Below are 256,437 nucleotides of genomic sequence, written 5' to 3' on the forward strand. Positions count from 1 at the left end.
ACTTTTTTTTGTTCATTCTTGAGAGAGTGACTAACTCATAGTGTTGGAGTGAGCTATTAAAGGGTGTAAAGGTATCCACAGGATTTGTTTTGGTACGGCTGAACTAGCAGTCGTGTGAGTGAGTGCGTAAATGGGAAACGTGTGTCTTTAAATCAGGTCTGGCCCTCTAGTGTCAACAGTCTCTCACACTCACACACACAAACACCTGACCTACCTCAAATCCACTCAAAATAAAGAGAGACTAGCTACGAGGACAAAATAAATACAATAGATGTTCCATGTCTAAATTGAGTGCAGACTTCAGACTTCCTCTGTGGACAAATGAGGAGTTTTCTTTGTAGGCGTAATACTTGGTTAATTACCCAAGCTCTCTCTGTATTTGTTTGGAGTAGAGGTGTTTTTTTCCCTGATGTGTAATCATTGACTGATTAAAAGATATTGCCTCGCTAAAAGATTTCCACAGGATTGTTTTTCTTCCATCTCTGAGCCCCAGGCAAACACACACACACGCAACACACACACACACGCAACACACACACACGCAACACACACACACACGCAACACACGCTATAATGACTGTAGTTATATAGAAATCAGCACCTCTCAGTCATAGTCCTTTTGAACGCTTGATGAAAGTGCAGCCCAGATAAGTGGACCAAGAGGCCTCCACTAAGAGTGTGTGTGTGTGTGTGTGTGTGTGTGTGTGTGTGAGAGAGAGAGAGAGTTGATATGTGTTATCATTCAGTAGTTGAGTAGTGCAAATAGGTTTGGCTGACATGTTTGTCTATGGGTTCTTTGTTAATCAGTGATCAGGGGCCTATGAGATACTTTATAAGTGTGTGAGTGTTAACCAAAATAATAATATGTTTTATTGTCACATACACCGGATAGGTGCAGTGAAATGTGTTGTTTTACAGGGTCAGCCATAGAAGTTCGGCGCCACTGGAGCAATTATGGTTAAGTGACTTGCTGAAGGGCACATCGACAGACTTTTCACCTTGTCGGCTCGTGTGTGTGTTCTGTCTCCCAGTGAACAGTGTATAGAGGCCTATGAGCTGCTGTTGACGCTGGCGGAGAGTGAACAGAGTCTGGTACTGGGCCAGTTCAGAGCTGCCGGAGTGGGTGACGTAGGTGAGTAACACACACACACACTCACTCTTCATGCCTACACAGGCTCGTTTGTTCTTTGATCAGTGCAGATTTGTTTCTTCCTACACTCAGTGACCCACAGTTGAACTCCAACCAATCAAAGCAAAGAGGCCACCTCTCAAAAATACTCTTTTAATCTATTACTCATTATATACTCTCTTTTATAAATTGCTCCACTCTCATTTCATTCCTTTGCAAACCTCACCTCCATCACTCCTGTTTTCTCTTCACTTCACTTCATCCTCCCATCATAAACTTTAATCAAACTAAATAAATATAAAGATCCAGGCCATTTAAAAAATTGGAGGCCCCTTACACTTCAGTGTTGTGATGCAAAAATTCTAGCAAAGTGAATAGCGCTTAGAATTAAAAAGGTATTGTCAGATATTATTCATTCTAACCAGACAGGTTTTTTGCATCTGGGAAACCAGGCCTGGTATTCATAGCTGACTATGAAAAGGTTTTTGATAAAGTACGACAGGAATTTATCTATAAATGCCTCTCACTTTCGGTTATTTGAAAATGAAATAATCTCCAAAATATCTACCATTTTTAAACAAGCCATAGAAAGTTGGTTGCAGTTTCAGTTTAATCCACCAGAAAAGACAGAACAAATATTACGGTTAAACTGAAATATACAAATAATTGATATAAAATGTTTTTGGATAAAAAAAGGTATCTTTGTAAGTGATATCATAAATAGGACTGGTGGAATTATGTCAAATGCAGCTAACATAAATATATGGGAATATATTGGAAATATCAAAATTACAACCAACTAATTGCAGCAAAAGTAAGGAACTTGTCTGTCAACCCTGCATTGAAGACCAAAATTGGCAAAAGAAAATTGTGATGAGTAAAAAAAGTATACCAGTTTCATTTAAGGACCAAAACATGTACAGCTGTGCCATATAGATTGGGAAATAGTTGGGAAGAGATTTTCAATGTAACGCTTTTCTGTGAAGGGAGTAGTACACAGCGTCGTACGAGATCTTCAGTTTCTTGGCAATTTCTTGCATGAAATAGCCTTCATTTCCCAGAACAAGAATAGACTGGCGAGTTTCAGAAGAAAGTTATTTGTTTCTGGTCATTTTGAGCCTGTAATCGAACCCACAAATACTGACGCTCCAGATACTCAACTAGTGTAAAGAAGGCCAGTTTTATTGCTTCTTTAATCAGGACAACAGTTTTCAGCTGTGCTAACATAATTGCAAAAGGGTTATCTAATGATCAATTAGCCTTTTAAAATGATAAACTTGGATTAGCTAACACAACGTGCCATTGGAACACAGGAGTGATGGTTGCTGATTATGGGCCTCTGTACGCCTATGTAGATATTCCATAAAAGTCAGTCGTTTCCAGCTACAATAATCATTTACAACATTAACAATGTCTACACTGTATTTCTGATCTACTTGATGTTTTTTAATGGACAAAAAAATTGCTTTTCTTTCAAAAACAAGGACATTTCAAAGTGACCCCAAACTTTTGAACAGTTATGTGTGTGTATATAGACCCTTTGTATGTGTATACATACATACATACATACATACATACATACATACATACATACATACATACATACATACATACATACATACATACATACATACATACATACATACATACATACATACATACACACACACACACACACACACACACACACACACACACACACACACACACACACACACACACACACACACACACACACACACACACACACACACACACACACACACACACACTGCCTTCGGAAAGTATTCAGACCGCTTGACTTTTTCCATGTTTTGTTACGTTATAGTCTTATTCTAAATTGAATGAAATAGTATTTTCCCTCATCAATCTACACACAAGACCCCATAATGTCAAAGCAAAAATAGGTCTTCAGAAATGTTTTCTAATACAAAACAGATATCACATTTGCATAAGTATTCAGACCCTTTACTCAATACTTGAAGCACCTTTGACAGCGATTACAGAGTATTTTTGGGCATGACGCTAGAAGCTTGGCATACCTGTATTTGGGGGAGTTTCTCCCATTCTTCTCTGCAGATCATCTCAAGCTCTGTCAGGTTGGAGGAGGAGCGTTGCTGCACAGCTATTTTTAGGTCTCTCCAGAGATGTTCAATCTGGTTCAAGTCCGGGCTCTGGCTGGTTCTCTCAAGGACATTCAGAGACTTTTCCCGAAGGCAGTCCTGCGTTGTCTTGGCTGTGTGCTTAGGGTCATTGTCCTGTTGGAAGGTGAACCTTCGCCCCAGTCTGAGATCTTGAGCACTCTGGAGCAGGTTTTGATGAAGAATCTCTCTGTACTTTGCTCCATTCATCTTTCCCTCGATCCTGAATAGTCTCCCAGTCCCTGCCACTGAAAAACATCCCCACAGCATGATGCTGCCACCACCATGCTTCACCGTATGGATGGTGCCAGGTTTCCTCCAGACGTGATGATTTGCATTCAGGCCAAAGAGTTCAATCTTGGTTTAATCAGACCAGAGAATCTTGTTTCTCATGGTCTGAGAATCTTTAGGTGCCTTTTGGCAAACTCCAAGCGGGCTGTCATGTGCCTTTTACTGAGGAGTGGCTTCCGCCTGGCCTGATTGGTGGAGTGCTGCAGAGATGGTTGTCCATCTAGAATGTTCTCCCATCTCCACAGAGGCACTATAGAGCTCTGTCAGAGTGACCATCGGGTTCTTTGTCACCTCCCTGACCAAGTCCCTTCTCGCCCGATTGCTCAGTTTGGCCGGGCGGTTTGGCTTGGTGTTTCCAAACTTCTTCCATTCAATTATGGAGGCCACTGTGTTCTTGGGGACTTTCAATGTTGCAGACATTATTTTATGAATGGAAAATGTCAGAATAGTAGCAGAGAGAATTATTTATTTCACCTTTTATTTTTTTCATCACATCACAGTCATGTTTGTAGGCCTCCTTGCTCGCACATGCTTTTTCAGTTCTGCCCACAAATTGTCTATAGGATTGAGGTCAGGGCTTTGTGATGGCCACTCCAATACCTTTACTTTGTTGTCCTTAAGCAATTTTGCTACAACTTTGGAGGTATGCTTGGGGTCATTGTCCATTTGGAAGGCCCATTTGCGACCTAACATTAACTTCATGACTGATGTCTTGAGATGTTGCTTCAATATATCCACATCATTTTTCTGCCTCATGATGCCATCTATTTTGTGAAGTGCACCAGTCCCTCCTGCAGCAAAGCACCCCCACAACATGACGCCGTGCTTCACGGTTTGGATGGTGTTCTTCGGCTTCCAAGCCTCCCCCTTTTTCCTCCAAACATAACGATGGTCATTATAGACAAACAGTTCTATTTTTGTTTCATCAGACCAGAGGACATTTCTCCAAAAAGTACTATCTTTGTACCCATGTGCAGTTGCAAACTGTAATCTGACTTTTTTATGGCGGTTTTGTAACAATGGCTTCTTCGTTGCTGAGCGGCCTTTCATGTTATGTCGATATAGGACTCATTTTACTGTGGACTTAGATACTTTTGTACCTGTTTCCTCCAGCGTCTTCACAAGGTCCTTTGCTGTTGTTCTGGGATTGATTTGCACTTTTTGCACCAAAGTACATTCAAATCAAATCAAATCAAATTTATTTATATAGCCCTTCGTACATCAGCTGATATCTCAAAGTGCTGTACAGAAACCCAGCCTAAAACCCCAAACAGCAAGCAATGCAGGTGTAGAAGCACGGTGGCTAGGAAAAACTCCCTAGAAAGGCCAAAACCTAGGAAGAAACCTAGAGAGGAACCAGGCTATGTGGGGTGGCCAGTCCTCTTCTGGCTGTGCCGGGTGGAGATTATAACAGAACATGGCCAAGATGTTCAAATGTTCATAAATGACCAGCATGGTCGAATAATAATAAGGCAGAACAGTTGAAACTGGAGCAGCAGCACAGTCAGGTGGAAGTTGAAACTGGAGCAGCAGCATGGCCAGGTGGACTGGGGACAGCAAGGAGTCATCATGTCAGGTAGTCCTGGGGCATGGTCCTAGGGCTCAGGTCAGTTGAAACTGGAACAGCAGCATGGCCAGGTGGACTGGGGACAGCAAGGAGTCATCATGTCAGGTAGTCCTGGGGCATGGTCCTAGGGCTCAGGTCCTCCGAGAGAGAGAAAGAAAGAGAGAAGGAGAGAATTAGAGAACGCACACTTAGATTCACACAGGACACCGAATAGGACAGAAGAAGTACTCCAGATATAACAAACTGACCCCAGCCCCCGACACAAACTACTGCAGCATAAATACTGGAGGCTGAGACAGGAGGGGTCAGGAGACACTGTGGCCCCATCCGAGGACACCCCCGGACAGGGCCAAACAGGAAGGATATAACCCCACCCACTTTGCCAAAGCACAGCCCCCACACCACTAGAGGGATATCTTCAACCACCAACTTACCATCCTGAGACAAGACTGAGTATAGCCCACAAAGATCTCCGCCACGGCACAACCCAAGGGGGGGGCGCCAACCCAGACAGGATGACCACAACAGTGAATCAACCCACTCAGGTGACGCACCCCCTCCAGGGACGGCATGAGAGAGCCCCAGTAAGCCAGTGACCCAGCCCCTGTAATAGGGTTAGAGGCAGAGAATCCCAGTGGAAAGAGGGGAACCGGCCAGGCAGAGACAGTAAGGGCGGTTCGTTGCTCCAGAGCCTTTCCGTTCACCTTCCCACTCCTGGGCCAGACTACACTCAATCATATGACCCACTGAAGAGATGAGTCTTCAGTAAAGACTTAAAGGTTGAGACCGAGTTTGCGTCTCTGACATGGGTAGGCAGACCGTTCCATAAAAATGGAGCTCTATAGGAGAAAGCCCTGCCTCCAGCTGTTTGCTTAGAAATTCTAGGGACAATTAGGAGGCCTGCATCTTGTGACCGTAGCGTACGTGTAGGTATGTACGGCAGGACTAAATCAGAGAGATAGGTAGGAGCAAGCCCATGTAATGCTTTGTAGGTTAGCAGTAAAACCTTGAAATCAGCCCTTGCTTTGACAGGAAGCCAGTGTAGAGAGGCTAGCACTGGAGTAATATGATCAAATTTTTTGGTTCTAGTCAGGATTCTAGCAGCCGTATTTAGCACTAACTGAAGTTTATTTAGTGCTTTATCCGGGTAGCCGGAAAATAGAGCATTGCAGTAGTCTAACCTAGAAGTGACAAAAGCATGGATTAATTTTTCTGCATCATTTTTGGACAGAAAGTTTCTGAATTTGAATTCATCTCTAGGAGGCAGAATGCGTCTCCTTCCTGAGCGGTATGACTGCTGCGTGGTCCCATAGTGTTTATACTTGCGTACTATTGTTTGTACAGATGAATTTGGTACCTTCAGGTGTTTGGAAATTGCTCCCAAGGATGAACCAGACTTGTGGAGGTCTACAATTGTTATCTGAGGTCTTGGCTTGGCTTTCTGAGGTCTTGGCCTCACGACTCCCTTGTAACACATGCCTCCCTCCTAACCGTTTCCCCTTCAACACAAAACAGTATCTCAGACGAACATCCCTTTATTCATCTAATGCTGACTAACATTACATATAGTATTTGCAGCCTTGTATAGCCACGTGTACAGTACATTTTCATTTGGAATACTTCATTCAATCGTGGTTAATGTGGCATATATTTTTAGATGTAGTACATTCAAGACCAAATGTTGGCTTTGTGACAGCCGTGGCAATTACAATGACTCCAGCAAATAAAAGCTAATTGACATCTCTCTTTCTACTGTGTGTGTGTGTGTGTGTGTGTGTGTGTGTGTGTGTGTGTGTGTGTGTGTGTGTGTGTGTGTGTGTGTGTGTAGGCGAGAAGTTGGGAGAGGAGAGCATCACTCAAATCCTGAAGAGGGCCCATGACTGCAGGAAGACAGCAGAGAATGCAGCCAAGGATCTTCTGGGCAGGCTGGACGGTAGCTGTGGAGCCGCATTCGCTGTGACTGGCTGCAGTGTTCAACCGTGGGAGAGCCTGTCCTCCAATAGTCACACTAGGTATGTGTGTATATCAGTGGCAGTCGGTGCCGTTTAAGATGACAAAGGATATATATATTTTTTTTATGAGCATGGCCTTATTTCTATTACAGCATATTGGATGACTGTCATTCATATTCCATTCACCCAGCTCAATGTAACATTAATAGGTTCAGTCTACTACATAATATCCACATTCGCCCCCTGCCGACCCCTCGCGACCCCCACATTTTGTGAACCGCTGTAGTTTATGCTTTCAATCCATATTGAAACATAATTAAAGCCAGCCCTCTGCTCAAGTGCCCATGACAGTTCAAGCAAGGAAGCCGCTCCCTAAACAAAGCTTTCATCTACAGTCATTGCTCTGGGAGAGAAAATACATGACATTCAAATGCGGCTCACATTTAAGTCAGGGGCACAGCAGAAAATTGACAATTAGTGTAGGAGATGAGAGTCTACAGTGCTCTGCAGTGGCTGCACTAGAGCAGTGGTCTCCAACCTTTTCTAGCAAAAATTAAACATGTCGCAAGCTACTCTTACTTTTTTTTACAGCTTTCAAATAGGCATATTCTTCTCCTCTACCCTGCCACTCTTCCCTGGGTCCTTGGTGTAAAAGAGATGTGTTTTCTGTCAATATACCTGGTAAAATAATTAATGTTAATAAACATATCTAAGGGGCCCCATACAATTATTTTTTATATTTTCTGTAATTCTGTTTTATATCTACACTGCTCAAAAAAATCAAGGGAACACTTAAACAACACAATGTAACTCCAAGTCAATCACACTTCTGTGAAATCAAACTGTCCACTTAGGAAGCAACACTGATTGACAATACATTTCACATGCTGTTGTGCAAATGGAATAGACAACAGGTGGAAATTATAGGCAATTAGCAAGACACCCCCAATAAAGGAGTGGTTCTGCAGGTGGTGACCACACACCACTTCTCAGTTCCTATGCTTCCTGGCTGATGTTTTGGTCACTTTTGAATGCTGGCGGTGCTTTCACTCTAGTGGTAGCATGAGACGAAGTCTACAACCCACACAAGTGGCTCAGGTAGTGCAGCTCATCCAGGATGGCACATCAATGCGAGATGTGGCAAGAAGGTTTGCTGTGTCTGTCAGCATAGTGTCCAGAGCATGGAGGCGCTACCAGGAGACAGGCCAGTACATCAGGAGACGTGGAGGAGGCCGTAGGAGGGCAACAACACAGCAGCAGGACCGCTACCTCCGCCTTTGTGCAAGGAGGAGCAGGAGGAGCACTGCCAGAGCCCTGCAAAATGACCTCCAGCAGGCCACAAATGTGCATGTGTCTGCTCAAACGGTCAGAAACAGACTCCATGAGGGTGGTATGAGGGCCCGACATCCACAGGTGGGGGTTGTGCTTACAGCCCAACACCGTGCAGGACGTTTGGCATTTGCCAGAGAACACCAAGATTGGCAAATTCGCCACTGGCGCCCTGTGCTCTTCACAGATGAAAGCAGGTTCACACTGAGCACATGTGACAGACGTGACAGAGTCTGGAGACGCCGTGGAGAACGTTCTGCTGCCTGCAACATCCTCCAGCATGACCGGTTTGGCGGTGGGTCAGTCATGGTGGGTCAGTCATGGCCGCACAGCCCTCCATGTTCTCGCCAGAGGTAACCTGACTGCCATTAGGTACCGAGATGAGATCCTCAGACCCCTTGTGAGACCATATGCTGGTGCGGTTGGCCCTAGGTTCCTCCTAATGCAAGACAATGCTAGACCTCATGTGGCTGGAGTGTGTCAGCAGTTCCTGCAAGAGGAAGGCATTGATGCTATGGACTGGCCCGCCCGTTCCCCAGACCTGAATCCAATTGAGCACATCTGAAACATCATGTCTTGCTCCATCCACCAACGCCACGTTGCACCACAGACTGTCCAGGAGTTGGCGGATGCTGTAGTCCAGGTCTGGGAGGAGATCCCTCAGGAGACCATCCGCCACCTCATCAGGAGCATGCCCAGGCGTTGTAGGGAGGTCATACAGGCACGTGGAGGCCACACACACTACTGAGCCTCATTTTGACTTGTTTTAAGGGCATTACATCAAAGTTGGATCAGCCTGTAGTGTGATTTTCCACTTTAATTTTGAGTGTGACTCCAAATCCAGACCTCCATGGGTTGATAAATTAGATTTCCATTGATCATTTTTGTGTGATTTTGTTGTCAGCACATTCAACTATGTAAAGAAAACTTGCGCAATGTGACTACAAAATATCTCAAAAGTTACCTGTAAACTTTGACAAAACACAACAAACTACTTTTGTAATACAACTTGAGGTATTTTTTAACATAAATAATCGATCAAATTGAAGACGGGATGATCTGTGTTCAATACAGGAGGAAAACAAACTGTAGCTAGCTTTCTGGTCACTCGCCTCTATCTAACAGTACACTTCAAGTTACCCTCGTTCAACCTCAACCAATTTCTAAAGACTGTTGACATCCAGTGGAAGCGATAGGAACTGCAAGAAGGTCCCTTAGAAATCTGTATTCCCAATGAAAGCCCATTGAAAAGAGAGTGACCTCAAAAAAAAAAAGAAATCTGAATGGTTTGACCTCTGGGTTTCGTCTGCTAAATAAGTTCTGTTATACTCACAGACATGATTCAAACAGTTTTAGAAACGTCAGAGTTTTTTTATCCAAATATACTACTAATATGCATATCTTATCTTCTGGAGATGAGTAGCAGGCAGTTGAATTTGGGCATGCATTTCATCCGGACGTGAAAATACTGCCCCCTGTCACCAAGAAGTTAATCGGTCGACCTGTACTCTGTAGTACCTTGCCTCGTCTGAGGCCGAGCAGTTACCATACCAGGCAATGATGCAACCCGTCAGGATGCTCTCGATGGTGCAGCTGTAAAACATTTTGATGATCTGAGGACCCATGCCAAATCTTTTCAGTCTCCTAAGGGGGAATAGGCTTTGTCGTGCCCTCTTCACGACTGTCTTGGTGTGCTTGGACAATGTTAGTTTGTTGGTGAACTGGACGCCAAGGAACTTGAAGCTCTCAACCTGCTCCACTACAGCCCCATCGATAAGAATAGAAGCGTGCTCTTCCTTTTCCTGTAGTCCACAATCATCTCCTTTGTCTTAATCACGTTGAGGGAGAGGTTATTGTCCTTGCACCACGCGGTCAGGTCTCTGACCTCCCTATAGGCTGTCTCATTCTTGTCTGTGATCAGGTCTACCACTGTTGTGTCATCAGCAAACTTGATGATGGTGTTGGAGTCGTGCCCTGGCCATGCAGTCATGAGTGAACAGCGAGTACAGGAGGGGACTGAGCACCCACCCCTGAGGGGCCCCCGTGTTGAGGATTAGCATGGCGGATGTGTTGTTACCTACCCTTACCACCTGGGGCGGCCCATCAGGAAGTTCCGGATCCAGTTGCAGAGAGAGGTGTTTAGTCCCAGGGTCCGTAGCTTAGTGATGAGCTTTGAGGGCACTATGGTGTTGAACACTGAGCTGTTGTCAATGAATAACATTCTCACATGGGTGTTCCTTTTGTCCAGGTGGTAAAGGGTAGTGTGGAGTGCAATAGAGATTGCATCATCTTTTGATCTGTTGGGGCGGTATGCAAATTGGAGTGGGTCTAGTGTTTCTGGGATAATGGTATTGATGTGAGCCATGATCAGCCTTTCAAAGCATTTCATGGCAACAGACGTGAGTGCTATGGGTCGGCAGTCATTTAGACAGGTTACCTTAGCTTTCTTGGCCACATGGACTATGACGGTCTGCTTGAAACATGTAGGTATTACAGACTGGGCCAGGGACAGGTTGAAAATGTCAGTGAAGATGCTTTTGAAGTTGATTTCTTCAAACCAAGCTGCTTACCTATTGCAGATTCAGTCTTCCCAGCCTGGTTCAGGTCTACAATTTTGTTTCTGGTGTCCTTTGACAGCTCTTTGGTCTTGGCCATAGTGGAGATTGGAGTGTGACTGTTTGAGGTTGTGGACATGTGTCTTTTATACTGATAACAAGTTCAAACAGGTGCCATTAATACAGGTAACGAGTGGAGGACAGAGAGGAGCCTCTTAAAGAAGAAGTTACAGGTCTGTGAGAGACAGAAATCTTGCTTGTTTGTAGGTGACCAAATACTTATTTTCCACCATAATTTGCAAATAAATTCATAAAAAATCCTACAATGTGATTTTCTGGATTTTTTTTCTCATTTTGTCTGTCATAGTTGAGGTGTACCTATGATGCAAATTACAGGCCTTTCTCATCTTTTTAAGTGGGAGAACTTGCACAATTGGTGGCTGACTAAATACTTTTTTGCCCCACTGTACATAGGCATACAGAGGCCCATTATCAGCCACCATCACTCTGGTGTTCCAATGGCACATTGTGTTAGCTAATCCAAGTTTATCATTTAAAAGGCTAATTGATCATTAGAAAACCCTTTTGCAATCAACATTTTGCAATCATGTTAGTACAACTGAAAACTGTTGTTTTGATTAAAGAAGCAATAAAACTGGCCTTCTTTAGACTAATTGAGTATCTGGAGCATCAGCATTTGTGGGTTTGATTACAGGCTCAAAATGTCCAGAAACAAAGAACTTTCGTTTGAAACTCGTCAGTCTCTTTTTGTTCTGAGAAATTAAGCCTATTCCATGCGAGAAATTGCCAAGAAACTGAATATCTTGTACAACGCTGTGTAGTACTCTCTTCACAGAACAGCGCAAACTGTCTCTAACCAGAATAGAAGGAGGAGTGGGAGGCCCTGGAGAACAACTGAGCAAAAGGACAAGTACATTGGAGTGTCTAGCTTGAAAAACAAACTCCTCACATGTCCTCAACGGGCAGCTTCATTAAATAGAACCCGCAAAACACCAGTATCAACGTCAACAGTGAAGAGGCGACTCCGGGATGCTGGCCTTCTTGGCAGAGATGCAAAGAAAAAGCCATATCTCAGACTAGCCAATAAAAAGAAAGCTGCCGACCAGTCTTGACGATGCATGGAAAAGCCAACGAGATGTATTCTACTCCGTGAAACACCGAATATTACAGTTCTTTTGGTCCCGTTGATAGGATAGTCTCGATTGGAGCTCGTCCAGTTTGTTCTTTAGTGACTGTACGTTCACCAACAGAACGGAGGGTAGAGGTGGTATCCACTGCAGCGCAATTTTCATCATCGTCTCCCAAGGACACTGTGTACAGCAAAGAGTTAAAACAATCAAAGTGTCTATGTTGTCTATGTTACACACATAGACACTCAACCATGCAAATTGGCAGAGTAATTATTTATTTGGACACAAAACATTAGTCTTTCTCTTATACAGACATCGTACACACTCTCACTAAATCTCATCCAATATCATACACATCAACCTACTCAGATTTACTACACACATAATATCTTGTCTCAATTTTATAACATCTGTGGCATTGGCTCACAGGCAAATAGGCAACGGAGTAAAACAAATATTGCTAGAACCTATTTCTTGAATTCTAAATATCAGACATTTGAAAGCTCTAATTTTGACCATCATAATACCTCTGATGGCAGTAACTTTACAAGCACTAATTATGGTCAATGTAACGGCTGTTGGAAGGAGAGGACCAACATGCAGCGTGGTAAGTGTTCATATTCTTTAATGAAACAACTGAACACTGAAAAAACAACAAACGAACAGTCCTGTACGGTGAAGGAAAACACAGAACAGAAAATAATCACCCACACCACACAGGTGGGAAAAGGCTACCTAAGTATGATTCTCAATCAGAGACAACGAACGACACCTGCCTCTGATTGAGAACCATACCATACCAGGCCAAACACAAAACCACAACATAGAAAAAAGAACATAGACTACCCACCCAACTCACGCCCTGACCATACTAAAACAAAGACAAAAGAACTAAGGTCAGAACGTGACAGTCAATTTAGACTGAGAATAGTATCTAGTTATGGGAAGGGGTGAAATAAGTATAGCCAGTTATAATTGTAACGGTTTAGCAGATTATAAAAAAAGAGCAGCCTTTACATGGCTAAAAGAAAAGGAATATAACATACAACATATAACTGTTTACACGAAACTCACTCTACATCCTTAGATGAAGTTGCGTGGAAAAAGGAATGGGGTGGTGAAATAATTTTCTATCATGGACAAAGGAACTCAAAGGGTGTGATGATATTAATTAGCAAAAATGTTGATCTGAAGGTGCAAATAGTCAGGAATGATTCGCAAGGAAGATGGATCCAACATTCTTCCTGAATCTCCAATACAAGAATGCTAACAAAAAAGAATTTGCAGAAACTTGTTACTGAAGATGGAGTCATCTATGATTCTCTGAATGATATTTAAAAAGAGGAAGCTAATTATTTTAGGTAGATGTTCTCATTTCCGTCTCCTCCTCTCCCACTGAATAAAGATTACGGTTAGGAATTCTTTCCAAGTAATATAAATATAAATACGAAAATTAACAAATATGCAGAAATATCAGTGCGAAGGCCTAATTACAGAGGAATAACTTTTTGAGGCTATTAAATCCTTTCAGCCTGGAAAACCCCCAGGGCTTGATGGCATACCGGTAGAGGTATATCAAGTATTTTTTGAGATACTAAAAGCTCCATTGTTAGAAATGGTAGTCTGTCAGGTACTCAGCAGGAAGGTCTGATTGCTCTATTATTAAAACAAGACCCAGATGGCAAATATAAAGACCCAGTCGATCTAAAAAACTGGAGGCCCCTTACACTTCAATGTTGTGATGCAAAAATACTAGTGAAATGCATAGCACTCAGAATTAAAAGGGTTTTACCAGGTATTGTTCATCCTGATCAGACAGGTTTGTTACATTGACCCTGGATGCTTCTGTGTGTCGCTCTGAATGGGAGTCTGTTGGATGACTGGTATGATGTAGTTGTTGAGCAGCTTCACTGCAGTATATTGTCTGTTTTGGATATTCAATAAAAACAACAGGAAAAAGAGTATCTGGGACGATTTTTACACAGTATTTGGTGACTTAATTTCTTCCCGTGTCAGACTCGCAGGGCACAGATCTAGGAACAGTTTAGCTTCTCTAATTGTGATCTTAACTGTTCAAGGGGAAATGAAGACTACTTTCTAGATGCTAGCTATCATCCAACAGAGCAAAATTTTATGGTATCTTTGTGTGTGTGTGTGTGTGTGTATGTGTGTGTGTGTGTGTGTGTGTGTGTGTGTGTGTGTGTGTGTGTGTGTGTGTGTGCAGCACCACCAGTTCCACGACCAGCTCGTGCGACACAGACTTCTCCAAGGAGGACGAACAGCGACTAAAAGACTACGTGCAGCAGCTGAAGAATGACCGTGCGGCAGTCAAGCTGACCATGCTGGAGCTAGAGAGCGTTCACGTCGACCCCCTCAGCCTGGAGGTCAAGCCCCGGGGAGACACGCACCGTCTGGACCTGGAGAACGCTGTGCTGATGCAGGAGCTCATGGCCATGAAGGTGAGAGGGAGAGGGAGGGAGAAGGAGGGAGCGCGAGGAGAGTGGGAGGGAGAGCATACACACGGGCCTTTTCATTCAATTCTACTCATTTTGCCATGTAGTGGAGAGACATTTTTGCAGTTCTTAATATGATATCTGAGTGAGAGTGGGGTCCCCCCGGTTGTTAATACAACCACGATTACTACAAGTGCAGATAGCTGGCCGCTAGACTAACTTACCGATCTAAAAAAACAAACAGATATGGGCTAATTGAGTCACTGTCGGTTTCCATCAAACCTTTTTATGCGAGTAAAAGTACATGTCGGGTAAATAATGTCACAACAGACCTGTTGGAAACCGTGTCTGTATACTTTCCAAATGTCGACAAAACAAAATACACTACACGAGGTGGGATCTTTTTGTGTCAAGAAAATTAATTATGTGAGAAATATCGATACGATAACCATCATATGGAAGTAAACTTGGAGTCACGTGATGACATGCTGTGTGATCCTCCCACCATGACTTGGGAAAGCATGCAGTTTATTAGGCTACAGATGAAATAAGTTATGATGAACTTCACAGGGTGGTGAAAGTGCACGGTAATGAGCTTTGATGTTTGGTATACTCAGTGTCTATCCTTATTTCCTCCCTCCCTTTTTCCCTTTCTTCCATATGGTTACAATATGATAAGAATAACTTGATAAGAATAACTTGTAGCTTGTTTATATTAGCTTGTTAACCCTTCCTCCCCCCTCAGGAGGAGATGGCGGAGCTGAAGGCCCAGCTCTACCTGCTGGAAAAGGAGAAGAAGGCAGTGGAGCTGCGGCTGAGCACGCGGGAGGCCCAGGAGCAGGCCTACCTGGTGCACATCGAGCACCTCAAGGCCGAAGTGGAGGAGCAGCAGGAGCAGCGCAGGAGGTCCCTCAGCTCCACTGGGAGTAGTAGTATAGACAAGAGCCAAGCCGCTAAGGTGTGTGGACAACACACACGCATGCACACACACTTGGCCCAAACACCCCCTCCCCCCAACATTGGCCTCTAAGATGTATATCGACCGCATGGAAGGGGCAAGTGCCAGGGTGAGGGTGCACAAACATTTACGCCCTCTAAATTCTCCTACCCGAAAAGAGACCTCGTCCACCTATGGAAACACAAGCCCCAGACTCAACAGGTCTACCACAAAGCGGGGTTCAGGCTTAGATTGAGGCTTGTAGACAGTGTGTCTCTCTCCACTACGCAGCAGCATTCACTCTGAACCAGTCAGTCACATGAATCATTGAAGAGGCTGGAGGCTGAGTCACAGCTCTGTCCACTCCCTTCTCTCTCTCCTCTCTTTGGAGTCTCTCAAGATCTCCTCTCGTTGGAGTGTATCTCTCCCCCATTTCCCTCTCTCTCCCTCCTCTGTCTTGTTGCCCCCATTCTTCCTCCTCCATCTCCCTCACACCTTGTCAGCCTGTATATATTTGACTCGTGGAATGAGTGCTTCTTTTCTGAGCCCCCATACACAACAGTCCTAAAGCTGAGAGGGCCTGTCACTCTGAAAGGTTGGCAGTTGCACACTAGAAGTCTCTACTTCAGACTTTCTCAGTCTGTTGGGGTTCTCCTCTGGGGAGCTGTCTGTCTGTACTCTGAGATGTGGCCCTAGAGAAGGGGCCACTGTGTGTCTGTGAGAGTCCTACTGTATACACACAGTGACAGAGATAAAAAAAATAAACCTGGAGATGGGGAGAGTACAAGAATGGACTTAAGAGTATTGAGAGGGAGGAAAAGTGGAAGAAGGAGGAGAGAAAAGAGAATGGTGAGTACAAGAAAGGAAAAGAGAGGAGGAAGGAAGGCAAATGGGGGTGAAGTCTGAGAGTGAGATACTGTACTGCATAAGAGGAGAAGAAACTGAGAGGATGGGAAGAGAAAGTAGACAAATTAGGACTTCCAGAGTCCCAAGTGCAATTCTAAACTATCAAATACTTTTTTACCTGAACTCCAAGAGGTCTGGGAGATCAATTAGATATCAGAGCACTAAGCCCCTCACACCATCCATAGTCTTTTCTGACCATTTCTTTAATACATATAGACAGAGATCAGTTGTGTATTTGTGTGTGTGCCAGGATTAAGAAAGGGAATAGAATAGAGGTGTGCTTCTCTCTGATCACAGCCTTGAGCTTCCAATGCTTGTGACACTACATTAGCCTTGTAATCCACTGGATACGATAACAGTGCCCTTCCATGTCCCCCGGCTGGGACAGGGATTACGTGAACACACACATGCACTTCACATCTCTTGGCATGCACACAACATTCCAACACACACCCTTACAGCTTTACGTGCAGACACACTACCTTAAATCTCGATCCCCCCCTGCTCTCCCTGCTATCACCGTAGCTCTGTTTGTTCAATAAGGCTTACTCATCGGTTGCTAGGAGCAACCAGCGTTGAATGTGCCAATCAAAGGGCCATCTGTAAATGCAAGTGCTTTTCAGAGTGAAAGACAGAGCAGCCTCTATTATTGCCCCCCCCCCTGCTTTCAAACCAGCTACCTTTTATATCTACAGACCAATTCTTATTGTTAGGGTCTAGAAATGGCCTGTTTGATTGTATTTCACACACGGGGGTAGACTCTAATAGCCACACATACCTCCCACTGTGGGGGAGTGTATACTCATGCATGCTCTCTCTCACTCTCACTCACACACACTATGTTAGATCATTCCGCTCTGTCAGAGCCCATGATCAGAGCCATTCATCACCTGGAGCGGTGGATGTTTGTGACACACACACACAACACTGCAAGCCTAATCAAGCAAAATGCACACAGCACAAAGGCAATTACCCAACACGCGTGTGCGCGCTTGCGCTCACACACACACAACACTGACCGCGCGCTTGCGCTCACACACACACAACACTGACCAGCATCTCCCAGTATCTTCCCCTCCATTGTCTCTTCCTATATCCATTTCCCCACTACCTTAATGGAAGCCATGTTCCAATCTCCATCAACAGCCCTGTAATCAAATCAGGCTAGCAGGATAGCAGGCCCTGAATGTATGACAGCATACCTGTAACTCGATAAGTCATGTAGCATGCTCAATGAATACTCTCACATGCTTGTCCAGTGTGAGTCGAGCTGTATTGTTCTGTAGTCCAAGTGGCAATACAAAGGGATAAGTCGTTGAAGCATTAACTATATGAATGGACGAAGCCATTGAAGACGTCACACCATGTTTGAAGTCTCAAGGGGAGTTTTATGTAGACATAACATGCACAGTTCGAGCTAGTCCAGGAAGTGACATTGCAGGCTAGTTCAGTGCTGACCCCTCTTATTGAGTATCTCAAGTTGAAAGCTGGCCGGTATACTGCAGGCTGCCATTAGCTGTTAAATTATCCTTATTACTTTTGTGTGCTATTTTAAAGTAATAGTTTCAAGGACATACATCTGGTGTAATAGAAGCAAATATTGGTACCATGATTGTCTTCTAAAAATGTTTTTATTTACACTAATATTTACCACGAAGATTGCCATTTTCCTATTCATTATAGTGGGGGACCCTGCTTTCTGGAAACAACAGCCTGCAGTACACTGGAAGGCCTTGAACTTCATGGTTTCAATGAGAGGGGGCAGTCGTTCTCCCCTGGGTTGGTGGTAGTGCTGCCACCTATAAGACCAAGCTTTTTACTGCATGTGACAGCTTGAGATAAAAGTTGCCCCTAACCACAGATCTAGGATCAGATTAGCTTCTCCAAATCGCACAGTCACAGGAAGTAGAGGCGTTGAATGTGTTGCAGCACCCCCTGATAAATGTAAATAATATTTCCAAAATTGTATAATTACTCCTGTCTGAACACTACCTTAATGTGGGCAGTACACTTGCCAAATATTGAATGGCTTGTTGTGTTGTGGCAATAGAAATATTATCCATAGAACCCAGCTAGCACATAACGTTCTGACCGTGGTGTAAAGTACTGAAGTAAAAAATACTTTAAAGTACTACTTTAGTAGTATCTGTACATTACTTTACTATTCATATTTTTACAGCTTTTACTTTTACTTCACTACATTCCTGAAGAAAATATTGAAGATTTTACTCCATACATTTTCCCTGACAACCAAAAGTACTCGTTACATTTTGAATGCTTAGCAGGACAGAATAATTGTCAAATTCACTCACTTATCAAGCTAACACTTGGTCATCTCTACTGCCTCTGGGCTGGCAGACTCACTAAACACAAATGCATCTTTTGTAAATAATGTCATAGTGTTGGAGTGTTCCCCTGGCTATCTGTAAATTTAAAAAACAAGAAAATTGTTAATATTTTGCTTAATATAAGGAATTTTTTATATTTAAGTATATTTTAGCAATTACATTTAATATTGATACTGAAGTATATTTAAAACCAAATACTTTTAGACTTTTACTCAAGTAGTATTTTACTGGCTGACTTTTACTTGAGTAACTTTCTATTAAGGTATCTATACTTTTACTCAAGTATCACAATTGGGTACTTTTTCCACCACTGTGTTCTGAGAACCATATGTTTCTTAGAGCTTGCTAAAGGCGTGGTTGTCCTATGGCCATTTTGTATAAAACTTTCCCATAACATTTTATACAGGTTTCTCATGGTTATTTTTTAAAGTTCTCAGAACATTCAAAGAATGTTGAGAAACAACTTCTGTAGGAATTCCAGTACTTCAGCATTATGTTTCCTCATGGTTCAATTTCAAGTCCTGTTCTCAAACATTAAGAAAACTTTCCATAAAAAACACAGGAAACGGTCAAAGAACGTTCTAAGAATGTTATTTCAAAATGTATATATATTCTGTTCTCAGCGTCAACAAATCTCATGGGTATGCTCAAAATGGTTGTCAGTTCTGACTTGAATGGGCACTTTCGTTCTATGGATTCTATTTCTATAGATTTTATTTATCTTTGCGCTGTCAGTGAATGACTAAAGGCCTTTTGCAAATATCAGAATGCAATTGCTGGAAATACATTTGGAAAGCAAATTCCTACTGCTGAAAAGAGAAACTAATTTGGTTTAAAAAAAAAAAATTCTCACAACTCTGAAGAACAGCACTGTTTTCAAGTAACTCAGGCCTATCTTGAGACCATCACTGGTACGGTGAGAAGCCTAGGCTACGCATATTCATGCTGTCTTCATAATTGTGTGAGTCAGTGCCACTGGAAAGTTGCTTTTGTAGCCTATAATATTTATATATTTCCTCCTAATGTTGTACAATCTGTGTCTCCTTTATTTTTATTGGACCTGGGCCAGGTCAAGACCAAGGCCCGGTTTCCCAAAAGCATCTTAAGGCTAAGTTAATGACAATGAATGCTTTTTGGAAATCGGGCCGAGGTTGTTTTTTTAATCTGTTTGACAGTGTCAAGAGTAGCCACTCATTTAGGTACTTTGTGTAGTGTAAAAAATATTCTGATAATGTCTCCTCTCATGTAGGCCTAAATGACGTAGAATTGCATGAAATGCGTTTATAAAAGGACCCTCCCCCCGTGTGTAAATCGTAAAAACGCTTCTGCTGAACTGTATGCCATTAGGCAAATACAATGATGGAATGTGTTATTATAAAGGGATCTTTGTTAACTTAATCACTGTAAAGCGCTGATCAGAGTCCAAAATGTGTACGCACAACAGTGTTTTAGAATATTGTCCCGTTGGCTTTCATAATTTTGCTATAATAATTTTGCTATTCTCATTTTAGAACGTTTTGAAGATTGTTCAACAAATAAGGTGCAAAAAAACGTAAATCAGCTTCTAGTTATCTCAGTAGAGACCAAAGGAATTTCTAGAGTTAACCATCCCTGAGACCAGGTGTGATAACTTGTATGTCTAGTGATGATGTTTGATAAAGTGGGACTTTTTGTAAAAGGGCTATATAATTTAAAAGATAGCAATGTATCAACCTACGTGACATTGAAGAGGGCCAACCAACTTTCTGGTAGAGAATCCAGTAATGAGTACTAAAATTGGTGCCCGTCATAAAGCACAGTGCTCTTTGATAAACTGCATCTGATGGCTTTAATGTAGTGGCAGCTGCGAACATATAGATGTCGCTATAGTCTAGGACTGATAGGAATTTAAACTGAATAATCTGCTTTCTACTATTTAGCGAGAGGCAGGACATATTCCTATAGAAGAGACTCATCAATATGCTTTTTAAAAGACAGCTTTTCACCTATCCAGATGCCCAGATATTTGTTAGCAGGGACACGATCAATATGGACACCATCCAAAGTACACATGCTTATATCATCAGACTTATTTTGATGCGCTCTAGAGAACAACATAGTTTTATCTGCATTCAGTACTAATTCCAGGTCAAGAAAGTTTTTCTGTAATACAATGACGGCAGACTGTAGTTGAGATAGAGCCTGGTCAACCATGGGGGCAATAGTATACACAACAGTATCATCGGCATAAAAGTGCAGATTACAATTTTTTACAGACAAGTCGATATTGTTAATGTAAACAGTAAAAAGTGCAGGACCCAGAATCGACCCCGGCAGGACACCTTTTGTAATATCCAGGAAACCTGATTCAACACCATCAGTAGATATATAGTACTGTACATTGAGTTCTATCTGTCAAGTAAATTGTTTTACCTTTTACATACAGCCTGGTCTAGGCCAATTGAGGGAAGCTTCTGAATTAGCAGTGAGTGATCCGTATCGAAAGCCTTTGGCAGATCAATGAGGAGGGAAGCACAATGTTGTCTTTTATCCATACAATTAACCACATAATTTATAACTAGGGATGCAGCAGAGATAGTGCTAAGACCTGGTCTAAAACCTGACTGATGTACATTTCAAAGAAAATAAAGCTCTTAGCTGGGAATTAATCAAGGAATCTAATATTTTAGTTAGGCAAGAAAGTTTACAAGTAGGGTAGTATTTGTATTATTTAGATCAGGGCCTCCTGAGTGGTGCAGCTGTCAAAGGCACTGCAACACAGTGCTAACTGTGTCACTACAGATCCTGGTTTGATTCCAGGCTGTGTTGCAACTGCCCGCAACCGGGAGACCCATGAGGTGGCGCACAATTGGCCCAGCGCCGTCCGGGTTAGGGGAGGGTTTGGCCAGCCGGGATGTCCTTGTCCCATCGCTCTCTAGCAACTCCTGTGGCGGGTCAGGCGCATGCACGCTGACACGGTCGCCAGGTGTACTGTGTTTCCTCCGACATATTGGTGTGGCTGGCTTCCAGGTTAAGCGAGCAATGTGTCAAGAAGCAGTGCGGTTTGGCAGAGTCGTGTTTTGGAGGATGCAGGGCTCCCAACATTTGCCTATACCCGAGTCCATATGGGAGTTGCAGCGATGGACAAGACTGTAACTACCAATTGGATATCATGAAATTGGGGAGAAAAAGGGGGTAAACATTTTTTTTTTACGAAATTGGGGAGAAAAAGGGAAAAACATTTTGATATCCAATTGGTAGTTACAGTCTGCATATAGTTGCAGCGATATAACTGTATATATATATATATATACAGTTGAAGTCGGAAGTTTACATACAGTTAGGTTGTTGTCATAAAAAACTTGTTTTTCAACCACTCCACAAAAGTCTTGTTAACAAACTACTTTGGCAAGTCGTTTAGGACACAAGTAATTTTTCCAACAATTATTTACAGACAGATTATTTCACTTATAATTCAGTGGGTCAGAAGTTTACATACACTTAGTTGACTGTGCCTTTAAACAGCTTGGAGAATTGTGGAAAATGATGTCATGGCTTTAGAAGCTTCTGATAGGCTAATTGACATAATTTGAGTCAATTGGAGGTGTACCTGTGGATGTATTTCAAGGCCTACCTTCAAACTCAGTGCCTCTTTGCTTGACATCATGGGAAAATCAAAAGAAATCAGCCAAGACATCAGAAAAAAAGTGGGGTGCACGGGGTGGCAGCATCATGTTGTGGGGGTGCTTTGCTGCAGGAGGGACTGGTGCACTGGGAATATGATGAAAGTAATAAAAGCTGAAAGAAATAATTCTCTCTACTATTATTCTGACATTTCACATTCATAAAGTAAAGTGGTGATCCTAACTGACCTAAGACATGGGATTTTTACTAGTATTAAATGTCAGGAATTGAGTTCAAATGTATTTGGTTAAGTTGTATGTAAACCTCCGACTTCAACTGTGTGTGTGTGCGTGTATATATATATATATATATTTAGATCACAAGGGTCACCACCTTTGTTAAGCGGGAGTACATGGGCCGCCTTCCAAACCTTTGGAATAGTCCCAGATATAATCGTTACGTAAAATATATGAGTTAATGATTCATAAAACGGGAGCGAGAGCAGCAGCAAAAATGGATCAAGCATGTCAGCTCCAGCGGATTTTTGAAAATGAAAACAAAGACTTACTAGAAGTTGACTGGTTAAACGTTGAGTCAGCTAGAGGCTGGCAGAGGGAAGAGCAGTCGATTGACTACACCACCGTTAATTACGCTTAAGTGTTTGATCTGTAGGCAGCCTAATCACCTCAGCCCATCAGTTCACCAGGAGTAGTATGATAATGGTTAGTATTAGCACTGTATGGTTGTAGACCAGCTCTTCATGGTGTTGTTATGTTCCAGGATTGTGGAGACTCTCCGGCCATCAGCCTATCAGACCTGAGGACACTGAATGATAGCGACCTGGCAGCAGAGCTCACCAACGCACTGAGACGGTAAAAAACCCAACGCACTGTGTGTGCGTGTGTATCTCTGTGTGGATGTTTGTCTATCTGCTATGTGTGTGTGTGTGTGTTCCTGACTCATCCCGTGTGTGTGTCTCAGGGAGAAGAAGCTAAAGGGGCGTGTCCAGGAACTAGTGGCAGCGCTGGAAAGACTAACCAAGAGTAGCGAGGTCCGCCACCAGCAGAGTGCCGAGTTCGTCAACGATCTGAAACGGGCAAACAGGTAACCATTGAAACACTCACGGGAAATACGGGAAAACGGGTAACCATAGTAACACTCAGAGGAAATATTTTTTGTGATTAAAAGTGAAAACGTTTGTAGAAAATACATTTGGCTTTATTGTGTGTATGTGTGTGGGGGGGGGTGTATATGGCTACCCATATACAGTGGAGCAAAAAAGTATTTAGTCAGCCACCAATTGTGCAAGTTCTCCAACTTAAAAAGATGAGAGAGGCCTGTAATTTTCATCATAGGTACACTTCAACTATGACAGACAAAATTAGGAAAAAAATCCCGAAAATCACATTGTAGGATTTTTAATGAATTTATTTGCAAATTATGGTGGAAAATAAGTATTTGGTCAACTACAAACAAGCAAGGTTTCTGGCTCTCACAGACCTGTAACTTCTTTAAGAAGCTCCTCTGTCCTCCACTCGTTACCTGTATTAATGGCACCTGTTTGAACTTGTTATCAGTATAAAAGACACCTGTCCACAACCTCAAACAGTCATACTCCAAACTCCACTATGGCCAAGACCAAAGAGCTGTCAAAGGACACCAGAAACAAAATTGTAGACCTGCACCAGGCTGGGAAGACTGAATCTGCAATAGGTAAGCAGCTTGGTTTGAAGAAATCAACTGTGGGAGCAATTATTAGGAAGGAAGACATACAAGACCACTGATAATCTCCCTCGATCTGGGGCTCCACGCAAGATCTCACCCCGTGGGGTCAAAATGATCACAAGAACGGTGAGCAAAAATCCCAGAACCACACGGGGGGACCTAGTGAATGACCTGCAGAGAGCTGGGACCAAAGTAACAAAGCCTACCATCAGTAACACACTACGCCGCCAGGGACTCGAATCCTGCAGTGCCAGACGTGTCCCCCTGCTTAAGCCAGTACATGTCGAGGCCCGTCTGAAGTTTGCTAGAGAGCATTTGGATGATCCAGAAGAAGATTGGGAGAATGTCATATGGTCAGATATAACTTTTTGGTAAAAACTCAACTCGTCGTGTTCGGAGGACAAAGAATGCTGAGTTGCATCCAAAGAACACCATACCTACTGTGAAGCATGGGGGTGGAAACATCATGCTTTGGGGCTGTTTTTCTGCAAAGGGACCAGGATGACTGATCCGTGTAAAGGAAAGAATGAATGGGGCCATGTATCGTGAGATTTTGAGTGAAAACCTCCTTCCATCAGCAAGGGCATTGAAGATGAAACGTGGCTAGGTCTTTCAGCATGACAATGATCCCAAACACACCGCCCGGGCAATGAAGGAGTGGCTTCGTAAGAAGCATTTCAAGGTCCTGGAGTGGCCTAGCCAGTCTCCAGATCTCAACCACATAGAAAATCTTGAGGGAGTTGAAAGTACGTGTTGCCCAGCAACAGCCCCAAAACATCACTGCTCTAGAGGATATCTGCATGGAGGAATGGGCCAAAATACCAGCAACAGTGTGTGAAAACCTTGTGAAGACTTACAGAAAACGTTTGACGTCTGTCATTGCCAACAAAGGGTATATAACAAACTATTGAGAAACTTTTGTTATTGACCAAATACTTATTTTCCACCATAATTTGCAAATAAATTCATTAAAAATCCTACAATGTGATTTTCTCATTTTGTCTGTCATAGTTGAAGTGTACCTATGATGAAAATTGCAGGCCTCTCTCATCTTTTTAAGTGGGAGAACTTGCACAATTGGTGGCTGACTAAATACTTTTTTGCCCCACTGTATAAAGAAGATGTATTCATTCAACAATCCAATGAGTTTATTGGAGCTATTGTTAGGATTCTGATCTTTTATAACAGTGGTTGGCTTGCATTGTAATACAGGGGTTGCCATCTAGTGGGAAATGGGTGAATTAATGCACTATTCTTTATGGATAGCACAAACACAATTCTCCTCTTAAAACACATTGACGCTTAGTTGCTACATCTAACCATTTATATTTTACTTCAACCCCTTAGTACCTCTGTGACTTGACTCACCACATCAAACTGAAGTCAATTCATCTGTCTGCATTTTCCTGTCTAGCTATTTGACTCTGTCTCTCCTCTCTAACCTGTCTCTCTCTCTCTCTCTCTTCTCTCTTTCCTCTGTCCAGTAACCTGGTGGCTGCGTATGAGAAGGCCAAGAAAAAGCACCAGGGTAAGCTGAAAAAGCTGGAGGCTCAGATGATGGCCATGGTGGAGCGCCACGAGACACAGGTTCGCATGCTCAAACAACGCATCGCCCTGCTGGAGGAGGAAAACTCACGGCCACACACCAATGAGACCTCCCTATGAGAACTGATGAGACATCCCTATCAGAACTCACAAGGCATCACTAGGAGAACTCACCAGACGTCGCTTCAGAAACTCACCATACGTCGCTTCAGAAACTCACCAGACGTTGCTTCAGAAACTCACCAGACGTTGCTATGAGAACTCACCAGACGTCGCTATGAGAACTCACCAGACGTTGCTATGAGAACTCACCAGACGTCGCTTCAGAAACTCACCAGACGTCGCTTCAGAAACTCACCAGACGTCGCTATGAGAACTCACCAGACGTCGCTTCAGAAACTCACCAGACGTCGCTATGAGAACTCACGAGAACTCATCGCAATGAGAGATACATCACTGTGAGAACTTGCAGCCAAAACTCACAGCGCCACACCAACAGGACCTCCGGGTGAGCAACGCAAGGAGACTTCATGTCCACATTACTATATGAAACATCATTACGAGCATCGGTTAGAGGAGCGGACAAGGGAATGGCTGGTATGTGTGTGTGCTGAGAATGTAAGCTTTCCTTACCAACCCATAGACACCCTGCAGTCCTATTCGGCACATACACGTGGGGAGGACACTCTGCAGTGATAGCTGCAAGTTCATTGGCCAGCAGATGGACAGGTAAAACTGCCAGGACCAATTGGAGTTGACGCTACAAATGACAGCTTTCAATCATATCTGCAGAACGACACATTTTGTTTACCACAGAAACCGGTAGAGGAAAAGTGTCATTTTATATTTTTTGAGAGGATCACTATAAGTAATCAATAAGGCACCTCAGGGGTTTGGGGAATATGGTCAACATACCACGGCTAAAGGCTGTTCTTATGCACGACGCATCGTGGAGTGCCTGGATACAGCCCTTAGACGTGGCATATTGGCCATATACCACAAACCCCTGAGGTGCCTTATTGCTATTATAAACTGGTTACCAACGTAATTAGAGCTGTAAAAATATTTTTTTTATACATACCACAGCTGTCAGCCAATCAGCATTCAGGGCTCTAACCACCCAGTTTATAATATAAACTAACTATCCTTACTGGCAAATTATTAACTATTATCTCCCAGTTTATTTCAAATGTTAGCTTTGATTTGGTAGTCTTTTTGTTATTTCGAGGTTTGACTGCAAATTATTTTTGAAACTATTTTTTATCAATGTTGCCATTTAGAGTTATTCCATTTGTTGCCATTTAGAGTTATTCCATTTGTTGCCATTTAGAGTTATTCCATTTGTTGCCATTTAGAGTTATTCCATTTGTTGCCATTTAGAGTTATTCCATTTGTTGCCATTTAGAGTTATTCCATTTGTTGCCATTTAGAAATATTTCTGGTGATTCCCTTTTAAGGAATACCTTTCTTTCAGCTCTACTTAGCAACTTCCCAGTTTTCAGTCTACAAAGTACACTCTGCCATAGTGAAGACTTACTGAACACATGGGCTCTATTCACTCAAACCTGGGTTTGATGTCTGGATATCTTAAAAACATTATTATTCTTGCACTGTTAGAATGCTTCTTTTTTTTATTCAGTCAGTGTAAAATCAAAATAAATGCAAACGCATCTTACTTAACCCCGCACAGGTCAAATGTTTGTATTTCACGTAACCGGCAAACCTGCTTCCGAGGTTTGATTGGATAGGGCCCTAAGTCAATATCTCAAATTGCGCAAAATGTCCTTCCAATATGAGTGGCATTGTTTCAGGTTCAGCCTTCAACTATACAGCAGTGAATCGCAAGAGACTGTAGTAGGTGTGTGCACATGGAGGGGAGATGACAATAGGGGTGTGTGTGTGTGAGGAGAGAGAAAAGGGTAGAGTGTATAAGAATGTTTAAAGCAGAGATCCAGATGATTCATTTTGTCATCCCCTTCATGAACACAGATTTGTTGCACACACACAAACATCCTCTCCAGCCAAAGCACTTTTCACTTCCCGCTGGACAATAACACCACATTGCCTTGTTGAGGACTCTTTGTTTTTCTGCAAGACTTAAACCCGGACGGACCTCCAATGTTAACCAATGGCTGCTACTCTCTCTCTCTCTCTCTCTCTCTCTCTCTCTGTGTGTTTTGGGACGAGGGAAAAACATACTTACTATTCTATAGCAATCTGAGATGCTGCATTCTCACTCTACCTGACTGCTGTTCCGTTCAATATTACTACTGTTGCTAGCTACTATAAATCGGCTTAAACCGGGAGCCTAGCACCCAGGTGACACCCATGTTTCTAGATAACCATCAGTAGCTTGGTATACAGATGTTTTGATTAGGCAGGGGTGGATCAATTCCATCTAATTCATTTAATTTGGAAAATTGTCATTGGCAATATTTTGCTTTTATTCATTAACCAAATTTCCATTGAATTCCTGAGTTTGAATGTATTAACCCCAGTCCTGCTGTTTGGTAAGATTCACTGCTAAAGTAAGCACTGGTGTGTAGACAAGTATAGGAGTGATGTGATTTCCTCTCAATAAACTGTCATAGTTATGACTTATCTTGCAAATACAGTCAGTACCTGTATTTTGTTTCTGTTGTGCTTCTCAGGCATACAACGCAAGTGAATCTGGAGCTCCAGTGGAGTGGTTGGTCTCCTCTTCTGTTCTGTTCTGTGAATGAGACAAGACGGGTTAGGGGGAGGGCAAAGTTAGGGGGTTGGGGGTAAGGAAGGTGGGTGGGCAAAATTAGGGGTTGGGGGTAAGGAAGGTGGGTGGGCAAAATTAGGGGGTTGGGGGTAAGGAAGGTGGGTTGGCAAACAAATGACCTTATTTGCACAGATCTGTTTTGGAATCAAATCTTGGCAATTGTTGTTTTGTTGATTTTTAAGAGGTTGTATTTGTTTATATAATAAAGTAATAAACCAATTTAAATAAATGCCAACTGAGTGCTTGTCTGTTTTTCTTATGCTACAAAAAACAGCATTTATTCATTCAGAAGACTAAGTATAAAGTATAATTTAGAAAAGCATAAGATGTCTCTGTCTTCCGAGATTTTATTATTTATTTTACAATTTTACATTAATTTGCCTGCTCTGCCTCCCTGAAGGACAGTGTCACTCACACACCTATTCCCCGGGGCCTTCCTGACCTCCAGGTAGGCCCCCATTGACCTGGTGACCTCTGACTCCTGGCCTCTAGGCCTACATTCCCTGCCTGCCCTCTCTCTGGGCCTGAGAGTGTATAGCTTACTCCCTGGAACTACAGACCTCCATGCCTCCACACCTACTCTACCTACCCGGTCAACACCCCTCTCCCTTGGCCTTAGAGTATAGTTTACTCCCTGGAATTACTAAGACTTCCATAATCAAATCAAATTATAGTCCTGCTGTCAGGAACCACGTGCACCTGGTAACCCGAAACAGGCTCTGTTGCTACTGGTGACAGACCCAGTTTTTTCTGCTCACAGACTAAGTCCCCACTCCAACCAACATGGCCTGAGTGCTGCCCCCAGCCCCCGAGTCTGGCTGCCCCTGCTTGGACTCGGAGTGCCCCCTGCCTTGATGGAGGCCTCCCTGTGCACCTGGTGACCTTTTGACTTCCACAACGAGTCCCAACCTGACTCACAGTCCCACCAGAGGATGGGCTCGGGCAGATGGGTGACCACCACCTAGCCCCCTACCTATCCAGAAACCAATGTCTTATGCCTTCTACCCACCTGCCTGGGCTCTCTCAAACTCTGTGTCTGGCCCCTAGCCCTTCTCTATGCACCTGGTAACCCGTAAGTAAAGAAGGAAGAAGGTGGAGGAAGACACCTTCCGTCCTCGACAAAAGCTTGGATCGAGGGCCGACTTTCAATAGATCGCAGCGAATAAGGTCGTCTACGAGTGATTTAGCACCAGGTTCCCCACAAACATGCACAAACATCAGTTGAGGGGCGGCAACTCATCCGGCCACACCCCAACCCACACCTGGGCCGTACTCACTACCCTCTGTAGTGCCTTGTGGTCAGAGGCCGAGCAGTTGCCATACCAGGCAGTGATGCAACCAGTCAGGATAGTCTTTTGAAAATCTGAGGACCCATGCCAAATCTCTTCAGTCTACTGAGGGAGAATAAGCTTTGTCATGCCCTCTTCATGACTGTCTTAGTGTGTTTCGACGATGATAGTTTGTTGGTGATGTAGACACCAAAGAACTTGAAGTTCACAACCTGTTCCACTGCAGCCCGGTCGACTAGAATGGGGGTGTGCTTGGTACTCCTTTTCCTGTAGTCTATATTTCATCTTTGTCTTGATCACGTTGAGGGAGAGGTTGTTGTCCTGGCACCACACAGCCAGGTCTCTGACCTCCTCCCTATAGGCTGTCTCATTGTTGTTGGTGAACAGGCCTAACACTGTTGTGTCATTGGAAAACTTGATGATGGTGTTGGAGTCGTGCCCTGGCCATGCAGTCATGAGTGAACAGGGAGTACAGGAGGGGACTGAGCACCCACCCCTGAGGGGCCCCCGTGGTCAGGATCCGCTTAGCGAATGTGTTGTTTCCTACCCTTATCACCTGGGTGCGGCCCGTCAGGAAGTCCAGGATCCAGTTGCAAAGGGAGGTGTTTAGTCCAGGGTCCTTAGCTTAGTGTTGAGCTTTGAGGACACTATGGTGTTGAACGCTGAGCTGTTGTCAATGAATAGCATTCTCACATAGGTGTTCCTTTTGTCCAGATAGGAAAAGGCAGTGTTGAGTGCAATAGAGATTGCATCATCATCATCTTCTGTTGGGGCGGTATGCAAATTGGAGTGGGTCTAGAGTTTCTGGGATGATGGTGTTGATGTGAACCATGACCAGCCTTTCAAAGCACATCATGGCCACAGACTTGCTATGGGTCGGTAGTCATTTAGGCAGGTTACCTTAGTGTTCTTGGGCACAGGAACTATGGTGGTCTATTTGAAACATGTTGGTATGACAGACTCTGTCAGGGACAGGTTGAAAAGGTCAGTGAAGACACTTGCCAGTTGGTCAGTGCATGCTCAGAGTACACTTCCTGGTAATCTGTCTGGTCCTGCGGCCTTGTGAATGTAGACCTGTTTAAAGGTCTTACTCTCATCTGCTACGGAGAGCGTGATCACACAGTCATCCGGAACAGCTGATGCTCTCAGACATGCTTCAGTGTTACTTGCCTGTAAGCAATCATAGAAGTAATTTACCTCATCTGGTAAGCTCGTGTCACTGGGCAGCTCGCGGCTGTCCTTCCCTTTGTAGTCTGCAAGTTTGCAAGCCCTGCCACATCCGACGAGAGTCAGAGCCGGTGTAATACGTTTCAATCTTAGTCCTGTATTGACAATTTGCCTGTTTGATGGTTCGTCAGAGGGCATAGCGGGATTTCTTATAAGCTTCCGGGTTAGAGTCCCGCTCCTTGAAAGCGGCAGCTCTACCCTTTAGCTCATTGCGGATGTTGCCTGTAATCCATGGCTTCTGGTTGGGGTATGTACAAACAGTCATTGTGGTGACGACATCATCGATGCACTTATTGATGAAGCCAGTGACTGATGTGTTGTACTCCTCAATGCCATCGGATGAATCCTGGAACATATTCCAGTCTGTGCTAGCAAAACTGTCCTGTAGCTTAGCATCTGCTTCATCTGACCACTTTCTTATTGACCGAGTCACTGGTGCTTCCTGCTTTAGTTTTTGTTTGTAAGCAGCGAGCGTCTGCGTTGCCAAGCGCTAAAATAGAAGTTGATTCTATTTGTGATGCAGAACGCGCGGCAAGTCCTGCCTCTCCCATCTCCTCATTGGTTTTTAGGAACATATACCCATGGTTGTGGTAATGCACCTTACTTTAAAAGTTAGTTGACAATTGCCAAAGTCCAAAGAAGAAAAATAATAAGGAGGAGAGATGACTAGAAATGATTTGGTTGACCATTTAATGTGTTAATTAATTGTAGGAGTAGAGGACCTTGTCCATTTCAGGTAAAATAACGACTCAATGTTTATATCCCAGGCCAAATTATCAAGCAACAGCAAGCTAGCTTGCTAAATAGGACAAACTAGCTAGGAACTGCAAGCTAGCTAGCTAAATTGGCATACATTTTTAATGCTTTTCAACCTGTCCCCAAATGAATATAATTGGTTCAGAGTTTGTTTTGATATTTTATCCTGCGTTTCATAATTGTGTTTGGTGTGGGGGGGCCAAAATCAATTTGCAGATGCATACGCACGTCCGGTTTGAGCATTGTGTTAGTTTCAGCATCAGTTTGTGGTGGTATGAAGACAGTTACGAAGGTTACAGATGAAAACTCTCTTGGTAAATAGTGTGGTCTATAGCTTATGCGATACTCCACCTCAGGTGAGCAAAACCTTGAGACTTCCTTAGATTTTGTGCACCAGCTGTTGTTTACAAATATACATAGACCACCCTTGTTTTACCAGAGGCCGCTGTTCTATCCTGCCGAAAAAGCTTAAAACCTGCCAGCTGTATGTTATTCATGTTGTCCATCAGCCACGACTCGGTGAAACATAAGATTACAGTTTTTAATGTCCCTTTGGTAGGATATACGTGATCGTAGTTTGTCTATTTTATTATCGATTGATTGTACGTTGGCTAATAGAACCTATGGTAAAGGTAGATTACGCTCTCGGCGACGGATCCTGATAAGGCACCCGGATCTTCGTCCACGATACCTCTGTCTCTTTCTCCTGCGAATGACGGGGATGAGGGCCTTGTCGGGCGTCTGAAGTAATTCCTTCCCGTCCGACAATATGGGGTGAGTAATCATTGTCCTGATATCTAGAAGCACTTTTTTGGTCATAAGACAGTGGCAGAAACATTATGTAAAAATTAACTTGCAAATAACACAAAAACATTAGTTATGGGATTGGTTACGGGATTACGGGATCGTAAAATGGCAGCCATTTCCTTCAGCACCGTCCTCTTTCATTTTTTTGTTGCCAATCAGTTGTGTTCTGACAAGGTAGGAGTGGTATACAGAAGATAGCCCTATTTGGTAAAAGTCCAAGTCCATATTATGGCAAGAACAGCTCAAATAAGCAAAGAGAAACGTCAGTCCATCATTACTATTAGACTAGAAGGTCAGTCATTCAGAATATTTCAAGAACTTTGAAAGGTTCTTCAAGTGCAATCGCAAAAACCATCAAGTGCTATGATGAAACGGGTTCTCATGAGGACCGTCACAGGAAAGGAAGACCCAGGAAAGTAAGACCTCTGCTGCAGAGGATAAGTTCATTAAAGTTAACTGCACCTCAGATTGCAGCCCAAATAAATGGTAGCCAAAATAATGTGCAACTGGGCATTTTTATACATGAACCTAAGCATGATGGGATGTTAATTGCTTAATTAACTCAGAAACCACACCTCTGTGGAAGCACCTGCTTTCAATATACTTTGTATCCCTCATTTAATCAAGTGTTTCCTTTATTTTGTTACCTACAGTTACCTGTATCTCTCTCTTCAAAATCAACATTTCCCAAATGGTGGGCCAGGAAGCAGTTTCAGTGTGGAACAGTTTCAGTGTGTAATGGTGTCTTATGATCCCCAGGATGTCACTGTGTGATCTTCCAGTTTCCTGTGTGCATCATGTGAGCAGCACCAGATGCTATTGGACCCTGAGCTGGGCCATGGGTAGCAATAGATACAGTATTCTACCTGTTGTTTTTTTGCAGTCAACATTTTTAAAGCAACAAATTGACACTTAAACAGAGGTCCCCACCCTAAGAAATACAATTTAACAGGCAAGACTGAAGGACACCTATGCCCTGTCAGACAGTACAGGCAGAGCAAAGGACCCCTCAGCACTCACTGCCAGCACAAGAAAGGCTGTTTCATCATCATCATCATTCTGAGAAGGGTCATCTTTGAATTATCTTGACTGGAATCAACTTTAAACTCATAAGATCCACACACTTCTTAGTTTTTTTTCTACATTTGTCTGAGGTCTTTTCAAATAACTTTTATTGTATTGTGTACTTTATGTCCATAATATATACCATACAATCTTGAACACATACAGTGGAGTGGGCCTAAGATAAAAGGAAATAACATCATATATGAAATATCACTGTACCATCATTCTCATTGCTGGTCATAAAGACTGCTCTGTTGACGCCGTCATAATATTTAGGCCAACTTCTCTGACGTAGCTCTGTTATATTATCTTCACTGACTGTAAACTGATACCTGTTTTGGTTTATAGGCGAGAGGGAGACTGCTTTAACTCGATACTTGACTCCTAGTGGACTTCATCCAAATGCTTTTGTCCAATAGACTGTAGGCTACTGCCTGTATGGAGGCTTCATCACAGTAGTCTAAATTGGCTTCCTTTCATAGACTTCTGCACTTCATCTGCATTAATCTGAAAACAAAGGGTAAGACATAGCAGTTTGGGGGATTTCAGAAATGTGATATTAACTCTCAGGTTCTTTCATATCAGTGCAGACGAGGGGAAGCAGACAGAGAGAGGGATCCCCTTTAGACTATTGCGATGCACCCTAGGTGTCGGAGTCTAAATACAACATTGTTCAACAATCTTATGCACGTCTTAAAATTATACGATAAGTAAACATACAGTTGAAATCAGAAGTTTACATACACTTAGGTTGGAGTAATTAAAACTTGTTTTTCAACCACTCCACAAATTTCTTGTTAACAAACTATAGTTTTGGCAAGTCGGTTAGGACATCTACTTTCTGCATGACACAAGTCATTTTTCCAACAATTGTTTACAACAATTTATTTCACTTATAATCCACTGCATCACAATTCCAGTGGGTCAGAAGTTTACATACACTCAGTTGACTTTGCCTTTAAACAGCTTGGAAAATTCCAGAAAATTATGTCATGGCTTTAGAAGCTTCTGATAGGCTAATTGACATCATTTGAATCAATTGGAGGTGTACCTGTGGATGTATTTCAAGGCCTACCTCCAAACTCAGTGCCTCTTTGCTTGACATCATGGGGAAATCAAAAGAAATCCGCCAAGACCTCAGAAATAAAATTGTAGACCACAAGTCTAGTTCATCCTTGGGAGCAATTTCCAAACGCTTGAAGGTATCATGTTCATCTGTAGAAACAATGGGACCACGCAGCTGTCATACCGCTCAGGAAGGAGACGCGTTCTGTCTCCTAGAGATGAATGTACTTTGGTGCGAAGTGCAAATCAATCCCAGATCAACAGCAAAGGACCTTGTGAAGATGCTGGAGGAAACGGGTACAAAAGTTAAAGCTTGGTCACAAATGGGTCTTCCAAATGGACAATGACCCCAAGCATACTTCCAAAGTTGTGGCAAAATGGCTTAAGGACAACAAAGGCAGAGTATTGGAGTGGCCATCACAAAGTCCTAACCTCAATGCTATAGAACATTTGTGGGCAGAACTGAAAAAGCATGTGCGAGCAAGCAGGCCTATACAAACCTGACTCAGTTACGCCAGCTCTGCCAGGAGGAATGGGCCAAAATTCACCCAATTTATTGTGGGAAGCTTGTGGAAGGCTACCTGAAAAGTTTGACCCAAGTAAAACAATTTAAAGGCAATGCTACAAAATACTAATTGTGTGTATGTCAACTTCTGACCCACTGGGGATGTGATGAAAGAAATAAAAGCTGAAATAAATCAGTCTCTTCTATTATTCTGACATTTCACATTCTTAAAATAAAGCAGTGTTCCTAACTGACCTAAGACAGGGAATTTTTACTAGGATTAAATGTCAGGAATTGTGAAAAAATTAGTTTAAATGTATTTGGCTAAGGTGTATGTAAAGTTCCTACTTCAACTGTACGATAGCCCTAATAAACCGTTCGGATGTAGGGAGAATGAAAAATTGGAAAGTATATTTACTCACAGATGTGTTTTTGTTTGTTTGGTGCCATTTTTGGCTCAAGTTCAACCACATCTCAAATGTATGATAAATCATTTTAGTGTGGCCGTGGCTATAAATAAATCTACTTCAAATCCATTCTTATGAAATAGCATAAGGTGTCCTTATCCAATGAGTCAGGGCCATGGGTTAAATTGAGAATTTGGCCCTATTTAGAAGAGTTAGGGTAAGGGTTGACCCAGGAATTGAACATAAGGCTTAGGTTATGCCAAGATTAGATTAGGGTTGTGAATGAGGCTAGGATTAGGGTTGAACCGGGATGTGTCCAGGAAAGGGGGATACCTAGTAAATTGTCCAACAGAATGTATTCAACTGAAATGTGTCTTCCTCATTTAACCCAACCCCTCTGAATCAGAGAGTCTACGGCGCCCAGGGAACAGTGGGTTAACTGCTAGCTAAGGTTAGAGTTGTGGTTGAGGCCAGGGTTGAACCAGGATGTGGACACGAAGCTAGAGTAAACCTGCCCTTTTTATTTTTTACTTTTTGAAAATACTAATATTAATGGACCAAAATGCCCCAACATTTAAAAGTACCGGTAGATGCAAAAATATCATTTTAGCCTGTGGTGCCTGGTCTTAAACATTATAATAAAAACCCATACACCAATGCAACACTGTATAATTTACATAGTCATATGGTCTTCCTGTTTGTTAGATGTAGAATCAACAAAATGGCTGCCGTACAGCAGCCACTCTCCCTCCCCACCCTCTGTAGCAGCCTACCTGCAGCTGGGTAGAGCTTGTCAAACTTGGCAGAGCAGGGGGGTGTATGTATTCCCATTGTATGGTTAGGGTCAGTACTTTTATCCTACTTTCTATCCTGCTTTATGACCCTAGGTTCAGGAGCTCAGCTCTGGGTTGCTCCAGCTCAATGTAACCACTGCACAGGACTTTACATTTTGAAAATGGACAATATTTACTTGAAGATACAAGAAAGGTAACCATAAGGTCTTGTAGTTGGGGATAGGCTTCTTTATTTCTCAATTTCTGTTTGTGAAATGCTTGATTACTCAACTACAATAAAAACATGAACACTGGAAAAGTGTTGCCAAGATACTGCCAGTCATTTCCATATTTTATGACTGAAACCATGGGGTCTGTGACCGACAGCGAGACACTCCTAGGTAATAAAAACCTACTTGTTGATAAGGGGTCCAAAGGACGTTCCCTGCCTGTGGACAGAAGCTCATAGAACAGGATTTGAAAAGAAACTTGACATCTTCTGCTGGGGGAATCTATAGTCTTGGCCTACCAGCGTCAAAACGATGGCATATCCACTCTTACATGTCTTTTTACTTGGAGTTATGCTTCCTATAGCTTCGTCCATGAGTGAGTATATTCTGTTTCTTAACATCCTGCATTTTCTCTACGAACCCTTGTTAATCGCTTTGACTGCTTTAACTATAGTATGTGTGCTACTGTAACCAGGTCACTGAGCTCCTACTTTGTCATAATTCCTTTATGTCCAGTTATATCAAAGCAAAATCAAAGTAAGGCAAACACGGTTACTAAGTCTAGTATTGTAAATAATGTTGTATTTTTTTCTCTGAAATGAATGAATTATGAATGAATTATGTAACCCATCCAATGTAAGACTGAAGTTACATTTGTGAGTGAGATCATTTATCAATATGATTGTGATGAATATTGAGAAAATGTTGAGAGAAGTGTGAAGTTTATGCTAGGAATGGAAAACCTTGCTTTTCAAGCGCAGGTGTGTCAGACTCAGAAATTAAAAATAAATCAGACAGCTGAGATGGTTCAAAATAGATTTAGAATGCACTTGCAAATCATTAATAGAAACTGTATTTTTGCTGTTGAAGAACTCTGTCAAAACTGGCAAGAGAACATGAACTGTAACTACTCAGTGACTGACAAGTGGCCATCTTCTGTCAGATCCATTTTGCAGTAGTAAGATGGACGAGGGGAAGGCAGTGGAGGGAAAGGAAGACGACAAACAACTGCAGTATTACTACAATGAGGGAAAAGGCGCCTGTTTTCCTTTCTTCTACAAAGGACTGGAAGGGAATGAGAACCGCTTCAACACAGACAGGCAGTGTATGAATGCCTGCTCTGACAAGTTTGAAGAGCTCTACCCAGCTGCAGGTAGGCTGCTACAGAGGGTGGGGAGGGAGAGTGGCTGCTGTATGGCGGCCATTTTGTTAGGTGTAGATTCTAAGAGGATTCATGAACATAAAATATAAGATATTAACAAAACCACATAAAAAGCAAAGAGACAGCATACACAGCAATCCTATAATCTGATTATTATGCCACACTAACCTCTCAAAATGATCCATCCATTTAAGGAGGAATCGTTGAGCTGTTCATAGAAGTTTGTCAAACCAATTCATATTCCTCATCTATTCTCTCTGCTTTCTCAGATGGAGTGTGTGGCCTCCCAGTGGACCATGGTAGTTGTTTTGCTATGTTGCTGATGCACTACTACAACGCAGAAGAGGGGAACTGTCGTGTCTTCCACTACAGCGGCTGTCAGGGCAATGGCAACCGCTTCGAGACCCGAGAGCAGTGTCTGCAGACATGCATGGGTCAGTTCACTATTTATTGTTGTGATGCCACTATTTCTCATCTCTTCCTCTGAGGTCAAATCAAATCAAATTTTATTTGTCACATACACATGGTTAACAGATGTTAATGCGAGTGTAGCGAAATGCTTGTGCTTCTAGTTCCGACAATGCAGTAATAACCAACAAGTAATCTAACTAACAATTCCAAAACTACTGTCTTATACACAGTGTAAGGGGATAAAGAATATGTACATAAGGATATATGAATGAGTGATGGTACAGAGCAGCATAGGCAAGATACAGTAGATGGTATCGAGTACAGTATATACATATGAGATGAGTATGTAAACAAAGTGGCATAGTTAAAGTGGCCATTGATACATGTATTACATAAGGATGCAGTCGATGATATAGAGTACAGTATATACGTATGCATATGAGATGAATAATGTAGGGTAAGTAACATTATATAAGGAAGCATTGTTTAAAGTGGCTAGTGATATATTTACATCATTTCCCATCAATTCCCATTATTAAAGTGGCTGGAGTTGAGTCAGTGTCAGTGTGTTGGCAGCAGCCACTCAATGTTAGTGGTGGCTGTTTAACAGTCTGATGGCCTTGAGATAGAAGCTGTTTTTCAGTCTCTCGGTCCCAGCTTTGATGCACCTGTACTGACCTCGCCTTCTGGATGATAGCGGGGTGAACAGGCAGTGGCTCGGGTGGTTGTTGTCCTTGATGATCTTTATGGCCTTCCTGTAACATCTGGTGGTGGAGGTGTCCTGGAGGGCAGGTAGTTTGCCCCCGGTGATGCGTTGTGCAGACCTCACTACCCTCTGGAGAGCCTTACGGTTGAGGGCGGAGCAGTTGCCGTACCAGGCGGTGATACAGCCCGCCAGGATGCTCTCGATTGTGCATCTGTAGAAGTTTGTGAGTGCTTTTGGTGACAAGCCGAATTTCTTCAGCCTCCTGAGGTTGAAGAGGCGCTGCTGCGCCTTCTTCACGATGCTGTCTGTGTGAGTGGACCAATTCAGTTTGTCTGTGATGTGTATGCCGAGGAACTTAAAACTTGCTACCCTCTCCACTACTGTTCCATCGATGTGGATAGGGGGGTATTCCCTCTGCTGTTTCCTGAAGTCCACAATCATCTCCTTAGTTTTGTTGACGTTGAGGTAATGGCAATATACCTCAATATGCACTAAAAAAAATCAACAACCCATCATATTCAATATAATGAACCTACACAATTCTATATTTCACTCTACTGCCACGTGTAAAGGCTTGTTTATGTATGAAAATAGTTTGTAGACATTGAAGTGCATTTGAATCATTAAGGTGCAATTGTCATTTACAACAGACATTCACCTGGCTAACTGTTTGGACTGTTCTTCTTAGTCCATTAGAGGTCCTTCCTCCACAACGTTATTGCAACTCTGTCTCCATTATGCTTGTTCGTCCCGTTCATGTGAGATATTATTCTTCTGCAGCCAAAGCAGGAAGGTTTGGTGGTGCTATGGAACCAGGAACCAACCCAGATGAGAGTTCCACTAATGCAGGTACATCAATACCTTTGTGTACAGATAAGAAATGAGCTAATATCTTGATGATAATCTTTGTAATTGAGCTATATTGTGGTTATGAAAGAGTTGCTTTTGTATTTTTGGTTCTTAATCCTAACTGTCTTTGTTGTGTTTGTCTCAGGACTGATTGTGGGTATTTTAGGAGGAATTGTGTTCGCAGTGGCGGTGATCTCTGCTATTGTTCTTTTTGTTGTCCAAAGGTAAGCAAAGGTGCAGCAATGTACTCTTACAAAGTCAATACAGTAAAAATAAATGAAGGGGTGAGAATCCATCTTTGGATTTCATGGTAATATCAATAAATATGTTAACTCTGGAAATTATAGATTCAGATTTAAGATTTGATGACACTGAAATTTGTACATATTTTTTTTTACTTCACAGGAAGGAGAAATCAAGAAAAGGGAGTGAGCAGGTACCAACTCTTGAGATGAAGTAAAGATGCATCACCCTCAAGCCTTGTTTTGGATTTTGTTTAAATGTGTTATGTTTTAAATGTTGTACTCTGTTTTGGTTTAATAAAAAAGGAAAATGTATCCCATGCCTTATCTATATATTTTTTGGTTTACAAACTGTGGGATGTTGACAAAGTTAGCAGGTGATGAGCATTAACCAAACTGTAAATAATGCCTGCATATTGTATGTTGAATTTTGTAACAAGGACTGATCTGATCAACCCTCAAACTGGTCTCAGATGTATAAACTGATCAACTCTCTTTTTCAGAAACCTAAACACTTATTCATGTTCAAATTACAATACCATGTTTTAAGCAGTGGGGGCTGGTGGGATGGGCTATAGGAGGATGGGCTCATTGTAAGGACTGGAATTAAATAATTGGAACGGAGTCAAACGTGATTGCCATATGTTTGATACCGTTCCATTTATTTCTTTCCAGCCATTACAATGAGCCTGTCCTCCTATAGCTCCTCCCACCATCCTCCACTGGTTTTAAGTTAATTATTTTTCAAATAAGTCTATCTTATAAACAATTCAATAGATTGTTGAAAGGATTTATGTTTTTAAATTTGGATATGAATGTTTGCATTTGTTTTTTATTGTGCAAATGTGAAAATAAATGCATTTTCATAATTTGGTATGGTCTTTTTCTTTCAAGTTGTCCAAGCACATGGAAAAATAAACTGATATGAAAAAGTAAACTGTTTGTTCAGTGATTGTTTTGCTCTGTGAAATATATATATAAAAAATCCCACTTATGATTTTTGATCTCCCAAAAATCCCTGGCATATTTTAGATGGATTACATTTAAAATGTACTTTAGGTCTCTAAATATACAAACACTGACAATATTCCCCCGCTCAAAGGCTTTACAATTCCATCCATGCCTCAGTAGACAATTTCACTGCTTTGTCCTTAGTGACGTGCTCACAATGGCAATTAGTATGTACATATGTACAAAATGGAGGTGAAATTCAGTTATACTAGAGGGTAGAGATTTTATGTTGTTATACACTAAAGGGAACACTTAAACAACACAATGTAACTCCAAGTCAATCACACTTCTGTGAAATCAAACTGTCCACTTAGGAAGCAACACTGATTGACAATACATTTCACATGCTGTTGTGCAAATGGAATAGACAACAGGTGGAAATTATAGGCAATTAGCAAGACACCCCCAATAAAGGAGTGGTTCTGCAGGTGGTGACCACACACCACTTCTCAGTTCCTATGCTTCCTGGCTGATGTTTTGGTCACTGGTGCTTTCACACTAGTGGTAGCATGAGACAGAGTCTACAACCCACACAAGTGGCTCAGGTAGTGCAGCTCATCCAGGATGGCACATCAATGCGAGATGTGGCAAGAAGGTTTGCTGTGTCTGTCAGCGTAGTGTCCAGAGCATGGAGGTGCTACCAGGAGACAGGCCAGTACATCAGGAGACGTGGAGGAGGCCGTAGGAGGGCAACAACCCAGCAGCAGGACCGCTACCTCCGCCTTTGTGCAAGGAGGAGCAGGAGGAGCACTGCCAGAGCCCTGCAAAATGACCTCCAGCAGGCCACAAATGTGCATGTCTCTGCTCAAACGGTCAGAAACAGACTCCATGAGGGTGGTATGAGGGCCCGACGTCCACAGGTGGGGGTTGTGCTTACAGCCCAACACCGTGCAGGATGTTTGGCATTTGCCAGAGAACACCAAGATTGGCAAATTCGCCACTGGCGCCCTGTGCTCTTCACAGATGAAAGCAGGTTCACACTGAGCACATGTGACAGAGTCTGGAGACGCCGTGGAGAACGTTCTGCTGCCTGCAACATCCTCCAGCATGACCGGTTTGGCGGTGGGTCAGTCATGGTGTGGGGTGGCATTTCTTTGGGGGGACGCACAGCCCTCCATGTGCTCGCCAGAGGTAGCCTGACTGCCATTAGGTACCGAAATGAGATCCTCAGACCCCTTGTGAGACACTGGTGTGGTTGGCCCTGGGTTCCTCCTACTGCAAGACAATGCTAGACCTCATGTGGCTGGAGTGTCAGCAGTTCCTGCAAGAGGAAGGCATTGATGCTATGGACTGGCCCACCCGTTCCCCAGACCTGAATCCAATTGAGCACATCTGGGACATCATGTCTCGCTCCATCCACCAACGCCACGTTGCAGCACAGACTGTCCAGGAGTTGGCGGATGCTTTAGTCCAGGTCTGGGAGGAGATCCCTCAGGAGACCATCTGCCACCTCATCAGGAGCATGACCAGGCGTTGTAGGGAGGCCACACACACTACTGAGCCTCATTTTGACTTGTTTTAAGGACATTACATCAAAGTTGGATCAACCTGTAGTGTAGTTTTCCACTTTAGTTTTGAGTGTGACTCTAAATCCAGACCTCCATGGGTTGATAAATTTGATTTCCATTGATAATTTTTGTGTGATTTTGTTGTCAGCACATTCAACTATGTAAAGAAAAAAGTATTCCATAAGAATATTTCATTCATTCAGATCTAGGATGTGTTATTTTAGTGTTCCGTTGATTTTTTTGAGCAGTGTATAATGCACAGTGTAATAGCACTATAAAAACGTCTTTCTTCAGACACCCACATACAGGTCGAAAGATCCCTGTTAGGGGTATCATCTCATGCAAGACCAAGGGAGTAATCCATCTCATCACATGTTCATGTGGAAAAGCCTATGTCGAACAAACGAAAAGACAATTAAAACAACGCATAGCTGAACACCGCAGTTCAATCAGGTGTAAGAACATTGACTATCCGGAAGCAGCTCACTTTGTTGAAGCTAACCATCCCATCTCCTCCCTCAAATACACAGGCATTGAGCATGTTGCTCTACCAAGGAGAGGAGGTAACATTGAGATCCCACTACTACAAAGGGAGGCTTACTGGATATCCTATCTAAAAACATTGACCCCTGGTGGTCTGAATATTGACTTTGATCTCCCTTCTTATGAACACATTTTCCTTTATGAACAATCTTGTAAATGTAAAAAATCTTCTTTTTACAGCTTATTAGCGTACACCTAATGTGTTCCCTCTGTTGATGATGATCATTATAAATTAAGGTTGAACCAATATAACATGTAACAAAAATGAAATACGAAATTATGTGAAATTGAATGAAACAACAATGTATGTTCACGCTAATATGATGTACACTATTCCATGATGTTTCTATATGATAACAATAGCATCATATATTTAATATGCCATATACTATTTTTTAACAGTTTCACTCATTAATTTTAATGAACTTAATCATTATGACACACCCCTCACCACTGTCATTGGTTACACTAATTGCACTGTGTGTATACATAACTTGGTTCAAGTAGTCATGACATTACCCTGAGGAAGGCACAGTGATGCTGAAACCCATTAAATTGCTGGGAGATTATACATGGAGTGTGCGACATTCTTTATGTAGATTGACGAGGAAAATAAATAATATAATACCTTTTTTATTAAGGCTGTAACGTAACAAAATGTGGAAAAAGGCAAGGCTTCTGAATACTCTCCGAATGCACTGAGAGCCATCACCTTAACCGCAAATTAAAATAACCAAGTAGTTGTCTGCTAATTTAATATTTTTTTATAAAAATACACTTAAAATACAGCACATAAAACAATTAGCCATGTCAAATCAAATCCTTTTTTTTTTTTTGTCACATGCACCGAAAACAACTGGTGTAGATCTTACCCTGAAATAAGTGGAACGGTGTCAAATACATCAAACACATGGTTTCCAGATGCCATCCCATTTGCAGCAGCCTCCACTGATGCATGAAGGCAGGGCAAAGTGACTAGGTATATAGCACATGGGGATGTGTGAAACGTGCTCATCAGCCCGCATGCGTCGTCTCATTAGCAAGCTTTTGAGGTGGCGCAATAGGCTAAACCGCTTGAGGAGGGCGATCACGTGTATGGCAGAGTTCGCGCCAGGTATAGGCCGAAGTGGTACTCGGTAAGTAAGTAGCGTTTTATCCTTTACATAGGCATCGGGATAGATAATAATAATAGTAAAATAAAGAACAGAGTAGCAGCAGCAAATTATTATTGTGAAAGTGCGTGTGTCTTTGTGTTGGGTATGTAATGTACAAAGTCGGAAAGTTTACATACACCTTAGCCAAATATATTTAAACTCAGTTTTTCACAATTCCTGACATTTAATCCTAGTAAAAATGCCATGTCTTAGGTCAGTTAGGATCACCACTTTATTTTAAGAATAGGGAAATGTCAGAATAATAGTAGAGAATTATTTTTTTCAGCTTTTATTTCTTTCATCACATTCCCAGTGGGTCAGAGGTCAACATACACTCAATTAGTATTTGGTAGCTTTGCCTTTAAATTGTTTTACATGTGTCAAACCTTTCGGGTAGCCTTCCACAAGCTTCCCACAATAAGTTGGGTGAATTTTGGCCCATTCCTCTGACAGAGCTGGTGTAACTGAGTCAGGTTTGTAGGCCTCTTTGCTCGCACAAACTTTTTCAGTTCTGCCCACAAATTCTCCATAGGGTTGAGGTCAGGGCTTTGTGATGGCCACTCCAATACCTTGCCTTTGTTGTCCTTAAGCCATTTTGCCACAACTTTGGAAGTATGCTTGGGGTCATTGTCCATTTGGAAGACCCATTTTTGATCAAGCTTTAACTTCATGACTGATGTCTTGAGATGTTGCTTCAATATATCCACATAATTTTCCAGCCTCATGATGCCATCTATTTTGTGAAGTGCACCAGCCCCTCCTGCAGCAAAGCACCCCCACAACATGATTCCAGAAAATGATGTCATGGCTTTAGAAGCTTCTGATAGGCTAATTGACATAATTTGAGTCAGTTGGAGGTGTGCCAGTGGATGTATTTCAAGGCCTACCTTCAAACTCAGTGCCTCTTTGCTTGACATCCTGGGAAAATCAAAAGAAATTAGCCAAGACCTCAGAAAAGAATTGGAGACCTCCACAAGTCTGGTTCATCCTTGGGAGCAATTTCCATACGACTGAAGATACCATCTGTACAAACAATAGTACGCAAGTATAAACACCAACTTTTAGCCAAGAGCGGATAATGCTTGTAATCCATGTTTTTTGGTTTGGATACGTTGTGGGGACGACATCGTCTATGCACTTATTGATGAAGCGTGTGACTGTTGTGGTAAACTCCTCAATGCTATCGGATGAATCCCAGAACATATCCCAGTCTGTACTAGCAAAACAGTCTTGAAGCCTCTGGTCTGCTTCATCCGACCACTTCCGTATTGAGCACATTACTGGTACTTCCTGTTTGAGCTTTTGTTTGTAAACTGGAAGCAGGAGAATGGAGTCATGGTCAGATTTGCCGAAGGGAGGACCTTGTATGGATTTCTATGGGTAGAATAAATGTGGTCTAGTTTTAGAGCCGCTAGTGGCGCAGGAGATGTGTTGGTAGACGTGAGGTAGGGCGGTTTTAAGTCTCCCCACGTTAGCCTCCGACCACCAGAAATGCTGCCTCATTTAAACACCCCTATTGAAGAGCAAACCTGCTTAATAGCCTGATGAGCAGAAGTGTACCTGCTGCTCCTTGATTCCTCCCATAAACATATAGGCCTAATCATGTGTTATAAACATCACTATGTAAGATCAACATACTTAATAGCCTGATGAGCGGAAGTGTGCCAGCTGCTCCTTGACTCTCATGCAATCTTGTACTTTTTCATGGCAATCCTTGTAATGCAGTCCAGATGTGCATTGGTTAGTCTGTTCCTGTGTTTTCTCTTCACAGAGTTCATGGTTGAAAATGTTGATTCACAATTGTATGCGCTCACCTTTTGAACACACGGCTTCAGAGCTGGGCACTCTGTGTCAGGGACCATGTTCCAGAAGTGGGAAACACCTGTTATGAGCTCAGCTTTCAGGGTGTCATTTGCCTGCAGTTCAACAACTTCGCATTCCACTGCAGCATGGTCAGGGGAGAGGCCTGTGATGACTGCGGTCAGAGAAGTCCCTGGGACTTGGAAGAGGTTCTCAATGAAATGGAAAAACTCCTTGCACTCCTGTACATCTTGGAATCTTGATTCAAAATCCCTCCTCAGCTCCTCTAACACTTCCACAAATGCATCGTAGTTGAAATGTTGCAAAGGTTCTGGGTCATTTGTGGTGACTGCTATGAGTTTTGGGAAGTGCACAAATGTTCTGAGATATGAACAGGGTTGTGATTTTGTTTTGGAACGCTGTGATAACATGCAGCATGTTACTTGCAGGGATTACATTTCGAGTAAAAAGTTGCTCTGGGAACACACCAATGTAAAATCTTATATTCCACATTCTATTCTATTCTAAAACATATTTTAAAATGGTTTTATAATTTTGCTCGCTCTCCCAATTCCACCGCTAGTTACCTGACTTTTTTCTTCCCTTGGTGCTGGAGATTCAGAGTACTCAGATGGCAAGTGATGTCAGTCAACGTGGCCAAATATATTTTCCACTCAGGAATTTTCAAGTCCGGCTCGTCTTCTTATTTGAGAGGAATTTGTGTATTTGGGGGAGGAGACTCAAAAACCACTCAAGTACTCTGCCACAAGATAACCATCTCACCTCGTTGTGCATCACCAAGTTACTGTTAGGAGTGTGTATTGGAGGCGAAGTCAGGTGCAGGAGAGCAGAATGTAGTGAACAGGCACACTTTTTTATTCCGGTCAAAATGACAGCACAAAATACATAAAATGTGCTCAAAACCCGGAACATAGACAAAAAGTAAGGCGCGTAACAATATCAAAATACACAGTCACTGTATTTTGTCTCATACTCCTGCAGCAGTTCACGAAACTGCCCATGATTCAGTGCTCTTGAAACAATACAGTTGACCACTTGTACAAGCAGTTGCATCACATTCTTCAACTCACTGTTCTTGAGTTTTGCCACGAGTCCCTCCTGATGTATGATGCAATGAAACACAGCGAAGTTGGGGATCCCTTCTCTCTTCTCATTATCTCCTGACAAGTCCCTTCTCTTTCCCAGGCACATTTGGGGCTCCATCAGTGCACACACATGCGAGATTTGACCTGTTCAGATTGTTCTCATCCATAAAGGTCTGAAGTGCATTCAACACATCCTCTCCTCTCATTTGACTCTTGCAGTGGTAGTAAGCACAACATTTCTTACCAATTAGATTAATCTTTCGGGAACCAGTGCATATACATAACTGAGCGATGTCCCAAACATCTGTGCGTTCGTCCAATGCTATTCTGAAACACGGAGCCGCTGATATATCCTCGTTTAGATCCTTACCAATGTACTTTCCTATTTATTCAACCCTTCTTATTATGGTTGTGTCCGATAGTTGCAGTCCTTTAATTTGTTTTAGAATTGCATCTTTGTTACTGAAATAGGCATAAATTATTTATACTAGTTTGGTAGTTTGATTCGACCAAAGATGGGGAAAAATACTGACTTCGATGCAGCCCAAAACCTTCATTCTGCTCTCCACCTCCCGCCTCTGTATCTAGCCTTGTTGAGAGCATAGCAACAGTTTACTCAACTGCAGATGTTGATGCAGCAGCTCAACATCATATTATACTGCCACCTATTGGGCAAGCAAAATAGTGCAGTTTGTGTTTGTGTAATTTGACTGCTCAGAAACTATTTGAAATTGTGCTGTATTTGGTAGTCTGCAGGGTTGGGTAGGTTACTTTCTAAATGTAATCCGTTACCTGTCCAAAATAGTAATCAGTAATGTAACTTTTTGATTACCCAAACTCACTGCTCAAACTCTGATTACATTCAGTTACTTTTAGATTACTTTCCCCTTAAAATGCATTAGAAGAAGACAAAAATGTATGTTACCAATTGAACACATCTATTGCAGGATAAATCCATGTTAAAGTTTACATAGGTGGCCATATATGGATGTTACATTTTACATTATGGGATGGTTATGTAGGCTTCTTCTAACCCATCACTTTCTACTACACATGGGCTCCCGAGTGGCACAGCGGTCTAAGGCTTTGCATCTCAGTGCTAGAGGTGTCACTACAGACCCTGGTCCGATTCCAGGTTGTATCACAACCGTCTGTGATTGGGAGTCCCGTAGAGCGGTGCCCAATTGGCCCAGCATCGTTAGGGTTTGGCCAGGGTAGGCCGTTATTGTAAATAAGAATTTGTTCATAACTGACTTGCCTAGTAAAATAAAAATATATTAATACGAAAAAATTATATCTTTACATTAAAAACCAAAGTCTATCAGAATTCCAGTCATTCCAATGAATGCAATACCTCTTGAAGAATAGAACTTGGAAGTATAGATTAGCCAAAGTATTTTACCTGAGCATAACCCCAAAAGTAAGGACTTTATTAGCCAGCCCTGCTCTGTTGTTTATGATTTTGTTGTCATGGAGGACTGATTGGGCTCATTGATTCAAGTTGAAAAATAAATGCTGCGTTACATGGAATGGCATGCTTTGAGCACTACTGAATGGTGCTATATACATGTGAGAAATTAATGCCATATTCTGCATTTGCTATGGGTCTATTGTTTACCTTTTTGTTGGTGACACTGTGATATCTTGATAATAGTGAATCGACTCTATTGCACGAGCATGCTTTTGCGGCACGGTCGATAGCGCGCCGGACCTCGGGCTCGAAGGTCGAGGGTTCGAGACCTGCTCCCTGCTGTTTCATTACAATATGTTTAAAGGGAAAATCCACAGATGAAACAATAACAAAACGGAACGCCTCGCCTCTGTTTTGGTAAAAAACTGACCACTGCTGTCCTCCTTACTTCCAAGCGTTAATTCAAGTTGGATAATCTTTGGATGCTGACAGCAGTCGCACAATTGAAAAACAGCTTGGACTGTGGCCTACAAACGCCTATTCCTGCTCTTTTCCCGCGTTCCACCAAACACATATGGTGTCATCATAGTGGTCTCTGATTTATGGTCAGACTCGCTCACATTGAACAAATTTAATTTGCGCCTTTTTTCAATGCTGTTTTGAATTTCATTGAGAAAACAGAGAAGTGTCAAAGATTTTTTCCGCAAACATCCTTTCTGAATTTCAAAGTAATCCTCGAAGTATCTATAATCTGATTACAATATGTTTTGTTGGTAATTTAACAAATTACTGTTAGTTTTTTTGTAATCCCGTACGTGTAACACATTACATATAATCTGTTACTCCCCAACCCTGGTAGTCTGTACATTTAAAATATAAATATTACTGCGAGCCGCCAATCAAGGCAATATGACTGGACTATATCAACAATTGACGAATGAAACAAATACTAAAATATCGTTTGGGAGAGTTTTCCTTTAACCATTATAAATTTCAATTTCAACGGGGTGACGTCAGGGTTGGACGTCCCAAGGATACAGTATAGCAATGAAAGAGAGGGAACCCTTGCTTTGCACGCCTTTTAACTTCAATACTCCCCTGGGAGTAGAGTAAACTCAGTTCAGTTACGCTGTGTGCACTGCTGTCACAGTAGCCTTTTTACGACATAACACCGCTGTCGTTTCTAGGCGCATATGTTGGATTTTAATGTCAGAAAACCAAGGCAAATTAATTTGTTTTTATCAAGCTTCAGTATAGTCCAGTAACGTTACATATAATTACTGCATCCGAGTTTATCAAAATAAATACGATTTAGAAAGAAATGGAGGGGCTCTTCCACGAAGATTTGGCAGCCTTGTCAGATTTGGATGAACAAAGTTTGTTGGAATCCCTGAGTCAACGGTTCAAACAAGATCGCATCTATGTAAGTACATGTTCAGACTTGAAATGTGCATGTGACTGTTTTGGGAAAATCAACGTGGTTTCAGAGCATGTCCTATTGTTCTGTACGTAAATCCGATACATTAATTTAGTGTGATATGTTACGTTTTCGCATGGTATTAATTTGTGGATATCCATCATTCATTTCGTATGATATGTTACGAATTAGAATTTGTATGTTACGTTACGAATTGCAATTCGTACGATATGTTACGAATTTGAAAAAGGAAGTATGATGTTACAAATTCCAATTTCTAATTTGTTGTAGCTAACGTTAGCTAGGTGGCTAACACTAAGGTTAGCTAGCAGGGCTAACGTTAGTGCTAGGGGTTAGGGCAGGGTTTCGTAACTGATTCCCTCGGGAGTGGTTTTATTTGGCCCCCCCAAGTTTTCTGAGCAAACAAAAACTCAATAATGTTGAAGGGTTGGGATCTATGAACAACACAAATATTCAGTCATATATCAACATGTCATTTTAATTCATGCCATTGTTTGCTGCCAGAACAAAACCTTTGTCAAATAAATTGTAATTGTCAGATGGTTCGTCAACAAGTATAGACTAACAGTGAAATGCTTATTTAGGCCCTTCCCAACAATGCAGAATACAACAAATAAAAAAGAATAATAGTAACACAAGGAATAAATACACAATGAGATATGATAGCTTGGCTATATACGGTGCATTTGGAAAGCAGACCCCTTGACTTTTTACACATTTTGTTACGTTACAGCCTTATTCCGAAATGGATTAAATAAAAATTTTGCCTCATCAATCTACACACACTACCCTCATAATGGCAAAGCGAAAACAACAGTTTTTTTTAAGACATTTTTGCAAATGTATAAAAAACCAAAATACCTTATTTGCTGTGAGACTTGAAATTGAGCCCCGGTGCATCCTGTTTCCATTGATCATCCTTGAAATGATTCTACAACTTCATTGGAGTCCACCTGTGGTCAATTCAATTGATTGGACATAATTTGGAAAGGCATACACCTGTCTATATAAGGTCCCACAGTTGACAGTGTATGTCAGAACAAAAACCAAGCCATGAGGTCGAAGGAATTGTCCGTAGAGCTCTGACAGAGGATTGTGCCGAGGCACAGATCTGGAGAAGGGTACCAAAACATTTCTGCAGCACTGAAGGTCCCCAAGAACACAGTGGTCTCCTTCATTCTTAAATGGAAGAAGTTTGGAACCACCAAGACTCTTCCTAGAGCTGGCAGCCCGGCCAAACTGAGCAATTGGGGGAGAAGGGTCTTGGTCAGGGAGGTGACCAAGAACACGATGGTCACTCTGACAGAGCTCCTCTGTGGCGATGGGAGAACCTTCCGGAAGGACACCCATCTCTGCAGCACTCCACCAATCAGGCCTTTATGGTAGAGTGGTCAGACGGAAGCCACTCTTCATCAAAAGGCACGGCAGCGCACTTAAAGTTTGCCCAAAGGCACCGAAAGCGCTCAGACCATGAAAGACAAGGTTCTTTGGTCTGATGAAACCAAGATGGATGTCTTTGGCCTGAATGCCAAGCGTCACGTCTGGAGGAAACCTTGTACCATCCCTACGGTGAAGCATGGTGGTGGCAGCATCATGCTGTGGGGATGTTTTTCAGCGACAGGGACTGGAAGATGAGTCAGAATTGAGGGAAAGATGAATGGAGCACACAGCCAAGACCACACAGGAGTGGCTTCTGGGTCAGTCTCAATGTCCTTGAGTGGCCCAGCCAGAGCCCGGAATTGAACCTGATCGAACATCTCTGGAGAGACCTGAAAATACCTGTGCAGCGACGCTCCCCATCCAACCAGACAGAGCTTGAGAGGATCTGCAGAGAAGAATGGGGGAAATTCCCCAAATACAAGTGGGCCAAGCTATAGCGTCATACCCAAGAAGACTCGGTAATCGCTGCCAAAGGTGCTTCAACAAAGTACTGAGTAAAGGGTCTGAATATTTATGCAAATGTGATATTTATTTTTATAAATTTGCAAAAATGTAAACTGTTTTTGCTTTTTTATTATGGGGTATTGTGTGTAGATTTGATGGGGAAAACTATTTAATCAATTTTAGAATAAGGCAACAAAATGTGGACAAAGTCAAGGGTTCTGAGTACTTTCTGAATGCACTGTACATTGAGTACCAGTACCAAGTTGATGTGCAGGGGTACAACAAAATTGAGGTAGATATGTACATATACTGTAAGTACTGGTGAAGTGACTAGGCAACAGGATAGATAATAGACAGTAGCTGCAGCGTGTGTAGAAGTGTGTGTGTGCGTAGAGTCAGTGACATTGACTCTATGCAGTGACACTGGAGTGGTGTGTGTCTTTGAAAATACAGTACAGTACACATTAATTGGGCGGCAGGTAGCCTAGCGGTTAAAGTGTTGGGCCAGTAACCTAGTAAACTCTCTCTCTCTCTCTCTTTCCCTCCTACCACCTATCTCTACAAGACCTACATTGGGGACATCTTGGTGGCCATAAATCCATTTAAATACCTCCCTCTCTATGTGAAAGAGGTAAGTACTCCCACAAGACCATTAAGCTGTGCTGGCAGACTTTCTCCTAAAAGCTGCCCTAGTTATCTTGTGACTCACTATAACCTGGAAAACATTAAAGTTGGCATATGGCAATTAATAATGTCACTTCAACCCAGAAGATAACTTATTTTCTTGGAATAGGACTAGACACTGAACTTGCAATTGTTTTTGGGACTTTTGAATAGCTCCAACTAATATTGAGGCTTTAGCACTTATGCTTGCTTTTATTATCTTAGGTGACATAACTGACCAGGAATCTTTAAAAAAAAAAATCTACTAAACTATTTGTAGACAATGGCTGTAAAGATGTTCCTCCTTGTATCTGTGCAGGTGTCAGAGAGGTATAAGTACCATGAGAAGAGCAAGCTACCTCCTCATATATTTGCTGTGGCAGACAGAGCCTACCAGTCCATGATGGGAAGGTTAGCCACGGGACCCCGAAACCAATGTATTGTTATCAGGTGAATCCATTAACAGTCTAGTACTTATTTTACACAACTGAGCCAAGCTGTATTGGACTAGCCTGGTCACATATCCACTATAATAGTTGCTGGAAACATGTTGTAAAGGACAATGAATAGAAAGTATCCAAGCCAGCACTGTAACAACGGTTAATGTAATAACTTTTCAATTTTGTATGAAATAAAACCGGGTTATTGTAATAACTTGCTGGTTAACGTAATAAAATGTTCCGCTATTAACCTGTAATTATTACATTAACCGGTGAGTAACAACTTTGGATGAATAATGTAATAATTTCAACCAATCATGTAATAACATACCAAAATCAATGTTTTTATGTACTACTTTTCCCAATTTGATGCACATACAGTTGAAGTCGGATGTTTACATATACTTAGGTTGGAGTCATTAACTTGTTTTTCAACCACTCCACAAATTTCTTGTTAACAAACTATAGTTTTGGCAAGTTAGGACATCTACTTTGTGCATGACACAAGTAATTTTTCCAGCAATTGTTTAGACACCATGAATTATAAGTGAAATAATCTATCACAATTCCAGTCGGTCAGAAGTTTACATACACTAAGCTGACTGTGACTTTAAACAGCTTGAAAAATTCCAGAAAAGGATGGCATAGCTTTAGAAGCTTCTGACAGGCTAATTGACATCATTTGAGTCAATTGGAGGTGTACCTGTGGATGTATTTCAAGGCCTATCTTCAAACTCAGTGCCTCTTTGCTTGACGTCATGGGAAAATCAAAAGAAATCAGCCAAGACTTCAGAAAAAAATTGTAGACCTCCCCAAGTCTGGTTCATCCTTTGGAACAATTGCCAAACGCCTGAAGGTACCACGTTTATCTGTACAAACAATAGTACGCAAGTATAAACACCATGGGACCACGCAGCCATCATACTGCTCAGGAAGGAGACGTGTTCTGTCTCCTAGAGATGACTTCACAAAATAGATGGCATCATGAGGAAAGAAAATTATGTGGATATATTGAAGCAACATCTCAAGACATCAATCAGGAAGTTAAAGCTTGGTCGCAAATGGGTCTTCCAAATAGACAATGACCCCAAGCATGCGTCCAATGGTGTGGCAAAATGGCTTAAGGACAACAAAGTCAAGGTATTGGATTGGCCATGGGCAGAACTGAAAAAGTGTGTGCGAACAAGGAGGCCGACAAACCTGACTCAGTTACACCAGCTCTGTCAGAGGAATGGGCCAAAATTCACCCAACTTATTGTGGGAAGCTTGTGAAAGGCTTCCCAAAACGTTTGACCCATGTCAAACAATTTAAAGGCAATTCTACCAAATAGTAATTGACTGTGTGTAAACTTCTGACCCACTGGGAATGTGATGAAAGACATAAAAGCTGAAATAAATAATTCTCTCAATTCTGACATTTCACATTCTTAAAATAAAGTGATGATCCTAAGACAGGGAATTTTTACTAGGATTAAAAGTCAGGAATTGTGAAACTTGAGTTTAAATGTATTTGGCTAAACTTCCAACTTCAACTGTACTACCACCCACTGACAATTACAACTCAAACACATGCCCATCATACAGGAACACTCACAAGCACACGTTGAAATGTACACACATGCACAGTCGTAGACACTCACCGGCCAGTTTATTAGGTACACCACCCCGTTCTCAAATGGCTCGCTCCTGCAGATGGGGAGTAGTGTGGCTTTCTATATAGAGCATGCAGACAGGCATTGTTAGTTACTGTTCTATTGAGTGTTAGAAAAGGCAAAACAAGTTACCTAAGCGACTGAGTGTGGTATGATCGTTGTTTCCAGGTGAGCTGGATCCAGGATCTCAGAAACGGCCGCCCTCCGGGGGTTTTCACACACGACAGTGTCAAGGGTTTGCTGAGAATGGCGCAATAAACAGAAAACATTCATTCGGTGGAAGTCCTGGAGCGAAAACAGCTTGTCGACGGAAAATGGCAAGAATAGGGCAAGTTAAGAGGCGGGCCACAAACAGACCAATAATGGCGTAGTACAACAGTGATGTGCAGAATGGCATCTCGGAACGAAACAACTTGCCGATCCGTGTCGGATGGGCTATTGCAGAATGGCATCTTCAAACGAACAACTGGTCGATCCTTGTCGGATGGGCTATTGCAGAATGGCATCTCGGAACGAACAACTTGCCGATCCGTGTCGGATGCGCTATTGCAGAATGGCATCTTCAAACGAACAACTGGTCGATCCTTGTCGGATGGGCTATTGCAGAATGGCATCTCGGAACGAACAACTTGCCGATCCGTGTCAGATGCGCTATTGCAGAATGGCATCTTCAAACGAACAACTGGTCGATCCTTGTCGGATGGGCTATTGCAGAATGGCATCTTCAAACGAACAACTGGTCGATCCTTGTCGGATGGGCTATTGCAGAATGGCATCTTCAAACGAACAACTGGTCGATCCTTGTCGGATGGGCTATTGCAGCAGATGACCACACTGGGTTCATCTCCTATCAGCTACAAAGAAGAAGAAGCGGCTCCAGTCGGCACACGATCACTAACACTGGACAATTGAGGAGTGGAAAAACATTGCCTGGAACATGACTGCGAGTTCAGTTCACTTGAGTGGCTTGCAGTCCCCAGACCTCAAACCAATTGAGCATCTTTGGGATGAGGTGGAATGAGCTGTTCACAGCATGAATGTACCGCCGTCCAATCTGTAGCAACTGAGTGATGCCATCGCATTAGCATGGACCAACATCCATGTGGAATGTTTCCGACACCTTGTAGAATTCCCAGAAGAATCGGGCTGTTCTGGAGGCAATGGGAAGTCCAACCCGGTCCTAGATGGGTGTACCTAAATAAATTTGCAGGTGAATGTAAAGACGCACACATTAAAATGTACACGCACCAAATTAACTGCGTACTCATACATGGAGACATAGTTTGGTGAAGTGTGGTTCACCAAACTACTAAACCAAATTGAAATGTAGACACACATACACTCTGGTAACGCTTTACTTGATTGGTTTCATAGAAGGTTTCATGAATGCCATTCATGACGTCAGTGGAATGGAATTTTCTAAATTAAAGTTGTAATGGAACACATCTTTACTTAGGCCAGGATTCAAGCACCCCTTTTCGGCTATTCACCATTTAAAGGCAATGTTACCCCTGTCGTGAAGATTGCATTGAGTAAATGCTGCAGATTCTTTAAATGTCAACCTGTTTTTATTACCAGTTATTTTATATTAGAAATATCTGGTGGGTTTGAGCTGGATGGTTGCTGGTGTTAAAAATAATATATATATATATATATATATATATTTATTTGATTTATTTATTTATTTATTATATTTATTTATTTTATTTATTTATTTATTTATTTATTATATATTTATTTATTATATATATATTATTTATTTATTATATTTATTTATTATTTATTATTTATTATATATATATTATATATTATATATATTTATTATATATATATATATATATATATCTAGGCAAGTCAGTTAAGAACAAATTCTTATTTACAATGACAGCCTACACCGGCCAAACCTGGATGACGCCAATTGTGCGTCGCCCTATTGGACTCCCAATCATGGCCGGTTGTGATACAGCCTGGATTTTAACCACGGTGTCTGTAGTGACGCCTCTAGCGCTGAGATGCAGTTCCTTAGACTACTGCGCCACTCGGGTGCCCACTTCCTGACTGGTTTATTTCTGTGCAGAACTGGCTGACTAAATCCAACTCCACGATTTACGATGGAGTTGAGCGGCGACTGGTGTGGGCGGACTGTAGTTCTGACATCACACAAATTATATTTTTATCAAAAACAATGAATTATAGCGCCCAAAGGATACCTCTGTCATTTATTAGGGGTTTAGCAGCGAAGCTCGTGAAAGCTATTGTATTTGTTGACTTATTATTCCTCTTCTTTACAAATGTGGATACATAGATGTACCAAATTTGGTGCTGATCGGTCCAGCGGTCCTGGAGAAAAAGACGTTTAAAGTGGTCAACATCATTAAAAATGGTCCAAAAAAACCTGAAAAGCATATTATGTTGCATGAGCAGCTTGATTTTGTGTTCTGATATTTGGCAAGCTTTAGTAAACAGTACAAATATAACTCGTCCTAGGACAATGTGTCCAATTTTTCCTGATGGTGACAGTGGACACACATCTGAACCCCGGAATAGCTGCTTGCAGCTTTAATTATTAAATGTTTTTACTCTGTGTCAAAACAATGACATGAACATCCCCTTGTACTTAAAAATTGCACACACCTCTCCCCTCATTGAATTAACCAAAAATTATGATTACAACCTCAAATAACAATAACTGTAGCGACCCTGTGTTTATGAACGTGGAGATCGACTTTACCACTTGTGTTAACAGCATGGACAAGCTCACTTTCATTAAACTTGTTGGTTTGTAACAGATGTCTCTTTCCATTCATCAAATGACCAGTTTGGATGCTGGAATTAGTAGAGTTGATGAACATGCACAGGTAGCCTACAGGATACTTTTTAAGTAGCCTAATCAGATTAAAACATTGACTGGTTGTGTTGGTGCCACATCTAAAACAAGATCAATAGGGGAGCTTTTTGAGCTGCGTGTCTCATGTCTTCACTGTTCTTTAATGCGCAATGATGCACCTGTCCTCCGCTGCCTATCAGCTATTCCTCTATGTTCTGGTGGATTTATATTGAAAATTGGTGCAGATTTGAATTATTTTATTTGTGGTATGATTGGTTGTTTGCTTATTGTCGATCTGGACAAACAACCCACCTACCACTATTGTCACTGAATGGTGGAAAGAGGACAGGATTAGACAGACTAGTAGACTATATTGACCTGTGGTTTCATGAGCGTGTGGAAAAGCCTAGTGCATATGGGAAGTACCAAAACACCTTAATAGTGCAAGCAGATGAGGACATTTGGCTATGGAAGAAATGTGTGTGTGTATATAGTAAAACCAGGGGAAGAAACATACTACCCTCCCCTGTGTCCAATTTAAAAAAAAAACACAACCCTCCCCAAAGTAAAAAAAAAAAAAACGTTTATCAACCCTCTATTCTCTCCTACCCCAGTAAATTTCGAACTATCCCTTAAAGGACACAGCTGGAGATATACATCCTCTTCAATGTTTTATTACGTTAACCGGCAAGTTATTACATGAACCGTTGTTACAAGCATGGTTCAGTTTGGCATCCAGTATCAAGCTACATAGGTTTCCACTACAGTAATGTGGATTCCTCCCTAAGCAATGCAATACACTTACACTGAAGGTCTGCCCTGGCATAAAGCTACAGTAAACTTGGTTAACACGAGGGAGGTTCTTCTCAATGGGTTTGTCAGACGTTTAGGAGCTTAACTTTAGCCCTGTCGATCATTCCAGTGGAGGATATTTTGTACTGTACTTTGCTCTCCACTGCTGCAGGCTACAGACCTTCTTTTTTTCCCTTTTTTTTTAGATGTTAGTGTATAGATTTTAATACTGTCATTTCAAACACTTTGTCACTTAAATGAATATGCAACCTGCGTGTGAATGTTTAAAAATTTAAGCCACTTTTATCCCTTTTCTCTAAGATAAAATGTAAAATGGCATAACATACAACTTTAGACTGAAAAATCAGCAAACCAGACCATGGATTCTAGTATTGCAGATACATGTATCTACAGGATGTGTATCTCCAGCTGTGTCCTTTTTAGGAAAGTGATACATGAGGGTATTCAGGGCCGGAAACAGGTGTTATTGCGAATGATTTGTAGACTGGAAGGGTGAACACCGTGTAGTTTGCATCTGTGGAGATGTTGATTGGTAAACTCCTGCAATGGAAGTGAGATGTTGCTGTTCTGTTTTACATCCACAGAAGCTTGTGGATCCATCTGGAAAGAGGGGGGCTTAAATGCTTTGAAGCATGAATGGAAGGACTAATGCCCTTTTACAGATCTATGCGGTTGTTGCTTGTATAGTATTTTCCCATTTGTTCCAAGCACACGCCTTCCCAGCAGCCCCGGCAGTGTTTGATAGGGCCAGTCGTTCTGGGTTACAGCGACGCCACTGATGAATGAGCCAGTCAGGCGGTGGGAGGGGTTGAATGAGGCTGATAATTGTTTAGGCGACAAGGAAGGACTGTGATTGACGACCTACTAGGGCTGGGCGATATATTCGACTTTGTTTTAGCGCGATATGGAAAATGCCTGTATCACAATAATCAAGGTTCTGTTATAACGTAACATTTTACAAATGCAGCATCTCACTGTCTCTTCTGTCAGCCCAATGTCGAATCATGTCCCAATTGCGTGCCAACACATGCACAGAGGTTATCCACCAATCACAGTCCTAGACAGCCTTTCACAAGAAAAGTTTGAGTTGGAAGGAGAATGGATGCATTGACCTATTCCATGGCGAAATACAGTGGGGAGAACAAGTATTTGATACACTGCCGATTTTGCAGGTTTTCCTACTTACAAAGCATGTAGAGGTCTGTAATTTTTTATCATAGGTACACTTCAACTGTGAGAGACGGAATCTAAAACAAAAATCCAGAAAAACACATTGTATGATTTTTAAGTAATTAATTTGCATTTTATTGCATGACATAAGTATTTGATACATCAGAAAAGCAGAACTTAATATTTGGTACAGAAATCTTTGTTTGCAATTACAGAGATCATACGTTTCCTGTAGTTCTTGACAAGGTTTGTACACACTGCAGCAGGGATTTTGGCCCACTCCTCCATACAGACCTTCTCCAGATCCTTCAGGTTTCGGGGCTGTCGCTGGGCAATATGGACTTTCAGCTCCCTCCAAAGATGTTCTATTGGGTCCAGGACCTTGAGATGCTTCTTACGGAGCCACTCCTTAGTTTCCCTGGCTGTGTGTTTCGGGCTGTTGTCATGCTGGAAGACACAGCCACGACCCATCTTCAATGCTCTTACTGAGGGAAGAAGGTTGTTGGCCAAGATCTCGCGATACATGGCCCCATCCATCCTCCCCTCAATACGGTGCAGTCGTCCTGTCCCCTTTGTAGAAAAGCATCCCCAAAGAATTTCCACCTCCATGCTTCACGGTTGGGATGGTGTTCTTGGGGTTGTACTCATCCTTCTTCTTCCTCCAAACACGGCGAGTTGAGTTTAGACCAAAAAGCCCTATTTTTGTCTCATCAGACCACATGACCTTCTCCCATTCCTCCTCTGGATCATCCAGATGGTCATTGGCAAACTTCAGACGGGCCTGGACATGTGCTGGCTTGAGCAGGGGGACCTTGCGTGCACTGCAGGCATTCAACACCATAGTACCCTCCAAGCTCGTCATCAAGCTCGAGACCCTGGGTCTCGACCCCGCCCTGTGCAACTGGGTACTGGACTTCCTGACAGGCCGCCCCCAGGTGGTGAGGGTAGGCAACAACATCTCCACCCCGCTGATCCTCAACACTGGGGCCCCACAAGGGTGCGTTCTGAGCCCTCTCCTGTACTCCCTGTTCACCCACGACTGCGTGGCCACACACGCCTCCAACTCAATCGTCAAGTTTGCGGACGACACAACAGTGGTAGGCTTGATTACCAACAACGACGAGACGGCCTACAGGGAGGAGGTGAAGGCCCTCGGAGTGTGGTGTGAGGAAAATAACCTCACACTCAACGTCAACAAAATTAAGGAGATGATTGTGGACTTCAGGAAACAGCAGAGGGAACACCCCCCTATCCACATCGATGGAACAGTAGGGAGAGGGTAGCAAGTTAAGTTCCTCAGCATACACATCACAGACAAACTGAATTGGTCCACCCACACAGACAGCATTGTGAAGAAGGCGCAGCAGCGCCTCTTCAACCTCAGGAGGCTGAAGAAATTCGGCTTGTCACCAAAAGCACTCACAAACTTCTACAGATGCACAATCGAGAGCATCCTGGCGGGCTGTATCACCGCCTGGTACGGCAACTGCTCCACCCACAACCGTAAGGCTCTCCAGAGGGTAGTGAGGTCTGCACAACGCATCACCGGGGGCAAACTACCTGCCCTCCAGGACACCTACACCACCCGATGTTACAGGAAGGCCATAAAGATCATCAAGGACATCAACCACCGAGCCACTGCCTGTTCACCCCGCTATCATCCAGAAGGCGAGGTCAGTACAGGTGCATCAAAGCTGGGACCGAGAGACTGAAAAACAGCTTCTATCTCAAGGCCATCAGACTGTTAAACAGCCACCACTAACATTGAGTGGCTGCTGCTAACACACTGACACTGACTCAACTCCAGCCACTTTAATAATGGGAATTGATGGGAAATGATGTAAATATATCACTAGCCACTTTAAACAATGCTACCTTATATAATGTTACTTACCCTACATTATTCATCTCATATGCATACGTATATACTGTACTCTATATCATCGACTGCATCCTTATGTAATACATGTATCAATGGCCACTTTAACTATGCCACTTTGTTTACATACTCATCTCATATGTATATACTGTACTCGATACCATCTACTGTGTCACGTAGAGTAGGCCAGATGGCTAAACTGGATAACCTAACCTCTATAAAATAAAAAGATGGCGGAACCGCAAAAGTTCTTCTGTGCAAAGGTGTTTATTTACAAGTGATTCCGGAACAGAAAATAACAGTACTGCCATCAACGTCTACCTTATGGGACAGCTTAACAACAATGCTGCCCCATCCACAGCTCAATCCAAAAAATCCCCCCACATAAAGATTGACTGTCCCCAGCTAAGGCCTTGTCAAACAAACATTTCAAGGTTGCGTCAGACTTCTGCAGTGTAGCAAAATTTTGTGGAACATCCCATTGCACCTCTAACCCAGACACGTCAGCAACAGGTACAGGGGTTCCCACATACTTCTCAAGACGCCGCTGGCGGCGTGACTTTCTGGGCCCTTTGGTTCCCCCCTCGCACAGACTATCACACAAGTCAGGCAGAGGTTGTAAACCAGCTTTGGCCTGGGCACGAGTGACAACTGAACATGCCATCTGAACATCAGACTGGCAAACTGACTGCTCATATAGCTGACCCCCACACTTCCCAACAGATCAGAGAGTACAGGCACATCCCTCCCCAAAATCATCTCAAAAGGTAGCTTCTCCATTACCCCAACTTTGAGGAGGTATTTCTGACCCTGAATCTCAACTGTGAGCTCTGCTGTGGGCTGCTGTGACTGGTCACCATGGACACATTGGATCAGTGTCTGATGACCATAATCAATGTCATTAACAGGTACATTACCTTTTCTGATCAATGACAGGGAACTGCCGGTGTCAATCATTGCAGTAAGACTTTTACCATTCACTTTTACAGGTACCAAGCATGACCCTTCCCGAGTCTGTCTATTCTGAACACCATCCCCCTCTCTGGGTACATAACAGTAACCTGAGAGCTTGGATTTACGTAGCGGACACATTGAAGCTTTGTGCCCCTGCTGCCGGCAGTAAAAACAGGTCAGACCCCTCCCATCAGAGCGAACTGCATGATCCCTTACCTCCCTCCCAGACACATAACCCCCAGAGTTACCTCCACCATCTCTGGCATTTCTGATGTCCCTTGTGTCTCTGAGACTCCTTGGAGCGGGTGCTGCAGGTTGTGGTGGGCCCCCTTTACGTGCATTAAGATACTGCAGTGCAAGCTTGGCCGCCATAAGCCCGTCCTTGGGCTCGTGCTCTCGGACCCAGGTTCGAATGTCGTGTGGTAGAACTTGTAGAAGTTGCTCGGGATGATGACCTCCCGATTTCGTCCTGTGTCTTCTCCCGGTCGAACCCATCGTCGGTAGAGACCCTTGAGGCGGTGGTACGTCTCTGTCGGCGACTCACCCGATGGCGTTGATGCAGCTCTGAAGCGTTGACGGTAGGTTTCCGGTGAGATGTCAAACTTCACCAGCAGCGCTTCCTTCAAGCCCTTGTAGACATTGGCCAGCCCCTCATCCATTGCTGTGTAAGCCTCTAAGGCCTTGCCCGTGAGCAATGGGACAAGCCTGCAGGCCCACTCTACCTCAGGCCACTGCCACGTCTTAGCCATGCGCTCAAACCTCAGCAGGTAGTTTTCAATGTCCTCCCCCTGCTGGTATGAGGGCATCTTTGGCTCCTTCCTCAGGAATGCTGGAAGATGGACGTTAACACTGCTGGACTGGTCTCCTGGCGCTGGCCTCATTACTGCTTGGGGTGCCTGCTGTGGAGTTGAAGTCCCTGCTGCATCGAGCCTTTGTCGTCCTGGTGTTGGAAGACCCAATCTTGGGCTCTCACTGACGAGTTCCGCCTGGTGGGGAGCTGTGAGGATAGATTGGCGTAGGCCACGTAACTCCTGCTTGAGGTCTTCGTCCCTCCTCTCAAGGCAGGTGAAAAGTTGCTGAAAAAGGGTTACCATGGTTGGGTGTGGTTCTGGTCCCCCAACTGCTCCTTCAGTCAGCAGCTCACCCAGTTCTGGTTGTCTTTGGCCCCGCGGTCGGGCTCCTAGTTTCTCATACTTGACCTCTTCTTCACCAGACGATTCCATGGTATTCCACCCCGGTTCAACTTCAGGTACCTTTTCTGACAGTTGATGCTGTTGCTGAGAACGCAATCCTGTACGCATTCCTTTACCTCTCTTGTTGGAATTCACTGATTTGCGGTACGCCATCCCACCACTTTTTTGCAAAATCGGCAGTGTATCAAATACTTGTTCTCCCCAATGTATATGGTTTCAGTCTTTACAGTAGAAAAGTCAGGCTTTAAAAAGCTGATAAGTACAGTCGACCACAAATATCAGCTGCCAAGCCGTAGGTATTTAACGGAAGAAGCCCTGCCGCGATTATACACTGCTACCCGCGAAAGAGTCACAGAGAAGCTGGCTAGTGTTTCTTATTTTTCCAACCAGTCGATCTATGGTCGAGCAGAACGTCAGAGCCGTACCGAAGTTTGACAGTCCACTACATCAATGAAGACTGTAAATTGCGAAATGTCTGCCTCCAGACGTCTTACTTCCCCGATGATCATACGGGTGAAATAATGGCCCAGGGTCTCAATGACTCTGGCATCGTGGAAGATGAGCAAAGACCAACAGGTGTACATGACAACTGACAGCCGGAGCAACATGATAAAAACATTGGTCTTGAACAACTGATTGTTGTATTCCCAAAAATGATTATATAAATTACATATTCAAACAGCTAGTGGTCAAACATTACTTAACAATAGAATATACGTGTGGGTGTTATTAATTTGTTTTGCACAAATAGGTGTGTGTGTGTGTGTGTGTATGTGTGTGTGTGTGTGTATGTATGTATGTATATATATATTATAATAATATATATACACACACACCTCAATTTATATATATATATATATATAAATAAATAAAATCTCTTGACTCTTTGAAACCTCTGATTATTTTTATATTAGGCCATATTGCCCAGCCCTATGACCTACAGTATACAATGACAGGGAGAGAACACTAGCCTAAATGCATAGGTATCCCCAAATGTTAGGATGTAAATAACACTTCTTATTTTAATGAGAAAGGGCCAGACAAAAGGTGTCAAATGTTCAATAGACAAAATGTCTATTAAATTACATTGACCGTTTTGCCCCCCACAGCCCCGTCCCCCAATGCACCAACAACCATCAAATGAACAAAAGAGAAAGACAAAGGAAAATGGACAGTAAAAATCATGAAAGCAAAGCCAACTGAATATGTTTGAGTGCATGTATGGCACTATTTACATGTGTGTCCATGTATGTGCACGTGTGTGCATTTTGAATGAGAGTGTGTGTATATGCATGTGTTCAAACACCTGCAAGGCTTCAGGCTCAGGCAAACAGGCATTAGTTGTAACAATACTGTCCCTCTGTCATTCAAACTTTCTTTTTATTTTGACTTTTTTTTTTTTACTTCTTGCTTCATTGTAGGACAATAAATATGCTATAGAGTTGCCATGGAGCCTAGATTTTACATGGGGATAAGGAAGAAATGCATTCAACTGCCAAGCCTTATCAGTTCTCCCAGGATTTTAAACTGAGTGTTGTTCTTGGACATGAACTTGCAGTTGGTGAATGTAGAGTTGTTTTTTTTGACGCAAACGTTATGCAGAAAGTCAAGAAGACTGATGGAATAATGGAAATACAACCAGCGTTGATGTCATGGAAACATTTAAATTAGATTTAAAACATTTATTTGTGAAATGCCATTTGCAATCAGAGCTTATAACAATAGCCCTAGGCCACGCTTGGTTTTCTCCCCTTGGCAGAATGGTGACTCCTGGTATCAACAGTAGCTTCACTGTATTTAGGCTACACTATCAGCTGCACATGTACATTTGCATGTCCTATTGCTCATGCAAAACCCTGCACTGGTTTTCAAGTACTCACTCATGTGTACTGCTTATCAGTTTGGTAGAGAGATACATCAAGCTCCTGTAATTTGGCTGCCAAATGTCCTTCTAATTCTGGGTCACTAGAAACATGAACACATTTGTAAACAATCATGTTGAACCCTAGCTTAATTAGGAATATGGTTCTGAACAAGGTAGATTAAAAAGTCGACATTCTGAGGTGATATTGTGTTATCTGTACCAAATGAATCTGCCAGTCAGTGTTCAGAATGTCTATCTCTCTAGTCTGTGTATTCTAGCAATGCACTGCTTTTTTTTCTCTTTGAATTTGAGCAATTGAGTAAATTGCCTTATTCAATGTTGTAATACAGCTGTACTACATGGCGCCACTGATACACTGGCACTTATTTAGAATGGTCTCCTGTACCTTGTTACACAGTGGGGAGAGTGGAGCAGGGAAGACCGAGAGCACCAAGCTGCTGCTCAGACAGATCATGGAGCTGTGCAGAGCCAACTCACAGCTGGAGCAACAGATACTACAGGTAAGACTCTACCATGCACATACCTACACCAATGCTAACATATTGCAGGAAAGAGATCTGTCATTCTCCATACTATGAGCAACAGAAATTGCCGGGAAGACAGATGTCTGTTATTATACCAATAACAATGCTGACTTTTATCAGACAAATGACAGTAATAACAAATAGGGTTGGCTGCTGTAGGTATGAGAGACATACTGCAGCTAGACCAGTTTCGACATGTCCCTTCTACCACACTTCAGGATTGCCCTCATACCTCAGTTTAAATCAATATGGGCATGGAATTTGCATGATATGAACGGAATGGGACACTCCTCTTATTGCCAATGCCTCAGACATAGTTTGTTTGAATAGGAGTTGGATGTTGATCCAAGGCTACTTTGCCAGCTTACTTTCAGAGTATGCAGCAGCAGTAGCACTGATGGACTGATGAAGGACGTGTGGTCCCACCTTGACATCATCTTGATATTCACCTCTGTGTGTAGTTGTCACCGTAAATACAGGGCTTGTGACCTGCTCGTAACACTCATTCCACGTTCAAAACAACTGGGAACTCTGATCAAATCATGGCGTCAGTGATTTTCAGGTCAGAAAGTCTGAGCTGTAGAAAGAGGCCCAAGTTCCCGAGTTGGATGACCGTTCAAATCTATTTTTCCCAGTCGGAGCTCGTTTTTTCCCCCCAGAGTTCCCAGTTGTTTTGAACGCACTGAAGTCGGAAGTCGAAGATTTCCAAGTTCCCAGTTGTTTTGAACGCGACATCATTCCAACGTCTGTGTGTCAGCCATTTTAGTGAGTCACTCAGTTGAAAAAGGGATGTTTAAGGTCATACTTTGTTCTTTTACGGTCCCACCTTCAGGTTGATGTGTTTTTTTATGGGCGAGAAACAATGAAATGTCACGATTGCATCAAAGAAAGGGTTTGGCTTTTCTAAAAATAGCCTTGATTGTTGTATTCCTATAGGCCTGCCCACTGCTTGTTCAAAGGATGTAGCAGTGATAAAGAGGTGTGTTCTAGAAGGTATAATAATGTTGAATAGGTTAGGTTACCTAAGTCCCAGCATTCACCATTCTGTACCAACAAACCGAGCACACCATGCACTATGCAGAGACCCACACTTGGGAAATTAACCACTTGGCGTAGACCTCATTTCATTGCACACCACTCGTAGACCTTAGTCTCAGGTTACCTACTATTTACCATGGGTCCAACTGAAACAGCTGAGTCTTGTCAAATGGCAAAACATTACCCAGTAACACAAAAACATGTTTTTCTAGTTAGATGTGTAGCTGATGAGACTGCACAATGGAGTGTACCAGTTTGAACTCACCCAACATGGAATCCCAGTCCAGAAATGCTACACATTGGATTGGCTACATCCAGTTTGACATCGTAGGACATTTTATTTGGTTTGTTTATAAAAATGAATGGAGGAAACCCTCTAAGTCTGAAGTAAATGAGGAATTATAGAGATACCTAGATAAGAGTGTTTTGTCTGGCATGTATTAGCTCAAGGTTCTCTCCAATGCTACAAAAACTAATTCTGGATTCTACTACCATTTTATGCCTATGCATTTGGAAAGTAATTCAGGCTCCTTGACTTTTTCTACATTGTTACGTTACAGCCTTATTCTAAAATGTATTCAATTGTTTTCTTCCCTTCATCAGTCTACACACAACACCCCCATACTGACAAATCAAAAACAGGTTTTTAGAAGTATCACACTTACATAAGTATTCAGACCCTTTACTTTGTTGAAGGACCTTTGGCAGCAATTGCAGCCTCAAGTCTAATTGGGTTTGACGCTACAAGCTTGGCACACCTGTATTTGGGGAGTTTCTCCCATTCTTCTCTGCCAATCCTCTCAAGCTCTGGCAGGCTGGATGGGGAGCATCGCTGCATAGTTAGTTATTTTCAGGCCTTTCCACAGATGTTCGATCGGGTTCAAGTCCAGGCTCTGGCTGGGCCACTCAAGGACATTCAGAGACTTGGCCCGAAGCCACTCCTGTATTCTCTTCTCTTGGCTGTGTGCTTAGGGTCGTTGTCCTGTTGGAAGGTGAACCTTCGCCCCAGTCTGAGGTCCTCAGTGCTCTGGAGCAGGTTTTCATCAAGGATCTCTCTGTACTTTGCTCCGTTCGCCTTTCCCTCGATCCTGACTAGTCTCCCAGTCCAAGCCGCTGAAAAACATCCCCACGGCATGATGCTGCCACCCATGTTTCACGGTAGGATGTTGCCACGTTTCCTCCAGATGTGACGCTTGGCATTCAGGCCAAAGAGTTCAATCTTCATTTCATCAGACCAGAGAATCTTGTTTCTTATGGTTGGAGAGTCCTTTAGGTTCCTTCAGGCGGGATGTCGTGCATTTTCCTGAGGGGTAGCTTCCATCTGGCCACTCTTATCATAAAGGCCTTATTGGTGGATTGCTGCAGAGATGGTTGTCCTTCTGGAAGGTTCTCCCATCTCCACAGAGGAACTCTGGAGCTCTGTCAGTGACCATCAGGGTTCTTGGTCACCTCCCTGACCAAGTCCCTTCTCCCCCGATTGCTCAGTTTGTTGGGCAGCCAGCTCTAGGAAGAGTCTTGGTGGTTCCAAACCTCTTCCATTTACGAATGATGGAGGCCACTGTGTTCTTGGGGACCTTCAATGCTGCAGAAATGTTTTGGTACCCTTCCCCAGATCTGTGCCCTAACACAATCCTGTATGGAAGGGCAATGGACCATTTACTTCAACCTCTTGGCTTGGTTTTTGATCTGACATACACTGTCAACTGTGGGACCTTTTTATATAGACAGGTTTGTGCGCCTTTCCAAATCATGTCCAAAGGGTCTATAAATACTTATGTAAATAAGTTATTTCATTTAAATAAATAAAAATTTAACGTGCAAAAATGTAAACCTGTTTTCTCTGTCATTGTAGGGTATTGTGTGTAGATTGAGGACGTGGGGCCCGCATTCTGAAATATGATTTGTCCCCCTCAGTCTTATCATTGGAATGTGGTATAAAGCAGGGAAACGGTGTGCTTTAGATCAAATCAAATCAAATCAAATTTTATTTGTCACATACACATGGTTAGCAGATGTTAATGCGAGTGTAGCGAAATGCTTGTGCTTCTAGTTCCGACAATGCAGTAATAACGAACAAGTAATCTAACTAACAATTCCAAAAAAACTACTGTCTTATACACAGTGTAAGGGGATAAAGAATATGTACATAAGGATATATGAATGAGTGATGGTACAGAGCAGCATAGGCATGATACAGTAGATGATATCGAGTACAGTATATACATATGAGATGAGTATGTAAACCAAGTGGCGTAGTTAAAGTGGCTAGTGATACATGTATTACATAAGGATGCAGTCGATGATATAGAATACAGTATCTACGTATGCATATGAGATGAATAATGTAGGGTAAGTAACATTATATAAGGTAGCATTGTTTAAAGTGGCTAGTGATATATTTACATCATTTCCCATCAATTCCCATTATTAAAGTGGCTGGAGTAGAGTCAGTGTCATTGACAGTGTGTTGGCAGTAGCCACTCAATGTTAGTGGTGGCTGTTTAACAGTCTGATGGCCTTGAGATAGAAGCTGTTTTTCAGTCTCTCGGTCCCAGCTTTGATGCACCTGTACTGACCTTGCCTTCTGGATGACAGCGGGGTGAACAGGCAGTGGCTCGGGTGGTTGATGTCCTTGATGATCTTTATGGCCTTCCTGTAGCATCGGGTGGTGTAGGTGTCCTGGAGGGCAGGTAGTTTGCCCCCGGTGATGCGTTGTGCAGACCTCACTACCCTCTGGAGAGCCTTACGGTTGAGGGCGGTGCAGTTGCCATACCAGGCGGTGATACAGCCCGCCAGGATGCTCTCGATTGTGCATCTGTAGAAGTTTGTGAGTGCTTTTGGTGACAAGCCGAATTTCTTCAGCCTCCTGAGGTTGAAGAGGCGCTGCTGCGCCTTCCTCACGATGCTGTCTGTGTGAGTGGACCAATTCAGTTTGTCTGTGATGTGTATGCCGAGGAACTTAAAACTTGCTACCCTCTCCACTACTGTTCCATCGATGTGGATGGGGGGTGTTCCCTCTGCTGTTTCCTGAAGTCCACAATCATCTCCTTAGTTTTGTTGACGTTGAGTGTGAGGTTATTTTCCTGACACCACACTCCGGGGGCCCTCACCTCCTCCCTGTAGGCCGTCTCGTCGTTATTGGTAATCAAGCCTACCACTGTTGTGTCGTCTGCAAACTTGATGATTGAGTTGGAGGTGTGCGTGGCCACGCAGTCGTGGGTGTACAGGAGTACAGGAGAGGGCTCAGAACGCACCCTTGTGGGGCCCCAGTGTTGAGGATCAGCGGGGAGGAGATGTTGTTGCCTACCCTCACCACCTGGGGGCGGCCCGTCAGGAAGTCCAGTACCCAGTGGCACAGGGCGGGGTCGAGACCCAGGGTCTCGAGCTTGATGACGAGCTTGGAGGGTACTATGGTGTTGAATGCCGAGCTGTAGTCGATGAACAGCATTCTCACATAGGTATTCCTCTTGTCCAGATGGGTTAGGGCAGTGTGCAGTGTGGTTGAGATTGCATCGTCTGTGGACCTATTTGGGCGGTAAGCAAATTGGAGTGGGTCAAGGGTGTCAGGTAGGGTGGAGGTGATATGGTCCTTGACTAGTCTCTCAAAGCACTTCATGATGACGGATGTGAGTGCTACTGGTAGTCGTTTAGCTCAGTTACCTTAGCTTTCTTGGGAACAGGAACAATGGTGGCCCTCTTGAAGCATGTGGGAACAGCAGACTGGTATAGGGATTGATTGAATATGTCCGTAAACACACCGGCCAGCTGGTCTGCGCATGCTCTGAGGGCGCGGCTGGGGATGCCGTCTGGGCCTGCAGCCTTGCGAGGGTTAACACGTCTAAATGTCTTACTCACTTCGGCTGCAGTGAAGGAGAGGCCGCATGTTTTCGTTGCAGGCCGTGTCAGTGGCACTGTATTGTCCTCAAAGCGGGCAAAAAAGTTATTTAGTCTGCCTGGGAGCAAGACATCCTGGTCCGTGACTGGGCTGGATTTCTTCCTGTAGTCCGTGATTGACTGTAGACCCTGCCACATGCCTCTTGTGTCTGAGCCGTTGAATTGAGATTCTACTTTGTCTCTGTACTGGCGCTTAGCTTGTTTGATAGCCTTGCGGAGGGAAAAGCTGCACTGTTTGTATTCAGTCATGTCACCAGACACCTTGCCCTGATTAAAAGCAGTGGTTCGCGCCTTCAGTTCCACACGAATGCTGCCATCAATCCACGGTTAGGGAGCCCTCAGAGCATGCGCAGACCAGCTGGCCGGTGTGTTTACGGACATATTCAATCAATCCCTATACCAGTCTGCTGTTCCCATCGATGTGTCTGCTTGGGGGGGGATATATACGGCTGTGATTATAATCGAAGAGAATTCTCTTGGTAGATAATGCGTGCATTAAAATCCCCAGCTACAATGAATGCCGCCTCCGAGTGGTCAGGTAGGCTGTTTTTGGAGTGTGCATCTGACTGGGTAAAAAAAGAAATAGAATCCCTCCCTCACTTCTGAGACCAAAGTTGCGCCCCTGTTCAGCATTGTTGACCGCTTGAGGGGAAGGGGGCAGGAGAGATGGTCTCTATCTTCTGTTGTATTAACTATGCTGTGTATTCCCCCTCATTCATAGTAGTGTTCAGTGATAGTTGAAAGTGATATAGCATCAATCAAGTGATGCTATGATAACCTTATCTAATGGCTACATATACAGTATTATGTTGTAGGATTGTCATCTATCATGACCAAAGGTTATTATCTGCTTTGATATTGGAGAAGTATGATCTAATGCACATCCCTTTGAAATGTCATTGGACACATGTTGAGGATGGTCCTTTTGAAATAAGATGGTGGTATAGCGCTGTGCTTTTTCTTCGTGTACTACATTACGGTCCACTGAGTTGCATTGGTTACCAAACTTGTTCTCATTGTGACCGAAATTAAAAGCTTTAGAATTTTCTTGTGACGGACCAAATACACACAACCACGTTTCTGGATTTCTGCCACAACCCAAGAGACACTTCCTTCCTACCATTTTGGAATCTCAAACGGAATATCATAACATCATGGAGGTTTTATTTTTCTTCCTCTTTGACTTCCTCTTGGCTCCCCCACTGTGGTGATTACTATGGTAAACACACAGACTTGACCGACGTCCCTCTCCGGACCCTGTTTTCTCACGCCTGTCTCATGGTACGAGAAGTTCTCTGTGGGATACGGGATGAGACTGAGGGCCTCGAGGAAAACTAGGAAGTGTGGGGAAATTCCTCCAGCCTTTCTGGGGAATTGCATCACTGGGACTTGGTGGGAGTGATTGGCTGGCTCCTTGGCTGTGAGCTAGGGTTCAGAGAGAGGCTGTGTTTGACAACACTTTTTATTACACTGATGTTATTTCGGGGTACATGTGGTTTGAGTAGACATGGATTTGATTAGCTTGTATGGCTTAGGTCAGTATTCTGTAATGTACTGTACATTCGCTGGTTATTCTCACAAGTGTTACAGCTGCATGTTCTCTTCAGTCAGGGTGCTGATGAAGTATTCTAGACCTTTTTGGAACAGTGGAAAATGCAGTTCAACTGACCACTAAAAAACAGAGTAAGAATGGAAATATGGGTTTCCAGATATACTGTAGCCACATGTTCAAAGTCACTACTTTTTCTATGCCACGTAATGGTTTGCTTGCGTGTCTGCAGAGCAGGGATAATTGGGAGAGCCAAAGGGGGAGTACAGAGTTCCAGCAGTCAATAAAACATATTTTCCAGAGTTTCACATCTTCCATTTCCCCCTGCTGTTCTGCTGCAGTCTTCTGATGAGTTTGAGACAATCGTAGGTTCACTGAGTCCAAGTAAACATTCATAATGCAAACACTTTTTCATAAGTCACTTTTCACACCATACAATTATGTTTCATTCATTGTACTTAAAAGTGCTCCCTGGAACAAGTACATGGTATTGACGATCTCACTTGACTATTCCTAATATGGTACAGCTTCTACCCTCTCTGACTGTCGTCAACAGTTGGCCTGGTAATTGACGGGATGGGTAAAGCGAGAACTTAGAGGTTAAGAGTGAAATATGTTGAAAGGCTGACAGGAAAACCTGTGTCATTTACGCCTACCTCGGCATGCAATCCCCTCATTGTGGTCACAGCCAGGACATTGGTTTCATTACAATCATGTGTTTGCATTATTGTTTAAAAACAAGTATATTGCTCTTGCTGCATTCTTTTATATGTTTGATAATGTTCATTTGTTAACTTTTGCACACAGGTTGATAAGTCATCACCACCACATTTTTGATGGCCTGCTAGAGTTCAACACACTGACATGACTTGTAATTTAGTTATATCGAGTTGAAGGAGATGTTACAAAGTGTTTTATAGCTTCAATATGCCATCAGTTTTCCCTGAATAACTGCATTGTATTCCTCGTCCAACTTTCACTTCCTTCATTCTCCTGAGGTGTCTATATATCAGTAATTTACACATTAATCCAATGACATTTTAACTTTAGTATTAATTTCCCCTGGGGAAAACTCTGGACCTTGCTCCTCTGCTATTGTGATATCTTGGTTTCAAAGTACCACATCCTTAACTGTCATGCTCTTTACTATCAGGAAACAAGTGAAAGGTTTCAATGGTCTTGAATTCTGTAATGTATTGCATCCAGAGAACAATGCTATAATTCTTCCCTTGTTTATCAGATGATACGACAATGCTATAATAATTAGTGTGTTTTGGTACTTAGGCCATCTGGCACGAGAGGCTATGATCAAATCACGTTTTATTGGTCACATACACATGGTTAGCAGATGTTAATGCGAGTGTAGTGATGCTTGTGCTTCTAGTTCCGACTGCAGTAAAAACTAACAAGTAATCTAACAATTTCCCAACTACCTAACACACTCAAATCTAGAGAGGTGAATGAGAATATGTACAGTTGAATTTGGAAGTTTACAGACACTTAGGATAGTCATTAACACTTGTTTTTCAACCACTCCACAAATTTCTTGTTAACAAACTATAGTTTTGGCAAGTCAGTTAGGACATCTACTTTGTGCATGACACAAGTAATTTTAACAACAACTGTTTACAGACAGATTATTTCACTTATAATTCCCTGTATCACAATTCCAGTGCGTCAGAAGTTTACATACACTAAGATGACTGTGCCTTTTAAACAGCTTGGAAAATTCCAGAAGATTGCATGGCTTTAGAAGCTTCTGATAGGCTAATTGACATCATTTGAGTCAATTGGAGGTGTACCCATGGATGTATTTCAAGGCCTACCTTCAAACTCAGTGCCTCTTTACTTGACATCATGGGAAAATCAAAAGAAATCAGCCAAGACCTCAGAAATAAAATTGTAAATTGTAGACCTCCACAAGTCTGGTTCATCCTTGGGAGCAATTTCCAAACTCCTGAAGGTACCACGTTCATCTGTACAAACAATAGTACGCAAGTATAAACACCATGGGACCACACAGCTGTCATACCAATCAGGAAGGAGGCGTGTTCTTTCTCCTAGAGATGAATGTACTTTTGTGTGAAAAGTGCAAATCAATCCCAGAACAACAGCAAGGACCTTGTGAGATGCTGGAGGAAACAGATCCTATATCGACATAACCTGAAAGGCCGCTCAGCAAGCAAGAAGCCATTGCTCCAAAACCGCCATTAAAAAAGCCAGAGTACGTTTACAATCGTACTTTTTGGAGAAATGTCCTCTGATCTGATGAAACAAAAATATAACTGTTTGACCATAATGACCATCGTTATGTTTGAAGGAAAAAGGGGGAGGCTTGCAAGCAGACGAACACCATCCCAACTGTGAAGCACGGGGGTGGCAGCATCAAGTTGTGGGGGTGCTTTGCAGCAGGAGGGACTGGTGCACTTCGCAAAATAGATGGCATCATGAGGGAAGAAAATTGTGGATATATTGAAGCAACATCTCAAGACATCAGCCAGGAAGTTAAAGCTTGGTTGCAAATGGGTCTTCCAAATGGACAAGGACCCCAAGCATACATCCAAAGTTGTGGCAAAATGGCTTAAGGACAACAAAGTCGAGATATTGGAGTGGCTATCACAAAGCCCTGACCTCAATCCTACAGAAAATTTGTGGGCAGAACTGAAAAAGTGTGTGCGAGCAAGGAGGCCTACAAACCTGACTCAGTTACACCAGCTCTGTTAGGAGGAATGGTCCAAAATTCCCCCAACTTATTGTGGGAAGCTTGTGGAAGGCTGCCCGAAACATTTGACCCAAGTTAAACAACTTAAAGGCAACGCTACCAAATACTAATTGAGTGTATGTAAACTTCTTACCCACTGGGAATGTGATGAAAGAAATAAAAGCTGAAATAAGTAATTCTCTATTTTGACATTTCAAATTCTTAAAATAAAGTGGTGATCCTGACTCACCCTTGGACAGGGAATCTTTACAATGATTAAATGTCAGGAATATGAGAAACTGAGTTTAAATGTATTTGGCTAAGGTGTATGTAAACTTCTGACTTCAACTGTACAGTCGTGGCCAAAAGTTTTGAGAATGTCACACATTAATATTCACAAAGTCTGCTGCCTCAGATTGTATGATGGCAATTTGCATATACTCCAGAATGTTATGAAGAGTGATCAGATGAATTGCAAAGTCCATCTTTGCCATGCAAATGAACTGAATACCCCAAAAACATTTCCACTGCATTTCAGCCCTGCCACAAAAGGACCAGCTGACATCATGTCAGTGATTCTCTCGTTAACACAGGTGTGAGTGTTGACGAGGACAAGGCTGGAGATCACTCTGTCATGCTGATTTGAGTTCGAATAACAGACTGGAAGCTTCAAAAGGAGGGGGGTGCTTGGAATCATTGTTCTTCCTCTGTCAATCATGGTTAACTGCAAGGAAACACGTGCCGTCATCATTGCTTTGCACAAAAAGGGCTTCACAGGCAAGGATATTGCTGCCAGTAAGATTACACCTAAGTCAACCATTTATCGGATCATCAAGAACTTCAAGGAGAGCGGTTCAGTTGTTGTGAAGAAGGCTTCAGGGCGCCCAAGAAAGTCCAGCAAGCGCCAGGACTGTCTCCTGAAGTTGATTCAGCTGCGGGATCGGGGCACCACCTCTACAGAGCTTGCTCAGGAATGGCAGCCGGCAGGTGTGAGTGCATCTGCACGCACAGTGAGGCGAAGACTTTTGGAGGATGGCCTGGTGTCAAGAAGGGCAGCAAAGAAGCCACTTTTCTCCAGGAAACACATCAGGGACAGACTGGTATTCTGCAAAAGGTACAGGGATTGGACTGTTGAGGACTGGGGTAAAGTCATTTTCTCTGATGAATCCCCTTTGGGGCATCTAGAAAAAAAGCTTGTCCGGAGAAGACAAGGTGAGCGCTACCATCAGTCATGTGTCATGCCAACAGTAAAGCATCCAGAGACCATTCATGTGTGGGGTTGCTTCTCAGCCAAGGGAGTGGGCTCACTCACAATTTTGCCTAAGAACACAGCCATTAATAAAAAATGGTACCAACACATCCTCCGAGAGCAACTTTTCCCAACCGTCCAGGAACAGTTTAGGTGACGAACAATGCCTTTTCCAGCATGATGGCGCACCATGCCATAAGGCAAAAGTGATAACTAAGTGGCCCGGGGAACAAAACATTGATATTTTGGGTTCATGGCCAGGAAACTCCCCAGATCTTCATCCCATTGAGAACTTGTGGTCAATTCTCAAGAGGCAGGTGGACAAACAAAACCCCACAAATTCTGACAAACTCCAAGCATTGATTATGCAAGAATGGGCTGCCATTTTTTAAATATTTTTTTTATTTTACCAGGCAAGTCAGTTAAGAACAAATTCTTATTTTCAATGACGGCCTAGGAACAGTGGGTTAACTGCCTGTTCAGGGGCAGAACGACAGATTTCTACCTTGTCAGCTCAGGGGTTTGAACTTGCAACCTTCCGGTTACTAGTCCAACGCTCTAACCACTAGGCTACCCTGCCGCCATCAGTCAGGATGTTGCCCAGAAGTTAATTGACAGCATGCCAGGGCAGATTGCAGAGGTCTTGAAAAAGTAGGGTCAACACTGCAAATATCAACTTCATGTAATTGTCAATAAAAGCCTTTTGACACTTATGAAATGCTTGTAATTATACTTCAGTATCCCATAGTAACATCTGACAATAATATCTAAAAGCAGCAACCTTTTGTGGAAATTGATATTTGTCATTCTCAAAACTTTTGGCCACGACTGTACATGTAAGTAAACTCGGCAAAAAAAGAAACGTCCTCTCACTGTCAACTGCGTTTATTTTCAGCAAACAGCTTAACGTGTAAACATTTGTGTTTACATAAGATTCAACAACTGAGACATAAACTGAACAAGTTTCACAGACATTTGACTAACATAAATGGAATAATGTGTCCCTGAACAAAGGGGGGGGGGGTCAAAATCAAAAGTAACAGTCGGTATCTGGTGTGGCCACCAGCTGCATTAAGTACTGCAGTGCATCTCCTCGTGGACTGCACCAGATTTGCCAGGTCTTGCTGTGAGATGTTAGTTAGGTGTATGGTTATTGAACAAGCATGGGAAACCGTGTTTAAACCCTTTACAATGAAGATCTGTGAAGTTATTTGGATTTTTTTTAAATGATCTTTGAAAGACAGGGTCCTGAAAAAGGGACGGTTACTTTTTGTGCTGAGTTTATATGGATGAGCGATTGCCGAACTGCATAGGCAAGGTGCAATAGATGTTATAAAATACAGTATATACATCAAATTAAACTTTATTTGTTACATGTGCCAGATTCAACAAGTGTAGACCTTACCGTGAAATGCTTACTTCAGGGTAAGGTCTACACTTGTTGTACTTGTAAGATATGTAAACATTATTAAAGTGGCATTTGTTTAAAGTGACTGACTAGTGATCCATTTTATTGAAGTGGCCAGTGATTGTGTCTCAATGTAAGCAGCAGCCTCTCTGTGTTAGTGATGGCTGTTTAGCAGTCTAATGGCCTTGAGATAGAAGCTGTTTTTCAGTCTCTCGGTCCCAGCTTTGATGCACCTGTACTGACCTCGCCTTCTGGATGGCAGCAGTGTGAATGGGCAGTGGCCCGGGTGGTGGTTGTCCTTGAATAAACCGTCACACTCTAATATACCGTGCCCCTCCTAATATAGTGTGGTCAGGTACACGGAAAGTTGCAAATCATGGATGTCTTGTGATTAGGGCTTGGAAATGTTAAACTCCTGGCTCCATGTAGGATCACCATGATGTAAGTTCTTGTGCTGTATGGTATTTCTAGGTGAATCCTCTGCTGGAGGCCTTTGGCAATGCCCAGACTGTGATGAATGACAACAGCAGTCGCTTCGGGAAGTACATTCAGCTGCGCTTCCACAACTCCTCAGGTGGGTGGGGGGGTGGTGTGTGTGTGTGTGACAGTGTATTCATATATTGTGTGTACTTATGTTCATATTTGTTTATTTATATACTAACTGTATGTGGTGATTGCATTGATACGACAGACATGTAGCATGACTTGATCCTGTGTGTGTCCTTGTGTGTGTGGTGCTGTGCTCTTAACAGTAAAAGGAGCTAAGATCAACGAGTACCTCCTGGAGAAGTCTCGTGTGGTCCACCAGGATGAGGGCGAGAGAAACTTCCATATCTTCTACTGCATGCTGGCGGGCATCTCCCCGGAGGACAAAGACATGTATGGACTCCTGGACCCCACGCAGTACAGGTGGGTCCACTGTGATTTTATCATTCTGCAACGTTTCCTCCACAGGTAGTGATGACTCTGTGGGTGTGGTCTGGGAAGTTAGACATTTCCACAGAGTCATAGGGTCACACTGTAATAATTATTTTTTTTATTTTCCTGACATAAACCAAGGTTTTTGTTTTGGAACTCTGATATCTAGTCTTAATGTTCCTTCCTGCCTTTTTTGGTTCTTATGGCTTATACAAATAGAGACCACATATAGTTCTCAGTGTTGTTCAGTAGGTACTACTTGGTATGCTACTTGTATGCTACTTGTATTTCACTTCTTCTTGACAGTTGAACAGGCCTAGGCCTGGAGTGAAATGCTAGTTATTTAAACAATGTGGTGTTTGTAGTGCGCTATGATGCAGTCAGTTGTTGTGCCCTATGATGCAGTCAGTTGTTGTACCCTACGATAGTGGCTACCCTGCGATGTTGTTGTGCCCTATGATACAGTGAGTTGCTGTGCCCAATGATAGTGGCTACCCTGCTATGTTGTTGTGCCCTATGATGCAGTCAGTTGCTGTGCCCTATGATGCAGTCAGTTGCTGTGCCCTGTGATAGTGGCTACCCTGCTATGTTGTTGTGCCCTATGATGCAGTCAGTTGCTGTGCCCTGTGATAGTGGCTACCCTGCTATGTTGTAGTGCCCTATGATGCAGTCAGTTGTTGTGCCCTGCTACCCTGCTATGTTGTAGTGCCCTGATAGTGGCTACCCTGCTATGTTGGCAGTCAGTTGCTGTGCCCTATGATGCAGTCAGTTGCTGTGCCCTGCGATAGTGGCTACCCTGCTATGTTGTGCCCTATGATGCAGTCAGTTGTGCCCTATGATGCAGTCAGTTGCTGTGCCCTGCGATAGTGGCTACCCTGCTATGTTGTAGTGCCCTATGATGCAGTCAGTTGATAGTGGCTACCCTGCTATGTTGTGCTATGTGCCCTATGATGCAGTCAGTTGCTGTGCCCTATGATGCAGTCAGTTGCTGTGCCCTGCGATAGTGGCTACCCTGCTATGTTGTAGTGCCCTATGATAGTGGCTACCCTGTAGTGCCCTATGATGCAGTCAGTTGTTGTTGTAGTGCCCTATGAGTGCCCTATGATGCAGTCAGTTGTTGTGCCCTATGATGCAGTCAGTTGCTGTGCCCTGCGATAGTGGCTACCCTGCTATGTTGTAGTGCCCTATGATGCAGTCAGTTGCTGTGCCCTGTGATAGTGGCTACCCTGCTATGTTGTAGTGCCCTATGATGCAGTCAGTTGTTGTGCCCTATGATAGTGGCTGTCCTGCTATGTTGTAGTGCCCTATGATGCAGTCAGTTGTTGTGCCCTGTGATAGTGGCTGTCCTGCTATGTTGTAGTGCCCTATGATGCAGTCAGTTGTTGTGCCCTGTGATAGTGGCTGTCCTGCTATGTTGTAGTGCCCTATGATACAGTGCAGCAATGTAGAAGCCTCAAAGTGTTTGTCAATCAGATATGCATAATGCGTTGACCGTTATGCCCCCTACATATGTAGCCTGTGTGTGTGTTCTGTGCTCACTCATCAGATCTGTATAAATGTGTTTCTGTGGCTGTGTCTGTCAGGTATCTGAATGGGCGGTACGGCTCCGAGGACATAGTGAGGAAATGGGGGGAGAAGTACAGTGAAGTGTGTAACGCAATGGACATGGTGGGATTTCAGGAACAGGTAAGACCTCTCTGAAACTCTTTCTCATCCATCTGTTTGCAGTATTACAGCCATGAGGACAACATCTGAATCTGATTGATTGTACTTTGTTGGACTAATTGGTTGATTGACTAATAAACAAATTGTTAGATGTTATTAACCAGTTGATAAATGACCAATTGATTGACTGACAGATGGACTGATTGTGTATATGTTGTGTCATCAGGAGAAGGTAGACATGATGACTATCCTGGCAGGGATCCTGTCTTTGGGAAACATCATGTTTGAGCCCACAGAGACCGACGTGCTCAAGGTCACTGGCAAGTCCATGGGCTGGCTCAAAGCCACAGCTGTGAGTCTACATCCTCCTCCACTCCTTCTTTGCCATTATTTCTTTTGCTCAAGGAAATGGCTAGTCTGGCAGTATCAATTATTACGAACGTAAGAGGATGGTACTGCCAAACCAATTAGATTATTCATGAATAGTTCGATTCCAGGCTGTATCACAACCGGCCAGGATTGGGAGTCCCATCGGGCGGCGCACAATTAGCTCAGCGTTGTTAGGGTTTGTCCGGGGAAGGCCGTCATTGTAAATAAGAATTTGTTCTTAACTGACTTGCCTAGTTAAATAAAATAAACATTTAATTCCATTTGGCCTCGTTTGGTAGGAGCTTCTGTTAACATATGCAGTTGACTTATTGACCTGTTGGTGTTTTCTAAGATTGCAGTAGGCATTTTTTCCCTTTTCCTCCATAAATGTTCATCAGTGGTATTGACATAGCAAAATATCAACTACAAGAACAGTTCCAATCAACAGTTTACAGTAGAAGAGTCATCTGATAGTGGTTTATACAGCAGAAGGAAGGGGTCCAACGACTAAGCTAGGGGAAGAAACGGTTGATTATCAGTCCTGAGCATACATGGTAAAAACAAACAAGGGGATTTTTGAGGCAATCACTACAGCACTTTCTTTACAAAATCACCTCTGACCTTTCTAACATGGGCAGCTGCTGGCTCATGGAGACAGTTTTGACACTTCATGTGTTCTTTTCAACTATTTTGTGTGTCCATGATATTTAAACGTTCTACTGCGTCTGTTCGTTTGTGTATGCATAGATCCACATGCTATTTAAACAGGTGATCGTGTGTGTGCGTGCCTTCAATTTAAACAGGTGACTGATTGCACCCTGCTCCGCTGTCCCTCTTGATTAGCAGCCCTCCCAGGCCGGCAGTGGGCTGATGCAACATCTGGCTAGCTTAGATAAGACACAGGGTCACGAGGGGCTATATTTGGAGTTTAATGGAGAGGTACTGCTCACGATGCTAGGTTAACTTCCACCTGACGCAGGATCAGCTGGTCTTTGCCCAGTTTTCATCGTCATCATTATGAGCAAAACATCTTCACAGATCTGGATACTGAGGGGATTTGGGTTCTAGCAACAGGGGTGATTAGGGCACATTAGCAACAGGGGTGATTAGGACACATTAGCAACAGGGGTGATTAGGGCACGCTAGCAGCAGGGGTGATTAGGGCACGCTAGCAGCAGGGGTGATTAGGGCACGCTAGCAGCAGGGGTGATTAGGGCACGCAGGGGTGATTAGCAGCAGGGGTGATTAGGGCACGCTAGCAACAGGGGTGATTAGGGCACGCTAGCAACAGGGGTGATTAGGGCACGCTAGCAACAGGGTTGATTAGGGCACGCTAGCAACAGGGTTGATTAGGGCACGCTAGCAACAGGGTTGATTAGGGCACGCTAGCAACAGGGTTGATTAGGGCACGCTAGCAACAGGGGTGATTAGGGCACGCTAGCAACAGGGGTGATTAGGGCACGCTAGCAACAGGGGTGATTAGGGCACGCTAGCAACAGGGGTGATTAGGGCACGCTAGCAACAGGGGTGATTAGGGCACGCTAGCAACAGGGGTGATTAGGGCACGCTAGCAACAGGGGTGATTAGGGCACGCTAGCAACAGGGGTGATTAGGGCACGCTAGCAACAGGGGTGATTAGGGCACGCTAGCAACAGGGGTGATTAGGGCACGATTAGCAACAGGGGTGATTAGGGCACGCTAGCAACAGGGGTGATTAGGGCACGCTAGCAACAGGGGTGATTAGGGCACGCTAGCAACAGGGGTGATTAGGGCACGCTAGCAACAGGGGTGATTAGGGCACGCTAGCAACAGGGGTGATTAGGGCACGCTAGCAACAGGGGTGATTAGGGCACGCTAGCAACAGGGGTGATTAGGGCACGCTAGCAACAGGGGTGATTAGGGCACGCTAGCAACAGGGGTGATTAGGGCACGCTAGCAACAGGGGTGATTAGGGCACGCTAGCAACAGGGGTGATTAGGGCACGCTAGCAACAGGGGTGATTAGGGCACGCTAGCAACAGGGGTGATTAGGGCACGCTAGCAACAGGGGTGATTAGAGACATACAAATGACTCTGGGGAAGTAGATGACGGATCATAAAGGATCATTGCCAAAATCCTGAAGTATCCCTTTTAATATTTGTGTGTTTACCTTCTCAGGGTCAGTTTGGGGTGCAGGAGGAGGAGTTGCTGAGGAGTCTGACCTGTACTCTGTCTGTGACGAGAGGAGAAGCCATCCGCAGGCTGCACAACCAGCAGCAGGCCGAGGGTAAGGAGAAAAGCTCTGGTCCAGGACCCGCCTCCCTTACCACATCACCTTAGCCATTAGAAAGGACGGCCTGAGTCCGTATTAACCACTATGGATACTAACTGTTGTTGTAGGGCCTCTAGAACCCAGTTTCGTCATTCATTTGGGCTTTCCATGAAACTGGAGAGCACACGGTTTGTGTACATTCCTGACAGTGCTAGAACAGTATGAAAGAACATTACAGGATACGGTTTAATACAGTAAATGTACCGTGTCTTACTAATGCCAGCCACTGATGTCCCTAAGATATTGGACAATTTTTGGTGTTTTCACCCTAATGGTTAAGGTTAGGATTAAGGGAGGGTAAACTGACCACAACTTCCTCCTCGTGTGTTTAAAGAAGGCCCATGTCTGTCTGACCAACCACTGTAAATTGTATTGTATTTATTAAAGATCCTCATTAGTTCCTGCAAAGGCAGCAGCTACTCTTCCTGGGGTCCAGCAACATTAGGCAGTTATATATACCATTTTAAAATATTACATGACATTACATTTCATAGCACATTTAGTGTGTTCCCTCAGGCCACTAATCTACTACCACATATCTACAATACAAAACCGATATGTACGTGTGTCGAGTGAGTGTCTTATCGTGTGTCTCTCTTCAGTCTCCGCTGTTCCATATGGTGTTTTTAAAAAAAAAACTCTGATTCTACTGCTTGCATCAGTTACCTGATGTGGAATAGAGTTCCATGTAGTCATGGTTCTATGTACTACTGGGCGACTCCCATAGTCTGTTCTGGACTTGGGGATTTTGAAGAGACCTTTTGGTGGTATGTCTTGTGGGGTATGCATGGGTGTCTGAGCTGTGTGCTAGTAGTTCAAACACACCGCACTGCATTCAGCATGTCAACACTTCTTACAAAAACAATTAATGACGATGTCAATCCCTCCACTTTGAGCCATTAGAGATGTATTTAAATAAAGAAAAAATGGACATGCATATTATTGTTAGTTCTCCATGTACATTTAAGGGCCAGTCATGCTGCCCTCTTCTGAGTCAGTTGTAATTTTCCGATGTCCCTCTTTGTGGCACCTGACCACACGACTGAACAGTCAAGAGCCTTTAGGACCTGCCTTGTTGATATTGTTGTTAAAAAGGCAGAGCAGCACTTTATTATGGACTGACTTCTCCCCATCTTAGCTACTATTGTTTTGACAGTTTACAATCCAGGATTACTCCTAGCAGTTTAGTCACCTCAACTTGCTCAATTTCCACATTTATTTATTACAATTTGTAGTTGCATTACAATTTGTATATTTAGGACTAACTTATTCCTTGCCACCCATTCCAAAACTAACTACAGCTCTTTAAGTGTTACAGTAATTTCAGTAGCTCATTGTGTTGAGTCATCCGCATTACATAGATACACTGGCTTTACTCAAGGCCAATGGCGTGTTATTAGTAAAGATTGAAAAAAGTAAGGGGCCTAGACAGCGCCCTGGGGAATTCCTGATTCTACCTGGATTATGTTGGAGCGGCTTCCATTAAAGAACACCCTCTGTGTTCTGTTAGACAGGTAACTCTTTATCCACAATATAGCAGGGAGTGTAAAGCCATAACAAATACGTTTTTCTGTCAGAAGACTACGATCGATAATGTCAAAAGCCACACTGAAGTCTAACAGAACAGCTCCCACAATCTTTTTTAACATAAATGTCTCTCAGCCAATCAGTCATTTGTGTAAGTGCTGTACTTGTTGAATGTCCTACCCTATAAGCATGCTGAAAGTCTGTTGTCAATTTGTTTATAGTAAAATATCATTGTATCTGGTCAAGCATAGTTTTTTCTGAAAGTTTACGAAGGGTTGGTAACAGGCTGGTTGGTTGGCTATTTGAGCTAGTAAATGGGGCTTTACTATTTTTGCCTCGCTCCAGGCCTGACTGCTTTAGCATCAATGGGAAAGAAAAATAATTAACTGAAGCTCAAAATAGAAGTACTATTAATCGTGTTTTCAAGAGCACTTGACTCCGTTAATATGTTGTTGTTGTGTGTTTATCTACAGATGCCAGGGACTCTATTGCCAAAGTGGCTTATGGGAGAGTATTCGGCTGGATTGTCAGTAAAGTTAACGAACTGCTGGCTCCCAATGTTGACTTTGACGTTGAGCTGAATGAAATAGGTCAGTTTCAAGGGAAACTTTAAATGTAACACAATTCCACAACTCTTTTTACGTTTTCGTCTTCTCAACCAGAGATGGTCAATGTCAGATTGACCATTCTATTTTCTTGTTATATAATACAGGTATCCTTGACATTTTCGGGTTTGAGAATTTTGCCGTGAACCGTTTTGAGCAGCTCTGCATCAACCTGGCCAATGAACAGCTGCAGTACTTCTTTAACCACGTAAGTGTAAATATCAGTGCACAAAGAAGTAGCCGTGTCATCTTGGGTCCCTTAGAAGTGATTCTCTATTTAAGTCCCCTAAAATGACAGCCTGTAGGGTTTGTTAACGTAAGACCCAAACACTTAAAAGAAACACGTGGTCAGCTTGTCTCTTTTAGTTAGTATTAGTAGAGGAACAGGAATCCAAACATAATCTGCAATTGGTTCTGCTTTTTGAAATGGCTATAAAAGCCTATTAGTGTCTCTTTTTTAAATGTTATTTTTCATTGGAAGGCTTCAGAAAAACATGTAATTTTAGTTCAGCTGGCCTACAGTACATAGAGTGAGCTCCAAAAGTATTGGGACAGTGCATTTTTTTCTTCTTGTTGTTTTAGCTCTGTACTCCAGCACTTTGAATTTAAAATGATACAATGAATATTAGGTTAATGTGCAGACTATCAGCTACCATGATTATGGATATTCCTGAATTAGAAAGTTAGAGGCATAAATATCACCCCCCCCAAAAAAAAATGCTAACCTCCCCTGTTATTGTATTGGTGAGAGGTTAGCATGTCTTGGGGTTATGATATTTGTGCATCAGTAACTTTCTCACTCATCATTATTCACAATTCATTCAGGATTATCCGTAATCATGGTAGCATTCACATTAATGTAGAAGTGTTTAGAAACATATTCTATTCTTATTTACAATAAGTGTCTCAAATGACACTACATGATTTACCATTCATTTCAATCAGGCACAAAATAATCTGAAACAACCAAAATAAACAGCAAATGCATCCAACACGTTTGTAGAGTCACAAGATTGATGTTATCATTGTGTGCTAGGGATATGGGACCAAATACTAAACCTTTGATACACATAAGTGAATTTGTACCAATACCTTAGTCCCCATGTTTTAGGGGACCAATGTACAACAAGTGCTGTAGTTTCTAAACAGTTGAACCAATATGGATGAAAATACCCTCAAATTAAAGCTGACATTCTGCACTTTAACCTCATAGTCATTATCATCTTTATTTCAAAGTGCTTAGAGTACAGAGCCAAAACAACATGTCCCAATACTTTTGGAGCTCACTGTACTGTATGCATGGGATGCTGGAGTTACAGAGAGTCTACTTGTACTAGTCACACTGCTGTGGACTACTCTCTGCTAGTAAACATTACAGTTTACCTTTGGGGCCTGTCCATTTGAGCACTGAATACATTTGGGTCAAATGCCATAGGAATCTGCTTATGATGATTTACTGCTGTCGGATCACTAGATTACAACTGCATAGGGCTTCAGGGCTTCTGTTGGCGTTTTTGTGACTGAAGGCCACACACTATTGAATGTGCCATCTTCTCATGAAACGATTGGACAAAGCAGATTGATCCAATGAAAGATGTTCCCCTGTGACCAAAGCTCTTGTGAAAGAAACTGGAAATACCTGCTGTCCTTTTTGTTTTTAGTCATTCATGCATCTTTGTATGCATTTGTCATCCTGCAGCACATCTTTCTGATGGAGCAGAATGAATACAAGGAAGAGGGCATCGAGTGGGAGATGATCTCCTTCAAAGACAACAAGCCTATCCTGGTAAAAAGACACAACCTACTTTTTTCCCCCTCATCACTTACAGTAGTACTCTTTTTTCCCCCTCATCACTTACAGTAGTACTCTTATTCCCCCTCATCACTTACTTACAGTAGTACTCTTTTTCTCTCATCCTTTTTTGCATCCCCTTTTTACACCCTTTCTCTATCGCATACTTCTTTTGCTCTCCCTTTCACTCTGTTTACCTCCCCCTCTCTCTCAGTAATAACACAGACCGGTTGTGTAAACCCACTGTGAGTCTGGCAGATATAAAAGAACGCAGACCCCAGGAAGGGGAAATGCTGACGGGGCAGTGTTCAGTCACATGCCAGTAACTTAATAGGCACTTCAGCTTTCAGCCTGTGGCATCATCCTCTTGTCTATATAGAAGCATCTGGTGTCATTTGGCAGAAAATAGTGTCCCTGTCCATGGCTGAAGGTATGAGTAGAGCCTGTCTGTAAGTTATGGGATAAGATGGACACATTAGGAGTTGTGGGAAGAATTCTAACTCAAGTTAGGATTGGACCTAGAGCGAGTAATGCACAACCTGGATCCACAGGTAATTTGCTGTGTACCCACTCTGTCCTAATGCCTACTGAGCACTATACAACTTCAAGAGCATTTTACAGTGTAGGGGCCCTAGTCAATAAAAACCTGGAAACCTTGTTAACCAATCTTCAGGAAAACAAAATATTCTCCTTGTACTGTGAGAATTTTCTGTTTTAAAGTCATATGAAGTTGTACCATGTTTGTTTTACCCAGTTAACAATTGGCTAGATTAACCCAAATATGCATTTTCACAATAGAATGTGTTTCTTTAGGTGTTTTTCCTTGTCTCATATACAACTGTGTGTCTCTCCCACAGGACCTGATCCTTACTAAACCTATTGGGATACTTTCTCTCCTGGACGAGCAGAGTGCCTTTCCTCAGGTACCGTAGTGGTCTCCATACACCCATACATCTCTGTATTAATCAGGGATGGGCTCACTTCTATTTCAATTCCACTCAATTCAGAAAGTACACCAAATTACAGAATTTCTTTGTACTTCCTGAATTGACTGGAATTGAAATGAAATTGACCCCAACCCTGATATAAATTTTTGTGTATTAATTCGAAATATCTTTTCCCTATTTGTCCCCTAAGGCATCAGACAGAGACTTTGTGGACAAGTTGAACAGTAAATTTAAAAGCAGCCCCCACTATGAGGTGGTCCGGAGTCACAGCCCCCTCTTCACTGTGGTTCACTATGCTGGGAAGGTGAGGTTACATACTCCTCTATAATAGTACTTTATAATGCACTATGAGGTGGTCCGGAATCACAGCCCCCTCTTCACTGTGGTTCACTATGCTGGGAAGGTGAGGTTACATACCCACCTTTATAATGCACTATGAGGTGGTCCGGAGTCACAGCCCCCTCTTCACTGTGGTTCACTATGCTGGGATGGTGAGGTTACATACCCATCTTTATAATGGTACTTTATAATGCACTATGAGTATTGATATAGGCCATTTATAAGCTATTGTTTAGAACTACACCTATACTATATTATGACTGCATAATAACTCATTGAGTGTGTTTATGAAGCATTGTAGATATGGACTTCAAATGAAGTATAAGTGTTCTGTACTTCCTGTGTCCAGGTCCAGTATAATGGAGGAGGCTTCCTAGAGATGAACAGAGATACCATCCCAGCCAGCATCAGAGACCTCTTCATCAACAGTGTCACCCCTCTACTTAGTGTCCTTTTTGCCGGTACGTGAGGCCATCTGAATGTGTCTGTGTTCTACAGCTCTTCGTTTAGCCAGAAAGGAACCAGTCTATGGCCTTGTTTTTATTTCTGATGCAATCTCTTATTTGTCTTTTTGCACAGTGATTTGTTAAACTGTAGCTATTAAATCAGTTGTGTACACATGCTTGACATGAATCAGAGCTGATACACAATGACGTTTGCTGCTTCCCAATGAGAGCTTGTGGACAAATACACCTCTTAGAAAATGATGTAGTACGTATTAATAAATAATACATGCTTACTCTTATCTGAACACACCACCATAACATGTACAGCCTCTGGTTAGTTTGAGCATTGTTCTAGTTTAAAACATTGATCACAGTCTGTCTGGCAACTCATGTCTAATATTCATCCGATTTATATTTGATGTATCTTCAGCCACGATCTCCAGGACAGGGACCTTGATGCCACGCAAAGCAAAGGTCGGCATTGTAGATCACAAGTCCAGTGATGTTTTTCATTTTTTTTATGACAGTTTCTGTAGAATAATTATTGGTAACTAACAGCAAGGCCATATTTGGACCTTTCTTACAGTACAAGTCAGAGGCATAAAGTGGATTTCTGGGGGGGTTTAAAGGATGTTAATATTTTTTCCTTTAGGTCATGCAAAAGGCAGATGACAACTTTAACTCAACTAGGAAACAGTCGGTGGGGGCCCAGTTTAAGGTAAGATGGAAGTTGACTATATATAGCACATCTAGCTTTATAAAACTCTTATTTCTGAGCATTTGGTTTCATAATGTCTGAGCACTAAGTATGAACCAAACTGAAAATCCTAAATATGCCTACCTATAGACTGGACTGCTGTAAAATAAAGAAGCACAGATAAGTTAGTAATCTCCACAATGTGTATGTGTGTCTTCCTTGCAGCACTCTCTGGCTGTGCTGATGGAGAAGATGTTTGTGGCCAGTCCTCACTTTGTTCGCTGCATTAAACCTAACGGCAACAAGCTTCCTGACCAGGTGGACAACAAAAGGGTCATGGACCAGGTGAGAACCAATATATCATATCCTTTCAGATACTGCACTGTTCATATCTACCTTACACTGAAGATTAACCAGGTATCATCCAATGCTTTAGTATTTCCCCTAGCTACTGTAGATTACTTCCTGGGAAGGGTGCACAAGCCTACTGATACAACACCAGTATGTTTATACCCTCAACGTTTAACCCTTTTTCAGAATCATCTATGCTTTCAAAAGCTAAGCAAAGGTGCATTACAAAAGCTATGTGAACGGTGCATAATTGTCAGTGCTAAAAGTTATATCTATAACACAGTATTGATCCTAAGAGTGTAGAACTTCAGAGTCAGGGTTGTGTTCAATATGGAAGAAATCGGACTGAACCTATCTGAACTTGACCAATAATAAACGCTTGTTTTCCTTTTCCGTAGCAAAATGTTTTGCTCCGGTGTGTCCTAATGAACATGACTCAGTCCCCAGTATGGCAACCAGGGGTTGACTAAGCAGCAGCAGTAACAGGGTCTAGGTCAGGGCCATAGGGGGCCCGCCCTACCGTACCTCCTTGCCTGTCCAAAAAAACATATTGAAATATCGATCTTTATTTGACTGAGACGCGCCGACAAACACTCATCAATCTCAGATAAAGCATCCGAGCCCATCTGTCTCAGTATGTGTAGACCATGCATCTGATTCTGTCTGGACCAAAAGGGTATGGCATGTCATACTATTTCTACATATAGTAAGACAGAGGGGTGCTGTTTCGCTCACTAAGATGCTTTCTCCGGTGAGAGTTTCAGCAGAGGGGAAGAGGCGAAGCAAGCGGGTGGGCTCGCTCGCACCAAAATCTGTCCAGAATATGCCCTGTGTGTTTTTATGGGCATAATATGCAGACCTAAAGCTTGTCGCCTGCGTTCCCGCCTTTGGGACAACGTCTCCTATTGTTAGGGTGGAGACATGAGCATCTTGTCGTTATATACAGAGCTCTGGTTTCAGACTCTTGTGAAAGGAAAGTTGGCAAGTGCACTGTTAGGTAATGGCTTCTGATGTTTTGCCAAAATTCTATAATTCCTACTGTCTAAATAAAAACACTCAAAGTACTTCCTCCAGAATGTGCTCAGTGGTCTCCTGACAATTCATGTGCCTTCATGGTTTCCTTATGGGCGTTGTTTGCCCTTTTGATTGTTCTTTTATTTATTTTTAAATGAATCAATTCCCCATTACATATGTCACCAGTAGGCCCAGTAAATATACTGTTAATCCTCAGTCATTTGGTATTAATTTACTGTTCTCTTTCCCGGAGTGGAAAAATTGTTCGCAAAGTTCACAACCTGCTACGCTTGTGAGAAACACAGTGCCCATTTGGCAATGTATGATTTCTGATTGTCTTAACTCACCGCGTCCACCACTAATAAGCTGAGCTTCTCACAAATGTTTTATTCACCTCACACAGTAACCTCACAACTTAACTTCTTTGAGACTGGGGGGCAGTATTGAGTAGCTTGGATGAAGATGCCCAGAGTAAACTGCATGCTACTCAGGCCCAGTTGCAAATATATGCATATTATAGTAGTAGATTTGGATAGAAAACACTCTGAAGATTCTGAAACCGTTTGAATGATGTCTGTGAGTATAACAAAACTCATATGGCAGGCAAAAAACCTGAGGTTTGTAGTTTTTCAAGTCATTGCCTATCGAATATACAGTGTCTATGGGGTCATATTGCACTTCCTAAGGCTTCTACTAGATGTCAACAGTCTTTAGAACCTTGTTTGATGCTTCTACTGTGTGGAGGGGGGAATGAGAGCGTCATGGGTCTGCCAGAGTGCCATGAGCTGACCACGCGCGTTCATGTGAGAGTTAGCTTGCGTTCCATTGCATTTCTACAGACAAAGGAATTTTGTTGAAACATTATTGAAGATTTATGATAAAAACATCCTAAAGATTGATTCTATACTTCGTTTGACATGTTTCTACGGACTGTAACCGAACTTTTTGACTTTGTCTGCTCGTGCCTCATGAATGTGGATTACTGGGCTAAACTCGTGAACAAAAAGGAGGTATTTGGACATAAATTATGGACTATCGAACAAAACAAACATTTATTGTGGAACTAGGATTCCTTGGAGTGCATTCTGATGAAGATTATCAAAGGTAAGTGAATATTCATAATGCTATTTCTGACTTTGTTGACTCCACAACACGATGGATATCTGTATGGCTTGTTTTGTTGTCTGAGAGCTGTACTCAGATTATTGCATGGTGTGCTTTTTTGGTAAAGGTTTTTTGAAATCTGACAGCGGTTGCATTAAGGAGAAGTGGATCTAAAATTCCATGCATAACACTTATCTTTTTGTATTTTTTTACCCCAATTTCGTGGTATCCAATTGTTAGTAGCTACTATCTTGTCTCATCGCTACAACTCTCGTACGGGCTTGGGAGAGATGGAGGTCGAAAGTCATGCGTCCTCCGATACACAGCCCAACCAAGCCGCACTGCTTCTTAACACAGCGTGCATCCAACCCGGAAGCCAGCCGCACCAATGTGTTGGAGGAAACACCGTGCACCTGGAAACCTTGGTTAGCGTGCACTGCACCCGGCCCGCCACAGGAGTCGCTGGTACACAATGAGACAAGGATATCTCTATCTCTCTATTGATGTGGCTCTTTGCAAAATCACCGGATGTTTTGGAACTACTGAACGTAACGTGCCAATGTAAACTGAGATTTTTGGATATAAATATGAACTTTATTGAACAAAACATACATGTATTGTGTAACATGAACTCCTATGAGTGTAATCTGATGAAGATCATCAAAGGATAGTGATTAATTTTTATCTCTTTCTGCTTTTTGTGACTCCTCTCTTTGGCTGGAAAAATGGCTGTGCTTTTCAGTGACTAGGTACTGACAACATAATCCTTTGTGCTTTCGTCATAAAGCCTTTTTGAAATCGGACACTGTGGCTGAAATCGGACACTGGCTGGATTTACAACAAGTTTATCTTTGAAATGGTATGAAATACCATGCACTTTTACTGGCTGTTGTTAAGGTGGGATGCTACCTTCCTGAATATCCTAGAGAGGTTAACATCCTTTGCAAATGGATCAATGTGTCCATATGGCAGAGACTGGTGCTCTCGCCTTAGTTGAATTTATATATTTTAAAATAATTTTACTTCAGATTTGTATGATTAACCACGTGACAATGATTTTGAGAAACGAGAATGTTCTGTGTGAAAATGTGCACGCCTATTTAAATCAAAGGCCCGTCCAACGGATTCATTCTGCTGCCAGCCCTGGGACTAGGTACTAGGTTAGTGGGTCAGTGTGTGACTGATGATGTTCATAGCAAGTGGATTTGGCCCCAGGGGAGGGTTAGTGTAGCCCTGATGGCACAATGAAGCCGGTCAATACTCTGCCCTGTCAGTGAACACTGCTGTCTAGTCTGACACCAGGGGTCTTTCTTCCCTCGCGCCGCCTCCTCATCTGTAGTGCTTTTTCATTTGTTTGTCTAGGGCTGAACTGATAAAACAGTACAATGCAGTATTGGCGGGTGGGTGGACAATAGTCAAACTGGAACTATTGTTAATTAATTACTGTGAATAGTCTGTTAAAGCTGATTTAAGGTCTTTTTCATTACATATGTGGGTCATTCCACCAATACGGTGACTTTTGAGATGTGTAACTTGGTAAATATTATTTTTATTTCACAAAATGTTTACATTCTGTCATAAAGAGCACATGTTCAACTTCATAAAAAAAACAAATTTCCCATCTCAAGAGGTAAAAAAAAAAAAAAGGAAGTGCCAAATGTAACAGGGTTGACTATTTTTAAATGATTAATAAGTCCCCTTGTGACGGGGGGAATGGAAGCTTGGTGTGTGCAACAGGGAATAATTTAAATGCAAGTTTAAAGCATTTCTAGCCGATAATAAAATAAAATAATAAAATAATTTTAAAGGATGTTTTATTAATTTGTTGAATTCTCCATGTGGTCTATATTAAAGGACACTTCATTTAATATAACAGGCTTTTACAATTCAATATTGGTGCTCAATTTCTACTTAAAATATCAAAGGCATGCAAAAGGCACTATGTTTGTGGCACAACCCATGTATGTGGTTACATCGCCACCTGCTGTTCAGCCTTGAGATTGCATTTAGTTTCAAATAAGTCCAGTAGGTCCCTAATATGGCCATCAGTAACACCTGATTCTGTTTGGTCTCTGTGGAACATATTCAAATGTTAACTAAGAATAATTAAATATTTTCCAGCTAAGATACAACGGCCTGCTGGAAACCATCAGGATACGAAGAGATGGCTTCTCCTGGCGACCCTCATTCAAAGAATTTGCTCAGAGGTGTGTGTGTGTGCGTGTGTGTGTGAATTTATATATTTGTATCAAACTTTGCATTATTTGTATAATAATCTTGACCAACATAAACTTGTATGCATGATATTTCTGTACACTGCCGTTTTTATTTTCGCTGCACCATGCTAAACTCTGTCTTCAGATATAACATTCTGCTGATCAAGCCAGATTTACCACTAACCAAGGAAAGGTATGTATAAAGACACTTTCTCTCATTCCAGCAATTTAAAAAAGATGACATACATCAACGTCCATTTGTGATATTGAACAGATCTTTGTAGCTGTGTTTTGTTACATCTTATCAAATGTAACCTGTGTGGTTTGTGGGTCTTTTTTCAGCTGCTTGTCCATCCTCAACACGACTGCGATACATGGCTGGAAGTGTGGGTAAGTCTACAGTAGTTGCTTTTGTCGTGTTCAATTAATTGTCAATCGGTCCTAGAAGACTAACTTACTTACTCCTGAATCTTCCTGTAAAAATATTTATTTTTATAATATGTCTGTTCATCAAAGCATGTCATTCAGGCTATACTCATCAGATGTTTCATGCGTTTACGCTAGAGGTAATAGTGTTGATAAGATTTCAGTTTCAAGACATTTAGGTAGCTGCCTCCTAGATTCCAACATTCAATTTCAAGTCTTCTAAAACTCAATCAGTCAAGTGAAAATCAGTCTGTCAAAAGCAGCTCATTCTTCAGTTAACAGGTTAGCGTTGTCATTGGCTTCAAATCTAATTTTATTTGTCACATACACATGGTTAGCAGATGTTAATGCGAGTGTAGCGAAATGCTTGTGCTTCTAGTTCCGACAATACAGTAATAACCAACGAGTAATCTAACCTAACAATTCCACAACTACTACCTTATACACACAAGTGTAAAGGGATAAAGAATATGTACATAAAGATATATGAATGAGTGATGGTACAGAACGGCATAGGCAAGATGCAGTAGTTGGTATAGAGTACAGTATATACATATGAGATGAGTAATGTAGACTATTGTAAACATTATATTAAGTGGCATTGTTTAAAGTGGCTAGTGCTACATTTTTTTTTTACATCAATTTCCATTATTAAAGTGAGCAGGAGTTGAGTCAGTATGTTGGCAGCAGCCATTCAATGTTAGTGGTGGCAGTTTAACAGTCTGATGGCCTTGAGATAGAAGCTGTTTTTCAGTCTCTCGGTTCCTGCTTTGATGCACCTGTACTGACCTCGCCTTCTGGATGATAGCGGGGTGAACAGGCAGTGGCTTGTACTGGGAGGTCAGCTCAGGGTTTATATTGAGTAGAGGTCTTTATCTCAGTTACACTCTTTCACCCTCTTGGTCCCCAGCTCCTGCTTTCTACTGCTGTGTTGTTCTTTAGAAATGTCCCAAAGTTATGAATGTGGATTAATGATTACTGGAGTTAAGTGGTAATCTCAATCTTTCTCGACTATAACAGTGCTCTATGCAACAATTCCCCCTGCAAATAGTACTTCATATCTATGAACACTGTTCAAACATTGTCTCTCACTATGGCAGGTCGTCTCGTCTGTTCTTTAAGTACTGGCACCAGGAGGAGTTGTCCAGGCTGTTGGAGAGAATGGGCAAAGCAGCACTTGTCATCCAGAAAAGTGAGGGTCACTCATCAATAGTATCTGGAACATAGTCTCTCAAATGTCTGTCAAACAGCTTCATTGGCCTCTGTGAGATGTTACTGCTTTTAAACTCAGGCCTGAGGCTAGAAAACTTTGCAGGTAGGTAGATTAGGTAGATGACGTTGACATTGTTGAATCATGTCCCATCATGATGTATTTCAGACATTGCCATCAGCACCTTACTTGGTGTTTTAAGTGCTACCTGCAGTATTTGTGTTGCAACTCCCCACAACCCTGTAAGATGGATGATAGTTTCCCTGTTATACTGTCTGGTATCTTGATTTCAAGGCCTGTAATGACTGTTGCGTCATTTTGTGTCGGAATGTGATTCTTTACCATGTCATTCAGTAGTAATGTAGTAATCTCTCTTCACTGTATCTCCCCCTCTGGCTCTCTCTCCCCCTGTCTCTCTGTTCACATTGTCTCTGTTGCTGTGTTCTGCAGACTACCTCTCTCTGCGCTGCAGGAGGAAGTACCTGTCCCTACTGTTGGAGGTGAGCAGACAGAGGCAGGCTCAGAGAGAGAGGGAGGAGAACAAGAGTAAGTAGAAGGAATATCGCTTTCCTTTTCTCTTTTGCCCTCATCTCACTCTTGCTCACCTTCCCTCCAATCCCCTACTTGTTCTCTTTCTCCCTACCACTGTTCTATTTTTGCTCTTAACCTCTCTACCCCTCTACATGCTTGTTGTCAAAGACATTTCTGTATGATGTCTTGAATATTTAAGCACTGTAAGGATCCTTGTCACTCAACATATGCAGCCCTATTAGTGCTGTATCAACAGTATTGTGTGTGTGTCTCAGGGCCCGTCTCTCCACCCGTGCCCCTACCCAGGAGGAAGAAGCCTCAGCCCCGGCCTCGCTCCATCATGCCCACAGCTGCCCACCTGGCCCCTGTCCCCCGGCCCCGCAACAAACAGTTTGAGGTGGGCCATATTGAAATGAATTTATTTTGGATAACAGACATACAAAAACAATGTGGACCCAGAGGGTATCACTTGAAAGTATTATTTAAAATGCTTGTTTCCAAAGTGGTCACATTTCTACACTCAAGACCCTGGTAACCTTTTAATTAACTTGAAACAGTGAAAAGTAATTTTCACAAAGTAATCTCATGTTTAGTCTCTCGATCTCTGGTGCTAGCTAGCCCATAGACAGCATGTTAGTTGAAACCTGCTATTGACTGATCTTGTACTCTTCGACAATCGCCCTCCCACTCATTCCTCTGACATCCCCTCCTACTCTCTGATGACTAAGGCCTAGATTCAATCAAATCAAGCGTTGGAGTTGTCTAATAGGTGAGCTGCTGCTCTTCATCATTGTCATAAAGCCTAAAGCGTCCCACTCACGTTAGAAGTTCATAACGGGTAAGTGTAGGCTATATAGAAATAAAGACACTCAATTAAAAAATCATTAAACTAAATAATGAGGATTTATATCAGCCTAATCGAGGTGTAGATTACATCTCACATTCCAGTGTTCCAACTTGTAAAGAAGGCTGTATGGGATTTCTCTTATTACGATTCCATGTAGCCAATGGCAATGTCCGCTTTAGGTATAATTCTAGGAGCAGCTTATGGATTGGTCAGCTGTAACACAGTTCCGACACCGCCAAAACAACCACTATGCGGATGTTGGTTAATGAGATCTGATTGAATAGAACCCTAAACTGAGCCTTAAACTACCCTAAGATTGACCCTATACGGTTCCCTCGGTCTCTCCCAGGCCACTCCCTTTGACAACCTGGAGGTGCACAGTGAGCTGGCTGAGCTGATGGGCCAGGTGGGGGGAGAGGAGCGGGCCAGGGAGAGGAGCAAGAAGAGAAGGGACAACATCCGCTGGTTCAAGGAGACGCAGGCCCGCAAGGTGGTCCGCAACGGTGCCTTCCCCTGCTGGTTCCATGGCATGATAACACGTAGGTCAGTAAGACAGGATGACACACACACACACACAGCATATGTTTTACCATCCTTGTGGGGACCTATAATTGATTGACATTAAAAATCCTATTTTCCAAACCTTAAACCTAACGCTAATTGTAACCCAAACTTCTAAGCCTGAAATAGCTTTTTCCCCATGGGGACCTGTAAAATGTCCCCACGAGGGAGAATTGCCCTTGTTTTACTGTCCAGTACCAACGAGGATAGTAATACACACTTCAGACTTAATTCTGTCAGATTTCAGGGTGGTTTTAAACGCACTGTGTATGCCTCCTCTCCAGACAAGCGGAGGATCTGATGACAGACAAGCCTGTAGGCTGCTTCCTGATTCGTGTAGGACAGAGCCGGGAGGGCTACACACTAACATACAAGTAAGACTACGGATGACAATCTGGATCCAAATGACCTTCCCCTACTGGGTCTGGTTCTCATCACATCAGATCAGTGGTCACCTTGAGGAAGGGTGCAGTGTATTTGAAAGGGGTTGATAGACGAGTAGAAACAAGAACAGAAGACAGGGTTGTGTTCAGTAGGCAGTAAACGTTTTGATATAGATTTGGAATGGGGAGGTACTAACTGAACTTGTCCCCATTGGAGGGATTTTTGTTTTTCGTTCAATTGTTTTACTACAGTGTGCTGAAAACGACCCGGCGCTATAGCGTGAGATATAAGACATAAGACATTAAACCCCTAACTCCTGTCTGACCGATATGTACCCTTTACCCTCTGTCCTCTCCATCTATCCGATGTCAGGGGGGCAAACCGCTGTAGGCACTACATGATTGAGATGCAGTCCAACGGGAAGTATGTGATCCTGGGGGAGGATAAAGCCCACCCCTCCCTGCCTGACCTGGTGCAGCACCACAGCCGGGTGGGCATCAAGCCCTTCAACGAGCTGCTCACCACCTCCTGTGGACAGGTCAGCAATTGGACCTCTTTAGGGTCTGGCTCCTGTGGAATTTACTCACTGTTGGCACAGGCTCTGGCAGGACCTGTGTGTAATACTGTACATTAAGAATGGATAATCAAACATTTTATGCACTAATGTTATTCTGTCTGCTGTTCCAGACATGTGACCAGAATACAGACTACGAGGACTTGAAGTGCCTGGATCACCTGGCCGTGGTTGACCGCAGGAGCACCGTGTCTGGGGAAGAGGAGGGCGAGTTGAGCCTGGATCAGGTCCACCTGGAGTTCCAGCAGCTCTTCCTGCCTCCTGGGCAGAACCCCGCCCTGGAGGCCCAGAGACCCCCTGTCCTCAGGTGGATATCTGACCGCAGACACCGGGCCGAGGCTGAAGGAGGAGGGGAGGCCCTGCGAGGGAAGCTCAGAGACGGGGAGAGAGGAAGAGCGTGGGGAGATGAGCGGGACCGCAAGAGCAGGCCCTTTCCCCGGTTGTATCCTTCCATCCGGTTGGCTATGAGGGAGATCCAGCAGATCCAACAGGTGAGAGACTTAAAATGTTCAATGATAAGGTGATTGGACATATAGTTTAGACTTTAATGACCTACGTATTAAAGGGATACTTCAGGATTTTGACAAGGAAGCCCTTCCATCTACTTCCCTAGAGTCTGATTAACTTGTGGAAACCATTTTTATGTCTCTGTCTGGGGAAGTCTATAAAGGGCTTCGTTGCCAAAATCCCGAAGTATCCTTTTAATGCTGGATCCAGTCAGTCATAATTTCTCAGTTTCAGCTAATTTCTCAATAAAATTACACAAACATCTTCTTGGAATGTCAGGGTCTATATAACTGGCCAGGCACATCTGGTCTATCGCTAGAACTTGGTCAGTTACATCTGCGTATAGATGGCAGTCAGTATATGGTGTTAAACCCTTAATATAGCTACACTGTAGGCCTATTCTTTAAAACTTGTCATGACGCAACATACTACTTCATTATTCACTATTATCAAATGGGCTTTTTGAATTTATACAATGTAGGTTGAACCCTGTCTTTTTCTTCCAACCCAGATCATAGGTTGAACCCTGTCTTTGTTTTCTTCCAACCCAGATCATAGGTTGAACCCTGTCTTTGTTTTCTTCCAACCCAGATCATTTCAGAACCTCAGGGTTGATTTTAGGACCTGACTTTTATGCTGAATCATGATTATCTGAATACATAGCCAAACTGACACAATTCATGCTGGAGTACTGTGCCCCGAGTGTTCATTAATCTGCATTAATAAAGAATTGTGGGTGCATTTGTGATCTTTTCTGTCTTGTGTCTGCAGCACTTTTCAGATGTCCAGGAACAGAGCCCCGCCGTCTCTCACAGTACACCCAAGCCCTCCTGGAGGAGGACAGGTAGGTCATAGTAGCTACGCGCATACCCCGCCCACCTGAGGATCTGTGTTTTTCAGCCGTCTGTTTCCTCTGTGGGGTGCAGAATCCACTTTTCACGTAAACCTTGCTGAATTGATTGCTTTCATTTTAGTCCTGCGACTAAAATGTCGCAGGACTAAAACGAAATGATATAATGTTACGACCGCGGAAATGTTTGTAATGACCTGTCAAACACACCCCGGTAATGGCTGAAATGGGCTCAATGGAATGCGTCGTCTTCCCGTTGCATCGAGAAAAAATGCTAAAACTTCGTTGGAGATTTAACACATCTCGACAGAGAAAGAGAAGAAAGAACTTTATTTTGGTGGATGTACATTTTTTTTCTTCCACTAATTAAAAAAAAGAATAAGAATTGTACAGTTGAAATATTTACAAACTAGAGGTGCTGAAATAAAAGCAACTGCTGAAAATGAACACAAATTATAGTGATATTGTGTCTGATCTCGCAAACCATGTAAAGTATGTATAGATAGGCATAATCTAGAGCCAAGAGGGTATCCTGCTATTGACACACTTGTTTAACTCTTGATCCTACTTGAGACGCAGACGTCCCACCTAGAGCTCTGGAAATGCAAATGCGCTACGCTACACGCTAATAGTATTAGTTAAAACGCAAACGTTCATTAAAATACACATGCTTGGTATTGAAATAAAGCTACAGTCGTTGTGAATCTAGCCACCGAGTCAGATTTTTAAAATGCTTTTCGGCGAAAGCATGAGAAGCTATTATCTGATAGCATGCAACACCCCAAAAGACCCGTAGGGGATGTAAACAAAAGAATTAGCATAGTCGGCGCTACACAAACCGCACAATAAAATATAAAACATTAATTACCTTTGACCATCTTCTTTCTTGGCACACCTTGATGTCCCATAATCAATACTGGGTCTTTTTTGGATTAAATCGGTCCATATATAGCCTAGATATCGATCTATGAAGACTGTGTGATAAACGGAAAAAAATAGCGTTTCATAACGTAACGTCATTTTTTAAAAGTTAAAAAGTCGACGATAAACTTTCACAAAACACTTCGAAATACCTTTCTAATGCAACTTTAGGTATTACTACACGTTAATAAGCTATAAAAATCATCAGGAGGCGATGTAAATTCGATAGTTGGTCGTGTGGAAAAAATGTCCGGAAAAACACAGAGACAATGCCTCAGGTTGGTGGTCGGAGGGAATCGGTTCCCTTTGGTCGGATCTACCAAGAATCAAATCAGAATCAAATGAGGAGACTCTATACATCCTGTGGAAGCTGTAGGTACTGCAAGCTCGGCCTCATTTAATACGGTTCACCTTTAACAATGGGTTGAAGTGGCGCATGGATATTTTTTTCCATCTCCAGTGATCAGATTTTCCTGCGCTTTTCGATGAAACAGACGTTCTGTTATAGTCACAGCCGTGATTTAAACAGTTTTGGAAACGTCTGAGTGTTTTCTATCCACACATACTAATCATATGCATATACTATATTCCTGGCCTGAGTAGCAGGGCGCCAAAATGTTGCGCGATTTTTAACAGAATTTCCGAAAAAGTAGGGGGGAGGCTTAACAGGTTATTAACTTCTTGACACACTTATCCCGTTAGTGGGATCATTTTCATCAACACCCGCTGAATTGTAGAGCGCCAAATTCAAATGAAATTACTAAAAATATAAAATTTTCATGAAATCACAAGTGCAATATAGCAAATCACAGTTTAGCTTGTTGTTAATCCACCTGGCGTGTCAGATTTCAATACAGCTTTTCGGCAAAAGCATAACAAGCGTTTTATGTAAGAACATCTCTCTCAGTAGACCATATTACAAACAGCTAGCAGCCAAGTAGATTGGTCACGGAAGTCAGAAAAGCAATAAATTAAATCGCTTTAATGATCTTCAGATTTTTGCACTCACGAGACTCCCAGTTACACAATAAATGTTCCTTTTGTTCCATAAAGATTATTTTTATATCCAAAATTCCTCCATTTGTTTGGCGCGTTATGTTCAGAAATCCACAGGCTCGAGCGGTCACGACATCGCAGACGAAAATTCCAATAGTATCTGTAATGTCCACAGAAACATGTCAAACGTTTTTTATAATCAATCCTCAGGTTGTTTTTAAAATATATAATCGATAATATATCAACCGGGACTGTAGCTTTTTCAATAGGAGAGGGAGAGACAATGGCTGCCCCACTCTGTTGCGCAAACAAAACTCTGCGAACACCCAGCTATCCACTGACGCGATGTGATCTTTCTCGCTCATATTTCAAAATAAAAGCCTGAAATGATGTCTAAAGACTGTTGACACCTTGAAGAAGCCATAGGAATCTGGTTGATATCCCTTTAAATGGAAACAAGGCATCCAATGGAACAGAGCTTTCAGGAAAAACAGCACATCCTTGTTGGATTTTCCTCAGGTTTTCGCCTGCAATATCAGTTCTGTTATACTCACAAACAATATTTTGACAGTTTTGGAAACTTTAGAGTGTTTTCTATCCTAATCTGACAATTATAGGCATATTCTAGTTTCTGGGCCTGAGAAATAGGCTGTTTCAAATGGGTACGTTTTTTAGCCAAAAACTAAAATCCTGCCCCCTACACTCAAGAAGTTAACGCAACATATTTAAAAAGAAACTTACCTAATTGCATTAGAAAATGTGTATATATATATATATATATATAGGAGTGCATTCTAAGAAAAGAGAAGTGTAATTTGACACATTTAATACCTGAATTCCCACCAAAATCCCTGAACTTTATGTGCTATAATTCAGTCAACATCTGATTAGTTTTTAAAATGTAAACCATTGTCCAACTGTTGTATTTATTAGAATTGTTTTTAAAAACCTTTTAACAATTTATATGCATGTTTCTAGTCATAGTTCTGGCCAGCAGGGCTCAACAAGGCATTGTGCAATATATTGTGTCCAGACATATCTTTGTTGTGTAGTATATTTAGCTAAGCAGTGATTTAAACTGACTTATGCTATTTTTGTTTCTGTTGCAGATTCATAACCCATGTGATGGAGGGAGTTCATTCAAAGCTGCTATTTGTTGTTTTTGCCCATCTGAATGAGTTAACTGTACCTTATTCTGTCAAGCGTTAACCAGGTTTTTATAAACAAATTGTAAGGAGATACTTCCTTGTTTTACTAGTGTTTTATTTAGTCACAATTTTAATATAAATTTGCTTACGTTTCTGAATATTGTTTTATGTGTGTATGTAAATTATTCAGTGGGAATTTTACATTCACTGTTTTACTGAATGTGTTTTTTACATTTTAGATATCTGGTTGTGCAAGTTTTTTTTTTTTTCATAATAAAATCTGCAGTCAAAAAAGCTTAGGCCACAGCCATGTATTCCTTCTTTAGTTTCACCATCAGTCATCATTGAGTTATTATTTTTTATTTTTTAACAGTTAAAGAATCATCCAATATGCTTGCAGATCTGTGCAGAGGAGTGGTTTGGACTTCAACAGATATTACTAGCAGCCAGTAATATCCAGAGTAGTAGACAGATCACAGCCCAGTTTCCCAAAAGCATCTTATAATCATATGACCTATGGTTCTAACGATGAATTTATTAGCCTTAAGATGCTTTTGGACACCGGGCCCAAAACCATAGAGGCCTCTATCAAAAAGCCATGTTGTCATGGGCAGTGCCATTGAGGGCTTCCACCATTTTAATGTAGCCAACTGGGTGGGACTTCCAACTTCATTGTTTGATCCCTCCTGGTGATTCTGTTGGAGTCCGGGTCATCAGGAGCGATCAGCCAATCATTAAGAAGAAAATTAACTACTTCAAAATAGAGAGAGTACTTTATTAATCTGAGTCCATCTTTTGGTGCTGTCACACTATAATGACACCAATACAAAGATGAGTCCTCGACCTCTATGATCAGAACAGGCAAACAGGAGTCACTGGGCCATAGATCTAAATCGACCAGATTAGGCAGGGCCATAGATCTAAATCGACCATACACTGTAGGACTCCAAATCTCAAAATCAAATCAAATCAAATCAAATTTTATTTGTCACATACACATGGTTAGCAGATGTTAATGCGAGTGTAGCGAAATGCTTGTGCTTCTAGTTCCGACAATGCAGTAATAACGAGCAAGTAATCTAACTAACAATTCTAAAAAAAACTACTGTCATACACAGTGTAAGGGGATAAAGAATATGTACATAAGGATATATGAATGAGTGATGGTACAGAGCAGCATAGGCAAGATACAGTAGATGATATCGAGTACAGTATATACATATGAGATAAGTATGTAAACCAAGTGGCATAGTTAAAGTGGCTAGTGATACATGTATTACATAAGGATGCAGTCGATGATATAGAGTACAGTATCAACGTATGCATATGAGATGAACAATGTAGGGTAAGTAACATTATATAAGGTAGCATTGTTTAAAGTGGCTAGTGATATATTTACATAATTTCCCATCAATTCCCATGATTAAAGTGGCTGGAGTAGAGTCAGTGTCATTGACAGTGTGTTGGCAGTAGCCACTCAATGTTAGTGGTGGCTGTTTAACAGTCTGATGGCCTTGAGATAGAAGCTTTTTTCAGTCTCTCGGTCCCAGCTTTGATGCACCTGTACTGACCTCGCCTTCTGGATGACAGCGGGGTGAACAGGCAGTGGCTCGGGTGGTTGATGTCCTTGATGATCTTTATGGCCTTCCTGTAGCATCGGGTGGTGTAGGTGTCCTGGAGGGCAGGTAGTTTGCCCCGGTGATGCGTTGTGCAGACCTCACTACCCTCTGGAGAGCCTTACGGTTGAGGGCGGTGCAGTTGCCATACCAGGCGGTGATACAGCCCGCCAGGATGCTCTCGATTGTGCATCTGTAGAAGTTTGTGAGTGCTTTTGGTGACAAGCCGAATTTCTTCAGCCTCCTGAGGTTGAAGAGGCGCTGCTGCGCCTTCCTCACGATGCTGTCTGTGTGAGTGGACCAATTCAGTTTGTCTGTGATGTGTATGCCGAGGAACTTAAAACTTGCTACCCTCTCCACTACTGTTCCATCGATGTGGATGGGGGTGTTCCCTCTGCTGTTTCCTGAAGTCCACAATCATCTCCTTAGTTTTGTTGACGTTGAGTGTGAGGTTATTTTCCTGACACCACACTCCGAGGGCTCATTGATGGATCTCAGGGTTCTGGCTCTTGCACTGTGTCACCGTCTACTCCATCCAAGGTAATGTGATGCTGCTGTGAAACTGTTATGGATATACGTTGTGCACAACTCATGGATGTCAGAAAATGATTCGAGACGGACGTCGCAGCGGGAAAGTGCTAAATGAGAGAACTTGTGAGTGAAATTAATGAAGATCACCTGACTGAGGAAAATATTGCTGTGGTTAAGGATAATAGTGAAGTGAGTGACAATCAGGAGCCTATTGAGAAACAAGAAATGCCTGGAATTGTTGGAATCATTGGACAGTTTGATAAAAGTATTGAGCAGTGGAACTCCTATACAGAATGGTTAGAATATTTTGTTCTTGCAAATGACATTGAGGACAAAATGGTGCCTACATTTTTTTTTTTGTGTGATAGGGCCAAACATGTAATTTACTACACAGCCTGCTACAGCCAGACAGAACAGGTAAAATGACGTATGGTGATATTGTGGGAATCATGAAAGGAGACTTTTCACCAAAACCACTAGTTGCTGAAAGGTTTAGGTTCATAAGAAGAAATCAGAAATGGGGAGAATCAGTGACAATGTTTGCTGCTGTGTTAATTTAACTCACAATGCTCTGAGTTTATTTGTGTCCTAAATTACACCATTAGAGACAGACTAGTATGTGGCATACGGAGTGAAGCCACACAAGATACTGTTAGCAGAAAGTATTCTGACCTTGGCAAAGGCCATAGAAGTCAGTGTTTCCATGGAACCTGAGAGGCTCAGGAAAGTGCACAGAGATGCTACATTTTTCACCACCACCATAGGCCCTGTTCCAAAGAATGCCAAGATAGCCTGTTTAAATTACTATCGCCCCATAGCACTCACATCTAGCAATGAAATGCTTTGAAGTGTTCATCATGGCTCACATCAACACCATCAATCCCAGCAATAAAACTGGCCTTCTTTAGACTAGTTGAGTATCTGGAGCATCAGTATTTGTGGGTTTGATTACAGGCTCAAAATGGCCAGAAAGTATTCATACCCATTGACTTATTTCACATTTTGTTGTGTTATGGCCAGAATTCAAAATGGATTAAATATATTTTTATTCCTCACCGATCTACACACAATTCCCTATAATGACAAAGTGAAAACATGTTTTTAGAAATTTTAGCACATTTTATTAAATGAGGTACTGAAATATCTCATTTGCATACAGTACCAGCCAAAAGTTTGGACACTACTCATTCAAGGGTTTTTATTTTTACATTGTAGAATAACAGTGAAGACATCAAAACTATGAAATAACATATGGAATCCAGTAGTAACCAAAAAAGTGTGAAACAAATCAAAATATATTTTATATTTGACATTCTTGAAAGTAGCCACCCTTTGCCTCTGACAGCTTTACACATTCTTGACATTCTTTCAACCAGCTTCACCTGGAATGCTTTTCCAACACTTTTGAAGGGGTTCCCACATATGCTGAGCACTTGTTGGCTGCTTTTCCTTCACTCTGCGGTCCAACTCATCCCAAATCATCTCAATTGGGTTGAGGTTTGGTGGTTGTGGAGGCCAGGTCATCTTATGCAGCACTCCATCACTCCTTATTGGTCAAATAGCCCTTACACAGCCTGTGTTGGGTCATTGTCCTGTTGAAAAACAAATGATAGTCCCACTAAACGCAAAACAGATGGGATGGCGTATCGCTGCAGAATGTTTGCTGCTGTGTTAATTTAACTCACAATTCTCTGAGTTTATTTATGTTCTAAATTACACCATTAGACAGACTAGTATGTGGCATACGGAGTGAAGCCACACAAAAGAGACTGTGAACAGAAAGTATTTTGACCTTGGCAAAGGCCATAGAAGTCAGTGTTTCCATGGAACTAGCTGATAAGAGGCTCAGCCGTAGACTTCATCAGGAAAGTGCACAGAGTTGCTACATTTTTCAAAACCACCATAGGCCAAACACATCTGATTGGCTCAGAATAAAAACTGGTTTGGATCTGACAACCAGATTAATTGGTTGAAACACTAAACAGCATTTTTTAAATCAATGGGTAGTGAGCTCATTGTATGGTTACCCTAGATAATTAGGCCTAGATCATTCTAATCACTTAACCATACTGCCATTAATCTCATAGGCTACTTGTAGGTCTTCCATATTTCATTAGTTAAGTAGGTAATTTACCATTTCTTCATCCATGCATGTGTTGAATTGCTCGTCCAATTTACTATGATGAAATGCAAATTGGTTATGATCGACGATAGGTCAGTCATCCAAGGACACTGTAGTAGGCCAGTGATGTAACAAATAGGTCAGCGGGAGGGGCGGGATGTCAGGGAGGGGTTTTCTGTGCGCTCTCTAACATTACACATTCTAAACCCTCAAATGATTTACCTCACAAGTGGTTTGTACATTCTGATTTCTGAAAAATGTATGAAAAGAATGTCAAACGATATACCGTATATACAGGGGCTAACTTTAACTCACCACTAGCTCTGTCTCATGTGGTTGATAATGATATAGGCCTGTAGCCCACACACCTTGTTTGGGTCATTATATCATCATAGCAGGTGGTGGAGCTGAAGACAAGGCAATAGTCTAGATGTTGGCCCCAATATTTACTTCCATTATAAAAAGATCCAACAGTGTAGCTGTTGCAGCATGACAAAAATTAAGCAATGGCCACATACCAGCATAGAATATCCAGCAGTGATTCTGCACATTATGTGAAATTAGGTTGCCCTTGCAGATTATATTCCCTCCATCCCTTGGCAGGTATGCAAGCAGACATGAGCTCTGTGGTCCATGTGTGACACAGGGAGGCTGGCGGATTGGGGCTAAGCAGTTTCTATGGCAACAGAGGATGAGCGATGCTGCGGTAAACAGTGAGGTGGCGAGCCCGGGGATGATGCCTGAAAAGGCTGTTTCTTCCTTGCTCTTCTCACGCTCTACCCTGCTGCTCCCATTGTCATGGCTACTGGACAGTCTTTGGGCCATGTCATTGTCAAAACATTATAAGGAAGGAGGCTAAAGTATAGCATCTCAGTCACACCAAGGCATGTAGGATTACACAGGCAGAACACAAGGCATATGTTCCCATCTTTTAAAGCAGTTGATAGACCCATTTCCTTTGACGGCAACTGAGGTCACCTTTAATTCTCTATCATCCAACCACTTATAGTATCATAACTTGATATCTTTGTGCTTTGGGACAGGTCATTAAGAAACCATTTTCCTTTGCAAAACCAGTACAAAGGATATGTCAGATTATCATTTTATTGGTCAACTGTACAATTTTGATTGACTATGGTGCTACATTTTTTTCTCCATAATATTTCTCTCTCAAATGGCTACCATTTGCACCAGAAAACTGTTCACAAGTAGAAAAATACAAAACCACATGTACACCACTCACCGATTTGTGAGGGGAAAGAATGTACAGTGAAAACATGGAGTTTAGAAAGCTATAGTACCTTTGGTGAAGAGAAATAAAAACAGTGGGGCAGGATTGATAAAAGCAGCATGAAATGACTTGAACTAAGCTGCTGTACCAAACACGGAGATAACAGAATTGCACCAAAAAAAAGAGGAGATCCAAGGTCCACAAGTAGAGCTGAAATACATTTGAGGAAAATCCTCACGGGTTTCACAGCTACTTTAGTATTCATTCAGTGCATCTTCAGTCCAGGGGAGACCAGTAGATAAAACAGGGAGGGCCACAAAAGCACTCCCAGTATTCTCCTAGACAAAGAGATCCTATTCCAAACCTCTAGCACCTGGATGAGGATGATGACTATGCAGACTAATGGGAACTGGGATCATGTAGTTAAGGCTTGGTTTAACAACAACTCAGTGGACATGTACATTACACAGTATGTTTCACACAGTAGAAGGTGTAATATTATGTCTAGTGATGTTTAATGAGTGTATTACATAGTATATTTCGGATGTCACTTTCTGGTCAAGCTGCAAAGCCGGAAGATCTACTTCTCTTCTTAAAATCAAATAATATTTTAACCTTAACCATACTGCTAACCGTATTCCTAATCCTAACCTCAAATTAAGACCATAAATGTTGACTATATATTGCACATTTTGATTTAGCAGCTTGGCCTTATTTTCGGGAATCGTATGTTTCACACAATAGTAGATGTAATTTGTTAGTGATGTGAGTAAACTCTGAGAAGATGGTAAATAAAGTAGAGGTGTGATTTCTATGGTTCTTTCAGAGCTGATGCCTTATTACTTTAGAGCAGTGGTCTAAAGCGCAGATCAATTCCCAATATCATCTGCCATCTATTTTCTGGTATGTGAAGGCTTTGACAGCACGAGGCTGCCATTACAGGAGGGATGGCTATATACATTTATTCCCACAGCAGGTGCTAAAGTTTGTAATTACAGAATTGTATGAAACATAAGCCACAGTGTGGTTGGCCTAGACATACAAAAGGAGGCTGTCATTGAGACAGAAACAAGACATACAAATCAACATAAACACACAGTGGATGATATTGCCTGATGTCAAGTTGTAAAACTGAGCTGTCCAACGTTATCAACTGCCAAAGACAGGAGGGGCGATCACCAACAGGAACTGGTACACTACATACACATTCACACGCAACAACATATACATGCACTGTTTCAAACTGCCAAAAAGTGCTGTCTTGTGCTTGAACATTTCACACTGTTGGTTGTCGCACCAACAAATGTGTTATCTGCATTGACTGCCATTTCAAAAGCAACAGAAACCCTGAAGACAACCGTCTTCATCACCACATAGTAATGTAGGTAGAACAGAAGGAGTTAAGGCCACATGGGGAAAATCAGGGTACAAAATTGTATCCAGGGTTAAAAAAAAAAGAAAGAAAAAAAGAGGAAGGTAAAAGTGTTTGCATCAGATGTCATAAATGCATATCAATCCTTGCTATGTCAATTACCCCTACACACCCAAGAGTACAATGTCCCGCTTGTCTGTTTCAAGATGATGAGGTGTGACAAGATATGAAGCCCCTGGTCAGTAGATCACAGGTTGAAGGAGTATGTTCTACTTAGCAGGCATCATTGAGTTCCAGTGCTTTAGGGCTCTATTCAATCTGCATTGCAGCTTTACAGCGTGCTTGAAATTTAAAGACCATGTTCCTGCTTTAGCGGAGACTGCATTCACTGTAAACGCTGCAGATGTCGGCTCAATGGGAATTGACCTCTACATTTCTATCGTGGAATATGCAACGCTTCAGCTTTACAGATTAAATAGTGCCCTTAGTGATGGTCAGAAGCTTTCCCAATGGGCAACATTCTCTTCTGTTGATGGGCAACATTCTCTTCTGTTGATGGGCAACATTCTCTTTCGTTGATGGGCAACATTCTCTTCCGTTGATGGCCACCAGGGGGTAGGCATGCTCAGGTCCTGATGTCCAGCTAGGCCAGCCCGACTCCACCCATCAAAAGACGGAGCCACTGTGGTGGAAGTGGACAGTGATGGATCGGAATTACAGTAGTGTGCACATTTGGAAAGAAACTACAACAAAGGCCAGCTTTTGGTTGTGTCTGAAGGCTGAAGGAGAGACAGTAGCGGGCCTACAACAATTTCAAGGCATCATAGATGCAAGAATATTCTCAAATGCAAAAATGTTTAGCCTCCAATGGGCTCTAATCATGGAATATCATACCCACTATATGTTTACTCTGAAGTGTTAATTTTAGACACAGTTCATGTTCTCTCTCAAGCAATCTATATAATAGCAGGACATTTTAGTCAGGGAGAAAAAGGGGTATAAACCATCATGACACACACACAAAAAACAACAGATATGATCCCTTTTTTAAACATATTTAGAGCAGGGCTCTCCAACCCTGTTCCTGGAGAGCTACCGTCCTGTAGGTTTTCACTCCAGCCCCCGTTCCTGGAGCTACCCTCCTGTAGGTTTTCCAGGAATAGGGTCGGAGTGAAAACCTACAGGAGGGTAGCTCCAGGAACAGGGTTGGAGTGAAAACCTACAGGAGGGTAGCTCCAGGAACAGGGTCGGAGTGAAAAACTACAGGTGGGTAGCTCCAGGAACAGGGTTGGAGAGCCCTGTTTAAGTGTAACATTTAGGAGGTTAGCGTCTTCTATCCCCTTGGAGCTAGGGCTGCAGTACCCTATTTGTCCTTTAGGGAGTGTAATTGCAGTTTTGAGCTGCATTATGCTCAGTCCCCTCTCCTCTACGGCCTGCTGTTGTTGAAGCTGGAGTTGTTGCTGCTGCAGCTCTCCTCATAGGTGGGAGGGGGTTCTGTAAGATCCACATACAAACCAGAGAAACAGTCCGACAAATAGTAGACTATTGTTCATTTATCATCATAATGAAACAGAAGTGATTTACAGAATCAACTCCAGACAGGTTAAACTGTGTGTAGGAGCAGCAAGTGGTGACTAACTATGTAATAGTGCTGTATTAGGCAGGGGTAACTCACCATGTGGGTAGTCCCAGGTGCTGTACTCAGGGGGGAGTATGAGAGGACAGGACGTGGGTACTGGGGTGACGTTTCCCTCTGTAAAGAAAGGGATGGTGGACCCAGTGGACACACAGAACAGAGGCGCAGAGGTGTCGTCGGCACGTCGCTGGCTGGGTGGGAAAGCTGCACCGGGAGTGTAGCTAAATGCACTGGGGGACATGGTGGGGGGCCGGCCGGATTGGTCCTGCTGGGAGTGGCTCTTAGTGGGGATCTCCTCGCTGACTGAAGCCCCTGCACCCAACTCCTCCTCCAGGTCCTCCTCAGCTGGGGGTGCGCTGGGGGTAACCCCTTCCAGGCCGGTGTTAGGGCTGATGGGTGTTGGGGCTGGGGTTGAGGGCATAGCTCGTGACGGGGTCAAGTTGACAGCGATGTTCCCGATGTAGATGGGTAAAGTGACAACCGTCTCAGGGGATTTTAGTGATACCTGCAGCGTTCACAAAGACACAATGTAAATGTTAAATATCCTGTCATCCCAGGTGATCCTTTAAGTACAGTACTGACACAAATCGCTTTGCCATACTGTATGACGACCAAGACATCTGATCTGTTCAGATTACCATAGTTTATAATCCCTGAACTCAAAAGAGACCTCTGAAATTGAGCATGAATGACTTACAGCATACTACATGGCAGGTGCATTGGGTTAATGAGAGGATTACTACAGTATGATACTGTATGAGGAACATTGTCTGGTTCATGTTGCAACTATAACTACAGAACGAACAGTATGAGAATGGTTTACCAAGAAAAACTTCCAAAATGACCTTTTAACCTCTAATTTGTCCTTTTGGAAGTTTTTCTTGGTAAGCAACTCTCGTGATTTTTGTCATTGTTGTTGAGCACCCCTCCTTGCATTTGTTTGCTGAAGCGCGAAGTACCCACCTGAACTCTATAGGATGAACACTATACAACTGCTAAAACTCTGAAATACCACCTGTGAACAACATGCTTTAATCGGGTGGATGCCCATCAGAGCACTCGATTGAGGATGTTACTAACCTGGATGAAGTAGTCGATCTCTATGAGGCTGCAGCCGGCCAGGGCAGACTGGGGGAGGGGCGGTACGATGATCTGCTCTCGCCACTCAGCGTGTTTTCCCGCCTTCACTCCCGCCCCCTCTACCTCTGCTATGGTCCGCAGGTCGTACAAAGCTCGTTTGGTCTTATAAGTCACTTTCTGAGCAAGAGAAAAGGAGGAGGGGTATCAGAGACAAGATCTACATCCAACAAACATACAGCCTAGAGTAAACAATACAGACAAACACTACAGATCAAATATATACACTAAAAATACTCAAAAGTATGTGTACAACTGCTCGTCGAACATCTCATTCCAAAATCCTGGGCATTAATATGGAGTTGGTCCCACCTTAGCTGCTATAACAGCCTTCACTTTTCTGGGAAGGCTTTCCACCCGATGTTGGAACATTGCTAAAGGTACTTCCATTCAGCCACAAGAGCATTAGTGAGATCAGGCACGCAGTCGGAGTTCCAATTCATTCCAAAGGTGTTTGATGGGGTTGAGGTCAGGGCTCTGGGCAGGCCAGTCAAGTTCTTCCACACCAATCTCGACAAACCACTTCTGCATGGACCTCACTTAGTGCATGGGGGCATTGTCATGATGAAACAGGAAAGGCCTTCCCAAGACTGTTGCCACAAAGTTGGACAGAATAGTCTAGAATGTAATTGTATGCTGTAGTATTACAATTTCCCTTCACTGGAACTAAGGGGCCTAGCCCGAACCATGAAAAACAGCCTCAGACCATTATTCCTCCTCCACCACACTTTACAGTTAGCACTATGCATTGGGGTAGGTAGCGTTCTCCTGGCATCTGCCAAACCCAGATTCGACCGTCTGACTGCCAGATGGTGAAGCGTGATTCATCACTCCAGAGAACGCGTTTCCACGGCTCCAGAGTCCAGTAGCTGTGAGCTTTACACCAATCCAGACAACGCTTGGCATTGCGCATGGTGATCTTAGGCTTGTGTGCGTGCGGCTGCTCGGCTATGGAAACCCATTTCATTAAGTTTCTGACGAACAGTTCTTAAGCTGACGTTGCTTCCAGAGGCAGTTTGGAACTCAGTAGTGAGTGTTGCAACCGAGGACAGACAAATTTTATGCGCTCCATGCTTCAGCATTCGGCGGTTCCGTTCCGTGAACTTGTGTGGCCTACTACTTCACGGCTGACCCATTGTTGCTCCGAGACATTTCCACTTCCCAATAACAGCACTTACAGTTGACCGGGGCAGCTCCAGCAGAGCAGAAATTTGATGAACTGACTTGTTGGAAGACAGTGCCACGTTGAAAGTCACTGAGCTCTCCAGTAAGGTCATTCTACTGCCAATGTTAGTCTATGGAAATTAAACGGCTGTGTGCTACATTTTATAGAACTGTCAAGCAACGGTGTGGTTGAAATAGCCGAATCCACTATTTTGAAGGGGTGTCCACATACTTTAGTATATATAGTGTATCAGCATTTGATCAAAAGTTACACCAGTAGCAACATGAAACCGTGAGACGTGGTCGTGTGGTACCTGTATGAGACTGGCCAGCACGCAGCCCGTGTCCTTGCCTGACTTGTTGTGGATCTCAGTGGCTAGTCTGATGATCTGGCCTGGTGTGTATCCCCTCAGGTCACTGCAAGCCTTCAGCATGAGGGTGCCCGTCTTCACCAGGAGATAGCTGAACCTCTTAGTGGTCACAGCATAACTGGGTTGCTGGGGAGAAGCAGTCATAGGAAGGGTAAAACAACCAGTTCTGAGGGACAGATGAACAGAGTGTAGTAACAGAAATAAGAGCTGGGGGGAAGACCTCGTGTAATCTTCAATTATGGATGAGAAAGTGGTTTTACTGCGCTCATCGTGCAGAAATCAAATCCCATAACTATCAAACAAAATAAGGCATGATCAAATAAGTGGGCACTCTACAGGTAGTCAGTCCACTATCCTCTTCAGAAATATATACTGTTCTAGTACACAGTCTATAGCCAAGTACTATATATACACACCACCTTTTAAAAGTTTGGGGTCACTTAGAAATGTCCTTGTTTTTGAAAGAAAAGCTTTTTTTATCCATTAAAATAACTTCAAATTGATCAGAAATACAGTGTAAACATTGTTAATGTTGTAAATGATTATTGTAGCTGGAAATGGGTGATTCTTAATGGAATACCTACATAGGCGCACAGAGGCCCATTATCAGCAACCATCACTCCTGTGTTCCAATGGCACATTGTGTTAGCTAATCCAAGTGTATTATTTTAAAAGTTTAATTGATCATTATAAAACCCTTTTGCAATTATGTTAGCACAGCTGAAAACTGTTGCTTTGATTAAAAAAGCAATAAAACTGGCCTTCTTTAGACAAGTTGAGTATCTGGAGCATCAACATTTGTGGGTTCGATTACAGGCTCAAAACGTCCAGAAACAAAGAACTTACTTCTGAAACTCATCAGTCTATTCTTGTTCTGAGGAATTAAGGCTATTCAATGTGAGAAATTGCCAAGAAACTGAAGATCTCGTACAACGCTGTGTACTACCCCTTCACAGAACAGCACAAACTGGCTCTAACCAGAATAGAAAGAGGAGTGGAAGGCCCTGGTGCAAAACTGAGCAAGAGGACAAGTACATTAGTGTCTAGTTTGAGAAACAGACACATCACAAGTCCTCAACTGGCATTCATTAAATAGTACCCGCAAAATACCAGTCTCAACATCAACAGTGAAGAGGCAACTCCAGGATGCTGGTCCTTCTAGGCAGAGTTGCAAAGAAAAAGCCATATCTCAGACTGGCCAATAAAAAGAAAAGATTAAGATGGGCAAAAGAACACAGTCACTGGACAGAGGAAGATTGGAAAAAAACTGTTATGGACAGACAAATCTAAGTTTGAGGTGTTCGGATCACAAAGACGAACATTCGTGAGACACAGAAAAAATGAAAAGATGCAGGAGGAGTGCTTGACGACATCTGTCAAGCATGGTGGAGGCAATGTGATGGTCTGAGGGTGATTTGGTGGTGGTAAAGTAGGAGATTTGTACAGGGTAAAAGGGATCTTGAAGAAGGAAGGCTATCACTCCATTTTGCAATGCCATGCCATACCCTGTGGACAGCACTTAATTGGAGCCAATTTCCTTCTACAATAGGACAATGACCCAAAGCACAGCTCCAAACTATGCAATAACTATTTAGGGAAGAAGCAGTCAGCTGGTATTCTGTCTATAATGGAGTGGCCAGCACAGTCATAGGATCTCAACCCTATTGAGCTATTGTGGGAGCAGCTTGACCGTACGTAAGAAGTGCCCATCAAGCCAATCCAACTTCAGGAAGCATGGGACAAAGCCTCTTCGGATTACCTCAACAAATTGACAACTAGAATGCCAAGGTCTGCAAGGCGGTATTTGCTGCAAATGGAGGATTCTTTGATGAAAGCAAAGTTTTAAAGGACACAATTATTATTTAAATTAAAAATCATTATTTATAACCTTGTCAACGTCTTGACTATATTTCCTATTCATTTTGCAACTAATTTCATGTATGTTTTCATGGAAATGACTGCATAATAACACAAGTTCAGACAGTGAGACAGTGCTGAGACATTGGTGACTGGTGGTCTTTACCTCAATGTCGGGCACTTGATTGAGGTTGAGCAGGTTGAGTAGGTAAAAGGGCTTCTGGGCCTTGTAGTCCTTGGAGAAGCGAGGTGTGTCTATGACGGCTCTCACACGGTAAACAATTTTCCCAAAGGGCCCTTCAAAGGAGGTTGGTGCAGCCACTGAGTTGGACAGATACAAACACAGTTATTAGACAGAGTGAGATTGACTACAGAGAGTTTAAGATTGTATACTAAATGTAACTCTTGGACATAAATAATTTCACAATATCAACTGCTACAGCAGCAACATAGACCACAGCTGATTAATTTATTTCATAAAGCCTCTGCTGTCTGCAGGTGAAACCTATTAATGGGAATATGAGATTCTGACCTAAACAGTGTGGCAGTCTAAAATGGTGGCTGGTCAGTGTGTGTACTTTATCAGAGGAGGGCCAGTCAGTGCTTGGTCTGAGCAGTGGGAAGCAGATAGATCAGGACAGGGGGACAGATACTCAGGGCTCCTAGCAGCGCTGTCACTAAGTGTCTGTGCCTATCGGTCTGATCTACACAAATCCCCTCCTAACAGGACAGGGGGACAGATACTCAGGGCTCTGTGCCTATCGGTCTGATCTGCACAAATCCCCTCCTAACAGGACAGGGGGAGGACAGAGTTTATTTACAGACTTCCAAAAGGACAGAGGATAGAGGAGGAGAGATGGAGGAACGGAAACTGAAGAAGAGAAAGACAAAAATAACCATTCTGAGAGGTTTGAAGGAGAGAGGAAATGGAGAATGGTAGGATGAAGTTTAGTACAAAAAGAGATAGAGATGAGAGAAAAACCTTGGAAAACATGTTATCTACAATCTGAATACATTTACAAATGTCATACTGGGATAAAGAAATGTTCATACTGAATATCCATCTACTGTATTCAGCTCATAAAGCACAATAGGTGCTGATTCATTCAAATTGGAATGTATTGTGTCCAATGTCATGCTTTTAACCAAATACATTATAGAATTTTCCTATGAATCATTGGAATAAATAGATAATGCAAAATGGAAGATTATGAAGGACAGAGATGCATACAGAACACACAATTCAGTCTCTCACATTCTCAATATTATCAATTCCAATTCAGCCCTCCTCCTCTTGTAGCACTTTCCTGCAGACAAATGACCAAATCATCTTCTAGTGGCTTCACGGGTGGAATGTTATTAATATAAAAAACCTGCCAAAAAGCTGGTGTTTCTATGTCAAACGGTTTTGTTATATTTCAGTCTTCTATGATGTATATAAAGTGTAATATTGGGATGCAAACAAAAAATGTAATACATTTCAACTCTATATCTGACATGGTACTGGTGTCTTCTTTTTTTAAGCCCATAAGCATAAGTGTTAGGTGTATACTTTTTTTCCCAAAGTAGACTTGTTTAAGACTACCCTGATTTAGCCCACTGCAGTAAAAGGTTAAATGATCTTGTCAGCAGCGGGTGCTTCACAGGGGAATTGCCTGCTGTCAAAAAGGATTAGTGAGGAGCAGCAGTCTGGGTGCAGAAGGCTTGGCAGAACAGACACAGACAGGCTCCTGGCCAGAGGGAACCCAGCACCAGGCCAGCCAGTCACATCTCCCGAAGGAAAGAGTGGCTGTCTGGCCTCTTCTACCACTTGCTCCTCTTCTCCAGCCTCCTCCACAGAACCAAGGGCTCCTTTTTTCAAGTCTTTACTTTAAGTGTTTATGTACATTCAACAATCTTCACAGCACGAACACCAGTTTTAATGTAGCATCCCATTTGGAGGCGCTATAAAAATGTGGATTTTAAAGCCTCCCCTGTCAGCCCCTGACCTGACAACCAGCAGGGGGCACTGCCACTGGGTCACGCAGCTCAATTAAGTGCCTGGATGATTCAATCATCAGCTCTATAATTATCATGTATTCTGTTGCTGTTCTGTTGACGACGGGGGAAGGAGGGACGTGGAGAGCAGCAGGGTGATTGCAGGGGGCCCACAAGGAGCAATTAAATAGTGACAGCACTACGGGACTAAAGGACTATATATAGACAGAGTGTAGCCTAATAGACAGACAACCACTGCACTGTCTGTGCCCTCACACCTGCATGTACTCGAGTTCACAGTCCAGTCAAAGGCATTCCGGAGAAAACAAGGAATAGCATTCTACATGTCATGTGTTACGACACAAAGGAGTGTCTGTAGGGACATGATAAGTCTCTAGGCTACTGGCACTTGTTTGCTTGGCCTTTGTGTTAGTCCTTGGCCAGGGGTGACTAACATGGCCTACTTTGACATATATCACCCACTCAGACAGGAGATGTTGGCTGACACAAGGGGGGCTGGCTGACTAAGGCAGTTACGATTAAAGTGCATGTAGCACAAGGGCAGAGACATTAGTTTCAGTAATGTACCCTACTTCTGATATGAAAAGGCATTTCTTTATTTACCTGAACAAACTGTACTGAACGTTCTTATACCATTCATAATGCTATATTATATCCAGTCCAATTGTTTCATTGTTAGACAAAGAGCCAAGGGCCCTAAGCAATACTACAAAAGCAACACACACTGTGCCTATTCAGAAACTTCACGCTATCAGTGGTTATGCCTGAAAATCAGAGTCCTTCAAAAAGTCACCAACAAGAGTTCAGCTGTACTGCACTGACAAAAATAATGATATGGACCTCAGTGTGGTTGACATGGAGGAATGCAGTTCAATAGGTTTTCCAGAATTATCCCAAACTTACCTGGGATGACAAATTGGAAAGGGAAACTGTGCTCGCCAGCTGCCAGGGTACCTGTAAGAGATAGAGATAGCTTGGTCAGATAGACAGGCAAAATCACATTTAGACAGACAGACAAGTACAGACACAGACACAGAGCGCAAGGTAGACTAGTGGCCAGTCTAAGGCCTTGATTCAATCAGATCAAGCGTTAACTGGCGATATCTGACACCCGCAACGCTGGTGTTTTGGCAGTGTCGGAGGTGTAACTGCGTTAGAGCTGTCAAATCAGAGCGGCTGCTCGCGTAGTCATTGCCACAAAGTGCCCCACTCAAGTTAGAAGTTCAGAACAGGAAAGTGTAGGCTATATAGAAATAATGACACTCAAATAAAAAATCATTAAACTACATAATGAGGATTTCTATCAGCCTAATCGACGTGTAGATTACATCTCATAGCGCAGTGTTTGAACTTGTAAACCAGGCTGCATGGGATTTATCTTAATGCGGCACTGTGCAGTCAATGGCAATGTCTGCTTTAGGTATAATGCCAGGAGCCGCTTGTGGATTTGACAGCTCTAATGCAGTTCCGCCTCCGACATCACCAAAACAACAGCAGATCTGATAGAATCGAGCCCCACATTTTTAACAGCTCTCACAATGGTGTACATTAAGGGATTATGTTTTTCACTCTGCTTTTCTATATCAACCCACTGTGACATTTCAGCACAAAGGTGTGCAAGTACGATGTGTGTGTGTATGAACAGCTCAGTGGGTAACCATGGAGATCCCTAGGTTAAGCACCACACCTGCAGGGCTGAGGGTTCACCTACATTCTTTTTAAAAAAAAAGGTGCTATCTAGAACCAAAAAGGGTTCTTTGCCTGTCCCCATAGGATAACCCTTTGAATAACCCCATGGAACCCAAAATAGTTCTACCTGGAACCAAAACGGGTTCTACCTGGAAACAAAACGGGTTCTACCTGGAAACAAAAAGGGTTATACTATGGGGACAGCCGCAGAAACCTTTTGGAAACCTTTTTTTAATTTAAGAGTGAAGTTTATGTGATAAACCAACAACATTGTTCAACTGCAGTTCCAGAGACATCATTTCACTTCTGATAATACAGATAATACAACTTCAGTTTTTAAAAGTTTTGTGGGAATACACTCATATTTCACTCATAATGTGGTTTTAAAAGAACCTTGTGCCAATGGAGGCGATAAACCAATAGATACTGTAGGTTTCATAATATAGAAAACCTTGTAGACATTAAAGCCTCTCTGGCCATTAATTCCATCATAAGCCGACAGTCCAATTAAAATTGTTCAGATAGCAGTGTTCGTTCACTGCATCAAGACGTCAATGTGTTTTCCGTTTGTCTCCATTTCCTAAAGGGGAAGCGCTCAGGGATTTCCACATTTTCATTTACATCACTTGTTTACTGTTAGAGGAAGCATCTCTTTGCAAGAAAAGGCAAGGGTGTCACGCTATGAAATCAACTCTGCAGGTGCCTCATGTAGTAGCCACATTCTTCCACCTTTTCTTGCTCTCTCTTTCTCACTCAACTCTGTAGAGAACCAGTCTCCACATGCTGCTGAGAGAAAGTACAGTACAGGGACAAAGTTGATTAAACAAAGTTGATGGGGCTGTATTTCAAATGAGCTCTAGGTGAGAGACAGAGCCGTCTACTGCAGTTCAAGACAGTTGAAAACGCGTACAGCGTTTCTAGCTATGCAACAATATAGAGCAGTTGTATTATAAAGATCTTTTCACCCCCAGTTTGGTACAGTTCGACATATATTATGATGACATTTTGTGATGTTTTTGTTCGTTTTGGAGTTTGGTTAGGATTTTGTCGGCTGTTTGGACACACAACATTTTTTTCTCAAGGGCCAGCTGAAGTCTACGCCCCTTCGTCCACCGTAGGGGTGACATGAGTTTCCGCTTCTTGACAATTCAGCCCGAAACTCAGTGTGGATTCAACATGGCGAATGACAACTTTGCGCATTGATTGACTGAGGAGGTACACCAAAAGTACCTTCACCAGTATGATTCTATCTACTTGGCTGGCTAATGGCTAGCTAGCCTAGCAGCATACTCGTGCAGGGAAAGCAAGTAAACTAACTAAACTAAAGATCTTTAAAACTTTTGATCAAAAATAATTTTGTCATAGAAAGAAAATCATAAGCTTCGCAAATTGGTAACACCAAAGTCAAAGTTTAGTAGCAAGGTCCGGTTAGTCAAAATGTTGCAAACGTTTGAGCAGAGATGTGTAACTAGGCCAGGCCTACCAGGCCTAATACAACATTGGTATTGGTATTTTATTAGGATCCCCATTAGCTGTTGCAAAAGCAGAAGCTACTCTCCTGGGGTTCAACACAAAACATGAAACATTATACAGAACATCATTAGACAAGAACAGCTTAAGGACAGAACTACATACACTTTGAACTTTTAGTGGTTAGAGCGTTGGACTAGTAAAAAAGGCACATGTAGCCTACATATCAATGCATACACACAAACTTTCTAGGTCAAATAGGGGAGAGGCAAAGTGTTGCTTTACCTTTTGTTAAAACCAGGTTTGCTGTTTATTTGAGCAATATGAGGAAGTTCCATGCAATATAATACTGTATAGTATTATATAGTAGTCTATTGTAGTCTCAGTTACCCTGGTGCGGCAGGGTAGCCTAGTGGTTAGAGCGTTGGACTGGTAACCAGAAGGTTGCAAGTTCAAATCCCTGAGCTGACAAGATACAAATCTGTTGTTCTGCCCCTGTTAACAGTTAACCCACTGTTCCTAGGCTGTCATTGAAAATAAGAATTTGTTCTTAACTGACTTGCCTAGTAAAATAAATAAAAATGATTTTTGACGTTCATTAATGTTTTGGATGTGTACTAAATAGCCCTCTACTTTTTTATTTTCAAGACACAAACACCAGTGAATGGAGACAGCACGTGGTTTTGTTCTCTGCGTCCCAGCACAGCCTGTTCACCGGCCCCAAGCACTACCTCTACCCCCAGTACTGACTGGTGGTCGGTTCCCAGCCCATCTCCCGCACTGAGTTGCAGTGCAGAATTAGAAACATCTCCATGCTGGACCTGGGAAGCTCTATCCTGGGCCCACCTCCAAGACCTACTCCACTGATGCCACAGAGCAGCAGCAGTAGTTCTGTAGCAGGGGTGTGAGAAGAAGGGAGAAAAAAGCTGCAGACATCACTCACAAAGGCATTGATTGAAGACATATCTCAAGATCTCCGAGCATGTCTTGTTCGCAATGTTGTCTGTCTCACATGTCTGTTCATAAGACACTGTTTTACTATTGTTCCGAAATATTTATATGGCTCATAAATATTTGCATCTACACTCTTGACACTTCATATTTCACCCTTTTGTTGTTTACATGTCTGTTCATAGCAGACACTGTTGGACCACTGTTAAGAAATATGTATATTCAGAAATATTTGTAACTATACTGACATATTTTATTCCATAGACACTTGTTTACATGTCTGTTCTCAGCAGAGACTTTTGTACTGTGGTTTACTTTCAGAAGCAATAATAAAGGTTTATTTGTGTGCTGAAAAAGCATTACTTCATCGCAACACAAGGTGTTTGAATGCATTCTATTTGCGCTGACAAAGTACAGAAGAGCTGTGTGCCACAGATTTTACTGGCTTTTTTCTACTTGTGGTGTAGTTCAAGCTAATCTAAATTAAAACACAGTGCACACAAAGAACTGGGTCTGTGTGTACATCAAAAATCTTCATCCTTGCAGCCATGATACCAAATGCATTCTCTGACTCTCCGACAACGAGAATGGTGGTAGTTCCAGGTAGTCATTTTTTTTTTAAACTAATTTTTAACCACTCCACAAATGTCTTGTTAACTAACTATAGTTCTGGAAAGTCAGTTAGGACATCTACTTGACATGACATCTAAATGACAGAAGTCATTTTTCCAACAATTGTTTACAGACAGATTATGTCACTTATAATTCACTGTATCACAATTCCACTGGGTCAGAAGTTAACATACACTAAGTTGACTTTTTTTATTTATTTTTTTATTTCACCTTTATTTAACCAGGTAGGCTAGTTGAGAACAAGTTCTCATTTGAAACTGCGACCTGGCCAAGATAAAGCAAAGCAGTGTGACACAGACAACAACACAGAGTTACACATGGAGTAAACAATAAACAAGCCAATAACACAATAAACAAGTCAATGACACAGTTGAAAAAAGAAAGTCTATATACAGTGTGTGCAAAAGGCATGAGGAGGTAGGCAATAAATAGGCCATAGGAGCAAATAATTACAATTTAGCAGATTAACACTGGAGTGATACATGAACAGATGATGATGTGCAAGTAGAGATACTGGTGTGCAAAAGAGCAGAAAAGTAAATAAAATAAAAACAGTATGGGGATGAGGTAGGTAGATTGGGTGGGCTATTTACAGATGGACTATGTACAGCTGCAGCGATTGGTTAGTTGATTGTTAAAAGTTGGTGAGGGAAATAAAAGTCTCCAACTTCAGCGATTATTCGAATTCGTTCCAGTCACTGGCAGCAGAAAACTGGAAGGAAAGGCGGCCAAATGAGGTGTTGGCTTTGGGGATGATCAGTGAGATATACCTGCTGGAACATGTGCTATGGGCAGGTGTTGTTATCGTGACCAGTGAACTGAGATAAGGCGGAGCTTTACCTAGCATAGACTTATAGATGACCTGGAGCCAGTGGGTCTGGCGACGAATATGTAGCGAGGGCCAGCCGACTAGAGCATACAGGTCGCAGTGGTGGGTGGTATAAGGTTTTTTTTGCGAAATAGAAAGCAGATTCTAGATTTAATTTTGGATTGGAGATGTTTAATATGAGTCTGGAAGGAGAGTTTACAGTCTAGCCAGACACCTAGGTATTTATAGTTTTCCACATATTCTAGATTGGAACCGTCCAGGGTGGTGGTGCTAGTCAGGCGGGCGGGTGCGGGCAGCGAACGGTTGAAAAGCATGCATTTGGTTTTACTAGCGTTTAAGAGCAGTTGGAGGCCACGGAAGGAGTGTTGTATGGCATTGAAGCTCGTTTGGAGGTTTGTTAGCACAGTGTCCAAGGAAGGGCCAGAAGTATACAGAATGGTGTCGTCTGCGTAGAGGTGGATCAGGGAATCGCCCGCAGCAAGAGCGACATCATTGAAAAATACAGAGAAAAGAGTCGGCCCAAGATTTGAACCCTGTGGTACCCCGATAGAAAATGCCAGAGGTCCGATTTGACACACTGAACTCTGTCTGCAAAGTAGTTAGTGAACCAGGCGAGGCAGTCATTAGAAAAACCAAGGCTATTGAGTCTGCCGGTAAGAATACGGGGATTGACAGAGTTGAAAGCCTTGGCCAGGTCGATGAAGACGGCAGCACAGTACTGTCTTTTATCGATGGCGGTTATGATATCGTTTAGTACCTTGAGCGTGGCTGAGGTGCACCCGTGACCGGCTCGGAAGCCGGATTGCACAGCGGAGAAGGTACGGTGGGATTCGAAATGGTCAGTGATCTGTTGATTAACTTGGCTTTCGAAGACTTTAGATAGGCAGGGCAGGATGGATATAGGTCTGTAACAGTTTGGGTTTAGGGTGTCACCCCCTTTGAAGAGGGGGAGGACCGCGGCAGCTTTCCAATCTTTAGGGATCTCGGACAATACGAAAGAGAGATTGAACAGGCTGGTAATAGGGGTTGCAACAATGGCGGTGGATAGTTTTAGAAATAGAGGGTCCAGATTGTCTAGGCCAGCTGATTTGTATGGGTCTAGGTTTTGCAGCTCTTTCAGAACATCTGCTGTCTGGATTTGGGTGAAGGAGAAGCTGGGGAGGCTTGGGCGAGTAGCTGCGGGGGAGGCGGAGCTGTTGGCCAGGGTTGGAGTAGCCAGGAGGAAGGCATGGCCAGCCGTTGAGAAATGCTTATTGAAATGTTTGATTATCATGGATTTATCAGTGGTGACCGTGTTACCTAGCCTCAGTGCAGTGGGCAGCTGGGAGGAGGTGCTCTTGTTCTCCATGGACTTTACAGTGTCCCAAAACCTTTTGGAGTTAGAGCTACAGGATGCGAATTTCTGCATGAAAAAGCTAGCCTTTGCTTTCCTGACTGACTGCGTGTATTGGTTCCTGACTTCCCTGAACAGTTGCATATCGTGGGGACTATTCGATGTTATTGCAGTCTGCCACAGGATGTTTTTTGTGCTGGTCAAGGGCAGTCAGGTCTGGAGTGAACCAAGGGCTATATCTGTTCTTGGTTCTGCATTTTTTGAACGGGGCATGCTTATCTAAGATGGTGAGGAAATGACTTTTAAAGAATGACCAGGCATCCTCGACTGACGGGATGAGGTCAATATCCTTCCAGGATACCCGGGCCAGGTCGATTAGAAAGGCCTGCTCGCAGAAGTGTTTTAGGGCGCGTTTGACTATGATGAGGGGTGGTCATTTGACCGTGGGCCCATAGCGGACACAGGCAATGGGGCAGTGATCGCTGAGATCCTGATTGAAAACAGCGGGGGTGTATTTGGAGGGCAAGTTGGTCAGGATAATGTCTATGAGGGTGCCCATGTTTACAGATTTTGGGTTGTACCTGTTGGGTTCCTAGATGATTTGTGTGAGATTGAGGGCATCTATCTTAGATTGTAGGACTGCCGGGGTGTTAAGAATATCCCAGTTTAGGTCACCTAACAGAACGAACTCTGAAGCTAGATGGGGGGCGATCAATTCACAAATGGTGTCCAGGGCACAGCTGGGAGGGGAGTGGGGACGATAGCAGGCTTCAACATGAGGGACTTAATTCTGGAGAGGTTAATTTTTTTAATTAGAAGTTCAAACGGTTTGGGTATAAACCTGGAAAGTATGACAGAACTTTGCAGGCTATCTCTGCAGTAGATTGCAACTCCTCCTCCTTTGGCAGTTCTATCTTGACGGAAAATGTTGTAGCTGGGTATGGAAATCTCAGAATTGTTGGTGGCCTTCCTAAGCCAGGATTCAGACACGGCAAGGACATCAGGGTTGGCGGAGTGTGCTAAAGCAGTGAGTAAAACAAACTGTGAAATCAGCCAAGACCTCAGAAACAGAATTGTAAACCTCAACAAGTCTGGTTCATCCTTGGGAGCAATTTCCAACCGCCTGAAGGTACCACATTCATCTGTACAAACAATAGTACGCAAGTATAAACACCATGGGATCACGCAGCCATCATACCGCTCAGGAAGGAGACGCATTCTGTCTCCTAGAGAGAAACGTACTTTGGTGCGAAAAGTGCAAATCAATCCCAGAACAACAGCAAGGGACCCTGTGAAGATGCTGGAGGAAACATGTACAAAAGTATCTACATCCACAGTAATACGAGTCCTGTATCGATATAACCTGAGAGGCCGCTCAGCAAGGAAGAAGCCACTATTCCAAAACCACCAGAAAAAGGCTGACTACGGTTTGAAACTGGCAGCATCATGTTGTGGGGGTGCTTTGCTGCAGGAGGGACTGGTGCACTTCATAAAATAGATGGCATCATGAGGAGGGAAAATTATGTGGATATATTGAAGCAACATCTCAAGACATCAGTCAAGAGATTAAAGCTTGGTCGCAAATGGGTCTTCCAAATCGACAATGACCCCAAGCATACTTCCAAAGGTGTGGCAAAATGGCTTAAGGACAACAAAGTCAAGCTATTGGAGTGGCCATCACAAAGCCCTGACCTCAATCCTATAGAACATTTGTGGGCAGAACTGAAAAAACTTGTGCGAGCAAGGAGGCCCACAAACATGACTCAGTTACATCAGCTCTGTCAAGAGGAATGGGCCAAAATTCATCCAACTTATTATGGGAAGCTTGTGGAAGGCTACCCGAAACATTTGACCCAAGTTAAACAATTTAACAATTTAACTACCAAATACTAATTGAGTGTATGAAAACTTCTGACCCACTGGGGATGTGATGAAAGAAATAAAAGCTGAAATAAATCATTCTCTCTAATATTATTCTGACATTTCGCATTCTTAAAATAAAGTGGTGATCCTAACTGACATAAGACAGGGTATTCTATGATTAAATGTCAGGTATTGTGAAAAACTGAGTTTAAATGTATTTGGCTAAGGTGTATGTAAACTTCCGACTTCAACTGTATCTCAACCAGAAGCCATAGATTACAGGCAACATCCGCATCGAGCTAAAGGCTAGAGCTGCCGCTTTCAAGAAGCGGGTCACAAATCCGGACGCTTATAAGTAATCCCACTATGCCCTCAGAAGGACCATCAAACAGGCAAAGCGTCAATACAGGATTAAGAGAAACCCAGCCGCAAGCTGCCCAGTGACGCGAGCCTGCTAGACGGGCTAAATACCTTTTATGCTCGCTTCGAGGAAAGCAACACTGAAGCATGCATGAGAGCACCAGCTGTTCCAGATGACTGTGAGCCGATGTGAGCAAGACATGTGAGCTTTTTGTAGCCGATGTGAGCAAGACCTTTAAACAGATCAACATTCACAAGGCCGCGGGGCCAGACGGATTACTAGGACGTGTACTCAGAGCATGCGCGGACCAACAGGCAAGTCTTCACGGACATTTTCAACCTCTCCCTGACTGAGTATGTAATACCTACATGTTTCAAGCAGACCACCATAGTCCCTGTGCCCAAGAAAACAAAGGTAACATGTCGGTAACCATGAAGTGCCTTGAAAGGCTGGTCATGGCTCACCTCAAGACCATCATCCCGGAAACCTGAGACCCACTCTAATTTCCATACCGCCCCAACAGATCCACAGATGACGCAATCTCAATCACACTCCCCTTTCCCACCTGGACAAAAGGAACACCTGCGAGAATGCTGTTCATTGACTACAGCACCGTGTTCAACACCATAGTGCCCACAAAAAGCTCATCACTAAGCTAAGGACCCTGGGATTAAACACCTCTCTCTGCAACTGGATTCTGGACTTCCTGACGGGTCGCCCCGTAGGTAGGTAACAACACATCCGCCACGCTGATCCTCAACACAGGGGCCCCTCATGGTAACCAGATTGGCGACAGGTTTTATATTCAAAACTCTGCATAAAAAGAATATGCGCATTTTCCTACCAGAGATGTGTTTCCATCAAATTCAGTTGCAGATAAAAGGCTGTGCATGATGGTGTAGCACACATAAGCATACATTTTGTGGTTAAATTCCCATATACTGAATAAAAAATACAAGTTAAATGGGTTTCTATCGAATTTCCAACTCCACTGATGACTTTCTCACCAAAATGTTTTGTTTTGCTACAGAACTGTATCTGCACGCTGCTGACTAGAGCGCACCTATAGCCTACATGATGAGATTAGTACGGACAAAAACTATTTTTATTTGCTTAACACAACCTAGCGTCAATGATCATTGTTACCAGAATAAAACCCTTAAGATGTATTGTAAAGGAGCCTCAAGCTCATCACCTTGCACTTTCACCACCCTGTGAAGTTCATCATAACTTATTTCATCTGTAGCCTAATAAACTGCATGCTTTCCAGACATAGTGGGAGGATCACACAAGGCGACTCCATGTTTACTTCCATATGATGGTTAATATATCCATATTTTCGCATAAAAGCATTTCCCTCAACATTTCTCATATAATTCATATTACCGACACAAAAAGATCCCACTTTGTCTAGCATATTCCGTTTTTCCCGATTTTTTTTATCTGACATGTACTTTACTTGCATAAAAAGGTTGGATGGAAACCTGGTTACAGAATCACTTGTTATTTGTTCCTAAAAACCCAAAGCCAGCAATAGAGGCCTTTAAGACACTTGTACAGGAAATTTGCACTGATGCACTGACTACTGGGAAAGAGATGAGATGCAAACACCTCTTCACAGCTTGGCTAAAGATGACTGACAGCTTACCACAGTCACACACACACACACCACCCTACCATCTGCAGGATATATCGGAGGGTCACATGAACAGAAGTAGCAGAGTATGGGAGGGTACGCTGCCTCATCCCCGTAACCCCCCTACATGTGTGGCTGGCATACCACATTAACAGTCAGCCACAGTGGCCACACGTGTCCCCTTGTGTGGTTGGCCACCGCTGTACCTTTCCCTGTCTCAGTGTCCCTACTGTGCCTGTGTCACATAACCTAGAGGCAGAGGAGCCCAATTGTTGGGAGGAAAAATGGGATAGGAAAAAAACATTGAGATAAAAAGGATGTGAAATTAATTATTTATGACTCTTCAGTTTTAGTGTGTGTGTGTGTGTGTGTGTGTCAGAGGTGTTGGGATAGTTAAAAGTGGTAAATTACACAAACCCATCCAGTGATGATTCTAATAATCTCATGGGATGTTTACGTGATGGATGTGTGGTATAGGATCGGTACACACATTGGAATTCTACAAAGAAATGAAAACAAATAAGGTGTCACTCTTAAATGACCTCCAACATATTTGTATGCATGCATGCTAGAACATCTACAATCACTGTAAAGGCTCGTGCTTGAGTTTGTGCATGCCTCCGCCTATTTGTATGCAACATGCACAATCAGTACTTGGATTCCAACTGCTTTCAGCTCTCGGAAATGGTTGTTCTTTGATCTAAGAATAGTCCTGGATTTCACATGCTTCTGTGAGGCTAAACTACATCAAAAATATTAAATCAGCTCTATCGACTGGAATTTTGAGCAGCAAAGACATTCAAGTGCATCTAATTATATTCCCCTTAACTGATCCAATGAATTGACAGAACATTACAAACACTAACTAGGACATAAAACAAACAGGCATGGAACTGATCTGTCGTTACACAACTGAGTGTTAATGAGACAGTAATTAATATTGACTGCAAGAAATGTCTATTAGACAAGTTGTAATATGGCCAGCCAAATCTGACTAGATTCATATTTGCAATTCACAATCTGTGATCACACCAGCTTCAATAAATACTGAATAAATAAATAACTGTTTGATAGTTTCACATTCACACTCTCCTTCAAATTAGTGGACTTGGCTATTTCAGTCACACCCGTTACTGACAGAGCACACGGCCATCCAATCTCCATAGACAAACATTGGCAGTAGAATGGCCCATACGGAAGAGCTCAGTGACTTTCAAAGTGGCACTGTCAACGTAGGATGCTACCTTTCCAACAAGTCAGTTTGTCACATTTCCGCCATGCTAAAGCTGCAACACCCGTTCCAAACTGCCTCTGGAAGCATCGTCAGCACAAGAACTGTTCGTCAGCAGCTTCATGAAATGGGTTTCCATGGCTGAGCAGCCACACACAAGCCTAAGATCACCATGTGCAATGCCAAGCGTCGGCTGGAGTGGTGTAAAGCTCTCTGCCATTGGACTCTGGAGCAGTGGAAATGCGTTCTCTGGAGTGATGAATCACGCTTCACCATCTGGCAGTCCGACAGACGAATCTGGGTTTGGCGGATGCCAGGAGAACACTACCTGCCCGAATGCATATTGCTAACTGTAAAGTTTGGTGGATGAGGAATAATGGTCTGGGGCTTTTTTTCCTGATTTGGGCTAGGCCCCTTAGTTCCAGTGAAGGGAAATCTTAACGCTACATCATACAACAATTCTGTGCTTCCAACTTTGTGGCAACAGAATGGGGAAGACCCTTTCCTGTTTCAGCATGACAATGCCCCTGTGCACAAAGTGAGGTCCATAAAGAAATGGTTTGTTGAGATTGGTGTGGAAAAACTTGACTGGCTTGCACAGAGCCCTGACCTCAACCCAATTGAACACCTTTGGGATGAATTGAAAGGCAGACTTTGAGCCAGGCCTAATCGCCCAAAATCAGTGCCCGACCTCACTAATTCTCGTGGCTGAATGGAAAGTCCCCGCAGCAATGTTCCAACATCTAGTGGAAAGCCTTCCCAGAAGAGTGGAGGCTGTTATAGCAGCAAAGGGGGGACGAACTCCATATTAATGCACATGATTTTGGAATGAGATGTTCGATGAGCAGGTGTCCACATTCTTTTGGCCATGGAGTGTATTTGACGATACCCAATAGCACATTCACACAAACACAACACGAGGGGCTTTTCTCTAAATGTTTGTGGTCAGGCGGCTCAGTGGGTTGTTGGAGAAAAGTGCTTGCAACACCAAAATGATGGGTTAATGAATCCGTATGGGTATTGAATATATGAATATACAAGGAAAGTCTATGGAGTATACTGGAAGAATTAAGACAGAAAGAAGGAAGTCAGAGTTGAATAGACTGCTCTCTAGTAACACCTCCCAGATCTGTGAAAAACCACTGAGCCTATAGGTGAGAGAGGCAGAGTTAAACATTAAGCAATATAGTAGTGGTGTGCTAACCTAACCAGCATGGATTATACCCAGTTGTCTGTCCCGACAGGACCAAAAAAAGCTGTCTATGTTTGGTTGAGATTTGGTCTGGTCTGGACTGGCCTTGATTTGGCCCAAACATAGACGTCTATAATTGGTTCAGATTTGGTCCGGACCAAATCAGGTTCGGACCAAATCATAGACAACCATGTTTCACAAGTTTGACCAGCACAGTACATCATAGTATAGTACATTACAGTACACAGTAAAGAAAAGTAGAATATAGTACAGTTATGTACAGCAGAGTAAAGTATAGTGTACTGTATTGTACCCAACTTTACTCTAATGTACTGTACTCTTCTATAATGAACTAAACTAAACTCCACGGTACTCTACTGAATTAAATTATACTGTACTGTACTCTACTACACTCTACTCTACTGAATAAAACTTGATGACTGTCCTGTACATGACTCTACTGTGCTCTACTGTACTAAGCTGTGCCGTACTATAATGTGATGTTCAAAGTTGTGAAACATAGCCTAGAAGTATATGATTTGTTCAGATTTGGATCTGGTCCGCACCGACCAAATATGTACTTGTTTGGGGGAGGAGCTCATCACAATAATACCCAGCATGCTTTGTAAGTGTACATGTTGGTCATTCTGCAGACGCTATTATCTAGAGAGAGACTTAGTCAGTCAAGCGCATTCAACTAAGGTAGATAAACACCAACATAAGTGCATGTGACAGTTGGGAGTAATAATACATATTCTGTTGTAATCTTTAGTTGGCTCATTTGTCCTATATTAAATGATACTTCAGGATTTTGGCCATGAAGCCCTTTACCTACTTCCCGAGAGTCAGATGAATTCGTGGATACCATTTTTATATCTCTGCTTGCAGTTTGAAGGAAGTTGCTAACTAGAGTTAGAGCAATTGCTAACTAGAGTTAGCGCAATTGCTAACTAGAGTTAGCGCGATGACTCGAAGTCTATGGTATGAGCTAGCATGCTGGTAGATACCGTAGACTTCCAGTCATTGCGCTTATGCTAGTAAGCATTGGCTCACAAAATAGCTTCTAACTTTATTCAGTAGAAGTAGATAAAAATCCCAAAGTATCCCGTTAAGAGGCATGAAAAAGGATTATTTTGATATAATGCTTACTGCATTGAGTATATATGTGTAGTTGAAATTTGGCCATTAGGACAAAAACCTAATCGAGCGGCAGAATGCTACATTATTTTCACAGCATTTTATAATTCAACAGAGATGAAGAGGGCTGCAACTCGACCAGCCTCTATTTAGATTCTCATTCTATATGTTATACTCTATATATTTTGTATCAGTAGCCTCAAAATGGCTTCCATAATCCTCACCTTTGTCAGCTACAGACAGTGTGCTGCTGAAGTATTGCTCTTCCAGTGTCCACGACGTGTCGTTCATTTTGTTGGAGACCCCACATGATCCCAGGCAGTTCACCTTAATGGCTGGAATGGAAAGAAAGAAAAGATTCAATCAACTGTGCAGTTAACTAACTTTGTCTATCATTCATAGTTCTCTAAAATGGGTGTTTCCATTATGAGTTTTTCTATCTGTCATGAGTTGGTATAAAAAAAAGCCCACATATGGATGCTATAAACACCAAATAGCAGAGTTTTCAATGAATGGTGCCTATAAATATGTTTTGCTGTTGACAGGAAGCCACATGTTCAACATGAACCCCTTTAAATGAAACCCTTGGCCCTGGTGTGCTCACTGTGCTGTGTAAAAATAGCAGCACTAAACATTCAATAGCAAGGGTTTTTTAGAGTGATCTGTATCATAGACTGGAATGGCCTCACCACTCACCTGTTCGATGGGGCTATTGAATATGTTACTAAGAAGCTAAGGCAAGTAAATTCCAATTGCTAGCCTATAATCGGGGAAGCCAGCCACCCTTGCCCTATCGGGATAGGCAGACTCTACATCAAACTTCAGATAAACCCAAACTTTTCTGGGTAATATTATCATTATGTACGTAAAGGTCAACCTAGACGTGTTCCAGGAGATTTTTATCATGTTTAATGATGTAGCATACATGCAGCCACTACTAATCTATGATAAGCTCCTATCTCTCCCCAGAGGGTTAGTGTGATCCTCAGAGGGATCTGAGAGTGACATCATGATCACACCGCACAGAGCAGACACAACACATGTGACGTGATGTATGGAGAGGCTCTGTGTGGTTTAAGGACCGCTGTGTTGAGTTCCATACTAGGCTTGGGTGGTAAATTGTATATTGGGGTATTTGGAAAACTTCACAGGATGGTTTTTCCAATAGCGTCAATACTGTCAAAACAATTTCTTTGAAGTTGTTCAATACATTTGAATATTTAAGGCTACTTTTTAAGCTAATAAATACGTAGAGTCAACTTGTGCAATATGTTAGGAGATAAAGCAGATTCCATCCTTCATTTCATTGGTCACATTATTTTACAATATGAAGCTTACAGTAGTTCCCCAGAACAGTTGAGCCAGTCATATGTTTTGCTGTAAAAAGCACAATGGGTTAAATTTTGCCATTAGCGGCGGCTGCTGCTGCTGGGTAGGGTGGCTCTATTCTCTCTTGGTCGTAAATAATCGAACAAAACAGACACTTGATTGTATTGTGTAGTTAACAGATGGAGAACGTGGAGGAAACAGCGAAGAAACAGTATCAGTGTTTGCCAATATTCATATGAAACAAGTGTCGAAATGGGGACCATTTTGTGTCCAATGATTGTTAGAAAAATCCATTCTGGAAAAAAAATTCTGGTTGGGTAAGCTGGGGGATGTTCTAAAGCCCAATTCACCACACAGCACTGCATTACAGCACATGTCAATGGCTGTAGGGGCAGCAGGTAGCCTGGCGGGTAGGACCATTGGGCTAGTAAGTGAAAGGTTGCTGGATCGAATCCCCAAGCTGACAAGATAAAAATCTGTCGTTCTGAGCAAGGCAGGTAACCCACTGTTCCCTGGGCGCTGATGACATGGAAGTTGATTAAGGCAGCCCCCTGCACCTCTCTGATTCAGAGATTTTTCAGTTGAATGCATTCAGTTGTACAACTGACTAGATATCCCCCTTTCCCTGTAGTCAGAGCTCTGTCTGACTCTGTCCATATCTCTCAGAACTGAAACCTTTTGATAATGTGCAGTGGAACACCATGTTCACACAAGGTCACGCTCCTCCTCTCTTATAGCATCATGTTCCCTCATGGCCTCACATTGTCAAAAATGGAGGGAGAGAGAGAGGTCAGAGATGGAGAGATCTGTACAGGGATGGAAGTGGTAGCATATGACACTGCGCAGTTATGGACTGTGTGACCGAGTGACACACACAAGTAGAAGATAGCTCGCTAACTCTACTGTCACCAGTGGAGGGGAGCCATCTCTAATCTGCTAACCCCACCACCACAGCAGATATACTGACTGTAAGGCAGCACATGACTTCCTGTGTCAGCAGAACTATATGCCTTCATACACCTATCAGCAGTGCCTACAAGAATCACTCACACATAGTAATGTTAACAGAAGTTTAGCAGTCTTGAGCCATCCCTTATCAGATCACACATGAAGTATTTACAACCTCTGAGCATCAAACAAACACAACAAATGATCAGAGAATGCATTGCTGGGTGGGAGAGAGGAGAGACTAGAGCGAGTTCTGACTCACTGTCTGTCTTTGTGTTCACTCTAATATGCTGGAGTCCTTCCAAGGCCTATTCCACGGTTCAATAAGTGTAGGAGAAACATGTCAGTAGGCGTGGAGAACACCGGCTCCATTTATTAGTTTCAATTTTCAACGTTTATTCTCCCCGTTCACAGGATACAGATTAAAGCTGATCCCCAAAGGATCAGCCAGCGTAGGCTACTCCAGTACTGGAAGTGTTCATACGATCAGGACCTTGACAAACATGGATGGTTGTATCATAAGTAGAGGTCGACCGATTACGATTTTTCAACGCCGATACCGATGCCGATTATTGGAGGACCAAAAAAGCCGATACCAATAATGTAATAATGACAATTACAACAATACTGAATGAACACTTTTATTTTAACTTAATATAATACGTAAATAAAAATCTATTTAGTCTCAAAGAAATAATGAAACATTCAATTTGGTTTAAATAATGCAAAAACAAAGTGTTGGAGAAGAAAGTAAAAGTGCAATATGTGCCATGTGAAAAAAGCCAACGTTTAAGTTCCTTGCTCTGAACATGAGAACCTATGAAAGCTGGTGGTTCCTTTTAACATGAGTCTTCAATATTCCCAGTTAAGTTTTAGGTTGTAGTTATTATAGGAATTATAGGACTATTTCTCTCTATTCCATTTGTATTTCATATACCTTTGACTATTAGATGTTCTTATAGGCACTATAGTATTGCCAGTCTAATCTCGGGAGTTGATAGGCTTGAAGTCATAAACAGCACTGTGCTTCAAGCATTGCGAAGAGCTGCTGGCAAACACAGGAAAGTGCTGTTTGAATGAATGCTTACTGCTCGATCAGACTTAATTACAATAAAATAAACACACAGAAATACGAGCCTTAGGTCATTAATATGGTCAAATCCGTAAAAACTTATTTTGAAAACAAAACATTTATTCTTTCAGTGAAATACAGAACCGTTCCGTATTTTATCGAACGGGTTGCATCCATAAGTCTAAATATTGCTGTTACATTGCACAACCTTCAATGTTATGTCATAATTATTTAAAATTATGGCAAATTAATTACGGTCTTTGTTAGGAAGAAATGGTCTTCACACAGTTTGCAAAGAGCCATGCGGCCCAAACTGCTGCATTATACCCTGACTCTGCTTGCAAAGAACGCAAGAGAAGTGACACAATTTCCCGAGTTAATATTGCCTGCTAACATGAATTGATTTTAACTAAATATGCAGGTTTAAAAAAATATACTTGTGTATTGATTTTAAGAAAGGCATTGATGTTTATGGTTAGGTACATTGGTGCAACGACAGTGCTTTTATTTGCGAATCACCCGTTTGGCGAAATAGGCTGTGATTAGATGATAAATTAACAGGCACCGCATTGATTATTAGCAATGCAGGACAAGCTAGTTAAACTAGTAATATCATCAAGCATGTGTAGTTAACTAGTAATTCTGTTAAGATTGATTATTTTTATAAGATAAGTTTAATGCTAGCTAGCAACTTACCTTGGCTCCTTGCTGCATTCGTGTAACAGGTGGTGATTAACATCTTGCTCCTACTTGAGACGCAGACGTCCCATCTAGAGCTCTGGAAATGCAAATGCGCTACGCTAAACGCTAATAGTATTAGTTAAAACGCAAACGTTCATTAAAATACACATGCAGGGTATTGAATTAAAGCTACACTCGTTGTGAATCCAGGCACCAAGTCAGATTTTTAAAATGCTTTTCGGCGAAAGCATGAGAAGCTATTATCTGATAGCATGTAACACCCCAAAAGACCCGTAGGGGATGTAAACAAAATAATTAGCATAGTCGGCGCTACACAAACCGCACAATAAAATATAAAACATTCATTACCTTTGACCATCTTCTTTGTTGGCACTCCTTGATGTCCCATAATCAATACTGGGTCTTTTTTTCGATTAAATCGGTCCATATATAGCCTAGATATCGATCTATGAAGACTGTGTGATAAACGGAAAAAAATAGCGTTTCATAACGTAACGTCATTTTTAAAAGTAAAAAGTCGACGATAAACTTTCACAAAACACTTGAAATACTTTTGTAATGCAACTTTAGGTATTAGTACACGTTAATAAGCGATAAAATTCATCGATGTAAACGATAGGTGGTCGTCTGGAAAAAATGTCCGGGAAAAACTCAACCAATACATCCAGTTGGAGGTATCGACCAAGAAAAGCAAATGAGAAGACTCTAGACATCCTGTGGAAGCTGTAGGTTGCAACCTCGGCCTCATTTAATACGGTTCACCTTTAACAATTCCTGGGAGTGGCGCATGGATATTTTTTTCCATTTTCAGTGATCAGATTTTCCTGCGCTTTTCGATGAAACAGACGCTCTGTTATAGTCACAGCCGTGATTTAACCAGTTTTAGAAACGTGAGAGTGTTTTCTATCCACACATACTAATCATATGCATATACTATATTCCTGGCATGAGTAGCAGGACGCCAAAATGTTGCGCGATTTTTAACAGAATGTTCGAAAAAGTAGGGGGTCGACTTAAGAGGTTTTAAGGCAGCGTAGGCTGAATATGTCTGAATATACTTTTGTCAAATTTTATTTATTTTTTTATACTTGTGCATAAGGCATATGTTTTGTCCATGTGCAATATGATTTCATAGGAAGTCAAAAGTCACTTTATTTTGGCCAAATGCCATATGAATTGTCCAAATGCAATATGATGGTGGAGCGGAAAACAGTCTCCTCGTGGAGTGCAATGTAATCGGCCATAATTGGCGTCCAAAAATGCAGATTACCCCTTTGTTATGAAAACTTGAAATTGGCCCTAATTAGTCGGCCATGCCGATTAATCGGTCGACCTCTAATTATAAGCACTCCTTATCCCTCCTTATCCCTTATCCCTTAGAATAGTTCACATTTTCTTCCCCTTCCCTACTTCTTTGTGTAGGTTTGAAGGACTTTTTGTCTAGGACCTATTATACCTGACATTACAACCTTTCTCCTCTTCCCACAGGAATGTCTTTGAGGGCACACTTTCATAGAAACTATTATGCAATATTGCATTACAGTTTGTAATGTGTCTGTGTTCTTTCAAACATTTTACATTTTAGACATTTACCAGATGCTCTTAACTAGAGCGACTTACAGTAGTGACTGCATACATTTTAATACTTTCTTCATACTGGTCCCCCCGTGGGAATCGAACCCGCAACCCTGGTGCCATGCTCTACCAATTTAGCTACACAGGACGATAGAACCTAGAGTTCCTGTGATTTGACATGGATTTTTAAACCTTTGGTTAATGTTATTGGCCTAGTTAATATTTTGGTACATGCCTAGGTGGGCAATGCAACTATCTTGTTGGGAAGAAATCTCCTCTGTAACAGATAGAGGGTTGCCCTGACAGTGCAACCAATCAGGGCCATGATATGAAGTCATTCAGATAGAGAACATGACCCCTAGTGACATCCCTGCATGGCAACAATGAGTAAGCGTGTGTGTCAGGAGAGAGGAACTGGCAGGGAAAACAAAAGACAGACTGCTAACTTTGGGCTGATAATGATATTTCCTTGTTTACGAACACCCTTAGAAGGGTTTCAACTGGTGGGGTGGAAAACAGAGGAGCTACAGTGGGTTTGTTTAAGGTCTGGCATTTAAGAGAACAATAAAAGACAGCGGTAGCTCGTTTTCCTCCAGCCAAAACAAGGAGCGGATCTGTGGCTCAAACAAGGGGAGGATTGTGTCTGTCCAGAGGCTGGTATTTCATCACAGCTAGATCAGGAGTATTAATGAGCAGATTAAAAAGGTCTGCTGAATTTATTGGGAGACCAGGAGGAACATTCCATGTATGTTCTCAGAGTCTTAGAGGTCCACGTGATGTCAACAGTAGCATACACACCCACACATATACACACAAGTTCACATAAGATAAAGCATCCTAAGATTTAAAAAAAGGGTGGTACCTTTGAAGGAGCCAAATCCATGCTGACTTCCCCTAAATAAAGAATGGTGTTTGCAACAAGAGAGAAAGCTGAAGACTTGATACTCTCTGTTGAGATCTGTCCACCTTCACTTTACTTGAATGTTTCTATTCACTGCACATATCACTTTTTAAGTTACAACACCAATGAAAACCTGTAGCCTCCAGTTGTACATGAGGCCCATTAGCAGGGCAGAGATCACCCGTACTTCGTCATTTTCAACATATCCCATCCTTACACTCCAGTAATCCAATGTCACGCTCATTATCCTCATTAAATCTTAAAGAGCTGCAAACAATTAGAGAGCCTCTTGCTTTCAGCTAGCTAGCTAATGTTAGCTGGCTGGCTGGCTCGACTATGCAAGTAACCATTTCAATAGAATGTTCATTATGTCACTGCGACAACTGTCATAAGACGTAGCTGGTAAATTCGCTCTGGCTATCTACTCTGATTTCAAAGCACTCATCTGAGTGTGCCAGAGCGCAGAATAACTGACGAGTTTACGAATTTTCGAACGCTCAACACCCGTTGAACTGGTCAGTAAAGGTTGGCAAAAAAGCGTAATAAAATTTTTGCCAGCAGCACATTTGTAGTCACCAACGCTCGGTATAACATAAAAACAACGTAACCAGCTCTGCTAGGGCTAGTAAAATGTTCAGAGTGAACTGTTCCCTCATTTGTGTCTGGAAGTAGCTAGCCAACGTTAGCCAGTTAGCTTGGGTGCTTGACTGCTGTTAGGTCAGAAAGCTCGATCAACCCTACTCCCCGGCCAGTGTCCAGTGTGAGCTCTGAAAGTTCTGTGTTTATGAACGGACAATTTGAAAAAGCTCTGAGTTTAGGAACGCCCAGAGCGCACTCTGAGCACACTCTAGCACTCCAGATTGAATATATGATCACACCCATAGTATAAACCAGCCTTTAGTCTGACATATTTGGTTGTTTAGTACATGGCCTCACATGTGTCTCCTTAAAGAGCTGGGTGCGGCCAAGGCTTAAGAGAGTGTGAACGATGCTGAATGGGTGAAGACAAATAAGAGCTCTCTAATACTAAAGGTGTACCAAAACATTCAAGAGACATTTTCAAACAAAATAGGTTACAAGTTTATCAACTTTCAAAGCAGAATGACTTACTTTTTGTTCCTCCTGCAGTATATGATATACCATTTTCTAGCTCTGAGTATTTACTTTTATCCAATGTAAAAGACACAATTTAAAATTTTGCCAAATAAGATTGAGCCGCATCTCTCACTTCTCCATGCTCACAGTGAGGAGAGGGAGTCCAAAAGGCTTGCTCACACAGCAGCCGACAGCAAAAGTGGACAAGCAGATACTTTCATAGCAGGAATACAAAATAATGCATAGGCTATTACTGTTGATCAAACTGTTCTAAAACCATTAGCCTATCTACAGGAATGTTGTATTGCAAAATCAAAGAAAATTACTGGCTTATGCAAAATGCTTCAGTAAGAGGAAGGCAATGTCGGTAACTTTCTGTTTATCGTCCTAGCTCTAATTGAGAGTATAGTGGTCAGTAAGTGCCCATGCGTGACTCCTCATCTCTGTCTGCTGACTGGCCATAAAAGAAGGGGCAGAACAGACATCCATCCCCCTTCTTAATCTCTGCTGATTTCCACTAATATCATTATGTGCTCTTTGGGGATAACCAAACTCCTCAGGTCATGAGGCCTGACTGGACCTGAGCCTAATTGGGGGGAAATGTTTGGGGTCTGGGCACGGTGCTACTGCAGGAGCACCCAGAGTGAAAACTTTAGGTTATGACTTTAACCCTGTTTCTCTGATAGTATAAGTGAGGTATTTCACTATGGGATACACCCCCAGTGTATTCATCAGAAGCCTTCATTGCACTACGCCAGCCATGATTGGCTGGACGTCGAGAAGTGTGCGTCAGAGAGGGGTACCCTATAAAAGGTCAGACGTAGCATCTCCTAGTTGGAAAGGTGTTATTTAGTGAGCGCTTTACCCGTGTGAGGTTTGGTCCAGGAAGCGAAAAACTCATCACATTTTCTAAACTCCTTAGTCCTGTCCATGTTTATTTATTTATTTTTATTTAACCAGGCAAGTCAGTTAAGAACAAATTCTTACAATGACGGCCAGAAGGACAACCATCTCTGCAGCACTCCACCTACCAGTGGCCAGACGGAAGCCACAACTCAGTAAAAGGCACATGAGAGCCCGCTTGGAGTTTGCCAAAGGGCACCTAAAGGAATCTCAGGCCATGAGAAACAAGATTCTCTGGTCTGATGAAACCAAGATTGAACTATTTGGCCTGAATGCCAAGTGTCACATCTGGAGGAAACTAGGCACCGCTCATCACCTGGCCAACACCATCCCTACGGTGAAGCATGGTGGTGGCTGCATCTTGCTGTGTGGATGTTTTTCAGCGGCAGGGACTGAGACTAGTCAGGATCGAGGGAAAGATGAACGGAGCAATATACAGAAAGATCCTTGATGAAAAACTGCTCCAGAGTGCTCAGGACCTCAGACTGGGGTGAAGGTTCACCTTCCAACAAAACAACGACCCTAAGCACACAGCCAAGACAACGCAGGAGTGGCTTCGGGACAAGTCTCGGAATGTCCTGAGTGGCCGAGCCAGAGCCAGGACTTGAACTCAATCAAACATCTCTATAGAGACCTGAAAATAGCTGTGCAACCAAGAAGACTCGAGGCTGTAATCTCTGCCAAAGGTGCTTCAACAAAGTACTGAGTAAAAGGTCTGAATACTTATGTAAATGTAATATTTCAGTTTTTTATTTGTAATACATTTGCAAAAATGTATAAAAAAATGTTTTTGCTTTTTCATTATGGGGTATTGTGTGTAGATTTTGTGTAGATTGATGAGGGAAAAAATCTATTTCATAGATTATGTAACGTAACAAAATGTGGAAAAAGTAAAGGGGACTGAATAGTTTCCGAATGCACTGTATGGTGAACAATATGTTTGGAACATCGAATCTCAGTAGAATCACTGTATCGAATTGCAATATATATACACACTGAGTGTAAAAAACTTTAAGAAGAAGACCTTCCTAATATTTTGCCATGAGAACTGCCTCAATTTGTCGGGGCATGGACTCTACAAGGTTTCAAAAGCGCTCCACAGGGATGCTGGCCCATGTTGACTCCAATGCTTCCCACAGTTGTGTCAAATTGGCTGGATGTCCTTTGGTTGGTGGACCATTAGAGATACACACGGAAAACTGTTGAGCGTACCAGTACTTACGTATCATGATAATATCATAAAATTCCCAGCTCTAATTCACACACATAAACACACAATCGCTTTGCATGCAGGCACATATTAATTTATCTACTATACCAGAGGAAATGGTATATGCAAAATACCTCAGACCCTTCTGTTAGCCTACTACCTTCTACTACTGAATAAAGATACTCTTGATTACTCTCACCCAGACTTATCTTGGAGGAATTGCAATTTAAATGCAAATATTTCTTTATCTACCCCAGGCCCTGTGGGACCTTAGTTGAACCGACAGCTCCTGCAGTCCTGTCTGTGCAGGATTCACTTACAGGCATTTGAACTAGATCATTAGATGAACTCACTGTGTGCTCTTTGAGCGTTACTGAGAGACAGAGAGATGGAGATGGAGTGGAAGGGAGAGAAATACGGCAACAGTACACTTTAACTTGAAATGAAAATTTACTTTGACAAAATTTGAAACGTGTCATATCTGAAAATGTAGATAGCTAGCTAGACTATCTTACCCGAATACATGGGTGGGTATACATGGATGGACACTTCTCCCTCTCTGTCACGGATGCCATGGTGGCCTTAGTTTGAAGATGTAATCCGGAGACAGGTGTTTTATACAACAGCCTTTTGTGTGTTCTCTTTTCGACTCCATCTGCATACTTGCAATCAAACGCCAGAACATTTAAAAAAAACAGCGTTAGAAAGGATTACCTACAGATACTGACCAGCTCATGTTAGACAGAAGCGTGCAACATGGCAGACCAATCCGAACGCATCTTTCGACATGTCCAGCCCACCCATTATCTCAGCCAATCATGGCTAGCAGGAAGGTTCCTGTCTTTTTCTGTGGTAAGGCTCGTAATATTGTATTTACAGTTGGCATACAAGTTTGTTATTATAGCACATGAAAGTTCACATGTTACAGAGGAATTAATGCCCAAAAATGCATTTAGATTTTTTTTTTTTAATTGACGTTTTCTGTGAGTATATAATTTCTTTTTCACCTCTTAATGTTGAACTCATGGTACCACTTTTTAACCGGAGTAGGCTGTAGTATGGTTTTGATGCACCCGCAAATTATGTAAACAAAGTGGCATAGTTAAAGTGGCTAGTGATACATGTATTACATAAGGATGCAGTAGATGATATAGAGTACAGTATATACGTATACATATGAGATGAATAATGTAGGGTATGTAAACATTATATTAGGTAGCATTGTTTAAAGTGGCTAGTGATATATTTGACATCATTTCCCATCAATTCCCATTATTAAAGTGGCTGGAGTTGAGTCAGTGTGTTGGCAGCAGCCACTCAATGTTAGTGGTGGCTGTTTAACAGTCTGATGGCCTTGAGATAGAAGCTGTTGTTCAGTCTCTCGGTCCCAGCTTTGATGCACCTGTACTGACCTCGCCTTCTGGATGATAGCGGGGTGAACAGGCAGTGGCTCGGGTGGTTGTTGTCCTTGATGATCTTTATGGCCTTCCTGTAACATCGGGTGGTGTAGGTGTCCTGGAGGGCAGGTAGTTTGCCCCTGGTGATGCGTTGTGCAGACCTCACTACCCTCTGGAGAGCCTTACGGTAGTGGGCGGAGCAGTTGCCGTACCAAGCGGTGATACAGCCCGCCAGGATGCTCTCGATTGTGCATCTGTAGAAGTTTGTGAGTGCTTTTGGTGACAAGCCGAATTTCTTCAGCCTCCTGAGGTTGAAGAGGCGCTGCTGCGCCTTCTTCACGATGCTGTCTGTGTGAGTGGACCAATTCAGTTTGTCTGTGATGTGTATGCCGAGGAACTTAAAACTTACTACCCTCTCCACTACTGTTCCATCGATGTGGATAGGGGGGTGTTCCCTCTGCTGTTTCCTGAAGTCCACAATCATCTCCTTAGTTTTGTTGACGTTGAGTGTGAGGTTATTTTCCTGACACCACACTCCAAGGGCCCTCACCTCCTCCCTGTAGGCCGTCTCGTCGTTGTTGGTAATCAAGCCTACCACTGTTGTGTCGTCCGCAAACTTGATGATTGAGTTGGAGGCGTGCGTGGCCACGCAGTCGTGGGTGAACAGGGAGTACAGGAGAGGGCTCAGAACGCACCCTTGTGGGGCCCCAGTGTTGAGGATCAGCGGGGTGGAGATGTTGTTGCCTACCCTCACCACCTGGGGCGGCCCGTCAGGAAGTCCAGTACCCAGTTGCACAGGGCGGGGTCGAGACCCAGGGTCTCGAGCTTGATGACGAGCTTGGAGGGTACTATGGTGTTGAATGTCGAGCTGTAGTCGATGAACAGCATTCTCACATAGGTATTCCTCTTGTCCAGATGGGTTAGGGCAGTGTGCAGTGTGGTTGAGATTGCATCGTCTGTGGACCTATTTGGGCGGTAAGCAAATTGGAGTGGGTCTAGGGTGTCAGGTAGGGTGGAGGTGATATGGTCCTTGACTAGTCTCTCAAAGCACTTCATGATGACGGAAGTGAGTGCTATGGGGCGGTAGTCGTTTAGCTCAGTTACCTTAGCTTTCTTGGGAACAGGAACAATGGTGGCCCTCTTGAAGCATGTGGGAACAGCAGACTGGTATAGGGATTGATTGAATATGTCCGTAAATACACCGGCCAGCTGGTCTGCGCATGCTCTGAGGGCGCGGCTGGGGATGCCGTCTGGGCCTGCAGCCTTGCGAGGGTTAACACGTTTAAATGTTTTACTAACCTCGGCTGCAGTGAAGGAGAGTCCGCATGTTTTCGTTGCAGGCCGTGTCAGTGGCACTGTATTGTCCTCAAAGCGAGCAAAAAAGTTATTTAGTCTGCCTGGGAGCAAGACATCCTGGTCCGTGACCGGGCTGATTTTCTTCTTGTAGTCCGTGATTGACTGTAGACCCTGCCACATACCTCTTGTGTCTGAGCCGTTGAATTGAGATTCTACTTTGTCTCTATACTGACGCTTAGCTTGTTTGATAGCCTTGCGGAGGGAATAGCTGCACTGTTTGTATTCGGTCATGTTACCAGTCACCTTGCCCTGATTAAAAGCAGTGGTTCGCGCTTTCAGTTTCACGCGAATGCTGCCATCAATCCACGGTTTCTGGTTAGGGAATGTTTTAATCGTTGCTATGGGAACGACATCTTCAACGCACGTTCTAATGAACTCGCACACCGAATCAGCGTATTCGTCAATGTTGTTATCTGACGCAATACAAAACCAATCCCAGTCCACGTGATGGAAGCAGTCTTGGAGTGTGGAATCAGCTTGGTCGGACCAGCGTTGGACAGACCTCAGCGTGGGAGCTTTTGTTTTAGTTTCTGTCTGTAGGCAGGGATCAGCAAAATGGAGTCGTGGTCAGCTTTTCCGAAAGGAGGGCGGGGCAGGGCCTTATATGCGTTGCCGAAGTTAGAATAACAATGATCCAAGGTTTTTCCAGCCCTGGTTGCGCAATCGATATGCTGATACAATTTAGGGAGTCTTGTTTTCAGATTAGCCTTGTTAAAATCCCCAGCTAAAATGAATGCAGCCTCAGGATGTATGGATTCCAGTTTGCAAAGAGTCAAATAAAATTCAGAGCCATCGATGTGTCTGCTTGGGGGGGAATATATACGGCTGTGATTATAATCGAAGAGAATTCTCTTGGTAGATAATGCGGTCGACATTTGATTGTGAGGAATTCTAAATCAGGTGAACAGAAGGATGAGTTCCTGTATGTTTCTGTGATCACAGCACGTCTCGTTAGCCATAAGGCATACGCCCCCGCCCCTCTTCTTACCAGAAAGATGTTTGTTTCTGTCGGCGCGATGCGTGGAGAAACCCGCTGGCTGCACCACCTCCGATAGCGTCTCTCCAGTGAGCCATGTTTCCGTGAAGCAAAGAACGTTACAGTCTCTGATGTCCCTCTGGAATGCTACCCTTGCTGGGATTTCATCAACCTTGTTGTCAAGAGACTGGACATTGGCGAGAAGAATGCTAGGGAGTGGTGCACGGTGTGCCCGTCTCCTGAGTCTGACCAGAAGACCGCCTCGTTTCCCTCTTTTACGGAGTCGTTTTTTTGGGTCGCCGGCTGGGATCCATTCCGTTGTCCTGGTTGAAAGGCAGAACACAGGATCCGCTTCGCGAAAATCATATTCTTGGTCGTATTGATGGTGAGTTGACGCTGATCTTATATTCAGTAGTTTTCTCGACTGTATGGAATGAAACCTAAGATGACCTGGGGTACTAATGTAAGAAATAACACGTAAAAAAACAAAAAACTGCATAGTTTCCTAGGAACGCGAAGCGAGGCGGCCATGTCTGTCGGCGCCGGAAGTGTTACAAGTGTACGTACACCACATGTTTGAAATGTTGCACATCAAAATATCAATCATGCATTTCCTGGATATGTTAGATGAAATAGCTTACTTTTAAATCATAGGCTACCATCTCAGTTGTCTTACTTGGCACTGTAAAAAAAAAATCAAAGAGTGTGGCTAAGTCAGGTAGGAGACCTGAGCCAACTCCCCATGCTTACTGTGGAGAGAGAGGGCCCGGGCAGGCACCATGTTATGCCGTGAGGCGCACGGTGTCCCCGGTGCGCAGGCATAGCCCGGTGCGGTACATAGCAGCGCCTCGTATCGGCCGGGCTAGAGTGGGCATCGAGCCAGGTGCCATGAAGCCGGCTCAGAGCAACTGGTCTCCAGTGCGTCTCCTCGGGCCGGGGTGTCCCCGGTTCGCCAGCACAGCCCAGTGCGGGCTATTCCACCTCGCCGCACTGGCCTGGCTACGGGGAGCATTCAGCCAGGTATGGTTGGTCAGGCTCGGTGCTCGAGACCTGCAGTGCGCCTCCACGGTCCGGTCTATCCGGTGCCGCCTCCACACACCCGGACCAGGCTGTCTCTCCGTCTCCTCCCTACAGGTGCTCCCGCCTGTCCAGTGCTGCCAGAGTCTTCCTCATGCCCAGCGCTGCCAGAGGCTCCCGTCTGTCCTGAGCTGCCAGAGTCTTCCGTCTGTCCTGAGCTGCCAGAGTCTTCAGTCTGTCCTGAGCTGCCAGAGCCGCCCGTCTGTCCTGAGCTGCCAGAGCCGCCCGTCTGTCCTGAGCTGCCAGAGCCGCCCGTCTGTCCTGAGCTGCCAGAGCCGCCCGTCTGTCCTGAGCTGCCAGAGCCGCCCGTCAGTCCTGAGCTGCCAGAGCCGTCCGTCAGTCCTGAGCTGCCAGAACCGTCCGTCAGTCCTGAGCTGCCAGAGCCGTCCGTCAGCCAGGAGCTGCCAGAGCCGTCCGTCAGCCAGGAGCTGCCAGAGCCGTCCGTCAGCCAGGAGCTGCCAGAATTGCCAGTCACGCCGGCGCTGCCAGAATCGCCCTTCACTCCGGAGCTGCCGGAGCTGCCGGAGTCTCCCGCCTGTCCGGTGCTGCCGGAATCTCCCGTCCATTTGGGACCCATGGCGAGGGTCCCCAGTCCGAGGTCAGCGGACAGACACCCACCCAGACCCTCCCCTATAGGTTCAGGTTTTGCGGCCGGAGTGGGAGGAGGAGGGGGGGGGGACTGTCACGTTCTGACCTTAGTTCTTTTGTTATGTCTTTGTTTTAGTATGGTCAGGGCATGAGTTGGGTGGGTGGTCTCTGTTTCGTTTTTAATGTTGTGTTTGCGTTTGGCCTTGTATAGTTCTCGGATTGAGAATCATACTTAGGTAGCCTTTTCTCACTTGTGTTTCGTGGGTGTTTATTTTCTGTGTTTGTATTTCACCGTTCAGGACTGTTTTTGTTTCGTTCTCATATTTTGTTGTTTTTGTTTGAGTATTCGTTTTCATTAAAAGAGAATATGAATACTTACCACGCTGCACCTTGGTCCTTCTCTCCATCTCCCAACGACGAGCGTTACAGATTCATTTTTGGAACCTTCCGGTTACTAGTCCAACGCTCTAACCACCTGCCTTACATTGCACTCCACAAGGAGCCTGCGTGGCAGGCTGACTACCTGTTACGCGAGGGCAGCAAGAAGCCAAGGTAAGTTGCTAGCTAGCATTAAACTTGTAAAAAACAATCAATCTTCACATAATCACTAGTTAACTACACATGGTTGATGATATTACTAGTTTATCTAGCGGGTCCTGCGTTGCATATAATCGATGCGGTGCCTGTTAATTTCTCATCAAATCACAGTCTACTTCGCCAAACGGGTGATGATTTAGCACTGTCGTTGCACCAAACCTAACCATAAATATCAATGCCTTTCTTTAAAATCAATACACAAGTATATATTTTCAAACCTGCATATTTAGTTAATATTGCCTGCTAAAATGAATATCTTATAATTGGCTCGTTGCGAACTGTGTGAAGTCCATTTATTCCTAACAAAGACCGTAATTGTACATAATTATGACATACCATTGAAGGTTGTACAATGTAACAGCAATATTTAGACTTAGAGATGCCACCCCATCAGATAAAATACAGAATGGTTCAAATCAAATCAAAGTTTATTTGTCACGTGCGCCGAACCTTACAGTGAAATGCTTACTTACAGGCTCTAACCAATACTGCGGGGGGGAAAAAGTATGTGTGTCTATGTGTGTAGGTAAGTAAAGAAATAAAACAACAGTAAAAAGACATTTGAAAATAAGAGTAGCAAGGCTATATACAGACACCGGTTAGTCAGGCTTATTGAGGTAGTATGTACATGTGGGTATGGTTAAAGTGACTATGCAGATGGGACGCAATGCAGATAGGCCGGTTAGCCAATGTGCGGGAGCACTGGTTGGTTGGGCCAATTGAGGTAGTATGTACATGAATGTATAGTTAAAGTGATGCATATAAGATAAACAGAGAGTAGCAGCAGTGTAAAAGAGGGGTTGGGGGGGGGTCACACAATGCAAATAGTCCGGGTAACCATTTGGTATTTCACTGAAAAAATAAACGTTTTGTTTTCGAAATTATAGTTTCTGGATTCGACCATATTAATGACCAAAGGCTCGTATTTATGTGTGTTATTATGTTATAATTAAGTCTATGATTTGATATTTGATAGAGCAGTCTGACTGAGCGATGGTAGGCAGCAGCAGGCTTGTACGATTTAATTCAAACAGCACTTTTGTGCGTTTTGCCAGCAGCTCTTCGCAATGCTTCAAGCATTGAGCTGTTTATTACTTCAAGCCTATCAACTCCTGAGATTAGGCTGGTGTAACCAATGTCAAATGGCTAGCTAGTTAGCGGGGTGCGTGGTAATAGCATTTCAATCGGTCACGTCACTCGCTCTGAGACTTGGAGTAGTTCTTCCCCTTGCTCTGCAGGGGCCGCGGCTTTTGTGGAGCAATGGGTAACGATGTTTCGAGGGTGGCTGTTGTCGATGTGTTCCTGGTTCGAGCCCAGGTAGGGGCGAGAAGAGGGACGGAAGCTAAACTGTTACACTGAAAATACTAAAGTGCCTATAAGAACATCCAATAGTCAAAGGTATATGAAATACAAATGGTATAGAGAGAAATAGTTCTATAATTCCTATAATAACTACAACCTAAAACTTCTTACCTGGGAATATTGAAGACTCATGTTTAAAGGAACCACCAGCTTTCATATGTTCTCATGTTCTGAGCAAGGAACTTAAACGTTAGCTTTTTTACATGGCACATATTGCACATTTACTTTCTTCTCCAACACTTTGTTTTTGCATTTAAACCAAATTGAACATCTTTCATTATTTATTTGAGGCTAAATTGATTTTATTGATGTATTATATTAAGTTAAAATAAGTGTTCATTCAGTATTGTTGTAATTGTCATTATTACATTTAAAAATAAAATAAAAACTTGGCCAATTAATCTGTATTGGATTTTTTTGGTCCTCCAATAATCGGTATCGGCGTTGAAAAATCATAATTGGTCGACCTCTATCTCAGATCATGAGAAACAAGATTCTCTGTTCTTTTTTCTCCTTAATCCTGTCCCATTGCTACAACTCCAGTATGGACTTGGGAGAGGCGAAACACAATCCAGCCAAGCTGCTCTGCTTCTTGACACAATGCCCGCTTAACCTGACACCAATGTCTCAGAGGAAACACCGTACACCTGGTGACCGTGTCAGTGTGCAATGGCCCAGCCCACCACAGGAGTCGCTAGTGCGTGATGAGACAAGAATATCCCTGCCGGCCAAACCCTCCCTTAACTCGAACGACGCTGGGCCAATTGTGCTCCCCCCATGGGTCTCCCGGTCGCGGCCGGCTGCGACAGAGCCTGGACTCAAACCAGGATCTCTAGGGTCACAGCTAGCACTGTGATGCAGTGCCTTAGACCCCTGAGCCACTCGGGAGTCCCTAAGATTGAACTCTTTGGCCTGAATGCCAAGCGTCACGTCTGGAGGAAAGCTGGCACCATTCCCACGGTGAAGCATGGTGGTGGCAGCATCATGCTGTGGGAATGCTTTTCAGCGGAAGGGACTGGGAGACTAGTCAGGATCGAGGGACAGATGAACGGGGCAAAGTACAGAGAGATCCTTGATGAAAACCTGCTCCAGAGCGCTCAGGACCTCAGACTAGGGCAAAGGTTCACCTTCCAACAGGACAACAACCCTAAGCACACAGCCAAGACAACACAGGAGTGGCTTCGGGACAAGTCTTTCAATGTCCTTGAGAGGCCCAGCCAGAGCCCGGACTTGAACCCGATCGAACATCTCTGGAGAGACATAAAAATATCTGTGCAGCGACGCTCCCCATCCAACCTGACAGAGCTTGAGAGTATCTGCAAAGAAGAATGGGAGAAACTCCCCAAATACAGGTATGCCAAGTTTGTAGCATCATACCCAAGAAGATTCATGGCTGTAATCGCTGCCAAAGGTACTTCAACAAAGTACTGAGTAAACGGTCTGAATACTTATGTACATTTTATATTTCCGTATAAAAAACAAACAAATATTTCAGTTTTGGGTTTGTCATTATGGGGTGTTGTGTGTAGATTGATGAGGGGGGGAAACGATTTAATCCATTTTAGAATAAGGATGTATGTAAAATGTGGAAAAAGTCAAGGGGTCTGAATACTTTCCGAATGCACTGTATATTATTGGAAGATTATGCAGTTCCCCTCCACACATTTCCCTACCAAGCATCCTCTGTCTGAGCCAGTCTGGCCCACAGCCGAGCCATTACAAACCATGTAACAAAACTGTAGAGTCGGCAACTCTTGGCATCCTTGCTCTCCTTTTAAGACTTTGTACAGGCCTTGTACATTTCCACCAACCATCCTGCAGAGTTAAAATAAGAGCCAGAGGTAGGCCTAAACCCTGCCTTTCAGAGGGACTTATTTGCGATATGGGATCTGCTTTGATTGTGTACATACAGATAAGGCACAGCAGCATGATGAGTATATGTTAAATCATCCATCAAAAAGGCAGTTTTTCTAAATGTTGATTGTGACTGATTAACATTATAGACAAAAGCATAATGGCAATCTTTGAGCCTTTGGAATTAGGATTATATCATATGGCCTATATAAAACTATGTATAGCCTACTGTACAAACTGGTTTGTTGCCTCGTAGTATCTTGTAAAAATCAGATTAAATAAAATCCTAATTATGTTACACATTGTTGAGTTGGAGGATCTGCTGAATTATTGTGGAAGAAGTAGATTGTAATTTGAGGAAATCTGTGAAGTCTATGCACATCAATGTGTCTATGTAAAGGCCTGTTCAAATACTCATCAAAATAGTTAAACTACTTCAACTACTACTTCAACTACTACTTCAACTACTACTTCATAGCATTTCTTAGAATCCTGAGAAGTTCAAAAACGGGTGAATGTTGTTACTCTTGTATTTACCCAGGTGCACCAATAGGAAATAATCATGTCAGTTTGGGTCATGTTGCATTGAATCCTTAAATACTCAACCTAATAATAATAAGAATAAGAATAATACTAGATTGGATTTATATAGTGCTTTTCTACCAACATGGATTCAAAGCACTTTACATAGTAGGGAGAAACTCACCTCACCCCAAATGGGTGATGCACGGTGACCATTTTTGTGCCAGAACACTCACCACACATCAGCTATCAGGTGGTGAGGTGAGGAGTGATATATGCCGATTAGGAATGAGGGGGATAATTAGGTAGCCATGATGGAATTGGGCCAGGTTGGGAATTTTGCCACTTGATCTGACATACAGCAAACTAGGTCAAATAAAGAAATGTGTGACCTGATAAATGCATTTTGAGCATGAATCCATTACCATACAAAAAATTACAAGTAGCATAAACTGTTGTGTGACATAATGTAAACTAGATGGAGATAAAGAGACTCCTGAGGCAAGAGGAGCCTTTGTTTTGAGAGGAGAGGGGAGGGCTATCACAGGTGGAGAAGTGAGGGGGGAAGGTAGAAACCTCCTCTCTCCAGTGGCCATTGATCAGAGTTGGTGTCATGGTAACCAACACATTACCTTCACACACACACACACACACGACAGCTGCTGGCTTGCTTACCTGTCTCAAGTGATAGTGGCTATTATACACTCAGTGTACAGTGTGGTCTTGTGTGTTGTGTAGTCAGCTCAGATCCATCAAACCACCCATTCTGTGTCCAGCAGTAGAGAGTGGTTCTGTTAACTGTGGAATGTGTGACATTCCAGACAATCTTCCAGCTCCCCACCACCCCCAATACAACCTCTCCCATCCCTTTTGTCTACAAGGGCCTCTGTCTCCAAGGATGGGTGAACCCTGGCCTTTCAAGACAATCATTCCAAGGCTTGATCAATGTTTGGATCCTTGTTATCATGAGGGTTACAGGAAACCAGATAGTTTTGTGAGCTCATACAGCCTTAAACAATACAACACCAGGCTAAGTGCCTGACACATTATGTCAAGTTAACAACAGAGAACAGCACACGCTAACTGGAAAATCCACTTGGTGTGTAGATAATGACAATCAAAATGTAATCTGTATCTCTAAGCAGGAAACCAATGTTTCTGTCTCTTACACAATGTACAAGTGGTAGGTGACTCATCCATCTCCACCCAGGAAGGGTTTGATCTCTAGACTAGTTACAGGTAACTGCCAAAATAAAGGAAACACTTGCCCATTATTTTGGCTACCATGGATAGAAGAAGAAATCTCAGTGACTTTGAAAGAGGGATCTCAAAAGAGCATGGAGGGTTAAAAGAGTGTGTGTGTATATATGTGTCTCAGTCACAAGATCTCAACCCAATGGAACTCCTATGGGAGATTCTTGAGCGACACCTACGACAGCATTTTCCACCACCATCTTGTGGAAGAATGGTGTCACATCCCTCGAATAGAGATCCAGGCACTTGTAGAATATATGCCTAAGCGCATTGAAGCTGTTCTGGCTGCTCGTGCTGGCCCAACGCCTAGAGCTGGGACGATAAACCGAAAATTTGCCGCATCGACCATACTAGTGTTGCACAGTATAGCGAAACTTTGTGAGAAACGGTTCAGTAGAATAATTTTTGCTACTTTTGTTACTTCTGTCAAATGTGTCTAGCGTTGTGTGCTGATTTGAGAGAGGATCAAGTCTGTCTATCACCGTGCCTGCTCCATGCCTGCTCCACTTACTCATTGCTAGCTGTAGCCTGTCCTGAGGAGACACTGCACTCCCTTGGGAGTCTGGGCTGTATCGTCCCTTATGTTGCATAGAAGTTAACACACTTGAATAATGCTACAAGGCATGTACATTTTTAAAAAACTTTTAATTACTGTTCGCACAACAATGCCCATTAGCATTACAGGCTAGAACACTTTACAATGCAAGAAGATACTGGTAGCTTCAAGCTTTGTAGGTCAACTTTTCATGCTAGCTTACAACATCAATTCACTACCATAGTACAAAACCGTGATAATGCAAAATATTGCTGATTTCAAAGTTGATTGTCACCAAAAACATTATTCATTTTCTTCATCTCCCCTGCCTCACATCTCTCAATATCATCTTCTGTGCGTGAGAATAACGTATAGAAACAGTGCACACTTCCATAAAATAAAGGGTTGATTCTTCTATGGAAAAACTGTTGATCAGTACAATAAAATAAGTCCCAAATGGAAGGGAACAGACTGTTTTTCCTCTGTAGCCTCATGAAATCAACCAAAACAAGCTCAATAACTCAATGCACGCACTCCTATTGAATATGCATTCACCTGTATTGTGAATAAGCCTAGGCTACATCTTGATTTACCTAGTTCATTAATAGACTCGAGATTTACAATTCAAATAAATTATTACCCTTATGTTATGTAGTTAGATTGGTAAAAAAATATATGTCAAATTGATTGTATGATTGTATAATTGATTAATTCATTAAAAAAATTAACATTTCAAATGTAATAATGAACTCAAAAGATCTGTCTGAATCAAGTGCCATTCTCTGACTTTGGCTAATACGCCTTCTTTTTTTGCCGTGGTATCGTTTTGGTAACGAGTATCATGATGGTATAGAGCAGAGTTATGGACTCGAGTCACATGACACGGACTCGAGGCTGACTCGAGTCACAAACTTGATGACTTGAGACTCGACAGAAAATAATTTAACTTGAGACTTGACTTGGAGCTTTAAGACTTGGGACTCGACTTTGACTTGAGACTGATGACTTGATCTTATCTGGCCAGGTTTGGTAATGTTTTGTCACTCATTTTGTGGCTACTGAATATAATGTTTACATACCCTACATTATTCATCTCATATGTATATGTATATACTGTACTCTTATCATCTACTGCATCTTTATGTAATACATGTATCACTAGCCACTTTAAACTATGCCACTTTACTCATCTCATATGTATATACTGTACTCAATACCATCTACTGCATCTTGCCTATGCCGTTCTGTACCATCACTCATTCATATATCTTTATGTACATATTCTTTATCCCTTTACACTTGTGTGTATAAGGTAGTAGTTGTGGAATTGTTAGGTTAGATTACTCGTTGGTTATTACTGCATTGTTGGAACTAGAAGCACAAGCATTTCGCTACACTCGCATTAACATCTGCTAACCATGTGTATGTGACAAATACATTTGATTTGATTATAAAAAAATATACTAAAATATACTTACTGACCATGACATTTAACAGAAATACAAGTAGCAAATTACATCCTGTGCCCTAAGACGGAGAACATTTCTGTTGCAGACAGTTTACATTTCAGAAAGATCAAGTTTGTCAGCGTTTTTGCACTGAGCCTGGCACGATGAGGGCGCATGATGAGGCCTCCATGACTAAACACTCTCTCCACTGGGGCACTGGTGGCAGGCACAGCCAACACTTGAAATCGATACGTTCTTGTCTGCATATTTTTTGACATTCTAGAACACTTTTCAGCCCTCTGGATTAAACTACTTTGTGTTACAATGCCGCCTGTTCAAATGAAATCAAATTGTATTAGTCACATGCGCCGAATACAACAGGTGTACACCTTACAGTGAAATGCTTACTTACGAGCCCAAAACCAACAATGCAGTTTAAAATATGGACAAGAATAAGAGATAAAAGTAACAAGTAATTAAAGAGCAGCAGTAAAATAACAATAGCGAGACTATATACAGGGGGGTACCAGTACAGAGTCAATGTGCAGGGACACTGGTCAGTTGAGGTAGTATGTACATGTAGGTAGAGTTATTAAAGTGACTGTGCATAGATGACAACAGAGAGTAGCAGTGGTGTAAAGGGGGGGAGGGGACAATGCAAATAGTCCAGGTAGCCATTTGACTAGATGTTCAGGAGTCTTATGGCTTGGGGGTAGAAGTTGTTCAGAAGCCTCTTGGACCTAGACTTGGCTCTCCGGTACCGCTTGCCGTCGATGACTAGGGTGGCTGGAGTCTGACAATTTTTAGGGCCTCCTTCCACGGCCTGGTACAGGGGTCCTGGATGGCAGGAAGCTTGGCCCCAGTGATGTACTGGGCCGTTCGCACTACCCTCTGTAGTGCCTTGTGGTCGGAGGCTGAGCAGTTGCCATACCAGGCAGTGATGCAACCAGTCAGGATGCTCTCGATGGTGCAGCTGCAGAACCTTTTGAGGATCTGAGGACCCATGCCAAATCTTTTTCAGTCTCCTGAGGGGAATAGGTTTTGTCGTGCCCTCTTCATGACTGTCTTGGTCAGCTTGGACCATGTTAGTTTGTTGGTTACATGGACACCAAGGAACGTGAAGCTCTTAACCTGCTCCACTGCAGCCCTGTCGATGAGAATGGGGGCGTGCTCGGTCCTCTTTTTCCTGTAGTCCACAATCATCTCCTTTGTCTTGATCACATTGAGGGAGAGGTTGTTGTCCTGGCACCACACGGCCAGGTCGCTGACCTCCTCTCTATAGGCTGTCTCGTTGTTGTCGGTGATCAGGCCTACTACTGTTGTGTCATCAGCAAATTTAATGATGGTGTTGGAGTCGTACCTGGCCGTGCAGTCATGAGTGAACAGGGAATACAGCAGGGGACTGAGCACGAACCTCTGAGGGGCCCCTGTGTTGAGGATCAGCGTGGCAGATGTGTTGTTACTTACCCTTACCACCTGGGGGCGGCCCATCAGGAAGTCAAGGATCCAGTTGCAGATGGAGGTGTTTAGTCCAGGGTCCTTAGCTTATTGATGAGCTTTGAGGGCACTATGGTGTTGAACGTTGTGCTACAGTCAATGAATAGCATTCTCACATAGGTGTTCCTTTTGTTCAGGTGGGAAAAGGCAGTGTCGAGTGCAATATTGATTGCATCATCTGTGGATCTGTTGGGGCGGTATGCAAATTGGAGTGGGTCTAGGGTTTCTGGGTGTTGATGTGAGCCATGACCAGCCTTTCAAAACACTTCGTGGCTACAGACGTGTTCCATGTTATCTGACAGAATGTACAACAAAAACTTATCCCAGTACTGACTTACATTGTTCACAAGTCTCTCATCTAGAATCCAAGTCAAGTCTCAAGGCAACTGATCACGAGTCTAAGTCAAGTCGCAAGTCATTTTGCGACTTAAGTGCAACTCAAGACCGAGTCTCGGACTCGAGTTTCCATCTCTACCATCTGTAAATACAAATAAAATTGTTAAATTACGAGCCTGGTTGGTTTAGCCACATAAAAAGCCAGCAACATTCCTGCTAGCCATGATTGGCTGAGATAATGAGTGGGCTGGAGAAATTAGTTCAGGCTGGTCTGCCATATAGCAAGCTTCTGTCTATTTGAGCTGGTTAATATGTGTAGGTAATCCTGTCTAACGCAGCTTTAAAAAAAATACATTGCTTAGTAGAACTGCATAAGTGTTGCTCTCCACTTTCTGGAGGACCAAGTTTTGAAATCAGAGGAGTTAGAGTTTGATAGCTAAGGAGATGGAGAAAACACCTGTCTCCGGATTACATTTTCAAACTAAGGGCAAGTGTCTCTCCTTTCATCAAACATAAAACGGCCGCGACCGGGAGGTCCGTGGGGCGACTCACAATTGACATAGCGTCGTCCGGGTTAGGGAGGGCTTGGCCGGTAGGGATATCCTTGTCTCATCACGCACCAGCGACTCCTGTGGCAGGCCGGCCGCAGTGCGCGCCAACCAAGGTTGCCAGGTGCACGGTGTTTCCTCCGACACATTGGTGCGGCTGGCTTCCGGGTTGGATGCGCGCTGTGTTAAGAAGCAGTGCGGCTTGGTTGTGTTGTGTATTGGAGGACGCATGACTTTCAACCTTCGTCTCTCCCGAGCCCGTACGGGAGTTGTAGAGATGAGACAAGATGGTAGCTACTAACAATTGGATATTGGGGAGAAAAAAAGGGGGTAGAATTTAAAAAATAAACACATAAGACCAAAATCAAGGCCGTCGGTCACATATCGTTCATTACAACGATATTTACTAGAGGAATGTGAAGTTTGAAATTAAATATGTTTGCTAAAATGGGTGACTGTTAATGGGACAATTGATGGCTACAACAATCAAACTAGTAGTAGTAGTTTAAAGGATCATATTTTTTTATTGCACATGAATTATCTTTCTATTTATCGTTATCACATTAATTTAGGCAATTTATTGCAATGGATTTTTGTCCATATCGTCCCAACTCTACCAATGCCCTATTAAGACACTTTATGTTGGTGTTTGCTTTATTTTGGCAGTCTCCAGTACATACTTTCCTCTGACTTCATGGATCTGTAACGATTGAACAAGTTAAAGCCAGTCAAATGATGAGAATGAACTTGTTGCTTACACCTTTACAGATCATTGCAGAAGAGACAAGCGGAAAGGAAGTCTACTAAAACCAATGTCTCCAGTGGAGCCAAGTACACTAGCCATGCAGATATTACAATATTACAATACAATAAGGGAACTAAGTCCTGTTAACTTAGAAAAAAAGAGTGGGGGAGATGTGTGAGGTGAGGAAGGGGTGGGATTCCACCAAGGGATACTGATAGATTAGGGGTTTATGAGGGAGTTGGGGTACGCAGGCCAGAAAAGGATAACCTCTTGCAACTAGGCCAATAAAGAGAAACCAGAAACGAAACAGGTTTTCAGACCCAGTATGGATGGTTGATACTAGCATCTAGTCTGTTGTTCTTTTGAAGTGGCCAGTAATGCATGTTTGGTTTAACTTTACAAGCCTAAGCAGACTGTAAAGAGCAAGGTGGGAAAATTAGACCTGGACCTATTCATCCTGTTTGTTTGTGGCTGGCTGATAATGGATGATGCCTGCGCTTGCAGAAAACAGAAACAGACAAACATTTACTGTAACCCAACACTCATGAACTGTAACGGGAACAACTGCCCTCATGCCACAACACTAAAGACACTCTTTACTTTCTCCTGTCATGTGCTGTTTCCATGACTGACTAGCATGTTTCAGTTTGCCTTGCTAGGCCTACAAAACACAAGGCTTTCAAACGCATGTCATTTGGATGGTGTGACTGTGCAAGGTTTTGTGATTACTATCAGTTTGAACTTTTATGGTTCATTCCCTAGTGACCTGGGAAACCACCAACCAGCATGAACCTTGATGACTCTTCCGTCTCCCCCAGTTCAGCACACACTCCCTGCCTTCCTGGCTGCAAATTGTAGTGAGTCACAAAGAAAGCCTTACCCACAGAGCCAGAGTCTCAGTTTCTCCCTGGTCTGTCTAGATTGAGGGGTTTGACTAAATCATGATATCATCATAGCCCTGAAGTAGTGTGGAGGGAAGGTTGTTGGTGATTAACCTAGATGTATCAGACTCAGGTGGCAAAAGGCCCAATCATCAGACTTTGACTGGACTACTTACCAAGGGTAAAAAAAATATTTATACAATATTGTTTCATGGCATCCCTAACAGCCACCAACCACTACCTCCCCCTTGGCTTAGATATGATTTATCAGATAGCGTTTTCACCTGAAATGTCAGGTTGGGAAAAACCAGCCTCCCCTTACGTATAACTCTCAAAGAGCCCTTTGATGGGACTTCATCAGACTGATGTGGCGTTTTCACCTGAAATGTTAGTTTCATTTCCTACCAGCCTCATAATTGGACACTTCCAGTGACAGTCAGATGGACATCAAATGTGTGAGTCAATTATATACATCCTGACCACAAGCTTCCCAAAGCCTGATGAAACCAGCAGTATCAATACAGTGGGGTTACCTTACTGTATCAGATGTCTATATGTGACTCACCACCTGGATTCAGTCTTATGTAGCAATATTTGAATTTCTGTTTTTTACATTGGATAAAAGTAGAGACTCAGAGCTACAAAATGGTATATCGTACATTGCATTTGAAGAACAATGGGAAAGTAATTCTGCTTTAAAAGTTGATAAACTTGTCAACTCACTTTTGAGAAAATGGCATTTTAGTGTTTCGGTGAGAGAGCTCTTCTTTGTCTACACCCATTTAGCATCGTTCACACCCTCTTAAGCTTTAGCCCCACACATCTCGTTAATGCTCTGGCCGATAATTTGTTTACCTCTGGATAACATGAAAACAGCCTAAACGGCTCTGCTGGCAACAATTTCATTATGCTTTTTTGCCGACTTTTACTGACACCGGCCATATTCAATGGGTGTTGTAGCTAGCTACCTAGGTAAACAAGGAACGTAGCTAGGCAAACAACATGTAAGATCACACACATCACATCACGTTAGCTAACGAGCCAGCCACCTAACGTTAGCTAGGGAGCTAGCCAGCTAACAGTAGCTAACAATACACTTTAGCTTGAAATGAAACCACTTTGTAAAAATGTTAAACGTGTATTATCTGAAAATGTAGCTAGCTAGACTATCTTACATACATGGTGGACGCGTCTCCCTGTCATGAATCTATGCCACAAATGGTTTTAGTTTTAAGACGTAATCCGGAAACAAGTGTTTTCGCCATCTCTTTAGCTATCGTACTCTAATTCCACTGATTTCAAGACTCGATCCTCCAGAAAGTGGAGAGCAAACATTATGCAGCTACATTTTAAAAAATCAGCGTTCGACAGAATTACAACACAGACTGACCAGCTAAAATAGACAAAAGCCTTCTATATGGCAGACCAATCCGAACTCATCTCTCGGCGTGTCCAGCCCACTCATTATCTCAGCCAATCATGACTAGGTGGAAGGTTGCTATCTTTTTATGTGGCTTAACCAACAAGGCTCATAATTGAACAATTTTATTCATATTTACAGATGGCATACAAGTTTGTTATTAAGGCACATGAAAGTTCACATGTTCCAGAAGGCATTTCTGCCGACAAAAAAAAAACACATTTCGATAAAAATTGTTTTTACATTGAAACTGCTCTCCTGTGAAGTCGTGACTTGCGACCTACGCCTAGTTTCCTGAATCGGGTCACATATTCAGACTGGGGCCCACCATGCTGCTCACCCAGGGGAAGCTCCAGGAAAGACAGACAGCCAGTCAACACAGAGCAGTACAGTGAACATACATGTAATAGACACCATGATTCTCACAGCCACCACGTCAGATCTATAAAGGGACGGTCACAGTCTTATTATTGACTCTGTGGGTTCCCCTGCCACTGAATGAATGCTAAGTAACCAAAGAAAAACAGAACACCTTGGTCTACCTATGCCTACATGAGCTAGCCTTTATGTGAGGGGCTGCCATAATCAACATACACAGCGCCTGGGGAACAGTGGGTTAACTGCCTTGCTCAGGGGCAGAATGACAGTTTTTTTTACCTTGCCAGCTCGGGGATTTGATCTAGCAACCTTTCGGTTACTGGCCCAATGCTGCCGTCCCTTGTGTTTGTCTTCCTCTGCTAGATAATCAATGGAAAGAGACTAATGGTCTAGTCTTCATCAATAATACAGTGGGCCAGTGAATCTCCCTCATCATTCAAGGTCCGTCTCTACATACAGACACACCATAGGCTGCACCACACCACTGTTCTTGCTATTCTATTTGTTGCTGTACAACACTGGGTAACTGTATACACCTCACTCAGACCACAATGCAGATGCAAGGCAGGTATTGAGCCAGTCCATAAAGCTCACATAATGAAGACATCCATGTAATGGATAGCATACACGTAATAGTATGTCCTGTAGTGCCAGATAGTGTATACACACAAAAGCACATATTTATCCACAGAAACGACACACCCGATTGATCTCCTTTACTAAAATATCCTCACAGCAGTCCTGTTGCATATAGTGACGATGACAGAATGAAATACAATAACCTGGTGTTAATGCAGTGTCTGATGCAGTTCCTCAACATGATTCAGGGCTTGCTAGGGCTGGCTCTAGAGCCAAATAGACATGGCTACACATCAGCAGAATGATTTTAAAAAGCTCTTGAGGACCCATTGTCTCCTGGGGCCTTACAGACTTCATGCAGACTGACTAAACGAGAGGAGAGACTAGGTTGATTGTGTAGGCACTAGGTAGCTCACGGACAATGGTGTGGCTAGGAGACAGAGATCAATTTCAACCAATTTCCCCTCCTTTCTCTCTGCGGGGTGGAAGTGGCCCTCAGGCAATCGGCAGTGAAGCTTGAGGAACAAACCTCTGTGGGAGAGAAGACAAGAGTGCTGACATTTGTCACACAGGAAAGTATGGTATATATCACCATCGGTTTGGAATGAGGCAGCAGCAACCATATCAAGAGAAGATGGGATACATTTGAACAATGGCATTCTGAATTTGAATCTGAACATTAGGGGTGGACACAGAAAACATGATGTATTTTCTGTTCTCACTAATCTACATAGATTTTCTATAAACAGGTTTATATGTCTGGTGTTTTGAGATAGATAGTGAGAGTATTGGGAGAGGGTACAGCCTGTGATAGGAATACAGAGTACTCCTGGACCCTATTTGTCTGGTATTAATGTTTCACCAATCACAGTCTAAAAAAACATGGCTGGCATTACTACTGGAAAGAAATCAAGACAATTTATCTGGTTATAGCCAGGGCATTTAAAATATTCTGTCGTTAATTAGATTTAGAGTCAAGGCATTTAATGGATAATGATGTCATCAATCAAATAGGGGAGCCATTGCATCTAAAAGGATGATGTCATTGATCACATAGACGGGCATTTACAGTAAAGGGTGATGTCATGCCTGAGAAAGAGCCTGAAATGGGTCCAGAATCTCTTAACCTAAGGACGTGCCATATATCACATTGGGGGATGATAACATGGTCTGATCACAGGTTTCACACTAGAAGTCTAATGTGAATGCTGTGAGTGTATTACTTAAACAGAGAATGTGGTAGGCAAGTTACAGACTATCTACTGACAACTGCCGGATTCTATGAGGGTGTTGGTGTTAGGCTGATGACAACACCTACCCACTAACACTACCCCCCAAGTGTCTCCGTCTTCGGAGCTCACACCTACTAGTCTCATCAGTCACCATAGGGATATGTGATCGGCCGGCCCGGTGCCAATATGACCTCCCAGTGTAACGTATCACAGTACGCGCCACTACCTGTCTTGATGCGATGTGTCACAGGTCTGCAAATATGGGACGGTCTTAATCTACTAATACATACATGTCAAGGTGGATCAGGCTCAGAATGTCAAGGAGACGGAGAAATGTTGGCTTAAATTCACCATGTCACACGACATGATTGAGACAGAAAAAATATATATATGATATTCAAACTTAATAGCAATACTTGAATAACACACATCATGTTATTTCAAATTTAGATCAGATCCATATGCAGGTGTTTAATAAAGAAAGCAAACAGATTGAAGTGGAAGTCAGACAAAGGATGCTTGCAAAATACTTGGCCTTAGTCAAACTACATTAATGGGGATTCTGGGAAGGGTTTGCATTTCAAGTAACCACACTTGCCAATTTAAAGGGCCAAAATCTTATTGCCTAATAGATTATTGCCATCACACTAGGCTTGTCTGTGAGATGAGACTGCCATCTCAAAAGTCTGAAAATTCCATATACTGTATTATTGCAAGCAAGGAGCTGTTAATGATGTTGTGTAATGGTCATATATCATGTGAAGTGAAATATACTTATTGTGAAGTTGTCTATGGCTATGATTGCATTCCCCTATTATCTGACAGGAATCTCATCTAAGATCACTTCTACACACAATTTAAACAATGAGTGCTTTGTGTACCTTCATGGAAACCTCACAAGCTGCCCTCCACCTTACCTAACCTATTTTCGACCTTCTACCATCTCAAAAACATAATCTATACAAAACCTAAAATGATCTGTCTTTTTAAGTAACAATCCACTGAGCACACATTGGGTGAATCAACGTTGTTTCCACGTCATTTAAATTGAATTTAAACGTTGAACAAACGTGGAATAGACGTTGAATCGTCGTCTGTCCAGTGGGAATTGACCAGATTAAAATCAGACATTCACACCTTGAAAAAAAAAACACTACACTGCCACACCTGTTGACTTTCTGTTCTTGTGGTTTTTCTCCACATCATATTCGAATAACTGGCAACATATATACAACTATGATAACTAAACTACAGGTCATACTAAACTAGAACTAAACAGAATGCGATAATGTTACGGGATGTTGCTACTGTCTGAAAGTAACTGTTACCAAAACTGCTGTAAACATCTGAAATCAGCAGCTGTCACAGTCAAGAACAGGCATGCCCACTACCCAGCACCAATGCACAATAGCTATCCAAACATAAATGTAGGATACTACTAATACAATGTTACATGACAAAAGGCAAATACAATAGACAATAGAAAACTCATATATGTCATTTTTGGAAATTAAGGACAGCATCTTTCATTTAAACCATGTAAAGAGCGGAAAAGTTCCACCCCTCCCGCAGTTCGTCCACCGAAATCGAATCCTAATGCGCTTCGTTGAGAGCCAGTGGTAAATGTATCAACAAATAATTAAATCTTACCCTTATATTGCAGTGAGCTACCACTTGTAATTTTCACAGTTCCACTTATGGATTCGCCAGGGCTGTAGACCACTTTGTTGTTGGTAAAAGTAATATCGAATTCCTGAAGCTTGCCCATGTCTTCGCTACCCTCCGCGTCTCACAACAAAAAAACAGATTATGGTGCGCGAGGGACAGGTCTACCGCCGCCTATGGAAATTTGAACCGAGCTCTCTCGAAGATGGTGGATAAATAAAGATGTACTACTAAGGCCGTTTACCACTGAAAAACATGGTTAGTTTCGGTCTGCTTAAGGGGGTGGCTCTCCCGATAGGCACCAATGCGATAGCAGCTGGGTCTAGTCTGCTAGTTCATGGACTGTAATATAACCAGAAAAATGAGGGAGTGGGATGTCTCGCTTCCCCTTCCGTCTCTGGCTCTCTAATCTCACCTGCAGCATGCACTCCACCAAGTTTTCAAGAGCAGTGACGTCAATAAATAAATATGTATTATATTCAAGTGTATTTTGTTATGCTTGTTGTTAATAATAACAAATATATATTTCTAAAAAAAATATTCAAGGTTGGTAGCCTACTCTTTCATAACTAGCCACATAATGTAAACATATGTTATTCAAGCAGTTGCGTTTAGGTCATCTTGGCATATTCACAGTACACCTCCCAGTGGAGATACTATAATAACACTGTAATAACCACAGTACACATTACACTACTCAACATTGGTCTCTGAAATGTTCTGTATTTCTTAAACATGCTATTTTGCAGACATTGAGCCATTGATTGAGTTGGACCACACATTCACTGAATTACAGGACGGATGCATCAAACACTGTATGGTGGGTTACCCCTCTCTTCACCCATCTCCACCTCCATCCCCACCTCACTAGAAAATGGTAGACAGCAGGGCACTCCCCATCTCCAGATCGAGATTAGCTACATGCTGCTGACATCAGCAATTTGTCTCGCTCAGAAAGGATGGCTGATCAGAGCAGAGGTAGGCAACCCTGTTCCTGGAGTGACGTAGATATTGCAGGATTTTGTCCCAACTGGGCACCACGTCAGACCAACTGAGCTAATGGATTAGTTCAGTGATTGACAAAATGCAACACACCTGGTTTTCCAGAGTGTTTAAATCAAAAACATGAAGTGACTGCAGCACACCAGGATCATGGTTGCCTACCCCTGGAGCAAAGGAATGTGATAGTTTATAGCTATAGAGTTTATAGCTCTCAGAGAAAAGAATGAAAGTGTCCTGGAGAGAATGAGCTCCCAAGCTGAAGTGGTAATGGGACTTCTGTTCCCAAATGAGGAGCTAGTTGTTCCCCTTTTAAGCTGAGTAAGTAATTTATCTATGCTTATTGCTTTATTAGTGCATGTAGTATGGTGATATACTGAAGTGCAAGCTTGTGAAACATACAGTTATTGCATTTGCACACACACACACACACACACACACGCTTGTGTGTGTGTCAGAGAGAGAGAGAGAGAGACAATGACTGGGCTGTTAAAAAAGCAGAGTACATCACATGCAATGAGACAGATGCTTCCATGACAACAGACAGACGCAGTAGTTGCCAAGTTACTGCCAGTATCCATGGAAATGGCTCTCATCTTGTCTGAATAAGTATTTAATTTTGAAGCAGCATGTTGTATATGCCTCCAGGTTGCTGATTCACTGTAGGTTCAAACGCCTGTAGAAGGATCTGAAATTACCCTCTTTGACATTCACTCCACCTCTATTGCTGAATTTATGAGCCATTTTCAAATGCATAGGATAAATCAATGAATATAAACGTGATTCCAGCAGTAGTCCATAGCCACATGAAATGGCAACTGAAGGCGTAGATGGAAGTAACACCAGCATATAGAGGCATTCAGATATCAGGACTTGATATCAGTAGCACACATCATATCCTCCTGAGATCCAGCAATTCATTTTTGTCCTCTCTAGTACACATCAGTTCTTGGTCCATACCTCTGATGCCATACAAACCACTGTAGAAGTCCTGTTGTCCCTTTGAGAGGACATTCTTGGTGTCACGACTTCCGCCGAAGTCTGTTCATATCCTTGTTCGGGCGACGTTCGGCGGTCGACGTCACTGGTCTTCTAGCCATCGCCAATCCACCTTTAATTTTCGATTTGTTTTGTCTTGTCTTCCTGCACACCTGATTTACATCTCCTACTAATTTACATGTGTATTTCGCCCTCTGTTCCCTCCATGTCTGTGTGGGGTATTGTTTATTGTCAAGGTTGGCATGCTTCCGGGCTGGGTTGCGGCGGGTTTTATTTATACCCGTGATTTGTGGCAGCCGGTACTTTGTACTTGGGTTTCATACTTTGTGCTGCCTCATTTGTTCTTTGGGCATTTGTGTTGTGACTCGGTTGCGTTCTGTATTATGATTGCCTAAGTAAAGTGCTTTGTCCATTCATCTCTGCTCTCCTGCGCCTGACTTCCATGCACCAGCTACACCCACCATTGACACTTGGCTTTTCACTGATATCACATGTGGGGGTGTGACCTTGACAACTTTATCTTCCTGGTTCTTAATTAAATGGCTGCCATCAAAATTAGCACATTTTATGGAAGTGTGTATGGAAATGTATGGAATTATTAATTAACATTTTTGTGAGTTTGATATTCAAATTGTTTCTAGTAAGTGAATATCTCAGGAATAGTTAATTGAGTTATGAGGACTGTGTAATATATTTTTTTCACAATAAATAAGAGCTTATCAAGAAATGCCCTCAGTAGTGGACACCTGGATGCCTCAACTAACTAACTTTTTCACCTACTGTACCATTGGCTGTAATGTTAATGTTTTAATATTTATGTCCTAATGACCACTACGGAGGACAATTTTGCACATACAATAAAAAATAAATAACATGTTTAGGTAATAAGTTAATTTTCCACATTAAAGACTTACATTATGTAAAAAATTAAAAAATAAACTTTCTGGTCTCAGAAGGCTATTATACTCAACATCCTCATCCAGACACCTACTAGGTTCAAATCAGGTAAACCCATGTATTATGCAACCAGTTTATAGACATTTACTGCTGGGTTGTTTGATGATGTGTTATGGATTTAACTACAAGCGTAGTACCAACGGCAGTTTGAACCAACCTTCAAATTGTATACATGACGGTTGTTAAATTGGTCCCAGATTCAGCTATGTTCAGCATATAGTGCCTTCGGAAGGTATTCAAGACCCCTTGACTTTTTCCACATTTTGTTACATTACAGCCTTATTCTAAAATAGATTAACATTTTTTTTAAATCCTCAGCAGTCTACACACAACACAATGACAAAACAAAAACAGCTTTTTACACGTTTCTGCTCATTTAGTAAAAATAAAATAAGTATTCAGACCCTTTGCTATGAGACTCGAAATTGAGCTCAGGTGCATGTAGATGTTTCTACAACTTGATTGGAGTCCTCCTGTGGTAAATTCAATTGATTGGACATGATTTAGAAAGGCACACACATGTCTATATAAGGTCCCACAGTTGGCAGTGCATGTCAGAGCAAAAACCAAGCCAAGGTCGAAGTAATTGTCTGTTGAGCTCTGAGACATGATTGTGTCAAGGCACAGAAGGTCCCCAAGAACGCAGTGGCCTCCATTCTTAAATGGAAAAAGTTTGGAACCACCAAGACTCTTCCTAGAGCTGGCCGCACGGCCAAACTGAGCAATTGGGGGAGAAGGGCCTTGGTCAGGGAGGTGAAAACTAAGGAGATGATTGTGGACTTCAGGAAACAGCAGAGGGAACACCCCCCTATCCACATCGATGGAACAGTAGTGGAGAGGGTAGCAAGTTTTAAGTTCCTCGGCATACACATCACAGACAAACTGAATTGGTCCACTCACACAGACAGCATCGTGAAGAAGGCGCAGCAGCGCCTCTTCAACCTCAGGAGGCTGAAGAAATTCGGCTTGTCACCAAAAGCACTCACAAACTTCTACAGATGCACAATCGAGAGCATCCTGGCGGGCTGTATCACCGCCTGGTACGGCAACTGCTCCGCCTACAACCGTAAGGCTCTCCAGAGGGTAGTGAGGTCTGCACAACGCATCACCGGGGGCAAACTACCTGCCCTCCAGGACACCTACACCACCCGATGTTATAGGAAGGCCATAAAGATCATCAAGGACAACAACCACCCGAGCCACTGCCTGTTCACCCCGCTATCATCCAGAAGGTGAGGTCAGTACAGGTGGATCAAAGCTGGGACCGAGAGACTGAAAAACAGCTTCTATCTCAAGGCCATCAGACTGTTAAACAGCCACCACTAACATTGAGTGGCTGCTGCCAACACACTGACTCAACTCCAGCCAGTTTAATAATGGGAATTGATGGGAAATGATGTAAAATATATCACTAGCCACTTTAAACAATGCTACCTAATATAAATGTTTACATACCCTACATTATTCATCTCATATGTATACGTATATACTGTACTCTATATCATCTACTGCATCTTTATGTAATACATGTATCACTAGCCACTTTAACTATGCCACTTTGTTTACATACTCATCTCATATGTATATACTGTACTCGATACCATCTACTGTAGCTTGCCTATGCCGCTCTGTACCATCACTCATTCATATATCTTTATGTACATATTCTTTATCCCCTTACACTTGTGTGTATAAGACAGTAGTTTTAGAATTGTTAGTTAGATTACTTGTTGGTTATTACTGCATTGTCGGAACTAGAAGCACAAGCATTTCGCTACACTCGCATTAACATCTGCTAACCATGTGTATGTGACAAATAAAACTTGATTTGATTTGACCCCACTGGTCACTGTGACAGAGCTGATGAAAACAGGATTGAACTCTTTGTCCTGAATGCCAAGCGTCACGTCCGGAGGAAACCTGAAACCATCCCTACGGGGAAGCATGGTGGTGGCAGCATCATGCTGTGGGGATGTTCTTCAGCGGCAGGGACTGGGAGACTAGTCAGGATTAAGGCAAAGATGAATGGAGCAAAGTAGAGAGATCCTTAATGAAGGACAACGACCCTAAGCACACAGGACAACGACCCTAAGCACACAGCCAAGACAACGCAGGAGTGGCTTCGGGACAAGTCTATGAATGTCCTTGAGTGGCCCAGCCAGAGCCCGGACTTGAACCCGATCTAACATCTTTGGAGAGACCTGAAAATAGCTGTGCAGCAACACTCCTCATCCAACCTGACAGGAATTGAGAGGATCTGCAGAGAAGAATGGGAGAAACTCCCCAAATACAGGTGTGTCAAGCTTATAGCATCATAACCAAGAAGACTCGAGGCTGCAATCGCTGCAACGAACTACTGAGTAAAGGGTCTGAATACTTATGTAAATGTAATATTTCTGTCTTCTTTTCTTTTTAATTAGCAAAACATTCTAAAAAACAGTTTTTGCTTTGTCATTATGTGGTATTGTGAGGGAAAAAAATAATGTAATCAATTTTAGAATAGGGCTGTAACCTTACAGAATGTGGAAAAAGTCAAGGGGTCTGAATACTTTCCAAGGCACTGTATACATAGCGTTTACATTAATATGTTAGGGTTATGGCTAGGGTAAGGTACCAATATCTTCAGCTAACATTCCACTCCTTGCCAAAGAGACTTGGCAGGGGTATTATTATGGTTAGGGTTGAGGTTGAGCCAAAGGTGTAGACATGAAGCTAGGGTTAGGGTTATGGATAGGGTTCGGGTTGAGCCAGGTTGTAGACATGAAGCTAGGGTTAGGGTTAGGGTTGAGCCAGGGTGTAGACATGAAGCTAGGGTTAGGGTTTTAACTAGGGTTAGGGTTCGGGTTGAGCCAGGTTGTAGACATGAAGTTAGGGTTAGGGTTGAGCCAGGGTGCAGACATGAAGCTTGGGTTTGGGCTAGGGTGCAGACATGAAGCTAGGGTTAGGGCTAGCGTTAGGGCTAGGGTTAGGGCTCTGGTGTAGACATGAAGCTAGGGTTAGGGCTAGGGTTAGGGCTAGGGTTAGGGTTATGGTTAGGGCTAGGGGTTAGGGATAGGGTTAGGGCTGAGCCAGGGTGTAGACATGAAGGTAGGGTTATGGTTATGGTTAGGGTTGAGCCAGGGTGCAGACATGAAGCTAGGGCTAGGGTTACTGTTGAGCCAGGGTGCAGACATGAAGCTAGGGCTAGGGTTACTGTTGAGCCAGGGTGCAGACATGAAGCTAGGGTTATGGTTATGGTTAGGGTTGAGCCAGGGTGCAGACATGAAGCTAGGGCTAGGGTTACTGTTGAGCCAGGGTGCAGACATGAAGCTAGGGCTATGTTACTGTTGAGCCAGGGTGCAGACATGAAGCTAGGGTTACTGTTGAGCCAGGGTGCAGACATGAAGCTAGGGCTAGGGTTACTGTTGAGCCAGGGTTCAGACATGAAGCTAGGGCTAGGGTTACTGTTGAGCCAGGGTGCAGACATGAAGCTAGGGCTAGGGTTACTGTTGAGCCAGGGTGCAGACATGAAGCTAGGGTTATGGTTATGGTTAGGGTTGAGCCAGGGTGCGAACATGAAGCTAGGGTTAGGGCTAGGGTTAGGGCTAGGGATAGGGCTGAGCCAGGGTGTAGACATGAAGCTTGGGGTAGGGCTAGGGTTATGGTTAGGACTAGGGTTATGGTTAGGTCTAGGGTTATGGTTAGGGCTAGGGTTATGGTTAGGACTAGGGTTAGGGTTGAGCCAGGGTACAGACATGAAGCTAGGGTTATGGTTAGGGTTAGGGTTAAGCCAGGGTGCAGACATGAAGCTAGGGTTAGGGCTAGGGTTAGGCCAGGGTGCGAACATGAAGCTAGGGTTAGGCCAGTGTGCGAACATGAAGCTAGGGTTATGGTTAGGGTTGAGCCAGGTTGCAGACATGAAGCTAGGGTTAGGGCTAGGGTTAGGCCAGGGTGCGAACATGAAACTAGGGTTAGGCCAGGTTGCGAACATGAAGCTAGGGTTATGGTTAGGGTTGAGCCTGGTCATCCAACCTGACAGGAATTGAGAGGATCTGCAGAGAAGAATGGGAGAAACTCCCCAAATACAGGTGTGTCAAGCTTATAGCATCATAACCAAGAAGACTCGAGGCTGCAATCGCTGCAACGAACTACTGAGTAAAGGGTCTGGGGTTAGGCCAGGGTGCGAACATGAAGCTAATGTTAGGGCTAGGGTTAGGCCAGGGTGCGAACATGAAGCTAAGGTTAGGGCTAGGGTTAGGCCAGGGTGCGAACATGAAGCTAAGGTTAGGGCTAGGGTTAGGCCAGGGTGCGAACATGAAGCTAAGGTTAGGGCTAGGGTTAGACCAGGGTGCGAACATGAAGCTAAGGTTAGGGCTAGGGTTAGGCCAGGGTGCGAACATGAAGCTAGGGTTAGGGCTAGGATTAGGCCAGGGTGCGAACATGAAGCTAAGGTTAGGGCTAGGGTTAGGCCAGGGTGCGAACATGAAGCTAAGGTTAGGGCTAGGGTTAGGCCAGGGTGCGAACATGAAGCAAAGGTTAGGGCTAGGGTTAGGCCAGGGTGCGAACATGAAGCTAAGGTTAGGGCTAGGGTTAGGCCAGGGTGCGAACATGAGGCAAGGGGTTAGGGTGCGAACATGAAGCTAAGGTTAGGGCTAGGGTTAGGCCAGGGTGCGAACATGAAGCTAAGGTTAGGGCTAGGGTTAGGCCAGGGTGCGAACATGAAGCTAAGGTTAGGCTAGGGTTAGGCCAGGGGAACATGAAGCTAAGGTTAGGGCTAGGGTTAGGCCAGGGTGCGAACATGAAGCAAAGGTTAGGGAACATGAAGCTAGGTTAGGGCTAGGGTTAGGCCAGGGTGCGAACATGAAGCTAAGGTTAGGGCTAGGGTTAGGCCAGGGTGCGAACATGAAGGCAAGGGTTATGGTTAGGGTTGAGCCAGGGTGCGAACATGAAGCTAAGGTTAGGGCTAGGGTTAGGCCAGGGTGCGAACATGAAGCTAAGGTTAGGGCTAGGGTTAGGCCAGGGTGCGAACATGAAGCTAAGGTTAGGGCTAGGGTTAGGCCAGGGTGCAAACATGAAGCTAGGGTTAGGGCTAGGGTTAGGCCAGGGTGCGAACATGAAGCTAAGGTTAGGGCTAGGGTTAGGCCAGGGTGCGAACATGAAGCTAAGGTTAGGGCTAGGGTTAGGCCAGGGTGCGAACATGAAGCTAAGGTTAGGGCTAGGGTTAGGCCAGGGTGCGAACATGAGGCTAGGGTTAGGGTGGAACATGGTTAGGGTTAGGCCAGGGTGCGAACATGAAGCTAAGGTTAGGGCTAGGGTTAGGCCAGGGTGCGAACATGAAGCTAAGGTTAGGGCTAGGGTTAGGGCCAGGGTGCGAACATGAAGCAGGTTAGGGCTAGGGTTAGGGCAGGGTAGGCAGGGTGCGAACATGGGCTAAGGTTAGGGCAAGGGTTAGGGCTAGGGTTAGCCAGGGTGCGAACATGAAGCTAGGGTTAGGGCTAGGGTTAGGCCAGGGTGCGAACATGAAGCTAAGGTTAGGGCTAGGGTTAGGCCAGGGTGCGAACATGAAGCTAAGGTTAGGGCTAGGGTTAGGCCAGGGTGTGAACATGAAGCTAAGGTTAGGGCTAGGGTTAGGCCAGCTGAAGCTAAGGTTAGGGCTAGGGGCATAGGGTTAGGGTGCGAACATGAAGCTAAGGTTAGGGCTAGGGTTAGGCCAGGGTGCGAACATGAAGCTAAGGTTAGGGCTAGGGTTAGGCCAGGGTGCGAACATGAAGCAAGGGTTATGGCTAGGGTTGAGCCAGGGTGCGAACATGAAGCCAGGGTGCGAACATGAAGCTAAGGTTAGGGCTAGGGTTAGGCCAGGGTGCGAACATGAAGCTAAGGTTAGGGGGCTAGGGTTAGGGCTAGGGTTAGGGCCAGGGTGCGAACATGAAGCCAGGTTAGGGCTAGGGTTAGGGCTAGGGTTAGGGGGCTAAGGTTAGGGCTAGGGTTAGGGGGTTAGGGCTAGGGCTAAGGTTAGGGCTAGGGTTAGGGCTAGGGTTAGGGGGTTAGGGGGTTAGCCAGGGTGCGAACATGAAGCTAAGGTTAGGGCTAGGGTTAGGGTGGTGAAGCTAAGGTTAGCCAGGGTGTGAACATGAAGCTAGGGTTAGGGCTAGGGTTAGGCCAGGGTGTGAACATGAAGCTAGGGTTAGGGCTAGGGTTAAGCCAGGGTGCGAACATGAAGCTAAGGTTAGGGCTAGGGTTAGGCCAGGGTGCGAACATGAAGCTAAGGTTAGGGCTAGGTTAGGCCAGGGTGCGAACATGAAGCTAAGGTTAGGGCTAGGGTTAGGCCAGGGTGCGAACATGAAGCTAAGGTTAGGGCTAGGGTTAGGCCAGGGTGCGAACATGAAGCTTAGGTTAGGGTGGCATGAAGCTAAGGTTAGGGTTAGGGTTAGGCCAGGGTGCGAACATGAAGCTAAGGTTAGGGCTAGGGTTAGGGCTAGGGTTAGGGCTAAGGTTAGGGCTAGGGTTAGGCCAGGGTTACTATTGAGCCAGAGTGTGAACATAAGACGATAGGAAAGTGTGGAGAGACATGGCAGATGACAGTGAGCAGGGCTCCTCCACCTCCAAATTCCCACTTCAACTCCTGATGATGAGAAATCCATGATGCCAAACTAAAGTAATACCATTCCATCACCATTCAAGTTTTGTCAATGGGTGAGATGCAGTATGGCTTGACGTGATGTGTGTGTTGTTTTAACCACAGCTGACATGTTGGTAATAAATAAGCTAACCTGATTCAATGCATTTACAGTGTAATTTGACTGGTTGTCATGTGTTGTCAATATATTCAAATAGTTTACAATCAAAGGTAAATGTGAGTTTATCGTGCTATTCATTTTATTGTCATTCACGTCCAGTATGAGGGGTGACAATCAAAACTTGCATCATGATTCCACCTAGTGGTCATTTTAAAGAACATGCGGCTCATTCAATTCTGCACCTCTTTATTTAATCTCAATTTCAGACAAACTGAATAATATGCCAATTGGACCAGCTGTAATCTGAAAGATGTAAAACTATAATTGACCATAAACATTCAACCTACCTTCAAGTAATGACTCTTCAAAGTCAGCAAAACAAAAAATACACTACAGATTGCTTTGGCTACAATATAATCCTACAATCATGTAGCGGGCCGGTTTCCCCGAACCAGCAGCTACAGTACCATACTGTATGAGTCTGGTCACTCTCTCATGTACTCTCCTCTTCCTCCTCCACCCGAGCAGGCAGGTGCTTGTGATGCCATCATGGCATAAGGGTGACAGCTGGCGGAGGGCCGACAGTCTTCAATGTAGCCCTTCTCCTCCTGGCCCACCTAGCGTGGGATCCAGATGCTGGCCCCGCGGTTGGCCACCCTGGCATAGAAGTCGCGGGTGATGGAGGTTTCATGGAATCCTGTGAGGCATCTGATATTGTCCTGGCCTCCGCAAGGGTCATACACACGGATGTGCTCGGCGTGTTGCTTGCTCAGCTTCTCAATGGCCTGCTCAATATGTCTGTTTGAAGAGGGGAGGGGTTAGGTATTGGACCAAATCTCATAGTTATACAGCCTTACAGAACCTGACAGTGCAATAATGTTTTTACAGTAATACTCACTGCAGCCACCCTTCTTCACTTATCTCCTTGGTGCTAACTTCAGTGTGGCAGCCCGCGCCGTTCCAGTTCCCCTTTAAAACCATCCTGAAAGACTTGTTATACAGCATTGGAGAAAAAAAAGTCTAAGTTTACTGAGTCGGCATGACCTCAACATTGGTGCCACAGATTCTGAGCCCAGAATAGAGACATGCCTTGTAGTGACACTCCACAATGTCCCTGCCATAGATATTGTCTGCACCAACCCCACAGTAGTGTGGACCTGAAAGAGAAAGAGAGAGAGTTAAATGGAACCAAATTCAAAGGCCGATTTAATAACATTAAGATTGTATATGGACTTATAGATGGAGGTAGATTTAATATATGTAGTGCTTTTCCGAGTGCACAAGACCCTCACATTATGAAATGAACAAGGACACATGGTATAATACAATAGAGTCAGTCACCTTGGGGACCTGGGAATTCATTTTGGGGCCAGCCATAAGGGTGACCATCCATCCCTAGTAGAGTGTACTCCTACTCCATTCAAAACTAGGGGGTATAGTCCTTCACCTTCTTACAGCCTGAAAGTATGTTACACTCTGTATAGGAGAGAATAGGCATACTGTAGGGTTAGTTTGATTGACAGGGAAATATTAGACAGTCAAAGCCTACAGGCTGCTGTTTATCTTGACCAAAACCAGTTGGTCTCTGTCAACTGATGTAGAAAAGTGATCTCTTGCAGTAATTTTTCTTTTTACAAGTACCTGCAGGCAAGCGGTTGTACTTAAGGACCTCACACAGTACCAGTTTGTTGGGTGACAGGGTGAAATGGTCCCGGAACATCAAATCAAATTTTATTAGTCACATGCGCAGTGAAATGCTTGCTTACTTACGAGCACCTAACCAGCAATGCAGTTTTTAGAAAATACAGATAAGAATTAGAGATAAAAGTAACAAGTAATTAAAGAGCAGCAGCGAAATAACAAAAGCGTGACTATATACAGGGGGGAACCGATACAGAGTCAATGCGCGGGGACATCGGTTATTTGAGGTAGTATGTACATGTCGGTAGAGTTATTGAAGGGACAATGCATAGATGACAACAGAGCGTAGCAGTGGTGTAAAGAGGGGGTGAGAGGGCACTGCAAATAGTCTGGGTAGCCATTTGACTAGATGTTCAAGAGTCTTATGGCTCAGGGTAGAAGCTGTTTAGAACCCTCTTGGCGCTCCGGTACCGCTTGCCGTGCAGTAGCAGAGAGCACAGTCTATGACTAGGGTGGCTGGAGTCTGACAATTTTTAGGGCCTTCCTCTGACACCGCCTGGTATAGAGGTCCTGGATGGCAGGAAGCTTGGCCCAGTGATGTACTGGGCTGTTCACACTACCCTCTGTAGTGCCTTGCAGTCGGAGGCCGAGCAGTTGCCATACCAGGCAGTGATGCAACCCGTCAGGATGCTCTCGATGGTGCATCTGTAGAACCTGAGGATCTGAGGACCCATGCCAAATCTTTTCAGTCTCCTGAGGGGGAACATAGCCACTGGGATCAGATCCCTGGACCTGGTAGGGGCTGGAGCCATCAAAGTTCTGCCAATATCAATTCCAGCATTAACATCACTGTACTAGAGATAAAATGTTCTGCGAGATGGGCCTAATGCTTTGGGCTTGATGAAGCAGGCAAAACTTTATTATACATGTCACCTCTGGACAAGTATGCTTTCTTGTCAGGTAACCACTACAAGTCAAAGTCAGAACTTATTTTTACTTTCCTGCAGAGGTACAAAGGAACAAAGGAAAAAAAACATGTTTTGCTGAGTGAGAAGTTTTGGCCACACAGTTAAACCTGTTGACACAGGCACAGTGGTCTGGTAAGTTACCTTCAATTCCCAGCGCTCTTTGTCCAGGTTACGAGTCTTGTTCCTCAGCCCCCTCCCCGGAGCCATCGATCCAGATGTAGATAACGTGGCACAGGTCCCCTGAGGGAGGGACAGGTAGTGCTGATAGATGGCCTTGTTTAGATGAGAGCTGACTGACACAGATGCCATGGCTTAGAGTATAAGGGGGTTAAAATGACAGAGAAACAGATACTTGAGAACACTTGCTGTATAGTGACACATAGTTCAGCAGGTAATTCCTCATGGTTGTTTCATCAGACGGTGTCATCAGGTGTTGCACAAAACCATATTTTGTATTGTTATTCATGTACCATTGCTGCCACTCCGATCTGTACCCTATACAAATTGATGGGGCATTGTAACCGCATTGGAGTTAAACTGTTACAGGATTCTCACTCATGGTTGCAACAAATACAACCTCTTCCAAGGCAAACACAAAAATATGATAATGAACCAGAAACCACAATACCATGCACCCACTAGTGGTCAAGAGGTTTTTGGCGCTCTAAAAGGTATGGTACGGTACTGTATTCAGTCAGATGGAATTACAGTACCATTCGTAATACAGCAATTCTTTCTCTGCCCATATTTTCCAACAATGCACCATAATTTACAGTATGCTGTAGAGTATTTTACTGATAATACACCAAATTACTATATAATTTACAGTTCTCCGTTACAGTGTAGACATACAGTGCAGAAAGAAAAGGCATACAAAATAAACCTGCACACACTGTTGTATTCTCCCAAATACCATGTTTTTGATTTGATTTGAAATATCATGTTTTTCTAGGACAATAATCTTTTGTCAATTGGTCTTCATCAAAAAACCTCTTTCACAAAATGTATCATTTGTGAGCACACAACGGTATTTGTGAGTTTTTATTTTGTTTATATTGAACAATTTGCTCTACCTGACACCTGGTAAGTTTAGCTGGTTGTGCACACATTAAATTAATGTAAAGCATGTCCTCCCACTGGGCACAGACATCAGTTCAACAGCCAGTCCACATTGGTTCAATACCATTTCAATGAAATGATGTGGAACCAACGTTGATTTAACCAGTGTGTGCCCAGTGGGCGAGGCGTTTCCCTTTCTTGTACATCATCCAAACTTCTTCACGTGCTGTTTTATGGGTGACGTGAGGAGAGTTGATTCTACTGAAGCAGGGCTCTGGTCTCTCTTCCTGTCAGCCTCAGATCATCCAAGTCGATTGAGACGTCTAAACCCATTTAGAGTTTTTACACAGGTTATGGAAATTAGCTTGTTGTGACATGGAAGAGAGAGGCTCACATGTCCTCTCATCACTGACAGCTGAGCTATCAATCAACTAGTTAAACTGCTTTGAAGTTCATTGTCTTACCGTATAACTAATTACACAAACATTTTAATTAACATTAAAACTTGTTTCTAAAAAGGTTTCCGTAATCTACATCCGGCTTTGACTAGTTGTCAACTATGTAAGTCTTATGATGTACATTTAACTTTGAGTTGACAACATCCTTTAGTATTTCAGAGGTCCACATCTGTGAAAAAATAAACTGAAGAGAAGCAAAAGCACCGACCAACTCAAATTCACAATGTGATCCTATATGCAAACACCAACAACAATTTCAAATTCTGTTTCATTTGTTGACATCCTACACATGTTAACCCCTAAATGAACACAAAACAATCTTACAAAAATACAACCAGATTTTGACAAGCATGGACCTTTGAACCAGGAAGACTGCGGCAGCCAAATGCTTCCTTCTCATGAAAAATAAAACATGAGCACCCACCTGTGCTATCGCAGGCGGGCCATCTGCTGAGAGAGGACTAGTGCTGTTTAGTGATCCATGCATTGTAAGCAGCTCAGTGCACAAGAGCACACATTTACAGGCCAGTACGGAGGACGGCTCCTTATGAAACGCACCTACTTTCCACTAGGCTGGCTTTCCTGAGACTGACACGGTCTTCTAATGACACAGACTACTGATCTGACATTGGGGGACTGGCCACAGGACAGAAGAGGTGGGTATTTCTGAGTCTGATGTGGCACAATGCTCAACGTCTGCTGACAAAGTCAACGACTACAGGAGGGAGAGATCGGGCGTCTCTCTCGTTTATAATCAGATAATATACTGAGATTGGGAGAGGTGCTATGTAAGCCTAAACTGGATGAGTCATCTTTTGAAAAGTAGGTATGAAGCCACTGAATCCTTCCTCCAATTTTACAAGAAAAAGATGCAAATAAAGTTCTAATTGTTTCAAAGGGAATGCTATGTTTTGCAGGCCATTACCAAAATTGACATGTAACATTCTCTCCGATCAAGTCTCTTATTCTTTTGTATTCGATACAACAGTCCAATATTGTGCTATAACACAACATATTTGATATATACTGAACAAAAATATTAACGCAACATGTAAAGTCTTGGTCCCATGTTTCATGAGCTGAAATAAAATATCCCAGAAATGTTCCATACACAATTTTTGGGGGGATTTCTTTCAAATGTTGTGCACAGATGTGTTTAAATCCCTGCTAGTGAATATTTCTAATTTGGCCAGATAATCCATCCACCTGACAGGTGAGGCATATCAAGAAGCTAATTAAACAGCATGATCATTACACAGGTGCAACTTGTGCTGTGGACAATAATGGGCTACTTTAAAATGTGCAGTTTTGTCACACTACACAATGCCACAGATGTCTCAAGTTTTAAAGGATAGCGCAATTGGCATGCTAACTGCATGAGTGTCCAACAGAGCTGTTGCCAGAAAATGTCATGTTCATTTCTGTACCATATATGGCTTCCAATATCATTTTAGAGAGTTTGGCAGTACGTCCAACTGGCCTCAATCGCAGACCACGTGTATGGCATCATGTGGGTGAGCGGTTTGCTGATGTCAATCTTGTGAACAGTGAGTGCCCCATGGTGGTGATGGGGTTATGGTATGGGCAGGGATAAGCTATGGAAAACAAAAAAATTGCATTTTATCGATGGCAATTTGAATGCACAGAGATACCATATCGAGATCCTAAAGCCCATTGTTGTGCCATTCATCTGCCGCCATCACCTCATGTTTCAGCATGATAATGCATAGCACCATGTCACAAGAATCTGTACACAATTCCTGGAAGCTGAAAATGTCCCAGTTCTTCTATGGCTTGCATACTCACCAGACATGTCACCAATTGAGCATGTTTGGGATGCTCTGGATCGACATGTAGAATAGCGTGTTCCTGTTCCCACCAATATCCAGCAACTTCGCACAGCCATTGAATAGGAGAGGGACAACATTCCACAGGCCACAATCAACTCAATGAGAAGATGTGTCACGCTGCATGAGGCAAATGGTGGTCACACCAGATACTGACTGGTTTTCTGATTCACACCCCTACCTTTAAAAAAAAAAAAAGGTATCTGTGACCAAAATATGCATATCTGTATTCCCAGTCAAATCTATAGACTAGGGCCTAATTAATTTATTTCAATAGGCTGATTTCCTTAAATGAAGTGCAACTCAGTAAAGTCTCGGAAATTGTTGCATGTTGCATTATTATTTTGTTCAGTATACTGGCTGCTCCATCACAGACAGTCTTTCAACGGTTCATTTCAGAAGTGTGTGTTAATACAAACGTTATTAGAGCCACAACCACAGTAAACACACCTGGTGGTCTCTACATTGGTGGGAAACATGATAAACATGTATTTTTCTCTTTGAGAAAGAATTAAGTGTCTAAATGAAAAGGACACTTAAAATTCCTGGATGGATCTGATGGAATATATAGCATTCTTTTGGAAGTGTGGTCTAAAATACAGATCCTGAAGGGAGGCTAACAGCTGATTTGGAATACAAACATCACCAAATAACATGATAACATAGGAATATGACCATATAGATTAACAAATAAATAGACAAAATTCCCACACATCCACAGACATTTCCTCATGTTGTATTGCTCTCCGGAGTTTAGACTTGTAGCTGTGTTGACCAAATCCCCATGGGCAATGTGCTGCTCAATCACAGCAAAGAGATGCTGCAGCAAATCAAGCTCTTCAAACCTCAAAGTTCAAGACAAGAAGAGGTATTTCAGTCCAACAATCCACTCTGGGGTTGTGGAATTGTCTGAAGTTCTGCTCAACAGATGCTCTCTCCAGCTCAGGCCTTTCTGACAATTCGTCGCCCACTTTTCCCAGCAGCCCTCCTCCAGTCTCGTCCTCTCTCTGTCCTGCAAGGCTGGCTACTGACCCGCCAGCTGCTAGGGCAAACTCGGGCACTGAGGGGTAGAGAGGAGGGAGTAACAGCTGAATGAATAATGTATTTGTCATGCTGTATTGTAATAACTGCATAATAGCCTGTAATGATGAATATTAGTTATTCAAACACAAAAAAAGTTCATTATAATAGCCTTAGTCTACTACCATTGATGCATTTTGTTATTCATCCCATAATAGCATTCACATAGCCCTTACCTGGTACTCCACATCGGCCCAGCTCGTTTGCGGGGCTTGGCAGCTTGCCTCCGGTACTGCAACCAGCCGCAGACCAGCTCATGAGCGATCATCATATACAGCAGGAAGATGAGAACAGCGGGATCCATCCGAACGAACGGTAACGGGCTGCTGTGCAGGTATTCGAAGAGGACGGATGGCGCGAGTCTGGAAAGGAGGTTGTCCAGGGAGCGGGAGCCAGAATGCGTTCGCGCGTGGTATACTCCGTTTATTCTCGAGAGCAATGAAGTAATTTGTCCTAATGGAATTGCAACCGAGATTGTCTCGAGTCCTGCTCCTTCCTAATTTGCGGCTAATAACCACCCACATCTATGGGTGTGTGCGCTGTCACTGTGTAGCCTGCCTACCCCACCCGTGCTAATCTCACTATAGACTAGGCTACAGCCGAAATGATGCCCCCGGTATCAATACAGTGTGTACCCCAACCATCTTCGTATGAGTTGGTAATCTAATCGAAAACATGCTACTGTGCAAGTGACCATTATGCTTGTAATACTATTGATGCCACCGAAGAGGAAAGGGGAGGATGTTGCCGTGGAGACATGACGGTTGCTAGGGTGGGATGTCGTGTCGTGATTCCCTTGTCCATCTGTTTTTTTTTTTATCGATCTCATTTGACCAGGGCAAAGCCTTCTGGACTCTTGATCAGGGAGCCAAGAGAAATAACATGACGTAATTTACTTACCTTACACATTAGACCCATAATTAGGCTACACATAGGTCTGACTGGTTTTAGTTTAATATATCTACCATGCATGTTACATGTCACAAGATATGCAATAGCCTCATAATCAAATGAATGATGATATTTATTGTAAAACTGAACTGAAGCAATATGGTGCATGACATTCTGTTTTAAATTAGTACTATTCATCATCACAAAACATACAACTAAGCTACATTTCAATAGCCTTTTGCTTGGAAATACATGCTCATCATTATATTTTCCTTTTAGTCTTTTATTTGCCCCAGAACATCAGCACTGTATTTGGAAGCAAATTGCAACAAGGCACCTCTCTTTCGCAGATTCTAATATAAGGCATCACATCCCTCTCTCCGTCTTTGTCTCTCTTACTTGAAGTTGAATCAGCTGTCTTCTATGACAGTGTTTATAAACAGCTATATAGCATGGCTCTCATATCAATAAGCTATAAGTACAATTTAGCACTGTAGCCAACAGATAGGATTCTGCGACAGACATTTTTGTCAGTGTTCTTCATTTCTACTTCATCTAACTCATTATTAGTAGAATTACCACAGCAGAGCAGTGTCTGTCTTGTCTCTGAGGACCGAAGGGGCAATTTCATGCTTTGGCAGCTAGAACTGCATACAGTGAGCCATCTCATCTCATTGAACTCCAACTATCCTGACAGTCCACCAGCAGAAGTCCCAGACTTCAGGACCCAGTCAGTCAAATCTGCAGCTGTTTCATTGATTGCAATGGTACATGGATGAGAGTGAGTGTGTTTGTGTGTAGGGTTTGTGAAGGTGTGCAGTGGATGCTATAGCCATTCACTCAAAGTTAGCAAGTCAATGCTATCCTGATATCCAGGTGTGTGTGTGTGTGTGTGTGTGTGTGTGTGTGTGTGTGTGTGTGTGTGTGTGTCAGGTGCAAGACGACACAAGCAGTTCTTCTGCTGTGATATCGCCTTCATTTCACAAAGCCGCCACTAGGCAGCAGAGTCTCCCCTTCTACACCATCTCCTTCCTCACTAATTCTGAGGAATCCTGCAGACACACAAAAACAGATATTTGTAGGTTATTCACAGAGCACATTAGAATAAATAAGTCAACATAAGTGAATTGATTCTAAGTGGGACATGTACTTACAGAGAAGCGTACTTCATTAGTGAAGTCCCCCGCCATGGGTTGTGCCGGAACTGGAGACACGGTCATTCGGTCCTGCTGAAAATGGACAAAAGGAGAATGAGAACAAATGTACAAATATTTCATGTTAGAAACACCTTCTTGAGCCGTTCCTTGAACCGTTCTTGAATCAGGTGAAAAAACCCCAAGCCATAATACTCACTGTGGGGTGTGGGTCATACATGTCATTGGCAATGCCTTCGATAACGGAAGGAGAAGCTGATTGTTCCACAGCTCCGCCAGTCATTGCCTTTGTTTTGTCCTGGGTGCGCAGGTAGTAGTACAGCAACACTCCCAGAGTGGCCAGCAGCAGCAGTACCACGATGATGGAAGCAGCAATACCTCCTGCGTTGTCTGGTTCTGGTGTGGCTGTATTGGACATAAGGTGCTATTAGATAAGGGTTGCTCAGCCAGGCCTGGCGAGTGGCATGAGCCATGAAAAAGATATTGCTTGTGTCTTACTTGTTTGTGGGTCTTTTGCTTCACCGGCACAGTTGAATCCTATGTCATAGTCAATGTCATCCAGGGCCAAGACTCCAGCGTATCCTTTGAAACCCTCAAATATAATCTAGAAACACACTTTCTCAATGAACAACAATAATAATAATAATAATGTCTCATAATACAATATGAGACAATATATACAGGTAACTGGCAAAATAAAGGAAACACCAAAATAAAGTGTCTTAATAGGCCTTTGGGCCACCACGAGCCTGAACAGCTTCAATGTGCCTTGGCATAGGAGGGATGCAACACGAGAAAATCCAGCTTTTGGTGTTTTGTTGAAGGCGGTGAAAAACGTAGTCTCAGGCGTCACTCCAGAATCTCCCCTAAGTGTTCAATTGGGTTCAAATCTTGTGACCGAGATGCACACGTACACGATCGCAAACACACACTTTAAGCCCCCTATGCTCCGTTGAGACCCCCTCTTTCAAAGTCACTGAGATCTCTTCTTCTAGCCATGGTAGCCATAATAATGGGTAACTGGGCATTTTTATACATGACCTGAAGCATGATGGGATGTTAATTGCTTAATAAACTCAGGAACCACACCTGTGTTGTGTGTGTGTGTGTATGTGTGTTTGTGTGATGTCTGACCTGATACTCTTCAGCAGAAGTGATGTCAACATTGAAGCGTGACCAAACTGCTCCCACCTCTTCCACACTCAACATTTGTTCCAGGTTCCCTTCAGACTGCCTACACACCTTCAGATGACTACCATCTGCATGGACACAGTACGGAATAGAACGGCATTAACAAACTGGCAACCAGGATCACCACCATCATGGTCGGCATCATCACATAGAAACAGACAGGTAAGGCAGGTTGTTTGATAGAGTTAAGACAGCAGTGGTGATGTTCAGTGGTGTAGGTTGGGTCTTACGGGAGACTGGTTTGTACACCCAGAAGCGCAGGCAGGTGCCCATGGTGGAGGGCAGATGAGGACTCAGCAACCAGGCCTTGTATTTGGCTGTGTCCCTGGTGCTACTGGGGAGGAACAGGAAGTGACCTGCAGAATGGACACAAGGACAATAAGACTGGGACCAATCAGAACATGGATTCTAATCTGGAAGAGTAGAGGCCAATTTGATGCTTATGACGACTTTAATAATGCATTATAACTCCATCATACCTGCATCTTGTAAGTAAAGTGTGAGGATTAATCAAGACCGTAACTTACAGTAAATGCATTTAAATGTGTCAGTGTGTCACCTCTCTCTGTCCCAAGGGTGTGGTCATGGGATGGGGTGGGGTAGTGGGTCTCTGCCTCAGCACTGGTCAGCTCCCAGTCCAACTGGTCTAGCTCAGGGTTCTGAGTGTTGGTCCAGTCACACATTCCTATCTCCAGGTCACACTTAGTACCTGACAAACACACCAGCATGCATGTCACTAACACACACAATAAGAATAATTATCTCTCTGTGTGTTCGTGAGTGTGTAAAGTACTGACCAAGTGTTTGACAAGGATGGCTTGAGAAAATTATGTCATCAACTGAGACATGAGTGCCTTTGCCACCCGCTCCCTGCACCTCAAACTCCAACTGAAACACAAACAGACACTCTTATCCAGAGCGACATACAGAAGCAATTTGGGTTAAGTGCCTTGCACAAGGGTATATCGTCAGATTTTTAATCTAGTTGGCTCGGGGATTCAAACCAGCGACCTTTCGGCTACTGGCCCAACACTCTTAAACACTAGGCTGCTTACATCTGACCTTTCAGTGCTTGCAGTGTCTGACCAGTGGCTTGATCACATGACATCATGTACACTACCTGCCAGTCTGTGATGGTGCTGCTGATGTTGCCGTTGCCTTGGCGCCAGACATCTCCCTGGTCCAGGTTGTTGGAGAAGATCTTCACCCTATCTCCTTTCACTGGCTTCATGTACACAGTCAGCAAACCTAAAATAGATCACACACACACTAATGTTGGCGAACATATTTTTTTATAGTACATTTACCCCTTTTTTGTGATATCCAATTGGTAGTCACAGTCTTGTCCCATTGCTGCAACTCCCGCTAGAGCGCGATGGGACAAGGACATCCCAGCTGGCCAAGCCCTCCCTGACCCGGACGACACTTGGCCAATTGTGCGTCGTCTGTAGTGACTCCTCAAGCATTTCGATGCCTTAGACCGCTGCGCCACTCTGGAGGCCCCAGCATGCAAAGTGTGATTGAGGGTGGGTATGTACTGTAAAAGGTATATACTCACCAGGATTCTCTCCCCCCATGTGGTACCAGAAGTGAACACACTCTGTTTGTGCCACGCCTACTCGCACAGGGGATGTAAGGGTGGCCACACTGCCCTGTGGTAGGATCTCCACATCACTGTCTGCCATCATGTAGTACCCTAAGGACCAACAATAGGATATGTTTAAGTAGATTCCATGTATCTTTGTATCTCTCACTACTTGTATTTCTGAGAGGTATTGACATGTTGAAAGCACTGAGTTGTCTGTTTAAACAACTAGCACACAGCTCAGACACCCATGCATACCCCACAAGACATGCCACCAGAGGGCTCTTCACACTCTTTGTGTTGTAGATATGTGGTAGTGAAGTAGGGCCTTGAAGGCACACAGTGTGTTGTGAAATCTGTTATGAACGTATTGTAATGTTTTCAAAATTGTATAACTGCCTTAATTTTGACAGACTCCAGGAAGAGTAACGGGATCCATAATAAATATAAAGTATGTCCTTTTGTCGTTCTATTTCTCACTCCGTCTCTCACCAATCACTGTCTCCAGTGTGTGGTCTGTTTTTGGCCCAGTGTTGGAGGACTGCCAGTTAGTGTGGAGCCAGCTGGCAGTGCCAGTGCTGGTGTAGCCGCATTGCTGGCCTTCAAAGGAGCACTTATTGGGCACGGTGCATGGGCCGTTCACAAACGCCACGTCATCTAGTGCAACCCGCCCGTCAAAGCCGGAGCGCACTGCTTCAAATATCAGCTGTGTGTGTTTGTGAATCAGAGAGGAGGAAGGAGAGGGGAGCAGGGGTGGAGAGAAATGAAAGTGTCATATCAATGTCAACATGAACAGACATATTCTATTTTTGTTATTATTATGTTTACGTGTAACTGGAACTGAATCCTGTATTGAACCCACTCATACCTGGAAGCTAGTTAGCTGCTCAGATACTGGACAGTGTCCCTCATGCCAGAAGTTGCCATGGGCACCGCTGCGGCTCCATAGCAGACTCTCACCGCCGTAGGCATCACGCAACTTAACACTGAGTGCACCTGAGAGGGATAGAGAGAGGGGGAGATGGATGGGAGTTGAGAGAGAAGGAGTAAAAACATAGGAAGAGGAAGTGAGAGGAAGAGAAGAGGGAGATAGAAATAGAACGTGAAAGTGGTTTTCATTGTGTTCAGGAGTGACTCTTCTGGAAGTCAAGGAGAGCCCTTCATCCTCACCTGTCTCAGGCCCGTAGAGCTTATAATAGAAGGACAGGCAGTGATGTCCGGGGGTGCCTGGCTGACGGTACGATAACAGACGGCCAGACACACCCCGTAACAAGGGGCTCCATACGTCTACAGCAAGGCTTTTACCTGTAATCAAAGGCAGGATTAATTAAGGTGTTATAGACCCCTAATGACTTAATGATCAGGTCCATTGGTTACATAGAGAGCAGAGAACACTTGGTGTAATGCTACTATGTGAGAAGTACGACATGTTTAGAATGTAAAACTGGTATGTTTGTTATGTGAACCTAGCTAACTATTCTATGCAGGTGTAAGGTCATGTTAGTACCGACGCCAATGGAATGGTCCATCCCTGTGAGCAGGCTCCAGTCAAAGTTGTCCGTTTGATCCTGGTACCAGCCACACAGTCCCTCTTCGAAGTTACATGACAGAGCTGTCCAGAAGAAACAAATCATATCAGCAGAAAATCAACAAAATAAAATGCTATATACTACACAGGATATGTGTGTGACCATACTGAAATACTAAATGATCACAACAAAACAATATTTGTTCAAACTGAAACATAAATTGTTTACCTGTGGGAGAGGATGGGAAATACTGAGCGTGACAGTTGATGAAACGAACATCCTTCACAAATATTCTGGCACATGGGCACAACTTCCTAGCACGAGCCACAAATTCAATCTTGGAAAGAGAGGGGGAGTGAAAGAAAAGAGTAAACACAGCATCAAAAAATGAATACAATTAATATGGTAGTAGATAATACAAGATAATTACTGGCTACAAACAAGGTCCCCCAAACCAAACCATTAGCATGTCCTGAAGGTATCATACCTGGAAGCGGTGATCCCTGGCTCCGATGTACACCTGCGCCTGCTGGTACACCCCCTCTACAGATCCTGTTTTCCCACTGAACTCCCACAGCCTGGGCAGAATGCCCAACAGACTGTCAATCACCCGGATGGACAGCTCACCTAGGGGAGAAAACGGGGAACAAAGAGGCAGAGGTAAAGACAAGGAGCGGCAGATGTCCTGACCTGTAGGAGGGACATAGGTTTTGGTTAAGGGGATTGTTAGGGTTTTCTTGCAGGTGTCTGAGGCCGTGTTACCGGTGTGATTGCTCTTGCTGGTCAAGGAGTAGGAGAAGTTGAGGGTGCAGGCTGGCCCCGAGGGGCCCAGGAGAGGGGTGCGTGTCTGGGCCTCAGTTAACTGCTGCCCTGGGGCTTTAGCTAAAAACAGGTACTTGTCTGAGGGCAGAGAGAGAGATAGAGAGAGGTGGAGGTCTGTCACTATACTGAAAAACAAACTAAACAAAATGTACAGCTGACCAGACATGGCCACTCATACCTTATAGTATCTTGATATGCACACAAGCATAACACACAGAAGCAAGCATGCACACGCATAAGCACACACTCCTCTGTCCAAAAGTTACCTTTGGGGGTGTCATTCAGCACCCACTGCTGGCTTCCAATGCTGCTGTCTGTCCATCCAGAGCTGCCCTTCTCATAGGAGAAGTCCCCTACACAAACACACACACTAAGATTCACACCGAACATTCTTTGACAAATAATACAAATACAGTTGAAGTCGGAAGTTTACATACACTTAGGTTAGAGTCATTAAAACTTGTTTTTCAACCACTCCACAAATTTCTTGTTAACAAACTATAGTTTTGGCAAGTCGGTTAGAACATCTACTTTGTGCATGACAAGTAATTATTCCAACAATTGTTTACAGACAGATTATTTCACTTATAATTCACTGCATCACAATTCCACTGGGTCAGAAGTTTACATACATATATCGACATAACCTGAAAGGCCACTCAGCAAGGAAGAAGCCACTGCTCCAAAACCGCCATAAAAAAGCCAGACTACGGTTTGCAACTGCACATGGGGACAAAGACTGTACTTTTTGGAGAAATGTCCTCTGGTCTGATGAAACAAAAATACAACTGTTTGGCTATAATGACCATCATGAATAAACCAAGATGGCATAGCAGCCAGACATCCTTTGTCCTCTTTCTTTTCGTGTCCCGTGTATATATATATTTACATCTTTCTTCGTATATCTTTTATATATTTTCTTTTTCCAAAAACTCAACTTCAAAACACTCTCCTGCAACCCGCCAATTTTTTAAAAGTATTATTTACCTAAAATCTGTAATCCACAATAGAAGCTAGCCAGAAGCTAACCAGAAGCTAGCAAGAAGCTAACAAGAAGCTAACCAGAAGCTAGCAAGAAGCTAGCCAGTTTACTGGCTAACTTTATTATTCAGCTAACTACGGTTTGTGGTCATCAGCTATCCTTTAACTCGAAAATCTATCGCCAGTTTTGTACAACGCAACTCAGACCAGAACATACCGGACCTATTTGTCTCTCCATATCCCCGGATTTCAACCGCAAGCTCTGGACATTTACACCTGGATCTCGCAGCTAGTTAGCTGCTATCCGTGTCACTATTGGCTTACGTCGATCCTGGAGCAAACATCAATTATTCCGGCCAGCTGAAGAGTTCCATCAGCCACTCCTGGGCTAGAATCACCTATTCGGACCCGTTTTACTGCCGATGCGGAGCCCAATCGGGCCTTCACGACTGAAATACCGACGTTATCTGCCCGAGGGAGTTGTACAACTGGCCCCACCGTCGTGACTTTACCTGAATGCCCATCTGCAGCCTGCTAATCGTTAGCTGTCTTATCAGCTGCTATCTTAATAGGTCTATCGGACAATTTTTCTTGGGTCACTATATCTATTTTGCCAATTGGATTGATCCCCTCTAACACACGGATCCCCACTAATCTACCAACTGAAACGCACGAGGTGGCTAAAAACAGACCTCCATCCTATGCTAGCTTGCTACCGATGGCCCGGCTAGCTGTCTGAATCGCCGTGACCCCAACCAACCTCAATTCTCACTGGACCCTTATGATCATTCGACTAAGCATGCCTCTCCTTTATGTCAATATGCCTTGTCCATTGCTGTTCTGGTTAGTGTTTATTGGTTTATTTCACTGTAGAGCCTCTAGCCCTGCTCGTTATACCTTATCCAACCTTTCAGTTCCACCACCCACACATGCGATGACATCACCTGGTTTCAATTATGTTTCTAGAGACAATATCTCTCTCATCATCACTCAATAACTAGGTTTACCTCCACTGTATTCACATCCTACCATACCTTTGTCTGTACATTATACCTTGAAGCTATTTTATCCCCCGCAGAAACCTCTTTTTACTCTCTGTTCCGGACGTTCTAGACGACAAATTCTCATAGCTTTTAGCCGTATCCTACTCCTCCTCTGTTCCTCTGGTGATGTAGAGGTGAATCCAGGCCCTGCAGTGCCTAGCTCCACTCCTATTCCACAGGCGCTCTCTTTAAATGACTTCTGTAACCGTAGTAGCCTTGGTTTCATGCATGTTAACATTAGAAGCCTCCTCCCTAAGTTTGTTTTATTCATTGCTTTAGCACACTCTGCCAACCCGGATGTTCTAGCCTTGTCTGAATGCAGGCTTCGGAAGACCACCAAAAATTCTGAAATCTTCATCCCTAACTACAACATTTTCAGACAAGATAGAACAGCCAAAGGGGGTGGTGTTGCAATCTACTGCAAAGATAGTAGGACAGAACTCTGCAGGCTATCCAGGTCTGTACCCAAACAATTTTAACTTCTACTTTTAAAAATCCACCTCTAAAAACAAGTCTCTCACCATTGCCGCCTGCTGTGGACCACCCTCTGCCTCCAGCTGTGCTCCGGACACCATATGTGAACTGATTTCCCCCCCCCCATCTATCTTCAGAGCTCGTGCTGCTAGGCGACCTAAACTGGAACATGCTTAACACCCGAACCATCCTACAATCTAAGCTTGATGCCCTCAATCTCACACAAATTATCAATGAACCTACCAGGTACCACCCCAAAGCCATAAACACGAGCACCCTCATAGATATCATCCTAACCAACTTGCCCTCTAAATACACCTCTGCTGTTTTCAACCAAGATCTCAGCGATCACTGCCTCACTGCCTGCATCCGTAATGGATCAGCGGTCAAACGACCTCCACTCATCACTGTCAAATGCTCCCTGAAACACTTCAGCGAGCAGGCCTTTCTAATCGACCTGGCCGGGGTATCCTGGAAGGATATGGATCTCATCACGTCAGTAGAGGATGCCTGGTTATTTTTTTTAAATGCCTTCCTCACCATCTTAAATAAGCATACCCCTTTCAAGAAATTTAGAACCAGGAACAGATATAGCCCTTGGTTCTCTCCAGACCTGACTGCCCTTAACCAACACAAAAACATCCTATGGCGTTCTGCATTAGCATCGAACAGCCCCCGTGACATGCAACTTTTCAGGGAAGCTAGAAACCAATATACACAGGCAGTTAGAAAAGCCAAGGCTAGCTTTTTGAAACAGAAATTTGCTTCCTGCAACACAAACTGAAAAACGTTCTGGGACACCGTAAAGTCTATGGAGAATAAGAACACCTCCTCCCAGCTGCCCACTGCACTGAGGGAAGGAAACACTGTCACCACCGATAAATCCGCTATAATTGAGAATTTCAATAAGCATTTTTCTATGGCTGGCCATGCTTTCCATCTGGCTACCCCTACCCCGGTCAACAGCACTGCACCCCTCACAGCAACTCGCCCAAGCCTTCCCCATTTCTCCTTCTCCCAAATTCAGTCAGCTGATGTTCTGAAAGAGCTGCATAATCTGGACCCCTACAAATCAGCGGGGCTAGACAATCTGGACCCTTTCTTTCTAAAAATGATCTGCTGAAATTGTTGCAACCCCTATTACTAGCCTGTTCAACCTCTCCTTCTTGTTGTCTGAGATTCCCAAAGATTGGAAAGCAGCTGCGGTCATCCCCCTCTTCAAAAAGGGGGGGCCACTCTTGACCAAAACTGCTACAGACCTATATCTATCCTACCCTGCCTTTCTAAGGTCTTCGAAAGCCAAGTCAACAAACAGATTACCGACCATTTTGAATCCCACCATACCTTCTCCGCTATGCAATCTGGTTTCAGAACTGGTCATAGGTGCACCTCAGCCACGCGCAAAGTCCTAAACGATATCTTAACAGCCATCGATAAGAAACAATACTGTGCAGCCATATTCATTGACCTGGCCAAGGCTTTCGACTCTGTCAATCACCACATCCTCATCGGCAGACTCGATAGCCTTAGTTTCTCAAATGATTGCCTCGCCTGGTTCACCAACTACTTCTCTGATGGTGTTTAGTGTGTCAAATCGGAGGGCCTGTTGTCCGGGCCTCTGGCAATCTCTATGGGGGTGCCACCGGGTTCAATTCTTGGACCGACTCTCTTCTCTGTATACATCAATGATGTCGCTCTTGCTGCTGGTGAGTCTCTGATCCACCTCTACGCAGACGACACCATTCTGTATACTTCTGGCCCTTTAGACACTGTGTTAACAACCCTCCAGGCAAGCTTCAATGTCATACAACTCTCATTCCGTGGCCTCCAATTGCTCTTAAATACAAGTAAAACTAAATGCATGCTCTTCAACCGATCGCTGCCTGCACCTGCCCGCCCGTCCAACATCACTACTCTGGACGGTTCTGACTTAGAATATGTGGACAACTACAAATACATAGGTTTCTGGTTAGACTGTAAACTCTCCTTCCAGACTCATATCAAACATCTCCAATAAATCTAGAATTGGTTTCATATTTCGCAACAAAGCATCCTTCAATCATGCTGCCAAACATACCCTTGTAAAACTGACCATCCTGCCGATCCTCGACTTCGGCAATGTCATTTACAAAATAGCCTCCAATACCCTAGTCAATAAATTGGATGCAGTCTATCACAGTGCCATCTGTTTTGTCACCAAAGCCCCATATACTACCCAACACTGCGACCTGTGCGCTCTCGTTGGCTGGCCCTCGCTTCATACTCGTCACCAAACCCACTGGCTCCAGGTCATCTACAAGACCCTGCTAGGTAAAGTCCCCCCTTATCTCAGCTCGCTGGTCACCATAGCAGCACCCACCTGTAGCACGCGCTCCAGCAGGTATATCTCTCTGGTCACCTCCAAAACCAATTCTTCCTTTGGCCGCCTCTACTTCCAGTTCTCTGCTGCCAATGACTGGAACGAACTACTAAAATCTCTGAAACTGGAAACACTTATCTCCCTCACTAGCTTTAAGCACCAGCTGTCAGAGCAGCTCACACATCACTGCACCTGTACATTGCCCATCTATAACTTAGCCAAAACAACTACCTCTCCCCCTACTGTATTTATTTATTTTGCTCCTTTGCACCCCATTATTTCTATCTCTACCTTGCACATTCGTCCACTGCAAATCTACCATTCCAGTGTTTTACTTGCTATATTGTATTTACTTCGCCACATGGCCTTTTTTTTTTTTTGCCTTCACCTCCCTTATCTCACCTCATTTACTCACATTGTATATAGACTTGTTTTTCTACTGTATTATTGACTGTATGTTTGTTTTACTCCATGTGTAACTCTGTGTTGTTGTATGTGTCGAACTGCTTTGCTTTATCTTGGCCAGGTCGCAATTGTAAATGAGAACTTGTTGTATCATGTTGTGGGGGTGCTTTGCTGCAGGAGGGATATGTGCACTGCACAAAATAGATGGCTTCTTAAGGAAGGAAATGATGTGGATATATTGAAGCAACATCTCAAGACATCAGTCAGGAAGTTAAAACTTGGTCGCAATGAGTCTTCCAAATGGACAATGACCCCAAGCATTCTTCCAAAGTTGTAAAATGGCTTAAGGACAACAAAGTCAAGGTATTGGAGTAGCCATCACAAAGCCCTGACCTCAATCCCATAGAAAATGTGTGGGCAGAACTGAAAAAGCGTGTGCGAGCAAGGAGGCCTACAAACCTGACTCAGTTACACCAGCTCTGTCAGGAGGAATGGGCCAAAATTCACCCAACTTATTGTGGGAAGCTTGTGGAAGGCTACCCGAAATGTTTGACCCAAGTTAAACAATTGAAAGGCAATGCTACCAAATACTAATTGAGTGTATATAAACTTCTGACCCATTGGGAATGTGATGAAAGAAATAAAAGCTGAAATAAATCATTTTCTCTACTATTATTCTGACATTTCACATTCTTAAAATAAAGTGGTGATTCTAACTGACCTAAGACAGGGAATTTTTACTAGGATTAAATGTCAGGAATTGTGAAAAACGGAGGTTAAATGTACTTGGCTAAGGTGTATGTAAACTTCCGACTTCAACTGTATAATACACCTACAATAATACATACATCGTAAACGCAGAGTACTCACCGCACTTGGCCTCGTCATCTTTATCCGCACAGTCTTCTCGAAAGTCACAGATCTTACTGGTATCGCTAGTGCAAGGATGCCCAGGAGGTTTGGGGAAATTTGCTAATGTGAAATTTCCTGCAAGAGGAAAGGGAAGGGGACAGAGTAAGCGGGTAAATAGATGCAGTATACATGCTATGTTATGACCATATTGCGCTGTGCTGTTAGTTAACATTATTAGTAGTTCAGTTCTGTATACATTGTGTGATTCAGAAGATACCTTCCTTGTATGTGTTTATTTGGTTCACCTTTAGAGAGACGGCAGTTAGGAGACATCATAATGCTATCTATAGCAACCCCTCCATACTCCTTGTCTCGGATCGCAGCCACAAACACAAGCTAAGACAGATGAATGTCATTAAAAGGAGAAAGAGAGCTATATGCAAATGCAAAGGTGGTCAGTATTCAACAGGCTTTTATAACAATACTGTCTCTCATCCAATGTAAAGCTCTTTGATTATCTGGAAAACCATCTGAAACAGAAACAGTCCACGCTTTGATTATGTCCAACCAAGCCCTATCCAGGCCACTCACTTGGAAGGTGGTGTTGCTAATGATCTCCACCTCAGCCTTGACCCAGAGGTCCCCTAGGGCACCCCCCCTCTGCCACACCGGGTAGATCTCAGTGTCTGCCACCAGCACAGACAGGCCTCCAGACCTTGGCCCAAACTGGTGGCTGTACATCACCATCTACAGGGCAGACATGACGTTCATTTAGGTGTTTTTGCTCACATTAAAGACAAGTGTCTATACAGACTGTAGTACATTAGTAATTAAAGTGAACATAATGATTGATTCAACTATTGTTATTGACTGTCAAGAGTGATGATATAGTGTGTGATAGTGTGTGTATGTGTGATGTGCGTTTGGTAGCCTTACACCAGTAATATAAATGTTGCTGGTTTGAATCCCTGAGTCTACAGGGTGAAAAATCAGCCGATGTGCCCTTGAGCAAGGCACTTATCCCTAATTGTTCCTGTAAGTCGCTCTGGAGAAGAGTGTCTGCTAAATGGCATTTTTTTTTACATGTAAATGTGCGTATAAAGTTCAAAAGCCTGGCCTGCCAAGGTAGAAGCCATGTGTGTGTGTGGAGACAGCATGATAGAGGGGTGTTTTGGAGAAGCATTATTGTGCCTTAGTGCATACCTTGCAAGGATGTGTACTATTGGTTGGTTCCAGTAAAGGGCTTTGAAAGGATGTCCAATCAGATTTGAGCCCGCCTTCAGGTACAGTGACATACAGGAAGTGACCTTTAGGGCAATAACACAAGTTGAAGACATCTCACTGAGGACTAAAATCAGGACAGAACAAGTATTACTATGTTTCTATAATGTCATTGAGCTTGTACCCGATGCAGTATTGTCGGAATGGTCTCTACCAGGTCCTTTAAAAGGGTCTGTCGTGGAGATATTGGCCTGACTGGTCCTTGTCCACTTCAGACTAGTGGAGACAGTCCTCAGGTCCCAGTTACACACTCCTTCCTCAAAGTCACAGCCCCAGTAGCCTCCTAAACACACAAAGCCATACAGAGTTCATAAAAATAGTGGAACAGGGTTAAAATAAGGATGAAATAAGGTGACTCTCACCACAATTCTGCTCATCAGTTTTGTCACCACAGTCATCAGTGCCGTCACAGACCTGACGCTGCTCCACACAGCCCTCCCTGTTACACTGCAGTAACCCTGCAGCACACGACTCCCCTGGGACTGGCACTGAGAACAAAGAGAGAGGTAGAGGTAGAGAAAGAGAGAAAAGAGAGAGAAAGAGTTAAAAGAGTAATCTCTCTTAACTCAAAGTGATGTTTTAACACACTGACACAGAATAACAGATCTGAGGAAGAGAGCATAAAGAAACAGAGGAATCAAAAGACAGAAAAAGAGCGAGACTCACAAGGCAGGGCACAGTCGAAGAACTGCAGCTGGTCTATAGCCACGTCTCCGCGGCGCCCCTCGGTGCGTTGGGAGTGGAGGCGGATCTGGAAGGTAGTGGGGATGCGTCCCAGGAAGACGGTTGCCTCCCTCCAGCCACGCACGCTGGTGCTCTCAGGACGCCACACCACTGCCTGCAGGGTGCTGTCCTCCCTATACACAGATGCCCACAGTGGGGCAGGCCCCATTCCTGTGAACCCTGATAATAGTATAAAGGTTAGATTTGGGGGGAATTTACCTCATTCTACACAGTGGCTAATCCCTGTGTTTCCCATGCTAAAATTTATCAGAAGAACTAGCTAAATATTACTGTAAAACCCTTGATTTTGTAATGCTATTGTGTTACCTGCGTCCCAGAGGAAGTATCTGAGGTGCATTCGGCATGAGGGAGAAGACTGTTTCATCATTGGAGATGCCATCACTGCAGTGCTGGGAGAATGTGCCTTCACTTCGGTCACTCCCATAAACCAACCTGAAAAAATAAAACACGCAGTCATTGTATAATCTCCCACACACAAATAGCCCCATTCACCAAAGCCCCATATTACTACCCACCATTCTCGTTGGCTGGCCCGCACTTCATATACGTCGCCAAACCCACTGGCTCCAGGTCATCTATGTCTTTGCTAGGTAACGCTCTGCCTTATCTCAGCTCACTGGTCACTATAGCAGCACCCACCCGTAGCACGCGCTACGGGTGGGTGCACGCACAGGTATATTTCACTGGTCAGCCCCAAAGCCTATTCCTACTTTGGCCGCCTTTCCTTACAGTTCTCTGCTGCCAATGACTGGAACGAATTGCAAAAATCACTGAAGCTGGAGACTCATATCTCCCTCACTAACTTTAAGCATCAGCTATCAGAGCAGCTCACAGATCACTGCATCTGTACATCCAACTACCTGATAAAATAATGTATATGTTGAAAGATAATGATAAATTGATTCCACTCTGAAACTTTATAACTGTATGAAATTGATTAGAATCATACAATTATAATCTGATGATGTGTGTAGTTTTAGTCAGAATTAGGTTAAACAATGTATCTGTATAGTGGAAAAACACAGACTGTCTGAGCAAGGCGTAGTTTAGGGTTTGAACTTGTATGTGTGTGCCGAAGAAAAAAACAGAACAGTTAAACTGTGTTTGGACCGACCTGGCTAGGCCTCTGAGGAACCTATGAGAGCATAGGGAGTACTTCTCAAGGTTTCCCTAATCTCGGGGGAATGGAACTGTCGGCTGGGCAGTGATACACAGTGGTGAAAACTATGGAGAAGGATAAAACTCACCTACTGTTTGTGTGGAAGTATGTGCGCAGCTATAAAATGGATGTCTTTGTATAATGGACTTTAGCACAGTTTATTCAAAGAACGTTCTCTCTTTTTGCATAAACTGAGCATTTGACTAATTATTATTAAACCCATGGTCTTACAGAACTCGGGGATTGGTCAGAGCTATATATTATCAGTTATTATTATTGGGATTGAAAATTCTCGTGACACTACCTCATCCCCATATTGTTATATATTTATAAATTGTTTTACTCCTTTGCACCCCAGTATCTCTACTTGCACATTCATCTTCTGCACATCTATCACTCCTGTGTTTAATTGCTAGATTGTAATTACTTCGCCACGACAGCCGATTTATTGCCTTACCTCATTTGCACACTCTGTATACAGATTTTTTTCCTATTGTGTTATTGACTGTACGTTTGTTTATTCCATGTGTAACTCGGTTGTTGTTGTTTGTGTCGCACTGCTTTGCTTTATCTTGTCCAGGTCGCAGTTGTAAATGAGAACTTGTTCTCAACTGGCCTACCGGGTTAAATAAAAAAAATTAAATAAAAAAATAGATGTGAATTACATTTTTTAGTAGTGTATGATACAAATCTTCTTACCCCTGTGTTTTAGTGTTTTTTAAATATTAGTGTACATTCACTGGGAGGGCAGGAGTGTGAGTATCTGAGTGCACCGAGTCCCTATCTGTGTGTTGTAGTACTGTCGAGAGTGTACCGGTGGCTGTCCCAATGGTGAAGTCTGAGGAGGGTCCGCTGTCTGGCAGTGTGTCCCCTCTCTGACGCCTCTCCCAGGAGTAGGCCTTCTCCAAGGACTGGTCCTGCCAGCCACACACATCTGGGTCCTCAAAGTCACACACAAAGTCCATCCCTCTGTAGCCTTGGGTTTAACACCAACACGCACGATACAGACAGGCAGACAGATAGGCAAGCAGACAGACAGGCATCACTTAAAATCAAAAGCTTGTATTGCAATGTGTTGGTCTGAGGGAGCTGCAATGTGTGTTCTTGGAAATGGGTTTTTCTTGACCTTTTTCCATCCCGCTCTAGTGATATAACATAACGTTTGGTAAATATCTGAGCTGCATGATTGGTGTTCAGTGGCAAATGGGCACGGTCACTGGAGCGCAGGTACTAGAATTGATTTGTACGGCTCAGACAGAGCAGAGGGAGTCTTACCACAGCCGTTTTCATCGCTGCAGTCTGTACAGTCACAAACAAAGTCACACTTCAGCTCTGGGGTCTGGCATGCAAGTGTCTGTGAGCCAATCGCTGCAAAACAACAGACTCATCATTGACTTGGACAATAATCTCCATCTACAGTACAGTAGGAGAGTGATTTAAGCAGAAAAAACTAAAACTGTCCTTTTTAAGTGGCCAATTGCATAAATGCCCCAGTAGGATCTTCCATTCTTGGACCCGAGTGAGTACGTGCAATAATTACCCGGGCAGTAACTAACCCCTTAATTCCCCTCTTATCAGAACCCATTATAATCAACGTTTTATGAGGCTGCTAATGTTAGCAGGCTCAAAGGTCATACAGTGCAGTAATCTGGGAAATGTTCAATCCAAGGTCCCTGACAGCAGCTAGTACAGAATCCATGTCACAAGAGTCCATAAAGTAACACTGTACATAATAAATAACCGTTTTTGTGGTAGCAGTAACTTCCAAAGCCACAGGACCTAGGTTCATTATGCACCTGTGATCTACACAGCCTATTTCAAGTCAAAAACAAAAACGATATTGCACTTCCTTGATAACTGTGAATTTAAAAAACTGTCCTTGTTGCTGACACGGACAGTGAGTTCAGTAAACACTAGCCTACATTTAGCAAAGTATTGCATGAAGACTAGTGTCAATGTTCTTACCCCAGAGAAACGTCAGCAGTAAAACCAGCGCTGAAATCCCTCTGTTAAATCCCATGTTACCCTTCTCTTTCTGCTGGAGCTGTGGACGTCTGAACACCACCTGGCACCTACTAGACTGTGATAACAGCCACTGTCTGCCTCTGACCTCCTCTGATCTGCTGATAGATAACAGGTAGACTTTACATCCACCTGCATCGGTCAGAGCCGTCGGTCGTAAAACAGCATGTTCCATCTTTAAAGGCACTTTACTGAACAGAGGACTAAATATTGTGGCTGCATGCATTCATCATGGCAGCTCTGCAGTGCTCAGTGTCATGTAGAAACCTGACTTCTATATGCTCAGAGCCAAGGCACTGAATAGTGATAGGATACTAATTTGCAATGTATACCTTTATGAAGGTATCAAACTTGTGATATGGATACTATAAATTCACTATAGATACATCATTTAATTGGCAGTAGCACATACTGACAGCAAGGTATATTTTAGGTACATGATTGAGTGTAGATTTGCAGTATACAGTGATGTAATGGTAAAAACGATAGGTGGGTAAACTGATTGCGGTGTAAAAAGTAACACTCCCTATACTTTCATGTAAACTGCATTTACCCTCCACTATACCACTGTGCCTGTATGGCAACATCGGAAGTTAACACGTTTCAGATCAATGAGTTCACCTGACCTTATCTGATATCCACATGTATAATCACTCATGTAGCAGTTGCTCAGCAATTTGAAGTTTAGTGGCTCCCAAAACCATATGAACTTCCTGTAGTTAGATACACAGTGAGATAAAAGTAGAGAGAAACGTAATGACAGATGCGTTTTTCTGTTATGAAACAGGAGTGCGCCATTTGAAAGATGGAGTGTTATATTTCCCCTGTGTTGAACCACATTGCTCAACATGATAATGGTTTTATGACTCCATGACCGGAGATGGAATTTCATACTCATTCGTTTTCAGGTACCGGTATTGTATGATATAAAATGTCCTTACTAAACATGAATTCATGCTAATAAAGCATACGTTACAATGTATTAAATCGATGTAAACATTTATTAGTTTTATGGTTAAACATGAAAAGATTCCTGTTAAGTAATGTATTCCATGTATTGTTTCACTGAAACAAAATACAAAAATCAAGCACTGTTCTGGGTATATTAGTCAGCAACTAGGTCAGCATTTCCCAAACTTTTTACCTTAGCACTTCACAGCGGATTCAAATAAACAAAGCTTGATGATGGTTTGATCATTTGAATACAATGTGTGTAAGGCAACAAAAATTAATATGCACCCCTTGGGGTCCCTAGGACTGAGTTTGGGAAACGATGAACTAGGTAATGTGTCAGTCTTAGTCCCAGCTTTGTACCGACAGGTTTGTCTTCAGATCTCACATACTGTGATGCCACTGAGGTTTTGCAGTGTTCTGTTGGTCCACACTCAGGAAAAGAGTTAGGCCCGAACCAAGTCCAAGCACAGAGGTGGGTCCAGTGTAGGTCAGTATCCCTCATCAGCCCAGGTGATCTCGTATTTAGGATAGCGCACCTTCAGTTTCTCTGTGGAAACAGCGTGATTTGCTTTGCCAAAGCCCTGCAAAGAACAAGAAAGCAATTCAAAGGATAACTTGGCTGCTAGGAAATAACGAACCTCAAGAGATGTAATATCAGCCATGCAATATCAGAAAACCCAAATCAATAGACGTACGAGTTCCACTGAAATAACAACGCTATTCTGCATTCTCTTACCATGGAGTAGCCATAGACGTGGATCTTCTTTGACTGGCAGTCGTGCTTAATCCTTCCTCCTCCAATACATTCACAGTCCAGGTGCCCTCCTTTCTCAAGCTCCTCTGCTACCTTGTCATAGATATCCGCTGCAGGGACAAAAACACAAAATCATTAATGTACTCAAGGTTTCAGAACCAATCTCTTTGAAATACTCAAAATACACAATATTTCAAAAGCACTGATGTGCAGAATAACCCAGTGAAAGTCTGTTGTTTTTTGTATGAGGAATGTACACTATATCTATAAAAGTACACCCCTTCAAATTAGTGAATTTGGCTATTTCGGCCACACCCGTTGCTGACAGGTGTATAAAATTGAGCACAGAGCCATGCAATCTCCAGAGGAAAACATTGGAAAGTAGAATGGCCTTACTGAAGAGCTCAGTGACATTCAATGTGGCACCGTTATAGAATGCCAGCTTTCCAACAAGTCATGTTGTCACATTTCTGCCCTGCTAGAGCTGCCCCAGTCAACTGGAAGTTACAAATAGTAAAGTATAGTACAGATACCAAAAATAACTAAGTAGTACTTCAAAGTATTTTTACACCACTGCCCAGGAGAGTGGAGGCAATTATGCATTGTTGTCTCTACCTTCTTCCCTTTGTTGTTGTTGTCTGTGCCCAATAATGTTTGTACCATGTTGTGTTGCTACCATGCTGCGTTGTCATGTGTTGCTGCCTTAGGTCTCTCTTTATGTAGTGTTGTGTTGTCTCTCGTCGTGATGTGTTTTGTCATTACACACACACACAGTTGAAGTCGGAAGCTTACATACACCTTTGCCAAATACATTTAAACTCAGTTATTCACAATTCCTGACTGTCTTAGGTCAGTTAGGATCACCACTTTATTTTAAGAATGTGAAATGTCAGAATAATAGCAGAGAGAATCATTTATTTCAGCCATCACAATCCCAGTGGGTCAGAAGTTTACATACACTCAATTAGTATTGGTTAGCATTGCCTTTAAAATTGTTTAACTTGGGTCAAACGTTTCAGGTAGCCTTCCACAAGCTTCCTAAAATAAGTTGGGTGAATTTTGTCCCATTCCTCCTGACAGAGATGGTGTAACTGAGTCAGGTTCGTAGGCCTCCTTGCTTGCACACGCTTTTTCAGTTCTGCCCACAAATTTTCTATAGGATTGAGGTTAGTGCTTTGTGATGGCCACTCCAATACCTTGACTTTGTTGTCCTTAAGCCATTTTGCCACAACTTTGGAAGTATGCTTGGGGTCATTGTCCATTTGAAAGACCCATTTACGACCAAGCTTCAACTTCCTGACTGATGTCTTGGAATGTTGCTTCAATATATCCACATCATTTCCTTCCTTAAGAAGCCATCTATTTTGTGCAGTGCACCCATCCCTCCTGTAGCAAAGCACCCCCACAACATGATGCTGCCACTCCCATGCTTCACGGTTAGGATGGTGTTCTTTGACTTGCAAGCCTCCCCCTTTTTCCTCCAAACATAATGATGGTCATTATGGCCAAACAGTTCTATTATTGTTTCATCTGGCCAGAGGACATTTCTCCAAAAAGTTCAATCTTCGTCCCCATGTGCAGTTGCAAACCGTAGTCTGGCTTTTTTTTATGGCGGTTTTGGAGCAGTGGCTTCTTCCTTGCTGAGTGGCCTTTCAGGTTATGTCGATATAGGACTCATTTTTACTGTGGATATAGATACTTTTGTACCTGTCTCTTCCAGCATTATCACAAGGTCCTTTGCTGTTGTTCTGGGATTGATTTGCACTTTTCGCACCAAAGTACGTTTATCTCTAGGAGACAGAACGGGTCTCCTTCCTGAGCGGTATGACGGCCGCATGGTCCCATGGTGTTTATACTTGCGTACTATTGTTTGTACAGATGAACGTGGTACCTTCAGGTGTTTGGAAATTGCTGACCAAAGATGAACCAGACTTGTGGAGGTCTACAATTCTTTTTCTGAGGTCTTGGCTGATTTCTTTGATTTTCCCATGATGTCAAGCAAAGAGGCACTGAGTTTTAAGGTAGGCCTTGAAGTACATTCACACCTCCAATTGACTCAAATGATAGCTTTAGAAGCTTCTGATATGATAATTGACATGACATAATTTTCTGGAATTTTCCAAGCTGTTTTTGGCAGTCAATTTAGTGTATGTAAACTTCTGACCCAGTGGAATTATTAGTGAAATAATCTGTCTGTAAACAATTGTTGTAAAAATTACTTGTGTCATGCACAAAGTAGATGTCCTAACCGACTTACCAAAATCATAGTTTGTTAACAAGAAATGTGTGGAGTGGTTGAAAAACGAGTTTTAATGACTCCAACCGAAGTCTAGGTAAACTTCCGACTTAAACTGTATACACACACACACACACACACACACACACACATATATATATATATATATATATATGACAAAACACAACTACATGAAGAGAGACCTAAGACAACAATATAGCAAGGTAGGGCTGGACTGTCTGACCTCTCTGACATTTTCAGTGACATAAGCCCCACCTACTGGCTCGCAAGCGTCACTGCCGGCACAGTACGAGTCTTAGTCTGTAGCTAGTAGATCAGTGACATAAACATGAATTATATTAAAACTGAAAGACAAAAAGCATCCTCATTCTTGGTCCTCTTACCATGATATTCGGCCCAGGCATATCCACGTACAATATCTACGCTCGAATCGTCGCCGTCTTCTTTACTGTGTACTCGAATGAGAACGTATTTGAACACACCCGTCGGGTCGATTTCTGCCTCTGGAATGTTCGCCATTAGGGAAGCAGCCTTCGTTTGAGTACACATTTTTCCTTAAAATACTTCCACGAAATGCAACGTACTTAGCTAGTTCGCACAGCTGATAATGATTGAATTTGAAATAGTAGACAATTCTTCCTGCGATGATCAATGTGGAAAGAAAGATCCGAAGCACACTTCCGGAAATACAGAAAGATGCTATTATGGTACTTGTAGTTTTAGTCAATTGTAGTCAATATACAAACACCACTCAAGTACAAAACAAAACAGTTTATTTTTTGTAATCAAAATACAAAATGAATGTAAATCACAAACAAATGGCACTTAAATGTTGGGTAAATGTGTTGTGAGAGTGATGTTGAACATTAATTATAGCCTACATTGCATGCTGTACAGAAAACCCCCTATTTGTTAACATATTAAGGATCCTCCCGTTTTTAAAAATGTTCACCTAAAATGACATACCCAAATCTAACTGCCTGTAGCTCAGGCCCTGAAGCAAGGAAATGCATATTCTTGGTACCATCTCAAAGGAAACACTTTAAAGTTTGTGGAAATGTGAAAGGAATGTATGAGAATATAACACAATAGACCTGGTAAAAGATAACACAAAGAAAAAAAAAACCTTTCTTTTGTATTTCTGTACCATCATCTTTGAAATGCAAGAGAAAGGCCATAATGTATTATTCCAGATTTTGGCCATTAGATGGCAGCAGTGTCTGCAACCTTTTAGACTGATCCAATGAACCATTGCATTTCTGTTAAAAATGTATCAAGACAGCCCAAATGTGCCTCATTTGTTTATTAATAACTTTTCATGTTCAAAATTGTGCACTCTCCTCAAACAGTAGCATGTTATTCTTTCACTGTAATAGCTACTGTAAATCTAACAGTGCAGTTAGATGAACAATCATTTTAGCTTTCTGCAAATATCAGATATGTCTATGTCCTGGGAAATGTTATTGTACTTACAGCCTCATGTTAATCACATTAGCCTACGTTAGCTCAACCATCTCGAGGCAGGGACACCGATCCCGAATAAGTTAAAGCGAGGATATTTAAAATGTATTGACAGCCTGGGAGGACTCACTTTTTATCTCTGTGTAAAGAGAGACAATATAATTAATACTTTATCCAACATTATATCTACACACTCCAGGATAGTAACACCAGCATAAGGGATTCCCTTATGATGATTAGCTGGCAATGTCACGGCTTCCTTTCTTCTTCCCGCGGCAGGCTTGCAGGGAGACGTACATCAAGGCGGTGGTGAGGAGTAGGGCGAAGAGGAAGAGCAGGGCCGCCCAGGCTCCAGGTTTCAGAGCCTTCCTCAGGCCTACGCTCTCCCCCGGCAGCAGACTGCTCAAACTGAGCATGTAGCCCAGGGCCCAGCCCACAGAGGTATCCCCTGCCTAGTGACATTTCAAACAAACACCTCAGGTTAGCCTGGGTACACTCAGAGCATTCTGATAGGCACTTGGTGCACTAGGGGTTAAAGCTGAAATGGAGAGGCTGTAGCCTAAAAATAAGTGAATTACAAACACTAACAAGACTTTGTGTAATGTCAATGATTATGCTGGTATCTGGAGTAAAATAAGGAGATTGAGAAATAAATCATATTCACATCAAGCAAGTTTACCTTTTTCTGGAAAGAAATGCGGGGGAATGAGATCTCGTCAAAGCCATAGCCTCTCGTGAAGAGCACCTTGGTGAAGACAGAAGCAGCACAGAAGTCCTGCAGACGAGGCTCCTGGTCTGGGGCCAGCACCAACATCTGAAACAGGATACAAAAATGTGTACTGCATAGCCATGAAATCCATCCAGAAATACATGAAAACACATGCAAACACTGACAGGGTCTCTCACATGCATGCAGGCTCTCTCCCCTTCACACACAAATGTTCTCTCTCACTCTCTTACACACACACACACACACACACACACACACACACACACACACACACAAAGAGAGGGATGCTGACCTCATTGATGCTCATGTTACAGACAGCACGGGTTGCCTCTTCCAGTTGGGCAGGGGTGGCAACAAGGATTCCTGTAGTAGTCTGTAGGAACTGGTGAATGTAGAAGAAGGCTGAGAATGCCTGATGGACAAATGGAGAGAAAGAGAGAAAAAAAGGATGAGTTATGATTAGGGTCAGAGCTGTAGTTAGGGTTAGGTTTGTGTTTTGAGGGTTGGGTTTATGGTTAGGGTTGAACCACGATGTGGACATGAAACTAGGTTTAGGGTTGTAGTTGAGGATAGGGTTAGGGTTGATTCAACCACTGTATGGGCCCCTCCTAATGCCTCTCACCATGAAGCTGCCACTGACATTGGGCTGGAACACCTTGTCAAAGGAGCACTGGGAGAAGGGGCAGCTGTGGAAGGAGAAGATCTCAGTCATGTTGCCCAGGCAGTGATCATAGTCGCCACTGCCCTCCACAGATAGGGCTGCCTGGGGATTGTAGCCAGAGCTGGGTGTCAGGCCCACCGTGCAGGGAGAGTCAAACAATGTCCCCATCTTCATGGTGACGTTGTAGCCTGCAGGGAAGCACGGGTGGGACATTTTCCCTGTGTGACCCTGACCCTGAGAGAGAGACAGAGAGAGAGATAGAGACAGAGAGAGAGACACACAGAGAGAGAGAGAGAGACACACACAGAGAGAGAGAGACGACAGAGAGAGAGAGACGACAGAGAGAGAGAGAGAGCGAGACAGACAGAGAGAGAGAGGGAGAGAGAGAGAGAAATGTATTACAGTAACTTGACACTTTCCTATAACAAGTAGAGACCAAGCTACAGTCATAAATGGAGTACTATGGTACTGAGGACCAAGATCTATTGTTGGAATTAATGCCTGGGATTTCAAATACACATGGTTATCTTAATCTGTTATAGATACAACACATCTGGGGGTGATATATTAGTGGGTGGGTTTCCAATGATTTATAACAAAGTTTCTCGATTTCTTGTAACGTGACATGACTGGGAAAGACTCCGGGCCCTTGCTGGAGTGCATAAAGGTAAATACACACACTATGGAGACGGAAGGTACAGAGCGTTGCACGGTACTGCAATGTCCTTTTTCGTCACAAAAGGGGCGGCTCCTTGTAATACAGTCCAGGATTCGGCGCAATTTTGTACAACCTAAAAACTGAAAAGCGCCTTATCATTCCTTTTGCAGACATGGGTGCAGTGTTGTCGCTTGGTTCCTTGATCTGATATATAGACTATATTAACCAAAATCCGTCTAGACCTTCATTACCTTCTCTCTCTAGTCAGAATGCGACTATGCCATAATCAGGACAGAAAATGGACCTCAACCCAGGGGTGGAAGATGGCAGTGTACTCCTAATTATCCCATTATCCCAACTGACACATCGAGAATATTGAAATACTGCTAGTTTTTTGTCAGCATGCTATTGCAGCCAATTGGATTCCATGAAAATGCGAATCCTAGCATTGGGGCGAGATTGCTCGTTTTTCGGAAGCATGCGGTCATTAAAAACAAGCAGAATTTCAATCTTCTAGATAATTTCACTTATAATTCACGTATTCATGTATCACAATTCCAGTGAGTCAGAAGTTTACATACACGAAGTTGACTGTGCCTTTAAACAGCTTGGGAAATTCCAGAAAATGATGTCATGGCTTTAGAAGCTTCTAATAGGCTAATTGACATCATTTGAGTCAATTGGAGGTGTACCTGTGGATGTGTTTCAAGGCCGACCTTCAGTATATACATATGAAATGGGTAAAACAGTATGTAAACATTATTGAAGTGACCAGTGTTCCATGTCTATGTACACAGGGCAGCAGCCTCTAAGGTGCAGGGATGAGTAACCAGGTGGTAGCCAGCTAGTGACTTAGTTCAGGGCAGGGTAATGGGTGGAGGCCGGCTAGGGATGGCTATTTAACAGTCTGATGGCCTTGAGATAGATGCTGTTTTTCATTCTCTCGGTCCCAACTTTGATGCACCTGTACTGACCTCGCCTTCTGGATGATGGCAGGGTGAACAGGCTGTGAAATGGAGTGAAGCTTACAGTAAGTAGCCTTTAGGGGGTTCTGATGTTGTTGTGGCCAAACAGAGTGTTTCCTACCGTCACCAAGTGAGCCAGTAGGCGTTTGAAGACCTGGTCTCGTCCGTAGCACAGGAAGCTGTGTGTGTACAGGGAGTAGTCATAGCCGTACAAACGTAGATTCATCCTGTCCCTCTTGTCCTCCACCTCGTCCTTGGTCACAAAGGTGATCTGGGTGGAAGCCCCACCAAAGTCCAGCGCCCCCACAGTCTGTCTGCCTGGGCTCAGCCAATGGCCCACAAAGCCATACTGCAGCGGGCACATAGGAACAAACATAGTAATATGAGAGGTGTGTGGGTAGCTTGTCTAGTCAGCTGTGCTGTAATGGTCACTAGAGGTCCTCAGGTAGCCATCTACTCAACCAATTAATCCTAACACAAGAATCAGCCTTAGTGGAAATCGGTCATTTGGTAGCTATAATCAATTTCCTTTCAATCTTCAAAGAATGTCTACAGAAGCTTGAAATGAAACTAACACAGGGTCCTTAAGTTTTTAACTGCTTATGGTTGCATTGAAAGAAAAGCATAAGGCAGGGATCGATTTCGAACCACCATAGCAATGTTTATGCAGGATCTTTATTTACAAACAACTGTATAAATAAACACTTATTTGGGGTACCATAAATAAATATAGAATGGTGAAAGCTGAGCCATGGTACCTTGATGAAGTTCTCCAAGAGATAGTTGACAGTGACCCAGCCGTACGCTCCCTCCTCCTGGCCACTTAAAATGGCTGCCCCCTGGTAGTTAAAAGGATAGGACTGGATTGTTTGACCCACTTCTTTTAAGACCTGAGCTGACTGGACAGGGCTGGAGATACTGTTGAGAAAGGGAACTGTACCACTTCAGATACTTTAGATGCGCAAAGAGAAGGTACAGGCACGAATCAACATGGGGGTATTGACTGAACAACATGACTCAGCTTGACAACAATAACCAGTGTCGTAAAGTACTTAAGTAGAAATAGTTTAAAGTACTACTTTTACTTCATTACATTCCTAAAGAAAATAATGTACTTTTTACTCCCTACATTTTCCTTGACACCCAAAAGTACTCGTTACATTTGAAATGCTTAGCAGGACAGGAAAATGGTCCAATTCATGCACTTATCAAGAGAATACGTGGTTATCCCTACTGCTTCTGGTGGACTCACCAAACACAAATGCATCGTTTGAAAATGATGTCTGAGTGTTGGAGTGTGCCCCTGGCTAGCCGTAAATGTAAAAAATGTTGCCGTCTGCTTTGCTTAATATAAGAAATTTGAAAAGATTTATACTTTAACTTTTGATACTTAAGTATATTTAGAACCAAATACTTTTAGACTTTTAATCATGCTATATTTTACTCTGTAACTTTCACTTTTACTTCAGTAACTTTGTATGAAGGTGTCTATACTTTAACTCAAGTGTGACAGTTGGGTACTTTTTCCAACACTGACAATAACCCACTAACGAGACACACGCACATCTCTCAATCTTGTTGTTGACTCATCTCAGAACCCCAACCTGACTCACATTTTACCCTGCAATAACACAAAGAGAAAGACAAGGCGACAATTCCATATTTTCATTTGTTAGAATCTCTTATTGTGCAACTTTGTGTGTGAATGTATTTTATAGTAACGTTATGTACAGTTAAAGTCAGAAGTTTACATACACTTAGGTTGGAGTCATTAAAACTTGTTTTTCAACCACTCCAAAAATTTCTTGATAACAAACTATAGTTTTATAAGTCAATTAGGACATCTACTTTGTGCATGACACAAGTCATTTTTCCAACAATTGTTTACAGACAGATTATTTCACTTATAATTCACTGTATCACAATTCCAGTTGGTCAGAAGTTTACATACACGAAGTTGACTGCCTTTAAACAGCATGGAAAATTCCAGAAAATGATGTCATGGCTTTAGAAACTTCTGATAGGCTAATTGACATAATTTGAGTCAATTGGAGGTGTACCTGTGGATGTGTTTCAAGGCCTACCTTAAAACTCAGTGGCTCTTTGCTTAAAATCATGGGAAAATCTAAAGAAATCAGCCAAGAACTCAGAATGAAAATTGTAGACCTCCACAAGTCTGGTTCATCCTTGGGAGCAATTTCCAAATGCCTGAAAGTACCACGTTCATCTCTACAAACAATAGTACGCAAGTATAAACACCATGGGACCACACAGCCGTCATTCCACTCAGGAAGGAGACGCGTTCTGTCTCACAGAGATGTACGTACTTTGGTGCGAAAAGTGCAAATCAATCCCAGAACAACAGCAAAGGACCTTGTGAAGATGCTGGAGGAAACAGGTACAAAAGTATCTACATCCACAGTAAAATGAGTCCTATATCGACATAACCTGAAAGGCCACTCAGCAAGGAAGAAGCCACTGCTCCAAAACCGCCATAAAAAAGCCAGACTACGGTTTGCAACTGCACATGGAGAAATGTCCTCTGGTCTGAAGAAACAAAAATAGAACTGTTTGGCCATAATGACCATCATTATGTTTGGAGGAAAAAGGGGGAGGCTTGCAAGTCGATGAACACCATCCTAACCGTGAAGCACAGGGTGGCAGCATCATGTTGTGGGGATGCTTTGCTGCAGGAGGTGCACATCACAAAATAGATGGTATCATGAGGAAAGAAAATTATGTGGATATATTGAAGCAACATCTCAAGACATCAGTCAGGAAGTTAAAGCTTGGTGGCAAATTGGTCTTCCAAATGGACAATGACCCCAAGCATACTTACAAAGTTGTGGCAAAAAGGCTTAAAGACAACAAAGTCAAGATATTGGAGTGGCTATGACAAAGCCCTGACCTCAATCCTATAGAACAGCACTGTCAGGAGGAATAGGCCAAAATTCACCCAAAATATTGTGGGAAGCTTGTGGGAGGCTACCCGAAACATTTGGCAATGCTACCAAATACTAATTGAGTGTATGTAAACTTCTGACCCATTGGGAATGTGATGAAAGAAATAAAAGCTGAAAGAAATAATCATCTCTACTGTTATTCTGACATTTCACATTCTTACAATAAAGTGGTGATCCTAACGGACCTAAGACAGGGAATTTTTACTAGGATTAAATGTCAGGAATTGTGAAAAACTGAGTTTAAAGTATTTGGCGAAGGTGTATGTAAACTTCTGACTTCAACTGTATGCATGTAAACTTCTGACTTCGTCCGTCCGTCTGTCTGTCTCTGATGTACATTCTGTTAACTTTGCTTGTGTTTAAAACCATTGTGTGCAAGAGCATGAGAAATGTCTATGTGTACATATCTGCATGGACATGGGTGTCTTAGTGTAACTTTGTGTGTACATAATGTGTGTGTATCAGTGGAGGGGAGGAAGGGGAGGATGACGGAATGGATGTGTTTGATACCATTCCATTCACTCCGTTCCAGACATTATTATGAGCCGTCCTCCCCTCAGCTGCCTCTACTGTTGTGTATGCTTCTTTGATCAGAATGTAGGAATATGACATCCCTTGTGTTTTAAACAGGTGTGGTAGTGTTTGCTTAGAGCTTGGCAGATGAAAGGTGGGGGCTTGTTCTTGCCTGTCTGCCTCTGAGTGTGAAATCCTTACCCACTGATTGTATGTAAACAAAGGTACACACACACAAAGATACACAGACACAAATGCTTGTGCACTCACACACACACAGATGCATACACAAACTATAACTCACTTGAGCAGCCTCATGCCAGCGGTGGCTCCGAGGTAGACAGGTGTGAGGTGGTGCCTGGCTCTGGGGATGTCCCGCGTGGCCTGGTCCAGACAAGACTGGAGGCTTCTCCCTGCCTCTCGCTGCTGTCCCGCATAGCTAGAGATTCCTCCACCTGCATAGCGGGAACACCCAGACATACTTTATGGCAGAACAAACACCCCTCACCTGGGTGTCCATGCCCTGGTTCATGGAGCAGGATTAAGCTCAGGCAGTGACTTAGGGATCAGGTCATGCATGCCTTCCCCTAACTCAGACCAGATCAAGAGAATTCCCTGCATTCTGTGGGGCATTGAAGCAGGAGGCAGAGCTTTCTGCTCAACACATTACATTCACATTACATTACATTATGAGGGAGAAGTTGGGTAGTCTCATCCCTTGGAATGCTTCTGTTCCAACACACAAAACTCACACACGCACACAAACTACTTTCCAATACAGTTAGCTAGCTTAGCTGGAGCCCGACGAATTCCAAGACAGACCAAACTGCCCAGGTGCTACCTTGAGTCTAACACTCTTGAACTCTATGTTTCTAATACCCTGTGAGGTAGAGAGGAGGAAGAAGAAGTCGAGATTTCATTTGAAGGCCTTAACCCATGCGGTTGCTGAAAGACAGTGAAGTACAGTAAGTGAAGCATGTACAGGTGATCACAGATGGGAGGAGCTGTTGAGGAGTTGATGTTGCTGCTTCAATCAATCAAATGTATTTATAAATCCCTTTTTACATCAGCCGATGTCACAAAGTGCTATACAGAACTCCCTAGCTGCAACCTACTTGCACGGACTTCTCTGATAACTTACTGTGCTTACTATGACTATGACATGTAGTTGTCTGACCTAACGATCTGGATAAGAGCCTCTGCTAAATGACTAAAATGTAAATGTATATGCTGTTTACATGTACTCTAGGAGAGCTGGTGTACTTACAAATACTTCACATGAATTAAAGCAGCCAACTACCGTGATCTCTACAAACACGTAACTCTTCTAGGCATGACAGGACTGGAAAACCACACAGTGCACTGAGTCACTGCAGAACTATTGACAGATCCACCGTTGCTAGGCATCTATGTTTTTCTGCTTCTTTATCTCTGGCCTTGTGTGATGAGATACCGTAACCCACACGGCGTGAACATAGCACACAATGGGGACTGTTCTTTGCCAACTGGAGCGCCCAAAAAGTTTTCTTGGGGTTAAGGTTTTGGGTAATACAGTATTTTACAATTATTATTGTTTAAAAAATATATATATATATATATATATTTTTTTTTTTATTACCTTTATTTAACTGGGCAAGTCAGTTAAGAACAAATTATTATTTTTAATGATGGCCTAGGAACAGTGGGTTAACTGTCTTGTTCAGGGGCAGAATGACAGATTTTTACCTTGTCAGCTCGGGGATTCAAACTAGCCACCTTTCGGTTACAAGTCCAATGCTCTAACCACTAGGCTACCTGCCACCCCATTTGCCTGCTCTTTGATAAACATTTCGGATGCAAATCTGTACTTTCTGGTACTTCAAATAATTGGTTACTCACTGGTAACACATGGTAATACTACTTGTTTTAAGTCTCAAAAGGAACAAAAGAGTAATAATTTAATTATGAATCTACCAAGTAATTTCTGTAAACACTTGGTAAATAGCAGACAACCACCTGGAAGAATCCTTCCATTGGGATACTGTCTTACCCTTGGGGTGGCATTCAGTGTGCTGAGTGACCACACCCGTGCCATTCTGCTTGTCTGCCGGCCACTTGTAGATGTACATGGCTGTGTGAGAGGAGCCTGCGTCCAGGACTATGCCATACTGGGGAGAGGGGGAGAGGGTTGGAGTGAAGAGAGGGAGATTAGAGACAAATCTTGAGAAAAAAGAGCTGATTTAGAATAATCCCCAAAAAAAGACAACCTAATTGGGTCTACTCCAAACCATAAAAGGTTACAAACGATCAGGTGTTTGAAATCCATCTATGCCAAGACATTTAATATGGATAGAGACATCTGGAAGACATTTAACTAGATTGAAGGCCTGTCCTCTGGCTTTTATGACATTGTGTATACATTTTGGCAGCAAGAATGTTGCTTGCATGTTTACGTCATGGTAAGATAGATGGAAAGTTGTAGAGGATGTGAAAGAGGATGAGGGAATTAATTAGGAGAAGTAAGAGGCCCTGTCTAGTCTGAGAACAACCCATGATTGAAAATCATGAAGGAACAGTTGAGTGTGTACGCTCCAATCCTGATTATGCTATGAATCATAAACTCTAAACATGGTAAATTGTGTGTAAATATTCAAATGAGTAAGGCCACATTAACTTTCTAAGATACTGTCTTCTATTAAAACCCTTGGGCCAACATCCTGCATGAGGCCACTTTGTAATGATGACATTATTACAGCAGAACTTACTATGACCAAAATATGCTGAACAAAAATATAAATGCAACATGTAAAGTGTTGGTCCCATGTTTCATGAGCTGAAATAAAAAATCCCAGAAATGTACGCACAAAAAGCTTATTTCTTATGAGCACAAATTTGTTTACATCCCTGTTAGAGAGCATTTCTCATTTGCCAAGATAATCCATCCACCTGACAGGTGAGGCAAATAAAGAAGCTGATTAAACGGCATGATCATTATAAAGGTGCACCTTGTGCTGGGGACAATAAAAGGCTACTCTAAAATGTGCAGTTTTATCACACAAAACAATGCCACAGATGTCTCAAGTTTTGAGGGAGTGTGCAATTGGCATGCAGATTGCAAGGAATGACCACCAGAGCTGTTGCCAGAAAATGTAATGTTAATTTCTTTACCACAAGCCGCCTCCAACATCATTTTAGAGAATTTGGCAGTACTTCCAACTGGTCTCACAACCTGCAGACAACGTGTAACCATGCCAGCCCAGGACTTCTTCACCTGCGGGATCATCTGAGACCAGCCACACGGACAGCTGATGAAACTGAAGAGTGTTTCTGTCTGTAATAAAAAACGAATTCTGATTGGCAGGTCCTGGATCCCAAGTGGTTGGACCCACCCATGGCTGCGCTCCTGCCGTCATGTGAAATCCATTGATTATTATTATTATTATTATTCATTTATTTAAATTTACTGATTTTCCTTGTAACTCAGTAAATTTGTTGAAATTGCGTTTTTATTGCATTTGCGTTTATATTTTTGTTCAGTATAGTTATACATCACGAAACAAATATCATAAACCAGTCAGATTGCCCTCGACCAGCACAAAAACATCCTGTGGCGGACTGCAATAGCATCGAATAGTCCCCGGGATATGCAACTGTTCAGGGAAGTCCGTAACCAATACACGCAGTCAGTCAGGAAAGCTAAGGCCAGCTTCTTCAGGCAGAAGTTTGCATCATGTAGCTCCAACTCCAAAAAGTTCTGGGACACTGTGAAGTCCATGGAGAACAAGAGCACCTCCTCCCAGCTGCCCACTGCACTGAGGCTAGGTAACACGGTCACCACCGATAAATCCATGATTATCGAAAACTTCAATAAGCATTTCTCAACGGCTGGCCATGCCTTCCGCCTGGCTACTCCAACCTCGGCCAACAGCTCTGCCCCCGGCAGCTCCTCGCCCAAGCCTCTCCAGGTTCTCCTTTACCCAAATCCAGATAGCAGATGTTCTGAAAGAGCTGCAAAACCTGGACCCGTACAAATCAGCTGGGCTTGACAATCTGGACCCCCTATTTCTGAAACTTTCCGCCGCCATTGTCGCTACCCCTATTACCAGCCTGTTCAACCTCTCTTTCATATCGTCTGAGATCCCCAAGGATTGGAAAGCTGCCGCAGTCATCCCCCTCTTCAAAGGGGGAGACACCCTGGACCCAAACTGTTACAGACCTATATCCATCCTGCCCTGCCTATCTAAGGTCTTCGAAAGCCAAGTCAACAAACAGGTCACTGACCATCTCGAATCCCACCGTACCTTCTCCGCTGTGCAATCTGGTTTCCGAGCCGGTCACGGGTGCACCTCAGCAACACTCAAGGTACTAAACGATATCATAACCGCCATCGATAAAAGACAGTACTGTGCAGCCGTCTTCATTGACCTTGCCAAGGCTTTCGACTCTGTCAATCACCATATTCTTATCGGCAGACTCAGTAGCCTCGGTTTTCGGATGACTGCCTTGCCTGGTTCACCAATTACTTTGCAGACAGAGTTCAGTGTGTCAAATCGGAGGGCATGCTGTCCGGTCCTCTGGCAGTCTCTATGGGGGTGCCACAGGGTTCAATTCTCGGGCCGACTCTTTTCTCTGTATATATCAATGACGTTGCTCTTGCTGCGGGCGATTCCCTGATCCACCTCTACGCAGACGACACCATTCTATATACTTTCGGCCCGTCATTGGACACTGTGCTATCCAACCTCCAAACAAGCTTCAATGCCATACAACACTCCTTCCGTGGCCTCCAACTGCTCTTAAACGCTAGTAAAACCAAATGCATGCTTTTCAACCGATCGCTCCCTGCACCCGCATGCCCGACTAGCATCACCACCCTGGATGGTTCCGACCTTGAATATGTGGACACCTATAAGTACCTAGGTGTCTGGCTAGACTGCAAACTCTCCTTCCAGACTCATATCAAACATCTCCAATCGAAAATCAAATCAAGAGTCGGCTTTCTATTCCGTAACAAAGCCTCCTTCACTCACGCCGCCAAGCTTACCCTAGTAAAACTGACTATCCTTCCGATCCTCGACTTCGGCGATGTCATCTACAAAATGGCTTCCAACACTCTACTCAGCAAACTGGATGCAGTCTATCACAGTGCCATCCGTTTTGTCACTAAAGCACCTTATACCACCCACCACTGCGACCTGTATGCCCTAGTCGGCTGGCCCTCATTACATATTCGTCGCCAGACCCACTGGCTCCAGGTCATCTACAAGTCCATGCTAGGTAAAGCTCCGCCTTATCTCAGTTCACTGGTCACGATGGCAACACCCATCCGTAGCACGCGCTCCAGCAGGTGTATCTCACTGATCATCCCTAAAGCCAACACCTCATTTGGCCGCCTTTCGTTCCAGTACTCTGCTGCCTGTGACTGGAACGAATTGCAAAAATCGCTGAAGTTGGAGACTTTTATCTCCCTCACCAACTTCAAACATCAGCTATCTGAGCAGCTAACCGATCGCTGCTGCTGTACATAGTCTATTGGTAAATAGCCCACCCATTTTCACCTACCTCATCCCCATACTGTTTTTATTTATTTACTTGCTCTTTTGCACACCAATATCTCTACCTGTACATGACCATCTGATCATTTATCACTCCAGTGTTAATCTGCAAAATTGTAATTATTCGCCTACCTCCTCATGCCTTTTGCACACATTGTATATAGACTCCCCCCTTTGTTTTCTACTGTGTTATTGACTTGTTAATTGTTTATTCCATGTGTAACTCTGTGTTGTCTGCTCACACTGCTATGCTTTATCTTGGCCAGGTCGCAGTTGCAAATGAGAACTTGTTCTCAACTGGCCTACCTGGTTAAATAAAGGTGAAATAAAAAAATTTAAAAAAAAGATGCCAAACACAGTCAGGTAATTATACAAGTTTCAACAGCAGTGTCAGAGAAAGAGAGACAGCAATTAAAATATGTAACTATGGGTGTAGGACCCAAGAGCAAAGGTAAGGCAGGTGGAAGGGGGTGTTTGGGAATAGCCTACGGCAGTGGTTCCCAAACGTTTTATAATCGTGTACCCCTTCAAACATTCAACCTCCAGCTGCGTACCCCCTCTAGCACCAGGGTCAGCACATTCTCAAATGTTTGTTTTTTTGCCATCATTGTAAGCCTGCCACACACAAAACTATACGATACATTTATTAAACATAAGAATGAGTGTGAGTTTTTGTCACAAACCGGCTCGTGGGAAGTGACAAAGAGCTCTTTTAGGACCAGGGCACAAATAATAATATAATAATAATCAAAAATGTTGCTCTTTATTTAGCCATCTTACATATAAAACCTTATTTGTTCATCAACAATTGTGAATAACTCACCACAGGCTAATGAGAAGGGTGTGCTTGAAAGCATGCACATAACTCTCTCCAATACAACCCAACATTGCAGAGTTCAGTCTTAAATCATTTCCCACAGTCTGTGCCTGTATTTAGTTTTTATGCTAGTGAGGGCTGAGAATCCACTCTCACATAGGTACAAGGTTGCAAAGGGTCATCAGTGTCTTAACAGTGCAATTTGCCAAGGCAGGATACTCTGTGCCAAGGCAGGATACTCTACTTTTGATGAGGCTTTCTTGTTCAGATATCGGTAAGTGGACTGGAGGCAGGGCATTAAAGGGATAACAAATCCAGTTGTTTGTGTTGTCCGTTTCGGGAAAACACCTGTGTAATTGCGCACCCAGGTCACTCACTCGCTATATCACATTTGACAGTCTGTAAGCTTGAGTTCATTTGCACACAAAAAAATCATACAATGATGAAAATTCCCGTGTGTTGTCCTTGTTAATGCAGATAGAGAAGAGCTCCAATTTCTTAGTCATAGCCTTCATTTTGTCCCGCACATTGAACATAGTTGAGGAGAGTCCCTGTAATCCTAGATTCAGATCTTTCAGGCAAGAAAAAACATCACCCAGACAGGCCAGTCGTGTGAGAAACTCATCATCATGCAAGAGGTCAGACAAGTGAAAAACATCACCCAGATAGGCCTGTTGTGTGACAAACTCGTCATCATGCAAGAGGTCAGACAAGTGAAAAACATCACCCAGACAGGCCTGTTGTGTGAGAAACTCGTCATCATGCAAGAGGTCAGACAAGTGAAAAACATCACCCAGACAGGCCTGTTGTGTGAGAAACTCGTCATCATGCAAGCGGTCAGACAAGTGAGAATTATGGTCAGTAAAGAAAATTTAAAAAACTTGTTAATACTTTTTCCTTTGATAACCAGCGCCATTCTGTATGTTGTAAAAGCGTAACATGGTAGCTGCCCATATCATTGCATTATGCATTTAATAGGGAGACAGCCAGGCAGGCTCTACACCACTCTCTCACTTGAGTATCTTACCAAGTTATTTTCAGATCTCAATCTTGACACTTTGATAAGCTCATTTCCTGACGATGGCTCACCACACTTCGTACTTGGCGACTTCAACCTCCCGACGACTGCATTCGATTAATTTAATTCCAATTATTTCCCCTCCTTGCCTCTTGACCCTTTCCCAATCCCCTCCAACTGACAAGGCAGGCACTACGCTTGACCTCAATCTTCGCTTTCTCTCTCTCCCACTACTCTCCTCTTCTATCCTATCATCTCTCCCTTCTGCTAAATCCTTCTCCCTCCCACCTCCTGACTCTGCTTCTTCTACCCTACTATCCTCTCTTTCCGCATACCATGACTCGCACTGTCCGCTTTCCTCCCGGGCGGCTCGGTCCTCCCCTCCTGCTCCTTGGCTGAGTAACTCATTGATAGCTTAGAGCTGGGCTACGGGCAGCTGAACGAAATGGAGAAAAGTAATCTTCCGGTGTACCTATCCTTTTGCTCCCTCTCTAACTTCTCTTCCTCAGCATCTGCTGCTAAAGCCACTTTCTACAACTCTAAATTTCAAGCTTCTGCTTCTAACCCTAGGAAACTATTTTCTACCTTCTCCTCCCTCCATGCAGACAACTTTGTCAATCACTTTGAAAAGAAGGTTCACGACATCTGCTACTCATTCACTCAGCCTATTGAGTCCACTGGTCTCACACAGAACTACCCTGCGCCCTGACCTTTCTCCCCTCTCTCTCCAGATGAAATCCTGCGACAGTAAGGTCTGGCCTCTCAATGAACCTGCCTGCTGGACCCCATCCCCTTCTCCAGACCTTCTCTCATTCCTCACTTCCCTCATCAACTCATCCCTGACCACTGGTCGTGACACCTCTGTCTTCAAAATGGCCCGAGTCGCTCCCCTCAAACACACAACACTCGACTCCTGACGTCAAAAACAATAGACCTATTCCTTTGTTTTCTTTCCCAAACACTTGAGTGTGCGGTCTCTAAACTTTCTCTCACAAAGATCTTCTTGACCCTAACCAGACAGGCTTCAAGACGGGTCACTCAATCGAGACTGCTCTGTGTCATGTAGGCTCGCCACAATGCCAAAGCTGACTCTCCTCTGTTATCATCCTCCTAGATCGATCTGCTGCCTTCAACACCATGAACCATCATATCCTCTCCACTCTCTGTTTTGGGCGTCTCAGCCTCTGCACACTCTTGGATTGCATCAAACCTGGCAGGCCGCTCCTACCAGGTGACGTGGAGAGGATCTGTGTCTGCACCACATACTCTCACAACTGGTGTCCCCCAGTGCTCGGTTCTAGGCCCTCTTCTCTCTATACACCAAGTCACTCAGCGCCGTCATATCCTCACATCCTCACGTCTCTCCTATCATTGCTATGCTCAACTATTTTTCTCCTTCCCCCCCCTTCTAACACCAAGGTGGCAACACTCATCTCTGCGTGCCTGGCAGATATCTCAACTTGGATGTCAGCACACCACCTCAAGCTCAACAAGACAGAGCTGCTCTTCCTGCCAGCTCAAATAACTCCATCATGGTTGACAACTCCACAATGTCACCCTCCCAGAGTGCAAAGAAACTTGGTGACCCTGGACAACACCCTATCGTTCTCTGCAAACATCAAAGCAGTGACTCGCTCCTGCAGGTTCATGCTCTACAACTTCTGTAGAGTACGACCCTACCCTACACAGGAAGTGGCGCAGGTCCTAATCCAGGCACTTGTCCTCTCCCATCTGGACTACTGCAACTCGTTGTTTGGGCTCCCCGCAACTTATACAGGGCGCTGCAGCCTGCCTGGTTTTCAACCTTCCCAAGTTCACTCATGTCACCCCGCTCCTCCCCACACCCCACTGGTTTCCAGTCGAAGCTCGCATCCACTACAAGACCATGGTGCTTAACTACGGAACAGCAAGAGGAACTGCTACTCCCTACTTTCAGACCACGCTCAAACCCTACACCCCAGCACTCCGTTGTGCCACCTCCGGTCTCTTTGCCCTCCCACCCCTACAGAGTCCATGCATATCTTTTGAAAACATCTGGAACCTTACCTCTTCAAACAGTATCTTAAATAATCCTCCTCACCTTTTTGTGGCAGAGCTGGGATGAGTTGGTTATCATTTTGTATTGAGCATACATCTCCATACCCCTTGATTAATTGCGTGACGTAAGTTTTATATTCATAACCATACGTTCCTAAAACATTATCTACACGAGAACTGGTTTATCCTCTCTGTACATTGGCGTCTAGCCATATTATTTGCTGTAATATGTTGTGCCTCTTCTGGATGATAAAATTGGAATAGTAGCCAACTCTGTAAAGCTTCACTTTAAAAAAAGAGGATAATTTAATTTAATTTGAAACACCGGATGTGTCTCTCTTAGTAGCCTACTGGATAACCAGTTTGAATTTAGTGCCTTCGGAAAGTATTCAAACCCCTTGACATTTTCCACATTTTGTTCCATTACAGCCTTACTCTAAAAAGGATTATGTATAATTTTTGAAATCCTCAATCTACAAACAATACTCCATAATGAGAAAGCAATAATGGGTTTTTGGAATTTTTTTGCAAACCTTATTTACATAAGTATTAGGACCCTTTGCTATGAGACCCGAAATTGAGCTCCGGTGTATCCTGTTTCCATTGATCATCCTTGATGTTTCTACAACTTGATTGGAGTCCACCTGTGGTAAAATCAATTGATTGGACATGATTTGGAAAGGCATACGCCTGTCTATATAAAGGTCCCACAGTTGACAGTGCATGTCAGAGCAAAAACCAAGCCATGAGGTCGAAGGAATTGTCCGTAGAGCTCAGAGACAGGATTGTGTCGAGGCACAGATCTGGGGAAGGGTACCAAAACATTTCTGCAGCATTGAAGGTCCCCAAGAACACAGTGGCCTCCATTCTTAAATGGAAGAAGTCTGGAACCACCAAGACTCTTCCTAGAGCTGGCCGCTCGGCCAAACTGAGCAATCGGGGGAGAAGGGCCTTGGTCAGGGAGGTTACCAAGAACCCGATGGTCATTCTGATAGAGCTCTAGAGTTCCTCTGTGGAGATGGGAGAACCTTCCAGAAGGACAACCATCTCTGCAGCACTCTACCAATCAGCCCTTTATGGAAGAAGCTACTTCTTGGGAAAAGGCATGACAACCCACTTGAAGTTTGCCAAAAGGCACCTAAATATTCTCGGACTATGAGAAGCAAGATTCTCTGGTGTGATGACCAAGATTGAAGATTGAACTCTTTGACCTGAATGCCAAGCTTCACGTCTGGAGGAAACCTGGCCCCATCCTTAAGGTGAAGCATGGTGGTGGCAGCATCATGCTGTGGGGATGTTTTTCAACGGCAGGGACTGGGAGACTAGTCGGGATTGAGGGAAAGAAGAATGGATCAAAGTATAGAGAGATCATTGATGAAAACCTGCTCCAGAGCACCCAGGACCTCAGACTGGGTCGAAGGTTCACCTTCCAGCAGGACAATGACCCTAAGCACACAGCCAAGACAAACGCAGGAGTGGCTTTGGGACAAGTATGTCCGGGTTTTTAAGCGTCCATACATCAACCAGTGCCAACGTGTCCATAATATTCATAATATGAGCGCCAGAGGGTGAAAATTAGCAGTATTATTGCCTTTACGGTCTATTGATGTACTTAATAGAGTGTGAACCTTTATGATTCAGAGGGATTGGGTTAAATGCAGAAGACATGAGAACTGAATGCATGAATGAATGCGTTCAGTTGTGCAACTGACTTGGTATCCCCTTTCCTAGTTCCCTACCATTGTAATATAGTTATGAGTCAAATTAGATTCTTGTAAATACACAATGACCAAAAGTATGTGGATACCTGCTTGTCAAACATCTAATTCCAAAATCATGGGCATTAATATAGAGTTGGTCCCCCCCTTTGCTGCTATAACAGTCTCCACTCTTCTGAGAAGGCTTTCCACCAGATGTTGGAACATTGCTGCGGGGACTTGCTTCCATTCAGCCACGAGCATAGTGAGGTCCGACACCGATGTTGGGCAATTAGGCCCGACTCGCATTCAGCATTCCAATTCATCCCAAAGGTGTTCGATGGGGTTGAGGTCTGGGCTCTGTGCAGGCCAGTCAAGTTCTTCTACACTGATCAACAAACAATTTCAGTGGAAACCAACCTCCAGCCATTGAAAATTAACAAGCGTGATTTAGCTCGCCCGCGTGCGGTTTGGATGGGGTTCACACATTAAAATACCTTAATATAAGGGGCACAACTTTGGTTTTAAAGTGGGGGGGGACATAACTTTGCAAGGGGTCTGACATCTAAAGCAAATTTACTGCATTTCTACACAATCCAATATAACCAATGGCCCTTCTAGCCCTCTCTATTTAGAACAAAAATGTAGAAAAAAATGCACCTAGTCATCAAGCCAGGTAAGAGATTGTCGTTAAATATGTTTAAGTGATTGATAAGACTGAACTAGATAAAAGGTAATTCAATAATCAATATCATGTAGCACCTTTAACAAATCACTTTAAAAAAATGTGTCTTTATTAAGAAATCCTCTATATCAAATTTCTGCCAGACCTCCCAGCTAGCCTGAGCCACCTGCACCCCTGACCCCCACCAGTCTAGTCAATACCTAAACTCTCCCAAAACATATTTTCCCTACCTTTTTTTTCTTCTTTATTCCCAAGAGAAAGGTTTAGAAACAAAAAGGTTAAAAAATATATAAAAAACACATACACATGTAAATTAACACAGAGAAACAGTACATCCTCCACGCTGGGAAGGCTTTCTACCAGATGTTGGATCATTGCTGCAGGGACTTGCTTCCATTCAAACACAACAGCATTAGTGAGGTTGGGAACTGACTTTGGGCGATTAGGCCTGGCTCAAAGCCAGCATTCCAATTCATCCCAAAGGTGTTTGATGGGGTTGAGGTCAGAGCTCTGTGCAGGCCAGTCAAGTTCTTCCACACCGATCTCAACAAACCATTTCTTTATGACCCTTGCTTTGTGCACGGGGCTCATTGTCATGCTGAAACAGAAAAGGGCCTTCCCCAAACTTTTGCCACAAATTTGGAAGCACAGAATCGTCTAGAATGTCATTGTATGCTTTAGCGTTAAGATTTCCCTTCACTGGAACTAAGGGGCCTAGCCCGAACCATGAAAAACAGCCCCACACCATTATTCCTCCTCCACCAAACTTTAAAGTTGGCACTATGCATTGGGGCACGTAGCGTTCTCCTGGCATCCGCCAAACTCCGATCCATCCGATGTACTGCCAGATGGTGAAGTGTGATTCAACACTCCAGAGTCCAATGGTGGTGAGTTTACACCACTCCAGCCAACGCTTGGCATTGTGAAGTTAGTGAGTGTTGCAACCGATGACAGAATTTTTACACTCTACGCAGTTCAGCTCTCGGCGGTCCTGGTCTGTGAGTTTGTGTGGCCTACCACTTCGTGGCTGAGCCGTTGTTGCTCCCAGACCACGGCACAATAACAGCACTTACAGTTGACCGGGGAAGCTCTAGCAGGCTAGAGATTTGAAGTACTGACTTGTTGGAAAGGTGGCATCCTATGACGGTGCCACTTTGAAAGTCACTGAGCTCTTCAGTAAGGCCATTCTACTGCCAATGTTTGTCTATGGAGATTGCATAGCCATGTGTTCGATTTTAAACACCTGTGGGCAACAGGTTTGGCTGAAATAGCCTAATCCACTCATTTGAAGGGGTGTCCACATACTTTTGTGTATATATAGTGGATTTTCAAAGAAGTTTGGATCGTCATTTTTCGGTCCTTATAGATTTGAGACATAACTGTTAATCATCAAATAGTATATTCAAGGCAATCCGCCTTCCTTCACAATCCATTTTAACATATTGTACCTCAAGATCCAAATTGTTTTTGAGTAGAATCATAACACCTTTTGAATTTCTTTACCCACCGACTGCAATAGATTTTACCATCCCATTATTTTTCCCAGGGCACTTCATTAAAGATATTGAATGAGCTTCCTGAAGACAAAATATGTAATCCTTGTCCTTTAGCCATGTAAAAAGTATTTTCTTATTATCAGCATAAACAGTGGAATTATAGCTAGCTATACTTGATACACTGATTACCATGATGGGTTACATTTTAAGATACTCATCGCTGTCCTTACAACCATTTTGAGATACTTCTCCATACTAACTCTAAGTAGACATCCAGTTGTCCTCCAATACCCCTCCCACAAAAAACACATAACATTGAGATGGGTCTTCATATATTTTCTCATTTTGACTCCATACATTATGTAAGAGGTATGTAAGGTACACTACATAAACAGCTACAAAGAAAGTAGTATTGATCAACCCTTAAGCTTCTAAGTGGGCATGTATTCACAAGACATAAAAAATAAATACAAATCCCTCATGTTCCTCTTTCACCTCCTCCCCTTTCCCCTTTGATGCTTCCTGTGTGAATCTGTCCTGTACTGATGCACCAGTGAGAGAGCGACCTTATTGGTGCCTCTGTAGTGGTAATTCCCTTTAATGCAGGTTATTGGTCAGTGACTGTCTCTACGCAATACAAATAAAAAATATATATAGTCTTGGCCAGACTTATTTGTGCTCTAGTCAACCACAAATGTAATATTTTAAATAAGGTGTGTATAAAAAAAACAAGATATAACCTATATAATAACACAAATCATGATTCCATTGGTAAGTCCAATTTATTAGGTACACCCATCTAGTACTGGGTTGGATCCCACTTTACCTCCAGAACAGTCTGAATTCTCTGGGGCCTAGAAATGTTGCTCAATTGGTATCAAGGGACCTAACGTGTGCCAGGAAAACATTCCCTACACCATTACACCACCAGCCTGTACCTTTGACACCAGGCAGGATGGGGCCATGGACACATGCAGCTTATGCCAAATCCTGATTCTGCCATCAGCATGATGCAAAAGAACCGGGAGTTGTCAGACCAGCAATGTTTTTCCACTCCTCAATTGTCCAGTGTTGGTGATCGGTTGCCCACTGGAGCCTCTTGTTTATAGCTGATAGTAGTGGAACCCGGTGTGGTCATCTGCTGCAATAGCCCATCCGTGACAAGGACGAGTTCTGAGATGCCGTGCTGCACACCACTGTTGTACTTAATTGTTTATTTTCTTGTTTGTGGCCCGCCTGTTAGTTTGCACGATTCTTGTCATTCTCCTTCGAACCGGTCATCAACAAGTTGTTTTTGCCCACAGGACTGCTGCTGACTGGGTGTGTGTGAAAAGCCCAGGAGGCCGGCTGCTTCTGAGATACTGGAACTGACGCGCCTGGCACCGATGATCATACCACGCTCAGTCGCTTAGGTCACTTGTTTTGCCCATTCTAACATCCTTTGGAAACAGTAACTGAATGCTTCAATGCCTGTCTGCCTGCTTTCTGTAGCAGGGCTCGGCCAAGTGACTACAGTTGAAGTCAGAAGTTTACATACATCTTAGCCAAATACATTCAAACTCAGTTTTTCACAAATCCTGATATTTAATCCTAGTAAATATTCTAGGATCACCACTTTATTTTAAGAATGTGAAATCAGAATAATAATCAGAATAATAGTAGAGTGAATTATTTCTTTCATCACATTCCCAGTGGGTCAGAAGTTTACATATACTCAATTAGTATTTGGTAGCATTACATTTAAATGGTTTAACTTGGGTCAAACGTTTCGGGTAGCCTCCCACAGGCTTCCCACAATAAATTGGGTGAATGTTGGCCCATTCCTCCTGACAGAGCTGGTGTAATTGAGTCAGGTTTGTAGGCCTCCTTGCTCACACACACTTTTTCAGTTCTGCCCACAAATTCTATAGGATTGAGGTCAGGGCTTTGTGATGGCCACTCCAATACCTTAACTTTGTTTTCCAAAGTTGTGGCAAAATGGCTTAAGGATGACCCATTTGCGACCAAGCTTTAACTTCCTGACTGATGTCTAGAGAAGTTGCTTCATTATATCCACATCATGTTCTTTCCTTATGATGCCATTATCTTGTGAAGTGCAAAAGTCCCTCCTGCAGCAAAGCACCCCCACAACATGATGCTGCCACTCCCGTGCTTCACGGTTGGGATGGTTTTCTTCAGCTTTTAATCCTCCCCCTTTTTCCTCCAAACATAACGATGGTCATTATGGCCAAACAGTTCTATTTTTGTTTCATCAGACCAGAGGACATTTCTCCAAAAAGTACGATATTTGTCCCCATGTGCAGTTGCAAACCGTAGTCTGGCTTTTTTTATGGCGGTTTTGAAGCAGTGGCTTCTTCCTTGCTGAGGGGCCTTTCAGGTTATGTCGATATATGACTCGTTTTACTGTGGATATGGATACTTTGCTGCTGCTCTGGGATTGATTTGTACTTTTCGCACCAAAGCATGTTCATCTCTGGGAGACAGAACGTGTCTCCTTCCTGAGTGGTAAGACGGCTGCGTGGTCCCATGGTGTTTATACTTGCATACTATTGTTTGTAGAGATGAATGTGGTACCTTCAGGCATTTGGAAATTGCTCCCAAGGATGAACTAGACTTGTGGAGGTCTACAATTGTTTTTCTGAGGTCTTGGCTGATTTCCTTTGCTTGACATCATTGGAAAACCAAATGGGCACTGGGTTTGAAGGTAGGCCTTGAAATACATCCACAGGTAAACCTCCAATTGACTCGAATTATGTAAATGATCCTGTCAGAAGCTTCTAAAGCCATGACATCCTTTTCTGGAATGTTCCAAGCTGTTAAAAGGCACAGTCAACTTTGTATGTAAACTTCTGACCCACTGGAATTGTGATATACTGAATTATAAGTGAAATAATCTCTGTAAACAATTGTTGGAAAAATTACTTGTGTCATACGAAAACCAAAGGTTGTTAACAAGAAATTTGTGGAGTGTTTGAAAAACAAGTTTTAATGACTCCAACCTAAGTGTATGTAAACTTCCAACTTCAACTGTATCTGTAGGAGTGAACTATTTTATTGAAAGGGGTGGTGTACTTAATAACCTGGCCACTGAGTGTAGATTTCCCAACTAGGATGAAATGACTTTTTTTCTTCAAATTCCTTTATTATTATAATTGTTTTTCGAGTGTTTGAAGTAAATATAGTAAATATTATTAATGAGCCCTGTCTAGGTCTGCTTCTGCCTTCTGAGACACAACAGGTGTAGACCTTACAGTGAAATGCTTACTTACAAGCCCATAACCATCAATGCAGTTAAGGAAAATAACTGTTGAGTAAAAAATAGATAAGTAAAATACCAAAGAACAAAAATATATATTGTCATATTAAAATATACATTGATAATTTGTCCTGGCTAGTGTGATAGACCTACCTCTTGTTTTTTTTAAAGGGATAAGTTATCCCTCTCAGGGTCAATAACAAAGGAAAAACAACAAAAACACTTGCCATCACTGTGTTAATTGAAAATAAAATGAATTTTATTTATTTAGGAATTAGGCATCTATAGTATATTAAAGAGATTTGTTCAGCTCTCCATATAACTCTCCAATAAAATAAATGCAAACAGATGCAGGCATACAACCACTGAAGTAGCCTACAGTTCTATTATATAGCACACAACCACCGATAGGGGCGCACTGGTTTTCTCCCACAGGGGGACAAAACGGGCAGCTCACTTCTCACATCTCACATTCTCACATCTCACATGCTCACATCTTTCTTTCGACACCAAACCCACCACTGCTGTGCGTGGGCAAAGAGCTCTATCTTCATGTCATCTAACAAATGTAAATGCTTGGAGATTGCTAAAGAGCAATGGCACTTGGATTGGAATCAGATCACATGAAAAGAGCTATTTTACATACAATATAGCTCAGTATGTATTAATTTTATACAGGGTGCCAATCATTTTTGACCTGATTGTATGTCTCTCAGAGCATTCATGCATATGTGAACCTGCAAAAAGGAAACGTGATACTAACATGCATCATAAGTAAGTAGCCTAGGACAAGACTTGGCTTGTGCAAGCCTGAACAGCTCATAGGAGCAGGAGCCTATTTACTGTTTTTGTAGCGTGAGAATGCTTGATTACCATTACTCCCGATCTACCGAGCATTTGGAAAGTATTCAGACCTCTTGACTTGTTCCACATTGTTACATTACAGCCTTATTCTAAAATGTATGCAATTGTTTCCCCCCCATCAATCTACACACAATACCCCACGATGACAAAGCAACAACAGGTTTTTAGATATTTACCACCCCACCCCCCAAAAAATATAGATTTAATATACATAGGTGTTCAGACCCTTAACTCAGTACTTTGTTGAAGCACCTTTGGTAGCGATTACAGCCTCAAGTCTTTTTGGGAATGACGCTACAAGCTTGGCACACTTGTATTTGGGGAGTTTCTCCCATTCTTCTCTGCAGATCCTCTCAAGGTCTGTCAGGTTGGACAGGGAGCGCCGCTGCACAGCTATTTTCAGGCCTTTCCAGAGATGTTGGATCAGGTTCAAGTCCAGGCTCTGGGCTGGGCCACTCAAGGAAATTCATAGACTTGTCTCCTGCGTTGTTTTGGCTTAGTGAACCTTCACCCCAGTCAGAGGTCCTGAGCACTCTGGAGCAGGTTTTCATCATGGATCTCTGTACTTTGCGCCGTTCATCTTTCCCTCGATCTGGACTAGTCTATCTAGTCCCTGCCACTGAAAAACATCCCCACAGCATTATGCTGCCACCACCATGCTTCACCGTAGGGATGGTGCCAGGTTTCCTCCAAATGTGAGGATTGGCATTCAGGCCAACGAGTTCAATCTTGGTTTCATTTGACTAGAGAACCTTGTTTCTCATGTTCTGAGAGTCCTTTAGGTGCCTTTTGGTCAACTCCAAGCAGGGTGTCATGTGCCTTTTACTGAGTGGCTTCCATCTGGCCACTCTACCATAAAGCCCTTATTGGTGGTGTGCTGCAGAGATGGGAGAACCTGCCAGAAGGACAACCATCTCCACAGAGGAACTTCGGAGCTTTGTCAGAGTCATTATCGGGTTCTTGGTAACCTCCTTGACGAAAGGCCTTCTCCCCTGTTTGCTCAGTTTGGTCGGGCGGACAGCTCTAGGTAGAGTAACTTCTTCCACTTAGAATGATGGAGTCCACTGTGTTCTTGGGGATCTTCAGGTCTGCAGAAATGTTTTGATACCCTTCCCCACATCTGTGCCTCAACACAATCCTGTCTTGGAACTCAATAGACAATTCATCTGACATACACTATCAACTGTTCGACCTTATATAGCAGGTGTGCCTTCCCAAATCATGTCCAATCAACTTACCACAGATGGACTCCAATCAAGTTGTAGAAACATCAAGGATGACCAATGGAAACCGGATGCACCTGAGCTCAATTATGAGTCTCATAGCAAAGGATCTGAATACATATGTAAATAAGGTTATTTTTTTGCGAAAATGTCTAAACCTGTTATCGCTTTGTCATTATGGGGTATTGTGTGTAGATTGATGAAAACAACATATTTAATACATTTTAGAACAAGGCTGTAATGTAACAATGTGGAAAAGGGGAAGGGCTCTAATGCTGAGAGCCAAGCAGAGTGGTAGAAGGGCCAGATTGGGTCCCATTTTTACAGTATTTGGTACGACTCGGCAGGGGATCTAACTCCCAACCTTCAAACCACAAGGTCACCGAGTTGGTTTGCATACTGTGCATAGCTGAAATTATATTTAACTGAAGTGCTGTCTCTGTACATTTATCTGGCACTAAATGGAATAGAAACAGCTGATTGGCATGGCCGGCATGTTCCACCCCAGGATTACAACTTCCTGTTTTGACCTCCCAATAAACCCCCCCAAAACTCTTCAGTTGAAAACAAGCTCACCCGATGACATGTTTGATGGGGCAGGGGTGGAACAGGATGAGACCTTGAAACTTTTTCTAAACAAACTGACTGTTAACCATTTCACCAGCTAACAGGAAGCTGTGGTCGATGGCTTCGGTATGGGGGGGAAGAGAGCGAGCCGGTAGGGGCGACACACAGAAAACCAATAGTAGTCTCTAGCTGTGATGATAGGTTTTCCGATTTTTAAACAAAGATTTCTCAATTACACAAACTCACCCAATGAGAGGCAAGAGGCAGAGAAGGAAGAAGAGTCTTACAAAAACAGAGCAACATGGATATGCAACTAAATTAACATAATGAATATGCCCCATTGACAAAAATACAGCAGTAGTCATTCGTAGGGTTCTACGGTGTGATCAGACAGAACTGCAGGCCAGTCCTCCACAAAGAGCTGCTTTCCTGTTTTCCCATTGACAACACCATATAGGGTATTCATACAACTTGAAGGGTATTCATAACATTTATATGAGGACCAGTAGAGGTTTGATTCACATTCTTTATATACACAGACGGTCAATAACCCATGCAAGAAGTAGTAGTTATCTGTTATGGTTCAAGGCATTCAACTACTCTTCCCTCTGAGGTTTTTAAATTCACCCAAACATACACAGGGTTGAGCCATTGGCAACGTCTGTTCGAGCAAACAGAGGCTCCTTTCAGCATTGCACAAAGAGCCAGGCATGCATTAGGGTATGTGACTGTTAAAATGCAAACACTTCACTATACCTGACCACACATCATGTTGCCCACATTGTGTTGTTAGTTTACATGCCAACCGTGTAAAGAGAATTTTGAAGAAGTCCAGGCGACTGCTCCATGAGCAGTGAAGAGAACACAGAGAGACAGAAAGCGAGAGACACAGAGAAAGGTGAGAAAGCAGACATCAATAGGATATTTCAGATGAAGGTAATATAGTTCCAAGGACCCTGGCTGCAATGTAATGCAGGCCTATGTCAGTGAGGCATAGTTTCTGTGGAGGTCAAGGCTTCACTTGTGAAAACAGAAGGCATGTAGATGCACACACACACTACATTGGAGGTTGACCGATTACGATATTTCAATGCCGGTAATGATTATTGAAGGACCAAAAAAAACTGCTACCGATTAAACGGACGGTTTTTATATATTTGTAACAATGACAATTACAACAATACTGAATGAACACTTATTTTAACTTAACATAATACGTAAATAAATAATGAAACATGTTCAATTTGGTTTAAATAATGCAAAAACACAGTGTTGGAGAGGAAAGTAAAAGTGCTATATGTGCCATGTAAGAAAGCTAACGTTTAAGTTCCTTGCTCAGAACATATGAAAGCTGGTGGTTCCTTTTAACATGAGTCTTCAATATTCCCAGGTAAGAAGTATTAGGTTGTAGTTATTATAGGAATTATAGGACTATTTCTCTCTATACCATTTGTATTTCATAGACCTTTGACTATTGAATGTTCTTATAGGCACTTTAGTATTGCCAGCGTAATCTCGGGAGTTGATAGGCTTGAAGTCATTAAACAGCGCTGTGCATCCCACATTGCTAAAAGCTGCTGTTTGAATGAATGCTTATAAGCCTGCTGCTGCCTACCACCGCTCAATCAGATTACTCTATCATATATCAAATCATAGACTTAATTATAATATAATAAAAAAACACACAGAAATACGAGCCTTAGGTCATTAATATGGTCAAATCCGGCAACTATCATTTCAAAAACAAAACGTTTATTCTTTCAGTGAAATACGGAACCGTTCCATATTTTGTCAAACGGGTGGCATCCTTAAGTCTAAATATTGCTGTTACATTGGACAACCTTCAATGTTATGTCAGAATTATGTAAAATTCTGGCAAATTAATGATGGTCTTTGTTAGGAAGAAATGGTGTTCGCAACGAGCCAGGCGGCCCAAACTGCTGCATATATCCTGACTGTGCTTGCACAGAACGCAAGAGAAGTGACACAATTTCACAATGTTAATATTGCCTGTTAACATACATTTATTTTAACTAAATATGCAGGTTTAAAAAATACATGTGTATTGATTATCAGAAAGGCATTGATGTTTATGGTTTGGTACATTGGAGCAACGACAGTGCTTTTTTTGCGAATGCGCTTGTTAAATCATCACCCGTTTGGCGAAGTAGGCTGTGATTCAATGATAAATTAACGGGCACCTCATTGATTATTTGCAACGCGGAACAAGCTAGTTAAACTAGTAATATCATCAACCATGTGTAGTTAACTAGTGATTGTTAAGGTTGATTGTTTTTTACAAGATAAGTTTAATGCTAGCTAGCAACTTACAGTGGGGCAAAAAAGTATTTAGTCAGCCACCAATTGTGCAAGTTCTCCCACTTAAAAATATGAGAGGCCTGTAATTTTCATCATAGGTACACTTCAACTATGACAGACAAAATGAGAAAAAAAATCCAGAAAATCACATTGTAGGAATTTTAATGAATTTATTTGCAAAATATGGTGGAAAATAAGTATTTGGTCACCTACAAACAAGCAAGATTTCTGGCTCTCACAGACCTGTAACTTCTTCTTTAAGAGGCTCCTCTGTCTTCCACTTGTTACCTGTATTAATGGCACCTGTTTGAACTTGTTATCGGTATAAAAGACGCCTGTCCACAACCTCAAACAGTCACACTCCAAACTCCACTATGGCCAAGACCAAAGACCTGTCAAAGGACACCAGAAACAAAATTGTAGACCTGCACCAGGCTGGGAAGACTGAATCTGCAATAGGTAAGCAGCTTGGTTTGAAGAAATCAACTGTGGGAGCAATTATTAGGAAATGGAAGACATACAAGACCACTGATAATCTCCCTCGATCTGGGGCTCCACGCAAGATCTCACCCCATGGGGTCAAAATTATCACAAGAACGGTGAGCAAAAATCCCAGAACCACACGGGGGGACCTAGTGAATGACCTGCAGAGAGCTGGGACCAAAGTAACAAAGCCTACCATGAGTAACACACTACGCCGCCAGGGACTCAAATCCTGCAGTGCCAGACGGGTCCCCCTGCTTAAGCCAGTACATGTCCAGGCCCGTCTGAAGTTTGCTAGAGAACATGTGGATGATCCAGAAGAAGATTGGGAGAATGTCATATGGTCAGATGAAACGAAAATAGAACTTCTTGGTAAAAATTCAACTCGTTGTGTTTGGAGGACAAAGAATGCTGAGTTGCATCCAAAGAACACCATACCTACTGTGAAGCATGGGGGTGGAAACATCATGCTTTGGGGCTGTTTTTCTGCAAAGGGACCAGGACGACTGATCCGTGTAAAGGAAAGAATGAATGGGGCCATGTATCGTGAGATTTTGAGTGAAAACCTCCTTCCATCAGCAAGGGCATTGAAGATGAAACGTGGCTGGGTCTTTCAGCATGACAATGATCCCAAACACACCGCCCGGGCAACGAAGGAATGGCTTCGTAAGAAGCATTTCAAGGTCCTGGAGTGGCCTAGCCAGTCTCCAGATCTCAACCCCATAGAAAATCTTTGGAGGGAGGTGAAAGTCCGTGTTGCCCAGCAACAGCCCGAAAACATCACTGCTCTAGAGGAGATCTGCATGGAGGAATGGGCCAAAATTTGCAAATAAATTCATTAAAAATCCTACAATGTGATTTTCTGAATGTTTTTTTTCTAATTTTGTCTGTCATAGTTGAAGTGTACCTATGATGAAAATTACAGGCCTCTCTCATCTTTTTAAGTGGGAGAACTTGCACAATTGGTGGCTGACAATACTTTTTTTGCCCCACTGTACCTTGGCTCCTTGCTGCACTCGTGTAACAGGTGGTCTGGCTGCCACGCAGTCTCCTTGTGGAGTGCAATGTAATCAGCCATAATCGGCATCAAAAAAGCAGACTATCAATTGTTATGAAAACTTTTTTTAAATGCAGATTAATCGGTTGACCTCTACATTACATGTTAATGTATATAAATTGTAGTCTTTTCTGTAATGTCTTTTTCTTTATATGTTGGACCCCAGTAAGTGACATAAGGTGAAAGATACATTGTCTCAGCAGATTGCTTTGGACACCACAAAGTAGTGTCATTAGGTTGTTAGCAACTCACACACATGTTAACACTTCTCAGGTTGAATATTATATGATGACAATGTGACCCAGACACATTAATGGCCAAATATGTTTTGGTACTTTTCAGTGACTGTAATATTGGATAGATGCTCAGCAAGGTTGGCTATCAACCTTATTCAAACATATGGAAGGAAGAATGTTAACCCTATAAACCTAAGCTGGTAGGCTAACTAAATTGCTACAAGTTTCTCATATTATTTTATGTATGAGGTGGATCAGCCTGGTCTCACAGACCAGTAGTGGTAGAATGGCACTGAAGAGGATGGTTGACGTTTTTTTGCGTTGTTTGTAACTTATTTGTACATAATGTTGCTGCTACCATCTCTTATGACCAAAAATAACTTCTGGACATCAGAACTGGGATTACTCACTACGGACTGAAGAAGCTTTTTCCTTTAACGAGTCCGACGAGAAAGATATACTGCTCTCCCGGGAACAGGCTCAGATCCACATAATTTGCGTGAAGTAAAGACGGAGGAAAAGAGGACGCAGATCAGGCTGCCTTTTGAGAATCTGTAGGCGAGCGAGTAAACTCCCATTGCCATCAATTCTACTTGCTAACATGCAATCATTGGAAAATAAAATGGATGACCTACGATTACGATTATCCTACCAACGGGATATTAAGAACTGCAATATCCTATGTTTCACCGACAATATAGAGTTGGAGGGATTTTCAATGCACCACCAGAACAAAGAAGCTGCGTCTGGTAAGACGAGGGGTGGGGGTGTGTGTCTTTTTGTCAATAAGAGCTGGTGCGCGATGTCTTATTTTAAAGAAGTCTCGAGGTATTGCTCGCCTGAGGTAGAGTACCTTACGATAAGCTGTAGACCACACAATCTACCAAGAGAGTTCTCAGCTATATTATTCGTAGCCATCTGTTTACCTCCACAGACCGATGCTGGCACTAAGAGCACACTCAACCAACTCTATAAAGCCATAAGCAAACAAGAAAATGCTCACCCAGAAGCAGCGCTCCTAGTGGCCAGGGACTTTAATACAGGCAAACTTCAAATCAGTTTTACCAATTTTTTTACCAGCACGTCACATGTGCAACCAGAGAAGAAAAAAAGAAGACTCTAGACCACCCTTACTCCACACACAGAGATGCATGCAAAGCTCTCCCCCACCCTCCATTTGGCAAATTCGACAATAATTCTATCCTCCGGATTCCTGCTTACAAGCAAAAACTAAAGCAAGAAGCACCAGTGACTCGCTTAATACGGAAGTGGTCAGATGGCGCGGACGCTACACTACAGGACAGTTTTGCTAGCACAGACTGGAATATGTTCCGGGATTCATCCAAAGGTATTGAGGATTATACCACCTCAGTCATCGTCTTCATCAATAAGTGCTTCGACGACGTCATCCCCACAGTGACCATACGTATATATCCAAACCAGAAGCCATCGATTACAGGCAACATCCGCATCGAGCTAAAGGCTACAGCTGCCAATTTCAAGGTGCGGGACACTAATCTGACGCCTATAAGAAATCCCGCTATGCCCTCAGACGAACCATCAATCAAGCAAGGCGTCAATACAGGATTAAGATTGAATCCTACTACACGGGCTCTGACGCTCGTCGAATGTGGCAGGGCTAGAAAACTATTACGGACTACAAAGGGAAACCCAGATGCGAGCTGCCCAGTGACGCGAGCTGCCCAGTGACGCGAGCCTACCAGACGAGCTAAATTCCTTTTATGCTCGCTTCGAGGCAAGCAACACTGAAACATGCATGAGAGCACAGCTGTTCTGGATGACTATGTGATAACACTTTCAGTAGCCGATGTAAGCAAGACCTTTAAACAGATCAACATTCACAAAGCCGCGGGGCCAGATGGATTACCAGGACGTGTACTCAAAGCATGCTGCGGACCAACTGGCAAGTGTCTTCACTGACATTTTCAACCTCTCCCTGACTGAGTCTGTAATACCGACATGTTTCAAGCAGATCACCATAGTCCCTGTGCCCAAGGAAGCGAAGGTAACCTGCCTAAATTATTATCACCCTGTAGCCCTCATGTTGATAGCCATGAAGTGCTTTGAAAGGCTGGTCATAGCTCACATCAACAGCATCCTCCCAGATACCCTAGACCCACTCTAATTTGCATATCGACCCAACAGATCCACAGATAACACAATCTCAATCGCACTCCACACTGCCCTTTCCCACCTGGACAAAATAACAACCTATGTGAGAATGCTGTTCATTGACTACAGCTCAGCATCCAACACCATAGTGCCCACAAAGCTCAGCACTAAGCTAAGGACCCTGGGACTAAACACCTCCCTCTGCAACTGGATCCTGGACTTGCCTACCCTTACCGCCCCCAGGTGGTAAGGGTAGGCAACAACACGTCTGCCACGCTGATCCTCAACACTGGGGCCCCTCAGGGGTGTGCACTTAGTCCCCTCCTGTACTCCCCGTTCAACCACGACTGTGTGGTCAAACACGACTCCAACACCATCATTAAGTTTGCTGACGACACAACAGTGGTAGGCCTGATCACTGACAATGATGAGACAGCCTATAGGGAGGTGGTCAGAGAAATGTCCACATTACCAACGATCCATCATGGTCCAAATACACCAAGACAGTCGTGAAGAGGGCAAGACAAAACCTTTTCCCCCTTCTCAGAAGACTGAAAAGATTTGACATGGGTCCCCAGATCCTCAAAGTTCTACAGCTGCACCATCGAGAGCATCCTGATCCGTTGCATCCCCGCCAGGTATGGCAACTGCTCGGATTCTGACCGTAAGGCGCTACAGAAGTTAGCGCATACAGTCCAGTACATCACTGGGGCCAAGCTTCCAGCAATCCAGGACCTATATAAATAGGCGGTGTCAGAGAAAAGCCCATAAAAATGTCAGACTCCAGTCACCAAAGTCATTTTTTTCTCTGCTACTGCACGGCAAGGAGTACCGGAGTGCCAAGTCTAGAACCAAAAAGGCTCCTGAACAGCTTCTACCCCCAATCCATAAGACTGCTGAACAATTAATAAAATGGCCACTGGACAATGACATTAACCCCCTCCCCTCCATTTCTTTTGTACACTGCTGCTACTCACTGTTTATTTATGTCACTTCACCCCTACCTACATGTACAAATGACCTCTAACCTGTACCCTCGCACACTGACTCAGTACCAGTACCCCCTGTATATAGCCTCGTTATTGTTATGTTATTGGGTTGCTTTTCATTATTTTTTACTTTAGTTTATTTGGTAAACATGTTCTTACCTCTTCTTAAACTGCACTGTTGGTTATTAAGGGCTTGTAAGTAAGCATTTCACGGTAAGGTCTACACTTGTTGTATTTGGCACGTGACAAATACAGTTTGATTTGATTTAGCATAGTAAACATTCAAATTAGTATGATATGTAACCATACCAAACGTAACACAAGACAGGTTACTTGAGGCAAAAAACGAAAGGAGGGTCATTGTGGTCAGGGTGGATTTATAATGTGAACGTATAGCAACCAAACGGTTGCGTGTTTGAATCTCATCATGGACACTAGCATTTTAGCAACTTTGCAACTACTTATCATGTTAGCTAACCCTAACCCCTAGCCAGCTAACGTTAGCCACAAGAAACTGCCATTCATAACGCTTCATACCTTTTGCAAATTCGTAACATATTGTACATTAAAAAATTCATAACATATCATACAAATTGTAATTTGTATCATTATATGAAATGGATGATGGGCATCCAAAAATGTATACATACCATATGAAACGTGACATGCATACTAAAAGGAGCATCTTGGGATTACATAAAGAATAATATGAAATGCTTCGGGACCAGGTTGCAGAGGTGGATAGACTGACTGAATTGTTGAATGCTTGTTGACAATGTTATTATCTTCAGTGTTGTAGTCAGTAAACATTTACCTTTTACAATTACCTTGTCAAATATGCAGTTTATATTCTGCATGCTGCTGCCTGCAGATAGACACCTCACTCCACTCCATTCACAGCCTACACTGTCCCTTACAAAAATATATAGCACTTTTGAAACTGAAGTAAAAGTGCAGTAACTGCAGTCCACTGTAGTATTTTGGACACAGTAATTGCAGAATAACTGCAGTCACACTGCAAAATTAGTTGTAAAAAAAAAGTATTTTGGAAGCAGTATTTGCAGCATATTGCAGTTAACTCCGCTTTAACTGCAGTTATACTGCATTATACTACAGTTAAACTGCACTCTGACTGCAATCTTTTTTCGTAAGGGGTTGAGGCTAATTGTGTTCAGTTTACATTTCACGAACCAGCATAAAACGCTGACATACACAGTCCAAAAATAGCCCAACGAATCTTACCATAAATTCCGGGGTTTCGGTCAAGTCATCCGTCGGAATAGTTAGAAGGAGAATGGCTACAATCCCAAACAGTAATAGCGCAACCGAAGCGAAAATATGACAGCGTCGCTTGGCCATTATTAAAAATTGAGCAGTGCTCTTCTTGCAGATGAAATCCACAGTGCGTGCGCTGCCTGATTTGGCAGTGAAGGCAAGGGAGTTTGGATAACAGCTTGAGGTAACTAACTACACAATGGGTTTGGCTTCATACAAAGCATAATTTCAGTCACTTCGGCATGACTTTCAATTACTTATTTACTTCCCATCACAAAAACCCACAGATAGAACCATTGTTAGTGGGGCTGGGAAGTGCCTCACCATATGTATTGCCATTCTACATGTATCACGATTCTATGTGGGTTGTTCCAAAAATTAGGTGCCTTTTGAGTTGTGTAAATTGGTGGGGGAAAAAAGGTTTATTTCACGGAATTTAAATTGCAGTTAAAATCTTGCACATTGAACAAAAATATAAACACAACATCAAACTTTGTCACATGCCCGAATACAACAAGTGTAGACCTTACCGTGAAATGCTTACTTACAAGCCCTTAACCAACAGTGCAGTTCAAGAAGAGTTAAGAAAATATTTACCAAATAAAGTAAATAATAAAAAGTGACACAATAACATAACAATAAGGAGGCTATGTACAGGGGGTACTAGAGGTTGACCAATTATGATTTTTTTTTAACTTAATATAATACATATAAAAATCTATTTAGTCTCAAATAAATAATGAACTGTGTTCAATTTGGTTTAAATAATGCAAAAACAGTGTTGGAGAAGAAAGTAAAAGTGCAAAATTTGCCATGTAAAAAAACTCATGTTTAAGAACATATGAAAGCTCGTGGTTCCTTTTAACATGAGTCTTCAATATTCCCAGTTAAGAAGTTTTAGGTTGTAGTTATTATAGGAATTCTATATTTCTCTCTATACAATTTGTATTTCATATACCTTTGACTATTGGATGTTCTTATAGGCACTTTAGTATTGCCAGCCTAATCTCGGGAGTTGAAGGCTTGAAGTCACACAGTCTCCCCGTGGAGTAATGTAATCGGCCATAATCAGCATCCAAAAATGCCGATATCCGATTGTTATGAAAACTTGAAATCGGCCCTAATTAAATCGGTCGACCTCTAGGGGGTACCTGTACCAAGTAAGTGTGCAGGGGTACAGGTTTCAAAGATTTTACTGAGTTACAGTTCATATAAAGAAATCAGTCAATTAAAATAAATACATTAGGCCCTAAACTATGGATTTCACCAGACTGGCAATACAGATATGCAAATATAGGGGTGTGGATCAGAAAACCAATCAGTAGCCTCCCGAGTGGCGAAGCGGTCTATGGCATTGCATCGCAGTGCTTGAGGTGTCACTACAGACCCGGGTTTGATCCCAGGATGTCCTTGTTGATTTGGGGCTCTAGCGACTGCTTGTGGCGGTCTGGGCGCATGGATGCTGACTTTGGTCACCAGTTTGGTGCGGCTGACTTCCGAGTTAAGTGAGCAGTGTGTCAAGAAGCAGTGCGGCTTGGCGGGGTAGTGTTTCGGAGGACGCATGGCTCTCGACCTTCGCCTCTCCCGAGTCCGTTCGGGAGTTGAAGCGATGGGACAAGACTAAGTACAAATTGGGGAGAAAAAGGGGTAAAAAGTACTACAAAAAAATAAAATTAAACCAGTCAGTCTCTGGTGTAACCACCATTTGCCTCATGCAGCCCACACATATCCTTCACATAAAATTAAATGAGGCTGTTGATTGTGGCCTGTGGAATGTTGTCCCACTCCTCTTCAATGCCTGTGCAAAGTTGCTGGATATTAGCGGGAACTATAACACGCGGTCATCAAGTCGATCTAGAGCATGCCAAACATGCACAAACTTGGGATCTTTTTATTCAGCTCATGAAATATGTAACAAACACTTTACATGTTGTTTTTATACCTTTGTTCAGTGTAGATGCTACATCCATTTTTGGCCCTATAAATTATTGATATGTCACCTACCCATTGATTCTTGAAGAATATAACTTATAAATGCCTCATGAGCTTAATTCAATCGCCATACCACATCAGAACCCAATAGTGGGATTAGCGGGATTTCTTATAAACTTCCAACTCCTTGAGTCCCACTCCTTGAAAGCGGCAGCTCTAGCCTTTAGCTCAGTGCGGATGTTGCCTGTAATCCATGGCTTCTGGTTGGGGTATGTACGTACGGTCACTGTGGGGACGACGTCATCGATGCACTTATTGATGAAGCCAGTGACTGATGTGGCGTACCGTTTTACGATCGCGTAAACAATTGTGTATGTTTTTTCGCATTATTTGTAATATATTTTTTACATAATGTTTCTGCCACTGTGTCTTATGACCGAAAATAGCTGCTTGATATCAGGACAGCGATTACTCACCCCGTACTGGAGGAATTCTTCTACAACGAGTCGAACGGGAAGGATTTACTCCAGACACCCGACATGGCCCTCATTCCTGTCATTCGCAGGAGGAAAAGATGGAGGTATCATGTACAACGGTCCAGGTGCCAACGGTCCAGGATCCATCGCCAAGAGGGTATCTTGGTTGTAAGCTGTCTCAGCGTCAACTAGACAACTATTGTTATTATTTGTATTTTTTTTTTATTGTCTTACTACGATTTCCTTACTTCAAATTAGGTTTTTGGCTGAGAGCCTTTTATACATTTTATTTATCTTGTCTCTCAATGCCTGTTATAAGACTGGGAATATAATTATATACATCTACAAGTGGGCTTTTGTAACTTCGTTTGCACAAGGGATTCCCTTTTATTTATTTTTTATTTAAAAAAAAAGTTTTAAATCTCTATTTTTGCTGTTTGATCCACTAACAAAACGCGACTTTAAAGAGCGGGACTGTGGGTTTAGGTTTAAGACCGCACTCTCACAGAGAACATGTTCTATTTAGGCTTGTACCTCGTTTTGGGGAGGTACTGTCTGGGATGGGGGGTGGGGGGAGGTTGAATTGTTCAGTTCTAATGTTGTCATTCTGTCTTTTTAGTTCTTTTTTCAAACATCTTCCACCGTACATTGTTATTCTGGGGTTTATGGGCACTCATTGCTTTTCCATTCTATGCTCTAATGACAGGGTTGTATAACGGGAATGTCCAGGGGGGCCAAAATAATGCGATCAAGTACATTTCGTGGAACATCAAAGGGGTTAATAACCCGGTGAAGCGTAAGAGGGCGTTGACACACTTAAAGGGTTTGAATGCAAATGTTGCATTTCTACAAGAGACTCACTTGAGGACTGGTGAGCTTTTTAGGATGCGTACGGACTGGGTTGGTCAAGTGTTCCACTCTAACTTTCATAGTAAATCAAGAGGTGCTGCCATTTTGGTTGATAAAGCTACTCCCTTTGTAGCTTCTGAGGTTATTGCTGATCCTAAGGGATGATACGTCATAGTAACCGGAAAACTGTTTTCTACCCCTCTTGTTTTGGCTAGTGTTTATGCTCCCAATTGGGATGACAAGTTTCATGTCTTCCTTTTTGTATGCTATACCCAATTTAGATTCTTATTTGTTGATTGTAGGGGGGGGGTTTCAACTGTAAAATGTCCCCAGTTCTTGACAAGTCCTCACGATCAACTACAGGCCCATCTAAATTTGCCCTACTTATTCAATCCTTTCTTCAGAAATATGCTATGTTTGAGACCTGACGTTTCCTACATCCTACAGATATTCCTTTTTTTTATACAGTATTCCTTTTATTCTCATGTTCATCAAACATACTTCCGGATTGATTACTTCTTTTTGGACAAAAAACTTCTGCCTAACCTTCGGCAGTGTACTTACGAGAGTATTGTTATTTCTGACCATTCACCATTAGTTATTGAACTAGAGTTTCCCCAGCGACCTCCTATGTGTTATCAATGGCGTCTTAACCCCATTTTACTCTCAGATAAGGAGTTTGTCAATTTAATTTATTCTGAAATCACCTTATTCCTAGAAACTAATTCAACACCAGGTATGTCCTGCTCTACCATATGGGAGTCTCTCAAAGCATACCTACGTGGCCAAATGATTTCTTATACAGCCAACCAAAACAGAGTTCGCTCTCAGCGACATCGGGACCTGAGCGAGTCCATAGCCACATTGGATGAGAAGTATGCTACGGATCCTTCCTCTGATCTGCTTAAAGAGCGCCAACTACTCCAATCTGAATTTGATGAGCTTTCTACCAGTCAAGCTGAACAGTTACTCTTGTGAGCTCAGTACAGAGTGTATGAACAAGGCGACAAGGCCAGTAAACTCCTTGCACATCAGATCCGTAAATCTGAGGCCTCACGTTTAATCCCACAAATAAGGACCCCATCTGGTGCCACCACAGTTAAACATAAAGAGATCAATTCAAACAATTTTACTCTGCGCTATACACCTCCGAATCCCCTCAAGACCCTTTGCTGATTTATTCCTTCTTTAATGGCTTGAATATGCCTTCAATTGATATGGACTCCCATGACTGTGTAGAAGAAGAATTTACACCTGAGGAGATTGCAACAGCAGTGTCCGCAATGAAAAGTGGTAAATCACCGGGTCTGGACGGTTTTCCAACTGAATTTTACAGGACATTTTCTGGTCTGCTTTGCCCATTCTTGTCTCGACTATTTTCAGAGTGCCTTAATACCTCAAAGCTACCACCTAGTCTTTGTCAGGCTTCAATTTCATTACTATTAAAGAAAAACAAAGACCCCCTAGAATGTGGATCCTATCGCCCAATCTCGCTTATATATTGTGATTACAAAATCCTAGCCAAGCTTTTAGCCATCCGTATGGAAGGCTCGCTGCACCAAGTAATACACTCTAACCAGACTGGCTTTGTGAGAAATAGGCATTTGTTTTTCAATATTAGGCGCCTTATGAATATACTGCACTCCCAAGCATCGGAGGACCCGGAGGTGGTGGTCTCTTTTTGACCGCGTTGAGTGAGATTACCTAACAGCTGCCCTTTATAGATTCGGCTTTGGCCCCAAATTCATTGCGTGGATAAAGATTATTTATTTTTCCCCCATGGCTTCGGTACGGACTAACAACTTGTCCTCTGACTATTTTCCCTTGCACCGCGGATCCAGACAGGATTGTCCACTCTCCCCCTTGTTGTTTGCTTTGGCAATCAAGCCTCTCGCCATTCCACTACGCTCTAATGTTGCCATTCAAGGAATAATCAGGACGGGTTTAGAGCAGAAAGTCTCGCTATATGCTGACGACCTCCTTTTGTTTATCTCTAACCCTGATACCTCATTGCCATGTGGTTTATCTGTTCTTAAAAAGTTTGGATCGATCTCAGGGTACAAGCTGAATCTATGCAAGAGTGAGCTTTTTCCTGTAAATAAGGCTGCTTTAAAGTGCTCTTTTACAAGTTCTCAGTTTAGGATTGTCCAGGATCAATTCACCTACTTGGCAGTTAAAGTAACAAGGAAATATTCAAATTTGTTTCAGGAAAACTTTGTTGCTCTAGCAGACAGTTTGAAACAATCTTTTACTTTTTGGAATTCACTACCTCTTTCTCTTATCAGAAGGATTAATGTCATTAAAATGAGTGTGTTGCCCAAATTTTTATATTTATTTCAATGTTTACCCATTTTTATTCCAAAATGTTTTTTTTTATTTCACTGGATCAAAGATTCATGCATTTTATTTGGGATGGCAAGGTACCACGAATTGGTAGAAAACATTTACAGAAGCCTAAGTCATTGGGGGGTTTAGCTCTACCAAATATTCAGACTTACTATTGGGCTGCAAATTTCAGAGCCCTTCTGTACTGGCTGCAGACTGATCCTAGACCACTCTGGGTCCAGATGGAGTCTGAATCATGTAAACCTGCTGCACTTGCTTCTGTGTTGTGCTCGTCTCTCCCAGTGTCCCTAGGCAAAAGGTGTGTCAAACCAATTGAAAAGCAGTCTCCGTTCCGTTTAGCCTTTAGCCTCCGAGGCTTTTCTCTATCAGGCCCAATTAATCATAACATTTTATTTCCTCCATCTTTGAATGATGGGGCTTTTGCCATCTGACACTCACTAGACCAATTATTCTTTGATGATACATTTGCCTCTTTTGCTCAGCTACAGGAAAAGTTCAACCTCCTCCAATCCCACTTTTTCCGCTATCTCCAGACTTGGAACTTTGTCAGAGCTAACACACCTCAATTTCCCCATAGGCCTGCGAATACAGCCATAGAGAGCATCTTGGAGCGGAACAAGCTTCCTGGGGCGCAATTTCAGATGTATATGCAATCATTCATGACTTACAGAACCCTTCTTTGGTGCCTTTAAAGACTCAAAGGGAAAAGTATTTGGGGGAGGAACTTGGGGAAGACACCTGAGAATCTGTGCTGCACAGGGTGCATTCATCCTCTTTTAGCACTAGACACAGCCAAGTTTGGCAAGTTTCGACTCATCAGACGACAGGATAGATTTCAACCACTCTAATATCCATTGTAGAGGTCGACCGGTTAATCGGAATGGCCATTTAATTAAGGCCGATTTCAAGTTTTCATAACAATCGGAAATCAGTATTTTTGGGTGCAGATTATTATTTTATACCTTTATTTTACTAGGCAAGTCAGTTAAGAACACATTCTTATTTTCAATGACGGCCTAGGAACGGTGGGTTAACTGCCTTGTTCAGGAGCAGAACGACAGATTTTCACATTGTCAGCTCGGGAGATCCAAACTTGCAACCTTACAGTAAACTAGTCCAACACTCTAACCACCTGCCTCTCATTGCACACCACGAGGAGCCTGCCTGTTACGCAAATGCAGTAGAAGCCAAGGTAAGTTGCTAGCTAGCATTAAACTTATCTTATAAAAAACAATCATAATCACTAGTTATAACTACACATGGTTGAGGATATTACTAGTTTATCTAGCGTGTCCTACGTTGCAAATAATCAATGCAACGCTGGGAGATGATTTAACAAAAGCGAATTTGCGAAAAAAGCACAATCGTTGGACGACTGTACCTAACTATAAACACCAATGCCTTTCTTAAAATCAATACACAGAAGTATATATTTTTAAACCTGCATATTTAGCTAAAAGAAATCCAGGTTAGCAGGCAATATTAACCAGGTAAAATTGTCACTTCTCTTGCGCTGTCGCAGAGTCAGGGTATATGCAACAGTTTGGGCAGCCTGGCTCATTGCGAACTAATTTGCCAGAATTTTACGTAATTGAAGGTTGTGCAATGTAACAACAATATTTAGATTTAGGGATGCCACCAGTTAGATAAAATACAGAACAGTTCCGTATTTCACTGAAATAATAAACGTTTTGTTTTCGACCATATTAATGACCAAAGGCTCATATTTCTGTGTGGTTTTGTTATAATTAAGTCTATGATTTGATAGAGCAGTCTGACTGAGCGATGGTAGGCAGCAGCAGGCTCATAAGCATTAATTCAAACAGCAGTTTCGTACATTTTTCCAGCAGCTCTTCGCAAGCACAGCACTGTTTATTACTTCAAGCCTAATAGCCTAATAACTGGTGTAACCGATGTGAATTGGCTAGCTAGTTAGTGAGATGCGCGCTAATAGCGTTTCAAATGTCACTCGCTCTGAGACTTGGAGTAGTTATTCCCCTTGCTCTGCAAGGGCCACGGCTTTTGTGGAGCGATGGGTAACGCTGCTTTGAGTGTGGCTGTTGTCGATATGTTCCTGGTTCGAGCCCAGGTAGGGTCGAGGAGAGGGACGGAAGCTATACTGTTACAGTGGCAATACTATAGTGCCTATAAGAACATCCAATAGTCAAAGGTATATGAAATACAAATGGTATAGAGAGAAATAGTCCTATAAATACTATAATAACTACAACCTAAAACCTCTTACCTTGGAATATTGAAGTCTCATGTTAAAAGGAACCACCAACTTTCATATGTTCTCATGTTCTGAGCAAGGAACCCAAACGTTAGCTTTTTTACATGGCACATATTGCACTTTTACTTCTCCAACACTTTGTTTTTGCATTATTTAAACCAAATTGAACATGTTTCATTATTTATTTGAGGCTAAATTGATTTTTATTGATGTTTTATATTAAGTTAAAATAAGTGTTCATTCAGTATTGTTGTAAATGTCATTATTATAAATAAATAAAAACCGTCCGATTAATCGGTATCGGCCTTTTTGGTCCTCCAATAATCGGTATCGGCGTTGAAATATCATAATAGGTCGACCTCTAACCTGTACTGACCTCACATTCTGGATGGTAGCGGTGTGAACAGGCAGTGGCTCGGATGGTTGATGTCCTTGATAATCTTTTTGGCCTTCCTGTGACATCGGGTGCTGTAGGCAGGTAGTTTGCCCCCGGTGATGCATTGTGCAGACCGCACCACCCTCTTGAGAGCCTTGCGGTTGAAGGTGGTGCAGTTGCCATACCAGGCTGTGATACAGCCCAACAGGATGCTCTTGATTGTGGATCTGTAAAAGTTTGTCAGGGTTTTGGGTGACAAGCCAAATTTCTTCAGCCTTCTGAGGTTGAAGAAGCGCTTCTTCACCACACTGTCTGTGTGAGTGTACCATTTCAGTTTGTCTGTGATGTGTACGCAGAGGAACTTAACTTTCCACGCTCTCCATTGCCATTCGATGTGAATAGGGGGTGCTCCCTTTGCCGTTTCCTGAAGTCCACGATCATCTCCTTTGTTTGGTTGACGTTGAGTGATAGGTTGTTTTTCTGATACCACACTCAGACTGCCCTCACCTCCTCCCTGTATGCGGTCTCGTCGTTGTTGGTAATCAAGCCCACTACTGTTGTGTTGTCTGCAAACTCGATGATTGAGTTGGAGGCGTGCATGGCCACGCAGTCGTGGGTGAACAGGGAGTACAGGAGGGGGCTGAGCACGCACCCTTGTGGGGCCCCAGTGTTGAGGGTCAGCAAAGTGGAGATGCCGTTTCCTACCTTCACCACCTGGGGGCTTCCCGTCAGAATGTCCAGGACCCAATTGCACAGGGCGGGGTTGAGACCCAGGGTCTCCAGCTTGATGATGAGCTTGGAGGGGACTATGGTGTTGAATGCTGAGCTGTAGTCAATGAACAGCATTCCTACATAGGTATTCCTTTTGTCCAGATGGGATTAGGCAGTGTGCCGTGTGATGGCGATTGCGTCGTCTGTTGACCTGTTGGGGCGGTATGCAAACTGGGTCTAGGGTGGCCGGTAAGGTGGAGGTGATATGATCCTTGACCAGTCTCTCAAAGCACTTCATGATGACAGAAGTGAGTGCTACGGGGCAGTAGTCATTTAGTTCAGTTATCTTTGCCTTTTTGGGTACTGGAACAATGGTAGCCATCTTGAAGCATGTGGGGACAACAGACTGGGATAGGGAGGGATTGAATATGTCCATAAACACACCAGCCAGCTGGTCTGTGCATGCTTTGAGGACGAGGCTTGGGATGCCGTCTGGCCCAGCAGTCTTGCGAGGGTTAACACATTTAAATGTTTTACTTACGTCGGCCACAGAGAAGGGGGTGGGGGGGTCAGTCCTTGTTAGCGGGCCGCGACAGTGGCACTGTATTATCCTCAAAGCGGGCGAAGGTGTATGGTTTGTCTGGAAGCGTGACGTCGGTGTCCGTGACGTGGCTGGATTTCTTTTTGTAGTCCGTGATTTCCTATAGACCCTGCCACATACGTTTTGTGTCTGAGCTGTTGAATTGCGACTCCATCTTGTCCCTGTACTGGCATTTCGCTTGTTGGATTGCCTTGGAGGGAATAGCTACACTGTTTATATTCAGACATATTCCCAGACCTCTTTCCATGGTTAAATTCGGTGGAACGCGCTTTCAGTTTTACACGAATGCCGCCATCCATCCACGGTTTCTGGTTAGGTTAGGTTTTAATAGTCACCGTGGGTACAACATCTCCAATGCACTTCTTTATAAACTCACTCACCGAGTCAGCATATTGGTTGATGTTGTTCTCGGAGGCTGACCGGAACATATTCCAGTCCACGTGATCAAAAAAATCTTGAAGCGTGGCTTCCGATTGGTCGGACCAGCATTGAACAGTTCTCGTCACCGGTACATCTCGTTTAAGTTTCTGCCTATAAGATGGGAGGAGCAAGATGGCATTGTGGTCGGATTTGCCGAAGGGAGGGCAGGGGAGGGCTTTGTATGCGTCGCGGAAGTTAGAGTAGCAGTGGTTGACGGTATTGTGCATGCACGTAGTGCAGTCAAAATGCTGGAAGAATTTAGGTAGACTTGTTCTCAAATTTGCTTTGTTAAAAAATCCCCATCTACAATAAATGCAGCCTCTGCATGTATTGTTTCCAGTTTGCATATAGTCCAGTGAAGTTCCTTGAGGGCCGTTTTGGTGTCTGCTTGAGGGGGAATGTACACAGCTGTGACTATAACTGATGAGAATTATCTTGGTAGGTAAAATGGCCAGAACTTGATTGTAAGGAATTCTAGATCGGCTGAACAGAAGGACATGAGTTCCTGTATGTTTTCATGATTACACCATGAGTTGTTAATCATAAAGCACCCCCCCCCCCTCAAAAAAGATACAGTAGCACTGTCAAAGCTGTACAAAAAAGTCTGCAAACAAGCAAACACCGGCCACAAACGATGTGTTTACAATATCGCGTTGGTAATTAAGCATAATTTGTTCGACCGCAATGTCTGGGGTAGCTATCTTTAGCTTAGTACCTAGCTAGCACCCATACAATCAGCCTGAAAACAATGACCAGTAGAACCTGCAGTCATTTTCATTCAATCTTAGCAATGATTTAGGAATCCTTGTAAGTATTAGCTAGGTTGCCACTTGTTGTTTGCCTTTTGAAATTGAACTTCAGTTCATGAAAATAAATAGCTAGTCAGCAACTTAACCATGTTGCCAAAAGCAACATTATAAGCAGCCAGCTATCTGGCTAGTGAGGCTCGACCACACCGGGTTGTTTTGTGAAGCTAGCCACAATAAGGATTAGGAACAATAGTGGAAATTGCTGTTTGCCTTCAAAATAAAAGTATGGCATTGACAGTAATACAAATGAATACAAATAGTAGAATGCCATACTTTTATTTTGAAGGCTAACCTGCAAAGTCCACTATTGTGGATAATCATTATTGTGGCTAGCTTCACATAGATGGGTCCGACCACCATTAAATCAAATAAGAACTGTCTTATAAATTAGGGTTATTTTAGATGATGACACCTAGCTATATAGTTAGCTAGCTAATAGTTAGCTAGCCAACAGATTGTATCTTTTTTGACACGCAAAGACCCAAACTGCATTCCAAAGAAATCATGGTTGAGAATGAAACGATTGAACAAATGAACAACGAAACAGCACAGCAAGTAAGTGAAAGAAATTGTTTTTGATTATGTTTTACTGGTAATCGGGACATAAATAACTTTTTGGTCAGTGTGGTGTGTGTGTAACCTTTATTTAACTAGGCAAGTCAGTTAAAAACAAATTCTTATTTACAATGGATGGCCCGGATGATGTGATACAGCTTGGATTCGAACCAGGGACTATAGCGACGCCTCTTGCACTGAGAAGCAGTGCCTTAGACCACTGCGTCCAACTATTTAACTGTACTAGAATGCTTAAAAGGCCGCTATTGTTTTTGTTTTTTAAATTTATTTATTTTTTACCTTTTATTTAACTAGGCAAGTCAGTTAAAAACAAATTCTTATTTTCAATGATGGCCTAGGAACAGTGGGTTACCTGCCTGTTCAGGGGCAGAACGACAGATTTGTACCTTGTCAGCTCGGGGGGTTGAACTTGCAACCTTCCGGTTACTAGTCCAACGCTCTAACCACTAGGCTACCCTGCTGGTTATTGCTATTGGTTTTTCTGGCAAGGAAAATATTGGATATCGGTATTGGGCAGAAATGTCATATCGGTGCATCACTAATACCAACAATACCTTGTCACAACATTACTAATGCATTAAGAAAATAAATTCCACATTAACTTTTAACAAGGCACACCTGGGGCGGCAGGATAGCCTAGTAGCAGTCATTTTCATTCAATCTTAGCAATGATTTAGGAATCCTTGTAAATATTAGCTAGGTTGCCACTTGTTGTTTGCCTATTGAAATTGAACTTCAGTTCATGAAAATAAATAGCTAGAGCGTTGGACTAGTAACCAGAAGGTTGTGAGTTCAAACCCCCGAGCTGACAAGGTACAAATCTGTCGTTCTGCCCCTGAACAGGCAGTTAACCCACTCTTCCCAGGCCGTCATTGAAAATAAGAATGTGTTCTTAACTGACTTGCCATGTTAAATAAAGGTACAATTTAAATAAATAAATAAATAAATTTAAAAACTGAAATGCATTCCAGGAGAGTACCTCATGAAGCTGGTTGAGAGAATGCAAAGAGTGTGCAAAGCTGTCATCAAGGCAAAGGGTGGCTACTTTCAAGAATCTCAAATATAAAATATATTTTGATTTGTTTAACACGGTTTTGGTTACATGATTCCATGTGTTATTTCAGTTTCGATGTCTTCCCTATTATTCTACAATGTAAAAAAAAAAAAAAAAAGTTCAATAATCTTTCTTCTTTATCAAATAAATGTGTTTATTCATTCACAACTAGATTTTTGCTCGACCCAGCACAGGCAGTGTGATCCTCTGGTCTTCTGGTACCAGTGATGTGGGAAAGGATGCTAGGCTTAGCAGACACAGCTCAGAGGTGAGTGCAGTGTAGGTATGAAGAAAACAGAGAGACACAGATGTACTGCCAGTTCCTTAATTTGTTGGCTCTATATGTTACAGCAATTAACACTTAAGAGTGAGACAGACAGACACAGTGACAACAGAGGAACAAAGACAGAAAAACACACACTGATGTGGGTTGGTGTGGCTGTATTGCCAAGGCTGAATGTTGTTTTAAGCACTAGTCTGGAGAATATTGCATTGAGACACCTCTGTCCATAGATGCCACATATCAAATTTCGTGCAAATAGGTAATTTGCTGCCTGAAGAATTGCATAAATTATTTTTCACAAAATTCAAAATGACGGAAAATCCATCGTGGCAGACCTTATGGGTCCCTGGGGCTCATTTGTTCCTTCTGAGGAGGGACCCATGTACCGAATTTCATTACTTTAGGTCAAACAGGGTGAGGGGGGGCTTGACGTTTCAAACGTTGCATTTTCAATATCTTGTTATAGCGCCATAATCTGCCAAATCAGTGTACTTTTGTAAATGCTGGATCTCTATGGCAAGACGCATCATTCCCCCAAGCTTTTTTAATTTTAACTGGGCCAGTGCCGTCTGAGTTATCGTGTGACGACTGTAAGAAAGAACACACAAACGAACGTACTGGGACAGATCCACAGTCCCCTCCCGGTTGTCATCGCCGGGGACAATAAAGATGGTGGGCTAGTACAGCATTGCACCAGTGTTGGAAAAATGATGGTTGGCATTATAAACTAGGCCTACATGGCAACTTCATTCCACAACAAGTGCAATAATGACCATGTTTTAATTTGCCCTCACCTTTTTGAACGACAATAAGACACCATACAAGATAGTATGATAGTCGTAAAACAATTTTGATGACATAAACAGGGATTGTCCTAATGTTCTTTATCAGCCTTCCGATGTGCCTACTTCCCCTCCATCCCTTGGGCTCATGCCTCATTGCCTCCATTGGAATATCTGTGATTAATCCCCTGAAGAATGGCACAACTACCGGTCCTTAACAAGGACCTGTGTCCGCTCAACATACCTTTTATCCTTAAAAAGACACACATGGCTAAACAGCCAATGCCAAGGGACAAATGGTCATTTCCTCAAACCAGACAGGGCCCTGGGACACCAGAATCGAAGGGTCAGAATGGACTGTGTTCCACAAGACTCACTTATGACAGGAACACTGTTGCATGCAAAAGTCCTGGGATGTATTCGTTATGTCATGCAAAGGAAACCATTTAGCGTTTAAGAACCAACCAAATGGAATGAAATGACGAAGGAGCTTGTCCAATAGAAACTTTTGTTTTCATTACAAAACATTTTCCATTTGGAATAAAAAGATTGTTGCAAAACGAAAAATTGTGCAAAAATCTGCAGAATGATTACACCCGATACCACCCAAGTGAAAATCACATTCACATAATCACACACACATTTCCCCCCATGCTTGACCAGAGAGAGGCATCACAATGTAGACACACAGTCCATTTGAGAGCCACACTGTTTTATTTATTTTTATCCAACCCTTGGTTTAAATTAGCAGGAAAATCAGTGAGACCACCTTCAACCCCAAAAGACATGCAAAACAACAGTTAGTGCTGCACCTTGAAACATCTGAGAGCTGGGACTTGATGATGTTTTATTTATGGACAATAACTCCCCCTTGTGGTAAAATACAACAACAAAACTATAGTAGGTTGGCAAACTTTGCGTCAAGCTTAATATGACAAACAAGTATCTTTATTTCTAGTGTAGGAACACTTACAAGATATAAAATCACCCTCTAATATTCACAAAAGAAATAAGAGCATAAGAGTTTATATATTCCAGCTTGAGTAATACACATGGCAAAAATAAACCATTGAAAGTGTATTTTATACAAAGGTATGTGGACACCCTTTCAAATTAGTGGATTCAGCTATTTAAGCCACATCCGTTGCTGACAGTTCTATTAAATTGAGCACACTTCCATGCACTCTCTATAGACAAACATTGGCCGTAGATTGGCCCATACTGAAGAGCTCAGTGACTTTCAAAATGTGGCACCGTCATAGGATGCACCTTTCCAACAACTCAGTTTATCAAATTTCTGCCCTGCCTAGAGCTGCCCCAGTCAACTATAAGTGCTGTTATTGTGAAGTGGAAACTTCTAGGAGCAACAATGGCTCAGCTGCGAAGTTGTAAGCCACACAAGCTCACAGAACGGGATGGCCGTGCTGTAAACGGGATGGCATAGTGCTGTAAAGTTTGGTGGAGGAGGAATAATGGTCTGGGGCGTTTTTTTATGGTTCGGGCTAAGCCCCTTAGATCCAGTAAAGGGAAATCTTAATGCAACAGCACACAACATTCTAGACAATTCTGCGCTTTCAACTTTGTGGCGACAGTTTGGGGAAGGCCCTTTCCTGTTTCAGCAGGACAATGCCCCTGTGCACAAAGCGAGGTCCATACAGAAATGGTTTTTCAAGATCGGCGTGGAAGAGCCGTGTCTTCACCCCAATCGAACACCTTTGGGATGAATCGGAACGCAGACTGCGAGTCAGGCCTAATCGCCCAACATCAGTGCCCAACCTCACTAATGCTTGTGGCTGAATGGAAGCAAGTCCCTACAGCAATGTTCTAACATCAAGTTTCCTTCCCAGAAGAGTGGAGGCTGTTATTGCATCAAAGGGAGGACCAACTCCATATTAAATGCCCATGATTTTGGAATAAGCTGTCCACATACTTTTGGCCTTGTTTATTTCTGAACCTGAGTTTCAAACAAACAAATCTGACAGTAACTGAAAAATCTGTCACCTGTTCATAACTTATATGGAAAAACTAACATTGTGCAAAATGTATGGCACCATAGAATCCAAGCAGAAAAACAAACAAAATCAGGACAAAAATGAGCTAGCTAGTGTATATGTTTGGATAGGGTTAATGTGCTTTCGCATTATCACGCCTTAAACCTGTTCAAGCTGCCCTAGTCTTTCCCCCAACGTGCCAGTCCTATACCCCCTTCCATCATCTTAGGGAAGCCAGAGTGCTCTTCCTGGCAGAGGTGCCACACCATGATGCACTGGTAGTTCCACAGTAGCAGCAGTGCCATGACTGTCAGGGCCACCATGATGAGGATGGCCAGGAGGATGCGCTGGCGCGAGCAGCAACTGGAGGGACTGGTAGTGCTGTCTTCTAACACTCCTGCATAATGTCTCTCCAGGTCTTCAACCTTGGGTCTGGAGGTTGGAGGATGCCACAGCCATTGTTTGATCCATGAGACAGGGAGGCGATGGACAGTGGCTTCCCATGGACCTCCAGCCCTGATCCATGGCTCAGTCTCAGCCATCCTGACCCTTGTATAGATCTCACTTGAGAACTTAAGGCAAGCTGGACAAAAGACAATGGTAGTGTCATACTACTTCTTATTGATACTCTAGGCCTACTATTACTACAATTTGCCATTATGACATCAGTTTGTACTGTCATTTTTTAAAACCCAGACATCAAAAAGTGTCTGGCTATGCAGTCTCTCAAGACTGAATCTGTGGGTGTTGATGTGAACTAGTACAGTAGATTCAGCAGTGAAGTAGTCTTCTAAAGTTAGGCCTACATACCCATATTCTGTAAATTATTTTTCTACACAGTAAGTCATTAAACGGATATGGGCTAAATATTGGGACATGTTTGTTGTTGCAATTTGTTACTGTTTAAATACAAGAGAAGTAGTCTGTACAGTCACAGCACACAACCCTGCGGGTGAATACTGTAAATGACTGTCTACATATTTTACTGAAAAGTAAAAGCCCTGAGTTCGTCGAGCGTCTTACCTTACAAACTCCAGAACTCAGATGAGGTTCAGCTCCAAACAGGTGTGGACGGTTTTAACACGTCTAGGTATATTTCTCTATAAAAAAATAGTCCCATATGATATACCTAACACTTAAAAAACGATTTACGACCCCTTTCGCCTCTGAAGACACAACAGTCAAAAACAAAACAAAAATACGTAAGCCACACCCAATTAGAAACCTTCTACCTGATGAGCAGGCGCGAGAACGTCCTGCTGTCCTAGCCTCCACCTCCGGGGTCGTCACTAGTTACCACATCCACAAAATTATAAACCCCGCCTAATTCTACCATTTCTTCTTCAAATCTGATGTTAAACCTAACATTAACCACACTGCTAACCTTATGCCTAAACCTAACCTTAAATGAAGACCATAAAGCAAATTTGTGTTTTCATGCATTTTTACAATATAGTCAATATTGAAGTAGTATGACACAGCTTTGTGGCTGTGGTAACTAGTGGGAACCCAGTGTTGCCAATTTAGCGAATGTGTCGCTATATTTAGCGAGAATTCAGACCCCTTTAGTGTTCAGACCCCTTTCTGGTGTTATTGGAGACGTGAAAGCACGTATCGTTCTTACTCTTCTCAACGAGCACCCCGGTCCCAAAGCACTCACAGGCGGCCCAGTCCTCGCATAGCAGTCCCTCCCAGCTTCAGTCAAAGCACTCCTCCGCGTCCAGACTGCAAATGACTCCCGCATGCCCTGGTTTCCATTTTTTAAATTTTATTAACCTGAACATAATTTTCTCACATTGTCATTGACATTTTTTTTCTATTGTCTCTTTTTGGTCCATTTAGATTGTATTTTTTTTTAAATGTTAAAAATGTTATGGTTAAAAATGTTCATGTTTTACTGTGACTTGTTGTAGGCTCCCAAGTGGACCATAAGGTTAAAAACCAAACTAAACTAAAAAAAACTAAATATATATATATTTTTTTTAACTGAGTAACTCCGCCAGAGTGTCTCTT

The 256,437-nt window shown here is 43.0% G+C and overlaps 7 protein-coding genes and 1 pseudogene across 16 annotated transcripts in view; 3 read left to right on the forward strand and 5 right to left on the reverse strand.

The window, feature by feature from the left end:
- LOC112233454 (colorectal mutant cancer protein-like) overlaps window positions 1-25,888 on the forward strand; it is a 125,896-nt gene extending 100,008 nt beyond the window's left edge. For all 4 annotated transcript variants that reach the window (XM_042311043.1, XM_042311044.1, XM_042311046.1 and 1 more), the window contains 7 exons: window positions 1,032-1,132; window positions 6,957-7,140; window positions 14,340-14,574; window positions 15,314-15,526; window positions 23,143-23,234; window positions 23,344-23,466; window positions 25,572-25,888. In XM_042311043.1, coding sequence (XP_042166977.1) covers window positions 1,032-1,132; window positions 6,957-7,140; window positions 14,340-14,574; window positions 15,314-15,526; window positions 23,143-23,234; window positions 23,344-23,466; window positions 25,572-25,752 — 1,129 coding nt within the window. In that variant the 3' untranslated portion in view covers window positions 25,753-25,888. The remainder of the gene's footprint in view (window positions 1-1,031; window positions 1,133-6,956; window positions 7,141-14,339; window positions 14,575-15,313; window positions 15,527-23,142; window positions 23,235-23,343; window positions 23,467-25,571) is intronic.
- A 10,820-nt stretch (window positions 25,889-36,708) lies between these two features.
- LOC112233471 (boophilin-H2-like) lies at window positions 36,709-40,190 on the forward strand. The gene is made up of 6 exons (XM_024401131.2): window positions 36,709-36,881; window positions 37,449-37,658; window positions 37,937-38,101; window positions 39,565-39,633; window positions 39,779-39,857; window positions 40,039-40,190. Exons 1-6 carry the CDS (start codon window positions 36,818-36,820, stop codon window positions 40,091-40,093), a joined length of 642 nt encoding a protein of 213 aa, XP_024256899.1. The 5' UTR covers window positions 36,709-36,817; the 3' UTR covers window positions 40,094-40,190.
- A 9,268-nt stretch (window positions 40,191-49,458) lies between these two features.
- On the forward strand, window positions 49,459-103,124 carry LOC112233469 (myosin-IIIb). Of its 2 annotated transcripts, XM_024401129.2 has the most exons (30): window positions 49,466-49,831; window positions 52,296-52,361; window positions 52,713-52,843; window positions 65,604-65,706; window positions 78,041-78,143; window positions 78,322-78,478; window positions 80,071-80,173; window positions 80,379-80,504; window positions 82,679-82,787; window positions 84,833-84,949; window positions 85,072-85,172; window positions 86,664-86,750; window positions 87,614-87,679; window positions 87,894-88,007; window positions 88,392-88,503; window positions 88,919-88,962; window positions 89,141-89,206; window positions 89,411-89,530; window positions 93,776-93,861; window positions 94,016-94,063; window positions 94,213-94,260; window positions 95,397-95,488; window positions 95,957-96,052; window positions 96,313-96,434; window positions 97,234-97,427; window positions 97,730-97,819; window positions 98,202-98,367; window positions 98,517-98,894; window positions 99,682-99,754; window positions 102,787-103,124. In XM_024401129.2, the coding sequence occupies exons 1-30, from the start codon at window positions 49,730-49,732 to the stop codon at window positions 102,792-102,794; spliced, it is 3,228 nt and encodes a 1,075-aa protein (XP_024256897.1). In that variant the 5' UTR covers window positions 49,466-49,729; the 3' UTR covers window positions 102,795-103,124. The 2 variants fall into 2 exon arrangements, 1 of the variants encoding a protein (XP_024256897.1); XR_002950765.2 differs by lacking the exons at window positions 98,517-98,894; window positions 99,682-99,754; window positions 102,787-103,124 and having other exon boundaries at window positions 49,459-49,831; window positions 97,234-97,423; window positions 98,202-98,341.
- A 7,730-nt stretch (window positions 103,125-110,854) lies between these two features.
- Window positions 110,855-164,327, reverse strand: arrdc1b (arrestin domain containing 1b). Its single transcript, XM_024397539.2, has 8 exons — window positions 164,153-164,327; window positions 132,410-132,520; window positions 118,764-118,814; window positions 116,029-116,183; window positions 113,949-114,131; window positions 112,414-112,590; window positions 111,373-111,838; window positions 110,855-111,191 (listed from the first exon to the last, which is right to left on the reverse strand). The coding sequence occupies exons 1-8, from the start codon at window positions 164,268-164,270 to the stop codon at window positions 111,124-111,126; spliced, it is 1,329 nt and encodes a 442-aa protein (XP_024253307.1). The 5' UTR covers window positions 164,271-164,327; the 3' UTR covers window positions 110,855-111,123.
- Window positions 164,328-174,056: 9,729 nt separating this feature from the next.
- LOC112230573 lies at window positions 174,057-175,466 on the reverse strand (annotated as a pseudogene).
- A 6,431-nt stretch (window positions 175,467-181,897) lies between these two features.
- mamdc4 (MAM domain containing 4) lies at window positions 181,898-199,454 on the reverse strand. Of its 2 annotated transcripts, none has more exons than XM_024397541.2 (29): window positions 199,327-199,454; window positions 198,637-198,729; window positions 198,176-198,337; window positions 196,509-196,634; window positions 196,125-196,361; window positions 195,821-195,946; window positions 195,583-195,741; window positions 195,381-195,484; window positions 194,769-194,924; window positions 194,483-194,573; window positions 194,196-194,312; window positions 188,330-188,416; window positions 188,004-188,141; window positions 187,729-187,868; window positions 187,470-187,578; window positions 187,220-187,324; window positions 186,883-187,017; window positions 186,581-186,708; window positions 186,205-186,418; window positions 185,686-185,823; window positions 185,248-185,375; window positions 184,925-185,015; window positions 184,687-184,836; window positions 184,358-184,483; window positions 184,071-184,195; window positions 183,435-183,540; window positions 183,136-183,341; window positions 182,937-183,008; window positions 181,898-182,834 (listed from the first exon to the last, which is right to left on the reverse strand). In XM_024397541.2, exons 1-29 carry the CDS (start codon window positions 199,379-199,381, stop codon window positions 182,799-182,801), a joined length of 3,660 nt encoding a protein of 1,219 aa, XP_024253309.1. In that variant the 5' UTR covers window positions 199,382-199,454; the 3' UTR covers window positions 181,898-182,798. The 2 variants fall into 2 exon arrangements, with proteins under 2 accessions (XP_024253309.1, XP_024253308.1); XM_024397540.2 differs by having other exon boundaries at window positions 182,937-183,011.
- A 911-nt stretch (window positions 199,455-200,365) lies between these two features.
- phpt1 (phosphohistidine phosphatase 1) lies at window positions 200,366-204,042 on the reverse strand. The gene is made up of 3 exons (XM_024397542.2): window positions 203,732-204,042; window positions 201,074-201,201; window positions 200,366-200,918 (listed from the first exon to the last, which is right to left on the reverse strand). The coding sequence occupies exons 1-3, from the start codon at window positions 203,895-203,897 to the stop codon at window positions 200,826-200,828; spliced, it is 387 nt and encodes a 128-aa protein (XP_024253310.1). The 5' UTR covers window positions 203,898-204,042; the 3' UTR covers window positions 200,366-200,825.
- A 721-nt stretch (window positions 204,043-204,763) lies between these two features.
- Window positions 204,764-255,708, reverse strand: LOC112231041 (ectonucleoside triphosphate diphosphohydrolase 2). 5 transcript variants are annotated; one of them, XM_042310985.1, is made up of 9 exons: window positions 238,953-239,278; window positions 213,329-213,446; window positions 211,604-211,754; window positions 208,582-208,741; window positions 207,945-208,172; window positions 206,162-206,428; window positions 205,832-205,951; window positions 205,489-205,623; window positions 204,764-205,261 (listed from the first exon to the last, which is right to left on the reverse strand). In XM_042310985.1, exons 1-9 carry the CDS (start codon window positions 239,067-239,069, stop codon window positions 205,046-205,048), a joined length of 1,512 nt encoding a protein of 503 aa, XP_042166919.1. In that variant the 5' UTR covers window positions 239,070-239,278; the 3' UTR covers window positions 204,764-205,045. The 5 variants fall into 5 exon arrangements, with proteins under 5 accessions (XP_042166919.1, XP_024253312.1, XP_024253311.1 ...); XM_024397544.2 differs by lacking the exon at window positions 238,953-239,278 and adding an exon at window positions 255,448-255,708 and having other exon boundaries at window positions 204,765-205,261; window positions 206,162-206,434; XM_024397543.2 differs by having other exon boundaries at window positions 204,765-205,261; window positions 206,162-206,434; window positions 238,953-239,276.
- Between the last annotated feature and the right edge of the window lie 729 nt (window positions 255,709-256,437).

This window comes from Oncorhynchus tshawytscha, linkage group LG33 (assembly GCF_018296145.1).
Source record: "Oncorhynchus tshawytscha isolate Ot180627B linkage group LG33, Otsh_v2.0, whole genome shotgun sequence".
NCBI classification, from domain to species: Eukaryota; Metazoa; Chordata; class Actinopteri; order Salmoniformes; family Salmonidae; genus Oncorhynchus; species Oncorhynchus tshawytscha.

Bases quoted from the DNA above. Each gene is read 5' to 3' on its own strand.
- LOC112233471 (XM_024401131.2), top strand. From the start codon at position 36,818: ATGGCATATCCACTCTTACATGTCTTTTTACTTGGAGTTATGCTTCCT. The intron at 36,882-37,448 runs GTGAGTATATTC...ATCTTCTGTCAG, and splicing joins TCCTATAGCTTCGTCCATGA to ATCCATTTTGCAGTAGTAAG. The intron at 38,102-39,564 runs GTCAGTTCACTA...ATTCTTCTGCAG, and splicing joins GTGTCTGCAGACATGCATGG to CCAAAGCAGGAAGGTTTGGT.
- LOC112233469 (XM_024401129.2), top strand. From the start codon at position 49,730: ATGGAGGGGCTCTTCCACGAAGATTTGGCAGCCTTGTCAGATTTGGAT. The intron at 94,261-95,396 runs GTAAGTCTACAG...TCACTATGGCAG, and splicing joins ATACATGGCTGGAAGTGTGG to GTCGTCTCGTCTGTTCTTTA. The intron at 98,895-99,681 runs GTGAGAGACTTA...TTGTGTCTGCAG, and splicing joins AGATCCAGCAGATCCAACAG to CACTTTTCAGATGTCCAGGA.
- arrdc1b (XM_024397539.2), bottom strand. From the start codon at position 164,270: ATGGGCAAGCTTCAGGAATTCGATATTACTTTTACCAACAACAAAGTG. The intron at 116,184-118,763 runs GTAAGTTTGGGA...TGTCCAACTCAG, and splicing joins TTTCCAATTTGTCATCCCAG to TGGCTGCACCAACCTCCTTT. The intron at 114,132-116,028 runs GTAAAGACCACC...GCTTCTCCCCAG, and splicing joins ATCAAGTGCCCGACATTGAG to CAACCCAGTTATGCTGTGAC.
- mamdc4 (XM_024397540.2), bottom strand. From the start codon at position 199,381: ATGGGATTTAACAGAGGGATTTCAGCGCTGGTTTTACTGCTGACGTTT. The intron at 198,730-199,326 runs GTAAGAACATTG...GTTGTTTTGCAG, and splicing joins ACTGCTGACGTTTCTCTGGG to CGATTGGCTCACAGACACTT. The intron at 183,541-184,070 runs GTCAGACATCAC...GTGTGTTTCTAG, and splicing joins CTTCTGCTGAAGAGTATCAG to ATTATATTTGAGGGTTTCAA.
- phpt1 (XM_024397542.2), bottom strand. From the start codon at position 203,897: ATGTGTACTCAAACGAAGGCTGCTTCCCTAATGGCGAACATTCCAGAG. The intron at 201,202-203,731 runs GTAAGAGGACCA...TTGTCCCTGCAG, and splicing joins TGCCTGGGCCGAATATCATG to CGGATATCTATGACAAGGTA. The intron at 200,919-201,073 runs GTAAGAGAATGC...TGTTCTTTGCAG, and splicing joins ACGTCTATGGCTACTCCATG to GGCTTTGGCAAAGCAAATCA.
- LOC112231041 (XM_024397543.2), bottom strand. From the start codon at position 239,069: ATGGCCAAGCGACGCTGTCATATTTTCGCTTCGGTTGCGCTATTACTG. The intron at 208,173-208,581 runs GTACCATGGCTC...TGCCCGCTGCAG, and splicing joins TCTTGGAGAACTTCATCAAG to TATGGCTTTGTGGGCCATTG. The intron at 206,435-207,944 runs GTAGGAAACACT...TCTCTCTCTCAG, and splicing joins TACTGGCTCACTTGGTGACG to GGTCAGGGTCACACAGGGAA.